This window comes from Pseudorasbora parva, chromosome 18, assembly GCF_024679245.1.
Source record: "Pseudorasbora parva isolate DD20220531a chromosome 18, ASM2467924v1, whole genome shotgun sequence".
Lineage (NCBI taxonomy): Eukaryota > Metazoa > Chordata > Actinopteri > Cypriniformes > Gobionidae > Pseudorasbora > Pseudorasbora parva.
Window position 1 is genome coordinate 30,480,418 of NC_090189.1, and position 288,358 is coordinate 30,768,775.

General features: G+C 37.9%; 4 protein-coding genes and 3 long non-coding RNA genes across 13 annotated transcripts; 3 read left to right on the top strand and 4 right to left on the bottom strand.

The window, feature by feature from the left end:
* Positions 1 to 989: 989 nt before the first annotated feature.
* Positions 990 to 5,947, top strand: LOC137046834 (uncharacterized). The gene is made up of 3 exons (XR_010899090.1): positions 990 to 1,059; positions 3,930 to 4,087; positions 5,726 to 5,947. It is a non-coding gene; the product is annotated as an uncharacterized lncRNA (long non-coding RNA).
* Positions 5,948 to 14,751: 8,804 nt separating this feature from the next.
* Positions 14,752 to 16,506, bottom strand: LOC137046460 (uncharacterized). The gene is made up of 3 exons (XR_010898969.1): positions 16,443 to 16,506; positions 16,107 to 16,192; positions 14,752 to 15,426 (listed from the first exon to the last, which is right to left on the bottom strand). It is a non-coding gene; the product is annotated as an uncharacterized lncRNA (long non-coding RNA).
* A 5-nt stretch (positions 16,507 to 16,511) lies between these two features.
* LOC137046461 (uncharacterized) lies at positions 16,512 to 17,328 on the bottom strand. Its single transcript, XR_010898970.1, has 3 exons — positions 17,248 to 17,328; positions 16,816 to 16,856; positions 16,512 to 16,596 (listed from the first exon to the last, which is right to left on the bottom strand). It is a non-coding gene; the product is annotated as an uncharacterized lncRNA (long non-coding RNA).
* An 18,919-nt stretch (positions 17,329 to 36,247) lies between these two features.
* ebf1b (EBF transcription factor 1b) lies at positions 36,248 to 196,666 on the bottom strand. Of its 3 annotated transcripts, none has more exons than XM_067423863.1 (17): positions 196,050 to 196,666; positions 195,386 to 195,542; positions 194,496 to 194,559; positions 192,930 to 192,985; positions 175,373 to 175,446; positions 167,170 to 167,238; positions 93,151 to 93,232; positions 83,720 to 83,861; positions 76,164 to 76,294; positions 71,978 to 72,104; positions 59,147 to 59,235; positions 46,496 to 46,561; positions 45,598 to 45,760; positions 45,279 to 45,458; positions 41,542 to 41,736; positions 39,844 to 39,912; positions 36,248 to 37,878 (listed from the first exon to the last, which is right to left on the bottom strand). In XM_067423863.1, exons 1-16 carry the CDS (start codon positions 196,181 to 196,183, stop codon positions 39,845 to 39,847), a joined length of 1,797 nt encoding a protein of 598 aa, XP_067279964.1. In that variant the 5' UTR covers positions 196,184 to 196,666; the 3' UTR covers positions 36,248 to 37,878; position 39,844. The 3 variants fall into 3 exon arrangements, with proteins under 3 accessions (XP_067279964.1, XP_067279963.1, XP_067279965.1); XM_067423862.1 differs by having other exon boundaries at positions 45,598 to 45,775; XM_067423864.1 differs by lacking the exon at positions 39,844 to 39,912 and having other exon boundaries at positions 45,598 to 45,775.
* A 3,652-nt stretch (positions 196,667 to 200,318) lies between these two features.
* On the bottom strand, positions 200,319 to 245,764 carry rnf145b (ring finger protein 145b). 2 transcript variants are annotated; one of them, XM_067424186.1, is made up of 12 exons: positions 245,660 to 245,764; positions 245,510 to 245,558; positions 244,473 to 244,684; positions 220,810 to 220,918; positions 220,513 to 220,604; positions 218,650 to 218,885; positions 216,685 to 216,860; positions 216,079 to 216,219; positions 214,644 to 214,826; positions 209,640 to 209,787; positions 202,884 to 203,240; positions 200,319 to 202,400 (listed from the first exon to the last, which is right to left on the bottom strand). In XM_067424186.1, exons 3-12 carry the CDS (start codon positions 244,654 to 244,656, stop codon positions 201,930 to 201,932), a joined length of 2,097 nt encoding a protein of 698 aa, XP_067280287.1. In that variant the 5' UTR covers positions 244,657 to 244,684; positions 245,510 to 245,558; positions 245,660 to 245,764; the 3' UTR covers positions 200,319 to 201,929. The 2 variants fall into 2 exon arrangements, with proteins under 2 accessions (XP_067280287.1, XP_067280288.1); XM_067424187.1 differs by having other exon boundaries at positions 244,473 to 244,705; positions 245,660 to 245,689.
* Positions 245,765 to 247,325: 1,561 nt separating this feature from the next.
* On the top strand, positions 247,326 to 283,850 carry map4k6 (mitogen-activated protein kinase kinase kinase kinase 6). Of its 4 annotated transcripts, XM_067424182.1 has the most exons (33): positions 247,326 to 247,606; positions 249,114 to 249,231; positions 250,999 to 251,056; positions 254,809 to 254,899; positions 254,980 to 255,044; positions 255,381 to 255,436; positions 258,770 to 258,817; positions 259,006 to 259,048; positions 259,156 to 259,228; positions 262,115 to 262,246; positions 262,769 to 262,831; positions 262,910 to 262,991; positions 263,111 to 263,221; positions 265,122 to 265,197; positions 268,195 to 268,253; positions 268,638 to 268,684; positions 269,012 to 269,050; positions 271,046 to 271,079; positions 271,165 to 271,471; positions 273,824 to 273,942; positions 274,854 to 274,892; positions 274,983 to 275,067; positions 275,893 to 275,972; positions 276,142 to 276,202; positions 279,277 to 279,400; positions 280,514 to 280,572; positions 280,659 to 280,762; positions 280,849 to 281,023; positions 281,205 to 281,273; positions 282,788 to 282,874; positions 282,952 to 283,022; positions 283,111 to 283,166; positions 283,254 to 283,849. In XM_067424182.1, exons 4-33 carry the CDS (start codon positions 254,844 to 254,846, stop codon positions 283,339 to 283,341), a joined length of 2,508 nt encoding a protein of 835 aa, XP_067280283.1. In that variant the 5' UTR covers positions 247,326 to 247,606; positions 249,114 to 249,231; positions 250,999 to 251,056; positions 254,809 to 254,843; the 3' UTR covers positions 283,342 to 283,849. The 4 variants fall into 4 exon arrangements, with proteins under 4 accessions (XP_067280283.1, XP_067280282.1, XP_067280286.1 ...); XM_067424181.1 differs by lacking the exon at positions 249,114 to 249,231 and having other exon boundaries at positions 283,254 to 283,850; XM_067424184.1 differs by lacking the exons at positions 247,326 to 247,606; positions 249,114 to 249,231 and adding an exon at positions 249,607 to 249,610 and having other exon boundaries at positions 250,997 to 251,056.
* Positions 283,851 to 283,893: 43 nt separating this feature from the next.
* On the top strand, positions 283,894 to 288,232 carry zgc:110222 (uncharacterized protein LOC550336 homolog). Its single transcript, XM_067424388.1, has 2 exons — positions 283,894 to 285,650; positions 287,270 to 288,232. The coding sequence occupies exons 1-2, from the start codon at positions 285,392 to 285,394 to the stop codon at positions 287,494 to 287,496; spliced, it is 486 nt and encodes a 161-aa protein (XP_067280489.1). The 5' UTR covers positions 283,894 to 285,391; the 3' UTR covers positions 287,497 to 288,232.
* The last annotated feature ends 126 nt before the right edge of the window (positions 288,233 to 288,358 follow it).

A 288,358-nucleotide genomic window follows, 5' to 3' on the forward strand; every position in this document is an offset into this window, starting at 1 on the left:
GCAATGAATTCATAGTTTATTAGTTTATTATTTAGTTATTTTAAACAATTGATTGTCCAGAACCATGTATAACCACTTTTGATCAGGCATTTAAAACCGCTACCAGCGGACAGGATTTCTGTCAAGATAACTCGTATTACCCGGATGGGCGGGTGTTATCTGGAAATAACATACCGCTGGAATGCGCGATTGATCAATCAGAATCAAGTATTTCACAGAGCTGTGTAATAATAAGTACAAATATAAGTGATGATAAAAATGATAAGCACGTTTTGGGTGCAAAAGGATTTTCTATATGGCAGAAACCTAGCTCTAAACCTAAACAAGACATGACGGCAAATTGTATAAAACCATATTTATTTAATTTAAAACCTGATAAAGTGTGTAACAGTACTTTTCAGCATTGCTTAATATGGTTTGATGTTTATTTCTACATAGCATTTAATTTTGTTACAAGTTGTATAAAATAACTTTTGTAAGGGTGTGTGTGTAAAAATCATATTTATATGACCTTATTTTATAGGCACTTTTTTAAAATTCAGTTGATAGCAGCATTCTGAAAAATGATTTCAGATGTGCCTAAAGATCAACACAAGTTAAACATTTGGCACAGCTTACCCCACTCTCCCCCTTGGCTGTAAGGCAAGGTATAACAATTTTTTTTCCTTCAGTTTGTTTAGTGAGAATTACACATCAACTAAAAGACCCCATTTTCCTCCCACCCGTCCAATCCTGGATGATTGTTTCATTACAGCATTCTGGGTGCGATCAGTTGACGCCCCAGTGAAGCAGAAGACTGCCGCACCCTTCTCTTCAATGTCCAATCACTCTCAGCTCTCTGTCTTGCATAACTAGTTGGCTGTGCAGATTTTACTTTCTCTTGCCAGTCCACTCTGATGTCATATTTTGTTGTGACTTCATGAAATGAGGTTAAATTTTAAATAATACTCAGTCAAAAACTAATAGTTCTGTTCTATTCCCTGTCTCCAGAATTATCACACGGAAAATCTGAAATGATGGAAGACTCCTTACATAATGATTAATGTACTTACAAAACAGGTAATGTTCCATTTCTCATTAATGTAATTATCTAATCAACCAATCACATGGCAGTTGCTTCAATGCTTTTAAGGGTGTGGTCCTGGTCAAGACAATCTCCTGAACTCCAAACTGAATGTCAGAATGGGAAAGAAAGGTGATTTAAGCAATTTTGAGCATGGCATGGTTGTTGGTGCCAGACAGGCCAGTCTGAGTATTTCACAATCTGCTCAGTTACTGGGATTTTCACACACAACCATTTCTAGAGTTTACAAAGAATGGTGTGAAAAGGGAAAAAATCCAGTATGCTCAAGAGGGTCAAACACAGTATTAGTATGGTGTTCCTAATAATCCTTTAGGTGAGTGTACATACTGTAGGGATATTTTTTGTTGACTTTAAACTGTAAAATATGTATATGAGAGGAGCTGGAAGGATGACTTGAAAGCAAACAGAGCATATTGTTAAAATGGTGTGAGAAATTGTTGTAGCAACAAAAAAGTATGCATTTTAGAGTCAACAAACTTTCAACAGAGGACTAAAGAATACAGTTACAAGATATGTGTAAAAAAAATACACAAACGACCACAGTTCAGGCCAGCTTGCAGTCCCATTAATTCAGTTTTCAACCCCACGACCATGTCTTAAAGCGACTGTATCCAGAACAGAAAAACACACTTATGTTTACTCAGATTAGATGGTCATCTCTGATAATCACATTCCAGGATTGAGAAATCCTTGGCCAGTGTTTGAAGACCTGAGGCAGTGAGTCTACGCCAGAAAGGCTAGTCAGTTATTAAAGCCAATGATGGACCTTAGACTTGGTGCACAATCTCCACATGAATGGCCATAACTGAAATCTAGTTAGCAAAAGGCATTAAATAATCATATCTTGTGCGAGGAAGTTCCACATGAGTGGTGAAGTAACCCCAGTGACAATGAATAGATTATCATTCCAGTAGCAATTATACTGGTTTAATTACTGGCTGCATAATCTTCAATGATTAACAAGAACTAAGATGCCCTAAATACTGTATATATATATATATATATATATATATATATATATATATATATATATATATATATATATATATATATATATATATATATATATATGTATATATATATATATATATATATATATATATATATATGTGTATATATATATATATATATATATATATATATATATATATATATATATATATATATATATATATGTATATATATATATATATATATATATATATATATATATATATATACAGTATTTATATATATATACAAAAAAGTACTATGTTTAGGATGGGAATCCCCCCCCCCCCCCCTTAAGCACTCTGGAGAAGGTTTTCGTCAGCTAAAAAACACCCCCACAGCATGTTGCTGCCACAACCATGCGTCACTTTTGGGACTGTATTGGACAGGTGAGGAGCAGTGCCTGGTTTTCTCCACACATACCGCTTAGAATTAAGGCCAAAAAGTTCTATCTTGCTCTTATCAGACCAGAAAATCTTATTATTACTCACCATCTTGGAGTCCTTCAGATGTTATTTTTAGCAAACTTCATGAGGTCTTTCATGTGTCTTGCATTGAGGAGAGGCTTCTGTCGCGCCACTCCGCCATAAAGCCCCGACTGGTGGAGGGCTTCTGTGAGGGTTGACTTTCTACAACTTTCTCCCATCTCCTGACTGCATCTCTGGAGCTCAGTCCCAGTGATCTTTGGGTTCTTCTTTACCTCTCACACCAAGGCTTTTCTCCCCAGATAGCTTAGTTTGGCCGTATAGCAGTTCTAGGAAGGGTTTTGGTTGTCCCAAACGTCTTCCATTTAATGATTATGGAGGCCACTGTGCTCTTAGCAAACCTTAAGTTCAGCAGGAATGTTTTTGTAGCCATGGCCAGATCTGTGCCTTGCCACAATTCTGTCTCTGAGCTCTTCAGGCAGTTCCTTTGACCTCATGATTCTCATTTTCTCTGACATGCACTGTGAGCTGTAAGGTCTTATATAGACAGGTGTGTGGCTTTCCTAATCAAGTCCAATTAGTATAATCAAACACAGCTGCACTCAAATGAAGGTGTAGAACCATCTCAATGATGATCAGAAGAAATGGACAGCACCTGAGTTAAATATGAGTGTCACAGCACAGGGTCTGAATACTAGGACCATGTGATATTTCAGTTTTTTTTTATAAATCCATTTTTCTGTCAACAATTCTGTGTTTTTCTGTCAATATGGGGTGCTGTGTGTACATTAATGAAAAAAAAGTAACTTAAAATGATATATATATTGTAAAGTAATAGTTAATAATAGTTGTAAAGGCTGTTACACAAGGAGTGGTGGACAGGGACGTAGAAGTGAAACAAACCAGCAGCAGGACCTTTGTGCAAGGAGGAACAAGAGGGTCAACATAATGACCTCCATCAAGCTACTTGTGTACTTGTTTCTGATCAAACTGTCAGAAACAGCCTTTGTGAGGGTAGCATGAGGGCCTGATGTCCTCTAGTTGGACCTACCCTCACAGCTCAATACATTTTTTTCACACTAAATTTCCATTTGCCAGCGAACACCAGAATAAAATTCCGCCATTGGTGACCCATTCTCTTCACGCATGAGAACAGGCTGAACTCTTAGCACATGTGACAGACATGAGTCAGGATATGATATATCCTTGGTGGTTTGCACAGACCTCCAGGTGCTATCCATAGGTTCCCTTACTGCTTTCAGGTACCAGGATGAAATCCTTAGCATTGTCAGACCTTATGCTGGTGCAGTGGGCCCTGTGTTCTTCATGGTGCATGAAAATGCCTGGGCTCATGTGGCTAGAGTGTGTGTGTAGGCAGTTTTTAGATGACAAAGGCATTGATGCCATTGACTGGCCCTCATGTTCCCCAGACATGAATCCAATTGAGAACCTCTAGGACATTATGTATCGGAGCATCTGAAGCCGCCAAGTAGCACCACAAGCTGTCCTGATGCCCTGTTCCAGGCCTGAGAGGAGATCCCCCAGGACACCATCCACCATCTCATCAGGAGAATATCCAGACTTTACCGTGAGTGCATACAGGCATGTGGGAGCCATACACATACTGACTTATATTATGAGTTGATGTGATATATATATGGTTTAAGGCCAAAAGTCTTTTTACCAGCTGCATTGTTAAATTAAATGATTGTCCAACACAGAGCCCTGTGGCACTCTTGCCGTTTGCTGTGTTTCAATTGATTTGTACATGGCAACCGGATTCTGCTTACTAATCTTAATGATAACTTACATTACAAGAGAAGAAAAGGATAAGAACATAAGGAAAAAAGAAAGCTTCAGTTTTTAGGGCTCCCATCAAAGCCAGAAGTGCTTCCTTGGTAAAATTAACAGCTTTGAAACCACAGCAATCCATACTTGGGTTCTAAAGCAGTAGAGCAGTAAGCCATCTTGAAATCAGACAGAATAAAATGACCCTCTTGTGAGCTAAACTATCAAGGTCAAGTGCATTACATCGCTCTCCTTCATTAGTTTTTCATGTCTGTTTGGGGTTCATGACTTTGACATTTCACAGAGTCAATTTTACACTTTTTACTTGAAGTAACTGTGGTTGCAGGGTACATATTTCTAGCGGTTTGGATGATGGTCAAATATGCAATATAGCAGCAATTCAAGTTCAGATCTTATGTATAGTTGCATAAAACGTACAGTGCATTTATTTATTTTCAGACCTATGTCTGTGTATTTTGGACTTAAATACTAAGAGTAAATGAAAGCTAAGGTGAACCACTTATGATTCACCAGTATGTGTTCTTGTCTTTATGTTTCTTGGCTTTTGTCCCTTTTCTAACTTCATGGGGAAATGCAGAAAAAAAACCTTTCCTCTTTAAATACATGTGAAAATGTTGACTAGATCACAAAAGGGTGAAACTGTAAATATTCATCCAGCTCATAGTTTAAGGATCATGGAAAATTCATTCAAACACAATAAATCCACAATAACTTTTATTCTAATATCCTTGTTAATTTTAAATATCACATGTTTCTGATATTGTTAATTAAGATATTGTTGGAAGGTCTCTGTGTTTCCCCAACCCCTATAATTAACTGCCATGCTCTCATTGCTTTGACATGTTGTGTAATTTTCGTACCGTACAGCAGAAAGCAACAAATCAATCCAGTTCAGTGTTTTGAATCTCTGAAATTATGTGGAGAAAAAAAAATGGAGTGGAGGCCAAGAAAAACACACCATACTTTTGGCCCTAAGGCGCTTTGAGATTTCCTTTCACATCCTGAGCTCAAATATGATCTCTGTGCCTCCTGTGAAGGGAGAGATCGGCAAAGGCACACTTATGAGACATATCTGACCAGCTAAATGCTGTCTCTGAAATTTTTATTATAGTTTAAGCAAAATAGACTTACTGAGGATGTTTATACATTTTATAGGCTTTTTCTTTTTTTTTTCAAAGCGTTATCATTCATGTATACCGGTATAATAGAAAGATGACATCCTGTGCTGTAACTCAATTGAAACTATTAGCGAATTTACCTTATACCTTATATCACGGTTTATAGATTCACTGTCTCTCTTCTCTGTGTCTTGTGAGGTTGTGTTGGAGGCGTGGCCACTGATTATGGGACTCATCACCTTCACCTGCTGCACTCATCAGTCTCACTATATAAACCTCTCACTGGCACCCATTGACAGATTGTTACAGGCGTTTCTGGTGTGGATGGCTTCGGCTTCTGTTTCCCCTGGGGGATTATCTCGGTTCCGGGTCCAGGATTTCGGCCTCTGGTTGTCTGCTGCTTCCCTGCTCTGCCGTGTCGTCTGCCTGGCCGCCTGCACCTGACCTTCGCTGTAGTTCGCCTGCCTGTGCCCTGGAGCCTGTCTCTTTGCTACTTTTGCCTGTTATCTGAGTCTTGTTTATTGTTGACGCTTGCCGTTCTGTTGAACAATAAACTTGTTATCTTTTTGCTCTGTCTCTCATTACAGCTGTGACAATATCACCTTACACTAGAGACTGTAAAGCAGTTCACTTTGATGATAGATAGATAGATAGATAGATAGATAGATAGATAGATAGATAGATAGATAGATAGATAGATAGATAGCCCTTATTGTTCATTCTCCTATGTGGTTACAAGGCGAAAGGGACAAACAGGAGCATCAAACATAAAAAAGTAAAATCACATGAAACAAATTAATATAGGAAAACATCAGTGTTGTAGTCGAGACCAGCTCATTCGAGACCGAGTTCAGAGAGGGTCGAGTCCGAGTCAAGACTGAGTTCAAAAAGGGTTGAGTCGGAGTCGAGACCGAGTTCAAAAAGGGTCGAGTCCGAATCGAGACCGAATTCAAAAAGGGTCGAGTCGGAGTCGAGACCGAGTTCAAAAAGGGTCGAGTCCGAATCGAGACCGAATTCAAAAAGGGTCGAGTCGGAGTCGAGACCGAGTTCAAAAAAGGTCGAGTCGGAGTTGAGACCGAGTTCAGGGAGGGTCGAGTTCAGAGAGGGTCGAGTCCGAGTCAAGACCGAGTTCAAAAAGGGTCGAGTCTGAGTCGAGACCGAGTCAAGACCGAGTTCAAAAAGAGTCGAGTCTGAGTCGAGACCGAGTTCAAAAAGGGTCGAGTCTGAGTCGAGACCGAGTTCAAAAAGGGTCGAGTCTGAGTCGAGACCGAGTTCAGAGAGGCTTGAGTCCGAGTCGAGACCGAGTTCAGAGAGGCTTGAGTCCGAGTCGAGACCGAGTTCAAAAAAGGTTGAGTCCGAGTCGAGACCGAGTTCAAAAAGGGTCGAGTCCGAGTTCAGAGAGGGTCGAGACTGAGTCGAGACCGAGTTCAAAAAGGGTCGAGTCCGAGTCGAGACCGAGTTCAGAGAGGGTCGAGACTGAGTCGAGACCGAGTTCAAAAAGGGTCGAGTCCGAGTCGAGACCGAGTTCAGAGAGGCTTGAGTCCGAGTCGAGACCGAGTTCAAAAAAGGTTGAGTCCGAGTCGAGACCGAGTTCAAAAAGGGTCGAGTCCGAGTCGAGACCGAGTTCAGAGAGGGTCGAGACTGAGTCGAGACCGAGTTCAAAAAGGGTCGAGTCCGAGTCGAGACCGAGTTCAGAGAGGCTTGAGTCCGAGTCGAGACCGAGTTCAAAAAAGGTTGAGTCCGAGTCGAGACCGAGTTCAAAAAGGGTCGAGTCCGAGTCGAGACCGAGTTCAGAGAGGGTCGAGACTGAGTCGAGACCGAGTTCAAAAAGGGTCGAGTCCGAGTCGAGACCGAGTTCAGAGAGGGTCGAGACTGAGTCGAGACCGAGTTCAAAAAGGGTCGAGTCCGAGTCGAGACCAAGTAGAGACCGAGTTCAGAGAGGGTCGAGTCCGAGTCGAGACCGAGTTCAGAGAGGGTCGAGTCCGAGTCGAGACCAAGACCAGAGAGAGGCGGTGGTATGTTTACAAAGATTCCTCATTCGATCCGCACTGGCACTAATGAGGAATAAATACATATATATATATATATATAGCCTATATGATCGCACCAGGATTGTGACCTTCTTCGACGGAAACAAGCCAAAAGGCACGAGCCAAAGGGTTTAATATGGATTCGTATGTCTGTGTGTTTGAGAAGTATGGCGGTGGAAGAGAGGGCGGGCGACCTTAGATATTTTTGGTGGAGATGCTCATTTTATTATTAATTAAACAAGGTTTGGATTTCTCTGTGACACTTTTGTCCTGCTTTGTAAACAGTAAATATTTTAATTTGACTTTCTGGAAAACGCAATCACTACAGGATACCAGGTGGACACAGTAAAATAGAAGCGCGAGCATGAGCGCGGGCGTAAAAAGACTCGCAGACTTCTACAAAGAACAAACTTTTAAGCATTAGCTGTCAAAATGCTGAAATTTCTTGCATATAGTTTCAGAAATTATTAGTTCTTAATCTTTGTGCTTTCGCTCCACGTGTCAATGAAAATTGGACGTTGTTTCCTTTGCTTCAGTAATTGATGTACCGCAGAATTTACACATCGCAGAAAGTTTTTGTTTTTTTAGAGTTTCTTACTACATATGAACTCTTTGTGGCTGTACTGTTATATGCTAACTGTCATAGATACCGATTGATAAATCTGTACAGCCTAACTTTACAAAGCTGGTGTTTTTCTTTACCTAATCCTCTACTCCGATCCCTCTGCTGACTTTTCTACCCTGCTGGTATATTTACCTCGAATCGGTTCTAAAAACATGTTAAGAGATTATACACCTCATAAAGTTATGAAATTTTGTTGATTCATTCAATCATTCATAAAATTCTAACATAGTAGAGATTATAAAAAGAAAGAGAAACCACCAATAGGCGGCAGTGATTCACTTTTTGTGAGTGAGTGAGCCACTTAAATCGTTCATTCATCCAATTTGTTCAAAAGTTAGATTAATTTAGGAAGAAAACACACACCGATGAGAATACTTTTGTCATTGATAATTACAGACACTACTGAAAAATGAACTAGCAAAACAGACGGCTGCTTTGGTAACTTGTTATATAGCTAAATATATTGCAATGGATTAGCTAGCTAAATATATGTGGTTTGTGCTTAGCTATTACACAATATTCCCATACCTCATTCTCAGTACATGCTTTATTTATTTTTTGCATCCCTCTCTGACCAGCAGTTAAATAGGCTATAGTCCACTGTACAGCACTTCTCTTTATTTTTTGCGCTAACGTTTGATTTCCCATTCAAACACCATTGTGTCGGTGAAAGTGCGACTCATTGGTTGGGCTTTAGCAACCGGTTCAATGGAGGGGGAGTATTTTTTGTCCGATTTATTATGTCAAACTCGTATTTGATTAGGAACAAAATTATTGTTTCAAAACAAATGAATTCTATGATTTCTGATTCATTTTGATCTACAGTGATTTACATGTTGAAATATTTCGGGGGGGGGTTAGGCTATATCCCCCCCATAAACTACACCCTAGGTGCAGTTGCGCTTAAGAAAACCACACATCATTAGAAGTGTCCAACATCAACTATTAACTAGAAATATTAACATAGTGTAATAATCATGAATATTTTGAATGGGACTCGAGTGGACTCGGAAGTAAGTCCGAGTCCTAACATGTTCGAGTAGGTCTACGAGTCAATTCCGAGTCCAAAGGCACACGAGTCCATGAGGAGACCGAGACCATTAAAATATGGTCTCGAGACCGAGTCCGAGTCTCGATTACAATCACTAGAAAACATACTGATACTAGCCCACACAAACAAGCAGCCTCTTTGAGTGAATTGCCCTTATTTTTCCTCTATAAAATAATAATTATGTGCATATTGATCACCATGTGCTCACATTTCCACATTCAGAAAAAAAATATATATAAAAAAACGTAAAATGACAAAATAATCACACACAATATAGTTTAACGTGTTGCTGTTTCCAGAAGTCATCGTTCCCACGAACATTCGCAAACTTGTGTGGTTGGAACAGATCTCAACCTGTGAAGCATAGTTTCTTTATTGTATGACATGTGGTCTTAATAAATCCTTATTTTAAGCAAAATAAGCAAGCTGATATTTACTACAATCTTTTATTTCGAATACATACAAATGTCATTTATGTCTTTTAAGTTTGTCAAGAGATTTAAGCACCTTTGTTTTGAAGAGTGTGCGGACGTGCTCTAGTAGCTACAAACGAGCCTATTTGAATCTGGAAATAAAGCAAAATAACTGAGAAAAATAAGAATTAGTCCTCAAGTGCCATGTCCATAATTTATAGCAAAAAATCTAGCGTGAATTTGATCACAAAATAATTCATTAAAAGCAGTCATTACTCCAACACCTGCATGGCATCATTAACCTACGTGGTTGAACGACAGATTTGCACCAAAACGGTTTCGGGAAACAGTCGTGACTAGCTAGTTGATTTCTTCAACGATTAAGCAGTGAATAACATCGTTGTATGGGAAACGCACCTCTAGTAAGTAAAATGACTATATACTGTACATGAATTGGGGTGAAAAAATAGATTTACAAACCATAATTACAATAGAGATGAAATAGGATTATCAGAATCACAACAATTAAAGGGTAAAGTACTCACATTTCAGTTGGGTCAGGTAGGCCTATATATGAGTGAACAATTTTGTGTGAATTCTACTTAACAATACATTTAACAGTATAATTTTTATGTTAAACCCACTTGGTACAGTGTGTTTCTGTGTAAAGTTTAGTATTTTCATAATGCTTTTTAATATCAGTAACGTCCTTCAGTTTGAGTGATAATGCACAAATAAGGGCGTGTGAGACAAAAGTTCCCGATTATGAACCTAGTTTTTTGATTATGTTTACATCTTTCACTGTAATTTTACAGTCAGTTTACCATGGCTTGGTAAAGTGGAGTGTTTTATTAGAGGTGAAGAGACAATCTTTCAAATGAATGTAAGTGAGAGGCTCACCAGATGTTTATAAACCATAATTTTGAAAAACAGCACTAACACTTGCAGGATGTCACGTTTTACGCACACACAGAAGAAAAGTGACTATAATAAGAACCAGATGAAAATTTCTCATGGTATTTTTTTGCTTAAATTTTCACTTAGACTAATCATTTTGGAATGTGAAGTCTTTCCAAGTTTCATCTTCAACATTCTTTTTCATGCTTTCTGCAAAAAGAAGTGAATGATAAAACAAACTAGGCCTAATCCAGGTAAAACCAATAGAGATGCCTATAGAGACATACAATTCTTACATAAACCTATACAATATAAGCTTTCAATGGAATATTACAGCGTGCATGATTTGCAGATTTTATGACGTTTTTAATAGATTTCAGACAAATTTGAGAATAATACGGCTTGCAGTTTGTTTTTCTTTATTGGACTGAACTTTCCTGGAAGTTTCTTTCAAAAAATACTTTTTATAATGTGGAAATCTTCTCACAAGGCTGAAATGTCACAGAAATATGTAAAGGAACTTGCATAATACTTCAGAAACAATGGAATAACAGGCGGCAAATGTGTAGCAATAGAGGACAACAGGGAAAAAAGAAAGTAGACCTTGAAATTAGGAAGCACTGAAGTGGAAATTCACATTTTTGAGGTGTTGACACTCTTGGGGAGTCGTTGGGTAGGAATGAGAGTTTTAGGCTGGGGGGTGGAGGAGGTAATTCCATAATTCCCAGAGCTTGAGTTGATCCTGGAACATGTTACTCCCAATCTCCTGGTTTTGGCTACATCAAGACCAGCTGTACAAGGGCGGAGGGGAGGGGAATACGTTAAATATCTTCAGATGTTAAAGATCCCCCCAAGAATCATGTCATATTTTAAGTCTATTCAGTTGCCATTCTTGAAGGCATGCATTTAACTCAGCAAAACAAAGGCCTATCAAACCTTTGCATATTATACTGTATATCTGAAATCATCATTAATCATGGTCTTAAATGACTGGATATGGTTGGATATGGCTTGCAGTCAGTAGAAATCACCACAACTTCCTCTTTACTTCCATTGATTGGAATGAAGTCATTCACAAACCCTTTGACTTCCTTATTGTGACATTTCTGAGTGAACTGGGAATGAAATCAGGAAAGATTGGTATTTGATTTTATCCACCAATTGATTGGATTGTGAAAAGCAGGTGTGATAGAAGAATGCTACACACAGAAAAATAGGGTGTCCAAATTGTACCTTTAGGGGTACAACAGCTTGTCGCTGAGGCAGTACCCTTAAAAGGATATCTTCGTACCTTTTTTACTCCTAAAAGGTGCATATTAGTACCTTTGAGTACAAATGCGTACCTTAAGGTACTACTATGAACATTTTTGTGGTAAAAATGGTACAAAGATGTCCTTTTAAGGGTACTGCCTCAGCGACAAGCTGTTGTACCCCTAAAGGTACAATTTGGACACCCTATTTTTCTGTGTGTAGGAATGTGCAAATATATATTCAGATAATTTTAAATGGCCATCGATGTAAAAATATGCTTTTTTGCTCCAGATTATGTACTTAACAGCGAGGACAAATTGGTCTATGCTAACTATCTATAAAACCTTGACTTTTTTTCTTTCTAAGAATAATATGCACTAACAACTTATTCATAATACATGTAGGAAAGTATGGTCAGTTTGATTTTATATTTTCTTAAAATCACATTTATAATTTTGTCTCATACTATAGCATATGGAAAGAGAGTGCATACAAACCCACACACCATCTTGACGCATGGATAACTCGATCCTTCAGAATGAGTACTCTGGTTCCAAACCAGACATGCTGCTGAAACTGTCTCCACTTGAGCTCAATCAATCTTGTTTATTATCTGATATGTGGATTCTGGGTGGTAAACATGTCAAATTAGTGCTAATGAATGGTTTGGTTGGCAGTGGTGCGAGCCAAAAGCTTGAGTTCAACCAACTATTAAGAAGAATTATTTCTCTTCTCCAGCTTGGATGGATACTTGGTACCCTCAGCATCTGCCCTGAGGTCAGTTTTAAGAGTGCTGGTTTAGGTGGAGATCAGATTTTAGGATATGGTTTGTTTCTCCATGGTAAAAAGGCATCAGATGATATCTCAGCTGTGAAGGGTCTAAGTGGAATTTTTTGTAGCAAACCCATTGAATGTGTTCAATGATCAAATTCAAGAGTAGACATTTAGTAACAATGTGAACAAAATAATACAAAAAGAAATGTATGCAATATATAATACAACAACCAGGCTTATTGGAGAAATACCTCAAAACATTTCCTTTTTCCAACATATTGCGGTGCTTCTTGCATGTTTAACAGCACTTTAAAAATGAAGAGTGAGTGGCAATAAAACCGATGAATATAAATTGTGGCAACATTTTATTATGTTGGTTGTTGTACACAGGCCTTCCTTGGCAGTTCAGAAATTACATTTTCACAAAAAGCTTAATGCTCTACCATGATCGAAAATTATGCCCACCCAGGCGGATCTCACGAAAATGCGTATAAATAATATGAGTGTGCAATGTCGTGGAATGTATATGCCAAAAGTCATTTTGGCGTGTCTATGCCACGCTGTTTTTCGCGTGCATATGATATGCACTTTATGGCGTATTATACATATGAACGTGTGTGTGTGTGGGCATGTTTTTGTGACATATGAGGACACAAATGTGTATAATGACATAGGTATGACATAGTTATTACAAGGAGAGGGTGAAATATGAGGACATTAGCCATGTCCTCACTTTTCAAAATGCTTATAAATCATACAGGATGAGGTTTTTTTAAAGTAAAAATGCAGAATGTGTCCTGTGATGGGTAGGTTTAGGGGCAGGGGCAGTGTAAGGGGATGGAACATACGGTTTGTACAGTATAAAAACCATTACGCATATGGGATGTCCCCATATGACACAAAAACAAATGTGTGTGTGTGTGTGTGTGTGTGTGTGTGTGTGTGTGTGTGTGTGTGTGTGTGTGTGTGTTTTCCCAGGACCCAAGAAAATTGATAAGGCTACTCTCAGGCACATGTTAATGTTGTGATTGGTAATTAATTAATAGTAATTCTTTATAATTTATCATAGTTAGTTGATCATTTTTAACGAGGCTTATCTCGTTATTATTTATTACTTATTAAGGAACTCTCAGACCTAAATGTGATATTACTTATTGGTTAGTTAAGCCTTTTCCCCATATTAGTTAATAGTGGTAGCTGAAGTGTTAACCCTTAAATGTGAATGTTTTGCCAATCATTATTACATATTTGGGTCTTTAGTAACCTGTGATCTATATCTAACTCAGATGTATCTCTGTCACAATACTATATAACTCTCTTGATATTAGACTAACAATTACAGAAGAATAAAATGAGGTATATTTTGTTACCTTTTGGAGCTGGGAAGAGTTCAGTCTGAGCAGATGTTTTCATCATCACTGTCCTCATCAGAGCTCATTTCTCAGTACATTCAGCATCTGGCTCATATTCCCAATATCAATCATATTTTCATATCTTCAAAATCAATATTTTGATCGCTGACAGCTTCTTCACCAGATCCACCATCAAGTGACAGTGACACAAATATTTGATTGTGTTCAGTACTTCTCTGCCGTAAATCACTGAGTCATTTCAAGTTTTGCTGATGATACTTTTGTTTTCTGCCTATGAGTGAAACGTCACTTTATAATTGTGTATCAGACATCACCAACTTGTGGAATAAAGGTGAATTGCACTTATTCAGTCATAAAATTATTGCTTGCAAAAAAAAAAAAATAAAAAAAAAAAAAAATATATATATATATATATATATATATATATATATATATATATATATATATATATATATATATATATATATATATATATACACTGTAAAAACTGTTACTTAAATAAAACTCAAAAAAATTAAGGCAACATTTTCCAACTACTTTTTGTAAGTTTAGTGAACTTCTTGGTTTTTTGAGTTGGTAAAAATCAGTATTATCTATTTTACTGTATGCTAAAAAATTAAGTAGAGTCTACAAGATAAAGTAAAACATTTGAGTTTAACCATTGTGTTAATGAGCAGCATATCGACCAAATCATACTTAGTTAAAATAAGTAAAATTTAAAATAAAAATTGTTTTTATTTTAACTAATTAATTTACCAAATCATACTTAGTTAAAATAAGTAAAATTTAAAATAAAAATTGTTTTTATTTTAATTAATTAATTTACTCATTAATTTAGACAAATTATTTCTTAATCCACTTTAAATAATTAGTTACCATTGCCATAACTTTAATAAATAAGGAAAGCGATGTATTCGTTTCCAACGTTTATTGCTCTATAACAGCTGTCATAAACAATTGGGTACATTTTCTGTAATCAATTTTAATGTAACAATAATGGTAATGTAAACATTTGTAACATAAAAAATTACAGAAACTTCTGACCTCATCTTTAAGTGCAGCATTGAACACCTTCAAAGTTCAATCTGTGTACTCTTAACACTGACATTAAAATACAGTGACTCTTCACCTGAGCGATACATAAAATGTACAGTACATTACCTTTTCATATTTATTAAAACATAATAAATTAATACAAGAACACATTTTAAGTACAATCTGTGCCATATTCTACTAGCCAATTAACAATTAAACATTCAGAACAATCTTCTGAAAAACACAAGATTGCCATTTATGAGTGTGAGGCTGGCATTTGACCAACTAAATCAGAAGTTTGTTTTTTAATGTCATGAATCAAGAGGAAGGTTTTGGGCGCAGTGTGTCAAGTCCCACAAAAAGTCTTTGGAACATCTCAGATGTTTTGCAGAGTTGTGGTGGATACTGCAGGTTCAGAGCATATGTCATACCCAGAAGCAGGCAACATGCCCTAGGATTCCCTCAACGATGATGCCCACTGCATCTGGTTCACGACAGACATATATCTGCATATTGCGCAAGTCCTTGTGCACACTGCTCTCTGTTTTTCCCTGTATGAGACATAAACAGAACAATAAATGGCAACAGAGAACAATCTTCAAAAGCCTTCAATAAAATCACACATTAAAAGTTCACAAAAGGTTTTAAGTTTGGACGAGCCAGCTCCTGCACAGTAAGCCTGGCCTGTTGAACTGGCTTCATAGTACAACTTTCAGTACAGTCTCACTTGACACAACAAACCTGCGAGACTAAATCACATACACAAGTCACCTCCAAGGCCTAAATCCTTAAAGGGGAGAGGGGTTCAGCTGGTAACACATAGGTGTGGTTAAGTAAAAGTATCTGAAAATGCCACTCTTACAGTTATATCAGCAGATAAATAATGACTCCTGCATTCATGTAAACAAGGATTTTACTTCTGTGAAGCTGCAGTTGAAAAATATGACAGTATATTTTAAATCAAGTTTACTAGCCACTGGAAGACCAAAAGATTAATTTTGATAACTGGTTCCTGTGCAGACATTTGGTTGTTTGTAGGTGTGTTTTTGAACTTTTGACTGAGCCATCAGACAAGCCATTTCCACCCAATTATAGTATTTGTTCTTAGACAAGCTAACCAATCCTCAACTCCAGCTCCGTATTAAACTCAGACAGACATAAGATTGATATCTGAGGAATAAATGCTTCCCCCCCAAAAAAATTAAAACTATGCTTTTTAAACAATACTTACATAGTAGTCAGAGATGAGCTCTTGCCCACTCTCTCCCATGTTTTCACATCTCAGAGTCTCTCATTCACCACAGAGGTACTTGGATCCTATAGTTGGCAAATGAATAATGAAAAACTGAATCTTGCAGGCAATATAACTACAATGCAATTATCAGTGTGGGTCTGTACTACCTATTTAACAGAGCTTACCGGCATATTTCTTTCTTTTATATTTAAAATTAATTAGCAGCTGTAAACAAAAATGTTTTTTGCAATATTCATCTATAGGCAAGACAAGAGAATAAAGTACTTATTGTATGAATATGCCCCTGCAACATTGTTACCACTTTCGCCTCACCTGTATCAGTTCCATTAACAAGTTATTGATGCGTTGACCAACCGCTCCACCCTTCGCACTAAACTGGTCGAGAAGTTTTGGAGTACTTGTCCAGCTGGGACATAAACACTGATTCTAGTGGAACTGCAGCACACCTTCGGAATTCTTCATTTACCTGTAATACATCAATTGTTTAACTGTTATTTGGAACACAAGAATTGACAACCTTTCATTTTAATGCAATCCAAAAATCAGAAAGGGATGATACTTTTTTTTCCGTTCCTTTTTTCCTGACACTCAATAACTGACTTTTGGTTACCTTAATTCCTTTAAATGACAGATAACAATAAACCTCTGAAACATTTATCTCAATTCAACCTACTAAAAAGCTTACCTACTCCATGAACTTTTCCTCCCAATAGATTTGATGGTCTTCTAAAGAAGCAACACAGATGAAACAAAAGTTTATTTAGGAAAATATCAGGATCATTGATGTTAATGCAACGCAAAATAAATATATAATCTTTTTACTAGATCAAATGGTTTCAAAATATTTCAGACAAATATATCAACAGATTAAGTTAAAGCATTTAAAAACTGATTAAACAATGTTGAAGCGGACTAACGTTAGGTCCATAAACAGCTGCTTTGCAACACAACAACACATTTACGAATTTTCATGATACCACGTTGCAGAGAGACACCAGGAATATATTATGTCATGTCCTCATATTTTTCAGCCATGCGGGGATAACATGCTCATTGCGTCAACAATGCGTGCTCATTCGGCTAAAACCTAACTTGCAATGTAAATAGCTATACTTACATCGGTTGTACGTTGTAAGATCCTCAAAAACTCCACAGAAACCCGAAACTGGTCCGGTACAGCCAGGTGACAACGCGCAACTATCTCGTTCGTTGTTCTGCTGCAGCATGTGGGCGTGTCGTGACGTTTTACTTCAGATATAAACACTTAAATAGAGTTTTGTAGAAACAATTTATTGTGAAGGTCAGGGAAATCATTTTTTTGATAGGTAATAATAAGTTGCAAAAACATTCACACTTTTTACTTATGTAAAACTTAAATTAATTCAAAAATAAAAGAAAATCAATTTATTGGAATAAATATACTTTTTAAAATAAATTCCTACAGACAACACCCTGAATTACTTTTTACAGTGTATATATTGTTACACTGCTACACATTTCAGGTCTTTAGTGACATGATACAATTTTAACCAAAAAAATGTATGGAAAACTGTTATGCCTGGTTCAGACTGCACGATATTAGCCTGAATTTGGCACTCTGTTTGACGTAAGGTGTCGTAGGGATTCGTAAACGATAATGGACGTTGGGACAAAAGAATCGATTGTTTCTTCTCGTAGAGTGGGTCATAGTATACAACAACCGAATCCGCGTCTGCGATAGTTCACAACGTCACGGCAGAAACACTAGCTTGTTTAATTTTTTTTGCGGCCCTTCACGACGGGTTCTGTCACATGTCACGCGCACAGACAGTTTTCGTACACAGCTTTCAAACACGGCGAAACGCATGACAGATGACGGAGCGGCTAACTTTAGGTGGAATTATAAAATGGAGGAAAGGTTCGTGGAGTTGTGGCAATAGTATTCCTGTACGATGTACGATGTGTCATCGACGGACAACCACAACCAAATAAGAAAAATGCTGGCGAACGATAGCGGAAGCCCTTCAGGAACCCGGTGAGTAACGTTACTGGAATGTAAGCTTAATAAATGTTTTACAAATACGTTGTGGTGGCAAGCTTTTACTACTGGCTAATAACTAAATATTTAATATAAAAAGAACAATATTTTACCTCAAGTTCTCTTTGGAGGATTGACAGCCCTTAATGTCCTCTTCCAGCAAGCCAGGAACATGTTCTTTGTTAGATTTTCTTTCTATTTTTGCGCTTTTCTAAACATAAAACAGCCAAAACACGCTGCTTCAGACATCGTTTGTTTACGCTCTTGTTTCTTAAAGTCAATGACATCACGCACGTCGTGACAAAAAGCAATGATTGGTCGAGTAGCAATGTGTAGTCTGACATGTTTCTAGTCCAGACATGACAAGGTTTTAGGAGTAAAAATCGCGTAATCTGACAAAGTAACTATCGTAACAGACAAAAATATCTTGTAGTCTGAACCAGGCATTAGTGTTTTACTCCCACTAGAGTGCTTATTTCAGCTGGAAACTTCAGTAAATTATTTGTATAGGCAAATTTTTTGAGTCTATGTTGCCACATAAAGTGCATGTGCTCATGGCTAAGAATACACAATGCTTGCAAGCAGGGGCGTCGCTAGCAATTCTGGGCCCTATGAAAGAATATAAGGTTGGCCCCCCTATCGTACCAAACATCCAGGCCAACCAATCCTTATTCAGCAAGGATGCATTAAATTGATCAAGTGACAGTATAGACATTTATAATGTTGCAAAAGCTTTATATTTCAGATAAATACTGTTCTTTTGAACTCTCTATTCATTAAAGGGGGGGTGAAATGCTGTTTCATGCATACTGAGCTTTTTACACCTTTAAAGACTTGGATTCCCATCCTAAACATAGACAAAGTTTCAAAAACTAATGTTGGACGTTTGATGGAGTATTTCTGTGTTAAAAATACTCCTTCCGGTTTCTCACAAGTTTCGGCGAGTTTTTTTCGAGTATGGGTCTACTTGACGTTAAATAGATCGGAAGGTCCTTGTATGGGCCGTATGGGCTCTTCTCCCGGTAGGGTGCGCGCGCGCGTAACTAGAGGGAGAGAGAGGAAATGCACGCTGTAAACAGTCTCTCAGGTGCTGATCCAGTCGTCCGTGAACACTTATGACGCGCCGCGCTCCACTTTATTCCTATGGGTGACGTCGAGCGACTTCAACGCTTCAGCACAGCATTCCGGGAAGGCAGCGCTGCATTTGAACCGATTTGAACGCAGAAATGACTGGAAGCTTCAAGGCATCGCTTCAGTCGCGTCGCAAAGTGGATTTCCACGGTCACTGCTGTCACAGGACTTCACCAAATCATACCAAAGAAGTGTGTTTTTGACAGAGCGGTCCTGCTTTGGAAGATGCCGGTGAGTAAATCAACTTCAAATGTCTCTGCTATTGGCTACCGTCGCGTGAGTAAACATCAGTAAACGATACGATCGCGTGCTTCGTCATTCAAATGCGCTAACGGTTACTCCATTGTTGTTCTGTATAACCTTACACTATTCTGACTCTGACGTGCAAAACCGTTTTGCTTGCTACCTCTAAGGTCTAGTCACATACAATAGTCCATAAACCGAATCATGTCCTCATAAACTGCACACAAAGGCCCCTAAATACAGTACATACCACAGAGACGGACATCCTGATGTTGCCGTTTCTCCTGTTCAATTTATTTCAGCCTCAGATTTGATTCTGGATCATTATCTGTATTAGCTGAGATAGATGGGTTTCTCCACGCTTGAGGACGTCACCGCTTTGTGCACATTCGTCATTCTTTAGCTCCGCCCACACGATACGCCTCCAGGCGCTCGGTTTTTTCCGGAAAGACTCGGTACAGCCCATATTTCTTTTATAAATATGATAAAACTAAAGACTTTTCGGAGATATGAAGGATGCAATACTACTCTATAGGTACTCAAGATTGACATGAGATTGACTGAAACTGAGTGTTTCACCCCCCCTTTAAGTTGATCTGCAAAAACACTGATAATAAGCATTAATGTTTGGTGATCATCAAATCCTCATATTAGAATGATTTCTGAAGGATGATGTGGCTCCTGAGACTGGAGTAATGAGGATCACAGGAAAAAAAATATTTTTAAATATATTCAAATATATATATATATATATATATATATATATGTATATATATATATATATATATATATATATATATATATATATATATATATATATATATATATATATATATATATATATATATATATATATTACACAATGCAGAAATGCAATTTGACATTTTTGCCATAAATGCAGAAATAAGACATCATTTTGTTTTATTTGTTACTCTGGTAGATTATACATTTTAAACAGAAGATAACATTTTGTCCTATAACCTAAAACATCATAAATCATATTCACTTGGTCTACATTTCTGTACCCCATCTCTAACTTTGCACATGCTGAACAAACAAATATGTTTTCAACAAGCTATTCAAAGCATCTAATGACAAAAGCATATTTTACACAAATGTGACCACAAACATGTGGTAAATGTCTAACCTTCACCAGCATCTGTCATGTGAGAGTTCTCAGACGACCAGCACAGGTTTGTAACAGTAAAACCAAGACAAATTTTCCAAAGCAAATTTGGGGTCAAGCCTGTTTATGGTTTTTGGTCAGATAGACAGACCTGATTATAGATAAAGCAATTGCATCCAGGACTCCATCCAGCAACCATTTACAGTCACTTCTAATCATTCAGAGGAGATGGTGTACTTTGTAACTGTTTTTGGAATTCTACGAATAACTCTGCACTTTTCTGACTAGAGAGTGTCACTTTATGTCAAAGGGGTTGATTTTTATTTTCAAAAAATGAATTGGGAAATGTACTATTGTTTATTTTTCCGCTTTATAATGCCTTTAGATTGACTATAGATTTTATGTTTATTGTTCAGTCTTAAAATGCTATGCATTAAATATTATATTATATTTATAATAAACATGATTTAGGCATATCTATGATAATGTGATTCTTCAAATGTTGTCACTTCCACCTTGACCAACAATTTACAATGCTTATGTGAATATGAAGTGAAATATGATGTAAGAAAATGAAGAGAATGCAAGATAAAATTAGCTGTAAACAAATTTTTTTTTATTGTGTCGTTGCCATTTCCAATTCAAATTAATTTAATCAAATGATCTGAGTGTAAAAAAAAAAAAAGATACATGTTTTGTATTTAGGATACTTATTTGAATGATGTAAGTGCATGGTCTAAAGCGCATGGCACAGGTGCACTTAGTCTGAATCCATTTTTGCAAGTTTAACGACAGAAAAAATGGTCGGTGTGCCAGGTGCATGGTCCAAAAGGGTTGTACCTATTCTCTTAATGAGTCGTGGGTGTGTTTTGGGCATAACATGCAGTAAGCCAATCGTAGTCTCATCTCCCATTCCCTTTAAAAGCCAGTTGCACTTGCTCCATGGCAGATGTGCTATTTACATGAAAAGACTGAACGCTTCTCCAAAGAGAAATCCTTTTATTTTCAATAATAAAAATGTTTGTGTGCTGCTGTGCATCCGTGTGTGTAATAAGCAGAGTGTGGTTGTGCACCAGCCTCTAGGCGCACATTACTAACACGGTCTTTAAATAACAAAAAACTGCACTATTGACGTTAGACGCTTGGTGTCTCATTGTGCCGGCTATATGACAGGGCCCATAAACTGAAATTAACACCGCAGTAAGATGATCATTGTTGGACATTATTAGTCGACAAAATTATCTAGTGAGAGTGTAAAAAGCAACTGTTAAAAAGGTCCACAGAATCATTTGAAGAAACAGTCTTCACTCTAAAAAATGCTGGGTTGCTTTAACCCAATGTTGGGTCAAATATGGAATAACCCAGCAGTTAGGTTGTTTTAACCCAGCGATTGGGTTGTTTTAATCATGCGGTTGGGTTAAATATTTGCTTAAGACAACCCAATCGCTGGTTAAAACAACTCAACTGCTGGGTTAGTCCATATTTGACCCAACATTGGGTTGTTTTTTACTCAGAATTCTTTAGAGTGTAATATGGACTCTATATTGAATATGACATGCACAAGGTGAAGACGGGTCTCAGTCTCACTGTTAGCTCTGTGCACCCCTCATTGAGCCAGATGTTACCGGGCTGGAGCTGGGGGGCAGCCAAAAGAATGTTGAATGATTATGAGAGAGGGCCTCGCATGTGTTTTAAGTGTTTTCATTATGATGAATGGCTCACGAAATCTCTATGCTGATCCCAGACCCCTCTCAGAGAGAAACAGAGAGAGGGAGACATGATGGATCACAAGAACCACCTTGCTTTCTTAAACATGACATCTCACAACATTGAGGAGGTCATAATGATGTTACCAAGTTTACCAAGTTGGAATATGCATACATGAGATTTCAGAGCTACTTTGGTAAAAAGATAAAAGTCTTGTATTCTGTTATTTTTTCCTGCATTGTATGGCACTGGCCAGAACTGTGCAAGGATTCTCCAATCTACTCTGTCTTTCATAGAAAATGGGTTTGGAATGGCAGGAAGTCCTATTGTCCTATTTCGAGAATTTTCACTTTTGGATAAACATTTTTTTTGTACAAATCTTTCATATGACTTTTGGAAACTTGGAATATTGTGGATGGGGGCTTTTTGTCCTTTTTGGAGAGTTAGTCCATGGTATGGAAAAGAGCAGCATTGACATTTTGCTAAATGTCTCAATTAAATTAATTTAAATTTAACAACACAAGGGTGAATTGATTGAGTAATTATATAAAAGAAATGAGCAGTTCAAAAATATTAGCCATACTCTTTACATCCAATAGAATTACATAAGTTAAAGAGTTAGTGTCTGTAATGATTAATCTTGCAAATATAGTTGTAAGTTCACTGATATGGACAACGCTATTTAAAATAGTCAATAAACACAGGACCACTCAACGCTTGGAAGACATTATGACTTTGACCTCAGACATTTTTGAAACAGACTCAAATGTATTACTAATATTATCACAAGAGCTCCTGGACTGTAAACCTCTGCACAAATATCAAGGGTCAAATGTTACAATCCTCAGTGAATTGTGTTGGTCAACTGAATGTATTGTCTGTACGTTTCTAACATTCATACTGAAAATGAATGTTAGAAAGTGAGGAGTGGAGTAAAAGGCCTTTATGCTTTCAGAATCATGCTCTGAATCAGCATTATATCTTGCACAACCATCAGCTTACTCAACTTACCAACGTTTACAGGCCAAAACCCCAGCTCATGTTACTGTTGGCTTGTGCTCACTGAGAGTTTCCAAATATTGAGAAAGTGTGGTATTTTGCCTCTAGGAGAGGTATGTTGGCACTCATTATACTGGCGGATGGTCAGCGTTGGGCAACTTTAGTCTTTGACCCACTGGTGAGAAAGGACACAAAACAGATTTATAGATGAGAGTTGAGGACTAGGAAAATCATGGAATCTTTGAAACACAAAACAGGACAGAGCTAAAATTCCCAAAAGAATTCAACAGCAAGATCACAGGGGAAAACTTGGGGGGTTTCTAAACCACAATATATCACAAATCAAATTAAGAGGAGGCCTACTGTATAGAACTTGTTTAGCTCTTCTGCAGTCTTAATGCCTCAAAACAATGACTTTGACAGTTACAATACATTATTGGTAAGTCAAAAATTCAACAGTTTAAAAAATCAGAATAGAGAAAACAAACTAGGGCCTAAAACTACTTCAAATATTACACTCATGATTTGTTCTTGAAAAAGGCAATTGCCAACAAGTGGCTAAATGAGACTACAGAGGCTGTCAGGGACAATAAACATCCTTACGCCTACAGGTAAACTACGTCCTCTTTTACAGCCTCATTATGCTCATAAGTGTGCTCTTATAAACTAGTCTAACTCAAACATTCTGGGAAATAGCCTGACAAGCCAGACCCACATCAAGATGTTTGGTCTGGAAACTCACCATAGACAGGGCTCAATCCGAGAGGCGGGATAAATGGTTGTCGTTCAAACTCCCTCTGCACGGCGTGCACGCAATAGGATAGCGCTACAACCAACCAGAGCAACGAAGATGAAGCAGAGCTAGTTGATAGATTAAACATTCGCCGTATCCGGTCGGCTAAACTCCGAACACATCTTCCCTTTTTAAGAATGACTTCAGTGCCGTTCTTTGTTCTTTTCTCAGAGAAAAGCTTAACTCCAAGTCTTCCAGAGTCGCGGTCAAAGCTGATTCGAAAGACCGCCGTTCGCCAGTTTCTGCGTTTACTGGAAGCTCTCGCAACTCGGCTGTCATTATGTTAAGCCCCGCCCACCGACTCTATACACGATGTGACTGGCCCGACCAGAGTTTGGCGATTACAGCTCAGAAGTGTATTGAGAGTTGCTAGACGACACTCGCGGGCAGTTTAGATTTACTGCCGCTAGGGTGCGTCTATATTTCTAGACTATCTGTGAAAATGTTTTTAGATAATAACAGAAAGTTGGATGAAACTTAGTGATGGTGACGTTGAAATCATGGGAATGTGGTGTAGTTTGTTTAAAACCTACCTTTAGTACTTACTCCAACTGCATTTAGCCATCAACATTCTAAAAAGTTGTGTTCATCTGTGAAAATTATCTTGATGGACAAACTGTGTAAGTATCATAAACTTTTGTTTCTGCTGCCCTTGCCCGTGTGTGTAACAAGAAGAGTGTACGTGTGCGCGTTGTGCACCCTCCTATATAACTATTTCCCCGTCAGTGTTTAAACAACACCCCTAATGCTTGGCAATCATACATTTCAATCAGTAACATTAGATAGTTTTGATTTATATGATATTTAATGTTGATGATCATGTTATTTTGCCTATCTGCTTACATACGATATTACTTGTTTTTTTTGCGTCTCCTTCGCCTGTGTTTTGATCTGGAGATACTGTACTTATTCAGGAGATGCATAATAGCACCCCTAGAGTATAACAGTGTAAACACGGAAACACAGAAAATTCAGTTATTGGCTAACAAATGTTTGGCAGGGAAAATAACACAAGAAATACTGTACTGTTAAAAAATATATATATATTTTAGTTCCTCAAAATAGCAATGCACCAATGCCTGAACACACCTTATTTTCAGACCAGCATGCCCATGGGCGAACCGATGGGCGAGTGTGTTTGCTTTTTAAACAACATGCCACAGGATGTGAAAATGATAAATGATGTTTCTTAAAAAACTAAGTTCGGGAGAAGCACGTGCAAATGATCTACCTAATCATGATGTCATTCCAACCAGCTGTCAACAATCAGTAATCATCATGTCTACCAATCAGCTCAAGTAGAGGATCACATAAATAGCCAGTCAACTCACCAATGTTCCTTGACAAAGTTTGCAGCATCCCTCCACCACCCCTTCTACCTCACACGCACCTGGTTAACTTTCCTAACCAGAGATACGGGGGGAGTACTCTGGGTTCGGGCCAAATACCGAGCTTGGAGCCCTCTCCTCGGACAGCACGCCAAATACGCATACTATTTATTCTATCTGAATTATTTGTAAGTGTGAACTCGTGAACTGCGTCAGGCCGAAACTTACTAGCAAAAAATACTTGTCACGCCTGGTGTTGCATTGCTCCGGGTGTATGATGGGGCCCGATGTGTTGTCAAACTGAAGATGTTTTCTTAAGGCTTCAACGTACTCTGCAAGAACAGAGAGAAAAGTTCTCGCTCCCAGGGCTGCGAGAACAAGATGACGTCATTTTGTTCTCGCAGCCCTGGTTTGAGAGTTCTCGCAGCTTGTTATCGACACATCGCCTGAGCAGAACTTTTTTCTTGCGGGTGTCTGAGAACTATTGTGTGATCGGTCATACATTTAAAGTGGGCGTGATTAATGCGGAGAAACGCAGATGATCGGCACCTGCTTTTCTCGTGAAGTATGGAATGTACTGGCCAGAACGATCTTTGTTCTTGTTCTTGCCACCTTTGAGAAATTGAACACATTTCTTTGTTCTTGCAGAGTATGTTCCAGGGTTTAATTTACTGGTGTCTTTTCTGTTTGTGTGCATTTTCCACAGTTGCAGCATGTTGAGCTCTCTCAGCCACCATTCAAATCTGACATTAGATAAAAGATAAAAAGTCACAATTACCTTTTTCTTTTTTTATTGTATGGCAAAAACAAGCTTTCATTTCTCTTCTATGCTTTCACTGTCTTATATTCCTGCCTTTTCTAGCTTTACTATTGTAGACAATGTTTGGAAATATATTGCTAGCACTTCTCCTTTTGATGAATCGCTTGTTATTTTCCTCTTTTGTAAGTTGCTTTGGATAAAAGTGTCTGCTAAAAGAATAAATGTAAATTACATTATTTGTACATTATTTGTATCCCACATTATTTGTGGAAAGTGCCTTATATGCTGTACCTTCACTGCAAGAGGACAAAGGAAGGTGGAAAGACGATAGATTTATTATTCTGTACTGTGGGGGTCCCCAGACTCTTATTGCAGGTTTTATAATGGCTCTAAAGTCTCTGGCAGGCCCATGTGACCCATAGGATGTGCTTTGTCAAATATTTAAGGAGCTTAAGGTGACATCATGGATTGTAATTATCTCAATTATTTAGTGTGCAGGGTCCATCGGCTCCCATGACATCATCAAGGCCCATCTCCATTGTTATACTGTTCATTTGGAAAATGCTGATAATTGGGCCACAGATGAGCAGTTAGAATAAACATGTGGTGTGCATTCAACAGTAGCCAACAACAGTGATGAAATATTAACAATCAATTAAAGCTCACTCACTGTGAACTCATATCACCGTACATTTGTAGCAAGAAAAAAAGGCATAACATTTTTAAGAATAAATAAAATGGAAAAATTAGCAAGTGGAATAAAATATTATTGAAAAATAACTTTCAAACTAAAACAATATTTATATTTCTCTTACTGCAGTGATCTGGATGATATCTAGGTAGTGTTAGGCGCTGGTGTGGTCTAACTGTCAGGATAAACTGAGAACAGGACTGTTGACAGACACGTCTGCAAAAAGGGTAAAAATCCTTGGTGAAACTTGATTTATACCTTTGCCCTTTCCTCCTCTATGGCTAAACATTTGATGTGCAAGCTCAGAGCTCTGGCAAAGTGTGTGTCCAGCAGAAATAAGACTTTTACAAATGCCCATTTCACTGCAGAGTCAGTCAGTTCACTGCGATATAAAGAGAGAAGGCACACTTCCATTCGAGACGTTCTTTTAAACAGGTACTGACGTCAGCTCAAACACATTTTGCTGAATATCTGCACACATATCTTGTTCTCATTACTTTTTTGTTTTAAACAAGCATTATGTAAAAATCCACCTATGTTTCACCTTGCTGGACTTTGTGGCGAATGTTTAAATGATCTGATTTTAGATGAACCCAAGGTAAAACACTGAAACACAACACAAGACTTGAGAGACAGCGATAATTTGGGAAGTTTACAGTGGTGGGCCATGATTTCTTGCCAACACTGGGGATGTCATGCACCTGTTGGTCAGTGTGTGTACCCCGTAAAATAAAGCTGTGTTAACTTAAAAAAAACAAACAACAAAAAAAAAAACAAGGCAAGGCAAGGCAACCTATCACATTCAGCTTATTAAGTGAACTCAAATAAATCACTCCAGTTAAACTTAAATACTTTTGTTCATCTAGTGAGTACCAGGTAATCTGATTTTAAAACTTCTTGTCAAGACAACCAAAGAATGTTTAGTAATGCAAGCAAATACAATCCTTGTTTCTTTCATCTTCATGTTTGATTTTGAAGTTATGACATGAACATAATTTGCCTCTTAAAGCTACACTGTGTAACTTTTTTAGTTTATTCTTAGCTAAAAACACTTAGTTCTTTCAAAAATATATGTGCTCATTAATGTATATTTACTTCTTTCAAGTCCTCCAAACTGGGATGTTAGAAGCTGGAAAAAATAGGCCAGTGTAAGGATTTGAGAAGAATTTGACAAAGGCCAAATTGTGATGGCTAGACGACTGAAACATCCAAAAGTGGTCCAAGGAAGGAACAGTGGTGAACCGGCGACAGGGTCATGGGTGTCCCAGGCTCACTGATGCACGTGGGGAGCGAAGTATGGTCTGTGTGGTCACATCAAACAGATGAGCTACTGTAACTCAAATTGCTCAAAAAGTTAATGCTGGTTCTGATAGAAAGGTCTGCAACAATGCTTAGGTAGAAGCTGTTTATTTGCTATGGGGCTGAATAGCCGCAAACCAGTCAGGGTGCCCATGCTGACCCCTGTCCCCCGCTGAAAGCTCCAACAGTGACGCGTGTGGGGCGCTTACCTTGGGAATACATGGCACCAGGATTCACTATGGGAAGAAGGCAAGCTGGAAGAGGCAGTGTGATACTTTGGGCAATGTTCTGCTGAGAATCCTTGGGTCCTGCCATCCATGTGGATGTTACTTTGACTTCCTAAGCATTGTTGCAGACCATGTACACTCTTTCATGGCAATGCCCTGCCTCAAAGCAAAAATGGTTCAGGAATGGTTTGAGGAGCACGAGTTTGAGGTGTTGACTTCTGCTGCTAACGTCTTGTTGCCTCGACTAGGGCTGTTTTGGCAACAAAAGGGGACTGACACAATATTAGAAAGGTCATAGTGTTATGCCTGAGAGGTGTATTTGCATTGCTAAATGGTAAACATTGCTTAGTTGTCTTGACAATAAGGTTTACGTTATAAATGCTACTCATTTCACAAAAACAAAAGTTGACTTTAACTGGAGCGAATTAGTTGAGTAACTTAAAATGTTGCATGCGATGTTGCGTGGTCTTATTTTTTCAAGTTTGCTGAACTTGCTTTTTTAATTGTCTTGGTAAGTTTTAATTTCAAACGATTACCTACTCATTAGATTAACAAAAGTATTTAAAATTATTTGAATTTAAGGGGATTATTTGAGTTGAACTTAAAAAGTCTTTATTTTGCCTTATTTTTATTTTTTTTTTAAATAAGGTTGAGCTTAGATAGCTCAACTATTATTATTATTATTATTATTTTTTACAGGGATGTATTGTCCCCACAACGATAGTAATACCAGTAAATGTTGACGATATTGGGACATTTTTTGGGCTCAAGAATAAAATGGCTTATAAAGCATACTAGGTGTTATGTCTTATAATTTTAAAGCATACTAAATCTAAAAATGAGAAAGGGAGAGAGAGAGAGAGAGAGAGAGAGAGAGAGAGAGAGAGAGAGAGAGAGAGAGAGAGAGAGAGAGAGAGAGAGAGAGAGAGAGAGAGAGAGAGAGAGAGAGAGAGAGAGACTATAGCAGAATTGTTTTCATCTCATAATTGATTAACTTTACACCATTATTGAACTGAACTGAATAACCACAAAACTGACTCGAGTCGAGCTGAATAATGACTTTGAATTGGCCCCATTTGAAAAAGTTTGCATGTATTGTATAAAAGCATTATATAAATAAAGGTGACTTGACTTTTTAGTGAGTGGTTTGTGTAGAGGTGTTTATGCTGACAGTCAGGGGTATCATCAAAATCATTTTATGTATTTATTTGATGTTTACGTGTAATTATGTATTAAAGGTTTCAATCAAAATAGATTTAGCAAATGAATTTATGCTGATTAACTAGCTGTTCTAGTTTGAGGTAAAAATAAATTACAATTTTTGTCCAAATTGTGCGTCACAACATGTAGAAAAAGGACCGGCTGGTTACTGAGATTTATTGTGAAAAGCAGAAAACTTCATTTTATTTTATTATTTGATTGGCAAAACTATGATTGATCTATATATTAATCCGAAGGCAACACCCCCCCGGCCGACCCCACCCCCACCAGATATTTAATCATGGAGCGATTGTGTCACTCAATATTCCCACATCCCATACTAACCATAGTCCCATACATACAGAGTAAAACTGACCCCGAATCAGCCATCCCCTCCCACTCATTAACTCTAGGAACATCCCAAACCTTGCACGAGTCTGCGATGATTTTAACAACCCTGCTGTCAGTCAGGATAAATAGCTCTCCATCCCTGATTGTTAAATTATGTCCTCTATTATTCATCAATCTGTTCAGTGGCTGCATTAGAGGAGAGGGTAGGTATGACAGACAGACAGAGGGAGAGACGGGGGCAGCTCACAGGGGTTAAATGCAGGAGGGAAGTGGCAAGACACACTCACACTGATCCATTAGCTAATGGAAGCCTAAAGCACTGTCACTTAACCCCCTGTGTACCCATCATTGTCACACACACCTCCCAGCTCTGTGTGTGTGTGTCTGTGTGTGAACATGTGTGCACACAGCACAGTTGAAGGTAATAAAAAGAAGATCAAGAGTAGTATGCATGTTTTAGTGCTTAAAAGACCTTTTGAAAATGATTGTGTCTACAAAAACATCCATGCTACTAATACGGAGCAAGGAATAGCTAACCTAACTCAGAGTTAAAGGGATAGTTCACCCAAAAATAAAAATTAGCTCATGATTTACTCACCTTCAAGCCATCCTAAGTGTATATGACATTCTTCTTTTAGACGAATAAAATCGGAGTTATATTAAAAAAGTCCTGGCTAATCCAAGCTTTATAATGGTAGTAATTGTTGCTTTCTGCGATTGTTTTTGAAGTCCAAAAAAATGTATCTGTCTGTCAATTAACTGCTCCACACGGCTCTGGTTAATAAAGTCCTGCTGAAGCGAAGTGTTTGTGTAAGAAAAATATAAATATTTTAAACTTTATAAAGTAAAGTTTCGGCTGATCACCTTCTGTGGAAAAAGTGTTGAAAGTGCCTCTTACAGTTCAAGATGCTTACGCTAGGTCTGACGAGCGTACCTGATAGAGTAAGCCTTTTGAACTGCAGAGGCACTTTCAACACTTTTCCATAAATCTAATATGGAAGGCGATCAGCCAAAACACACACACAGTTTCAGCCAATCTCATGTTAAACCTTCAAAAAAAAAAAAAACAACAAAAAAAAAATGTAAAAGACATTTAAATTTATAAAAGACAGATAAGCTGTACAGACTCTTTCCAAAAAGAGCCTAACTCATGGAGGAGTGCAGTGGGCGGAGCTAAAGAGACACACCTATGACAAATACTCTGTGGTAAGTCCAACTCAATTTTTGAAAATTTGGCCATGTTTAACATGACCATCCAACTCTTTAAAGGGATAGTTCACCCAAAAATGAAAATTCTGTCATCAATTACCCTCAGGTTGTTTCAAACATGTATGACTTTCTTTCTTCTGCTGAAAACAAAAGAAGATATTTTGAAGAATGTTTGTAACAAAGCAGATAAAGCAATCATTGACTACCATAGTATCTTTTCCCAACTATCCCTTTAACTGTGTAAATAAGTCACAATGCATGAAATGGCATTAGACCCCCCCCCCCCCCCTTTAAGAATACCTTTATGATCTGGTTTTATAATGCATTGTATTGTTTTTTGTATAATTCTGTTATTTACCTTAAACTGTGTGATTTCTTTAGGAAAGATGTGCTTTTTACTTTAAACGGTGATTTAATTTATGATGACAAAAAACCTAAAAATATTCCATCTAGTACAGCAAAAATTCAAAACACTCTCTAACGCCCTTGCAACCACAACAAGTCATATTATTTTCTCTTACAAGACAAAGTTTGTGGACATCAGAGAACCCAGAGAATTTCAACACAGAAGTTAAAATGCACCAGACAATCAGCTCAAGTGGAAGGAAAAGACTATGAGAGATAATTAGGGGAAAATGTAAAACCGACACAGCCACTGAATTTCCACAGATCTCAAACTGTATGGTAAATGTGCTGTGAGGTCAGACATTTTTCGAGCAGTCAAACTCAGTTGAGTTTATATATGCGAGTATATCTGCTGATGACTGTAAATGTAAATGATGAATCAATTAAGTGCCAAACGCATTTTAATTAAAAAAGGACCTGAGCCATCATTAATATATTAAAGCGACAGTGGGCATATTTTTTATGCCAGAAGGATGTAATATATTAATGAACCAGAGTCATTAAAATGGTCCATATTACTAATAAGGGGCACTTAATTTCTGATGTGAATATAAATTGACTTCTACTTGTATTGGCTCGTGTGGGATCGTGTGAAATGCAGTAGTCTGAACGCCTGCACTATAATAATGACTTTATTCATATGTAATAACTGCTTTATTACAATGTTGTAAATACAGTACATATTTATTTCCAAAAACAGCTTGTTTGTAAACAGACGTATCTAAATGCTCAGTTTTATCTCTCACATTAGGTTTAAAAATGAAAAATGCTGTGCTTATTTAAGATTTGATTTTTGAAATACAAAAACACAAAGAATGAAGAGTCACAGACAAGAGGAAACTTTAATTAAATATTGTGAAAGTCAAAAAGTTATTTTACAGTTCAAATGTAATTAAAAAATGATCATCTTTACAGTAGTTTCTTTTTATATTTTTCACCAGTAATAACTGCCCACTGAAAGTCCAGTCTACAACAAGAATGCAATCAACAGGAAAAATAGTAACAGACTTCTTGTTAGTTTGGATGTGTGGTGTAATAATTCATAAATCAAGTGACCAAATGATAACTTTGCAATTGATACCCACTTAAATAATAGTTAAAGCCACATTAACTGACATGGTTGTTTAAATAAACTCAATACTCAATTGTGATGTGATGAACTGAAACAAGAATGGGATGAAACTCATTAAGACGTGACCGTGGAGAGAGGAGTGTCATGGAATGACATGTACGAGGACTGTATAGACTCTTGTGCTGTTACGCCATAGTTTAAATTGTTCATTTATTTATATCTACCCAAACAATCTAAATACATTTTTTTAAAATAAATAAATAATGTAAAAAAAGAGCAATCTGCATTAAGACATTTGATCGTTGGTACGCTTCCATGAGAACACAAGGATTGTAGATGTGTGTATTATTTTCCCTTTAAAAAGGGGGATTTCAAAGGAAAACTATTCAAAAAAGAGGGAGATATTACTGGATATTTGTTGAGCATGAAAACAATAACTATCATTTTATCTCTAAGTTCCAGAGAGGCAAAATTATAAGATTATTATATTGTTTATCTGGTGAATATATTCTCAAAGTTCATTGCATTAAACGTTAACAAATCTTGCCATCTGTAAAAAAAAAAAAAGAAAAAAAAAGAGAAAGTATAACAGCACATTTGCATAAAGAAAAAAAACCTAATGGACTAAAAAACGCATTTGTTCTGTGACATACAAAATTACTATACACATAAAATTCCAAAATCACATTTATGGACACAAATTGGCAGATGACGAAATAAAAACAGATCATTGCCAAACGATGAGCGAAAAACACACAAACATGTAGACAGTTTGAAGCATGTACAGTTTCAAGCGATACATACAATATTCTTACGGATATCCTACATATATATATCCCTTCGTGATCATTGTCAATGAGATCTGCTAAGTATGCCGTAAACATTATATCAGTGACACTAGGTTGTATAAAGCTGCCTTATGACTCCGTTCTGATGTATAAATATATTTCAAACAATGACTTTGGCAAAATAAAAGAGAATTACAAAATCAAACATATTTCTCAGTCTGTACAAAGCATGTTAAAACCCAAAGTATTGTCTTCCTCTAGATCTTTGATCATTCATGCAGAGCATTCACAGTGCTGGCTATGCCTAAGATCCACACCCCTCATGTCTTAAACACACCATCAAACTGAGGCCCAAAAACGGGCGACAGGTCTGATCTGATGGGGTCACCGACAGCATAAAATGCTATTAATCATTTAATGTGCATAGTTATAATTTAATGGTCATTTGAATCAATTTCAGCATTGATTTTAAAGATATTTGCATGGTAATTTCAGAGCTTGAATCCAATGAAAACTCTAAACTAGCTGAGAACCACTGATTTACAAGAAAAGCAAAATTGCTCCGACAAGCAAATACTTGATCGTTTCCCTCCTCGATCTTTCTTTCAGCCTACTGGAGGAAGTCCATTGCTAACTAAATGCTGAAAGTTATCTGTTTTTCTAAAACACAACAAAGGAAAAAAGGTATTCAAAATGGCTTAAAACACACTGATCAGTTGCATTTTTGTTGTCCACACTCCACAAATATAAATCCTCATTAGAGGGTAGATAGATTGTAAAAAAGGAGCGTTTAGAACGTTTGGGCTTTGACTGCCTTGTCTCTGTATGTGTACTTGTCTTTGACTGTTTTGTTGTACTATGGGTACGTGTTTGGTCTATACATTATGGTGTTACACAATGAGAAAACTGGAGATGAGAATGAAATGTCAAATGTTGCCTTCAAATCATGTCAGAAGGATCATATTTGCCACAGCAATACCTTTAGCTTATTTTCTTTAAGCCTTTAAGTCTTTTCAAGTTCAGAGTTATGTCAATTCAAAATCATTAAGGAAACAATTTGGTTTTGACTGAATATTTTGGATGCATTTTGTGTGCTATCGATCAAGAATAGCAATAAAGCTAAACAAAAAGCTACTTTTGAGTGGCAAAACAATATAAAAAAAACCCCATAAAGCATCAGATGCACCCTTTGCTTTTAATTTTTGTTGCATTGGTACTAAAGTGTCACTATGGAAGCTTGTTTCTGCCAGGGAATAAAACATAAAAAGGTGTATTTTTGGCAAATCCCTTTTTTTTTTCATAAAATTGCAATTGTGAGTTATAAAGCCAGAATTGCGAGATAAAAACAGATTGTGTGTTATAAAGTCAGAATTGCGAGATATCAACACAAATGCATGTTACAAAGTTAGAATTGCGAGATATCAACACATTTGCATTATAAAGTCAGAATTGCGAAAAATAAGCACAATTGCGAGTTTTAAAATCAGATTTGTGAGATATCAACACAATTGCATTATAAAGTCAGAATTGCGAAATTAAAACTCACAATTGTGTTAATAAGTCAGAATTGTGAGATATCAACACAATTACGTTAAAAAGTCAGAATTGCGAAATATAAACACAATAGTTTTAAAGTCAGAATTGCGAAATATAAAGACAATTGCGAGTTATAAAGGCAGAATTGCGAGATATTAACACAATTACGTTATTAAGTCAGAATTGCGAAATATAAACACAATAGTTTTAAAGTCAGAATTGCGATATTAACAAAATTGTGAGTTCTAAAGTCAGAATTGCGATATTAACAAAATTGCGAGTTATAATGTCAGAATTGCGAGATATTAACAAAATTGTGAATTATAATGTCAGAATTGTGAGATATCAACACAATTGCGAGTTATAAAGTCAGAATTGTGAGATATCAACACAATTGCGAGTTATAAAGTCAGAATTGTGAGATATCAACACAATTGCGAGTTATAACGTCAGAATTGCGAGATATTAACACAATTGCGAGTTATAAAGTCAGAATTGCGAGATATTAACACAATTGCGAGTTATAAAGTCAGAATTGCGAGATATAAACAAAATTGTGAATTATAATGTCAGAACTGCGAGATATCAACAGAATTGCGAGTTATAAAGTCAGAATTGCGAGATATAAACACATTTGCGAGTTATAAAGTCAGAATTGCGAGATATTAACACAATTGCGAGTTATAAAGTCAGAATTGCGAGATATTAACACAATTGCGAGTTATAAAGTCAGAATTGCGAGATATTAACACAATTGCGAGTTATAAAGTCAGAATTGCGAGATATAAACAAAATTGTGAATTATAATGTCAGAACTGCGAGATATCAATAGAATTGCGAGTTATAAAGTCAGAATTGCGAGATATAAACACATTTGCGAGTTATAAAGTCAGAATTGCGAGATATTAACACAATTGCGAGTTATAACGTCAGAATTGCGAGATATTAACACAATTGCGAGTTATAACGTCAGAATTGCGAGATATTAACACAATTGCGAGTTATAAAGTCAGAATTGCGAGATATAAACAAAATTGTGAATTATAATGTCAGAACTGCGAGATATCAACAGAATTGCGAGTTATAAAGTCAGAATTGCAAAATATAAACAGAATTGCGAGTTATAAAGTCAGAATTGCGAGATATTAGCACAATTGCGAGTTATAACGTCAGAATTGCGAGATATTAACACAATTGCGAGTTATAACGTCAGAATTGCGAGATATTAACACAATTGCGAGTTATAAAGTCAGAATTGCGAGATATAAACAAAATTGTGAATTATAATGTCAGAACTGCGAGATATCAACAGAATTGCGAGTTATAAAGTCAGAATTGCGAGATATAAACACATTTGCGAGTTATAAAGTCAGAATTGCGAGATATTAACACAATTGCGAGTTATAAAGTCAGAATTGCGAGATATTAACACAATTGCGAGTTATAAAGTCAGAATTGCGAGATATTAACACAATTGCGAGTTATAAAGTCAGAATTGCGAGATATAAACAAAATTGTGAATTATAATGTCAGAACTGCGAGATATCAACAGAATTGCGAGTTATAAAGTCAGAATTGCGAGATATAAACACATTTGCGAGTTATAAAGTCAGAATTGCGAGATATTAACACAATTGCGAGTTATAACGTCAGAATTGCGAGATATTAACACAATTGCGAGTTATAACGTCAGAATTGCGAGATATTAACACAATTGCGAGTTATAACGTCAGAATTGCGAGATATAAACACAATTGCGAGTTATAAAGTCAGAATTGTGAACTATGAGCACAATTGTGTTTAAAGTCAGAATCGTAAGATATAAATTGCAAGAGAAACATCAGCGGACTATTCTGGCTTTGAAACTCACCATTGAGAGCATATATCACAATTCGGATGTTTTTTTTTTCTCACGATGTGATATGATATGGCATGATATGAACTTACAACTGCAGAAGATAAAGTCACAATGACCTTTTTTTTGTGGCAGAGACCAGCTTCCATACTTCACAAATGAAATGCCAAACATGTTTTTCAATCATAACTTCTCTGGGGGACTTGAAGGCAGCATAATCTCAGCAAATGGAATATGAGTGTGAATATCAGGACATGACAGTAACAATGCAAAAGAGCTGAGTTTCTCCCTTTGGCATTTACAAATTGTTTTTTAAACCATGGGTAAAAAAAAAGGCATAAATGATATCTTCGCCACCACAGTTTAAATATAATTTCACATTGCTGGCACATTTTGTAGACTTGATTGAACAAAAGTTCTTCAAATTCAAAAGCAATTTAGCAAATTCAGTGGGACATCACTGCACAAAAATCACCTGCAATCCTTCATTAGCATCTAAAATCATAAATAGAAACCACTGCAATATCGTGTCAGGTATCATTTCATAAAAGGGTGATACACACAGAAACGCACAAATATGATGGCAAATCAATAACTACGTTTTTTAAAATAAATAGACCTCTCATGTTATAGTGTAGATGGGGCGGGTGAGCATCGTCTGTGCTGTCGCTCCTTATCTTAAAAAGTGTCTAGAAGGTGAGTACAAATTTCAACATCAAAACAGGGAGGTACAACAGTTCAGTTCAATATTTTTTCTTGTATCGTTCTTCCTCTATATATTTTTGTTTCAAAGCAGATTGTGTTAAAAAGGGCCTGAGTTTGTAGTTTTTCATCCTTCAGAACAGGACCGCGAGGTCAGTCCAGCGCCGGAGTTTTCTGCACACGCTCAGTGAGACCAGTGGCATGAAAGAGCATGTTTCATCTTTTTGTCTGCACACAGACGCTCACGCACACACACACACACACACACAGACACACCCTACATGGGAGGAACGATCATTCCAGGGATAACTGTGAAAAGAGAGAGAGAGAGAGAGAGAGAGAGAGAGAGAGAGAGAGAGAGAGAGAGAGAGAGAGAGAGAGAGAGAGAGAGAGAGAGAGAGAGAGAGAGAGAGAGAGAGAGAGAGAGAGAGAGAGAGAGAGAGAGAGAGAGAGCGCGTGTTAGTTCACTCTACTCCATTAAATAACTCTTCATTAAACGAGCCGCATTCAAAATGTGAGTGAATGAAACACTACTGGTCAAAAGTTTGAAATATTAAAGATTGTGTGTGTTATTTAAAGAAGTCTCTTATGCTCACCAAGGCTGCATTTATTTGATCAAAATACAGTATTGTTACAATTTACAATAACTCTTTTCTATTGTAATATAATTTAAACTGTAATGTATTCCTGTGATGCAAAACATCATTACTCCAACTTCACTGTCACATGATTCTTTAGAAATAATTCTAATATGCTGATTTGATGCTCAGTTATTTTTATCAGCTATTATTGGTGCTCATAATAATGATTCTTCAATGATTTTTGGATGAATAGAACGTTCAGAAGAACATTTATTTGAAATATAAACCTTTTGTAACATTGATCCATTCTTGATCGATTCAAAGCATCTTTGCTGATTAAAAGTATAATAAAAAAATAAAAAAGTATGTACCCCAAACCTTTGAATGGTAATGTATCAGTTTCCACAAAAAACTCTACACACAGTAGCACAACTGTTTTTAACATTGATAATAATCCGAAATGTTTCCTAAGCAGGAAATTATCATATTAGTCTGATTTCTGAAGGGTCATGTGACACTGAAGTAGAGTAATGGTGCTAAACATTCAGCTTTACCATCACAGGAATAAATTACATTTTAAAATATGTTAAAAAAGAAAACAGCATATACAACATATACAGTCTTGGTGGGCACAAGAGACATGAAAAAATCCTATTACAACTTTTGACCAGTAGTGTATGTAAAAGTGTGAGTTGTACAGCAAAGCCATCATTGCTACGAGACTGGACATATTTTCGTATTTTTCTCAGCTATTAATAGTTCTTTAAACTTAGCAATCTGTTTTCACATCTGCATAACAAACCATGGCCTTTTCAGATGAGGGATAAATCCTAAACTCTTTCAGTGTCAACGCAAAATTGGCACAAACTAGACACTTGAAGCGGTTTATTAAACGCCTCAACCGACTCCTAATTGCTTGCAAGCAGTTAGCTTTATTGTTCTGGGCTTGTGCGGCCATGTTGCCCTTGTGTGCCCCACTTAAATTATGAATTCATCGGAAATCTGAGACAGTCTAATATAATGTCAATTGAAATTCATTCCAGAAACATCACTCTTTTTAATACGAGTTAGGCCAACATGGACTCTTTTTAAACATGGGGAAAATGCTTAGCACTGCAGATCTGACTCAACATGAGTTTAGCAACTGCTGACAAACAGGAAAAAAAAAAAAAAGAGGTGAACTATTCTTGAGGGGTTGTGTTCTCTTAAAACTGCTGGAGGTTAAACACAACCCGGAATACATGCAAACACATGCTCATACATAATATTTACATCATTTTGGATGTAACACTCTACAACTTTATGATAAAACAGAAAACTGGAGTGTGATATATGGGAAACATGGGATATTTAAAGGTGAAGGGTGTAATTTCTGCACCATTAGCGTCAACAAATGGAATTGCTAAAATAATGACTGTTTTCAAACAGGTTTCTCAAACAGTCCTCATGTCTGTCATTGGTTGGACAAACAGAAACTCCCGCCTCACACCACTGGTCCAACTGAATTTCTTATGGCTGACTCTGTATGTTAAACTCAGATTAAACGTTTAAATGTCAAAAATTACACACTTTACCTTTATGTAATGTTTATTATGCAAAATCTCTGTTATTTGTAGGAATGGATGGATGTTCAGATACAGAAACATGTGAGGAGTGGGATAAACATGGGAGAAGTAACGGATGAGTAACATACTTCAGGAGAAGGCCAGGCCTTGGAGTGCGCTGGCTGTGGAGTACTTGTTAGAGTCGACAAAAGACTGATCTGAGGGCAGTGGAGAGAGGAAGAAGGGAAAGAGAAAGAAGAGAGAGAGGTTAATATCAGACTGAATTATGGGTGAGTATATAGTCAAAAGGAAGATTAGACATTCATGCTTCTAGTTTACTATGTCACAGATCCTTTATGTTACACTACCATTCAGAAGTTTGGGGTCATTAAGACTTTCTTTATATACAGCAAGATCACATTCAATTAAAGCAATTGTTTTGTTTGTTTTTTCCCCCTCAAAAAATCCAGTTATTTTTAATCAAAGAATCTATATTTATTATAGTTTCCATTTTTTATGCTTTGTGTTTGGGGGAACATTTCAACAAAGTTTCAATATCTTATTCAAGGGTTAGTGGACCCAAAAGGGGGTAAAAAATAAATAAAAAAATGATATCATCAGTTACACTCATGATGTTCTAAACCCACAAGACTTTCGTTCATCTTTGAAACACAAGTGAAGATATTTTAAATTAAATCAGAGATTTCAGTTCTCTCATAAACAGCCACTTTGTTGCTTCAAAAAGTTCAAAATTTCTGCAGAGACTTCACTTTATATGATGAACAGAATTAAATAAGGCTTTTATTCACATATAAACATTGATCAATGAACACAACCGGGCCGGCTTGACACGATTTTTGTTTTTTGCTGTGTAACAACCAAATTGGTTCTCACAGAAGCTCAATTATGAACATAAACCACGAGAATGAACCTCATTGGTTCTCACAGAAGCTCAATTATGAACATAACACACGAGAATTAACCTCATTGGTTTTCACACAAGCTCAATTGTGCTGCTTAACACACGAGAATGAACCTAATTGGTTCTCACAGAAGCTCAATTGTGAACATAACACACGAGAATGAACCTCATTGGTTCTTGCTGAAGCTCAATTGTGAACATAACACACGAGAATGAACCTCATTGGTTCTCACAGAAGCTCAATTGTGAACATAACACACGAGAATGAACCTCATTGGTTCTTGCTGAAGCTCAATTGTGAACATAACACACGAGAATGAACCTCATTGGTTCTCACAGAAGCTCAATTGTGAACATAACACACGAGAATGAACCTCATTGGTTCTTGCTGAAGCTCACACAAGCTGCATAACATGAGAATGAACCTCATTGGTTCTTGCTGAAGCTCACACAAGCTGCATAACATGAGAATGAACCTCATTGGTTCTTGAGGAAGTTCAAACGTGCTGCGTAACACACAAGAGTGAACCTTGAAGAATGAGAATAAAACTGGACTAAACATCTCATTTGGATTAGTTTTACTCTTTTTTTGAAGCGTCTAAGTGTCAGTTGTGTAGCTGTCAAAAGAGAGACAGAAAAAACAAAAAAAAATTCATTAAAAATATCTTCACTTTCGAAGATGAACAAAATGCGTACAGAAGGCACCAAATTTAGTTGCGCAAGATTTTTGTAAAAATGTAGTTGCGCAATATTTTTTTTTGGAAAAGTCGACCCCCTTGAAGTAATTTGCACACGTGTATACAGTGGGTATTCGGTGTTGTCAGTTGATTGGGTTAACTTCCTTTCGCATTGCTTTAGTATTTTCCTTTTTTTAATTTTTATGATGTCATTACTGTCATTTGAGTGTGAAGGACTTGTGCGTTACCTTGGAGACCGTTCCCATTGGTGCTGGTGCATGTCGGTGGAGGTGAGGACTGGGGCCGAACGACGGGAGCGAACGCGCTCTTCTGTTTCACAGCTGAAACCATGTTTGCCGGAGAGAAGGAGAAGATTCCAGAGGAGCTGCTGCAGTTTGAGGGCAGGCTGGTGGAGGAGGCCATGGTGGGGCTGGAGGGGACGACTGCAGGAATGCAGGAAGCGAGGTTGAGAAATACATTTTGGATTTAGCAAAAAGTCAAGGAAGGAAGAGAAAAATTCACGTGGGGAAGAGTTTAGGGAGGAAATTATTAGTTGCAATTAAACTAAACCACTTCAGAAGAAGCAATTTGCGTTAAAAAAATATTTAATAAAGATTTTGATGTTAAAACATTCTCCTTTCCTAATTAAAATAACTACAAAGTGTCCTATAGCACTAGGCTGCGTTTAACCTTTAGCTATTTGCCTTGGGTTCATTTTGTTACTTGGGATGGCTTTAATTTTTATATTCATCATTTAAAATCCAAGTTGCCACATTAAATTAGTTCAGGCGAAACCTTGTAACAAAGGCACAATCCATTAATCAAGTCTAATCAATTGAGGAAACCTGGAAGCTTAACAGGGGTCTCTGGGACTGATTGGAAGTGATTTGATGGAGTCAGTGAGCCTTTTATAATACTTGTTAACAGTGCAGGATGTTAGCAGTGCATTTCAAGTGTTAGCCCATCAATTACTTTATTGATTTAATCAACAGTCTTAATTCAGGGGCCAAAATGGAATGTAAATTTGACAGAGGCAGTAAAACGCTGTTTTCTGTAAAAAGGACTAGAGTCGGAGGAGGATAAAGTGGTTAGGGCTGCACTGCCGAACTCCTGATTGCTTTCTTTTCTTTTGTTCGTGTCAAATTTGTGCGTGCCACTGGTCTCTTTAACTAACTCAATCTTTTAAAAGACACCGTTTTCAACTACTAACCGCTTTTGGCCATTCATTTACACAACAACGACATTTTGGAGGCCTGAGAAAGCGGACTTTTGAAAGCAGGTTGCAAAGTGCACATTTTTGAAAACAATACAGTTATCGTCACTGTGTAAACTACAGAAATGTGAATTTGTGAAAACGGTGACACCATGCGCATTACGTGTTCAGTCTATAGGCGCGTAGTGTTTCTTTACAAAGTAACATCGCCAACTACCACCAAACAGTAGCCTGACGTGATCATACTCAATTCTAGTCAGAATATGAGTCTGAAACTGCTCCATTGAGCTGTGATCATGCGGTGTGTTTCAACCGAACCAGGAAAGACCTCAATTGGATAGACCAACAACCAATCAGAGCAATGAAGCGGCGCATTACGTTAGTTGTCAAATGTCAACAGAACTCAACTGCACTGTGTTGTGAAGTTCGCGATATATAGTTCGCGATATATATCACACATTATGTGATATATAGACGCATGAATGCGAATTTTAGCAAGCAACCATGCCAAAATAACACATTTTACCCCCTAAACACCATTTTTTTCTGGATAACCACCCGAGAAGCTATTGTTTAGGGCTAGTAGTTGGCGGGATTTGTTGTAAAAATTTGGCAACCCTGTCTGCACGTGCGCTGGAATAAACGATCCTTGCCGGTGTTGTAAAAAAAAAGAATTTAATGATACACAGAGTACTTACCAACATGATCATCATTTCTGAGAGAAATTGTGAAGGTGAATGCATATACAAACAAGCTCTCCGTTTAGGATTTAAACAAATATAATCCAAGCCCCTTTGATGACGTGCATGATTACGTTACTGTTTATCATCTGTCCGACATCGTCTAATGATGATTTCATTGGTCCGAACAGTTTCTGTTCAGGCATAATCACTCGTCTATGGATCAAATCAAGACCAAACTGCCCGAGCTCAAATGTTGTGGGAGAGGCTGAGTTCGGCTGGTGTCCAGGCTAACCAAACAGCAGAATACAGCGTATATAGGTGTTACACGAATCTGTGTAACATGGATTGTTCTGACAACGTTGTTGTCTGTAAGCAACATATGCCAAGGAAAACTTTTCCATGTTTAATACATTGTCGTGCAAACGTACCCTTAGTGTCAAATTCTTAGTGTCAAATTCCCCCCCCCAAACACACACCCCTCACTGATCAAGTCATAATTAAGCCAAACAAACACATCACAATCTTTTGTCTCTGGCTCACTTTCTCATCTTTGGTTAATTGGAAAGAGCGAGCAATTAAGAATTAGCACAATAAATAACAGCTGGAGTGAGGTGGCACTGTCAGGCGAGCCGAAGAGAGAGCGCGTCGACAGTTGAGGAGAAGAGAACTTTTAAAGAGCTGTTGAATACAGACTGCGGAGCAGGAGGATTGTGGGAATTCTCATTTGGGAATTGAATCAGACCTAAAGGCCCATACTGTCAGACTTCCTGTAATGATTGCACATCAAAGACAGAAGTTTGTTTGGAAACAAAGCCTTGTTTGAGTGTGAATTAAAGGGATAGTTCACCCAAAAATGAACATTTTGTCATCATTTACTCACCCTAATGTTGTTCCTAACCTGTATGAATTTCTTTGTTCTATCAAACACAAAAGAAGATATTTAAAAAATGTTGTTACAATGGTTGACAGTAGCCATTGACGCCCATAGTAGGGAAAAACAGGGGTCCATCAACTGTCTGGTTACCAACATTCTTTAAAATATCTTCTTTTGTGTTCAACAGAAGAAAGAAACTCACAGCTTTGGAACAACATGAGGGAGAGTAAATTATGACAATATTTATTTTTGAGAGAACTATCCATTCAAGCACGTCAACTGTCCAATTTGATAACAGAAAACAAAAGTTCCAAAAGATTGTACTTTTAATTGCTTTTTTTTTTTTTTTTAAAGCTTTTTAAAAGATCTCATGTATTAAACAGCAAATGCAAGCTTGTCACAGTAGGTCTGTCTTTTACAGAAATGACATCACACATTTTGTCACGTGCCACACGGTGCGGCACATGCGGTTGCATTGTGCGGTTGCATTCACTGCTCTTCAGCGAATTTTCAATGGCAAAATCCAGTCATTACAAACGAAATCCACGCACGAGGGCCCAAGATTCACGTGAGATTATGTTCAAGTCTGTCACACAGAATTTGCCACACTGACCAACAGATAGCTGCTTGGTTTGAAAGTCACTTTCAGTATCGCTTTATACATCACAACACTATTGACAATGAACATTTTTTGCTCATGAAATTTCACAGAAATGATGCTACACTTTGACCACACTTTTAAAGTGCAAGTCAGATTTGAGAACTACAGAAGAGGGGGAGCATATTTACTTAAATTAAAATGGCAATGTTTCTGACATAAAGCAATTATAGCTTTAGATATCTTTGAATATAGTGCTTAAGTCATGTGGACTACATTAAAATAATTAGTGTTGGATTCATTTTGAAACTAATTACACATAATTGCCAGTACATTTTCATATATATAAAAAAGAAATGGCAAATAACATTGAATGAAATGTAAAATTTTAAAATAGAAAGACAGAAATAGTATTTTCTACTAAAACGTAATCCAATAATAAATATTTTATTTACAACAAACGAACATTACAACGAAATTGTCGATACTTTTAAGGTGATTTTTTAAAATCATTTTCCTTTTATTTTATGGAAAGGGGCAGCATGTACATTCCGCTAAACATCTCCATTTGTGTTTCATGGACGAAATATGTAGAATATATCATCTTGAAAACTCACTTGCGTAGGGCGAGTTGGCGGCTGAGCCGTTCAGGAAGCTCGGAGAGCCAGTCAGGTTGGTCATGCCGCCATTGCCGTAGCCATTCATGCTGGTGGATACCGTACTGTAACTGCTCTGCTGAGGGGTGGAACTGGGCACATAGCCGTGCGGTGATACACTACTCGTGTTACGACTGAAACCTGCACTCAGAAACACAGAAAACTTAGGTCGACTTACCCTTACGCACACAGCTTTGATGACATTTATCCAACACATCACTAGAGCACACTTGTGCAAGTTTATATATGTGTGTGTGTGAGGAGAGAAACAATATCTCACCCTGGTTTCCACCCTGAGACGACTCTGAGACGTTAACGGCCAGCTGTCCGGTGAAAGAGTTCACTCCCATCATGCTTGCATGGACGGAGCTGTTGGTGAGGCCGGTGAGCTGGTTGTGGTTTCGTGGCACATTGTACAGGGCCTCAGCGATGTCTGCTGCTCGCTTTAGAATTATTTCCTATGGAAAAATGATTCATCATCTCTCACAATTTAACACTTTCAGTGGATACATGAGTGTTATCTTTTATATCTATGGGCTGGGATGATTCTTTAGTTTGTGTTATATGAAGGTCACATCTCGGAAACTTTTTATCACTACTTTATAATTATTTTCTACTTTTCATTTGTCTTTTGTTTGTTTTACCCTTTATTGTGTCAGACCCAGACTTTCAATATTAAAATCCAAATAAAAAACATAAAAAAACATTCTAATAATCTGAATAAAAATGTAATATTTATAGTGTTAAAATTATTAAAATATATATTTTAACAGAAATTACATCCCTTGTACATCAGTTGTGGCGTCATTTCCTCCATGACTATTTTGTCACTAATAGCTTATTTACCTTGAAAAGTTTACAATTTTATTTAAAAAAAAATGAAATTCCATTTCCATATTTGTCATTTCCATTACAGAAGACCCCAATAATCATTTGGCATGTGGTGAAAATGTTCAATCTTCTGTGATATATGTACACTGTTGGACACCATTTGAAGACAAATTTAAACTGCTTAGAGTGTTTTTAAGAAAGTTTCGTTGTGTTTTATTTTTATAAAAAGTTTGCCGGGCCTAACATAGTGACAGAAAGAACCATATTTTGTTCCAAATGTGTTAAGAACAAGCGGATGGTGAAGAGAATTCATGCAACTGTTATGTATCAATGATAATGCTCCTCACCTGGTTGTTATGGGGCATTCCATAAAGTGCTTCCACCAGATCTGCTGCTCTCTTCAAAATCACTTCCTGTATGCAAAACAACACACAAACAAAGAAAATATTGATGATAAAAAAGATTTAGGGCCCGTTTCATCCTCAGTTCATTGTTTATACATCTACAATCCATAATAAGTGTCACTTGTAACTATACAATGTGATGTTGTTCTCTTTCACAGATGAAAAAATTTCCGTTTAATAACATCAGTGATCACAGCCAAGTGGAACACATGGAGCTGATGTTTGCTCAATTGTTCTGTGTCTGTCAGGATGAAAAAGTGCAGTATTTCAGCAAACATCTGCTTTGCGTTGAGGAAGGACAATGCAATCTATGTTTGCAGCGAAGGTCACTCGGTTTCACAGTACTGGGCAATAACTCAGCAGAGAGCCAGCTCTCGTAAGAGCCCTTGCGATGACGGTACATCAGAGAGAGAATCGATGCGTTCCTGCTAATGAGAAGTAATTACTTTAACATATGCTTTTCTGCGCAGTCACGTGATGGGGAAGAAGGACAGCGGGTGTCATGATTGTTTAAGTGCAATGGCTGGAAAGCATTAGTGACTTTTGTGTTGTTTTAATAATGTGATTATGTGGCTTGTGCAATATCTCCACATTATCAAGCTAGCATGGGATGAGCAAGCATGGGAGAATTGCAACAAATGGCACAATAAAAGTAAAAGTTCAGACACTAAAGCCTGTGTTTTGATCAAATTCTGGCAAACAATGAATTAATGATGAAACATGGATCATATTATGTAGGTTTGTCATTCGACTTCAAAGTAAAAATACCCTTAGGGAAAAATCTCTAAAAAAATCATGTTTATGCAGTAGTTATATCCATTATACACAGAATCCATTTATTCACTTTTTGAGTATAAACCTGAAAATGAAATTTCCAACCCAAACTGTCATATATCTTGAATATTTTGGAGCACAGACTTAAGTTTGGTCTCTTTTTAAAGACGACAATTGGCAGATTATTGCTGAAGTGCAAAAAAAGAAAAAAAAATCCAAAGAGTTATAGATTTGTATGTTTATTGTTATAAAAAAATGCACAAAAGTACAATTTCCAATTTTATGGGAACTATATAATTTCCCAAAAAAGATGTTTACTCTAAAACTAGGAGCGAATCAAATCCATGAATCTAAACAAGCTTTTCCAAATTTAAACTGAATATCTTTTTGCTTAAAATTTGCTTTCAGGAAGATTTAGTTTGGGTGCAGTACCAAAAGCTTGAAATTTGTTTCCCATTCGTTTCCATTGTGGTCATTTTTGACCGTGAGGAGTACAAATGCAACATTTTTTTTTCAGGACCATTTGAACCTTAATGCTTTTTTTTTTTTTTTTTTTTAGTACTTCAAATATCAAGTACTAAAACCTTTTCCAAGTTCCGTACCATTCCAATTAAGTAATAATAATAATAATAATAATAATAATAATAATAATAATAATAATAATAATAATAAAATAAAATAAAACAAAATTGAAATATAAATGGTATTCACTGGTATGTATGAATGAAAATTGTTCTTAAAGCCATTCACATTGATATAAATATAACTATTAGTACTATACATGTAAAAATTGATGCATTGATATTAATATTAGTTGTTTATAAACCATCATATGTCATTTATAACATTTATCATTAACACAATTTCGAATTTGTAAAAGCATTTAATCATAAACTGTTCCAACTTCCCATTAGATCTTACCACCTTAAATAATTCATTGCACTGTTATAAATGTAAATCAATCATAAACCTTTCTTGGTCATAATGATAAAAAACTGAAATAAAATCTGTCTAAACGTAAAAAGTGTTGCATGCATTCTTTCATGAAATTTACAGCGAGTAGTTTAGGAGTTTTATATCTACTGATCATGGTTACCTGTGAAATCTTTTGTTAGATGTTTAAATTGCAGTACTGTTCTAGGCTTGGGCGGTAATACGGTAAAATGGTATACCGCGGGATCTAAAAATAGCAACGGTATCAGTTTCAATACCGTCAAACCGTCAAAAAAAAACAGATCAACTTACATATTGCTGATCAACAATTAATTATTAAATATTTAATAAGTTGAACTAATTAAACTATTTACATATTAAATACTATTTATTTATTTATTAAATGCCTAAATATGTGTATGCGTTGTTGTGACAGAGTGGATGAGAGAGAGAGAGAGAGAGAGAGAGAGAGAGAGAGAGAGAGAGAGAGAGAGAGAGGGAAAAGACGGCGAGTCGGGCACTGAGTTATTCGGTCTCGAAAAAGAACATCTGCAGTTTGGAAGTATTTTGGGTTTTGACGGTAAATACAGACGAGGCAATTTGCAAATTGTGCAACAAAAAGATGACCGCGAGAGATGGAAATACCTTGAACCTAAGGGCGCATATCCGAAACCACCATCCACTCACTGCTGCGTGGATGAAAAACTGAGCGCACCCTCGGACTATGCTGTAATATTGCTGAAGCCTTTTGTCACACAGCTGGCAATGTAAGGAATAAGCATGAACTCCACAAAAATCAAGTGAACATGGGACTCACAAAAAAAAAAAGTCAATTGTCTGACAATTGTCTCATAACGGTAAGCATAAAACGTGTAGAGAGTTTCTCAGGGGCAGGGGCTCAAATGTAAAAAATAAAATAAAAATATAGGCCTATATATATATATATGAGCCAAGCCAACAGTTTGGTGACGCTGTCTGAGCCTTACATCATAATGTTTTAATTATTCACGGTAATACCGTATACCGAGGTAAAATAGGGAGGAGGTTTGACGGTATCAAAATTTGGATACCGCCCAAGCCTATACTGTTCACACGGTCCTCAAACACAGCGTTCCCTTATACATGTCCGCGTGTGGGAGAAGTTAATGCAGAAGGGCGCTGCTCCAGCTAACCGAGTGACAGGCAGAAAATTGCTCCCCCCCCCATCTGAACGCAACCTTCACCAGGATCTTACCCCCTAAGCATGTGTGCGAGTGCTGTGTTGGAACATATTGCCTTCCAATCAGGCCTGGGGTGTGTCGCATCGCACACACAGACACACAAACGCACAAACAAAACTTGACGGGGGGTCAGGCTAGCAATGAGGAGTTTTAGTGCGCTGTCCAAGGTGCTAAATTCACTCAATTATGGCCGTGCTGGCACTGTGTTAACCTCTCATTATCGTCACGGGGAGCTGTTAGAGCGATAGATCCCGCGGAGAGAGCGAGGAGGCGGAGGAGAGTCCCTCTGCGGCCCAGTGTGGGGGAGCGTGAAAGGGATACTGGCGAGCGAAAGGCCCCGAATGAACGCGGGGCGGCCCGGAGGCAGTGAATTCCCAGTACGTGTGAGTTTAGCCAAAACATCAATCAGATGCAGCAGAAAAGATGAGGAGCAGAGGTCGATGATGAATACTGTAACAGCAGAAACACTGAGCTCTATACATCACAAGTGGAATATGTTTTTCTATGCCTTTGGACCACACTATAAAAAATGCTTTTTCGAAGTTGTAAATAAAAGATTATTGCCGTACAGTGTGTTTTAAAAAGAAAATACTGTTCTAGTTTCTCTACTCTAAAGTTTCATGTTTAATTCAAAGTGTTTCTCTATGTAATTGTTTGTGAAATTTCGTGCAATTTCTGAGTGAATATCATCTCTATGCCATTATGTTCTGTGAATTGTCCGTAAAGTCAAACGGTGCTCAGTTCAAATTCTGAAAAGTTGACTTTATTTTACTGTGCAGGCACATAAAACTCTATTGTATGCCCTATGAATGACAACAAAACTGATAATCAAACATAACTACAACAACAATTTTCACTCACCCTCAATTATTAGTAATTCGTTTCACAAACAATTACAAAGAAATGAGAAGACTGAATAAAACATGACATTTTTATGTACAAAAACTGAAATAGCCTAGAGTATTCATATAAAATGTTCTTAAATAATCTTTATTCAGAACTTTGAAAAATCATATTTTTACAGAGCCCATGCTTGAGTCCATTATTCTCTCGCAAACTGTTTGCGTTCCTCTGATAAACTTTGCGCTCCCTTGCAAAAAAACCTTTGCAAAGTTTGTGTTTCTCAGGGGAACGCAAAACATATGTGAGAGAACGCAAAAGCGTTGACTTATTTTTCCTCCTATGCCTTATTTTGTTTCTTCATCTAGATTTTAGACAATCCACAATTGTCCCAAATGGCACTGTAAGCAATAGTCCATCAAACAACTTCCTGATTATCATGATTGCCCCGACATGTGACCGTGCCACACTTTACAGGAAGTAGCACATCATGTTCGGATCAAGGGAGTAATCTAGCGCTCGGAAAGTGTTCCACCCATAGGGGCGGCCATTGCTAACCAAGCCATCACCTGCTGTTAGCATCCCATTGACTCCCATTCATTTTTGAGTCACTTTGACAGTGAGTAACTTTACATCTGAGGCGTTTAAAGACTCCAATTGTTTATTTATAAAGAAACACGACAATGCATAAAAGGCTCCATTACCTTGTATCTTACACTATCACCCCGTAGAAGCTGTTTTTGTAAAAATAGGCTAACGATTGCGTCATAACCACTGTTGAGAAATTACCGTATATACAGAAGGAGACGCTCGCAGGCAATCTTTTACTGTCTATGAGACAGTCGGGGGGACATGGAGACATAAAGTCTGATAAAGTCAAGGGGGAAGAATAGGGAGAAGCCCATAGTGAGCCAAAAGCAACGGGAGAAAATATTTAAACAACGTGATTCTGATTTCACTTTCCACATCTACTAGAAGACCTACAACTGTCCGACAGGAGGCTCACGTCACATCTACGCCCTCAAGCTCAGTCTGAGCCTGCGCAGTTCGCTCAGCCATCAGGAAATGAGTGCTCCTATACTGATCTCACTTTCCGCCGTTGAAGTCAATGGGATCGCTCCGTCCATTTCTTTTACTGTCTATGGTTCGGATCATCTTTTGATAGCCGATGAGCCCTGTACTGTTCTAAACTGTCTGCATTTGTTCACGGTGTTGATTAGATCAGATCTGACGCAGCATGACATCACACTCTGTTAATATGGTGACATCATAAACTGGTGACAACAACGTCATATGCAATGATATCAGCAATTCAGGTTTCCCAGAAAAGGTTTTCAGTCAATACGTGTTATAAAGTATCATCATGATCAAAACCTGTTGCATACAATCTTCTACATGCCTGGTGCCGTCTGATTGATCATTAATGTTTTTAGTAAGTAAACAGCATTTTAGTATAATTCTTCAGGTTATAGTACATGTCTATTTTCACAGGGAAATGTTCAATGATTTTAATAAAGGAAACGCAAGAATGACCTGTATATTGTAATATTTCATAATAAACACTCTCTGGACTGAAGCAGGTCAGGTTTACTTGACTATCCATCACTGTTTAGAAAAATCATGTTAAAATGTGAGTGTCAAATATGATACATTAAGCTTTCGAGGAACGTTTATTAGTTCATCTTTCAATCATCATTGTATTGCAGTGCATTATGTGTTTTCCCCCACATTAAAAATAAACAGAGCTTTGATTATAACACTAAGCACTTAAATATGATCGTAGTAAGATCGTAATATTATTGGGAGATATAGAATGACAACTGATATTTATATACATTTTATGTAAGTAGTGTGCTATACTGCTATAATATTTAATTTCATCTTAGGTTTTGGCCATATAAAACATCACCAACTGCACAGTTTGGACATCTGATTATTTTCTCCATTCAAATATGAGCTCTATAGTCTCACCATATCATACGATATAAGCAGTATGTATCAAAAATGATACTCAACAACAAAAAACATTATGCTTTCACTGGGAGGTGTGTGTGTGTGTGTGGGGGGGGGGGGGGGGGGGGCATGTTTTTAAGGACACAAATGTGTATAATGTCATGGGCATGACATAGGTATTACAAGGAGAGGGTGAAATATGAAGATTTTGGCCATGTCCTCACTTTTCAAAATGCTTATAAATCATACAGGATGAGTTTTTTTTAGAAAGTAAAAATGCAGAATGTGTCCTGTGATGGGTAGGTTTAGGGGCAGGGGGAGTGAGGATATAAAATACGGTTTGTACAGTATAAAAACCATTACACCTATGGAATGTCCCCATATGTCACAAAAACAAACGTGTGTGTGTGTGTGTGTGCGTGGGGACGTAGGGGTCTAAATGTTCAATAAATGGGTCATTATTTTGTAACATAGAGCATGAATTTTGGTCTTTTCTGCAGAACACTTTGAATAAAGTGCAGAACACTTTGAATAAAGTGAATGAGTCTTATGGACTCATTTTTATCATGTTTTTTTGAAGCTTTAACGTTTAAATGCTTATTTGTGTTTACAGAATCAATAAAGTCAACTGGAGTAACATGAGGGTAAACCATGACAGAATTGCTATTCCTTTAAGAACATAAATACAAAAAACGGATCAATAAAAGGACCAAAATGGGCAGGTTGTGTTGCTCCAGACCTCATTGTCAATGTAAATGTCCAGTAGAGCATTCACACTTCTGTTGTCCTCTCTAATCCTTTCATACGGGCTACTACACCGTCTGTCCTTCTCATGTGTGTCTGTGTCTGAGTTTGAACTGGGAACAACACACCCTCTATATAAAACTAAACTGAGAGGTTTACATGTGAGAAACACTGAAAAACCAACTGAAAAAAGCCACTTTTGTTCATCATGTCCGTAATTGTTTCTGTAATGACTGATAAAAATGTCAAAAACAAAAAAAATATTTATATTGCATGAGCTGTCCGGCAAATGTTCACTTAACCCAGACAAAAAAGGGTGTTTCACATTAAAAGCTGTGTGAATCTGGCTTGAAGGGTATAACAGAAAAAACTGCCAGAATAATTTGCCTGATTTGTTATTTTTTTACTTCCAAAATAAGAGTATTTTACAGTAAAATTACATGAAATATAATGTTGTGTTTATTACAGCTTTTCCCAAATATAGTAAGGAAACTATTAATCAATTTACAGGTTTTTACTGTAACATTTGTACGTTAAAATTAAGACAAATAACAAATATCCTACTTATTGGGAACAAATACAATAGCTTCAAAATAAGCAAATATTACTTGAAGTATTTAGTTTTGTATGTGTGTTTATTTATAATTTGAGAATTTTTATTTATTTAAGTTAATAAATTGATAAATGAATCATTAATCAGTCAGTCCATTTGGGGACAACCAGGTACGCCCAAATCCTCAAGGGTAAACATTGTTCATGAAGTAAGTATATTTTTATTCTTAAAAAAGTACTGGTTTAACGTTGTCTGTAATTATATAGTATATAATTAGCTTTATATAAAAACAATAGATGTCTATGGCATGCCCTCATTTAAATGGCTAGGTAAACAAATGTGTGTGTGCCAGTCTCTTTCTCTCCCTCTCTTTGGCGTCCCTGTGTTTGGTTGGTATGATTGAGGTGAGCAGTTGAAAAGAGAGCCCCGTCAACAAACTGTTATTACCTCAATAAGGACGAGAAAATCGATGGGGCGGAGAGGCACAGAGCATGTGTGTGTGTGTGTGTGTGTGTGTGTGGCGCCACCACTGCCAACGGGACAGCGGCCAAGACAAGAGAGATGGAGAGAGAGCGGGAGATTATGTATGATTCTCTGTTCCTCCATATGTCCGACCTCTTCATTGAGCTCAACACTGTTCTGAATGTCAGAGGTGCCAGTGTGCTGGAATAATTTCTCTTCCTCCTCTCAAGCACACACACACACACACACCCTCTGCTGTGACTCAATTACTGGTGGTGGAGCAATAATAAAGTCCGGCCAGCGGAGACTTCGATCGCTGACCTGCCGGGAGGCACCGCTGGACAGCTGACTTCACCATGATGGATCACCTCTGGGTGCCCGCGCTCTTAAACTCACCCACACACACACACACACACACCGCTCTTAAACATACATACACATGTATATAGTTCATCGCCAAACATACACACTTGTGAAATGAACAGTATAATCTCAACAAGCCAAACATACTCAATACTCTTATAAAAGTTGAATGTTGAAAGGGAACTTTTGAAGTTTCAGTGATTTTGCTTACTAGGACTTCCTGAATCAACATTATTGTTGGTTCTGGAACAATATTCCTATCAATTAATCAGATTTCAGGGCTAGAGAAAGGTGGACGTCTAGAGTGAGACTCTGATAGGTTGATTCTCAGCAACGTACTGTTTACCTATAATATAATATAATATAATATAATATAATATAATATAATATAATATAATATAATATAATATAATATAATATAATATAATATAATGTAATATAATGTAATATAATGTAATATAATATAATATAATATAATATAATATAATATAATATAAAATAATATAATATAATATAATATAATATAATATAATATAATATAATATAATATAATATAATATAATATAATATAATATAGAGGAAACGAAAATTAAATCAATAATATCTATATTTTTTTCCTAATGACTTATAAAAGTAGTATCAAAAAGATAAGGAAATATATTACATGTTTTGTTCAGAAAATATTTACAATAAATATTCAACAATAAATATCTCTGTCTATTTATAATATAATTAATATTATATAATGTGTTTATCAAATTATGCATTTTGTAATTAGTAGCAACAGTTAATGGGTGGGTATTTAAGTACAAAATGATTTTTAAAACTATATCTTTATCATTATAGTTATCATTCTAGGTGTGAATGGGTCTTAAGCCAGCATGTTGCTTTAAGGCCCTGATATACTCACAGCGAAGTCGTTTTTCCTTCTTCGTTTAGGGGTGTAAAGAAGTGGGGAAGGAGAAGGGTGTATACTGTTAGCAAACATCTCGGCTGAGGGCAGCGTTTAGATGAATATGTAAATATGTGATGCACGCTTTCCTTTCAATAACAAAAAGACAAAAATGAGAAAACAGCAAGTATTTTTAAATAAAGCATAATAATCTGATCATAGTAACGTGGATATGTTTGCATGAGCTCTGCAATTCGGCACTGTAGTAAAGTCATGCCACGTTTTTTTATATAGCACTTTATACAATAGATCAGAGATGGACAAAGTACACAACTCTATTACTTGAGTAAAAGTAAAAGTACTACTGGTCAAATATTACTCCGTTACAAGTGAAAGTTGTAAAAACAGATTTTCACTCAAGTAAAAGTACAGAAGTATTTGTTTTCAAAAGTACTTATGTATCAAAGTAAATTTCCTTTTTTATGCCAATGCATTATTTTATTATAGTTGTATAAATGCACACTGTCATCATGGTTTAAGTCATTCAGTGATGCTCCATCTGACGTACTAGCATACGACTAACTTAAACTCATTTAAATAGTTGTATATAAGTTACAAAGCTCTTTACAAAGCTGATGTCACTGTAAGGCCGAATGCACGGATCCAATACACTGATACACTTCTGATATTCTCCCAACTTTACTCTTCTCTTTCTCCCAGATGTTTATATTTTTTATATTTTATAAGACATGCTGTATGCCAACACTTTTTGTATGTGTATGTGTATTTGTGTATGCCATTTAAAAAAAAACCTGAAACATACTTTCAAAGTATGGCTATGGGTGCACACACTTGTGCCTAAGAACCATCTTCTTCCATTTTGCTTTGAACTGATCAGTGTTCAAAAAAAGTTGGGAAAATGTATGACCCTATAAGAGTGATTCCCGACAGACTGTCTAAAACAACAACACCAACAACAACAAAACCTTTTAAAGAAGGAAAAAATCATCCTCCGACTTTCAGAGCTGCAACAGAAACGACTTTCGACCTAGATAGAAATGTAGTGGAGTAAAAAGTACGATATTTGTCTTTCAAATGTAGTGAAGTAAAAGTCATAAGTTTCCAGAAAAAAGAATACTCCAGTAAAGTACAGATACTCAAAAAGTGTACTTAAGTACAGGACTCAAATAAATGTACTTAGTTACTGTCCACCTCTGCAATAGATAGCTTAAAATCAAGCAGCTTCACAGTATTAAACATGAAAAGCAGTGCCAGTGTCTCATTTCATCATAATTACAACTGAACATTTAACATTTTCCATTGTCATTGCCGGCATTACTGTGATTGTTTTTTAATGAATGTGTAGAGCAGATGAATGAATGAAACACTTCCACCATGCATTGCAGAGATACGGTTTGTTTTCTTCCAGTGTGAATCTTTTCGTGTCTTTTTAGACTTCCTAACTGATTGAATCTCTTGTCACAGTGTAAACGCTTGTAAGGTTTCTCTCTGCTGTGGATTCTGTGGTGCAGTTTTAAGCACTTCGCTTTAGTAAAAGTCTTCTCACACTCAAGCACATATTCTCTCACACCAGTATGTATTTTCTGATGTACTTATAAATTACACAGCACTGAAAAACTATTTCCCCACACAGAACATGAATGTGGCTATTCCTTTGTATGAACTCTCAGGTGTGCCTTCAGGTTTGATGCCCAAAGAAATGTTTTACCATTGTCACATTTTCCAAAATGTGAAAGGACGTCACATCCGTTCATTCTTTGATTTCGCTTGAGGTATATCAGACCTTTAGTCCTAAACTTTAGGCCTAAGCTGATGTCTAACCCGAATACCCCCCAAAAGGATTTCGATAGAAATGTTGTTCCAGGACAAACAAGAAAGTAGATACAGGAACACGTTGTACTTAGTGAAATCTAAGCCAATGTTTTCTGACATCTGACCTTGTCCTGGTAAAACTGAGATTTGAACTGTGAATCACAGTGATTGAACAAAGTTTTATGCCATATTTCTAGATCTCCAGCACAACACATGCAAACTAAATCACTCCATCCAGCGACTCTAGCTTATTTGGACTATTTAGACAACTAAACAACAAGGTTTTAATAAGACCAAATAGCCCAACCTGAAAAACTGTCAAGGCACAATATAGAGTACCTGTTACACCATAGAGGATCACATTACAACAAACACAACACATGCCTCGATATACATGTAGAAGTAGAACAACAGCAACAGACAGAATTTTTTTTCCATGATGCAACTCTTTCTGTCCTTTTGCAACAGACTCTAATGTTCATCCAAGCAGAATTATTACCATATGAGTTTCATCACCAAGACAATGATGACATAACCACGCAGGCCGCCATCTCAGTCCTTTATAAGTGAGAATCATTACTTTGATGTTATAGCTAATGCTGTAGCACTCTTTCTGAATCAAGGAAAGAGGATCTGGAAGCACTTAATAGTGATGGCAGAATGTCAGATGAAATGCATACAGCTATATATTGATTCATGATTCAGCCCACCCAACATGGATTCTTGATAAACCTGTTGGTTCAATCGAGTCACATACACCGATCAGGCATAACATTATGACCTAATATTGTGTTGGTCCCCCTTTTGCTGCCAAAACAGCCCTGACCCGTCGAGACTAGAGACTAGACTCCTGAAGGCGTGCTGTGGTATCTGGCACCAATATGTTAGCAGCAGATCCTTCAAGTCCTCTAAGTTGCAATGTGGGGCCTCCACGTATCGGACTTTTTTGTTCAGCGCATCCCACAGATGCTCAATTGGATTGGGATCTGGGGAATTTGGAGGCCAAGACAACACCTCAAACACATTGTTGCACTCCTGAAACGATTCCTAAACCATTTTTGCTTTCTGGCAGGACACATTACCCTGCTGAAAGAGCCCACAGCCACCAGGGAATAACCGTTTCTATGACAGGGTGAACATGCTCTACAACAATGCTTCGGTAGGTGGTACGTGTCAAAGTAACATCCACATGGATGGCAGGACCCAAGGTTTCCCAGCAGAACATCACACTGTCTCCGCCAGCTTTCCTTCTTCCCAAAGTGCATCCTGGTGCCATGTTTTCCCGAGGTAAGCAACGCACATGCACCCAGCCATCCACGTGATGTACAAGAAAACATGATTCATCAGACCAGGCCACCTTCACCCATTGCTCTGTGGTCCAGTTCTGATGCTCACGTGCCCACTGTTGCCGCTTTTGGAGGTGGACAGAGGTCAACATGGGCACCCTGACTGGTCTGCAGTTATACTGCTCCATACGCAACAAACTGCGATGCACTGTGTATTCTGACACCTTTCTATCAGAAGCAGCATTACATCTTGAGTGATTTGAGCTACAGTAGCTCATCTGTTTGATTTGACTGCAGCCTTCGCTCCCCACGTGCATCAATGAGCCTTGGCCACCCATGACCCTGTCGCCTGTTCACCACTGTTCCTTCCTTGGACCACTTCTGATAGATGCTGACCACTGCAGACCAGGAACACCCCACAAGAGCTGCAGCTTTGGAGGTGCTCTGACCCAGGTGCTAGCCATCACAATTCGGCTCTTGTCAAACTCGCTCAAATCCTTACGCTCACCCATTTTTCCTGCTTCTAACACATCAACATTAACATTAAGGACAAAATGTTCACTTGCTGCCTAACATATCCCACCCGCCATGAAGAGATAATCAGTGTTATTCACTTCATCTGTCAGTGGTCATAATGTTATATATTAAAGAAACATTGTGACATTTTCCCTTCAATCAAGACAATTATTTAATTTAGCTCAACAGCACATTTTAGTGTAATAGTGGAAATGTTATTCGTACCTTTGGTAGGCGTTCAGGGTCTCCTGGATGTCGAGGTATCACTTTCTGTAACCGCTGAAAACCGTAGTCTATGGTGGGCTCGTTCAGGGCTACAAAAAAAAAAAAAAAAAAAAAAAAAAAAAGCAGAGACGAAGCCATTAATTTTATGTAATTTTAGAAAATACAGTTTTTTTTCCTATTGATTTTTTACATTTAACACTAGTACATGGCTGATCGTTTCTGAGACTGCATTTTTAGAACAAAACTGAACATGGATATTTAGTTTTTTTCTTTTTCTAAATATACAGCTACAACCTAGAGTAATAACGTTGTAGAAAATGCAATATTAATATATAAAACGGTTCTAATGGAAGTCATTTTAAATTGTTAAGAATTCTTACACCCATGTTAAGTGCAGGAAGCGAATACAGCATGTAATCTTAGGACATTTATGTTTTTACATTTAGCGCAGCAATTACTTTGCATAAAGTCTTTATGCTGTCAAAAACGTGAAAGCCTGTCTGTCACTCAGTTTGAGTGAGGGATGAGATGGAGGACAAGAGAGATATTAACAAGCTATCTGACACCATTTTTTCCGGTAATGGACAGAAAATGGAAAGAAGAAGATCTGTTTATGATGGCACTGTTTGTAAAGTGCCACAGCTTTAAGAGCCAACTTAAAAGTAGGGGACCAAACAAAAACTCCTGATGGCAGTTATAACCAGCTCAGACAAACTACAAATCCTAAAAAGAGAGATTATATATATAAAAATGTGTGTGTGTGTGTGTGTGTGTGTGTGTGTGTGTGTGTGTGTGTGTGTGTGTGTGTGTGTGTGTGTGTGTGTGTGTGTGCGTGTGTGTGTGTGCGTGTGTGTGTGTGTGTGTGTGTGTGTGTGTGTGTGTGTGTGTGTGTGTGTGTGTGTGTGTGTGTGTGTGTGTGTGTGTGTATGTGTACACATACATATATGTGCGCACGTATATACGCTTGATGTTAAAATGTCTTTTTTTTTTTTTCTTTAAAAAACTTTGGTCAGATTCAATCTAAATCGCATAACCTCCACCACAACAACAACAGATAATACCTAAAGGTAAAACACAATTTATACAAAAAAGAAGGGGGAAAAGCCAAGCATTTATTTTGGATGATGTTTCAACAATATTGGAACATTTAATGAATCCTTTTACAGGAGCTTATTATACATTCATAACAGCATGTGTCATACAGGTGCCGAGCTGTGTGCTGTCCTCTGTGTTTTTTGGTTAGCATGTGGTTAAAAAACATAATGGGATCTAAAACTGGCATCCGATTAGGCCCAAAATATGAACATGTATTGCAAAACATGTCAAATGAGTGTCTGGTCCCAAGGCGAAGGATGGATGTGTGAGGAGAAAGAGAGAAAAGAGGAAGAGAGAAAGAGAGAGTGGTTAGGACAGTTTGAGTGTGAGGGAGTGTGAGGGGCTGCTGGGCCATGAAACGGAGGTACTTTCCTGTCGGTTGGAGCAGATGGTTAAGATACTGTAAATTCTGTTTAAGTTATATTGAAGTTAGTACGTGGCAATTAAGAACATGTAGGTTAATGGCTGTATAAGTGCTGCTGTTCACAGTTATTACCGTAATAAAGGACCTTCAATTACACGTTTCCTTGGAAATGTTGGTTGATAATATCTAATTAATCTGAAACACCTGTCTGGATGAAGGAGAAAGAAATGCGGTCAGGAACCGGTATATGTGTGTGTGTGTGTGTATTCCTGTGTGCGGGGCATCTGTTAATAAAGTGATATGGAGATGGATGAGTCAGTGCGCTAGGAAACACATTCACATGCTTGTATGTGTCAGGAGTACTTCACTCCTCTCTTATTGCCATTGATTTCTACATTGTATCCAATCCTCTCACTCAGCCTGGGGAAAACATTCACTTACCGAGAGACCTAGAGGTCGACAGAGAGGATAGCGGAGAGAGAGAGAGAGAGAGAGAGAGAGAGAGAGAGAGAGAGAGAGAGAGAGAGAGAGAGAGAGAGAGAGAGAGAGAGAAAGGGGTTTCCAAAACGTGCGGAGAAAGATAAAGGATTGTTTTTCACAAGGAATTATGTTAAAGAATTGACCATAATTTACCCTATTTTAATACTTCAATGAAATAAGCTTTGAAACATTATTCTATTCTATTCTATTCTATTCTATTCTATTCTATTCTATTCTATTCTATTCTATTCTATTCTATTCTATTCTATTAATAATGTACCATCTACATTATTAATAATAACAGAATTAGATTTTATTAGATTTATTACATGCATTTATGATATTAAATTATTATATTATATTATTAAACACAACTTATTAGTCAAATTATGCATAAAAAACCAATAGCAATGCATTAAATAGAAAAAAATAACAGTACAACATTTAGTGTTTTTTTTATTCATTTTTTTTAAAATAAAATTGCGGGCCACTGCGTGCCTAACTTGGGGGGTGGGGTGTGTGTGTGTGTGTGTGGGGGGGGGGGGGGGGGGGGGGGGGAGTTTTTTGGAGCCACGTTCCAGCCTCCTTTAGAAAAATAACCCTATGAGAAACTGTGTATTTGAAGAAGATGTTTCTTATGAAAGAACCTTTCCTCCACTTTCAACACAGGCTAATACTGCGGGTCAACGTGTCCCTCAAGAGAATATGAGTTTCCAATTTGATATACTTTTTTGATTTGGTCACCGCTCACCACATCCTCTAACCTTCACTTTAAGGAACACAGAGATAGCAAGGGCATTGAGACCTATAAAGTCAATTTCTATAGAGGAAATAATCCCTTAAAATACTTCAGGGGTCTAACAAGGGACAAACTCAAGAGAATGAAGTTGAAGCCCTTCAACTATTTAAATATCTCTAGTTCTCTTCCTAAAATGGGGAAGTGGGATTGTTGCTGGCCTGACTTTTCATTGTAGCCAAGTGCAGTATTCACTACATGTGAAACAAGCGCTAACCACACGGTAAGTATTTATAGTTTGGCCCAACTCCACTTCTTCAAACTGTTTTATTGTTTTTCTCGTATTAATACCACATGGCATCAATTTGCACAGGGATGTTGGTTTATAGTTCTCCCTTGGTAGCTCTAGCGGTTAAATAGCCAAAAATAGCCTAAGTGAGAGAAGTATCTAACTGTATAGCTAATTTAGCAGCTCAAAATGTTTCAGAAGGGAGTTGTTAAAAGAATAACCATTCAAGAATAACCAAACTTTGAACCATGGAATTATGTGCTAGCATATCAACGGAGAGCAATCCAATGCGGCTACTGTAGTTCTGCTTATAGAGTCGATATCACATATTGACACGATCCTAGCTTTGGGATACTTTAAAGGACGTGGTAATCTGACGGCTTATGTGGTACGGCTGGTCTAAATGATCTGAACTTAATGGATTTGTAAGAAATTTGGGAATTGCTTTGTGAAAGAGATTTAGATAAGTAAACATCTTGAGCCAAAGCAAATATTGTTTTCTAGTGTCCGCAAAGAGAATGTTGGATCAATGAATCGTCTGTGAGCTGTCAGCACAAAACCATTGGCTGATACTGTCATACTGATATGACTAGAACATCATTGGCAATAAATTAATGAGCAAATATGCCCCCGCCCTTTGCAATTCACTTATTTCTATCCCTCGCTTTCTGAGAAGAATCTCTTGCAATCACAGAGATCAATGCTTATTGAAATTTTATGAGGGCAGATCTAGGCCTCATCATATTTCACTATAATGACCTGGCGGAGAGAAAGTTGTGAATAGAGGATAGTGGTGAAAGAGGAGACGGGGAAAGATGAGGTAAGTCATCATTTAATTTGAGCATAGTAAAGTGGTATGATGGGTAGTAGTTGGGTACATAATTGCCTATTGCACATACATTCACTTTACAATGGAGGCCAAGTCACACAAAATCTAATAGTCATAAGATTAATAGATTAAAAAGACAATACTGCTTTTTATTAGGGCTGTCGATTGAATATGTTAATTTAATTAATTAGTTATGAAAAAAATAGAGTGAATAAAATTATTTAATGCAACCAGCACGGCCCTAAAAGTCAAGATATCAGAGCATTTTTGCCCTGATTTTTTGTCCATATGATATAGTTGAGCAATATCACACGAGTAACGGACGCAAACTTCACACGAATGCTGTTTTTGTTCCGAATTTGCAATATCCTGCAAATGTGATATTGATTTTATACAACAGTTCAGTAAATAAGATGCTATAATTTAGATGAAATATTGTATATTTTTGCTGAACTTTGCAAACTAATATATTACCTGTAAAGCCAGAACTGTTGCACGTCTCCAAGCAACACACAGCAGTGCTTCGTATCTGAACGAATCTGCATTTTGAGCGAATCAATCAGGTGAACAAAGGATTCAATGACCCATTCATAAAGAGAGCCATTTACTTCAGTCCTGGAGGAATCAGCCGTCCGTCCAAACGAATCGAATGAATGAATGACTCAATGGGCCCTATCATACACCCAGCGCAATGCGATGCCAGGTGCGACACAGTTATCATTTTTACCTCCAGCGCCACGTTGTTTAAATAGCAAATGCACTCACGGGTATACTGGTCTGAAAACAAGGTGTGTTATTTTTTATGTTATTTAAAGGACAGTAATAGTATTGTTCTGCTGTAATGTTAGTAATGTGCACCTATAGGCAGGTGCACAATGTGTGTACATTCTGCTTATTACACACACAGGGATGTGCAGCAGCACACAAAATTGTTTTTAAATATAAAAAATTAAAGGATTGCTCTCTTGAGAAGCATTAAGTCTTTCTACTTGCACATTCCGACATGTAAATAGTGAAGGGGCAATGGGTCTTTGATAAAAACGTGATATTCTCAGCTTTTTGCTCAAAATGTTGCTTTTTTAATGAAACTTACTCATATTTAAGTGTTGAAAAAAATAAAGAATTCATGAAGCTAGAATAACATGTTTTATTTTGTTAGTCTGTTTATTTTACAAGTAGAGGCTCTGTTCTTTCTTTTGATTTATTACATGTTCAGATATTCATGCAACAAAACTATTCTGAGGGCCTTGAAACTTTTGTGGAAATGTTCAAAAACGCTCGCGGTGGCTGGCAACTTTTTTTTTCAAATGCTGGCGGGGAAAGAGTTAATTTGCAATTAATTTGATTCAATAATCACATCATGTAATTAATTAGATAAAAAAAAGTATTTTATAACTTTTTTATGCCATTAAAACTATCTAATTGTGCACATCGAACACAGCAAATATAATGAAATATATCGAAACTAGTTATATTCTAGAACCAGTGGAAATAAATTCTAATTCAGGGTTATCGGGTCAAAGATAATGTATCTACTGTATAATAAAATCAATTCTATTCAAAAACCAGCTAAATCAAATCAAATCAAATCCAATCAAATGGAAAGATATTAAATCAAAGTAAATTAAGAAAATCTATAATAGAATCAATTCTATTCATGAACCACCAGACCAGCGGCTCTGGCAGCACTAACATTGTATAGGCTACTGTAGATCGTCTTTCACATTTTATTTCACTTAAGTGTCTAAATCAAATCAAAGAAGCTGAATTAAACTGAATCAAATCAAATGAATCAAATCTATAAAATAAATGATTATATTCTACAACCGGCTGGTTGAACGGCCTGTCGGCACTAACAAGCTAAATTGATCTGAATGAATCAAAGTCAATGAATTAAAAAAAAGGATCAAATCTATAAAAGAGTTGATTATGTTCTATAACGAGAAGACATGATCGGTCTGTATGGATCACTAAAAATATTCATAAAACCCAAAAGTACTGAAAGGGACTAAACTAAATATTGAATCTAAAACAGAATCTACAACCAGCGGGCAACACTATGACGCATGGGACTTTCACTAAAACAATGCTTAACAAGAATGTCTGAATCAAAAGCTACTAACTAAATCAAAGCCATACGGATTGAATCGAATTGAAAGTTATCAAATCAATAGCAATACTGATTTTATTCTTGGAACAAGCGGGTCCGTGACTGTGACAGCAGCACTGTGAGTGTATGGATCGTTTTTAACTAAAATCCCTATCCTTTTCCTGCTATAGTACTGCAGTAATGAGCAAGGGAATGCCACCACTTCCCTCCCCCTCTTCACCTCCTTCCCTCCTTCTTCCCAGAGGGTGCATGTACCCCCCACCCCCCAGGTACGAGCTCAAGGCAAGAGCTCTGGGGGATCAATACCCACGGCAGTGGAGCGTTCAATACCTCTGAATTATTGCTTCATTCTTCCCCCCTATTATAGATGAGTTATTTTTTTCCAAGCCACACCACTTTAAGATCAATAGAGAACAATCTTATTCTTGTCTTTCCCCCTGCTCTTTTTCTACCACACTATTTTCTTTCTAAAGTTGCATCTTTATGATACAAAACAACAGGCAGTAAAAGAAATGTAAGAGGCAGATGTAGAAGAGGAGCTGCTGAACTTGGTTTTACAGAATGAAGGTTTCTTTACATGACAGAACTATATAAACAAATTTATAACATGCAATGTGTAGTATTTTAGTTAGAGTGGCTCTTTTCTCATTACTTATGAAATACAAAACCATTCTTGTGTTTTTTTCTGCTTGGTGTGCTGACTAATAATGTATTTCCATTGTGCTCTTGTTTTCAGTTGGGCTGTGTTATATAATAAAGCCTCAAAAGTCATCCTTTGGGGTCTTGTTAGCAGTGTGTGTGTGTGTTGGTGTGTGTGATTCATCCACCATCTACAGCACGACTCAATTTTAGCCTCTGCCGAGATATCTGGCTGCAGTCCGATCTTGCAGTGACCTGGAATTGTCTGTAATCTAATTGGAGGTGCTCGTCCCTTCCGACAATAAAGCATTTAGTTGGCAGCAGTTGATCCTGCAGAATTTTTGTCATCACCAATTACTACCCGTCTAGCCAGCAGACAAAACACTTTGCTATAAGACGTAATATTTGGTTTAATGTGTTTCTCCAACAACAAGTTTCTCCATTTTTTACGTGAATCATCATGGAAGTGAACTGACAACTTTGAAAGAAAGTATTGATAGGAAGTAGTAGAGCAGTGGATCTGGCAGCCGCATCGCTGTTCGGAAATATCAATCTCGAAACCATGAAACTGTGTGAAATGGTGAACTGAACGACAGTAATGTGGCCTTTCTGTCTCAGATCTGGTTCCCTACGATTCCTGTGAATGTTATGGCAGTTCCATAGCCAGGATTTGTCTCTGTTGCTCCAATGGTTTATCGATTGGCACTTTGCACTTCCTCCTAACAAACACACGCCGCTGACATTCAGTTTTAGAAGTGACACAGAACCTACACTGTCAATTATATGAGATGTATTAGTTTATCCCCGGGGATCTGTATATGGTGTCCAGTACAACTAAAACACCAGGATATCAGAGAAAGAGAGAGAGAGAGAGAGAGAGAGAGAGAGAGAGAGAGAGAGAGAGAGAGAGAGAGAGAGAGAGAGAGAGAGAGAGAGAGAGAGAGAGAGATACTTTGTAGAAAATGTCGCAAATATCCACAAAATTTTATGCCCATCATGCAGTTTTGATAATAGTTTTAAGCTAAGATCAGAGCTCTATTTAAAATAAAATTCCATAAATAAAAAAAGGAAATCCCTTTTATTTCAAATCAAATCATTAATCTCACTAGGAAGAGAGAACAGATAGAGAAACCCTGCTGAAAAAAAATTGCTTAAACCCGACTGAAGTTGTTTGCAGTTCTTAGCTGGTCACCAAGTTGTTTCTACTGTTCAGGTGGCTTAGGAAAAGGGATGGAGAAACAGTAGAATTCTGGCTGATAGTGATAAAACAAACTCACTACCATCTGTGTCACGGCACCAATGTAACCCCTCCGGATCTACTCTCACAACTCCAAGCGGGATTCAAACCGATGTTTCTGGCATGGCCGATGGGTGCACTAACAAGGACGCTAAAGTTGACAGCCTCTAGCGTCAGTTGCTAGCGTGCGTCTTGAGGCCTGGAGAGTGATGCTTCCTCACACAGTTCTTACTAGCTGGCCTCCGTTACATACAAATAAATATAATCTAATTTATTTGAATGCTGCAAGTTAATTTACTAGGGGTGTAATGATACATTGTTATATCGAGATATCGCGATATAAAAATGGGGAGATATGTATCGTTGATGTAAACGATATGATTTGCGATATACTGTAGAGATTGTTTTATCCACGGCTCAGCCTACTGTTATAAAGTATAATTCACCCCTCAAAAATAAAATTTTCTCATCATGCTATTTCAAACCTATCCTTCAACTTCCAAAGACCAAATGAAGATTTTTTTTTTTAATGAAACCTGAGAGATTTTTGTCCCTCCATTTAAAGTCTATTCATCTAAACCTTAAAAGATCCACAAAAAAATGTTTTAAAGGCATCGTAAAAATAATCAAATCCAAATCCAAGTGTTGTGAAGAGACACGATGGCTTTACGCGTTGAACAGATTTACAATGACGTGCATTCTGTGGTAAACACGGATGTTCAAATGCTTGCATGTCACACGAAAACAACATAACAGTGATTAAATACAGATTTACAATTTTTGGTTATTTTGACACACTATCTTGCGATTGCAACTTGATTGCATTGATCATCTGAAGCGCATACGCGCTAGAACGACACTCCTCAAAGTGAAAGCTCAATCTTTTAAATCAGCATATTTTTCACATACATTTTTGTATGATTATTCAAAGCATGGTTTATCGTTATATGTATTGTGCATTAATATCAGAAGAGGCGGAACATAGCGAGCACCAGGAGAGTCTGTGCGCGTAGCTTACCTGAGATCCAAAGAATGCATGCATGTAAGCACGAGTACTGCATGAGGGACATTTTTTTCAGAGTTTCAGTGACATTACAACAATAAATGACTATATATAATGTTGAATATAATGTATAATAATGCAATTGGGCAATATTTTTGGGTCCTAATAATACAATAATAATATTATGTTGATAACAATAAAACGTAATAATAAAAACAACCTCTTTTTTATTTTGGCTTAAAATACTGCGATAAGTATCGCATTGTGCATTCAGTATCGCGATTTGTAACGAATTGTGACGAGTCTATTGTTACACCCCTAGAATTTAGTCATCATAGCATTGTAACACAAAATTACATTAAATATGATAAATGGATATTAATTTTGCTATCATTTAGCTATTTCATTTGCATGTATCTATTTTTAATTTTTAAACTTTTTTAAGTAATTAAAAGTAATTGTTACATGATGGCAAAAGTTGTAGTAAATGTAAAAACACAGCAAATGAGCATAACATAATTAAATATCCATACAAAAAAAGCAATCCAAACATACTGTAGTGATAGTGATAGTGTACTATAGTGATATATATTGCACATCTTTCATCTGGTTTATTTTAGAGGGGTTTTGGACAACAGTTTAAACCATACATGAACCACCTTATGTAGCCTGGATGCCAGCCGAACTCAGCCTCTCCCACAACATTTGAGCTCGAGCAGTTTGGTCTTGATTTGATCCATAGAGGAGTGATTATGCCTGAACAGAAACTGTTCGGACCAATGAAATCATCAGGGCGGGCTTTAGACGATGACGGACAGATGATAAACAGTAATGTAATCATGCACGTCATCAAAGGGGCTTGGATTTATATACACGGACATGGAAAACAACCCGCGGAAAAAAACGCGGACTTGGCAACACAGTGCAGTTGAGTTCTGTTGACATTTGACAACTAGCGTAATGTGCCGCTTCGTTGCTCTGATTGGTTGTTGGTCTATCCAATTGAGGTCTTTCCTGGTTCGGTAGAAACACGCCCCATAATCACAGCCCAATGGAGCAGTTTCAGACTCATATTCTGACTAGAATTGAGTATGACCACGTCAGGCTACACCTTATGTGGTTTAAGCAGTTTTATTCATCAGGGTTAACTCATTGAGGAGCAAATATCTTAGACATTTACTTATAATAACTTACATATATACGTGCCTTCTTTTTAATTCCTTTGTGTTTTGTCTAGCTGTTTAACAAAATGTTGTAATTGTTCTGTTTTGTAACTTAATTGTGTTTATAAAAAAATGCAATAAATCTTGACATGTATTTCTCATATAAAACACAGACCAAAAAGACTAACTTGTATCATTGTCTCCAAGACCTTACGTTCAACTTGCGTTCTTGTTCTGGTTGACTGATTTGGCCATTTATGGATTCCGACTGCAGTTGTAGTTTCCAGGTAGCCATTGATTAATGCCCAGCCAGAGCCTGGCGGGAGGCGTCCGTGGCTTTGCCTGTATTGATTCAATTAGTTCTGAGGGTTTGCTAGTGTTCTATGCAAATAGCTGGCCTCGGCTAAACAGAGGCTGATTAGCATCGCCAGCTGTCTGCTGGGTACTTCTAATACCCATGCCAGCTGCCATCTTTGTATGCCAGTTGCTTAATGTTGGTGATGCCCTAAAAGATGCCAACTTGAGTTCATTTTCAAGAGTGAGGCACATTAACAGTTACCGTAAGTTTGAAAAAGCTGAATGTTACCCGTTTGAAGTTAGAAGATTTATGCCAAAAGGCATGAATTTGACTAATTTACTTCCATTTCCAAAGAATTTCTGACTGGTGCCTGAGAGAAATTATTGATATACTCATAGCAGTGGGTGAAATAAATAAAGTAATACATTTGCCATCTGTGTCTCCCTTTTGAATGTCACTGGTTGCCACCTACAACTCTTGATACCACGTCTATCGTGGCACTTAACTTCTGTGGACGCGCATACTGTTTCCTTCTCTCTTTCTCACTGGAACGAGTCCGTCGCCCTCTCAAAAGATCCATCTGTGCACCAGATCAGCTATTTTTCTCTTTTAATTCGCCTTTGATTTAGAATCACTTTCAAGTGTGTCCTCTTGTTTGTGTGGGCGTGCATGATGATTTAACACTAGCGAGGAAGTACAAACAAAAAGCAACAGCAAAAAAGAACCATGAAATGAACCTGCAAGCTGACCTTTGACCTCATGGCAGAAGTAGGCATTGATCGGGTTGGGGTATGAGGTAAGACCAAAGCGCAATTGCTTTGCCCCATGAACACTGGTGTAATTGGCGAAAAAAATTGTGTTCATCTTTGTTAATGAAAAGTATAACGAAACAATGACTTAAGTAAGAAAAGATGATGACAAGACAACAACAAAGTGATTAAATGTTAAATGTGACTATTTTAACATGCAACATCGTTGGCGAAAAAAGACGAGACACGTCTCAAAAAAAAGAGGAAACAAAATCTTTCCGACTGCCGTACAAGCCTCTACTACAAGCTTTCATGCTTGCGTTTGCCAGATGTCACAAGCTTAAATCCCCCAATCAGAGCTTTTCTCTTAAAAGGATACATTTTCTGCCCAGTGTTTTACTTAATCTTTGCAATCTGGCAACCATGCGCACATGCTTATACTTTTGAGCCAAGTAATCATTTTTTTAAAATCAATTTAACCATTTTGGTTAACCCTAATTTTCATCGACTTAAACTACACTAAAATACCCAGACATTTCCCCAGTTTCACAGATGAGGCTTAAGTCTAGTCCCAAACTAAAATGTTTGAGCTGTTAGAGCTAAAAGCAATATTCACTAACATATCTTAAAATATGTCAGATGTTTTGTCTCAAGATGCACATCAGAAGTGTTTTTTCAAAAGCATGTTTATAAAAGCTACTTACAGTAAATGTCCAAATTGAACTAAGGCTAAGCTGAACTAAGCTGATAAAATTACCATTAGCAACAAAAGGTCTTTTTTTGCATGTATATGTGGGTGTTTTTATACAGTGTATAAACATACATATCGGTTTATACATAACTAACTATTTTGTCATGTAGATCTGCTATGCCAAACTTATCTGAGGCAGTCTTGGTTTTGTTTGTGTATGTACGCATTAACGGTTTCATGTAAACTGCACGGTTCCTCAGTTTGTTTCACTGTTTAAATGGCTTCAATATGGAGGCCTATAAAGTGCAGCTTGTTTACTTCCTTGATTGTAACGGGCTTTATGAGCATTAGCTGTTATATTTTCTTCATCAGCAGTAATTAAGCTAACAAAGCCGTACTTCTTAACGGAGTGTGGTTATGTGTGTGTGTGTGTGCTTGTTTTTGTGACATATCAGGACAAAAATGTGTATAATAACATGTGTATGACACAGGTATTACAGAAAATGGTGACATATCAGGACATTACCCCATGTCCCCACTTTTCAAAATGCTTATAAATCACACAGGAGGAGTTTTTTTGAAAAAGTAAAAATGCAGAATGTTTCCTGTGATGGGTAGGTTTAGGGATAGGGGCAGTGTAAGGGGATAGACAATACGGTTTGTACAGTATAAAACCCATTACGCCTATGGAATGTCCCCACAATTCACAAAAACAAACATGTGTGTGTGTGTGTGTGTGTGTGTGTGTGTGTCTGTGTGTGTGTGTGTGTGTGTGTGTGTACATATACTAACCACAATAATAGAATTACTAGATTTTAATATTTTCTGAAGAAAAAGCAAATGGTGTTATAGGTTATTGTGGGTCAATAATATAGGTTATAGGTTATAAAGTGTCCTGAGTTCACATTGCTATGCAGTAGTTAGGTTGATTTGAGTGTTTGGTAGGTTGCTAGATAGTCTATATAATATTCCTTTCCCTAGAGGCAACCCAGGTCCTTCCTCCAATGCAAGGGAATGGGTTTTTGGGGTCTGTATTATTGTTTTAAAATATTAATAAAGTAAAATCACACCTCTACTGTAACCAACCTGTTTTCCTGTTTGATATAATTTTGAAACAATTCATGTTTTGAGATTTAAAAAAGGCTTACCTGTGTAGATGAATCTTCCTGGTGTGCCTTTGCAAAACTGTTTGGACTTATAGGAGAGCGTGACCTCTACCACCCCGGGGATGTGACGAGGAGGGGTCTGAACTCTGATGGCATGAGGTGTGATGAGCTGTGAGGAAAAAATCAGAGTGAGGATGTTAGAACCAAGGAGGTCTATGATACCTGAGTGAATGTATCCATTAGCATTCCCGTTCCCCTCAATGGCAGTTGCTCAGCTGGCACAGAAAGTAAGAGAAAATTGAAACTGGCCATCTTTGCTCATGGGCGCTCAGTTATGCAGCCATGTTGTTTTGAGCCAATCATCAGCGCTCGTGATGACTAATGGCCCTGAAGCTGCAGGAAAATGATGGTGAGCCAACAAACACAGTCCCAAACCCCTCATTAGTGACTATCCTGACCTGTGACTTGAAAGGCAACGGGAGAGGAACAGACTCCATAGATCTACTAAAACTACTAGTTGATGACTAGTTGATGTGAGAAAAGCTCTAGCAGCATTTGTTTGCAGATGCTAGTTGTGTTTTGTGTGTTCATTTGCCCTGGCTGATTATGTTCTTTGATCCAGTTCTGATAAGTAAACAACCTGACTGTGTGTGTGCCATGTGTGTGTGTGTTTGGACGTGCGTCTAATCAGTATCAGGCTGTTTATGGTGGGTGGTGAAAGGATGGCGTAGATGAAGACTGGGAGAGGACAGGTGGAGCTCCTCAGAGACGTAATTAACAGCACACTGTCTTTCAGCATCTCACTGTCTGTATGCATGTGGTTCTTATGAGCAGTTGTCTAAAACATCTTCCTCTTTGAAACTGTGTTTCTCACAGTCATAAATTCGGTTTCAAACCAGTAAACAAGGAAACTTCCTAGCCTGACATCATAAATGCTGTCAGGCTAGGAAGTTTCCTTGTGACATTAGACGTACTACGGATACAAAAACTTTCCAAAATGAAGTTAGCAAAATTATGATGATTTCAAAGATACCTAGTGTCGTCACGATACTGGAATTTCCAAATTCGATGCGATATCTTGAAAAATACAGATATCCGAGACCATGGGGAAAGCTGACATATATATAGCGCCATACAGATAATTTGTTATTATCCCATCATTTTTTGATAATTTGAGTAATTTTGTTGTAATAGCTTGCACACAGCACAGGAAGTCTTCATTTGAATAATTTAACCAAATAATAAAAAAAGGTGAGTAAACAGTCAGTAATAAAATAGAACAAATAAATTGCAATTGATAGCACAAATAAATACAAAAGAATAAACAGACAAATGAAATAAACACGCTTTTAAGTTTTCCAGCTGGGTCTAACAGTAGTGTTCAGGTAAGAAATAGTAATCAAATGAAAAATCTAATGAAAAATAACACTGGATAGTCTTCATTGTAAAAAAATAGATTTAAATATGTCAGCTTAATGCTTACTATTAAAGTAACAATAGTAAGAGCAATGAGTGATTTTTATGTATTTTGTTTGATTAATATGACAGACAGCAGCATGTTTATTAGGCTGCTGTCACTTTAAGAGTTTATGCATGGATCCAATATACTGTTACACAACATGCGTTTTGTCTCAACCATATGACTGTATTTACCTGAATACTCGGCAAGGCTGGCATTTTGACATCATTTTTTTGTATGTATTTGATTAAGCGTAATAAGCCATGAAAAAGAAAAGTGCATCTGGTACTCGGGGGCTGCATTCTGAGCGCAAAACCTGCGGGAATGAGTAAAACCAGTACTAGCACTATTCAACCGGAGCGAATGAGACAAGTGAGCCAGAGGAGACCGGTGTGAGTCGGAGAGAAGAGAGAGTAAGAACGCGCAGCTGGTATCAGTGTAGCGATACTGCAGAAAGGGAGTATTGCAATCGTTTCAGATATTATAGTATCAATACATTTCAAAATATTAATATTTTTGGCAACCCTAAAGATACCTAATTTCTCCAAAATTCTAGCAAAGACGGATGTTGAAATGTTGAGGGATACGTGTATGTAATTATGAATTCTATTTTAGGTACAGATTATGTTAGAAAAAGTAAGAGTAGTATTCTAGTGTGCTATTCCGAAAATCAACATTCATGAATATCCATTGAAAAATGAATATCCAACGGAAAATGAATATCCATTCATTACTGACTATCATTAAAAGTCTCACTAATCTAATTAAAAATATACTAGTTTACCCAGTATTTGTGTTTTCAATCCTTATTAGACTCTCATATTGATCGCTTAGCAACATGCTAATGTCAAACTGTTCTCCAATCAACTGTGAGTGAATTGTGCGTCAGCGCTATTGTGCTGCCTCTGAATTTGGTGCCTATGTGGAGTCGAGGAGAAGAAATGAAAGAAAAAGGTCTTCCTCGGACCCTCCCCTGCTCTTATTCTCTTCCTCCCTCATTAGATGCTATCTGTGGTAATCAGATCCCCGCTGGCACTGCAGCTGAAGGGAACTACGTGGCTCTTGATGGGCCCCCCGTGTATGGGGGTCAGGAGGTCAGGAGGTAAAGGTCACAAGGTTACGAGGTCCACAGGAACCGCTATAGGGAGATTTCAGCACAGTGTATTTAATCGGTAGCAGATGTAGTTCATCATAACCACACACACACACACACAAACAGTCATTAGCTTGTTTCTCTGGTAGCTAATAGCACTTAGCATCAACAGATCAAAGAGGTTAGTTGATTATGCAGTGGGAAAATTTGTATCAGGGTTGGTGCTGCGATGAAAACCCAGTCGTGCTCATTAATAGTGGCTGTCTTTAGAGAGAAGTACTCTAAAACACTCCAGATCAATGTGTCTGTGTATGTGATTCACCACCACTGATTTGAGCATCTTTAAACCCATTGTTATTGAGCAGTTAGCCAGTGTTACACAAGCTGCTCAATTTCTTGTACAAAGACATGTCAAAACAGTTGAATAGCTATTAACAGTATCACATTTCTTAATCACTTAAGCACAGTAACTTAATCACCTGCATAATGTGAGCCTAACGTAACGCTAATGTATTCTGATAGGGGAATGGGTGTCTTTGACAGCCTTGGGAAAGGTGATGGCTTTATAGCAGCTATTTAAATAACAACATAGGAGGGCTTTTGTTCAGCTAAACTAAATCTAGTCTATTTGAACTTTGACTAATAATTATTGGATAAAAAACAATCATTGCTGACTTACAGGCTCAATATTATCTAACAATTATACATCTTGTATCTAATAATTATTACTTAGTATGTCCATTCAGACTTTTTGCCTCACTAATTATCACTTTTTATTTGATAATATTCCTTTTTTACTTAAAGTCAAATAAAGTTAAAGTTATAAAGTTAAGTATAAAGTTATAAAGTGCGGTTCATTTGAATAAGTGTGAACACTGCCATCTGAACCCTGGTGCTTACCAAGCAAGTGGATCGAGACCGCTGGAAAGATGGGTCTCAGTCTGCTTCCAAACGAACTCTGGTGAGGCTCGAATGAAATATGAATGCAACATGACGTACAACATGAACCAAAAACAGGACATGACGTAACAAGATGCGACCCTAAAAAGGGCAGAATGCTCAAGCGTGCCTGGTTTTTCTCATTATAGTAGTGATGTTGCCTATCACATTTTAGTACAGGCGTCAGAACTGGTGTTCATCGCAGCAGATATTGGTTTGTGGGTGATGGAGGGATTCCTGCAGCTGTTTTGACTACTTTATACATTTAACTTTTCACAAGTTCTCAGCTGGTCAAAATACAATCATATATGGGCACATACAACACGCGCATTTAGTCCAAAACACAGTATTGTTTTGGATGTTTGGTAAGTTCCATCGCCAAATATACGCAATAAAAGCAACCTTTAGGTTTGGTAACTTTAGGTTCAGTGTTAAAATGCCAATGATAATTTGACAAGGATATATTTTTAAATGTATTTTTGGTCCAGACCACACAAACTGAACTACAAGTGTGAACACACCCATTCCACTTGAATCACAATAGGGAGAAAAATACATTTTCATTTCTGTTTCATGCCGACTTAGATAGATGCTGTCAAAATGTTTCGGTGTCAATGCAAACATGCAAAAATTACTAGAACAACGCTTTATGTAGAAACAACACCTATGAAATGAGATTCTGTTGTAGCAATTAGTGAGAAAATCAAAAGTTTTGCTGGACAGACTTGTAAACTCACCTCACTCCAGACCAACATGGTGCCGAAGATGACCTGCAGTCCATCAAAGAAGTTGTCTCCAATGATGATAACAGTAGCACCTCCTGTTGTCCACCCTTCACTGGGACTAATGGCTTTGATACAAGGGGCAGCTGCTTCCAGAAACACCACAGGACCAATTTGGAGGACAAAATAAAGAAGAAGAAAAAAACATACTTTAAACATTTGTGCTTAGTGTACTGTTGCAATCCAGCATTAGCATTACTTGACCATGATTAGAAGTTCTGTTGAGAACATTCAGGATCACATTCATGTGGGGGTTGCAGATTGCAGGGTTAAAGGTGTCATTTGAATGTAGTTTATTTCCTGGGCTCCGAGGGAAGTCCTGACACCTCTCAGTCTCTTATTTCAAGGCCAGTGCAGGAAACCAAAACACACACAAATGTCACCGAGAAAACTCACACAGCTGGATCCAACTAAGAGTCCCATACCACACGCTCTGGAAAAGTGTCGGTGGTTTTCACAGCTCTCATAGCACACATTAGGCATAAAAACAAAGGATCACTTGCACTGAATTCCCATCCAACACTACGCCTGGGCTGCATATCCATACTTTGAGGGCATATTAAGGAAATGCTTCAGTTGTAGCAGAAAAGTGAGACAATGCCTCAAGTTACGGGCAAGACAGGCAAAAGAGTTACTCTTTCAGCTAGAAGGATGCAGTGTTCAATACTTACAATTCATTTGTTACTAGGCCATATTTCATGGTTTACGATAGTCATGTGAAATGTTTTTGTAGCGATTTAGGAAAGATTTCTGAGGATGGATTTAGGGTTTCTTAATAAACAATTTATGGTGCACTTAAGAGTTTTTTGTTTAGTTTTTTTGTGTGCTGCTGTTGTTGCTGTTTTGACTCCTTAATATTTATGTATGTATTTTATTGTTTTACCCTTGCCCCAGACCCAGACTCAGAAATATTGTATATGTTATAGTATTCTAAAGAAAGAGTTCCATAAACCTTAGCATGTATTGTGAAAGAAATCATTTTGATCAATTGACCTATAGTAAATTTCACTTGTGAGCAGGACATTTTTATTGTGCGTCATTTCCAATCATGTTTTAAATGTGTATTTAGGACACATAAAATGCCTGTGCAAGACAAAATAATTGGTCATTTTATAAAAATAAAAAAAAATTGTAAAATGACAATGTGGCAGAAATGTGAATATCATAAAAAAGACAAAAAAAGCTATTCTTGGATTGTTAGGATAAATTAAATTGTAAAAAAAAAAAAACATTACTTTCCAAGTCCACCTGGTCAAAAGTGCCCACGGAAATGGATTATTGTCAAATTGAACACTAGTGAAACAAGACAGAATGTCAGGAGAACTCTAAATTGTTATTTGGTCAAAAAGACAACTAAACAAAGTGACCAAATTGTCACGAAACAAACTCAAGTCAATACCTACTTATCAATTCTTCAAGTGTCCTAAGAGTAGAATTGAACATTAATGTGTTTTTGTATATTCTTGGTGTATATAAGGTGACCTTAGGCCTCCTGCAGCAGGAGACACGTGTTTTTGTCACCGGGCGTCGAGGTACAGCAGCTCGTTTAGCGTGTTCTGTTTGTTGCTCTCCGCGGCGGCCGTGGATCAGTGGTTGAGTGAGAAAGGGACCACCACGGAGAAAGGTCAGTTTGCTTATTAGAGCTGCCTGCTCCCCTCCGAGACGCAGAGTCTCGTGCTAGCAGGGGGCAAAGAAAGCAATTTAGCCAGCCTGCGTTTACCTGCATTTAGCTCCCAAATGCCAAAGCGTCACTCACAGTAATGAGATATAAAGAGAGGAAGAGTTGTGATGGGCCAGCATGACTGTTAGATCAACACGCTGTGAGATGCAAGTGGGGTAAGATATATTGTAACCTTGCTAGGCTAAGCTCAGCTGTCGCTCTCAGGGATTCTGATGATGGGAAACGTGGTGGAATCATAAAGTTACAGTAAATAAGCGGCAAGAGAAACATGTCAGCATGTTGCCCGATGATAGTACCCATGAGGTCCAACAACACATTTCTGAGAAGCACAAACAGTGTTTCATGTCTGTCTTAAAAAAAGGTAAAAATGTAGGTAACACTTTATTTTGATGCTCCCCAAAAGATATTCTACTTACTATAAGCAACTTTGCAACTACATATCAACTTATTCTACTAAACCAAACCCTAATCTAACAGTCTTCTAATACTTCAATGACTGGTAGTTGACATGAAGTTGCAAAGTTACTTTTCGTTATTTGAATGTCTAAAGTGAACCAGCAAAATAAAGCATAACCAAACTGAATAATACATTTAATTAATTGTGTCTGCACTGATTTTACAGGCATGTATATAATTACACTGTAATAATATAAATGCTGTTTTTAAAAGTAGCTATTATTATTATTATTATTATATGTTAAGCACCATTAATCTGTAATTAACAGTCAGTTATTTGAAATTTTGAAAATAATTAATTGAATATAGTTCTAAATCTTTATTAAAAAAAAAAAGAATAAAGAAGAATACAAATGATTGCTGACACATTTTAAAAATATCAATCATTTGGTTTTTAGATTTCAAAAAGCTATCACATTTAAAAGCTCAAAGGCCAAAAGCTTAATCTGCGGCCAATATTTATATTTTTTCCCTTTTGTAATTTGAAAAACATCCCTAAATCCTAATCACAAACAGCTTTAGATTACTGAAAAGAACAACTTCTCGTGTTCTGTAAACACATGTTAATCTTCTCTCTTTACATGTCATGCTTATGTCAGATGCTGGAAAGGAAAAAAATCCAGACCTGGAGGTTGAAATGAGACACATGCGCACACACTTTGGCGTTTGGTGGGGTGGTAAAGTAGGGAAGATGAGGTGCAATCTGTGGCGGTAATCTTGGCGTGAGTGGAGGTTTTTGGCGGAGGCTGAAATGGTAGCTGGATTAAGCAGATGGAGACGCATGAATCCATCTGATAGGATTAAACTTTCTGTGGCTTTCTCTAAGCCATCTGCTCACCATGCTGCTCCGACATACACACACACACACTCACACATACACACGTTTAATTTGCAATGTAAAAAGTCTCGCACACAAAACACAAAAGCAAAAGACAGAGGTACGGATACCGGGCAACACACATTTGAGTAATTACACTTTGATAGACAATACAACACAAAAACAACAACAGTTAAAATTAAGTAGATAAATATTAGGCTATTTCTATTATGCAGTGCATCTCCTTTCTTATCTTAATATATTGGATGAAATACTCAACTCACAATTTTACTTTTTCAAACTACAATAATACATGTAAGAGAATATGGGGTACATTTCTAAATCATGTCACCATTTTCAAACAAACGTTTTTAAATGAAAAATTGTCATAACTGGTAATCAGTTTAAGGGCTTGTTCTGTTGTCAATTTCACTTTCCTTCTTAATTAAGAAAAATCGCTTTAATTAACAAAAGTTGGTTCGTTAATAACAGGAAGTGACTTTTTGGTAGGGGAAAAACAATGGCACAAACATCGCTATAACTATAGCAACGGATTTACTGAATTCTGGGCTGTTTTGTGGTAAAACATCCCACGCTGTTTGATAAAACAACAAAAATCAGTGCTAAATTATATATAAAAATTCCAAAAATGGTAAAAGTTGACAATATTATGTAACAATATTCATTTTTCAGACACTGCACAACAGGACCCTTTTAAGAATCTGAAAGTTTAATATTAATAATATTATTAATATGCATTACAGCAATAATTATAAACAATAGTTCCTGCAGAAAGGTTGTGTTTGATTTGCCAGTCAAGTCTATACATTTAAAAGATACATGTAAAAATTGTTAGATGTAAATACAATAAAAGATGACTGTACATGCTAAGAGCAGAAAATAAAATCCGTATGGACAAACACGGAGACAAAACTGTGAATATAAAATCACTGCCCACATAAGGTATGTAGCACACACGTACACATTAGTGCACACCATGGACAGATTGCATCCCCTTTCCGTGTCCCTAGGGTTTGTGCTTGGTGCTCTGGGACAGAGAGACCGTCTTCCGCTGGGATGCATTCAGCTGAGCCATTTTTCCCGCTTTCCCTTTCTTATAAACTCATTTAATGTTGTAGGCTGGAGTATTTGGGGTCACACACACACACACAAACCTACAGCTCCAGGAGATAAATGCATCTAGTTATTGTCAAAGTTGCCTCTATTGAGTTCATTCTCACTGCTGTTGTCCTAATGAAACATTTCAGGGCCCATTAGAATTTCAAGCACAATAACCACAATTAATATCATCCCTTCTCTCATAATTCAAATTGCACCTCCTTTATAAAGCATATACCACTTATTAATAGGAGCTACACAGTAAATTGTCACCACAATGGGCTGTGGGATTCTTTTCTGCCATTTTATGACCCGCCAAACAGATAAACAAAACCCTTAACAAGCACCACTATTAAAAGTTTGACGTCCTGAGCACATCCATCAGAAATGCAATAAACTGAAACCCTAACCAAAATAACAATAATAAAAAAAAAACAGAAGCTTACTGTCAGTACAAACTGTAAATCTGTACTTTCTGTCTTTCATCCAAATGCAAACAGACCTCCTGATAGCGCTTGATGCCGCCAGCACGCGTCCACAGACCCCAAGAGACCATCACAGCTTATCACACCATATTCATCAACGACCGTAAATCACCACATCATATGTTCTGTTCTTCCATCCAGATCCAACAAATTTCCCTGGACATCTAAATCCTTGACAAGCTAAATGGGACACTGATTGGATTGGTCGGACGTCTAGATAAATACTTCAAGCATCTTTGTAAAGCATGTCAATGCGGGCTTGGACTCGCACAGATGGGCTTTGGGAAAGCTAACGCTAAAGCTAAACTCCACCAAGAGACTCTACAGCCATAAAACTAACAGATAATCCAAGACAAACACCCTTTTGAGGGAAATGCTGCTTCCTGCTTTTTAAGAGCCTCATGTAGGAAATTGCTTTTAAATTTCAAGAGAATGAGTTGGAAATTACATTTTTCATCATGCGTTATTTAAGCAAACTGTCAGTTACCAGCAATCCATTGTGATGGATGTGGTGTCAAAAGTGGAATTTTCCGCTGGGTTATGTCACCAGGATATCAATGGAACGTGTGCATTAAAAGCATACATTTTTCAATAACAACAATATGCTTTTGCCACATCTACCGACCGGAAGTAGCCATGGACAAAATAAACATTTGAGTGATGGACAAACACAGAGGAGACCAGTGATCATCAGAAATGTATTAGTTTGAATTTTGCAGCTGTTTGTGTTGGTGTCCAAAACCATAGTGGAGCATTTCGAGGGCACTTATTCTGTCCTATAATGCAAAAATGAGTGTACAGCCGATGTACACTCAACAGCAGTGTCCACATTCTCTCACCCGCTTTCATTCACTCATTCAGACTATATTAGTGGAGTAACGTAGGGAATAGTAAATGAGAAGGTGTTTTCAGATGCAAACAATGTACTCTCTTAGCTTAAAGCAGTTTGCAAAAAAATCCTCTAATATGACAAAACGATAAAGAAATGCTGATTTATAAATGAATATATACTGAAAAGTGATCAAACTGTTCCAGTCCTATCCAGTATTTATATGTTTGTATTTTTATACTTACAGGGGAATGCTGCTGTTAGCTTAGCAACCGACTAACTTTATTGGAAGAATCGAGTTGTGTCTACACCAAGGAAATGGTTTACATTTGTTAATATGTACCATGGTAATGTATACATTCTTAGAAGTACCTCGGAGTAACACAGAATATGCTAATAATTTAATTTGGGGACCAAATTGTTTTTTGTTTTTTGCATGGGGAGGGGAGGGGTAATGGTTTTATAGGTTTGTTTGGGAATTATTAACGGATTAAAAGGGATTTAAGGAAATAAAGAAATACGGTAAAAGTTCCAGTTCTATTGTATTTATGAAGTAAACTATCTGCAAATTTGCAAATAATATATATATATATATATATATATATATATATATATATATATATATATATATATATATATATATATATATATATATATATATATATATATATATATATATATATATATATTTAAATATGCACGACGCTTTAGATTATGGCCTGAAAAGTACTGCATAATTTATTAATATACAGCATAACTTTCAGTAATTATAGTGTAACTATAAAGTAAGTACTTGCAGGTATGTGGGAACAATATGTAATATTAAAATATGTGTTTTTATTGTACTTACTGTATAACTACATGAAACAAGAGGGGAACAAGAGTCACTTTGATTTACAACTAAATTGTACATTCATACTTACCCTGTCACTACACGGATACTTATCCCTTAATTAAAAAATACTTACAGTATAAATAATTTGATAATTTTCCTAATAGTTACCCCTTTATTCCCCCAATATTACATATTGTTCCCATAAGCATACTTACTTTATAGTTACACTATAATTACCGAAAGTTATGCTCTAAATTCACTTTAATTATGCAGTACTTTCCGGGCCATAATCCAAAGCGTTACCAAAGTATTTTGCATCACTTGATATTGCTGTTGGTCGCTAAACGGTTTTATCGTAAAACATTTGTCAAATATTAAATGTTTAGCTATTTACATCTTACGAAGCACTCTTTCACTGCAATAACGAAAGTGTTGCGTTGGAATTCACATTAACAGTAAGCTCCGCCTTCTTTGATTTGATTGGCCACCTCACTCATTCTGACAGTGACGAGCGCTATTAGACCGCTGAGGCAGACCAACCTAAAAATGTAACATGTTGTCATCCTATCCACAAACAGAGCAGTGTGTAATGGAGTACAAAAATATTGGAGGGGACAATTTGGCCATTTCTAATTATTCGGGAGGACTTGTCCCCCTCAATGTCTATGTTGGTTACGGCCCTAATTTAATGTATCTGTCTTTGTGCGTAATTCTTATCCTCTGTATTCAATTAAACACCGCCAAAGTCATTTCTGCAGACGGAGGGATGGGTTAAAGGAATGAGGAAGGGCACAGGTTAGTGCTTTAATTAATCTCTGCTTCATCTTTTACTCTCTCCGCACCACTGGAGAAGTGACTTAAAGGGCCAAAGCTCACAGACGACTTCGACAGCTAAGCGTTATCACTTGCCAACTCATTCACACATACTGGATGGAGTTTAAGATTTTGTATCAACACACTATTAATAAAATGTAGTCTTGTGTGTGTGGCTATTGTCAGAGGTTTGCAGAGACTTACTGCATATTTCAACCCAGTATGATAAAGTGTGAATGTACTTGGTCTGTTCACACTCAAGCCAACCTCATCTTACTCTCTCTGACACTATTTCTTATTTTTTTCTGCTGCAAACCAAATGGGATGGGATAAAGAGGCAGAAATTACTTATAATTATACTATATAAAGAGGCTGAAATTATACTTATATTAGTTTTAAATAAAATGAACTTAACGAATGAACAGATTACTTTAAATAAATAAGAATATACAATGACAACAGTCTGGTAAACTCACCGTGCTCTAGATATGATGGCGTTCCCTCTGACGGGTCCAGTCGCCGAGCTCTTCTGCCATGTTTGGAGTTGTTGTGCACAAACATGTTATCTGAAACAGCCAGAACGTGTCCTTCTACGCTCACTGTTGTTGACACAACCACCTGTAAAAGAAGAGCACAAGGCTTAACCCTCTGGGGATGATGAACGGATTGGCCCGTTTTGTTGATATTTTTACACTTAGCAGCTAAATCGACTCAAAATACTCCTTTCAGAAACAAATAATACGTCATTTAAAACTGTAAAGGGTCTTCTTTTCTTTGTGTACACTCACAAGAGCAAAAAAAAAAAACAAAACAAAAAAGAAAAGAAATTAGTAAAATAATAAAGTCTCTGTAAAATTCATCACAAGAATGAACACGTCACAAGAATGAAACGAAAAGAATGCCACACAAGATATGAGAGATATGTCTTTAGAAAGCTAAAGTGTCTACTTTTAAATGATATGTGTCATATTGAACAAATATTGTCTGTTTCTGTAATCCGTATCAAACCAACAAGAGGTAGTCTTTCCTTTCTGAGCTCATTATTTTTAATGTGACCACACCCACTCACAGTGAATAATATTCATTCGATAATCCTCCATGTGAGCCATGCAAACCTGTAAACACCCCAATCATCTCGAATAACAAAGCATCAATCCTCATCAGGATTGTCTACTTTTAACTGAGTTTGGAAGAAGATGCACTGTGAGAAATAAGTCTTGAATTTGCCTCAGAAGAAGAATGTGATATGCGGCTTAATTCAGAAGAAGATATAATTTCTGAGCAAGTAATTTCCTACTTATATTAGTTACCGTGTTATTGTTACTTAAACGTGCACATTTTACTAGTTAAACTATTGCCAGACTATCATATATGAAATCTACTGAAACATTTTGAAATAGGCTATATAGGAAGGCAGGCAACCTTTCATTGCTAAATGTCTAAATAAATCTAAAAACCACATGACACAAGGATTTTTTATGCTCTATAATATAACACACAGTATGATATAAAAGTAATATGAGTGTTTACACAGTAATGATTAATATTAAAATGTTTAGACTAAGATTTACTGTTAAATACTGTGTTTGTGAATATCTGCGCTAAACAATATTTCATAGTGAGCAGCGGAAGTTTGATCAGAACGACTAATCACTAAATGGTCTCTGCAAGCGCTGTGATTTTGAGTCTTATGGTGTGCATTTGAAAAGCAAAACGTGCCAAACATTACATGTTTTTATTCCAAACTCACGTTATAACGTCACTCAAGAGTTTGGGACCCAATTTTTTAACTAGAATGCACTTACATTTTAATTAATCATTTGATACAATGCACTTATTCTGCACGTATGTGTTTTTAAATTGTACTTACATTTTAAGAATTACCTGCATGTAATTACATCTGTAAAATAATTCTGTAGTTGCATTTATAATTACACTGTTGACCCTTTCCTAACAAATGGACTGCATTTATATAGCGCTTTTATCCAAAGCGCTTTACATTTTTGCCTCACATTCACCCATTCATACACCGACGGCGATGTCAGCCATGTAAGGCGCCATCAGCTCGTCGGGAGCAGCTGGGGTTAGGTGTCTTGCTCATGGACACTTCGACACTTGGTCAGGTGGAACCGGGGATTGAACCACCAACCTTCTGGTTTGTAGACAACCTACATGAACCACTGAGCCACTGCCGCCCCAATAAGTGAGAAATAAGTCTTGACAGAAATAAGTCTAACACCTAACCCTACCCTTAAACTCACCCATACCACCACACCTGCCCCTAACTTTACCCTTAAACTCACCCATACCACCACACCTGACCCTAACTTTACCCTTAAACTCACCCATACCACCACACCTGTCTCTAACTTTACCCTTAAACTCACCCATACCACCACACCTGACCCTAACTTTACCCTTAAACTCACCCATACCACCACACCTGTCCCTAACTTTACCCTTAAACTCACCCATACCACCACACCTGACCCTAACTTTACCCTTAAACTCACCCATACCACCACACCTGACCCTAACTTTACCCTTAAACTCACCCATACCACCACACCTGTCCCTAACTTTACACTTAAACTCACCCATACCTCCACAACTGACCCTAACTTTACCCTTAAACTCACCCATACCACCACACCTGACCCTAACTTTACCCTTAAACTCACCCATACCACCACACCTGACCCTAACTTTACCCTTAAACTCACCCATACCACCACACCTGTCCCTAACTTTACCCTTAAACTCACCCATACCACCACACCTGTCCCTAACTTTACCCTTAAACTCACCCATACCACCACACCTGACCCTAACTTTACCCTTAAACTCACCCATACCACCACACCTGTCCCTAACTTTACCCTTAAACTCACCCATACCTCCACAACTGACCCTAACTTTACCCTTAAACTCACCCATACCACCACACCTGACCCTAACTTTACCCTTAAACTCACCCATACCTCCACACCTGTCCCTAACTTTACCGTTAAACTCACCCATACCTCCACACCTGACCCTAACTTTACCCTTAAACTCACCCATACCACCACACCTGTCCCTAACTTTACCCTTAAACTCACCCATACCACCACACCTGTCCCTAACTTTACCCTTAAACTCACCCATACCTCCACAACTGACCCTAACTTTACCCTTAAACTCACCCATACCACCACACCTGACCCTAACTTTACCCTTAAACTCACCCATACCTCCACACCTGTCCCTAACTTTACCCTTAAACTCACCCATACCTCCACACCTGACCCTAACTTTACCCTTAAACTCACCCATACCACCACACCTGTCTCTAACTTTACCCTTAAACTCACCCATACCACCACACCTGACCCTAACTTTACCCTTAAACTCACCCATACCACCACACCTGACCCTAACTTTACCCTTAAACTCACCCATACCACCACACCTGACCCTAACTTTACCCTTAAACTCACCCATACCACACCTGACCCTAACTTTACCCTTAAACTCACCCATACCACACCTGACCCTAACTTTACCCTTAAACTCACCCATACCACCACACCTGACCCTAACTTTACCCTTAAACTCACCCATACCACCACACCTGACCCTAACTTTACCCTTAAACTCAACCATACCACCACACCTGACCCTAACTTTACCCTTAAACTCACCCATACCACCACACCTGACCCTAACTTTACCCTTAAACTCACCCATACCACCACACCTGACCCTAACTTTACCCTTAAACTCACCCATACCACCACACCTGTCTCTAACTTTACCCTTAAACTCACCCATACCACCACACCTGACCCTAACTTTACCCTTAAACTCACCCATACCACCACACCTGACCCTAACTTTACCCTTAAACTCACCCATACCACCACACCTGACCCTAACTCTACCCTTAAACTAACCCATACCACCACACCTGACCCTAACTTTACCCTTAAACTAACCCATACCACCACACCTGACCCTAACTTTACCCTTAAACTCACCCATACCTCCACACCTGACCCTAACTTTACCCTTAAACTCACCCATACCACCACACCTGTCCCTAACTTTACCCTTAAACTCACCCATACCACCACACCTGACCCTAACTTTACCCTTAAACTCACCCATACCTCCACACCTGACCCTAACTTTACCCTTAAACTCACCCATACCACCACACCTGACCCTAACTTTACCCTTAAACTCACCCATACCTCCACACCTGACCCTAACTTTACCCTTAAACTCACCCATACCACCACACCTGACCCTAACTTTACCCTTAAACTAACCCATACCACCACACCTGACCCTAACTTTACCCTTAAACTCACCCATACCACCACACCTGTCCCTAACTTTACCCTTAAACTCACCCATACCACCACACCTGTCCCTAACTTTACCCTTAAACTCACCCATACCACCACACCTGACCCTAACTTTACCCTTAAACTAACCCATACCACCACACCTGACCCTAACTTTACCCTTAAACTCACCCATACCACCACACCTGACCCTAACTTTACCCTTAAACTAACCCATACCACCACACCTGACCCTAACTTTACCCTTAAACTCACCCATACCACCACACCTGACCCTAACTTTACCCTTAAACTCACCCATACCTCCACACCTGACTCTAACTTTACCCTTAAACTAACCCATACCACCACACCTGACCCTAACTTTACCCTTAAACTCACCCATACCACCACACCTGTCCCTAACTTTACCCTTAAACTCACCCATACCACCACACCTGACCCTAACTTTACCCTTAAACTCACCCATACCTCCACACCTGACCCTAACTTTACCCTTAAACTCACCCATACCTCCACACCTGACCCTAACTTTACCCTTAAACTAACCCATACCACCACACCTGACCCTAACTTTACCCTTAAACTCACCCATACCACCACACCTGTCCCTAACTTTACCCTTAAACTCACCCATACCACCACACCTGACCCTAACTTTACCCTTAAACTCACCCATACCTCCACACCTGACCCTAACTTTACCCTTAAACTCACCCATACCACCACACCTGACCCTAACTTTACCCTTAAACTCACCCATACCACACCTGACCCTAACTTTACCCTTAAACTCACCCATACCACCACACCTGACCCTAACTTTACCCTTAAACTCACCCATACCACCACACCTGACCCTAACTTTACCCTTAAACTCACCCATACCACCACACCTGACCCTAACTTTACCCTTAAACTCACCCATACCACCACACCTGACCGTAACTTTACCCTTAAACTCACCCATACCACCACACCTGTACCTAACTTTACCCTTAAACTCACCCATACCACCACACCTGTCCCTAACTTTACCCTTAAACTCACCCATACCACCACACCTGTCCCTAACTTTACCCTTAAACTCACCCATACCACCACACCTGACCCTAACTTTACCCTTAAACTCACCCATACCACCACACCTGACCCTAACTTTACCCTTAAACTCACCCATCCCACACCTGACCCTAACATTACCCTTAAACTTACCCATACCACCACACCTGTCCCTAACTTTACCCTTAAACTCACCCATACCACCACACCTGTCCCTAACTTTACCCTTAAACTCACCCATACCACCACACCTGTCCCTAACTTTACCCTTAAACTCACCCATACCACCACACCTGTCCCTAACTTTACCCTTAAACTCACCCATACCACCACACCTGACCCTAACTTTACCCTTAAACTCACCCATACCACCACACCTGACCCTAACTTTACCCTTAAACTCACCCATACCACCACACCTGTCCCTAACTTTACCCTTAAACTCACCCATACCACCACACCTGACCCTAACTTTACCCGTATCTTCCCTTAATATCAGCAAACATGTACAGAAATACAATTTGAACACAATAAGTACATTGCACTTATAAGTTCATCATTCAGTATAAGTTCACTACTGTTAAGGCCACCTAATATAAAGTGGGGCCAGATTTTGCACTAACTTCCATTAGCGATCCGAAGTGGCTTCTTGTAACAGAATGATATTTTTTTTAGTAGTGTATACTGTAATGCACTGTATAAAAAATAAATAAATAAAAGAGAGGTTGTGAATATTGTAAAATAAAATCTTTCTACTTTAAAATTTCCCATTTAAGTAAATCTGTAATTTGTGGTTGCTTTGTATTTATTTGTGCAATAAACACCAAACACAATATTTCCTTAGTGTGACAGAAAAAGGCATTTTTTGTCCGTTTGAAGGCAAACCGAAACTCAATCACATCACCAGCGGCGCCTCGATTAAAGCACTTGTAGTCTCTAACAATTTCCATGCTGTACACTAATTAACACCGCATACAAACACACCTCTCTGCCTATCCCACAATGCCCCGCTCTTTCCGATTGATTGCTGATAGAGGTTGGCTCGGATTAATTCAATTAAAAAGCGGGCAGCACTTGAGCGCCCTGAGACAATGGCAAGAAGGTAATAAGTGTTTGAGGTTGCTGTGATGAGTGGCACCAACCTCTTAAGCCACAGAGGACCCCATGTAGAGCCTCTTATTTCAATTGCTGTTGAGCTTTGAGTGGAAATTCTGCCTCTTCAAAAAAGAAAGGACTTGGTGAGGAAGTCTCTGAGGGATGTGGCTAATCATATACACTTTCATTTTATTCTCTCTCCCTCCCTGCCTTTATCGCTCACCACCTCTCTATTTTAATGCTCACAGAGCTTGATGTTTAAAGAGGTCTGAATCCCTTTAATATCTCAATTGTTGTCAGCAATGAGACTGACATTTTCAAATGGTGTTTTCTTGCCTAATTCTCTTGCTCCGGAGAAAAGTACCCTAGTGATCACGTTTCTCCGCTAAAATTTCTGAAGATTTTGAACTAAAAAGGCCAGAGATCCCAATATGAGTTTAAATATTTCTCAGTACATCTGATCAATCCACTTGAGCTACACAAAACGCTAAATTTATATCTCTATTCCCTTGCTTTATATGTCAGTATGTGTCACATATGTTTCTATTTGTGAATTTTGATATAAACAGCATCACAGCACTACAACAACACATTGTGTACGAGATGGAAAGTCTCTCTCTTACATTCTTGCACACTTGCTGTGAAAAAATATGATTGCGTTCTGCTGCTAATTACACAATCACTGTGAGTTCGCTCGTAGAGTGCTGATGATTCGTTTATAGACAACTATACAGACAGCTGCTGAGATAATATCTTACATCAACACTGAATACTGATCCAAAACAGGCTGATATTTTGGAAGCAGAATTTGTAAGCCAGCTCAATAATCACTCCTTAAATAATGATGACTATTACTTTGGTATGAGTTACCATTTCACTGGCATTTAAATTCTGTCCTACTTAACTTCCACTCAAATTATTATACGATGAATATATAAATATCTCAAGAATGTTAGAATATTCTTATATTTGGTCCCTATTTAAACAATCTGAGCGCATGGTCACAAGTGCACCGAATACACTTTTGCTAGTTTAACGATAAAAAGGAAAAAGAAAAAAGTTGGCATGCCAGGCACATGGTCCAAAAGGGTTGTCCCTATTGAGTTGTTCTTAATGAGCCATGGGTGTGTTTTGGGCGTAACGTGCAATAAACCAATCAATCATCTCCAATTCCCTTTAAAAGCCATGGCGGATTCACTATTTACATGGCGGAATATATACACCCTCAACCTGATTAAATACATGTGTGTATTTACATTGACAAACAGTAGCCAATTTCATTCGTCATTACAGCAAATAGGTAATTCTGATACATGCAATGACTATCCATTATGCCATGTAGGCATTTTTGTCTTTATTTGCACAATAACAATCTCTATACATTGTATTTTTTTTATTTGTAATATTTGGCATGTTTGTGTGCTGCTGCACTTCCCTGTGTGTGTAATCAGCAGAGTGCACCCGTTGTGCACCTGCCTATAGCACCCTTTAAATATACAAAAAATACTGGAATATAAAACATATTTTCTAATACTTTAGACCAGGTTTTTGTTGGTCAATGGTGCAGTCGATTTCAGTCGCTTCTTGCGTCGCATTGTGCCGGGTGTATGATAGGGCCCCAAATTTATGAGGAAAAAGATGTTTGTTTTAAAAACATCATGAAATGCAACCACAACCCTGCAATTCCAAAATGTGACATTTTCAGGAGGAACAGATTTATTCAGTGGAAAATAATGTAGGGTGGGGCTTTGATTAGGTTGTCGTTGATATTATTGGTCATTAAGTTTTCCCCTCCCACAAGGCCTTGGTTACATCAGCAGGAAAAGAACATTTATGTGAGACTTTTCATGAAATGTTTTTATGTACTACTGATGGGCTGTGCACAATAAGACCAGATAGGAGTGGCCAATATACAGATAGACATGGTTAACCGGTAGAAATGGATCAGCCGGTAGAGATTTTCACATGATGTTGCTGTGCTCCTCAGTCCCGAAAGCATATTGTTTACATGCGTTTTTAAGCATTGCAGTTTAAAAACTGGTGATTTTAAAATGCTGAAGCACAATTAGCAGCGAAAGAGAACTCATTTCAGTATAAGCGTGCGTTATAAGTGAGACGTGCGAGATGAAGCCGCTGCTTGTAAAGCGTGTGAGAACTGAATTAAGTACTTTCTGCCGCCTAACTAGGCTTGAAAGGTTAAATACACATACCTGTGTGTCAAAGTGACATGTATTTGCAAGTAAACAGTCATTTATGTCTTAATGGAACATTAACAGTTGAGAGAGAAAACGCACAAGTATACTGGGTGCGTGCAGCTGGTCTTAAATTCTCAAGTTTACCTGCTGTCATTATTTAAGCCAGTCAAACAAAAAAGAGAGGACATATCTCACTGCTCTTGACTTAATCAATTCTGTAACTTTAATAAGAATAAATGTATATTTCATTTACACAGGTAAGAAAATGCTTTGTTTTGTTATACATTTTATGTAGTATTTCTATTTCTGATGTTTTTCAGGTAGGTCTATTTAATTTGCTCTTTCTTTATCACTGTTTACTTGTCTTCAGTAAGCTTGAGAGTTTTTTTAGGCTAGTATTATTATTATTTTATTTTTTTATTATATTAAAAACGGTGATACAAATGATGAAGATTCCATGGTATCAAACATTTTGATATCATAAGAATACTTTAAATCGGATTTTGATTTAAAAAAAAAAAACTAAGGTCATTTTTACAGATTCTTGTTTTCTGACGGTGTAGGAAGAGTGTGAAGAGCTAATTACCAGGCAGTAGCAAGAGACAGTGAAAGTGTATGTGTGTGTGTGTGTGTGTGTGTGTGTGTGTGTGTGTGTGTGTGTGTGTGTGTGTGTGTGTGTGTGTGTGTGTGTGTGTGTGTGTGTGTGTGTGTGTGTGTGTGTGTGTGTGTGTGTGTGTGTGTGTGTGTGTGTAAGAGTGCTTGTGAAAGCAGCAAGGGTCACATACCAATGAACGACTGGAGCTCAAGGTCTTGTGTTTCTTGCAAAGCAGTGATAGGTTATTTACTCAGTGTCTCACACTCAAACACATGCGTACTGCGTGAGTGACACTGTTGTGCAATTATGCAGAGTGTGTTTACAGGCTCGGAGCCAGATTTTTAACACCATCAAATGCTGAAGAGAGTTTAAAACTACATGCAAAATATACTCAAACATTTAAAAAGGAAATTAATGTGGTTGCAATTATTTTATAATTATTATTATAATTTGCACTAATCAAGAGACATACAAAAACACTGTAAAACAGAACCAGACCTGATCGGTAAACACAGGCCATGAGGTTTGGAAATAATGATTTAGAAGGACGGGTGGTTGGAATTAATAGGCCAATTAATAAAAAATGTTAAAAAATAAAACGTTTTTACCTGAAAGCGCCGCATGTCCCGTGGATTTCCTGCATTCTTCAGGCAGTTCTGATTGCATTTCAGGAAAAACTTGAGAAAAAACCTGCAAAAGAACAGAAATCACTGGTCAGCGGTGGACTGAAGGAATCCATTGAATGCTCTGAAAACCTAATACAGAATAGAAAAAAAACATTTAAACCTCATAAATGGGCCAGTTAACCAGCTCTCCAGTTTACCAAACCGTTGACAGTGAAATTAGGGAGATCCAATTCAATCTCTTGATGCCACAGGAGAAGCTTTGTAAGTTCTACAAAGATCCTTTGACTCTAGTTCTTAAGAAAACATCTATGTATTGATGCTTTAAAGATCCCATTAAATAGTGCAATAGTTCTTACATGTTGAGGTATTTCTTGATGAAACTGGAACTGCTTGTTGGAAAGTCCTTGTCATTTTTAAAGTGAATAGCATGCTTTAAGCAAGTTAAGTTTTGTGGACTTTTAGAAGTACAGAAGCATATAGAAGACCTTTAAAGCTCAAAGACACTGGGTAAAAGCCTAATATATTTTGCGTGCAATGATAATTTTTATGTCTCATCTATTCATTTATTTCAAAATACAATTCATATTTTTCATGATAAGCATGTTGTTAATTCCTGAACTAAAAGCCATTCACCTTTTTTGGGCAAGTAGTGGTGTTGGTTGCACTACATTACTTTTTGTAATATTTTATTTAAAAAATCCTAGTACATAATAATACAATATTGTCAAATATTTACTTATTATTTACTAGGATATTTTTTTTAATAATAAAACAGTAATGTGGTGCAACCAACATGCAGAGAAACATGAAAGAGAAAATGAAGAACCTCATGACTTTAGTCAAGGTCAAAAAGTCACTCACAATACAGATAATTTGATATTTTATATCATATGGTCGAATCTTCGTGGGTGTTATGAAACGAGGATCATACCATTTTGGGGTGCTCAATATTAGTGTTATAAAGACGTGCCGCGTCGCTGAGCGATCGCCCCTTTAAGGGCACTGAGTTTCGCACCGCGCCTTTTAAATTCGAACACACCGACGGCGGCATTCGACGCCTGTCCGTGGTGATTAAATGTATATTTCCCTCAAATCGTGAATGTACATACTGATTTCACCCTGTTCTACAAGATACACTCATCGTGCAGCTCTTCTGTCAGAAGTCGATTCAAAATTGAGCTTGCGCGTATATAATATTCACGTCTGCTTGGTGTGAGATCCCTGAGACACGGCGCTGAGCTTCAGTCCGGTGTGCGGCCCCCTTTAGGCACAATCGAACGTGCACATAAACGCACTCAAAGTGTTCTTTTCCTCTCTAGGCAGGTATTTTTTTAGGTTTAGTTATCAAAATGTTCTTTTATATATTTGTGTGATGTTCTGTTTCGATCACATCTTTTAAATGTTATGAGAGAACGGTTAATTTACGAATGTAGTGTAGTTTTGATCACTTTATTAAAAGTGGTGGCTGTGTGCCGTGTGTAAAGTAAAATAAAAATAGTCTTAGCCTCCTGCTGACTAGTGTCCTGCCCTTTACAAATTCTGATTCGAATGTGTAAATCCTTAGTCGGGGACACCCCTACAGTATATACATGCAAATATGTCTTAAATATATTCATTTATGTGTGAGTATTGAAATTTACATAATAACCATACAAAGTACAACTTTCAAACTTTTACTTTGGATGCGATTAATCGTTTGACGCCATGTGGTGTGACTCCTTAAAACATAAAAAGAATAATTCATTATATTTATAAATCAACTTAAAATATAATGTATTCAAGCTGTAAATAAAATATGTTATTACTTCTTAATTTATGGTTACACCACATGACATGAAACATCAAGGACTTTCCAATGCCTAAATAACCTTATTCTACAGTTTTAAAAAAAGTTTTGAACTAAAGAACAACCAGAGAACTTATTTTGTGTGTATGACTTTTTACACATCCTATAAGTTCAGTAGCGCAAACACACACAGCAACAGGCAGTGTGCTGAAATGTGGAGCGTCCATCTGTCGCGCGGGTAAGCGCTTGCTAAGACATCTCGCCGATTCAAAGACACACACGCAGACTCCCATCCAAACAGAAAAATATGTCTGTCTCTCTCATAATCATGGTAAGCAGAGAGCGGGCACATTCATGGGCACTTTCACAAACCCTTCACTCACAGACTGGCATTAGAGCTATAACAGCACAATACCAGCTGCTCTGACTGGCACTGAAACAGTGTGTGTGTCTAACTGGATAATGCCATGGCACATATACCCGTCTGTCAGGACCTTTTTTTTCCTCATGTATTTCTCCCTCTTGCCTCTTTGTTTGCAATTCTGTCTCCTTTGTCAATATGACACTGAATGCTATATAATGAATCAGCTATTCTTTCAACAACTTCTTCATTCTCTGTTTCAAACACACCCACGATTGATCAGCTCCAAAAGACTCATCGCAACACAAAGACGGTTTCTCTGTAACTTAATTATGCTGCCTCCTGATTCCTCCTTTTAGCCAAATTTAAAGGCAGAATCGCATTTAGCCACACTAATTCAATGGCAGTGTTACTGTAGATGTTTGCTTGTGTGTGTATATTCATGTGATATGTGCCTTTAAAAGTGGTTAATACCAGGTGTCTGCTTAATACTTTTGACCTAACGTGGCCGACAAGACCAGATATAAAGCGAAGAGCACTGCGGTGTGCGTGGATCATCTCATGAACACATACTCACACACACTCTCAGTCACCCGACGGTTCTATAATTGAAAGGACCTTGCTGTCGTCTTCAGTTAAGAGCACTCCAATGAAGGCCAATTACTAGAGGGGTTGAGTGTGGCGCCATATACTTACTTACACGAGCTAACAGTGAGACACCTGTGACCTCTCTATAGCACTGCAGATCACAATACAGCACTACCGATGAATCCATGAGTAAAAACAGGACACACCAAATAAAACAAATCTCTTTAGAGCTGAATGGAGTAAAACAGCTGTTTATTGTATTTTACTAAGCTAATACACTTCTGTGCATTCTGTTGCCTAGATGTATTAATTTAATACAATAAAAATCAAATTAATTTGTGCTACAAAATGTTTATTGTTTTCTTTTGAAATATGAAATATGAAGATGAAATACCATTTGTTATAACAAGGCCGGGTTAGTTCACGTTTTAGGCCAACTCCGCAGCATGAACAAACTCTCTCACGCAAGTATAAATAAAAAGTGTAACAAAGCAAACAACTAGCCATGAATTCCTTTAATCAAAACCAATTTTGATACAATCACTGAATTTGTCGATTGCTTGTCACTATCAATAGATCAATATGTGAATATGTCCCACAAAATAAGATGTTTTAAATAGAGCAACTTTAAAGGACAACTCCGGTGAGAAATGAGCCTAGGTGTAATTAACAGACGGTTACCAAGTAGATCGTTCTCTGGGATGCGTTTTCATGGAAATCGAATGTAAAGAGTTTTATCTCTAAAAACAGATTAGCTTATAACACTAGTCTATGGGGCACAGGGTAGTGAAATTAAATCGCTAGTTAATACCACTAACAAGGCTCAAAATAGCCTCACACTAACACGGTAGCATAAGGAGGGTCCCTACATGCAAACCGAAGCATTGAGAACTTTGTAAGTGCACAAACAGTTTAATAAGAAGATACTTTATAAACAGAGCGCATTACACTTTTTCAGACGGCAGCCATCTTGGAAAATAGTCTCGACGAATCGATCCACGAGCGCTGTTCTAAGTGAGCTGCTCGATAGGAATTAAGTTTGTGAAATGTAATAACATGGACATTTTTAGTTGTATTTATTTATTTTCTCTGTTGTGTTCAGTGTTTTCTTCCAGAAACAACAGACCCACATGAGATTCCAAGTCAGAGTTCATCACTTAGCAAAGCGTTCGTGGCTCGATGAGTCGAGACTGTTTTCCAAGATGGCTGCCGTCTGTAAACGCGTAATGCACTGTTTATAAAGTATCTTCTTATTAAACTGTTTGTACAATTACTAAGTTCTCAATGCTTTGGTTTGCATGTAGAGACATGTAGAGCAATTTAATTTCACTTACCCAGTGCCTAGTGTTATAAGCTAATCTGTTTTAAGAGATAAAACTCTTTACATTCGATTTCCATGAAAACGCATCCCAGAGAACGATCTACTCAGTAACTATCTGTTAATTACCCCTAGGTTCATTTCTCACCGGAGTTGTCCTTTAATAGAAACATAAATAAAAAGTGTAAAATAAAATAATTCAAAATCAATATCATTCCAATATATATTTTATTTGTCTACTGTATAAAATGATTATATTATGTATATTATATTGATTATATTATATTATTATCTTCTCAATCATTTGAAAACTATTTGATCAACTGTAGCTGCCATGATCAATAAATCAATAAACTAAATTCAAACTTCACTTTTTAAACATAACAGAGCAACGTTGGTAGTTTTGTGAATAATATGCCAATAATTAGCACAAATTCAGAGAGAGGGAGAATATGCTGAAAAGAATTGCAATGGCATAAATGAAATACTCACAGCACAGCACTATATTTTAGCGCATTTAGAGCCTGCTTAAACTAGATTGCAAGTAGTTGGCGGTGAAGAAGTGGGCTTTTGCAATTGCTGAAATTCAGGAGGGCTGATATTAAGATGAAAGAGGAAGAGGGAGAGGCTTTTGCGTGAGGTAATCTAATTTGGTTACTAAATGCAAAGCAGCGGCCATAGTTGCCTGTGCCATATTTCTGTATGGTGCGAGCCACACCAAGAGTAAATGAGCCCATGTGAACAGCACAGCAGCATAAATTATTCACGGGCTGAGATGGCAATTATGGCTCTGAGCACAACCAACATTAATATTTTATGAGGGCTAACACACACTTCCAAGTGAATCAGAGAGAGAGAGAGAGAGAGAGAGAGAGAGAGAGAGAGAGAGAGAGAGAGAGAGAGAGAGAGAGAGAGAGAGAGAGAGAGAGAGAGAGAGAGAGAGAGAGAGAGAGAGAGAGAGAGAGAGAGAGAGAGATTGGGAAAGGGGGGTCTTCCCTATCCACTTTCTTTGTATTTTTTGGGTCTCTCTCCCCTTGAACTCACGTGCTTGGTCTCTATCTAACTCAAACTCTCTCAAATCTCTCTCAAACTACTCTCTTCTGCATGATTTAAATTATAGCATTTGCTTTTTCCCAAATTCAAAAACAAAGAGATTTTTTGAGTTGTGTTATTACACATTTACAACACAATAAAGTATAATAAAAACAGTCATAAAGCAGTTATGCAGTGTAGCGTTTGGACACACTGGTTCGTTTTACAGCACTGCAATATGTACATAAAGGACATGATAATAGAATTCAAACAGGGAAAATATACTTAAACATGGCAGATCAATAATTTAGTTAAATACTGTAGAATTGGCTCCTGATGTAGTGGTGAGAATTCAATGCTGACAGCAGCAGTCACATGATACCACTGTTGCAACAGTGTCAATACTATCGTGCCAAGAGAAATACTAGGCATATTCTTGTGTCTGTGTGTGTGTGTGTGTGTGTGTGTGTGTGTGTGTGTGTGTGTGTGTGTGTGTGTGTGTGTGTGTGTGTGTGTGTGTGTGTGTGTGTGTGTGTGTGTGTGTGTGTGTGTGTGTGTGTGTGTGTGTGTATGTGTGTGTGTGTGTGCTTGTTTTTGTGACATATCAGGACACAAATGTGTATGACATAGGTATGACATAGGTATTACAGAAGAGGGTGTAATATGAGGACATTGGCCATGTCCCCACTTTTCAAAATGCTTCTAAATCATACAGAATGAGTTTTTTTGAGAAAATAAAAATGCAGAATGTTTCCTGTGATGGGTAGGTTTAGGGGCAGGAGCAGTGTAGGGGATAGAAAGTATGGTTTGTACGGTATAAAAACCATTACGCCTATGGGATGTCCCCACATTTCACAAAGTATGTGTGCACTCTCAGAAAAAAAGGTACAGTGCTGTCACTGGGGCGGTACCCTAAGGTACAAAAGTGAAAAGGTACATCTTTGTACTTTACTAACCCCTAAATGGTACATATTAGTACCTTAAAAGGTTCATATCAGTACTTTAAGAGTGCATATTAGTACCTTAAAGGTACATAGTAGAACCTTTAAGGTACATATTAGTACCTTTTCGATTTTGCACCTTAGGGTACCGCCCCAGTGACAGAAATGTACCTTTTTTCTGACAGTGTGTGTGTGTGTGTGTGTGTGTGTGTGTGTGTGTGTGTGTGTGTGTGTGTGTGCGTGTGCGTGTGTGTGTGTGTGTGTGTGTGTGTGTGTGTGTGTGTGTGTGTGTGTCTGTGTGTGTGTGTGTGTGTGCGTGTGTGTGTGTGTGTGTGTGTGTGTGTGTGTGAGAGAGAGATCAAAAGACTGATTGCTTCATTTGACTTTTTTTATTAACAAGAATTCAGAACGTTAATAAAAACGTACCCATATTATCCCATACTTTATGTGTATTATATTTGCTTTATATTATATTTAGCAAGTTATGCCACTAGTTTGATACTAAATATTATGATGAAATCTTATATATCACACATCATGAACTAATAGAGACTATCGATGTTAAAGCTCACCGAACATGAACAATTTCATAATTTTTTTTCTAAGCCCTTATGACATTTGGCAATCAAATCTCATTTTTGCACACATACAGTATTATTTATTAAGATTGCACCAAATCTGGTGTCATATACATCAAATATCATGGTTCTCATTTCTCAGTGATGTCAAACCTGGTGTAATACATTTTGACCAGCCACATTTGAATGCATGCAGACCATTTTTGCAGTTTTTTGGGTGCTTTTGTGACAGCCACTGTATGCTTTCAGTGGGGAAAAAGCAGCGTAAACATTTCTCAAGAAGAAAGAACGTCATATGGGTTTGGAACGACATGAGGATGATTTCATTTTGGGATGAACTATTCCTTCTAATGCCAGTCCTCTGACTCAAAAAGGGTGCGACAGAATTACCAGATGTGATGTCACTCAAACGATGATGTCATGCCGTGATTAAATCACTGCTATGGATCGACTCACTGCTAACTCTTGCTGTTGTGTTTTTAGATGAAATGTAGCTCTCTGAGTTTCGAATGTGCATAAATGCAACGCCGACCCCATAAACTACACACAAGGAGAAAATCACGTGGGAGCATCATTTTACACAAGCAACTCTTAATATGCAGGACTGGTAATTGCTCACCCCGGTGTGGGAACAGAGAGCTGTCAATCAAACCGAGAGGTCCCTGGAGATATGGAAATCAGGTTGATGACTGGTTCACCTGGATCATATTCATGCTTATATTCTGTTGTAGACAGTTATTCTATAACAAGGCATCTTGTTGAACTGCTTAGTTCAACTATCTTTTCTTTGGAGATAATATGACTGCTTGAACTAGAAACACAAGTAGATTGTAAATTAATATGTTGATGGTTACTATAAATAGTATTAATATAAATAGTAACAAATGAAACTGAAACACTTTGAATGATGCAAATATAAGGTTGGTGCTCACTAGCATTACGGTTCATCTTATTTTGCAACGCAGAAGTAAGCTATTTTCTGTGAATATGCGACTAAACTGTAAAACGATTTGCAATACAAACCAGTGTGTTTAATACAATACATTACAAATAATATTGGAAGAAATTTCGCAATATCAAGCAGCATAACAAGCAGTTTTGCATAGCTAAAAAAAAAAAAACAACGAAGCGGATGACACAACAGAAGCCTCACACATTCACGATACAAATGGCCGCTCTCACTATAGAGACTCGCCATGTTACTTAAAGTACTGGTTTTTGACATCATTATTACAGACAGCATCTTGCATTGACCGGAAAGGAAACTGACTTTTCAGTCAAAAGCACACACACACACACACACACAGTCCATACTTTCACCTGGCAAGAAAGATGACCTGACCTCTGGAAACCTCTTTGACAGAGTCCCCAACAAACCAACCCAATGATAGAAATCGAGAAAAGAGAGAGCAAAAATAGTCTGAGAGAGAAAGGAAAAGAGTGAGACAGGTCTCCTTTAGTGTCTATTGTAAAAGGCTGAAGGCAAACAACTCAATAATTCATGAGAGCAAGATTGATTTTGGGGGCTTGCTCAGGGGGTCGTGGGGGGGCTGGTGTGGTGGTCTAGCTGGGAAATCATTAGCCCAGCTAACACACGCGCGCACACACACACACACACACACACACACACACACACACACACACACACACACACACACACTCAGAGAGGCAGGGCTGATTAACGGTTAGCAGGGCTGGGAGGGTCCCGTACCTTGGGGGCTGGCAGATTTACTACTTTTGTTTTCTTGCACACAAACACTGGCTTTATACCTCCTCTTCTTTGTCTGTTTGTCTTCTCTGGGGAGGTGAATTGAGTGCTGGGTTAGACCAGGGCAAGAGACGAGAGAAAACAGAATGAACCGAACAGAGAGTGAGAGTTTGTTCGGCTAATGGTTGTGTTGATTTTTGTTCCGTCTTCATGGCTCATGTTCCAGTCTTTCATTTTTAATTTATTTAGCCTCTTATTTTGAAAGTCCTGTTTCCTTTCTTTTACAATCCATTTTCCTTGTGACCCATTAGCATTTTTGTACATACAGCCCTCTTGCCTACTTGGCTGACTTTAAAGGGTTAGTTCACCCAAAAATGAAAAGTATCGCATAATTTACTAGGGATATATGACTTTCTTCTTTTAGTCAAACATAATCGGAGTAATATAAAAAAAATATTGTGGCTCATAATGGGACATTAGATTATGAAGCCCCCAAAAAGTGCATCTATCCATCATAAAAGTAGCCTATATGGCTCCGGGGGATTAATAAAGACCTTCTGAAGGGAAGCAATGCATTTTTGTAAGAAAAATATCTGTATTTATAAACTGTAATGACTAGCTTCCGGTAACATCCGTCCATGCGTTCACAAGAGTCAAGTTCCGGTGTATGGTGTAGGGGTAGAGTAAGCTTAAGACGCCTCTGGTGGTAACAAACTCAAGCGCCTCTCATATAAAAACTTACAAACACAAAAACACTAACTTTAGACTTATTAGAGAAATTGTGACCGGTGTTTCGTTTTGCTCGATCCTCTGTGCTCCCACGTTCGTCTATACGTCATGCGTCGGGTCAGAGGTCCCTCGGAACTAGACTTGCGTATGACTGTTACCAGAAGCCACGATTATAGTTTATAGTTATAAATATATTTTTCTTGGAGAAATGCATCGCTCTGCTTCAAAGGGCCTTTATTAACACCCTGGAGCCGTGTGGATTACTTCATGGTGGATGGATGCGATTTTTAGGGTTTCTTGAAAGTGAATTATGGGATAACTTTCATTTTGGGGTGAACTAACCCTTAAAGTCATGTCAAAAGGATTGTATTTATTTATTGAAATTATACTTTTTTTATATAGTGTTGATCCATTTCCTGTTGCAACAGGAAGTTAGGCAGGAACATACTGAAAGGCAATTTAAAGCCAAAATGTAGCCAACAGGCTTCAGTTTACATCACGGCCTTGAGTCATCATGGTATTAGTAGGAGGTGTATTCTCATTCAAGCAAGCATTTGATTGGACCAGAAAATTGGACACACCCACGAGTGCAACATGAGTCATTGACCTAATTTTAATATTATATTTTTGCCAGAACAGAATAACTGTAAATGTTGTTAATTTTGTCAATGTTTAGGAACAAAACTCAATTTTGATTTCCTGGGATCTTTAAACAATCATGACAAAAGCAAACGGATGTTGATACTAAGAAGTTTAAGTAACATGTAGTTTGTTGCGATATGCTTGTATGGCAAAACTGCATTTCCCATCATTCTCTTCGACAGGACGAGAACTATGGTCAAATACAAAGCATCTCTAATATCTCTAATAACAATAATAGAAAAGAATCAAAATATAAAATAATATTTCTGAGCATGTGACGTTGAATGGCGTTTATTCGTTTAAAGGCGTGTATGTTTCCCAAGTTGAATTTGACTTTTGTTTTCATCATTTGAAAAGGTTTTCATCAGTGATACTAATAAACTGCACTTGGGGTTTTGTGTCCACGGGGAGCGAGGAAATTTGTCTCAAATGGAACGTAAAATAGTTTACCTTGTTTTGGCGCATCCAGCAGTCATTACAGAATTGAAACAAGTTTCTGCAGTGTACACAGAGACCATCTCGCACAGTCTATAACACTAGACAGCTAACCAACTCTACGCTTCAGGCATGTGAACGATTTTCTGCACGTGTCAGCAGACAGCTTACACAACGCTGAGAGGCGCTTTCCCATCTCAACCAGAAATGGGCTATCAAATGTCTCTCTCCACATATCAAAGGCATAGATGTGTCTAAGTGTGTGTACAGCTGTTGAAATGCTTGCCGGATACACATAACACCCTGAATATGGATGGTTCCACGTCATCCTTCTCGCAAATATCAAAAGAGCTGGAGGTGGCGTCTGATGAGACACATACTCTTTTGTCATCGCTGGCTCCACAAATAATTTATAAACAGCAGAGTGAAGTCAAGGCACTGAGAACTCATACTGACAGCCACTACGTCCACATTCTTCCACCTGTCTTATCCTGTCTTCAGCAGAGACAAATAAAAGGACAACAAGATGGTTTCTCGCTCCGCCTGGTCAACTGTCTCCAGATGATGACCTCATTCATGGTCCATCTGATCTGATTTGGCAGGGATTTGATTTACCAGAGAAGAGAAAGGGACTAGTGATGTCATGTGTAAGGCTTCTAGAGTCTTTCAGCTGAGAAAAAAATAGGTATAAATTGCTCAGGTCTTACATCAAATCTCTTGCATGTTTATCTGAGTTTCCAAATCAGGAAACTGATTGGACGGGGTATCAAAATTGTCCCCCAATTTGATTCTGATTCATGACCTCTTGATTCTGATTTTATTCATATTTGATTCCAATTAATTTGTGCATATACTTGTGGTACAATGGTGGCCAAAATTATTAGAACACTTGGCATTTGGGACTCGTCTTATTGGGCCTGGATTTATTTTCCAAGAGGACAATAACCCAAAACGATCTTCTGACTATTTCCAGAGCTACCTGGATCTGCTGGAACATTGAAAATGTTCAGACCTCAACGCCATCGAGCACATTTAGGGCGAGTTGGAAAATAAACTCGGCAGATATGAAAGCTTTAGCATAAGTTCTGCTGGGAAGACTCAATTACTACGTCACTTAATGGCTTCACTCTAATCCAATGATATTCTCATGCTCACGGTATAAAGGCTCTGTACTTACACATGTTTGAGTTCGCAGATACTGAAGTGACGATTACCCCCATCCTCCCCACCACCACCAGGATGGCCCTGTCCATACCCTACCGGGGGGTCGGCTGCGCCCCTGCCCTCGTCTTCAGGCAGGAATTGCAGATCCGAGACCCTCGGATTATGCTCTTCGGACGGGGCCTACGCCAAAATGACTCTGTACACTATCAGCTTGCTGAGCTGTTAATAAATGCACTACTGTTAATATATTTCTCCCCGAGTCTTTCTGGTAGAACTATTATACATTCAAAAGAAAAGATTTTGGCTTTGTTGCAGAAGGTATGGGATAACATTAGTGTTGAAGTTCTCAGAGGAAATATATTGACACCATGCCAGAGAGATGTGCTGCTGTAATTGCTGCAAAAGGTGAACAGTGGATAAAAACATTATGAACATTATGAAATGAAATCATGTTTTGGAGACAAAAAAGCTCAATATTTTCAGATCTGTCAGGTGTTTTAAATCATTTTTCATTTGGTACATTACATAAATGTTTATTTATTATAAGATAAGCAATTTAAGTTAAAAAGTATATTCATTTTTTATTTAATAAAAAAATAACCGATCGTTTCGCTAGATAAGACCCTATTGCTCATCAGGGATTGTGCAGAGCCCTGAAACTGCATTGATTTGGACCTTCAACATTTTTGTTGTCATGAAAGTCAATGATGTGGAGAAAAATGTCCTCAAAAAACGTATTGTCTTTTCGACTCATATGAGATTACTCGACAGAGCTGATATTTTGGAATTATTTAGTTTTGCATGAATAAGATCATGATCCTATAATGTAACATTAGCCAAAGGATGACAAAACTGATGCTGTTATGCGTCTTAACATTGACAGCACTAATATTTATGTTTTTTAAAAATATTTCAGAGCAGAAATATTTTTAATGATTAATTAAAAGCATTGATTAAGAGTCATTTGTTTGTGAATCGGACTACACAGGTTGTGCTGTATGTTTCTGATTCACTAAAAAACATTGGCTAGTTATTTCGTGAACCAGATTACACGCACGACATTATATGACGTATGCATGCAGCTCGACACAATAAAACACAATAAAATATGTTTACTTAAAACTACCAGTGACGCTCCACCTCTGAATCACACTGAAAGCTCTCGGAAAAAGTTAAACCCTTCTTCGAAAGGAAATTGTGATTTATTAAAAAATGAATTCTATTTTTACCTAATGTCATTCAGGCAATCACGGTGAGCAGGGAGCTTTGTTCACGGTGAAATTCAAACAATTCACATTCCGTTCACACTGATTCAAAAACTGTATTGATTTCAGAGTCATTGCGCAATTACGGTAATTCATATTTCAAGCATCAAATATGTTTATATTGGATTTGATTTAGTTGCTTAACATTCCACCCTCAGTGAGGACCGAAAACACTTCACGCTAGAAACGTATTGCGGCAAGCTGGTGTTAAACGCATCCAGGTGTGTTTGAGCAGCACCCATGTGCGCTAAAGTAGGAGAAGACGCACAAGATGAATACATGTCTGAACACACTCCATAAATCCACACTGTGCATTTTGTATGTTTAATGCGTATTATGTTTAATTTTGCCTCGGGATCGACTTACTAAGTCAAATTCCTAGTAAACCTTTGAAACCGTCTTCTTTCTGATTCTAATCATGTTAACAAAATCTCCTAACAAGTGCTTTGATTGGCATTAGCTGCTTACTACTTCCCCTCAGAAAATCCCTCCTTTGGCTCCATCTCTTGTGTGTGGACTTTTCAGGTTCACTCTCTCTCTGCTCTGAACATCTGCTTGCTGTTGAACTACGGTTGGATTTGCCCATCTAGCTCCAAGAGCGGTAGTTAATTAGTGGATGGAGATTAGGGAGGATAATAGACAGGGAAAATCTCCTGATTATCTCGCAGAATCCTGGGAAAGAGTTGCATTATAGCAGAGATGCCATCACCTTCTTATTTGTGTCTGGTTTAATTACTGAGGATGGGTCACATTGAGAAGGGGCTCTGATAGACGTGGGATATGATCAGCACAGCTGAGGATTATTTTCCGATGGCTAAATAAAGAATATTTCATGAAGGAACAGGAAACAGTTGCAATTTCTAAGGTTCGTTTTAAGTGCGATTGGATTACAAACGGCTAAAAGTTTGTCCACGTTCCCAAAAATATAAAGGGCAGTTTCCCACGCTCAGACACAGCTATAGCTCCAGTCTTTAATATGGCCAATGAATAATCATTATTATGCAATAAACCAGATCTAGAGTTGTGTGTTTTCAAGAAGGAGGCCCAAAAAACGTTTGGACCAGACCCAAGGCTCTAACAGAACAAATTCAGCCAAAAAGCCAAGCAACCTATTAAGGGGCAATTGCTATTATGGTTTTTACAAATGAAATCCCTTGATTTGTTTAAGAGCCAAAATTACTATGATGTAAGTGACTAAACATAGTGCAAAACTCCAAACAATGAACAAAACTGGTAACAAAAACCTGGATAAATAAAAAGGCTTATGCAAATCTCCATTCTTTGTGTTAATCTAATTTTGTTAGCTGTTTCACTAAGCAAGTCTGATGTTTTTATCCTCTTCTCTTTACCCCCCTCATGCGCAGTTCATTATAAATGGCCGTGAGGGAAGCGTCTTTTATTATTTACAGTATTTACTTCAGGGGAAGTCATGGCTTGTGTCATATTTATCTTGCTGAAAAAATGAGCAGAGGAATGCTTCATCCCCTTTGAACACAAGGAAATGTAGCCGGCTACTGACACAGCTCATGATGGGTGTAATTCAGTGATTTGTGCCGCAGTTAATCTGAGCGTTTCCAGTCAATATTGGTAAACATTATTAAAACCGGATACATTTAGATACACTACCGTTTCGTACCGGTATTTTACTTTTAATAATTGAATCATTTTATTCAACAAGGATACAACAAATTGATCAAAAGTGAGAGTTCTGTTGCTCTACCCTTTTTTTAAGTCGCTTTAGATAAAAGTGTCTCCTAGATGAAATTAAATGTAAATGTAGAGTAAACGCATTTCTTGAAAAATTTGCAAAAGATTTCTATTTCAAATAAATGCTAAGAAATTCACCCCAAAATTAAAATCAGCCAATGATTTACTGTGTGTAAGAACTTAGTTCTTTTAGTTTATAAAGTTTTAAATATGGATATTTTTCTTACACAAACGCATCTCTTCGCTTCAGAAGGCCTTTATTAACCCCCCGGAGCCGTGTGGAGCAGTTATATGATGGATACTAGATAAATGCACTTTTATGGACAGAAACAAACAGTCACTGCCATTATAAAGCTTTGAAGAGCCAGGAGAGTTTTAATATAACTCTGATTGTATTCGTCTGAAAGAAGAATATCATATACACCCATGATGGCTTGAGGGGGAGTAAATCATGGGCTAATTTAGATTTTTGGGTGAACTATCCCTTTAAGTTTTATGTTCATGAGCTCATTATATATTTTTTCTTCTTTTAAGCAAAACTATCCGTTTTTAAGATTTCAGGCTCTTGCAGGTGGATTCTGATTGGTTGTTAATTTATTTGTTATTCATCAGCTGGAAATAAATGTCCTGAAAGTGATTCCGACGATGGCTTTTCATATTTTTAGAACTATATTTATCGCTAGTTATTGTATATTGTCTTGGTGTGAACGGGCCTTTATTCTAAAACAGCAGTAAATTAAAGATATATTATAAAATGTCTTAAATTTGTTCTTTTATATATTTATTATTGTATTTTTCTAAAGGAATCCTTTTTTTAAATGAATTCTGCTATAACTATATCTTGTTTTAAGGATGTAAATATATATATATATATATATATATATATATATATATATATATATATATATATATATATATATATATATATATATATATATATATATATATATATATGCAAGAAAACAGTCACACACACTAGTTCAGGAAAAGGGAGTTGTCCCATCTGGGATAGGGGGGAATGATGACAGGGGGAGCGTGGGATTTTACAAGAGCCAGTGATCCACGTTATGACTGCGTGTGAGTATGTGTGTGTGTGTGTAACCTAAGTCAGGCACCAGAGCAGGCAGGTCTAGCGTTACACAGCCTGCAGGCAGCTACATCTGCACCAGGTCTTGTCCGACAATACACAGAGACCCCAGCCAAACTCTCACACACACTGACATCATCCATCGGTGGGTTCTGCTGAATGTTACTCACACCCATCGAGCACAGGTAGCCGATACTGGTGCCGAACAGTCGAACCACGGGACAAAAAGGAAGAATTTGGACTATTTTGATTGTGGCTGTTCAACATAGAAAAACAAGACTTTCACTTTATTTCTGTAGTGTGCACAGTATGCAAGTTTTTTTCTAAACTATTCTGTGTGGATTAGTGTATCTAATAATGCAATGCATGCAACTTGACCTTCTATTTCCAGTGTGACAGTGAAATTGCAGTGATTTGCAGTGAAAAGTGAAGCGATCACGTGTTGTTATGTGCATTGCGAGAGGTCAGTGTTGACCTCGGATGTCAGGGGTCATGACCCCATAGAGGGCCTGGAATAATAATCAGCGTGACGGCAAACAGATGTCATTCATTTGCCTACTGGTAAAATTTGTAAACTTGTGCTTCCACAAACTCCCTTTTTCTCTGAACAGCACTGATGCTATCATACATCAATGACAACTCAAACCGGACTAAGAAGGCAGATTTTGTTTTGTTGTGAAACTCCCTTCTTTCCTTCTTTCCCGTCATGCCTGGAGGCTCTTTAAGGTGATAGATGGCGCTCTGTGTCTCATGCCAACAGCACAGCCATGGCAGACCTCTGGGGACGCTGAACTGCCATCAATAATACAGAGACTAGTACAGACTCTCAGTCTAGACTGAAGAGAGTTCGGTTTGGACACTGGTAAGGTGTAGTCTGATTACGGCATTATTATTAAGAACTTGCAAAATACCAGGTATGAATCTGGGTCAAATCTGTAGGCCTTTCAAACTTACAAATGGAAAAGACTCCTAAGGATGTTGATCCCCATGCAAGATACTTTATTCTTAAAGGTGGGGTAAGTGCTTTCGTGTAACGGTTGCTGATATTTAATATCACCAAAACAAACATGCCCCTACCCCCAAAAGGGTCTTGGCCCTATTTTGATAGCTCCGCCCAACACATACATAACACAGGCAACGACTATGGCAGAATCTGTGTGCTACTAATCTAGGTAGAATATTCAATGAAAAAGTCACCCTCCCATCACAAAAACACAACCTGTTTTTGTTTTTTTTTTCTGGAAAAAAATGCAGTTAGGTGGGTAAAATGTGTATTATTTTGGCAAGGTTCGCATGCCTGTATATACATATATATATATATGACATAATTGAGGTCACTTCAACCCGCGGACATGGAAAACAACTTGGCAACACAGTGCAGTTGTGTTCTTTTGACATTTGACAACTAACGTGATGCGTCGCTTCTCGTTGCTCTGATTGGTTGTTGGTCTATCCAATTAATGTCTTTCCTGGTTTGACTGAAACACACCCCATAATCACAGCCCAAAGGAACAGTATCAGACTCATATTCTGACTAGAATTGAGTATGACCACGTCAGGCTAGAGTTATAGTGATCACAAAACACAAACCGTTCTCATGAACTACTCGATTGTACACAAGCACAACCATCTAACTAATGAACATATTACAATTACGACAAGATTAGAGTGGTGCGAGGAGAGAGGGAGACGGGGACAGGAGGGTTCGGCCAGTGGCGATATTCACATTATTTTCACTTTAAATAAACATTTTCACTTTTCTACTGTCCAGTCATAATTTGGAAAGAAAACAGAATGGACATGTTAATATAGCAATGAATGCAACCTTTATTGCGTGGAGAGGAGTAATTAAATGCCACACAGGATGTTTTTTTATTCTATTGCGCTACTTTTCTTTCGTTTTTAATGTGAACATTACCCTAGACCGTTTGACTGTTGCGCTTGAATCTCATCCAAACGTTTGCATAGTATCGTGCAAGACACAGCTTTAAAACACGGCACGACACAGTTTAAAAAAAAAAATCAATAAATCTCATCTCTAGACCTGCATGTCGCATTTTTAACCGCAATACCGTGTCCTGTGTGAATGGCTCAAAATTGATTAAGAGATAAACAGCACATTTTTATTTTAGTGATTTTATTTAAACAGTCAGCTTGCCTCGTACATTCAGTTTACAACAAGCCAAAGAGGGCAAGGTTTCAACTGAACTATGCTTTGCATTTTAAGTTACATTATTTTCTAGATCTGTCCATGCAAAAAAATGCACGTTCTTAAATGAGTGAGTTTTTAACTTTATCTCAAGATTTGCCCTTGAATCACATTCATTATCTCTCTTAAACATAAAGTGACCATTATTTTAATTTTTTCTCTTTTTTTCCCCCTTTTTTTGTGTATGTGTGCCATGAATCTAATAAAAAGCTGGTTTTGTTCTCAGGAGAAGAGTTCCCAAAGCCTGTGTTTTTGAAACTTGTGTGTTGACATTTTAAAATGACTCCATTATAGCCTCCTTTATCCTGTTGTTTGTGGATTTTATATATCTTTTATACGTAGCCATCTTTTATATTTTATATGTTACCATCTTTTTCGTTTATGGCATATTTCTTTGTGCAGAGAGGGATATTGTTCTTTCATATGGTTTTACATGCCATTTTGTAAACATTTATACAATAAATGGGACAGGATAAGTGATGATAGGGCTATGATGTCTGTCCATGTGTCTACACTCTAAATTAAGAAACAGGAAAATAAAGTCATAAGTAGTGAAGTTACTTTTCAAATGCAGTAACTAGTAAAGTAATCTCATTACCATTTACAGAAGTAACTAGTAACTAATTACTTTGTTTAGTAATAACTGCCCCAACACTGATCAGAAAGAAGAAAGTCATATACAGCTGATGGCTTAAGGGTGAGTAAATCATGGGCATTTTAATTTTTAAAGTTCCTTTAATTTCTTATAACACAGTATATACCATAAGAAATCATGTTAACACCGACTGCGAATATATAGACAGTATATATTGCAAAATTCCCTCAAAAATTCCACAGGTCCCCTAAAACCCCTTGCGGTCCACTGTAAAAGTAAAAAAAACTTCTGTAATTTATGTTTTTGTTCTAAATTTATATGTTTTGTTTTCATGTTTTTAACTTTAATTGATGGGTGAAAATGGGTAAAAGATGGGTGGCGGGATCATGAAATTAACCAAACCAATCGTAACATGTTTGGATCTGAGTCAAACTCAGGTCATCATATAAGCATATCATTTGCCCAAGTAAGACCCTGTTTACAGCTGGTATTAAGATGTGTTTTGGTTGATCGGAACAGAAGTGCACGACATTAAATACAGGTGTAAACGGGGCCTAAAACTATTTGAGCTTAACCACTTTCGACCACTTCCAGAGGTAGTCGAAAACACATTCGACCAGATTGCTTTCGTAGAGTAAACGCTCATGTGTTCGAACAGCCACAAAAGACTGCTTACTCTCCGTCCACTGACGTAATGCGTAAACATCATGGGAAGAGCGCTAGCTGGACGGGATTTAAACTTTGTCAGCTTTAGACACAAGTTTGGTTTGAAGACGATCAACATACCAAGCACAATGATATCTCACTGTTCCTGATTTCTAACAGACACGGCGTGACCCATAGACCCTCCCCTCGAAGAAATCCGGACAGAAGTGGATGAAAGGGAACAAAAAGAACAAATTAAAACACCAGGTGTGAATGGGTATGCGTCTGCCTCGTCTACTTGTGATCCAAACGACCAAAACACTTAATAGCAGGTGTAAACAGGGCCTAAGGTACCGATCAGACAGAACGCGTTTTTCAGGTTCGAAAACACGAGGGGCACTGCACTGCCTTTTTTTGGTTGACGTTTTTCATTTATAAAAGAGCAGTGCACTGCGGGGTTTTTTTTATGTCGAATCAGCTGTCCTGTCAGTCTAATCAAGGTAACGTCACCACAACGGAAGGCCCGTCTCTCCATTCATTCGATTGGACAATAGGGGAAAAAAAACGCAATGACGTCGGGCACTTTTCCGCTCAGAGTTGATTTGACTTCATGTGATCAGAGCGCTCCAAACAGTACAAGTTTCAAACGCATAATTTCTAGCAAGTGCATTTACATAAATAACTACTGTACCTTTAAGATTTTTATTTGTAAATGACCTCTGCTATGTTTGGCAAACCTTTGTATACTGGTGCAGTTCATACTGTTGTACATAAAGTAAAGTATTGAACTTCGAAAATGTTTGACCACAAACCATTTTTGCAGCTTAGTTGTCACAAATGGGGCTGGTCTGTATCGAATGCTGTCGAATGCAAGGAGTGAATGTGTGTCCATGTTCATGTTCCAAAGGAAAATGTAATAATGAGTGTAACACACCGTTAGTCATATGACAGCATCATCTCACAGGCGAGTGACAGGAAGAGTGGCCTCAGCACCTATCCATTGGTTCATTTCTATTTCAGGTTCAATCTTTTATTTAGTCACAACATCCCAGTGTCATGAAATATTCATGGCAGCATGTTTCTCGTCTAATACCGCTCGTGTCCTGTAACGCCCTGCCATCTTTAAATATTTCTCAGAACAAATGCACTCTACCCTGTTCGCCTCTCTCCGCCTCTGCTGCTCACCTCCGCAGGACCTACACGGGAACGGTCAACCGCTGTATTAATGGGGCCAACCAGAATGTGGATGGGAACTGACACCACTGCAGTAAGATTTTATTAAAAATGTATAAAATCTTTACTGAATACTAGATTACTTCCAACACTGCTCGTTTCTGTCTTTAGCAGTGTTGAGGAATCTACTTAGAAAGTAAAAACTAGTCATAATTTGAGTACATCATAGTCTTAATATTGTATCTAATTATAGATTATGGATATATTCAATCAATTATATAAAAGATTATATTTTTATAAACAATTCCAATATGAATACTGCAAAGTGGAAAAAAAAAAAAAAAAAAACGGGATATGATATAGCAAAATAAGTCTTGAACATTGACTATGAATGCAGACAATATAGGCCAGTCTTACTGTGTTCTACACCTCATTAATTTCAGCAGGGGCCAATCTGACAGGCTTCAGGGCCCGCTTTGCCTTTGCTGGAGTTTCTACAGGAGTCACAAACCCAGCGGAGGGGCTCGTTTTCAGCCGTACCACCCCCCACAGCCCTGCTGCAGTCTCCACGGCTGACAGTGATAAATAGAGCTGTTAGGACTCAATGTGACAGACCGGACAGTTAAAGAATGTTACAGGATTAAAATGCAACCTTATATTTTGTTATTTTAGCCAAACCAGTGACCAATTAAGCATCACTGGAAATTCCTAAATAGCTAAGCATATGTACACTACACGTAGATTAAATCTGCTTTTCCTTATGGATGATTGAACGAATTCAATGGTAAATGGAACATGGTGTGGACTTCACACCAGATTAGAACATTGGCATGTAAATAGGGGGTCACAATGGAGCGCCAAAGTGTCATCATGTACTTTTGGCTCTTAATATATAATTAATACTTGATTGTTTTTATATAGTGCATGTATTCATAATGTCATCACTCACACATAGTCAAAGCAAGACTCTTAAGGCCCATTCACACTAGGCATGATAACTATAAAGAGAACGATAAAGATATAGTTCTAAAAATCGAACAGCAGAGTTCACGCCACAGCCTTAACCATAATGGCACAGAGAAACGATATCTTTGGAATCACATTCAGAACAATTTTATTCAGCTGAGGAACGATAAAAACATTTACAGCCAATCAGAATCCATCCTGCTGTAATGAGATTGAGCATTTATAGTGACAGACAAGTACACACTTAAAATTAACAGAACATTATCGTCCGCTGATGTGGACGCTAATATAGTTATCTTTATAGTTATCGTTATTGGTGTGAACAGGCCTTCAGACTCAAATTAAAGCAACTTATGGTTCCACTGTTTAATTGTGACAATAACTATAAAGTTGAACAGCGAGAATATGACACAGAATTGTATTTATTTATTCATTCATGGCTTGTTGAATTATACTAAATATGATTATATAATAATAACAACAATTATTATTTGTATTGTTGTTTATACTTAAGAGGATTAATAATTACGGCTTATTTACAAGTAACTTAGTTCATTTAATAGTGAGATTTATTTCACATCTAAAATGATAAACTTTTAGATTAAAGTTATACATGGAAAGTATAACAACTCAACAACTTAAAAATCATATTAATAATAATAATTAATTGTTATAATTATTATTATTATTATAGATTAAAATGCTAATTGTGTATTACAGTAAAATAGAAAAGTAAACAACAACTACAATATTAAATGTCTAAATTATCAGATTTTTAAATATTATTATTATTATTATTATTATTATAATTATTATGCTAACACTTTATTTTAAGGTTCAGTTATTAACTATTAACTAGTTGCTTATTAGCAGGCATATTCCTAGGATATTGGCTGTTTATTAGAACTTATAAAGCACATATTAATGCCTTATTCTGCATGAACTTATTCTACATCCCTTAATCCTACCCAATACCTAAACTAAAATGCTACAAAAAAAACTACCTTACTAGCTATTAATAAGCAGTAAATTAGTAAGGCAAAAGCCATGGTTAATAGGGATTATGTGTTCCCCATACTAAAGTGTTGCCATTATTATTATAGATTAAAATACTAATTTGAGTATTACAGTTCAAATAGACAAGAAACTTAACAAGTCAACACAATCTGCGTAAAAAAAAAATGTGTCCTGGCATTTAAATATTTTTTTCATATGGACTATGTTTCATATGGCTATGTTCAATATAGTACATGTGTGAAATAAAGCATACTATCCTGAATTTATTTCTGGTTACCTCGAAAAAAACTGAAAGGAGTTTCCCCTCTTTCCACTTGTTCAGTTCCCACTCGCACTGAACGACCTTGAAAATCTGCAAGCTCGACGGGAGCTTTAAGGATTTTTAAAGGGCCAATTTCATCACAGACGTGTCGACTAATGACAGGATCACAGCTTTTAGAAAAAGACAAGAGGCGTGGGGGTAGGGGGGAGCCATATCAAAAAACAAACCACTCAGACGCTCTCCTTTGAAACACGATACTCGTGTCCTTTACAAATTGTGGGTCAAACCGAAAAACCGGAGAGATAAAAAGGGTTAAAATGATGTAATGGCAAAGCTGTTCATATGGTACATCAATGTTCACACAAACTCTGCCTATCGGCACACACACATGCTGGCAGCCCCCTCAGCCGCGCCGGCGTCACCCAAGCCGGTTTTCGCGCCAGCTGACGCGACGGGGGAGCCTTTCTCGTCGAGGAATGGGAAGGAGACAGGAGAGCGAACGGACGGGTGGCAGAGGACGTGTTGCGGCCCCCGCCGTGTTTGTCAAACAAATTAAACGTGTTGGAGATTCCTCACCTGCCTTGCGCACCGCTGCCGCATATGGCCCACCCGTTCAAAATAAGGAAATATGCATACATTAGCATACCTAATAACCAACCCTCTCCATTTAATATGCAAATGCGCTGAAATATTACTGAACGCCGTCTGTTCTAAATGAATAAATTTGAATTGCAATTAGAATAATCCTTTATAATTAATGAAAACTGTCAATTTTGGTTCAGGAGTAATTTGATTAACAGGATGATGGGATGATGGTCCGGGCCAGTTGGGGGGGTTGGCAGAGGAGGGAAGCGGCAGTACTGTTCACGGGCGGCAGGGAGGACCCCTTCATTATTGATTACACTGTCTAATGAACCCTGGGAGAATGGCCTAGGCCACGAGTACTGGCTGATTTGATAGGCCAGCCATTGAGGTGATGTTTGAGTTAATCAGGGCAAAGCCGACCTCCTCTCAGCCCCCCTCTTTCGCTCCGTCCTCTGCAGGAATTTGGAGGGAGTCATTAAAAAACCATAAAGAAAGCAGAAAAAGCAAACTGCCACCCTCATAGTAGGTGACCTCATTCTCGACTGCCAAAGAAGGCAACGTGTGTGCTGACGTCATCGTCGGTGGGTACAAAGCACCACGCATCATCATCATGTTTTTAATGCTTTTTATTATACATTCATTTTCACGAGCTGTCTCATTTTAACACACACGTTTTGATTAACGCAAATCGCACGATACTATCTAACAGCCAGTTCTGAGTGCTAGGCTGTGCTGTTTAGCACATTGGATTGCGGCTGTTTAGTGAACAAAATGCAAGTTTGAAAAAACTGCACGAAAGAGTGCCGCAACTGTCTATCGAGTTTGCCACAGATGCCAGATGCCAACCCTTCAGTCACAAAGACACAAGGACCGAATTCCCAAACCCGAATATCCCGAAACGAAGAAACAAATGTGCTCTTACCTGTTTGTGCAAATGGCGTTGAAGACCCACGGGACATGAAAGAGAGGAAGAGAAACAAGAAAATGCTGATTAGTTAATTATACGGTTAATTTTAAGCCATGTGCTGTGGAAACCAATATCTGAATAACATTTGTAAAGATCTCCAAAGGTGTAAAGTAACACAGATGGAGACGGCTTACAGTTACAACACATTAAAGAGGCTGTCAAAACATGAAATACATTACGAAAGCAAAGCTTGAGGGGCTTCATTTCTAAATAAATCTCACAGAAACAACTCTTTTTGGAGGGGGGGGGGGGGGGGGTAATGGAAGAGCGCAAACCAGGAAATGTTTGAACTTTGAACTGCTACAACATAGCTCTATCTATAGCGCAGCAATTGAATGAGAAGAATTTTTTTTATCAAATCTGCCAGAAAATACAACATATGCGAAACCCAATTAGAGAAATACTTCCAAAATGAAGCCAAAAAAGGCTTTTACTCTATTTATGTGAGCTTTGATGCCATTTATATATCAAACTCCATCTTATAAAATAGTCCAGAGATACTGATGACATCATCCAGCTCGCAGGGGCGTATACAATTTGTTGTCCAATACAATCCTCCCTATAAAGAGAATGTCCTCCCCCAAATACCAACACCCTGGGACTGGTCTTGTTTCCAGGTAGACTAAATGCTTGGATTACACAAAAAAATGTCATGACAGGAAAGAACACAGATCACTGCAGACCATTCCACGTGGTCTTTATCATTCCATTGGCGGCTACAGTGTTAAGACCAGCAGTAATGTTGTACATTTAAGCGTAAGATGTTGTACCATGTAAAGCTCACAATGTCCACACCATAGAAGACCACAATTAGTCCAATTAAAGACAAGACATAGTGCAAAGTAAGGGCTACATTTACAGACTGAAGAGTCAAAGCTGTGGACGTTGGAAATGGAATAAAGGTCTTCCTCTTTGCCAGATTGTTCTAGAAGCAATTAAGTGTTTTCTGGCAGGTCGCAAGTGCTGCTGGACCTCGTAATGGTGTCATTTACACTCCAGTCACAAGTAGCTGTCGCTCAGCCCTGCCAATAACCAGCCGGAGACGCCACACCAATGTAGCGACTAATTAGCAAATTACGTTGAAAAAAGCAGAGCCCGTAATTAACAGTTATTATGGCATTTCAGGAGTTGTAGCTTTAATTAGTGCAGAATGGGTGCTTGCATTTCAATGCTGCCTCTCTCTCTTTCTCCCACCTCACACACGAAAGCGTTCCACACGCTGCCTCACTGAGTTAAGTCTTTTGCTCTTAAGAAAGCACCGCTCCAACAAAACCACGATCAAAAAAAGCTTGGGTCGTGATTCGCCACCGCAAACGTAGAGGCTGATTAATTTGGCTTATGCAAAGCTGCTGTGCATTTAATAATGTTTTATGCAAGTTGCGAGAAACAGGTATAATGTGGGTCTACTGTGTACCGCAATCCATCACCAGCAAAACTGCCTCTTCTTTTATTCCTCTTCTCCTTGTTTCCCGACATGCTGCATCTTTCTTTCCTTCAAAGTTGTTGCTGTATTTTTCACCTAAATGCGCGCTACTTGTCGGTGTGAGCTCCACTTCCATTAATGGGCACCTTTTTACCGCGGCTTCCTCTTGCATCAAAGTCAAAAGCTGCCGTTTTAATTAAGTGACACTAATGAGCTTGTTGAAAGAAGGCTACTCTAGCGCTCTAGCGTGGCAGTTAATGTGTTTATACGGGGTGTCGTCCCTGATGGGTCTCCTCCTGTCCCTTTCTCCTACAGCCTCAGGGATGAGGACACAAAACGAATTCAAAGCTGCATTAAGTCCCTGAGAACATTTTATATTTATTCACTATTTAAGAAAAGGCTGGAACCATATCGTTCATGTCTCTTTTTGCATACTGTAAGAATATGTACGATGATCTAAGTAAAATGGATTGCATACAGCATTGTAGTGTTACCAGAGCGACATTTTTGTGGTGAATGGATAAACAGTGATACAGTGACTGAGCCTGATATTTTCAGATCAGGTTGCATACAGAAGGGTGGGTATCACAAACACATGTGAGCATGCCTGTGCTACCAAAGTAACAAACATTAAGAGTGCATGACGGGGCATGATTGACAGATGGCATTCTGAACGCTCTAGGATGGATGGACAGGTGATGCTTATCTATGCGGGGAAATGTCAAAGTCCAGCAGACCCCATCAGTCACTTATACACCACCATTACCATCTGTAGACCACACCTACTGCTAAATGCCAAATGCTACTCTGTATTCTCTGTCAAGGGTATTACGCATTCGCTCTTTTACATGTAGACTCCAACGCCTGCAAAACCACCATTTGAGCTGCATTAGACCTGCAAAGCCGCACTGGGTGTAGTTCAACACTTTCTTATTCTCATTTTACCCCAGAGATTTCAGGTCACCTCCAACTCTGAAGTCACTTTGAATACCGCTCATATGACGACCGCTCATCTTTGAGTCCTCCCTCTATCTCTTTGCTCTCTTCTTTGCGATTGTTATGGAAATGTCGAGCGTCGTCTTGGAGATTACTTATCTTTCAAACGGACTAATCCTGCCCAGGATGCTAAATTCCTCCCTCAAAACGCATCTTTGTTTCTGTTCCGTTCTCGGCTTTTGTTCATTAACTTCTTGAATATTCATAACATTGATGCAGAGCTCGTTCGCTTTCCCCTTTTGTTTTTGCATTTTGTTAAATATTCAGAAAGCGGATGCAATTAACATGTTGTTAATGAATAATTAATCAGAACTAAAGCAGCCCCCAAATTTATGCACTTTAATTATTGAAACCGTAAATATGAAAACACAGTCCTGCTGCCTTTTATCAACCCCTTATTTAGTGTGTGTTCTTACATTCAAATGAGTGCATATGCATGTGTGAGATCATTATGATACGCAGTACGATTTGTGTGCATGTGTGTGTTCATGCATGTGCATGTTTCATTGCATCCTGCTTTGATCTATAAGCCTAAACAAACGGATAGCCCCATCGCCAAGATTGTCCATATGGAGGACTATACAATCAGCCCAATGTATCGAATGTGTGCCAATTGGACCCAGGTCCAAATAGTTTGCATTCATATTCTTTTCCGTTTAATGAAAGTAAATGGGGACTGTGGCTTTCAAGCTGCAAAATGACAAAAACACCATAAGCGTTTCATAAAAGTGCCATCAAAGGTATTGCTATATGGGGACACTATATCCAAGTGTTCTGAAGCCACCCTGAGGTTGTTGTTTTTTTGACATGTGAAGAATGTCAATTGCAATGAATAATGACTGAAATTTCAGTCTGCAAAGTTATTGCATGGCTTCAGAAGACTTGAACTATAGTGCACAAGTCTACTTATATGATGCTTTTCTGCAGTTTTGCAACTTGACAGCCCCAGTCGCCATTTACTTTGATTATTCTGTGTGGAAAAGAGCAGCCAGGACATTCTCCAAAATGTTTTATTTTGCAACATTTCTGCCAGGACAAAAACCATTGAAATTTCCTTTAACCCTAGAACACAACACAAGGCCATGTGCAATACAAGTAATACCAGTGAAAAAATCAATACCAAAATTCCTTCATATTAAAAAAGTACATTTGGAGGATGCGCCGTTGGGGGTGACCTGAGTTCGAATCCCAGCTTGTTGACCTTTCTGGCTCCCATCCCACCTTGCTTTCTGTCCATTCTATACTATCCCGTAACAATAAAAGGCAAAAATAGACTTTTATAAATCTTAATAAGAATAAGTATTTTAAGAAAAAAGAAAAACAGTACGTTTGGCCCATCACGAGAGTGAGAAATCTATTTTAGATGTTATTTTTTCGGTGAACTATCCCTTTAAAAGTGCTCAGGCCAGATCCAAGAATACACATTACACCCCCTACCGCAGCACTGAATTACGGTCTTATTGCTTGCTCATTACGCCATGTGTGTGTGTTTCTCTGTGTGTGTTTGGCGGCTCATTAGGGCAGATCTAATTATTACTGTTGCATGCAAAAGCTTGCTGGTCATGTTGTTTGCAAAGAGGGAAATGTTGTCCTCGTTGCACCCTTCTCCGTGGAAATATCGGAGGATGTCTGAGCAAGAGCGAGAGAGAGAGAGAGAGAGAGAGAGAGAGAGAGAGAGAGAGAGAGAGAGAGAGAGAGAGAGAGAGAGAGAGAGAGAGAGAGGCCTATCCAACCCTGCTAATTGAGATTTGTTTCTGGGAAGGCACCGATGCTGAGCATAACAAGAGGAACTTGACCATACGCCACATAAAATTATCAACTATGCACTCCGAAAATAGGCATCGGTGTGCAGTACAGCTGTACGTGCTTGCTCAGTACTTCAGGTAGCTTGCCGCACATTACAGAATCATATATCGAGAAATGCTGAGGCACGCGGACGAAAATATTCTATACGTCCTAATACGCCGCACTGGCTTGTTATGAAACGCTAGCCATTTATCTTTAGCATCAGCAAGATTAAGCTGCGCTCCATATAATGATGATACTGCTGACACTTTGCACCTTATATGTCTTTTGAGAGAGGGGGAAAAGGAATGAAACTGCTCTCTCGTCCTGTTTTGCTCTCTCTCTCTCTCTGTCTCTCTCTCTTTCTCTCCCTACCTACTTCCTCCTCTCCTCTTTGCTCAGGTTCCTGGTGAAGGATGATATGTGACAGCAAGCCAAAATTCCTGTTAATAAAAAGGCCTCCTCCTCTCTGCCAACAGTGTGTTTTAGTGCAGCGGGGAAAACGCTCCGTTTCAAGTCGTCGTGAAGCCCGGAGAGGGTTCTGACAGGTATCAGTGACTGCAGAAGTCGGAAGAGAAAGTGTGTGCGTGTTTATGTGTGTACACGTGTGTTGAAGACTGCATCTGTCATACAAACACACACACACAGACACACACGTTACACTGGAGAAGGCTGACAGCTCCCTGACTGTGGCGCGGGCTCGCGCACACACGCGGGAGCAGATGCCATGCTCCTACCATCAGACACAATCAAACGCTCCTGCTAGCTGCCTTGCCATCGCCTCGTTTTTGTTCCCACTCACAGGATCATAAATAAATGAACTGGTTTGAGAAAGATAAAGGCTTTGAGAAGGCAGACTTGTCAAGGAGTCCACATTCAGGTGTAGCAGATTTGGCATCGTATTTGCACTTAAACTCTTTTCTAACAGGACCACACTGCGTAGAGCACCAGATATGAAGATGTTTTGTTGATAGACCCATAACAAGCAGTCAAACGACTTCATAAGAACCAAGAGAGAGCTTCTAAATTATTAGTGGTGCCTGCTAAGAGAAACTTCACTGTTACTATCACTCATACTTGGGTGAGAATAAACCTCTAACCCTATTAAACTTTGCAGTGTAATTCATACACTTTGTGTTATTGAGAACACAAATCAAGCAGCTTGTTGAGAAAAGCTAACGTACGACACACTATTCATGCCTGGTTGGTGATAAATATCTAATAGACTTACAATGAAGGAAGCACCTAAGTCATCTAGCTATATGAATATCAAAGAGGAGGTTTTTCTGACTTGGCACCTAGCACCTTCTTCCCCTAGCAACGCTTTAGCAACCACCCAAAATCGTGCCAGGGAGTTTCTTCTTACAAAAATGTCGTTTGTACAAGTCTAGTGTCTTGATGCTTGAGATTTGAGCTTTAAAATGCTTTGAAGGTGTCTTTGTTTTTGACACCTCAAAGTGATTTGGCCTTCTGACACTCATTACCACAACCAATGCTAGTTGTTATACTGGTCCCCATCCATTTTAAATTCGTTCATCAGCATTGGGTACTAACAAACATTGTTTAATTAGTTTGTTGGCAGGAGAACAACTGTCACCTGATGGAGTTTGGGCTTCTTGCCACTTGCCATGCCACTTGCTTCTGGTTTGCTTATTGGGGACCCTTAATATTCCACAATATTATTGATTTGACTGCACTGACAATACTGGATGAGAACTGAACTGCGCTGGGCTGCGTTTCCCAAAGACATCGTAAACCTAAGCAGATCGTTGAACCATTCACACCAATGGTCTCAATGATCAACTTAGTTCACGTCACTTTTGAGAAATGCAGCCCTGGACGACGACATCACTGTTTTTCTGCAGAACTGCTTTGTAGATGAAACTACTTTCGAACTAATTTAATAATTGATGATCATTAACACTAAACTGAATCAACACTGAAATGACTTCAGCTGAATAATAACGCTATTTTCTTTTAGAGCTGCAGTTTGCATCATTGAATGACTGTAAAGCTGCTTTGAAACAATTTGTAGCCTTTTGCATAAAGTGATATATAAATATCACATCAAAATATTGCCAATGTGGCAATCTGGTGCAACAATGTTTTAATTGATCTTTGATTTGTATGGAAAATATAAATGATCAACATAATGCCATTGGTATTTATATATATATATGAATATATAACTACATATATGCACTGTAAAGAATTGTTTGAAATTTTTCTATATGTGCATTTGTGGCATCAGTCACTGATGTTGGATGAGAAGGCCAGGCTCGCAGTCTACACTCTAATTCATCCCAAATGTGTTTGTGCTATAGGGTTGAGGTCAGTCAAGTTCCTCCACATCAAACTCGCTCATCCATGTCTTTATGGACCTTGCTTTGTTCACTGGTGCGGTCATGTTGGAACAGGCAGGGGCCATCCCAAAACTGTTTCCACAAAGTTGGGAGCATGAAATTGTCCAAAATGTGTTGGTATGCTGAAGCATTAAAAGTTCCTTTCAATGGAATTAAGTGGCCAATCTCAACCCCTGAAAAACAGGAGGGGTGTCCCAATATTTTTGGCAATATAGTGTATATATACTGATATACATTGTAGGGATGCACCAAATCCAGGATTCGGGTTGGTATTCAGCCGAATATTGGGCTTTTTGACTGGGTTCGGTTTCTGCCGAACCTTAGAATTTTTTTCCACCGAACCGAACCCGCTTGCACTACGCGATACTGGTCGAACATGATGACGCGGTTGATTATGGCAACGTGTTTGCTAGGTGGACCGTTCGAATGCAGTAGGCTGTGAGAGAGTGAAAATGGAACTTGTGAACAGAAAATGTGTTGTTTGGCAGTACTTTCAGTCACAAGAAGGCAATTCAAGTCAAGCTATATGTTCAATTTGCAATGCCGATTTGTCTCGTGGTGGCAAGAACCCTAAACAATAGCCGCTGGATGTCCGGTTCGCGAATGAATCATTCTTTTTAACCGGATCTTTTTAGTGATGCGGTCGAACCAGTTCAACAAATCGGACTGAATCGTTCTAAACTATTCGTATCTCAAATCAGCGCTGATGATCTCACAAGTTACTATAGTTACTCACTTTCTGACATGAGTGACAGTCCCTCAGACTAGAAATAAACTAATACCTTGAAGTATATGTTGTAACTCCAACAGTTCACTGAACTGAGACATGTTTTGCTGTGAGAACCAGTGAGATACTGCATGCGTGATAGCGTCGTCTTGAACAGAACTGTTTCTCTCGGAGTGGAACGGCTGCTGTTTTTCTCGGAAAACGGATGCTGATGATATTTGAGCATGGGTGAACCAAGGATTTGTGTAAGTTTATGTTATGTCAATGTAAGTTTATTTAATCTGTGTAAAACATCAGTGTTTGCACGACAGTGGCTGTATTGAGTGCTTTTGAAAAACATGAATTAAAAAACGTATCCAAGATGACGATGATTACAATAATAATTATTACTATACTAAGTTTTAATTACAAATACTTTATATGAATGTGTTTGAATGTATTTTCATCCGCTGGTATGATAGAAATGACGTCATTACGTAAGGACGTAAAAGAAGCGGTGATCCGGTTTTTTTGTGCATGAAGGAATCTACAGACAGCAATACGGCACAGTCATCCTGGCATAATGTTGCCTTTTTTTTACATTAAAATTAAATAAAAAAATACACTGCTGTGGACGTTGTTTATGTCATTAATGTTATTACTGTGATAATGGACTGAGGATGGGAGTTGGATTCGGTATTCGGTTTCGGATTCGGCAGAATCTTAACCAGTGGATTCGGTATTCGGCCGAACCTCAAAAATCTGGATTCGGTGCATCCCTAATACATTGATTGTAATAATGCATACTTTTTTGTTTTTACTCTAGTACGTACATGAAGTAACATGTAACTATGTCACCTTAAAATAAAGTGTTACCTCACCATACACTGTAAAAACTATAGAGGTCAATTTTCAAGACATCCGAGACACTCTTAGTGTCATAAAAATCAATCGGAGGGACAATTATGTGGACAAATCTGTCTTTCCTTCAATGTTTCTTGAACATCCTCAGAATTATTTATCTCTTGCTGCAACAAGAACTCTTTTGTTACTGACAAGCTGCTTTTCTTTCTGATAAAACTCTTCACGGCTTGAATGAAAGAGAGGAGATGCTGTCAGGCCTCTGTCTTAAAACTGCTCTCTTCAAGACAGCATCATTCCTTTTAATTAGCGTTCCAGCAGTGATCAAAGATGAGCCACCTCTGCTGCAGAAAATATCGATACGCAACAGGAAAACTCTGTCACGCAAACGTCAATCCCTGCCAGGTATAATGCTGGCACCGTTAAGATCCATGCCAAGTTAGCATGCTGGCGATCTGTCGTAGAAGCTCACACAAGAGTGAGGATGATACGGTGACAACTGTCACATATTCATGGAACGATGACTGCTTAATTATCCAGTCAATATAAACACATATTCTAGAAAGAGGATGATGATTACAGAACAGATGTATTCGGAAAAATGAGTTGACAAACAACATGAGGCTGTTTGGGCTGTACGAAAACAGATCAAAAAGTGTGTCACGTTACTCATGCTAATGATGCGAGATTTACAGAAAACTGAGATGGTGAGATATCAAACACGTCTTTAAAAGTTAGACATTTAAAATCATTCATAACTTCAGTTGTTTGCAAGGGACACTTTATTTATTCCTCATAGAAATTTACATTGGCAATTTTAGATTTTTTTTTCAAATTGCCACTGATTACGTCATTATAATATCTGAAAAATGAATTATGATTGGCTTTTTTACATCTATTTGGATACTGAATCCGGATTGCTTTTCTTTGTTGTTGTGGGTTCTTGCATCAGTTTAAACACATACTTCCAATACACTGTCATATAAGAAAACAAAATGTTAAGTGTCATTGCAATGACAAACTGGCATACATTTTATTTATGCAAAAGCAAAGACTAAAATAATCTTACATAAAACTTAAACACTACTCTTCTGTTGCCTTCCTTTGGAGATGCACATGTAGTTCTCACAGTGCCTACAAAAAGAAGGTAAAAATAAAGTAGATCACAGTTCTTCAACAGGGGGTCTGATGCAGTACTACGGGGGAATATTTCAAAGCTAGGTAAGAAGATAAAGGTCAGCAAAAAAAAAATCCTCCAAAATTAATGTTATTATAGATCAGGCATCAGTTTCGGGCTCGATCTCTATGCACCAAAAGTTCCTTGAAAATTCCAAAAAAGGTTAAAGACCTGAAAAATGCCATGTTTTTGAAGGAAGTAAAATACAGTCAAAAACAGTAGTATAGTGATTTTTTTATTATAATGTATTCCCGTGATAATGTATTTCTTGCAAGCTATATTTTCAGCATCATTACGCCAGTCTTCAGTGTCACATGATCCTTCAAAAATCACTAATATGCTGATTGGAACACTTATTATTATTATCAATGATAAAATAAAATAAAAAGCTGCTTTTTTGTGATTTTTTTTTTTTTTGTAAATGTCTTTAAATACATATACTTTCTAAAGGCGCAACAAAAGTATTGTTTTATTACAGTGGTTACAATTATTCATGAAATCATACAATACATTATAAGATGATTAAAATGTTCTATAATGCATTATATATAAAGGCTTTAAGTAGTGTTACCAATATATCTTGTATTTGTATTAAAACATGTCAGCTCATATCACTTTTGAACAATTTAATATGGAAGCTTGTTTCCGCCACTAAATAACAAAGTATATTTACAAAAAAATAAAAATTGTGAGATTAAAAAGTCATAATAACCCTTTAGATTTTTTATTCTTTGGCAGAAACAAGCTTAATTGAATGCATATTTGCCTAAAAAAACTATTTCTGTAAAATAATAATAATAAATTTAAAAAAAAATATATATATGTATATATAATATTTTTTTTTCCAGTGATAATGTACTTGGATATTAGTAGTTTAATGATCTAATTAATAAAATGCAGTTATTTATGTATGATTTACTGAATTAATTATTAATCATGGTGTGTATTTGCAGTATCGCAGCTATGCGTTATAGCTTCAAGAATTGCTGTACATTTAATAAAACATAATAGTCCATAATGAACATCTTGGCCCTTGAGGGCGATATCAGTCATCTCAGAGAGCCAAATGTGTGTGTGTCTCCACCTTGTTTTCCTCACTCGTGCTGTTTTTGAACAGTGAAGTCTCTGAAGGGAATAGAGAGCTGCCTGATGTTTGTGCAAGCCTCACACAGCACAACAACATCTCTGCACAACACTCGGCAAAGGTGACGTTTGCCACTCTCAAATGCATCTCAGAAACTTCACAAAGGCTGGCCAAGGATCTGTAAAAGATCCAAAATACCACCAAACGAATGGCCTTACATTATAATGAACCAAACTGGCCAAAAAACAAAAACAAAAAAAAGTTTTTGCATTATAGAGGTTATAGAGCTTTTGTGTTTTCAGGAAGTCATATGTAAATCTAAAGAGGATGTTCTGATCAGCAATTTGAAAATAGTTTTCACCGACTTTCTTTTGTGGAATATTTTGTGGATATTTTGAAAAATATCTCTAGTTTTTTGTCCATACTAAAACTAAAAAACTAAATTGGATACAATGTGTTTTTTTTTCATAATTTTCAGGGTAGTTAACATTACTTTATGCCCACACTTCTCTCTAGCTCTTGCATTAGTTTTAAACTTCACCGTGCTAACATCATTGTTAGCCTGTGCGGACCCCCGACTGCCAAATATATCAGACTGAATGGGAATGAACTGTATCATGGAAGAAATTAAATTACCCTGCTGAAAAGTCAAGCATTGCTGGTCATCATAAGCCCCGTTTCCACCGGAATTACCGGAACAATTTGTCCCAGGAACTCTTTATTCCCAGGAACTCTTTTTTCCCGGGGACCTGTATTTCCATCATGGTCTAAAGTACGGTAAAGATTAGTCCGGTGACGTAAGACTGCGTGCGACTTTCCAGAACCCAATGTATTTCCTCCTCCGCAAATAAACTTAATAAAGCCTGAACCTCGTTTTTCGGTACACCGGTCATATTTTTTAAACTCCATTGTTGATTTGAATAGCAAACAACTCTTACTGCAAGCACCGCAACACACTTTTAGATTGAAATAAAATCCTGCGTGAACTCAACCAATCACCATGTTCAGCACCCAAGTCCCACCCCCAAAAGTTTCTGAACTTTTTTTAAATAGTACCTCGCAAGCAGGGACGTTTTGAGGGGGAAATTTGTACCCAGAACTCGAATTAGACCCTGGTTCTTGCGGCCGAAACACACAGAGTGCCACCCCAAAGCTCCTGGGGAAAGTCCCCACGGTGGAAACGCGGCTATAATGAGGTATGTTTTGCATGCTGGGACCAGCATGGGATGCTGTTTGCTAGTGCTGGTTTGCTTGTCCCCAGCATGGGAAGCAGGAGTGCTGCTTGTCCAGCTACATCAGCTCAGTTTTGCTGTCGAACAGCATGACTGTGCCAATCCACTAGCTTAACCAGAATTAACCAGCCTGGACCAACATGGAACTCATGCTGATTTATGCTGGATTGGTCAGTAGGGTAAAGTGACCAGGTTTCAGAAATTAAACTGGAATTCAACAATCTAAGGCTAATGTTTTGAATGAACAGGGACATTTCCAAAGACAGTTCCCATTTTAGGCTCCCTGTCCCTAGGAAAAAAGGGGCCGTGAATTAAACGAAGGAGATCGGGGAAAGACACTTCTGTTAGCCTGGAAGTTAGTCTTTAAACAAACATTAAATAACCTTTAATCCATCTCATTGCATGCTCTCTTTCTTTCTCTTTCAATGATGACAGGAACACCTCTACGCTCAGGTTGTCCCCGTTTCCATAATCAGCCGAGTTCAATTATTCTACTTCCCAACGCAAAGCTTCGTTCACAAGGGACCCTACATGCATATTAAAAACCTCCGCAACTTTCACCAGCAATAAAGTATCAGAGAAAAATATTAGAAGATTTTCCTTTTTTTTCATCTGGCACTTTTCCATCTTTAGTACGCACACGCACTCACAAACACGCTCGCACGCTTTCCCAAAACAGCATAACTAGTTTCTTGGGACCTAATTAACATCACCTGCGTTAATTACTGCCTCAAACCAATCAACAGCTTTCCTACTAATTGGGTTTTTTCTCTATCAAGGCCGGAAGTCGCCATGGAGACATGTCACCTGAGGCGTGATGTACACACACACACACTGAATACAAGGGGACAGCCTCCAATTTAGGCTTGTTTGCGTAGCCTCATCAACACACACCTTATGCTAGACTGGAGGGATCAACATTGAGCTGTTGTTTTTGAAGCGGGCGATATGAAACGTGCCCAGGTTCGAGCAGTCGTGGGGAGCAGCTGCGAGAAACTCGCTCCCCAGGGACGCGTGCCAGTCAAGATCCCATGTGTGTGTGTGTGAACGAGAGACAGAGAGAGAGAGAGAGAGAGAGAGAGAGAGAGAGAGAGAGAGAGAGAGAGAGAGAGAGAGAGAGAGAGAGAGAGAGAGAGAGCGCTGTTTTTCTGTGTTTGCGTGTGTTACCTTACACGTGACGCAGTGTTGTTGCTTTTTAAATCATGCAAATAGTGCAAAGATGAGAGGACTGTTGAGGCCAAAAAAGGTTTGTGATGATGTACGGGTAGAGACGGTCAAGATGTAATGGGATTGATTTCCTTTCTACAGATTCTGTCACATAGACACTTTTGGCAGGCGGCAGGGTCTCTTTTGCCCCATAAATGTGTTGTAAAGTTAGAAGGGCCACGGGGCTGGTCAGTCAGGCTCACAGGGGCCTTCGAAAATCGATAAGGGCTTGTCAGAGGGAGACGCTGTCACTTGTAACACTGACTGCAACAGACACACAAATGAGTGGTGTGTATAGTGTAAAACTTGCTGTCATTTCTAGGTTTCTAGTATGTTGCTAGGTGGTTCCTAGCGTACTGTGAAAAAAGAGTCCATCTCCAAGTCTCTGATGTTTTGCTATCTAGATACAAGCTAACTGCTCCACCAGGCACCTAAAGTAGGAAGTCAAGGACTGGGCTCTCAAGGCATGGATACATATGAACATACTGTACAGCATACTAAATAATTCAATCAAACGTTTGGTGTAAGAGGGCATAAAAAATACAAAAAGACAAGAACAAAGCAAATATGAGTCAACAGCAAGTGTGTATAACAATTTTTAAATGCCTTTTAATAGATTATGATGGCTTCCCTATTGCTAGATACTAGCACCGGGACAAGCTGATCTCGCTCCTCACAAGCGTTAAGTATTCACATGATGTTCTTGATGAACCAGTATGGGACCCGCTGATCGAAAGCCTTGCTTGAGCACTGGCCACCGAGGAACATCTTTTGACAGCTTTCAGCTATCAATCCAAAACCTCTTCACACACTCACCTCCGACCCCCATGAGGAATTTCTGCCCAATACGACTCCCTTGACCACATACGTGCGCCTCTCATGCAATATTTAGTGCCCAGAATGGAGGCCATAAAAAAGTGGCCAGGCCTCTGCCATTGTAAATTATAAATCGCTATTGATTTTCTTCGCTTTTTCTTTTGCGCTAGCAAAGCACCTCAGGCTCATTGTGAGACACTACTGGCAGAGAGCACTTTATTAGATTAGGAGAGCTCTCTCTCTCTCTCTCTCTCTCTCTCTCTCTCTCTCTCACACACACACACACACACACACACACACACACACACACACACACACACACACACACACACACACACACACACACACACACACACACACACACACACACACACTCAGTTTTAACATCTCAGGGGATGTCATGGGATAGTCAATTCCCCAAATTCGACAATGATATCACTGCCATAAAAAAGAGGGCAGAGTGAGACTGAGGTTGGATCATCGTCCCATGAGGGTCCTGGGCGCACATCTTTGGAGGACCCCCAAACCCCCTTTATAGTCAGTTGTAGATTATTTATAAACAACTAAAACCAATAGTCAGGGGCATTAGTGGACAACTAACTTCTAACAGATAACTCCTCAAAACAACTTGTGCAATTTGTTTTGAGGGGCCCCAGTCCCCTAGTGGTCAGCTTGAGCTGTATGTGCTGGGGTGGCCAGGGGCCCTTGTGGTCAGTGTGTGTCGTATAAGCTGAGGGACCAGTGGACTCTACTGGTCAGCTTGAGTTGTATGTGCTGGGGTGGCCAGGGGCCCTTGTGGTCAGTGTGTGTCGTATAAGCTGAGGGACCAGTGGACTCTACTGGTCAGCTTGAGTTGTATGTGCTGGGGTGGCCAGGGGCCCTTGTGGTCAGTGTGTGTCATATGAGCTGAGGGACCAGTGTACTCTATTGGTCAGCTTGTGCTATATGTGGCAAGGGAGTTGGGGACCTTTATGTTCAGCTTGTGCCGTATGTGCTAGGGGGGCCAGGGGCCCTTGTGGTTAGCTTGTGCTGTAAGAGCTGAGAGACTATGGAACCCTAGTGGTCAGATTGTGTTGTATGTGGCAAAGGGGTTGTGGTCTTTATATGTCAGCTTATGCTGTATGTGTTGGGGGAGCCCAGGGGCCCTTGTGGTCAGCTTGTGCCATGAGCTGAGAGATCAGGTGATCCTAGTGTTCAGCTTGTGCTGTATGGACCAGGGGCCCGTGTGCTGTGGGAACCCATGTCCTCAGCTAATGCAGGGGAGCCCAAGTTGGCCCATGTTGTACTGTATGAGCTGAGGGACCCGTGGACCCTAATGATAAGATTGTGCTATATAAGCTGAGGGCCCCAGGGCCCCTAGTGGTCAGCTCCCAGTACGTTTCCATATTGGCTGGAAGATTTAAAGTTTCCTTCTTTTGGACTTTCCACATTTAGATTTTCCCACAGCATTATGTTCCACCAGCACTAGCATTATACTCCAACTCTACCTGCCAGGAAATCCCATGCTGTCGAACCCCCCTTCATTCTCATCTCTTTCTTTCTCTATTCCTCGCTCTTAAGCCTTCTTAAAAGCATCTCACAGGCTTTAAGCAGAAAAGACCTTGGCTAAGAGCATCTTTCATGTTACCGCGCTGTCTCATTAAAGAATGCTTTGCAGCTTCCAGCCCTCCTAATTCAATTAATGTTTTCAAAGGGGGCTTAACTCTACCAACTAATTCATCTATTCTTTAGCTACTGTGTTAACAATTAAGCTCACACCGCCAGGGGTTAAGACACAGTTGGAATAACAAGGATGTTTCTCCACAAAGCACTCCCATAATATTTGGACGCAGTGTGTTTGTATTGCTCTCAGATGTCAAGGGTTTGGAATTCGACGGCGTTCGTGTGTGTATCTGGGAGCGTGTGCCTGTATGTTTAATCTCCTCTCATTCCCTCGCTGTTTTTCCAGTCTAAGAGCGAGCAGGCTTGTTTGCATCACTTCTCGCAGCCTCTCGGCTGCTATCGGCACTATTTGTGTAAACACTCAGGCACTTATCTAATAATTCACTTCAGTCTGCCACCTCCGAGAAACACTGGATTTAGAGGCTTCATCGACATGACCGCCACACAGCTCTCTAAAGCGTCTCATCTGCCGCCCAGTGGGAATCTATGGCTCGTGTAGGCTGTATTGCTTTCTCTGCTGAAGATTATGCTGTCGTCATAACAAATGAACTTTGTTTGATTCCATGCCCTCAATGGAATCTGCATTTTTTTCACATTCTTCCAGAACATCTGTGGAATTGTGTGGAATAGATTTAAATCGAATCAAATGAAAGAAAGAAAAAATAGCTGAAACGTTATTATTAATGAGCAAACAGGCGAAGAACGCTTCCGATTTTGACATGTGGAATATTGTGAATTAGGGCTGGGCGATATGGCCCAAAAAAAAAATCCCCGATTTTTTGCCAAAAAATTCGATTTACGATTTTAATCGATTTCCCCCCCCCCCCCCCCCCCCCCCTCCTACTTAAAATCAATCTGCATGACAAAGAAATTGTTCAAAACAAGTTTTAACTTTATTTTGTTTAGGTAAAATATTTGCGGCTTGGTAGAGTGCCTACCTGGGGTGCAAAACTTTCAGCATGTGAATAACCCAGAACATTCCACAGTATAAATGGGCACCATATCTTTTGCAATATACAGTATACATATCAAAGGTTTATTAATTGATATTCAGATCAAATTAACTTTTATTAACAACAGTAATGTGCAAAAAAGTATAGGGAAAATTGAAATGTTATGCTATTTAATAATATGCTAATGATATTATTAAATATAGATTACCATTGTTCTTCAATATTCTCACACTGAACTGACCGACAGCTTCAGTTATTATTAAATGAGCTCTTTACTTGCTTTCTGTGTAATTTCGTTTTTCATGAGACTTGGTGACTTCGTACTTTTCTCCATATATTAGGGAGTGGAAATGGCTAATCAATACGTGCTCTTCTGCTGGTTATAGTGGTGGGCACTGCATATCTTTTTTTAATAAAAAATGCTTGTTTGCCACAAAATGGATTAAACATTAAAAAAAAAAAACTAAAATACTATTTCTTTCACAAGACCCCTTTAAACTTTTAGTTTTACAAACCATCACATTAAAAATAGCATATTTTGGATATTTAGATATTTTTGAAGTGCTGGAAATAAGTGCAGTAAGTGTACAAATAAGTGTACGAAACCATTGGAAAGTGCTTGAATTTCAATCTCAAAAGGTTGTACGAATCCTAAGATAAATAATGACAACAACATTAAATCCATGTGGTTTTACTACAGTAAATCATGGTGAATGTTGGTGATTTGTGACTGAAACCCCTGACCTACGCTCATGTTGTCTCACATTAGCTCTGTTTGATCTGATATCTGTGGTTCATAACAGATAATTCTGCGGCGAATGCTTCCACTAGATCACAGTAGCGATGTTTTTAATTCTGTGGTGAATTTAAACGCTCTCTCACTGGATCTCCAGCGCAGTGTATCGTGTCTGTCACGAGATCGGCCCGTGTATGAGCTCGCGCTGCGTTCGTTGTCCGCGCAGCTCAAATGAGCGCAGTTCCGTTCAGACTTCTAACACACTTTGCAGCGGGGTATTGTTAATAGTTCTGTGAAATACTGAACCAATGACACTGTATGTTGAGACGCTATCCTTGTTGTTTGTGTGTCTGTGGCAATGGCAAACGCGCGGGGGAGGGCTGAGCCATTACGGGAGCCCAGAGGGAGCGTCGGCGGATTTTAAAGAAAAAAAACGATTTTCATTCACAAAAATCGACATTAAAACTACAAACTCGAATTAATCGATAAAATCGATTTATCGCCCAGCCCTACTGTGAATGACAGGTGTATTTGTGAAATACACATAGCTTTCATTTGAGTGCCGATTCAATAAAAATATTTTTGTCGCACAGATGTCTCATAATGATGTTCTCAGGTTTGTGAGGTCTTGTTGAGTGAGAGAAAAATATGGGGAGGGAGGAGAGAGCTGGCACTGGATTCCTGCAATTGTGTCAGCAGCGCTCTAGTTCAACCAGATCCCGCTTCTAGATTTCAGCTCGACGCTTTCTCCCCTAACCTCTCACTGTCTCCTCTCACAGGGCCCCTTCATTAGGATTTTGCAGCCATTCTAACACCCTTTCTTCTTTGACAAGGCAGGCATATCCTGTTACTGACGCCAAGAAAAAAATAGCTCTGGTAATGGCACGTTGGAGGGCAAGAGCGACCCATAGGACACAATTATTGCTTCCCGTATGTTAACATGTCGAAGAAAGTGTCAAGCCGTTTCAAATCAGTCTCTAACACTCTGCAAACCTATTTCACCAGCATTTTTTCTCTTCAACAAGACTCCTGCAACATCTTTTTGAGTGCACAATTCTTTCATAACTGGGTTAACATAAGCCAGCATTTTGTTCAGTTACTAATAACATGGACAAATGTTGAATAATAGAGGGCAGATGTTGAGAAATCAACAGCTTGCGTTCAAATTCATTTGAATGTTACAAAACGGGTCAAAATTGAGAAATATATGCTGAATAGATGAGTCCATTCCACTCCGCCCTGATCTGATCTGAGAGTGGTTAATACATCCTATAGAAATGCTAATAGGCCTCTTAAAAGGAGTATAATTTCTCCATTCTTCAGTCCTGGTTGTCTTTTAATGTGGAGGTCTGGAGGACTGAAAGTGGTCTCCTCATTTGAACTCTCAATAAACAGAGGTGAAAAGTGCTGATGCTACTACTTGAATAAGTACGGTAAAGGGGAAATTAATGAGAAAATCCCCACTAAACTTCCTTAAGGTCACAACTACAAGTTTTGGTTACTATTTTGGGGTTGAACATATGATCACTAAATTTCAGCTCAAACATAAAAAACTTTTCTTTTTACATATATTTCATCCCCAGTTCTTAGCCAATACTGTTGTATCTATTTTAAAATGAGAACACACTTTATATTATGGGGGCAAAATTTTCACACAATAAATATTGACAATTTTGAAAACTATGGCGATGTTATTTGTTCAGATCATCAGTTTAAAAAAAAACAAAAAAAACAAAAAAAACAAACAGAGATTTTCATTTTAACTCTTTCCCCGATAGCATTTATTTAAAAAAAGTTGCCAGGCTTTTTACCAAATTTCATGGCCCCCAGAATATTTTCTTGTATGAATATCTGAACATGCAATAAATCAAAAGAAAGAACAGACCCTCTGCTTTTAAACAAAAAAAAAAAGAAAAAAGTATAGGTTTATTTTATGCCTTCCTTTTTTAATCAATACTTAAATGTAAGTTTCATTAAAAAAAAGAAGAAAAAAAAAAGCATTTTGAGCAAAAAGCTGAGAAAAACGTGTTTTCCCCTTAATGTATAACAGTGAAAACACAGAAAGCCAAGAAATAGCTGTCAATGGTGCAGAAGCGCTGTCTCTTAAATGACGGAAATTCCCGTCAATGGGGAGGAAAGAGTTATTATATGAATCTGGGATGAGGGTAAAAAGATCAAATCTGTACATACTGTAAAAGGCTTTTAAAATGGAGGCATGGCAAAAAGTTTCAGGACTTTTAATGTGACTTCATACAACAAAAAGAAAAAAGTTTTGAAATAAGTTAAACTATTGTGTAAAATTAACTCACGTAACATAAAATTGCTGAATGTTACGAAGCATTTTAAGGAATGAATTAGCAGTGTGTGTGATCTGTATGATAGCTGAGTCCAGGTAATATTGGATATCAATGGTACAGTAACAAAACCCACATTGTGCTTCAAACATGAGATGTGAGGAAGAGAGCCAGAGAACAAGGATAATTACAAGAGGAGTTGACACTCGGATTCCAACACAACACCATACGCTCATTAGCTCTCCCTCCCACAATCGCTCCCTCCCTCTCTTTCTCCCTTGTCTATCTTTATTTTTCACTCTCTCCTGATCTCTCTGTCAGTCTTCATCGGCCGGCTAGCATCTGATCCATTACACAAAAACACAAATTAAACACTTACAATTTGATCTGCCTCGTAATGTGCATTAGCGCACTGCACATACCATCGTCCAGTTTACCATAACTAATCATTTAAAAGTCCTCCAGTTTACAATTAAGGCCCACGTGGAATGTGTGCACAAAGAACTCTGCAATTACTATCATTCATAAACAATTACGGATAAGAGTGGCCACCATTTAGAAAAGAGAATGTTTAGAAATTTGTTTCATTTTAAATTTAAGAAAACATACGTGGCCAGTTCTAAGAAATGTATTCTTTTGTATTCATGTTACACTCTTAAAAAATGCTGGTCCCTGGGTTTGTCCATTGCTCAAATACAATGGACAAACCCAGCAATTGGGTTGTTTTAACCCAGCGATTGGGTTGTTTCATTCAGTGATTGGATTTTTTTAAAGCTACACTGTGTAACTTTTTTAGTTTATTCTTAGCTAAAACACTTAGTTATTTCAAATATATATGTGCTCATTAATGTATATTTACTTCTTTTAAGTAATAAAGTATTTTCATAAGTTGATAATATGCCATTGAAAATACATATGGGTGAGGGGTTCGATGCTGGTCCCCATGTTGCCCCTCCATCTTGAAAGTACATTAGCCAAAGAGGGACATACCCATTAAATCAAGCTTCGCCTTTCGCGTTTTAACACTCGATGGCACCGTGTTGAATGTGAAGAGGGGGATTGCCGTGTTAATCTCGGACTAAATTGGCCACCGTAGGAGTTAAAATGAAATCAGAATTGAGAGGAACTGAAACTATTATTCACTGGATGGTCGTATACAATTACACTGCTAGATGGGGGAAAATATATCACAGTGTAGCTTTAAGCAAACATTTTACCTAACCACTGGGTTAAAAAAACTGAATTGCTGCCTTTGTCCATTTTCAACCCGACTTAGGTTGTGTGTACAGAGTTTTTGGTTATACGATGAGTGTAGTATTCTCAGCGCACATTAAAATTAATTTAGCAGATTTGTCTCAAAATATTAACGTAGGTCTACATAGGTTTAGGTCTATATATCAAAATCACACACACACAAACTACATGGAGTGGGCATACAGTGAAACAAAAGCAAACAAGAAATCTCAAGCCTGTTAGAAAGGCGAGATGGGCCGCGCTAAACAAAAGCAAGAGGCCAAAAAAGATCATACTTGGCGGAACTTTGACATGTTTGTCATCTGCAAACTATTTTTTTTTTTTCAGAGCCAAGAAAACAAACATTTCAGAACAGCCATTTAACTGTTTGCCATTAGTTAGAGCAGACAGAAAAAAAAAGTAGTATGAGGAAGAGATGAAGAAAGAAAGAGCGGCAGAGAGAAAGATGAGAGGAAAACAAAACAGAGAAGCCAAGCGTTATTTAAACCAGTCTGCCACAAAAGAGAACGATAAATAAACCCATTGTTGTTTTTGCTTTAACCCGAACAAAAGTGCACTGTAGAGACACCGCAAAAAAAAAGGCTAAATGTTTTTTTGTTTGAAGAATAGAGAGGAAAAAAAGAAACTCTAAGACTATCATTCTTCAGTTTTAACACTGCTACGATAAACTGGGTTGAAACATTTCTCTTCTTTCTCTTCACTTCACTGAAAGAACGAATCTGATATTAGAACTGTAGTTGTAATGTTTAGCACAAGCAAACATCTTCAGCTTCACGCAACTTGAGTTTCTTGCAAAACATATTGATATTGACTAACTTTGTACCCATAAAACCATTAGCCATAAAATTGTACAACATTTCAATAATATACGAATATTCTAATGTTTTAGGCAACATTGAGAGTGATAAGGTTGATGATGGTGTGGGCAGAATATACACAATAAATATGTAACTATATCTCTTACAGTCTTATTCTTTGGTGTGATTCGATTGTGATGTTTGTCTCTTACTTTAGAACTCCAATAAGCTCCTGCTTATGAGAAGCAAATGTTGGCACCACATAATTTGCAGCACTTCACCGGGACCAAATTCCACATATTCAGTAGCAATGAGGGCAAAAATATGAGAGAACTGAATTATTACTGAGTTATTGGCTGCTCATTAACTGCATATTAAATATATTTTGATAGATTTTAGGACTACAATATTCTTTGAAGTATCTAGAGTATGAGGATGAATATAATGTTTTACAACTTTAATGCATGTGATACATTTTTTCAGTTTAACGTGTTAAAATATTTAACCCAATGAACTCAGCATCATTTGGCTAGCGTTACATTTTATCACGCTCTAATTCATGCTCATACTTTTAAACCATTCAAGCGTGACAAGACAATAGAGAACGTGCTGTTTGTGAATGTCCTGTCTATGTGACACACACACACACGCGATGCACAAAGCCGACGACAGTATCGTGTGCACAGACAGCGCACCAAAATTGAGTTTTCTTTTTGTGCTTGAATGAACAAAAACAAACACAATTATGCCAGAATGCCGTTTAGTATTCTCATAAGAGCAGTCTTAAATAAGTGAAATAATGTCTTAAAGGAACGTAAAGATGAGATGTGCATGAAATCCACATCATGCGTAGCAGCGGCGAGACTTAAAGTAACAGCATATGGATGTAACGATTCAGTCAGAGTCGGATGAAAATCGATACAAATGTGTGATGATTCAAATCGGTTGAGATGTTAAATCGCGATTTACGTTTTGAACAGCAGGGGCGCTAAAACCATATACTGTGACCTAAACTTAAGCTAGTCTTTTTATTTCTGCTTTTCCTCCCCGAGAAAACACCACTGGAAGATTTGTTTTAAAATTTCAATTGAGTAATTATTTAACATCAAATATATACATTTTACAAAGAAATATGCAAAAGTTTGCCTGAGAAATAAAGGGACACTTATTTTATAAGATGTCTTCAATCTAATTTTGTTTAAAAAATCATGAGAAAATCATATCGTTAAATTAGAATCGTGAATCGCATCGCATCGTGAGTTGAGTGAATATCAAAGAACAAAGGTAACAGAGAAAATCATTGAATGCTCTTAAAGAATTTTTGTAGCTTTAATAATGATTAATCTATATTTAAAATCTAATTCATGCAGTGCAGACTATTTGATAACTTTATTCAGTTTTAAAGTTAATATGACATTTATTATGGGTTTATGTGAGGATTGTGTCAGTTGTCATTCCTATTTTGCACCCGCGCAAAGCTTTTCCCTCCACAGAAGCACGTCGCCAAACTAGTAAATGAACTTGCGCTCCCTGGGTGGTTCAGCGCAAAAAAGGAGGCGTGTTCCGGCGCAAACAATCCCTGGTGCTATTTTGCTGTTCCATTAAACAATTGCGCCACTGACCAGAGAAAACCTAGTCTAAATTCAGTGGCGCGTTGCGCGTTGTTCATTATGCTATTTTAAGGGCACATGCTTGACCATAATGTATAGCGTGCACAACGCGCATACACTTTGCTCATGTAATCTACACAGATGCAACAGTTATTTTTGCAAATCATAAATTGTTACACTAAAATAAAAATGTACACATTGTGGTGTGCCATGAAGATGTGAAAAAATAGGCATAAATCTAGCTTACAAATTATTCAGGCTAATTGTAGTAATTAAGGATCAGACCTGTTTGCAAGACATATGTATATAAGGACATCTGACAAATTGGTTTGTCTGTCAAGAACCAGGAAAAAAAATCGACTGAAAAACTGAAAAAAACTGTTTAACCAACGCCTGTTTAACCAACGCTATTTGGGGTGGGTTTCTTCTCTGTCTTTCACTGCTCTTACAAGAACATCAGTCTCCTCAGCTGTGAACCGCTCCTGGCGTGCGCCTGGTAAATACGCCATAATAATAGCAATCCATAATGGAACTTGTGCAGCTGCTTTTAAAGGGAATGTTGGATGCCGCTCTGATTGGTTTATTCACGTTACGCCCAAACCACACCTATGAATAATGAAGCTACTTCAGACCAACCCATTTTAGATTTGCGCCGGGCGCAAGAGCCATTTATCCCGCCGGAAAAATAACAACAGCGCCGAGACCCGCCCACAAAGTTACTTGTGCTTCGCGCTTTGACACTTGCGTTTAAGATCGTTAAAATAGGGCCCTGAATGTTGAATGGCTATAATTAATGTTTAAAATTAAAATGTAAAAAATAATTTTCATCAAGACATCAGTATTTTTAATTGTGATTAATCGCGATTAATTACAGAAAAAATGTGTGATTAATCTATTAAATATATAATTATTCTCCAAAGAACATTAGAACATGTAGTCCGTAGAGTGATGTTTGCAGAAAAAACTATTGTATGCACACAATTTCTCATGAATTTCTCATTTCAGGAGATTTTCACTACTATTTGGTACCAGATTTGGCTCACATGTGAACATAATGAGGCAGGTAATTGGCCGAGCGGTATAGAGTAACAAAGAGGTGCATTTGGGGCCAGGAACACACGAGCCGTTTTGGTTCAGCAGTCTTTTAAAAAGCTGCAGCAGGGCTTGAATGTAATGTACTGCAGAGAGAGAACTTCAACATCTCTCCCTGGGCCAAACGCTTAAAGCAGCATGTGCTTTTAATTAAACGTATAATTCAACAAATATAAAACAGCTATAAACTATTAACCACACAGTATATGCTGGGAGGAAGTGTGAACTCTGAGCGGGCGGAAAAGAATGAAAATGAGGTGACAAGAGTTCAAGAAAGTTCATGATGATGTAACTTAAAGGAATATTCCAGGTTACTTATAAACAATATAAATCTGTAATCCAATAAATGGATAATGTTGCTTTTTTCTTTTTTTTTTTCCTCAATAACCCCTTTGCAAATATTGTATATAAACTCAGAATATTCAATCAAAACCTTTGTTGACAAAAAATAAAACTATATGCAGTTTTTTCTGTAATTATGCAATATTCATTAACTAATATTAATAAATTAAACATTATTGTAAAATGTTACCAGTAAGTCAGTACTGGTCCGAGGTGCTTGACAATTGTCATGCTGCATAAAAAATAACTAAAATATATATTTAAATATATATTTTTAAAAAGGTTGTAATTTTGCCTTTAATTTATGAATATGTACAAGACAAAAAATAAATTATGGGGAGAAAATGAGCCGCATGAGCACCATGTCAGCTACACCATGGCCAACATCTGCATTTCTGAAATGCATTTAAGCAACCAGAACCCCTTTAAATAATCTTTTGCATAAAGTAATAGATTTTTATGAGAATAATTGGAATGATATTGACATTATAATTAAAAAATGAATTAGCTTTTCACAGAACATTATAAATATCTTAACAACTACGAATAAAGCAGCTCAGGGAATTCAGGAGGAATGATGTGTTTTTTTTGGTGACCCTGACATATTACGATGTGTAGCAGCATATTCATATGGCAGACTCATAAACTCAGCAGAGGTTCCCACACAAATCACGTCCCCCTAAATACTCCGTTTATGTGTTTACCCACCATGTGCTCTGGTCATTGTGGGTAAATCAAGACCCAACCAGCATTTGCTCTCGACGTTCGCAATGTTTTCCGCACACTCAAGGACACTTGTGCTTCAAGATGCGAAGGGCACACAAGAGTTGAGATCTCCCACAAAGTGATGAAAGCTAGGGAAAACATGCAGGCACTACAAAGAATGCAAAGTGAAGGTCAGTGTGGTTGATTCGCGGGGGAAATGCTGTCCCTCCTGCCTTGCACACAGCACAGGTTTTCCTACTATTGTCATCAGCAAGATTGATAGCGGCACTCATTACAGCCAAGCAATTGTCAGCTTTTCCTGGACAAATTATAAAAAGAAACAGAAGAAATCCACACGCCCTGTCATTGTAACGGAGCTCTGGAGGACCGTTCCCTCGCGCTTGTGTCTTTCGCTCCGAAGCCAGGAATGTTGGCATGATGCGGAAAAACACACTGCCCATAGAAAACATTAAAAACACTTTCACATTCCACATGGAATGAGTGCACTTACGTCTCATTTGAAATGTTTTATTCTGTGTCCTCTCTGTCGCACCCCTTTTGAAGTCCTTTACACTTCTTTATTACCACTGGATTCTTTCCAGTTTTGAGATTGAGCAAAGCAATACTGGTATCACTCTGGGACTTTCCATATCATGACCAGCAAAAATTATTTGGATTTCTTTTTTACAAACCATTAAAAAAGGTGTTGTGGCTTGAAGTTATAAGACAACAGATTATCTATCTATCTATCTATCTATCTATCTATCTATCTATCTATCTATCTATCTATCTATCTATCTATCTATCTATCTATCTATCTATCTATCTATCTATCTATCTATCTATCTATCTATCTATCTATCTATCTATCTATCTATCTATCTATCTATCTATCTATCTATCTATCTATCTATCTATCTATCTATCTATCTCTTGTGTGTGTTTTATTTTAAAAAGTGCTTAAAAAGGCACTTTTTTTACAGTGTACTTTTTGTTTAAAAGAAATAGCAAACACTTATTACAAATTATTATCAATTTGGAAACTTTCTGGTTGGGAATTTTCCTTTACTTTTTGGTTAAAAGTAGCAAACACATATTACAAATGATTACAAATATGGGCCATGTACACAGTCTAAATAAATCTGTGTTATTTCTTGGATTCTACCCCGACCATCACCCTTACCACATGCTCTCTGTCAAATAAGGTGTATGGCAGCGTGCCCAATAGGGCAGAGTCTGATCGAGTCCCGGTGTTGTACAATCGCATAAGGGCCTGGCATGATGGATTAAGCTGTGGGGAAACAGAGAGGTCTGCTGTATATCATCCACCTACAGCCAGAATGCAAAACCACAGGCCCCCTACTGACAGCTTCATTATTTACTGGTGCTGTTGGCCATGGGAATGCTACGCGCCATTCCTGCTCCTCACATGCTATTTGAAACTGTATTCCCATTTATTGCTTATGGTTTTCATGAATGGAGGGAATCCAGCTCTGGGATTAATTATGTGCTTGATTTAATCAGTTTATCTATAGTGATGAAAACTATTCGTTCTTTCCATCTTTCCGAAATAGGTCAAAATAGAAATCTGAGTTACATTTTTTTTATTATTATAAAAATTGTCAATGTATTTTTTGCCAAAATCATGCATTATTAATTCAGAAATATTTTTGTACCACATAAAATGATACTACCTTTAACTTTAACTAAATTATTTGATACTGTAATAATTTCCAAATCTATGATATTGTGTCCTGTTTTATGTTTTAGCTTGTTTGAACATAAATTTGTTGGTCACAATGATTTCACTGTTTATTTCCTATAATAATAAGACTTAAAATACACTGCAGAAGTTGTATGGATCACTTGAATTCACGTGAATCCAATTTTATGAAATTGTTTTCATTTGGACTGCCTATATTTTGACTGCTCACTGTATATTTTTGTTATCTATGGATGACAGTAGCATGACATTTCTCCTTAAGAGTTAATTTAAAGAACAAAAATGAAATGTTGCATAATAAAAAATATTGGTACAACATGATTATACAAAATAATGTTTTGTCACACCATTCCTTTATACTGTAGACTATATTAGAGAATGCAAGGATTTGAGATTGCATGCTAAATGTGGTATACGCAGATGTCCAGGTAACATCTTTCCCATAGGACCCTTTAACTGCAGTCCGAAGTGCTGACTCCCTTCTGTTTATTTCTGTCTGTCTATTTCTGGCTGCTTATAACACAAACTACACTACAAAAACACAACCCTTACCCCCAAACGCAAAAAAACAGGGGAGGGTTCAGAACCCCGAACTCCCTCCGGGAATACATTCCTCTCCATTAGCTGATCCGAGCCCACTTCCTGTGGGAGCAGGGAGGCCGCCATCGCTCTCTGAGCCAGGGCCCTCCAGAACAGGAAGTAATCCAGTGAGTAGAGGAATTCATCATTCAGAGCCCTCCACACATCTGACGGCGACATGTCGACGACTTCCCCGACTCCGTCAAACGCACACACACACACACACACACACACACACACAAAACACTCCGTTCCTTATCTTAGCATGGGTCTGACCTTTGGACCTTTGTCTGTTGATTCGAGCTTACAGAAAGGATGTGCATGAGAGAAGGCAGAAACATAATTAGATTCCCTCTCTGCACTATAATCAGCACCTGCAAGTACATTTAATGCCGTTTGTCACAGGACGAGGAAAGGGAATCAACTTCCTGTTAGTGCCAGCTCTGGTCGGTGACCCAAGCCCTTTTTTCCATTGTCGCAGCTCAATGTACTTGACATATGGAACTACATGCATCACCTACAACAAAATTGCATGTATTTTTTTTTTGTACCACAACATTGAGAGCCGAGTTATATTGTGATACAAAAAAAACAAAACCTTAAAACTATATGTTTACATTAACTGAAGACAATGCGAATAGTGTTCACCTATTCAAAACTCCACTAAGCAAGAGGTATTATGGGTAGTGTCAGGTGTTACTATGGTGTTGCTAGGGTGGTTACGCCATTGAATTGAGTATTCATTGAAAATGGCACATAGGGATGCATAAATGCTAAATATTACACTCAACAGTGTTATTAAATGACTAGCGTTTTTAAAGTTTAAATGTAATATCCAATACTGACCAATAATAACCTTAATTAAAATATATTTGTATAGCTCATTAAGTCATAAAATGCTACACTATTTTACCTAAATAAATTGAAAATAAAACAAATAACCATATTAAATTTGTCATTAATATGAAATTTTCATTAATATCACTTTTTTATATACGCTAAAGATTACTCTTAGCTGTGTTAAATGATTAGCGATTTTTAAAGTTTAACTTTTAAAAAGTGAAAATGAGGGTGCAAAGTTAAATATCCGATACCAACCAATAAATATACATTTAATTTAAAAATAATCTCAAATAAAAAAGATTTTACAGTTCATTGTCATGTCTCCTATTCATTTATCATCTATCCATCCATCCATCCATCAAACATCCTCCATCTATTTATTATGACTGTGAATATGCATTCAACTAAAGGATTATAAGGAACACCTGTTTCATTTCTCATTAATGCAATTCTCTAATCAACCAATCACATGGCAGTTGCTTCAATGCATTTAGGGGTGTGGTCCTGGTCAAGACAATCTCCTGAACTCCAAACTGTCAGAATGGGAAAGAAAGGTGATTTAAGCAATTTTGAGTGTGGCATGGTTGTTGGTGCCAGACGGGCCGGTCTGAGTATTTCACAATCTGCTCAGTTACTGGGATTTTCACACACAACCATTGCTAGGGTTTACAAAGAATGGTGTGAAAAGGAAAAAATATCCAGTATGTGACAGTCCTGTGGGCGAAAATGACTTGTTGATGCTAGAGGTCAGAGGAGAAAGGCTACAATTTGCACAAGCTCACCAACATTGAACAGTTGAAGACTGTCTGGTCTGATGAGTCTCGATTTCTGTTGAGACATTCAGATGGTAGAGTCAGAATTTCGCATTAACAGAATGAAAGCATGGATCCATCATGCCTTGTTACCAATGTGCAGACTGGTGGTGGTGGTGTAATGCTGTGGGGGATGTTTTCTTGGCACACTTTAGGCCCCTTGGTGCCAATTGGGAATCGTTTAAATGCCACAACCTCCCTGAGCATTGTTTCAGACCATGTCCATCCCTTTATGACCACCATTTACCCATCCTCTGATGGCTAATTCCAGCAGGATAATGCACCATGTCACAAAGCTTGAATCATTTCAAATTGGTTTCTTGAACATGACAATGAGTTCACTGTACTAAAATGGCCCCCACAGTCACCAGATCTCAACCCAATAGAGCATATTTGGGATGTGGTGGAACAGGAGCTTCTTGTCCTGGATGTGCATCCTACAAATCTTAATCATAATGCAAGATGCTATCCTATCAATATGGGCCAACATTTCTAAAGAATGCTTTCAGCACCTTGTTGAATCAATGCCACGTAGAATTAAGGCAGCTCTGAAGGCGAAAGGCAGTCAAACACAGTATTAATATGGTGTTCCTAATAATACTTTAGGTGAGTGTAAATATAATGTGAATTATAATATAATAATTATAATATTATTATAATTATTCACTGCAATTCAAGTCTCAGACTTGAGTTTCCATCTGGTACATTGGAAACCAGATACTAGTCACCCCACAACTAATTTTTCCATCCACCATTCTGCATCCTCACTTAGTTTTTATACAATTTGTCTGTGCCTTTGACTTTCCGGCATTGACAACGTGCCTGTCCCTTTCTGTTCACAAGCCGGTTCCTAAGGCCTTGGGGGTCATTTTCTTTTGTGACATAAGCGTAAAGGGGTCGAAAAGCTTCACGCCCTGTCCTCTGCCATACATTTCCATGCTATTCTTAATCTATTATCACCTGAGACAAACCTTCACACTCTTTGTTTAAAATCCTTGTTTGACGCACCAGGCTTATTCTACATGGAATAACCTCACAATGACTTTTATTAATAGGTTTGTTTATTACTGAACTCCACCAACAAAGACTCACTGCACGCTAAAAAACACCTCGCAGCCAGACTGGATGTGATTGTATTTATATCCAAGTGCCAACGCCGAGCGACACTTCCATCCCTACGATCTCTGCTGCTTTCCACAGACTAAACCATCCGGGCGTTAAAGATGTTGTTAATCTTCCTTGACTTAGATTCTTAGACTGCTAAATTATAGGCCAGATGCTAAACAAGTGAGGATGCAAAAATGGCTGTTTATGCGGTGGCGCTGATTTGCCTACATAATATCCAGCCGTGCTCTGACATTAAGAGACGAGGCCCTCGCTGAGGAGACTGTCTAAACAAATCAGAGGACGCGTGAAAACAAACCAGTGTGTTGTGACTGGAGCTCGCGTGAAAAGTCTCGGTTCCTCTGCCTGTTTAGAAAACAAACCCCCTTCAGCCAGAAACTGTAAAGATCTGAAATCCGCGGGATCGTCTCTGCCTGTCTCGACTCAAGACGACAAATCCCTGTCATGCCACTGGCATGTTCCCTCTGAAAGGTTGACGGGGGTAGGTGTAGGGGGCAGATGTAGAGAACGGTTTGCGTGTCAGGGGTGGGTGGTAAGGGCTCTCGCGAGGAAGATTTTCCCTCAGCCGAACTACACCAGAACATGACCTGAATTTATGATCTAGCTCGTGGGTTGGAAGAACAGGACAGATCTTGAAGCCACAACATTAAGCTTTTTGCGTGCAGGGAGTGAAGCCATGACTTAAATCCTCAAATCAAAAGGCTGTCTTTGCAATGGTAAGTGAGTTTACATTATGGAGTCTCCATTTTAACCCACAGCTCACTGCACATTTAACCAATTAGCAATTAGCAAGGCTAGAAAAATAAAGTCTGGTTTCACAGACAGGGCTTAGATTAAGCCTATTAGTTTAAATAGTAAGTAGCTTTTATAAATGTTCAATAGAAAGAAACAGCATCTTGAGACAAAACAATGGCATTGATATATTTTAAGATATGCCAGTGTAAGTTGCTTTCAGTTAAAATGGCTTCAAACATCACACAAAGCATTTTAGTCTGGGACTAGGCTTAAAGCCTGATGTATATTTTATACTCCGCTGACTGTGCGCGCACCTTCCCAAATGGACGACATGTTTACTTGACGTGCCCGCCGTTGTACAATTGTTTGAAACGACAGAGGGCGACTCGGAGTTATTGTCCTCTAAACTGTCAGGAATCAGAGGTGAGAAGGTACACGCGTCATGATGTCTGTTATAGCACACTTCACAAAAACCACACTACAAAAGAATCGTGTAACACCCAGTAAACCTTTTAAACCAAAGATTACTGACACTAGAACGAAATATATGGATATGAGAATGTACAAAATTAAACAACAAATGTGTTTTTAACCTCACTACACATTTTCATTTAATTGCGTGGATTTTTTTATTAAGCATAGACCTTTATTTCATCAAAAGGGTTTGTTTTGTAAATGTAATCAACTAATTTAGACACGCGCAAACTATGCCGGTGTGGTGAGACATACATGCTTGGCCAGATTCCCCTCAAAGTCGTTCATCTTCGGAAGCACAGCAAAATGACGTCCACACCGCCATGCAAAATGGGTTCACGCACACTCAATGCGCAATTATGCCAATTCGGCAATGACATCATTTTGCCACGCACACCCAAGCGAACTTGCGGACGTGTCGAGTATAAATCACCCTTAAGTCTTTTCTGTGAAAGGGGGTAAGACTTTCAATTCATGCCTGACAATTTATAATTTTAAAGGACTAGATATTTCATTTCAATTGAAACAGATACAGCTAAGAGATTTCCTGTCAAAAGATCTTTTTAAGTAAAAAATGCAAATTTCACCTGTAAAGCAGCTCTGCAATGGTGGCATTAAGTCAGTTCAAAGTTGATTCAATTTGTTTCAATGAGCGTCAAGTTAGCGTCATTATCCAGCTCAACCCAGTTCAAAGTAGACAAATTGAGGGCGTATCTTAATTTTCTCCAATAGGTTGGATCTAGAAAAGTAGGCATTCCGTTTAGCTCGTTGTCAAAGCTCTCTGCAGACTGACAGTTGGAGGTGACGTTCAACCCAACTCATCAAACTGACATCATCAGAAACGGAAGGCTATTCTGGAGGGGAAGAACATTTTAAGATTAAGATTAAAGATTACCAAGACAAAAAAGAGTTTTGGTGGACTAACTCCCGCTGATGTATTGTTTCCCACAATGCTAGTAATGTGCGCAAACAAAGTAAATAGTGTTTATTTTGATGTTTGTATTGTGTTTGTATTGTATCACATGATTTTGACTAGTTTACACGTATTACATATGTCTAATATTTCTGAAGAAGAAAAAGGAAGAAGGAAGTGTTGGTGTCTATTGACTGTGGAAACAGATAGAATTTATGTTTTTTAACGTTAATAAGTGTATAGGTTTTGAGTTGGATTTTTTATCAAACATAACCCAAGAAAAAGTAAAGCTTTGTAAGAAAAGGTATGGATTGATGTGTCAAATCCTTATATACAATATAAATTGCCGTTTTACTAAGAAATAATAAAATTATATGGCAAAACTTAAAAGTTTAACTTGATATGATATCAGGACCTAAAATATCAGCATTTATTTTAAATCAGAAAATAAATACTCATCATATAATAGGTGTCATTTTATGTATGAATTGTTTATGAGAAATGTTTAGATTCTGATATATTTAAAAAAACTAACATTAATGCTAATGCTGTTGACTGAGCATTGTTATTCTTTTAGAAAAGGACTATAAAGCCATCGGATGGTAGAGATGAACAAGCGGTGTGCTAAATGCTTGACGGATGGGCCCTGCCTTGTCTCCAATTGACCGTGTGACATCAGCGATGTGAGGCTCGTGTCAGTAACGTGGCGCTAATGGCAGCCTAAGCTACGGTTCCTGACTGAGCAATCTATTAGCGCCTAATCGCCAGTGCCATATATCCTGGGCGATCCAGCTTTCCTATGCATCACAGTGTGTGTATGTGTGTGCAGGAACACAATCAGCCACCCTGTCATTTACAGGCATCTTTTTTTTAATACCACCCCAGCTCTGGAATAGATTTTAATGTGATTTAATTCCATCTAAATGTGCCAGATGTATTGATTAGCAATGTTTTTTTGGTTTGTTTGTTTGTTTAAATGATAACACGGCTATTAAAGAGAACAGCAAGTCATTGATTTCCATTGTAAAAATGGTTGACCAAGCTCTTATTCGCCAATTAAGAACAAATATGTCTGGGCTATAAGTCATTATATTATAGCCTCTCTGAAATGAAATCATGTTTGAAAAGGAAGCGTCCCTAAACACCAGAACAGTTTTAGCATCTTTTAACAGCATCATGTACTTCAAACCTCAAAAATGTCTCTTTATATTTAACTTTTTACTTAAACCACTCAGTTCTTTGTACTAACTTGCAATATCAAGAGGAAAACTCTAAAATCTTCCGACATAAACACAGGGTTCCTGACACAGGCCCTCAGGAAAGATGGATGACTCCACTTCCTCATATTATCTCATAGAGCTGACATTTGTCAACAGAGGAAATGTAGCCATTTCCTTCAACAGGCCGAGATACATGTGTCTCATCATATGAGCCTTTGAACGTGTTTATTGTTTGGATGGGATTCTTATCCTCCACTCATAAGCAGTTCTTCTCGATTAGAGATGTCCAGAGAGACTAGAGCTAATGAGCTAGTCTAGTTAGCATAGCAAGATGCTGAATTATGGAGCATCGTCTTTGCAATGCAGAGGATCCGAACGCAATGAGTACGACTGGATGAGGGGACAAAAGCTCCGGGCTTAACCTTCCAAAGGGTCACAAGGGAAAATTCTGACTAAACAATTCCTCCCGTGTGCAGTCACTAATCAATACGGACCGCAATGCACTTGCCAGTGAGAGAGAGCGAGTGGTTTGTTTTATTGCTATTTATTTTTCACTTTCATTGCGTTTCCCATCTCTCCTTCCGTTAAGGAGAAACAGGAGGAGGTGGCACACCCCAGGCGGTGAGCAATTATTAAAATGGGACCCAGGTGGCCTGCCATCGGTCTTGCCACTTGAGCAAGGCGGCAATGCCTTGGCGGCTAATCGATTAGTGCTCTCATGAAAGCAGCGTTGTGACCCTTGACCCCACGGATAAGCTTCCTGCCTGACAGCTGACATGGGGAGTGCTTTACTTGACTAAATTAGAAATCTGCAGCGTTTCTCTTTTTTGATGTCTCTTCGTTTCTTATTCCATCCCAAGGAGCTAGAGGGTGGACATACTAGGTCTTTTTTCTGGTATGAATGTGAGGCAAAAAGAGCGTAACTCGCTTTTTAGCACTTAATCTCATTGATGAAGAGTATTTGATGTTGAAGTTGTGGGGGGTGGCGCTGTTCCCTGAGCTAATATGCAGTTTTGATCATAAACTCTTGTTTTTGAAGTCAACAATTATGTACTATAATACTATATAATGAAAAAAATTACCATTGTGACTGCACTTTAAGTTCAAATAAAGAGAACATTAAAATCACTACAATATCCACAACGTTCATCAACTTTATATCACCAAACAATGGCAAATATATTGTGAATATTTGATATACGGCCTAGTCTTGGTTCCATGGCCTCTGTCTGTCTCAAGTGCATGATTTAGGCCCATCGTCCCAGGGTATGTTTGTTGTTGTACAGCCGTCTTGCGTGTTGTCCGGGACAACCAAGACGATGAATAAGGCCATCGATCAGGGCAGCTGGCGCAGTGAGAGCAGGGGCCCACAGTGGGGACAACAATGCTGTGCTCAGTGGGACACTGGTCTTCTCTTCCTGGAGCGCTTTGGAGGGGAAATCGTCTGTCGAACACCCTCCAAGCACGATCGCCGGACAGACCTGTCGAACAGGAAGAGCCCACTGATCCACACAAAGGGGCCGACGGCACGGCCAGATACATGACATCATCTCAAATCAAGGACAGGCAGTTCCCCCTGATGAAGACGCTGAAATGAGAGGCTAACGGCGTTCTCTCTTTATCGCCGTCTCAGATTTGTTTACAGACACCGACAGTCAGACGGTGTCGTCGAGAGGGGTGGGGTGGCGACAGTGCGGGGTGAATGCATTAAAGTTGGCCCGAACAGCAGGAGTGGCAGCTGTGGCAGACTCCAGGCATTCTTCCTTTCATTGTGACTCAGTTGTAGGAGGGAAGCGCCCGAGGACATGAAGCTGTGTGGCTTGCATGGCACCAAAAGAGGAGGGCACCTTGTGTTCGTACCCTGCCAATTCGAACTCCTGAAATATGTCTCAAATAGCACAGCTGAGAAGCTTTGGAGGAGGGGGTGGGGGGGTTGATTGCGGCTACATAAGACCGTCATTTGAAAAACAAAAGCACATAAAAACACAAGAAGAAAATGAAAGAGTGCTCCAAACCAAAAGAGAGAGGACGGCTTGACTTGCCACCAGTCTGCTCTCGTTTTAGGGCATTGTCCCCTCAGGGCCTGCCGTGTAATTGGTGAAAAGAGGTTTTATATATTCTCTTTATCACGTGGTGGTGGTCGATAAGCCAAGTTCATGGAACTGCTGTAGAAAGTGCATGCGTGGATGTGAGGTGACTGCTGGAAAAAACATCCCAATACCTTGAGAGACATCTTTACCTTACACAGATGGAAAGGTCTTCCTCTTGAAGATATTCAGTATTAAACTTGAAATATGATTGGGTTGCAAAAAGTGGGATCATCTTAACCCAAGCAGAACTCAAACCGTGGTCAGCCAAGCAGAACTCAAGCCACATCACAATTAGAAGACGCTTCACTGCTTGAACTGTGTCAGGTTGTCTGAGAGACAGAGATCTACAGAGAGATGAGAAATCTCCCACAAAGACGGCTGTGGTGTGGGCCGCCTGTTAATTACCCAGCGGTAAAGCGGTCCAGACAGGCTGACACACAGAGTCCCCCACCCTGGACCAGTGGCTCATTCCAGAGCTCCAGGCTGGCTCTCTCCTGCCCACCCTTACACACTTTAAAGACCTCTCTGCACCCAGTGAGGCCATCAATAGGACCAAGAAATGTGTCATATTATAGGCTGTGGGGAGCTTGATAAAACAATTTTACGCCTGGGTTATGCTTTTTAAGTAAGCTGTTACAATGCGGTTTTAGCAGCGAAGAATCCAAATAATGTGAAGCAAAAGCAAAACAAGTGGATGTGGTGGCTCAATAGAAGCTTGTACAGTCAGCGTGAAATTATTTGCAAGTCATTTACTTGTTACTTGGGTAAGAGATCAACTCAGATTTCAACTTTTGCTTTCTTATATAAAGATCAAATTAAAATGTTTAACATCTTTTTTTTTAAACTTTTTAAATGTCTGGATAGATTTTCTTTTATCCTTAATGTTAAATATATTATGATTGCCTAAACAAAGACAAAGACATTTTCAGTATTTAGTGTCAGAAAAAAAAAAAAAAGCATTCATTTAAATATTTGACTGTCCCACATTTGTGACATAATTTCCACAGCAAACTTCAACCTTAATAGGTAACAACGTTAGTGTACATGTTTACCAAAGTTACAACAGTATGAGTATGTGTGATATTATTGGATTTATTGGATGAGAATTGAACTGAACCGGACGATAAAATCACCGTCTTCTGCAGAACTACCTATAGATTAACTAATTTAATAACTGACATTCTTTACAACTGAACTGTATCATTAATGACACTATTTTCATTTAGAGCTGCTGTACAGCCAAAATGAACTCTATTTTAGTCATTGAATAATTTTCCATATATCATTGTAAAGCTGCTTTGAAACAATCAGTATGCTATAAATGCCATATAAATAAAAGTAACTTGACATCACGCATAAAAAAGTAAATATGAATTGTAATTTATTGTGCAAAAAGGTGAAAATATTATTTAATTGTGTTTAATTGTTAGGATCCACATAATTCTAGTTATTATATTAATCTTAGCAAGACAAAAAAAAAAGGTCGGAGCATTGTGTTCTGCAAGGAAAAGAGGGCATGTTTTATCATGCAACATCCCTTTGACGGCGTGAGCTCTATTTCCTGGCAACCCTAACCACTTGCTTCCTCCAGCAGGTAGTGCCATAAAAACACACTAAGACACACACACGCACTCGTTTAGGGTTGGCGGCGCCCCGGTCTTCCAGCGCCCCGCCGCCTGTCTTTGATGGGCTTGCAGTGTGGACGCAGCCATCCGTTAAATCTGACAAGGTTTGCGTTTTTATTCAGACCCTGCTATTAATAATGGAGTGATGCATGACCACCACGTCCGGAGCCTCCCCCACTTTTAGATTTTCTCAAGGCAGTGCTAACTTGCTACCCGAGTGACTTCACAATGCACGTCGCCAACATCTACATCTTGTTTACATTCTCAGCATAACCCATCCAGTTGAATTTGCCTGCAACCTGCATTAATAACTGTTATGGGTCTGAAGTTTCCCCACCAACATAGATGTTGAACTTTGGAGGCTCGAAACTTTTTGGGGAGGAATTCACCAGGGGCTGGGGGTCTAGTTCTGCAAGTGACGAAGAATCTGCAAACAGCCAAGCGTACGGCCTGTCAATCATCACTCCCCACCGTCCCCAGAGGGTTTTCCTCTGCAGCGACCCCCTCCTCCTTCAAAAAAGCTAAATCGAGGATGAAGGCGAGTAAAAAGAATTTCAGGGCTATATTGGACCTACTAGCTGGAGGCGCTGGCACTGAAGCTTCTTACATAAATACACATTCCCAGACACCTCCAGGGTGGAGAATAATAAGGACACCTCCATGTCACCTTCCTCTTAACATAACTGCAAAAAAGCGCAGGTATCTGCAAAGAGGACACCAACCGGTGGAGATGAGTATGCAGGGGGCTTCCGTCTGCTCTTTCATGACTTTATCATTTATCTGCAGAAAAATGGCTTGGTCCTTTTTGTGTGCGCAAAGAAAAAAGTCGAGACTGACAGCTTCCGTGGCATCCTCAATCATGCCGTGCCTCGGTGGTGACAGTCCACCAATTCCCCGAGGTCCAGCTGTCCCCAGACCCTCGCTGTCACCGCGAGACCAGACCAGTACCAAAAGACCAGTCGTCCACCCCAAGACTACCAGAGCAAGCAAGTGGATCATACCCCTTTTGGAGCCTTCTGTCAAAGTCGGCAAAGTTAAAATCTCTAGTGTCACACCGCACGCTTCCCTCTAAAGAGATGGAGAAGCAGGCAGTATGGAAATTAATGCCACATTGATGGAGAGCCATCTTTACAGCGGCCTTTTGAAGTCCTGACGGCACAGATCGGCGCAGAGAACTCTCAGAGCGGAGCTTCAAAAGCGTGATTTCAAAACAGCCCTCCTCGCGGCGGCAAAATACGCTAGCGCTGTGTACACAGAGTTCTGCTAAATTACGTTAGGAAAAAAAACAGAGCGAGGAATGTTTACCACTTACCAGCCTAATGAAATTACATGTGCACAAGCTCACACACACTCAGCCTCACGATGGGAAATTATACGCGGCCATTACGACAGGAGGGGCGAGGGACGTGACTGAATCTGTCTATTGAGCAAAAGGGTGGTTGGGTTTCCTGGCCAACAGCGTCCATTTCATTTTAATGGCATTGCTAATGCAAACTCACCGGGTCGGGCGCTGGGTGGGTGCGTGGTGGTGATTTGGGAGCTGTGGGGGGGATGGTCACACAGCGGTCCATTCATGGATACGTGAACTCTCAGGTCAGGTAAAGGGAGGGCTGTTCTGGCAGTGATATTAATGACCATTAAGTGAAAGTAGCTCTTTGCATTGGCGCCCAAATCCAAAACCACAGTTCCATAGGCCAGTAGATGCAAAAGATGTCCTCTACTTGTGCTTACAAAAACGTACTGTGGTCATACAGTGGCGAGTATCAACTGGTAATACCATGGTACTCTGGCATGATGGTTTTTTGGGACAATTACAAATATGCTACTGTTCAAAAGTTTGGGGTCGGTAAATTTTTTTAATGTTTTTGAAAAATATTATGCTGGCAAAGCCTTCATGAGGGCTCCATGTCTGAAAAGCAAAGCAAAAAAGCAATAAAATACGTTTTGTGGGCAAAGACACAGTTACACCTGATATTTCACACACATTCCACCCTGCGTGTTCTAGTGGGCTGATTGCCCAGTCTATAATGGCGGTTGGTTACGCAGGGACATAGGGACACATCTGTCTGCAACATAACCTGGGGCAAGGCCATTTCTCCCTATCGTTTCTTCAATTACAGTCCTTATAGCTCCAAGAGGTTGGCTCTGGAGTAGTGTGTGCCTGCCGCCCCTTTAAACACCGCCTCAGGGCACTTGGTTAGGCCCACCGCAGAGCAACACTAGGTGCAAATGTAAAGCAAGTAGGATTGGTTTGTCTGTTTTTGTGGCAGCTAATTCATAAACAAACCATCCTGCTTTACTTCAGGGACAGAACAGATTACAAGTTTGTCACATATTATTGTTTGGGTTTCGAAATAAAGAGTAGAAGAAATTCTATTGTGTGAGAATTTCACTCGGGTGGAATCTGGGGCCTATCGCGAATTAGCATCAAATGTAAATGTTGAGCTTTCTAATGATGGAAGGTGCAAAAAGGGATTCAAAATAGGATAAATGAATAAAACATCTTCAGTTCTTTCTCAGTTTTTTTTCTCTCTCTCTCTCTCTCTCTGACACAAAGTCAATGGCATGAATAATTCACTGCTCTCTCTCTCTCTCACTCTCTCCCTCTCTCTCTTTTAGAGCCACGGGTGACCTTTCCCCACAGGAAGTGGAATCGAAACACAACAATGGGCCCCGAGCACAGGGGGATCCCGGCTAAGGAGACACTCAAAACACAGCGGGATACAGAGAGCTTGCGGATCCCATACATTATACATTCATAAATTATTCAGTTACAGTCCCTAAAATTCACATTGAATAAATACAGCCACCCACATGCTGGAAGGGGAAGACCAGCAGAGAGCCCCGGTCCATATCGGCCCCAACATCAAACTAAGCAGAAGTCTAAAATACTGCTTTAAATCATGGGGTAATGCTTTTATCCTGTAGAGAATTATAATATAATAAAAAATAGACAGTTTACATAGTATAGTTCTGCAGTGCAAAACAAACAAGGGGTCAGAGTTTGACTCAACAGAGGGAATTAAAATAAAATAAAAAGTGTCTGAATGAAAATCTGCAGCCCTCTGTAACTAAAACTGCTTTCTATAATATCAAATATATAATAGTATTTGTCATTACTTCAATAACTAATCATTCTTATTACTAATATTACTAAATATCCATAATTTAACCCAGTGATAAGCACTGTTATGCCGCAAAATTAACGTTAGTGAGTGAGATGCGTTATACAGATCTGTTTGCCATGGCACCTTGTCAGTGGTTAAACAATAAAGCATCCAGAGATATAAAATTATTACCTGATCAACACTCCAAGTGTATAGACCTATTTTGTGTTTGCAAACAGCAATGATCTGCCTTAGCAATCTATGGAAGCCACGGAATAAAAGTACATTTTGAGTACAATCTTATATAATTTTTGTTGTTGTTGTTGTTGTGCAAATCAGAAATTATATCACACAATTCTTAGAAGGATAAACAGAATGGTGAGGTATACTCGTTATTCTGTCTTTTTTCCTCAAAATTGCTATCCCGCAATTCTGACTCTTTTCCCCTTTAGAATTGTGCTATGTATTTATTTACCTTTATTTTACCAGGTCTCATTGAGATTAAAATCTCTTTTACAAGAGAGACCTGGCCAAGGTAGATGCCATAAAATTAGACAACATGTTAAAATACAACAAATACAAAATAAAAAGAAATATTACAACATAGTATCCTCTCAGCAAATACAATCACAAGCCTTCATTACCACTGTCTTTCTGATGCCTTTAAATTCACACTAGTTTTAAATCTTTTTGCAAATTATTCCATGTCAAGGGTTCATAATAGGAAAATGCAGTTTTCCCCAGTTCTGTAAAACCTCTAGGCACGTACTGCCAGAACTAACACAAAGAAGAGTACAAAGCTGGAAGATTACCTAGCATTGCTTTATAAATAAAAATATAAACTCACAATTGCACGTTATAAAGTCCAAACTGTTATCGGCTGTTTAAAAGTTATCTATGTAAAATGTTATAGGTTTAAATATTATTTGATTCTGTTACGTATGGTAACCCTTGTTCCCTGAGGGAAAGAACAGAGACGTATGTCAGATGTCACCGAATGAAAGGGAACTGCTATGTATGTATGTCCCATATGAACTGCATATGAATATTATGTAGACTTTCTGTTTACATCAAACTCATGCTTTAATAGAAGATTAATCATTGCAGGTTTCATCAGTCCAGTCTGTGACGTCTCAACGATGGAATTCTATAAAAATGAAGACCGTATTTTTTGCGTTCAGATTCTGACATACATGTCTTATTCTGTGGATTCTGCCCATTTCCCTCCACTCGTTACACTATTTTCCTGCAGCCACTATACGCGCACGGCTGCAAGTGACGTAACTGTGATGTCTGCTCCAAATGGGTATATGCATATATTTAATATCTTTTATTAACCCTTTTTTCCCCCTTTAATATTCTAAGACTTCGTTAGGTCAGAGGTCATGTTTTGGATACTACTCATATTGCAATTTTTGCTGTATATTCTGCACAGTATGCATATAATATGACCCGTCGACAAAAGTGCTGTATGAAAACAGCATACTGTGAAGAATAATGTCTCCCACAATGAAATACAAAAGACTTTTGAATTTTCCAGTGTTATAGATAAACTGGAGTGATATTTAATTGGACTGCCAATAGTCAAGACATTTATATCGAAAATTGGATTAAGACGCAAAATAACTGTTTTAGATTGAATATGATAATTGTACATAACTTGTTCGATTAAGCATGCAAAGTATAAGTCATGTGTCAACAATGCCTGTTTGATATATTGAATTTTATGCATAATGCATATTGTTTCACAAGTTTCTTTTTTTTTTTTTTGCAATACATATGCAGTATGCAGTACAACAGGCATTATGCTTTTGGTAAATACAGAAAATAAATAGAAATGGAGACATAAATAGAATCAATGTAAATGAATGTAACAGGAATAATTGCCACCTACAAAAAAAGAAATGCATTAAAATATGATTATATGAAAAACATGTTGACAACAAGCTGTATTTCTCTCACACTTTTTTTTTTCTCTTGCACCTGCACAAAAGTAACAGAAAAAAGGAAGCAACATCAATGCCCTAGGAGTGGTCCATCCTGTCTGCCATTCTAAGTTCAGGTCAAAATCTCAATTAGCAGGAAGCCCTGGTCATCATCTCCGATGTTCACACACACAAACACACGCAGAACACCTTACCACGGTAAACAGTGATTCCCAGATCAACTCCAGCTCTCTGGAATAAAACAAATCTGTCTCTCATGGGAAAGCTGGGATGTGCTGTCAGTGAGTCACAGATTTCCCAATAACATGAACTCAGGCGAGTTCTTGTGTGGAAACATGGGTTCTTCAAATTGAGCTTGCGTCATTTCCTGATCCCATTCCTAGAGCTTTAAAAAAAACTTAATAAATCATGAAACTGAACTCTAGAAGTACAGTACACCAAAGCTCAGTTATAAGATACAACATGACAGATAAATGAGCCATTTTAAAATCTATGCAAATAGGAAATCTTAAGAGACTGATTGATTGACAGTTGAATTCAGACGCCTTGATTGACAGGTCTCACACTCACTCAATCCTCTTACTGCTGTTCGAGGCGGTGAGGGAGACGGGGCTCGCCTGCATTCTGCATTCTGCACCAGCTCTTTCGCTAAGGAAGGAAGTGATATCTAACCAGCAAAGCATTAAAAATACTCAAAGATCTGCTCGAAAGAACCAAATAAAATTGAACTGAACAGCAACAAAAGGGAAAAAAACAGTGATGGAAAGAACATGAGCTGATGTTGCAGTGCGAGAGAGAGACGGACACGCTCACACACAGACAAATGCGTACGCCGCTTTAGGGGTCAACCAGGCGCATGATAGGATTGTCGGCGGTGAACTAGAAGTCGTTAACCGCATATTAACTTGGAGAGGTAGAGGGCGACACTGTTATTATCGTCTTCCCTGGCTGGGATTAAGTGGGCCACACGCAGCCTGTCACAAAGAACTGGCGCTGAGAAAGCACGAGGAACCTCACGGCTCAACATTGACAACCGAACGCATTGGAACAAGCCACGGATATATTCTCCTCTTTCTCCCCTCCGCCTTTCACTCCTTTCTGATTTCTGTCACTCTTTCTCACACTAGCCACTAAAAGCGGTCTCCTTTCTTCAATAGGCCAATCTGGACGGGATTAACCTAACAATGGTCGCCTCAGTCTAATTTGAGACAATCGTGTGCTGGGCAATAGATACCGCTAATTAAACCGTTAACGTCACAGTACTCTCCTGCTGGTGTGGTCTGTTTTGAACTCTCAGACGGTTGCCCCAAAAAGTATTTGGACACTATAGGAGCACTTGAATGAATGTCATTGCTTTAAAACACAAAATATTACATCAGATGACAGCTCTAAACAAAGAGTGTACAGGTGTAGCTCAGCACATAGACAAGATAATGGATAATGCAATAACCGTCATTTCACCGTCTTGGTTAAAGGCACACTAAATAATATTTTTGGATTAAAATATCCAAAACCCGCGTTTTATGTCATCATACCTACGTTACCCTCGATTTACGGTTTAGATGATTTAAAATATCATGTGTTTTATTTGACAGATGAGCAACTGTTTGGATATATTCATCAACAGAAAACGAATCATTGTTATAAAGCTCATCACAGTCAGTCTTATTGTTTAAATCTCGTTTTCTTGATTTACAGTGAGTACCATGTTTTACCATGCCTAATATGGATCTAGCTAACTGCAGTGTGCAACAAGTGACTCATAGTAGCCGCCAAGCGAATGCACAGAGTAGCATTATAACATAACTTTCAACACACTTAAGTGTATCTAATATCATAAAACAGCGCTGCTTTACGCTTGACCGGAAGAAGCGGCATAATAAAAGCACTTCAAAATCGAGGCATCATCAAGCTACACCTTTGTTTTGAATAAGCAGCCTCTACTGGTGAAAAAATAAATATTGCGGCTTTAACTATAGACACAATATAGTCCGGCTATGAGTAACTTCTAGCCATCATAACCTTGAATTTGGTTACTTGTCGTTTTTGCCAAAATAACTTGCGAGATTTATGATTTTCCATCATTTAAGCAAGTCAACAAGGTGTTTGCTTTAATTTCTTTGACATGTTTATACTCCAGAGGAATAGTCGATTCTTGGTCAATGGTTAGACGTCTATAAAATTTTCAGTGACAGCCCAAATATTGCCATGTTTTAGTCTAGACGTCAGGGCTGTTTGGACGGCTATTAGACGTCTTTTATGTTGCCTTCACGTGCTATCTGAATCATTGAAAATACCAGTTTCCTGGGTAAAAACTGCACTTCAACGCCCTCTGATGTCGTATTTACCACTGAGAAGTTCGGAAATAATTTTGATACCCAAATTCCCAAATAATAAACTTTAAACATGGTGGCGGGGAGATGTTTAAAGTTTATTATTTGGGAATAAACCACCACCCGCCACCATGTTTAAAGTTTATTATTTGGGAATTTGGGTATGTGAATTTGGGAATTCATATATGATTTATTAGTTTTTCCCAAAAAAAAACTTCTTTTCTGGTCATTAATTTAATGCAAACTTACATATACAAGTAATCATTTGAAGCGTATTGCATATTTTATACACAGTGAAAATTATGCATTTGAGCAAAATTACAGAATTAGCAGAAAGCGGGCTGCATCTGGATAGCATTGTAAATGTGTATATATGGTTGTCAGTGCATGTGACTACATAAAAAGTTGGTTTTAATCAGATTTCCCCAATAAACAGGCAAGAATAAATCTGCTGTTCGCCATGATTGCTGTTCATTCTGACAACAAAGCACTTGAATGCAACGAGCTCGTAACTACGACTTCTGAAGTGGGAATAATGACATTTCTGATAGCACGTAAAGGCAGCATTAAATGTAAAATTGCTTACTGGGCAGTCAAGTTTTAATTATAATTCATAATCATTACTTTAGAAATTCTATTCAATATGGCTATAAACCTGGCTCTATCTCAGAGTAAAAATAAATAAAACAAATAATTGTAAAATTATATAACAAATATTATATAACAAATTACGTCACACTCTGTGATAAATTGAGATCTAAAGTAACACTATGAAACAAAAAGTCACAGTGATAAGAAAAGTGACTAGATAAAAAAAAAACATTCTCACAGGAAAACATAACTATTTAATAAGGTGTAGATTTCATATGATTAAAAAAAAGTAAGCATGAAGGTCCATCCCTAAACATAAGTGTCACTTGGGCACGAGCATATCATACAAAAACATAAAAACGAGATTATAATACTTCATACAAACTAGCCACCAATTCAGAAAATTGTAAAACAATTACAGATTGCCATTAGATTGCAAGAACGACAAATAAAGTTGCAAATGTTAGATATAGTCAGAGTTTCTTATGAGTCAAACTCATTTTATTTTCAACATATTCAAGCATATTTTAACTGAGAATTAAAATAGCGATTACAATAAAGTCTCACCGAGATATAAAGTCAGAATTCCAAGCCAAAGCCAAAATTGTAAGATTTAAAATTGAAATGATGACATATTAATGCGCAATTACGAAAGAGTCATAATTATATTTGTATGTGGTGAATACAGGCTTCTGTTAAATGATGTAGTGATGCCAAATTAAATTACACTTCTTTTCTGAAATGTTTTGCTTGAAAAGTGTTTACATGGTTTGAAATTTTGTGTGTGTCCAAATTTGCAAAAATCTAACAAACATGTACCACACCAGACAAAAGTCCTAAAACAAATGTAAATATTGTACTTGGTCATATCTCTTACAAAATGAATCATGCATAGCGAGTTAATGTGATTTGAGATCTATTTCCCCTGCACGCCGTGAACTTTTAGCTTAGAGCTGCACTTTTTCAGCAGGCCATTAAATGTGAAATTCAAGGGCATGGTGACCCATTTCCCTCCATCAGCTCTGTGAATGTTGTTTTGGTTAGAGAACAGAGATCCAGATGTTGAGCTCTGAGCGTCGAGAGTCAGGCCAGCCAAGAGGGGCTGAGAACCGAGTCTTGGGGGTACAGGAAGTCCCACGGTATCCACGGGAACTTTCGCATTCCATTCTTCGCCGGCCCTCTGACAGCTTTTGACATCCCCCAGCGTGGGCTCACCGCACCACCGCAAGAGCCCTGATGATCCCAGAGTGGATAGAGCACTACTTCCTCCGAGAAAGCCGGCGGCGGCGTGTTCAAGTAACGTCTAGCGCGTTACAGAATACACATCAGAAGGACAATCTCCCTCGTATAAACGACACGCACCCGTTCTCGTACCCCTCCTGCGCCAGAGGATGTAACATCACAGATATAATAGGCGACTCGTAAGTGGAGATGTTTGAAACGGGCCGACAGGAAAAGAACTTGCAACCAATTGACAGGCCGCCGTCCTCTTTAAAACTGCGCTATCGCTTCCCGCGAAACAAAAACACAGCTCCCTTTGAATAGAATTAAAAACTGTTTCTCCTGAAGCTAACTTTAGGAACATGGCTACTTATCTGAGGTTTTTTTTTGGCACCCTAAACATAAACAGAAGTGAGAAGGGAGGGTCTGGAATAAAACGAGACCTGAACAATAGACGGCCAGGGCTGCAGGGGTTGGAGTGGAGGAAAGTGGGGGTGGAGGCCCTGAACTGAAAGTGATTAAACCGAGAGGAAGAAAGGAGAAAGTGAGGAGGCGTCTATTAGATGTCAGTGTGCTTTGTGTCCATGTCAATGAGACGGGATTAAAGTATTGGAAATAATCTTACGGAGCCGATGAAAGGTCAGTCCGGGAGAGGGAGAGGCCGAGAGGAACATATGGCCCAGCTGAGGAGTTACTAATGTTATACTGGGGGTTACACACACACAAGCACACATGAGTGCGAGAGGGACCGGTTCATATAAAACAAATAAAGAGAACCAGATAAATAAGTATGAAAAGAGTCGCTTTACATGTGGCGAGTTCATTTCTAATTCTGTGAGCGGTTATGATTAGTGGTATTCCTCCTGTCTTTGTGAATAAATCGAAAGGACTAACATCAACCTGCGATTCGGTCAATTATATTCGTCGATAAACGCAGAGGGTGGATATTGTTTGTTTACAGATGTTGTTTACAATCCAAATCTTAGTAAATATGAAATTAGTTGTTTTAACAGCATAATAAGGGTTCATTAGTGTTTTTAACACAGATTTGGATTAGCTGTGTTCTTTGTGTATCTAATTAGAGCATCACTCTCAATGCAAAACCAGCAGAATTAACCATAGCCAGACTAATTACTGGTGTGAAATCAAATCGTCTCGTTGAAAGAACTGCGCGCTAATGAGCCCTTATTAACCAAGCTAAATAACTCAGAGCGAAAAGGCGGAACTAGGATTTATTTTTCTTTAGGTTACGTGTTTAGGAGAAATAATAAGTCATAATCGAGGCACTGTCATTGAGCTTGTGAGAAAATGTGTAGCTGCCAAGAATACATACCAAAATTAGGTTGTTTTCTTCTCTTTTTTTCCCCCACCTTTTTTTGTTCTTTCCTGCATGACCCATTTCTCTGGGCTGCAGAATCATGCGACGAGAGATCAGGAGTGACACAATCAGATCAGATCACAACATCCAAACACTCTCACCTTTATGACAAAAAAAAACTTGATAGCAAAAAAAAAAAAAAAAAATGTATATACAAAGACATGATATGTGGGAGGATTATGAAGTAGAACTGAGGGGAAAATTGCTGCACAAATGCCATTCTGCATTCTTTTAAATACAAGTTAAAGGATAAATATGCAGGACAAACCATTAGAGATATAAATAAGTGCCGTGTGGCTGATGCACAAAATTGAACATTTTTGGCTACATGACTAAAGTCGTCATTACGGTGCAATAATAGCATGGAGGTCGCACATATATCATGTCATGGCACAATTACAGACTTTTTAATGCAGAACAGAGGTGTTATAAATGCATTTACATAGATTTATTCCACGGGACTGATAATATATGTTGTTCAGAACAAGAACGCAGAATTTGTACGTCGTTCGTGCATTCATGCTGTTTTTTGTTTTTTTTAATGAGAGTGAGAATCCTTTTGGGTTGCCATTGTGACTCCCAGAATGAAAATACAATCTTTAGAGGCCTGGATTTCCACCTATGTAGTAAGTTTTTGATGGCCTTGAAGTTACCAAGACCTTCTAGTGGGCCTTTTCGCTGCACATGGGACCAAAACACATGAGTTCCTCCAGCAGGTTCATCAGCCTGTGTCCATATCGAGCCTCTTTGCTCAGTGAGGTTTAAAGGCGTATGAGCGTGTATAAGGGAGCCACAGCTGGCTCCCAAGAGTTCTGACCCGTTCTGGTCAAGTGAAGCATAAACTGTGTCGGCTGCCCACAAACGCGCGAGTGAGGTATGAAGGGGGGGCAGATCTGTTGGGTCCGACCGCGGTCGGCTGAGCAGCTTCGGTCACACCTGAGTCCATTCTGCAGGAACGGGTCAGTGGCTGAAGCCGAACAGCCACAAGCGTCCAACTCTTTACTGACTGCTGTCTAAACTTGAAGTAAACATGCAGAGCAAAACCGGGAAAGCCGATAGTTGGGGAAAAAAAAGAATTCTTCTCAGTGGGGTTTAATTTTCGCAAATGAGCCTGAACGGCCTCTTGACAAACGTTACAAATCAACCGAGTCTGGTCATCTGCACACAATAACTCTTACGCACCATTCCATGTGGTGTAAATCAAGTCATTTTTCCCCTTCGGCAATAGATTCTCGCTGAGATAAACCTTTGATTTGTGGCCTTTCCCAGTGTCACGGGCAGATTATGGAAAAAAAGGCATCTTGTGAAGTTGCAAATATTCCAGCATTTCAGTGAGACCAATTTAAACGTGATTCAGTGCTGATTTTCTTCAAAATCGGCTAAGCAGCTCTTGATATGTTCCCCTCGTGCGCCTATATATATTGTCTCAAAGGGACGATTAGCAATTTTCATAGAGCGTAGCGGTTGCTAACCATTTAGCTGCAACAATGGGAAAAAGATTGTTTTGCTCAGTTCCGAGAACCATGACCTGTCAAAGTAAATGCCCTTAGACATCGGCTAATAGCTTCCACATTATAAAACACATAACTCCACACAGCTAGCCTGAAGCTAACAGCATTAACGACAATGAAAAAACTACCTTAAGGACTGTGAAATCTTTAGCGTTGCTAAAAATCCTATTAGCAGTAATGCTAACATTATTACAGCTACAATTACATCATTCAAAAAGGATGCAGGGGTCTAAATTTGGATTTAAAGAGATGAATGTTAGGTGGAAGAAAGCGATGCCCTAGGGGATCGAGAGAAATGGCAAGAACAGGGCAGAAAGGATGGGGGGTGGGGGGGGGGGTCTTTGGCGTCTATTGTTTCACAGCCCATTATACATGTGGGTTTCATTAAGACAAAATAAAGAAAGAGACCAAGAACACTGTCTTTTGTACTTCTGAAGGGGGAACCATAATCCAGAACCAGGCCAGATCTCAATTTGAAGTACATGCCATGCAGATATTATCTAAATTGCTTACATGTTTACTGTCAAACATCTTCTCAAGAGAAATTACTCACTCAACACTTTTAACACAAAGACTAGCTTTTGACTAAAGCCTTTAGGCGTGTAATTTACTCAGGCAGAGACAGCAATAAAAGGGACATTAATATTAAGTGTTTGGGCTCAGCCAATCCTGATCCCACAACAAAAAGAACACGGCGAAAAGAATATCAGCAAAAGAAACAACATGACAGAGCATTTAGTGACTCAAACATACACACACAGCAGACCGTGACGAACGTAAGACTCCAGCGTGTCCTGAGAACTGCTTCAAACTCGACGTCACCCACAGCCTCAAACAGCATGATCATAACAATAAAAGTATCTGATGTTTTCAGGCACGCAAACAATGTTAGGAAGTGTTAATGAGGGAGAGATTTCCTACCTGTCGATGATGACGGGATCGGAGGGTGTCTCGTTTCGGTTCCCGCAACTCTTTTTGTCACAGCAACGACTGAAGGGACGAAAGAAAATATCAGTTAAAAAAGGTTCATCACGTATAACATCAAGACATGTATGGTCCTATGTCATGAGTATTATACAGGCCCCTTTTTTTGCCCAGAGGAAATGTTATTTTAGAAAGTCATATTTGTTTAGTCTTTGTGTTTTGACTATTAAAGTTTATGTACATTTTATTGCATAACAATTTTCTTAAAGCTACACTGTGTAACTTTTTTAGTTTATTCTTAGCTAAAAACACTTAGTTCTTTCAAAAATATGTGCTCATTAATGTATATTTCCTTCTTTCAAGTAATAAAGTATTCTCGTAAGTTTATAATATGCCATTGAAAATACATACAGGTGAGGGGTTCGACTGCCGGTCGCCATGTTGCCACTCCATCTTGAAAGTACATTAGCCAAAGAGGGACATACCTATAAATTCAAGCTTCGCTTTTTGCGTTTTAACACTCGATGGGCACCTTGTCGAATGTGAAGAGGGGGGATTGCCGTGTTAATCTTGGACTAAATCGGCCACCGTAGGAGTTAAAACGAAATCGGAATTGAGAGGAACAGAAACTATTATTCACTGAATGGTCATATACAATTACACCGCTAGATGGGGGATCCGCTAGGCCCGTTTATCACGCCTCTTGTGGTCTGATTGGTTGAAGGACTATCCAATTGCATACACAGTCATTCGAATAAAGCTCGCCCTTTTGTGCAGTAGAAAATACAGAGCAGACTCCCCAGACCAATGTTCAATTTTAAATTGAGCTTGGTCTGGTGATAGCCAGACAACAACGGGAATGCTTGCTTGAGAGTTGGCCAAAAATGTGCATTTACATAGGTGATGAAGGTCTAGCAGAATGACAAGAGGAGAATTTAAGGTGTGTGAGGGGCTTCAGCGGTGGTTTGGAGACCACCGGCATCACATTTCTACCGCACAGATGGCAGTAGGACACTGAATAAGGGCTGGGGACAAAACTGTCACATGACACCCCTGGCATTGTCCTTCCCCCTTCAGTTTTTCTTCCTCCCACAACTCTCTCTGCTTCCACCCTCTCGCCTTACGGTTTCTCTTGTTACCTCATTCCCAGCTCCCTATTTTCTCCAATGACACAGTTTTCAGATGTTCCAATAGACTTTAGCATTCATTCACGGACTACAAGCGTTCAGGAGATCGTATCTTAGGATGTGCCATGCTTATTCATGAGGAACCATGTGTGATTTATATAATACACTTCTTCAGGTATGCATGATGAATGTCTTTCTTTAGAAACTCATCATGAATAGAGGGCTAAAATCTCTCTCTCTCTCTCTCTCTCTCTCTCTCTCTCTCTCTCTCTCTCTCTCTCTCTCTCTCTCTCTCTCTCTCTCTCTCTCTCTCTCTCTCTCTCTCTCTCTCTCTCTCTCTCTCTCTCTCTCTCTTTCTTTCTCTCTATCTACATCTACATCTCTATCTCTCTCGCCCCTCCTTTTGCAAGGCTTCCTCAACTAGGTCAGTGTCCTCCCAAAGGACTGTAACAAGGGATTGCAATGCCTGTGTGTGTGTGTGTGTGTGTGTGTGTGTGTGTGTGTGTGTGTGTGTGTGTGTGTGTGTGTGTGTGTGTGTGTGTGTGTGTGTGTGTGTGTGTGTGTGTGTGTGTGTGTGAGTGTGTGAGTGCGTGTGTGTGTGTGTGTGTGTGTGTGTGTGTGTGTGTGTGTGTGTGTGTGCGTGTGTGTGTGTGTGTGTGTGTGTGTGTGTGTGTATTTATACAGTGCAGGAAGAAGATTTGTAGGAGCCTAATGATCAAATCCGGCAGCGCCCATGGGAGACACGGTTTAGGTCCTGAAACACTGAACCTTGAGCATACGAGTTCATAGATACACACTCAACACAATTAAAGACAAATATTTCTAACCAGATTTTCTTAAAGCTACACTGTGTAACTTTTTTAGTTTATTCTTAGCTAAAAACACTTAGTTCTTTAAAAAATGTATGTGCACATTAATGTATATTTACTTCTTTCAAGTAATAAAGTATTCTCGTAAGTTTATAATATGCCATTGAAAATACATACGGGTGAGGGGTTCGAATGCTCCCTCCATCTTGAAAGTACATTAGCCAAAGAGGGACATACCCGTAAATTCAAGCTTCGCCTTTCGCGTACCTCTAACTCTCCCTCGCACCTCCGTCACATCAACTGATCTCTGCTCACGGAGAAAATGATATAGCCTACAATGTAAATGTTGCCCTACGCAGTGATGTCGTACAATGTACAGAATAACGATAGCACTGATAAAAGTTACTTTACTAATATTAGCTTGCTTTCGCCTGGAAACCTGAGAGATGATGTCAGCAATGAACTGGTAAAAAAAATGACGAAAACGTACAACTATTATTCATTTTACATAGATGTCATAACCTACATGTTAACTAACAAATTAAATAACTGCAAATTATAATAGTTTTACGGTTATGGGTATGAGATAACACAGCTCTGTTTATCATATTAGAAGGCTTACATTTAAGTTTGTTTAAAATTATGTTATGAGTCATGACGTTACTCTGTGCGTTCACTCAGCGGCTACTGTGACACTTGTTCACACTGCTAAGAGTAAAGCGCTTCTGCAGAATAAAACTGGAAACCGAGAGTAATGCAGATATGACGCAACTGACAGGCGACTCCCTCAGACATCCCGGTTCCTTGGTTAAAAAAGCAATTTTCTCACAATTTGCAAATAGTTGGAAACATTTGGGATATTGTAAGACCTCAACTGAACAAAATATATAACACTGGCCTGGTGGGTTTTGGAAAAAATTGACTACCTGTGCACCTTTAATGAAATTATTAATTCATCAATATCACTGTTTTAAGGAGTTACACTTTACAAGCTATTATTCTAACCCAGCCTTATCATAAAATGTTTTTATGACAATATTTTATTTTATATTTTAAGATAATTATTGAACTTGAAATGGTAATAAGGGTCTTCAAGGATATGTTCTGCATGTTTCTGCATATTGGTAGCACCACATGCCTTTAATTTTTTTCAAATATTAATTAGTTTAGTAGTTCTGTCCTTTGTAATGTAAATGCAAAAAATAAAAAAAATACAACAAAACATGCTCATCATAAAAGAGGTGCAATCAAGTCACTGCATATATGTTGCATTTTAATATATATTTTTAAATAAATGAATAGTGTGTGCATTGACCCAGATATCACATTTCTATGTGGTTGCTGTAAAAAAAGATTTATTTGAGGTCAGTAGCACATTGTACTTACATGTTTAGAGTTACATATTGGAACGAACCCTAACCCCTTAAAAATAATAAACATTTGCTTTAGCAAACACAACTACAGAAACTATTACACGCCTACATTAGCTTATTGGGAGGTGGAGAAGGTTACAATCTTTTTCCTGATCCTCTTCAGGATCGTCCCGTAGGACACCCGAAGGAAATCGCATCTTAGATCTTAACGCTTCCTTCCTGATGCGCCTGGCTTTTGAAGAAATGTCTAAATGGGCTCATGTAATTAGCAGGATGTAGTCGACTCTGTCAACGTTTGGAACGCGTCTACCATCACACGCCTCAAACATATGTTTCCTTCCCATGATTCCTTTATTTCATGACACTGGATTTGTGTTATGACAACTTAAATCTTTAGAAAAACAATTTTGGCCAGTATCGCGACAAACAACATCCTGAAACAAAATCCTTGCTTTCCCCCCCCCCCCCCCCCCCCCCCCCCTAGTTGTTAAAATTATAGGAATAAGCACTTTTGTCCCACACTTGCAAGCTGGCATGGCACCATATGGCTAATGGTGGTGCGTGGCAATTAGTGGAGCTGATTAATGGTGAACAGCCTAATTTTCTGCTTATAATTGCGGCAGCGTTTGAAGGTACACATACAGTCTATCGCACGCACACATACACGATGGCACATCAATGCTGATTTGGCAGGTGGGGGGGGGGGGGGGGGGGTGAGGACCACATCGGTTTGAATATACATTAGCTGTCAATTCTAAAAGTAAAAAAAAAAATCGGGTGCTTTTTTAATTGTGAAAGTGCCTATGTGACATCTTTAAGTTGCGTGATGCGTTGCTGGTAAAACCTGGCATATATTTCATGGACGCCACGTGAGCCAGGGCACATTTGTTAGCGGGGCAGGCTGAAATTTCAGATTGAGTAATGAGTTTCTGCTTGTCCTAATTAACCAGGCATCAGGGTGATATTCATGAGGGGGGTGGGGGTTACAAGGGTGGGCGGCACTGTTAAAATACCACTAAAAATAGGCACGAGTCGATCATCACAACCTACTTTTAAGCAAATTCATCTTTGGATGTTAATTAAATACATAGCATTTGATAGAAAAAGTCATCTTCTACTTGTTTTTTTTTTTGGCTCTGTTCTTCACTAGGGGTTTGACCTGGATAGTATTAATATGAAATGAGCTTCTATTTAATATACTCTTTTGGTAAGACTCAATACACATAAGAGCAAATAAAGTTGAAACAGAAAACAGCATTGGTGTTCAAACCGGACAGAATAAAGCAAAAGGACATTTTGACAATCACTTGGCTATTATAGGTAGCCCCGCCTACAGCGAAATCTAATTGGTTTAGCGTATATGAATATTAAATACCCACTGAATTTAAAATCTGAAGCTGCATACGAGAGGTACTACATTAGAATAGGAATTAACTTTGAGATCTTTAAAAAAAAAAGTGCGTTTTATAAAGAATGAATGAAATCCCGACGTACTACATCCAACCATGTTGCCCTTGAAATGTGACTTGCAGTTGCGTTACACTGCCATTAACAGAGCTTCTTGTGGCCTCATGGGATGAAAGCTGTGAATTCGGACATACCTTTTTTTTCACATGCTGCGTTTTGCATACTATGTCGTTGAGAAGTAAGCTTATTCAGACACAGAGTGAGTTTTGGTAGCAGTCCCCTGGGCAAGATTTACTAAACGGCAAATTAGTAATCCCAAACAAAGCCCAGATGGAAGTGGAAAGTTTTGCGTGATCTACTGATGACGGCGGGCACATTAAAGAAGACAGACACAATCAGATCATTTCCATAGCGTCTGGTGTAAAGGGATAGTTCACCCAAAAATGAAAATAGCCCATGATTTACTCACCCTCAAGTCATCCTAGGTGTGTATGACATTATTCTTTCAGACAAATACATTCGGTTTTATGTTCTGGCTCTTCCAAGCTTTATAATGGCAGTAAATGGCTTTTTCTGTTTTGAAGTCCATATTTATCCATCATAAAAGTGCCCCACATGACTCCGGAGGGTTAAAGGGTTAATTCACCCAAAAATGAAATTGATGTCATTAATGACTCACCCTAATGTCGTTCCACACCCGTAAGACCTCCGTTCATCTTCAGAACACAGTTTAAGGTATTTATTACTTTAGTCCCAGAGCATATGCAGTCTATGCACACTATACTGTCCATGTCCAGAAAGGGAATAAAAACATTATCAAAGTAGTCCATATGTGACATCAGTTACAAATAAAGATTAAAACTGCCAAGAATCAGTGAATTGATCAATGATTCGGATCGCCAATGTCACGTGATTTCAGCAGTTTGACATGTGATCCAAACTGCTGAAATCAAGTGGCATTGCGAGAAGAATCATTAATCAGTTCACTGATTCTTGGCAGTTTTAATCTTTATTTGAGGAACACGGAAGAGAAGACAATGCTGAATAAACTCGTAGTTTTTGTTATTTTTGGACCAAAATGTATGTATCTCGATGCTACAAGAGATTGTAATTAACTAACTGATGTCACATATGGACTACTTTGAGGATGTTTTTATTCCCTTTCTGGACATGGACAGTATAGTGTGAATTGACTGCATATGCTCTGGGACTAAAATATAAAATATCTTAAACTGTGTTCTGAAGATGAATGGAGGTCTAACGATGAACGGGGTGTGGAACGACATTAGGGTCATCAATGACATCAATTTAATTTTTGGGTGAACCTACCCTTTAATAAATGCCATGTGAAGCGAAGCAATGAGTTTTTGTCTAAGAAAATATCCATATTTAAAACATTACAAACTGTAATCTGTGATTTCCGCCAACTCTTGTACGAGCGTTCTCAAGAAGAATGCCATATACATCTAGGATGGCTTGAGGGAGAGTAAATAATGGGCTAATTTTCATTTTGGGGTGAACTATCCCTTTTAAGATATGCTTTATTAGAGTGGTGAATAATGGCGCAAATACCAGTAAATTGACAAGTGCAAACCTTAGTAAATCACCTTGCATGATTCGTTTAAATACTCTCCTGCGTCTGAAAGGGAAACTCCCACAAATGCATATGCACTAAGATCAGCCGCAAAAATAACTCTGTCCCTGTTTCAATGCTAATTTTTCACTGCGTGTCTTTAGTAAATCCTGGCGGCAGTTTTTAACACCAAAAGAGGTTTGGCGCTGACGCAAGCTGTTAGTACATCTGGCCCCATGTCTATTCTCTTTAAGGCCAGGCTAGTGCACTCCGAAAAATATGAACAACTTGAAGGATCTTGTTTGCATGGTTACATTTGCATACAATTAAATTATCTCTAGAAAGAGAATGCCGGCTTCCACTAATACCACCTGCCCCTGACTAACGTTAGCAAATAGCTAATTATGTGCTGAATTCTGAACCGCTAATTCTGAACTACTATACATAATACTATTATACATTACATAATACTATTTCTTCCATAGAAAGATAGTAGTAATAAGTATAGTGTAGAATGCTAGTATGTCTGTATTAGTTAGCTTATGTACTAGCATAGCATACAGATAAGCGATTAGCCTGATAGCTTAGTTTATACACACATTGATTTACACTACATAAATTCTCAATCATCTTTAATGTAAATGTGTTAAATTAAGTGTTAAATGTCTAAATATTTCAGCAATAAATAAAACAAATAAATAATGTTCACTTATTCACTTAATGGGCTCTTATTATTATTATTATTATTTATTGATTAACAGTTAATTGAGTGTAAGAAATTACGTTCAATTCGTTTTTATTATGCACTAATATGTTCATTTGTAGCCCACACATTATATATAGTAAGCTATACATATTTTAAAATAATATAATTCGTATATACTTATGATAATCATTAATTTCGAGGGAGGACCCGATTTGTCATGACACCGGTGTCATGACAAATCCTGTCCCCCTGTGAAATCGTGTCCGCAAGGACCCCCAGAGTGATTCTATTGGCTGAAAGAAATTTTTATAGGTAATCTGTTCAGAGCCTGATTACAATTCTTACACAATCGCGTTTTGATTTTTGCTGTTTAAATTGTGTTAAAATAGTCTTTAATGTCTTACAAAGCATATGTTTCATATATTAGTAGTATATAACTGAAGCTATAAGTGCTTATATAAGTATATAAGATATATACAAGCATATCTCATATATAATCTATTTATTTTTTGCACCTTTATTATTTACATTATAGGTACATAACTATGTCATGATTTTGTATTGGTACTTAGTTTATCAGTCAAAATAATTCAGAACATGTTTTTGCTCCTGTTATAGCAATCAATTACATATTTCAAATAAATGTTTTGCGTGTGTATGTGTGTACTTAGTATGGCAATGAATTCATAGTTTATTTTTAAACAATTGCTTGTCCAGAACCATGTATAACAACTTTTGATCAGGCATTTAAACCCGCTACCAGCGGACACGATTTCATAGGCGGACAGGATTTGTCATGACACCGGTGTTATAAACAATTCAGTCCGCCCACTGAATTGAGTCTTCCTAGGACCCCAGGGGGTAGTAGTTTGTAATGCCGGATCATAAATAAATAAGTAAATAAAGAGAAATGTTTGACGCACTGAATAGAGAACCCATTAAAAATCTTCCATTAAAATCGTTTTGGGGTCATACATGGTCTCAATTCAGTGAACGGACTGAACTGTTCATGACACCCCCATATCTTATATTTTCAACAGGAAATGTCAGTACTAAAAAAATAAAATGTTTGTCATACATTTTTAAATATCAGAGATGTTCTGATTTACTGTGATTGCACTGTGACGTGCAGTGTTTTTTTTTTAGCATGACAGACAGATTATTTGGAAACTTGTTAGGACAAAGTGTAATGGAAACAGTCTCACCTGCACATGATTTCATGAGTCAGGAGAACGCGGCACATCTCCGGGTTCTTATCTTGACCTTCATAGATGATGGCCTTTGAACAGAGAGAAGAAAAAAAGTCAGTTTGGATTTTTTCTTAACCTTAGAATGAATCTTTTGCGGAATGAAACTTAAATCAAGCATGTTACATATGAAGCGTTTCAAAAGATGTGTTACAGGAAGTTGACTCTGACCATCTAGCGTCTCAAAAAAACATTTCCTCCACTCATCCACACTTACATTCAGGGAGTCACAGAAGCCAATTTCACTTGAAACACACTGAGAGGAGGCGTAATTCTGCCGTTAAAGCCTGTTGGCCTGGTCGTATTTAATAAATATCAGCATGTGTCGTGGGGAATCGTCTAAGCTGTTCCAATAGGCTATTTCTGGACAGACTGTCCAGAGCTCTGGCTCTACACAGGACTTTGGCTCATTACGTAAAGGAAAACAGAAGGTGAGAAATGAAGGTGCTCCAATAAGAAGGGCTCATTGTTTTACTTCTAGCTCAGGTAATTATTCTCCCTACAGGGCATGGGGCTGAGGTGGGGTAACATGTGGTAGAGGATGGGATGTACAATAGCACCAGCTCAGAGCGGTTACTTTGAGGGATGGGTAACAAGCCGAAGAACACCTGTTGTAGGTGGAGGAGATGATAAAGAACGTAATTGATTGGTTGCTCAGATTCTAACTAGCGGGAGAGATCAAAACAATGACAGTGATTCTTATTGATGAGAGAAAGCAGATTTATCCAAAATAATAAACGTCAACAGTAAATGCTGTTCGCAACCCATTTTACTTCTGTAATACAGTGTAGGCTATGTGAAACAGTATATTCAATGAGGAAATAATTCCTAAGATGGCAAGGACAAAAAATTCTTAGAACATATTTTTGTTAGCTGGGTAATCTGTATGTTCTAAGAACGTTTTGCTAACATTCTCATTAAATCAGCACTAGGTAACTTTTCAACCTTCATAATATATTTTTTAAGACTCTTGTGATGATAAATCGACCTACAATAGGTTGAATGACACGTCTGCCATAGCCTGATGGGGTCTGTATCGTTTTTAATCGTACTTTTAAACTTCGGGTTTCGGGTAGTAACCCGAGAACAAAAAGAACTACAAAATTCGTCTGCTTTACGGCATATAAGTCACTTCCACCAACACACACACTTCCTTAAATTCGGACGTGCGAGCCCAACTTTGTTCGTCGGATAATATAGTCATGTCCGAAGCAGCACAGACAAATAAGAAAGAAAAGGTTTTGTTGGAGGAAAGCTATAAGAGGAAACGAAAAAGTGATTGGATTAAAGGCAGGACGAGGATCAACATGTGACCAGCGTTTGCTCGTCGGCGTGAGCTGAAGGAGGCGTACCCGACCGATGCTGTCCTGCTTGTTGTGGTGATTACCTACCACTCAAACATTGAACTGAAGTATCATATAGATTCTGTAAAACGGTAGCCAATAGACTACTATAATGACGCTGGCTTGTAAACGTGAGCATCGTGATTATTTGGCGTTTGAAAAAAATAAAACCCATGAAATTATATTCATATGACATGCTGAAACATATGCCACTGACTGTAACGTTACCTGGGATGAAGACATTTCACACACGCCGCCAGAAGAACTCTGAACTCCTCTTGCAGTGTTCAGGGGAACTGTTAGTGCTGCACCAATCCGCGGCACCACTTTTATGAAGTTATTTGGCCCGCACCGCACCACTGTATATATTTTTACAACCCGCCCCGCACCCACGACCATTAAATAGACATACGGGGTCCGCGGGTTATGAGACGACCCACGCATCACTAGTTCAGGGCTATCAGGGTTGTCATGTCATCAAATGCACACGCAATGGCATCCCCTGTTGTAGGATGACAGATCTTACGACAGTAGTTGAGGACATTATTTTTTCCAAACTGTAGGGGGACCCCGAGAGCAAAAGTAGCCAAGTGCTGCTTTAAGTTATGAAAATGTTATTTCTAAATGTTCTGTGAAAGTTTAAAAAAAATATCTTATGTGAACATTGGTGGAAAAAAAACAAGGAAATGTTCCATTTAAACGTTTTGCAAACATCATGAGAACATTGCTTTTGAATGTTCTCTGACTGTTCTGAAACAAGCTGTAAGTTATAACATAATGTTCAGAAAAAACTTTAAAATGTCGACGCTGAAACATCTCAGAAAGACATTCCATGAACAATGCATTTTTTTTATTATTTGTTTGTGTTTTGAGAATGTTACTAAAGACCAAATAACTTTGAATTAATATTTTGATTGTTACTGGAAGAAAGTAAAGTTGCTCACAGCCCACAGAACCAGAAGGTTCGCCAACGTTCTGAGAACGTTTCGTTCGCTTCTGAATCTCTAGTGCCATAGGAAAAATAATAATAATATTTTAACTTACCTGAGTTGTGAACGTGAATTTATAGTCTGAATTAAATGTGAAGCAACAAGACTCAAAATAAACCGCAAAATAACGACAGGAATATTTTCTACTGAATTATCCTCGCGCTTTTGCATGTAAAAACAAACACGCAAACAACTCGACAGACTCGGCAAACGACCATTTAGCGTATTGTTTTTCATGAGCAAAACAAAAAAACATATTATGAGCCGGTTATTTTTTGTCGTATCAAAGTATACGGTGAGACGTCAAGACGGTCAAGTAGCCTACAATCTGATTTACAACTCGCATGAGCCGGTTCCTTTAAGAGATTCAAAAACATACAGCTCAACAAAGTCAGATCCATGAGTTGGTTCTTAAAATGAACAAATCACCTCACTGGACCAATCAAAGCGGATAGTGAATTAAGGTCTGACTCATTTACTGAATTGCATGTTATCATTGCTTTTTCAGTGATGAATATGTCTCCATATAAAGCAACTTAATTATTGTAAGTCAGCATAATCTCAAAACATAACCTCGTAGTTGTACGTTTTGTTTGTTCTTTTTAGGGGTTCAAGCACGAAGTGCTGAAACCCTATTGTAATTGTACTGATTTTTATTATTATTAGGGGTTCAAGCATGAAATGCTGAAACCCTATTGTAATTGTACCGATTTTTATTATTATTATTATTATTCTGCCGTAAAACTCATCGTGCAGACCAAACCGTAAGGCCTAGAGACTTGAAACTTTGTCAATAGGTAGTCCAAAAATCGAGGAGAGGTTCTCAAATTATGAGCCAGATTGGCCAATAGGTGGCGCTATAGCGCAAAAAACAAAAAAAAGTCACTATTTTGCTTATATCTCAAAAACCCATTGTCGCACAATCAAGTGTCTTACATCATTGGAATCCTTGGCTCAAGCCGAACAAAAAACATAGGAGGTATTTTATTTCCGGTATGCAAATTTTTCCGCCATTTTGAATTTTGTCAAAAACCTACTTTTGCGAACTAGTCCCTGGTTTTTTGACATATCAGAACCAAACCAGTGCCAAAATGTTCTGTCTGGTCTGAATATCAATAATTATCAAAAATATGGTGAAATTTTGACTCATGAACGAAAAGGGGCGTGGAAATGTACATTTAAGGCGGAGCCTATTTTACTAAAGAGGCTATAACTCAAGAAGGAAATGAGATAACTTCACCAAACTTGGTACACATGTGTATGGACTCATTCTGAGGTCACGATAAAAAAAACGTGAAGATTGACCACTTGGTGGCGCTATAATGTGGAAAAAACATGATAATAGCTATAACCACGCGATCGCTAGTCCGATTGACCTGAAAATTGGTATGCCGTGTCTTGGCCCAAGCTACCATGTATGTATATGAGGACATTGGTGTATCTCAAAAAACATGGCCGTCATAGACCAATGAATTTTGAGCACCTATTAGACAAGGTTAATGGAGGTTGATCAGAACGAAACTCAGTTGGCATGTTTGACTCATGGTCCTAGAGGTTTGTAAGAAATTTGAAAGAAATCGGCCACTAGTTGGCGCTAACGAGTTTTATGGCTTTGAAATCACGTGGTGTTCCACATATCCATGAAATATGCATATCATATGATAGATCTCCTCATGATGAACAACTTTGCCTCTAGAACCATTGCTGTCAATAAAATCATTAATTAAATTTTCGTAATTATGTTAAAAACCTACTTTTGCGAACTAGTCCCTGGTTTTTTACCCAATTGGAACCAAACCAGTCTAGGACAATTCTATAGACACTCCAGGTCAATAATTATTGAAAAAAAGTTGAACTTTTGCATTTGGATGGCTATAACAGGGCCATTTAGAAAAGAGGCGTGGCAAAATACACTCAAAAGCCTATAAATCCTAAGGGAAAACTCAAAACTTCACGGAAATTATTGGGTATATGTGGCATAACATGTTAAAGACACATGCAAAGTTTTATGGAGATCGGAGTATAGGGGGTGCTATAAGTGTGTTAAAAAGCTTTGAAAACCATGTATTCCCTATGTTGAATTGCCTGTATTGGCTGTAAATGGTATTTTCCATCTCGTTAATCAGGTGGGGTTAAAACAGCCACATAATATGCATATATTATGATAGATCTTCTCATACTGAACAACTTTGCCTCTATAACCAATATTGTCAATCAAATATTTATTTAAATATTCACAATTATGTTAAAAACCTCGTTTTGCAAACTAGTCCTTGGTTTTTTTGCCTGATCGGAACCAAACCACAGCAGTATGATTCTCTGGACTCTGCTGATCAATAGTTATCAAAAACATGTTGAACTTTACACTTTGGGGAGCTATAACAGGATCATTTGGAGAATAGGTGTGGTAAAACATGCTCAAAAGCCTATTAATCCTAAACGAAAACTCAAAACTTCACAAAAATAGGTGGTGTGTGTGTGTGTGTGTGTGTGTGTGTGTGTGTGTGTGTGTGTGTGTGTGTTTGTCTGTCTGTCTGTCTGTCTGTATGTCATGCTAGCAAACAGCACTTCCAACATGCTACACATGCTAGCAGTGATTAGCTAAGTGTTAAATCAGGCAAAGAACATAGTAAGAACTCTATAAACATTATAGTGACCATCTGTGACAACTAACAACTGCCTAGCAACACCATAACAACCATCAAGAACAACCTAGCAACCACCTAGCAACATGTTTGTCATGTTAGCAAAGTAAAATAGTAATTTTGTCATACTATTGATTAATATTGTTATATAATTCATATTTAGACTTTATAAAGTCACTACTATAATATTTAAAATCACATTTTGTCAGTTTATCACTTCATTTCACCTGATATCTCTCAAATTCATTCAGTGCTTAAAAACCTTTCATGCAAAAGGTGTCAAATGCTTAAAGACCTTAAATAGCTTGAACCCCGCTAAATGCTGCTCGCAGCTTTAATTATTATTATTATTATTATTCTCCGCTAAAACGCATCGTGCAGACCAAACCGTAAGAGCTGGAAATTTGAAACTTTGTCAGATGGTAGTACTCATGTTGGGGAGACCCTGAGAAGCTATGACCCCAATTGGCCCATAGGTGGCGCTATAGCAATCAATTGCGAGAAAAGGCTCATAACTCCTAAACCGTTTGGTCCACACTCAAGTGTCATATATCATTGGAAAGCTGAGTCCTTGGTGAACAAAATGTATATCTCAGATTTTATTTCCAGTATGCAAATTTTTCCGCCATTTTGAATTTTATTGAAAACCTACTTTTGCAAACTAGTCCCTGGTTTTTTGACCGATCGGAACCAAACCAGTGTCAAAATGTTCTCTGGTCTCTGTTTATTAATAGTTATCAAAAAAAAGTTGAAATTTCGATTCATTTATGCTAATTGGCTTCAAAATGGACGTTCAGGGCGGAGCCTATTTTACTAAAAAGGCTATAACTCAAGAAGAAAATGAGATATCGTCACCAAACTTGGTACACATGTATATCGGCTCAATTTGAGGTCACGATAAAAAAATCGCGATGATTGGCCACTTGGTGGCGCTATAATGCGAAAAAAACATGAAATGGGCTGTAACCACGCGACCGCTAGTCCGATTGACCTGAAAATTGGTATGCAGTGTCTTGGTCCAAGGCCCCATGTACGTCTATGAGGACATTGGCGTATCTCAAAAAACATGGCCGCCATCGGCCAATGAAATTTGAGCACCTATTAGATGGGGTTAACAGAGGCCGATCGGAACGAAACTTGATGGGCATGTTTGACTCATGGTCCTAGAGGTCTGTAAGAATTTTGAAAGAAATCGGCCACTAGTTGGCGCTAACGAGTTTTATGGCTCTGAAATCACGTGTTTTTTCACGCACTTACAAAATATGCATATCATATGATAGATCTCCTCATGCTGAACAAATTTGCCTCTGGAATCATTGCTGTCAATCAAATCATTAATTAAATATTCACAATTATGTTAAAAACCTACTTTTGCAAACTAGTCCCTGGTTTTTTGACCGATCGGAACCAAACCAGTGTCAAAATGTTCTCTGGTCTCTGTTTATCAATAGTTATCGAAAAAAAGTTGAAATTTCAATTCATTTTTGCTAATTGGCTTCAAAATGGACGTTCAGGGCGGAGCCTATTTTACTAAAAAGGCTATAACTCAAGAAGGAAATGAGATATCGTCACCAAACTTGGTACACATGTATATCGGCTCAATTTGAGGTCACAATAAAAATATTGCGACGATTTGCCACTTGGTGGCGCTATAATGTGAAAAAAAACATGAAAAGGGCTATAACCACGCGATCGCTAGTCCAATTAACCTGAAAATTGGTATGCAGACATTGGCGTATCTCAAAAAACATGGCCGCCATCGGCCAATGAAATTTGAGCACCTGTTAGACAAGGTTAACAGAGGCCGATCGGAACGAAACTTGGTGGGCATGTTTGACTCATGGTCCTAGAGGTCTGTAAGATTTTTGAAAGAAATCGGCCACTAGTTGGCGCTAACTCAAAAGGGAAGCTCAAAAAATCACGAAAATTGTTGGGTATATGTAGCATGACATGCTGATGAAGCATGAAAAGTTTTAAAGAGATTGGACTATAGGTGGCGCTATAACTGTTAAAAAGCTATAAAAACCATGCATTTTTTATGGTAAATTGCCTATATTGGCTGTAAATGGACTTTTCCATCTATTATTTCAGTGTTTAAAATCTTGCTAAATAAAACTTAATGTCTTTAATGCCTATGTGCTTAAAAGGCCTTAAACGCTTGAACCCCGCTAAATGCTGCTTGCAGCTTTAATTTTTATTATTATTGTAATATCACAACCAAAAACAAACCAGAAAACAAACAAATAAATAAATAAATAAATAAATAAATAAATAAATAAATAAATAAATAAATAAATAAATAAATAAATAAATATGAACAAAGAAAACTTACAACAGTCATCCCTAGAATAAAAGATAAAAATGATAACACATGGATGTCGCCACAAATATTTAAAGTAATCTATATATATATATATATATATATATATATATATATATATATATATATATATATATATATATATATATATATATATATATATAAACGTATTGCATGTTCTTGAATCTCCCACAGGTTAAAAATGTGAAGTGCCTATGCGCTCACTGGCAAACTACCTACGCTAGCATATGATGTGCCAAACCATCAGAGGCGTGTGGCACAGGGGCGGTAGGGGGAGGCAGGAGGCTGGAGGAGGTGGGTGCGAGAGAGCAGTTGGGATGCCAGACTGGAGCACGGAGCACCATCTGGTGCGGCCCCCCAATTTTCTCCCAAATTTTCTCGGCTTTGCTCTCACCCCTCCTTAACACAAAACACAGCGCTGCCAGGCTGGCAAAGCCTCGTGTGTGTCCCCTCCTCCCCGAGTTGAATGTTGGACATGGTATGCCATTCCGAACAGTGCCGCGTTTGACTACGCCAAGCGTGTCACCTTGCTAAGATTCTGGGATCTCGTTCGTAGGCATACCGACTGGCAGCAAATCTGTCCCGTTACGCACAGTCATTACTCTCTGCCATGTAACGGAGGTGTAATTCAGCAAGCCAGTCCAGCATCAAAAAAGTTTGTCACATTGACCTTAACTGAAAAAAAACACTGCAAAGTTATATACCAAGGAAGGATAATTTGACAGAAGAAATATCCAGGGACAGACGATACATTGGCTCATTGTTTGATGTCTTTCAGATGTACTTTACATTTTACAAAGGCACTGAGAGCGATATTGTTACAGCCAGTGCTGGATTTTGGCAAGCTCTGAGCATTTGTTCAGATGGTTTTCTTTCACTTTGAGGGAATGGGGGCCAAGGTCTTCTAGAAGTACACAGCATGTATCACTGTCTGCTAGTCAAAAGACCTGCTTCAAATTTCTATCTATAAACACCAAATCTATCTTAGCCCATTCTGGCTGGGGTGCGCTCAGGAACAGCGGCATTCTTCCACTTGCCGAAATGCCTTAATAGCATATTCATTAATAATATAAAATGTCATTCGGTTTATATCCAGCCATTAAAGTCAACATGACCTTAAAATTTACTCTTTTACTTTCTTAGTTATTAAATAAATGAATTATTTCTGATTTATTATATCAAATTCTTTCTAGCGGAATATCCTGTTTGGTCAAATTAGGGAAGTAAAATAGCCGATACACGCTGACTTAAAAAAAAAACGCTTATTTTTTTTCAAATCACAATCACACTTGCAATCACATCTTTTCTCTACACTGTAAAAAATATTTAGAAAAAAAATTACCTGGTTGCCTTAAAATTTTGAGTTCATTGAAATTAAAATTTTGAGTTAATACAATGACATTTTTTTGAGATTCGACAACCTTTATTAAAATATTATTAAAGGATTGTGTAAGCATATTGGGTAATTGTGTGTGTTTTATTTCTGATGACACAGTGAAACTTAAAATTTTAAGGCAACCAGGTTACTTACTTTTTTAAGTTAAACCAACAAAAAAAACATTTTTTTTACAATGTAGCTGATGTATCAGCAGCCAATTAGCTCGCTACTCAACCTTCAAATACTTCAGCATTTGCTGTAGTTGCATCGCTTTCAGAAAACCTCCACCTTCCCCAGCTCCACCTGTATAGATCTGCTACGGCTAATTCATGTACGCTCTGTTGTACAGCAGCAGCATGTCTTACTTGTTCACAGAAGTGTGTTGTGTATGTATTGGCATTAGCAAGTCCCATACTTGCTCTGCGTTGAATCTGATTAGACCGTTAGCATCTCGCTCAAAAAAATGACCAAAGAGTTTCGATATTTTTCCTATTTAAAATTGAATCTTCTGTAGTTACATCATGTACTAAGACCGACGGAAAAATGAAAAGTTGCGATTTTCTAGGCCAATATGGCTAGGAGCTATAGCCTAATTCCTGTGTAATAATCAAGGAACTGTTGATATTATGCAGCGACACATGGTTAAAATAGCCTATTTCTCTGGATTTAAACATTCTTGGAAACATTTGGGATAATTTAAGTACACAAGTCAACAAAATATAGCATTTTTCTAGTGGTTTTTAGATATTTGAATCCAAATATCTTACATGTTGTGCATTTAAAGGTGCAGTATGTAATATTGACAGCTAGCGGTTGAAATGGATACTGCAGTCCAAATTCTAAATATTGGAGAGGGTTGTTTCTCCCGGCCTTCCCCCTCAAACTCAATGCTCACACTGCTTGCCAGATTAAGGACATGTAACAGGAATGAGCGCAATGGACAATGGAAGGCAACGAGTCTTACACTGTAAATTGACGAGTTGATTTGTCCGCATTTTAATATGCCACATAAAGATTTTTAGATGAATGCTGAGTTTTTTTAGGTCGCGGTTTATGACCCAGTTTGCTAGCAGTTTGCTCCATGGCTGCAAGACACAGGGTGTCGAAATACTATTGGGTAAATTGACAGTGGGCAGGAACGCAAAGACCAAAACAAAACCAGACAATCCGACACGGAACACACATTTCAAAGTAGAATAACTGGCTGTTTCCTAAATCTCTACAAACAACACCTTTAAGTGACGATTTCAAAGCTAATTTTGAGGAAATATGAAGTCCAGCTGAAATCTACAGATGCAAATAGGTAAAGTGTAATGAAATATATACTTATGAGTGTATTTTTCTTTACACTAGTCTAAAAGAAGAAATGTTATGGTCAAAATTGACCAGTGCCTGAAAAACAATGGCTTTGTCGGTAGTGTCAAAAATCCCTCTAGTCATGCAAATAGAAATGATTCATAAAGATTAATTAGTCTTTGTATACTCTTAAAGTGTGCCATCTTGATAACACCTCGGCTGCTTTTATGGAGATCAAAGAACAGGAAGTGCTGTGATAAACGCAGGAAACAGTTTTTTCTTGACTTAGAAGGAACACCGAATGTGCAAAGGTGCCGTGTTAAAAATTACCCTATGTTAATGTTACAAGCGTGATATTTAGGGCATTTTTAACTGCTTGCCAAAGTGCAAGAAGGGAACATTAATAAGCATACAACGTTCATATGCCTTGAAATACATATTTCATCTTGCCAAGCACACTTTTCATATTTCATCCAGCGTTTTCCTAAACGACTTTGATGTGACGCCTCAAATCGAAGGCAAGTAAACAAGATGCTATAAATACATGGAAACCTACTTCCTACAGAGTTGGCATCATCTGTTAGCATGCCATTAAGAACACGGCTGCCTTTTTTCCCAGGACACTGCACTACCTTTAAAGAGGTGCTGTCTTGGCACTGATTTCACTCTTTGTTCTCCCACACACACACACACACAGAAACGTTCACATTCACGAATAAGTATCCCACCCCACCCCTGATCAGCTGTTCAGACATAAAGCCTGAGAAACCAGAGAAGAGGAAGAGAGAGCAAGTGTTGGGCAGGCAGACAGACAGGATAATAGACGAAGGGTTTCTAGAGACAGCTAACAGACATCTGAGAGACTTCTAGACAGTGCAAGAGTTTGAGCAGGAGACGAGGGAATAAAACGAGGCTGGAAAAGAGAGAGTTGGAAAGGGTTAAAAGAATTACAAAAACAAGTGCGGATTGAACAAGAACATTTAAATTGGGGGGAAAAGGGAAAATTAACGTGAGAGTGCAATTGCAAAAAATGATGGGAGTGGAAAGTTCTGCGTATGATCAACTGATGACGCACAAATGAAAGAATCATTTCCAATCTACCAAGAGTAGCGCAAATTAGCGCCTGGTTTTTAGATGAATAATGGCGCAAATACCAGTAAATTGACCAGCGCAATCCTTAGTAAATCACCTTGCATGATTCATTTAAATACTCTCCTCCCATACAGGGAAACTCTTACAAATGCATATGCTATGAGGTCAGGCGCAAAAATAACTGTCCACTGCGCATAACTGTTTTCAGCGCAAATTTATCATATGTGTAAATCCTAGAGTATAGTTTTAAAAGGGATACTCCACCACTTTTTCAAATAAACTATGTTTTTCCCTTAACTAAAACAAGTTGATACATCCCTCTCTCATCTCAGTGCGTGCATAAACCCTCTGACGCGTGGTGACGATCTGATAGCATTTAGCTTAGCCCACTAAGCCCAGTTCATTCACTATGGTACCGAACAGAGATCAAGTTAGAAGCGACCAAGCACCTCCACTATTTTGTGTCACCATACTTGATCGTTCCTCTATATGTGTAACTGTATTTAAATAGGGAAACGTGGAGGTGTTTGGTCGCTTCTAACTTGATCTCTGTTTGGTACCATAGTGAATGAACTGGGCTTAGTGGGCTAAGCTAAATGCTATCAGAATGTCACCGCGTGTCAGAGCGATTAAGTGTACGCACTGAGACGAGAGAGGTATGTATCAACTCATCTTATTAAGAGAATAACATATTATTAGTTAAGGGAATTACAAGAAAGCGGTGAAGTATCTTAATGCCAAAAGAGGGTCCCAAAATAATTATTCTATTGCATCACTACAAAACAAACCTTTCTTCATTACGAGTTTACATGAAAAGGAATCGATGGTTAATGGTATTGTCAAGCCAAGCCAATCCCAAATCCCAATACATGTCTGCTAACATGCCTTTAGAGGGCAAGGTTTTGGAAAGAGGGCGTGGTCTAATTCAGTGGCTAAGTTTAGCTCAAGCAAAGCAGCTGACATCTCTTATGGCATCTTAAAAACATAAACAATCCAAGAGTTAATGAGAGAGGAAAAGGAAAAGTAGGATAGATGAGGGAGGAACGTGGGAGGTCTGCTGTCTCTGCGCTATGTTGTCTCAGCGTGATGTGTTGGTGCTGAAGCAGCTGATCACAGATTTAACTGTCAAACTCACACCTAAGAGCACCTCACGTCCCTGATTCTCACTTTTGCATCACATTATGAGTTACAAACCCTATATAATAGTGTGATTTTATTCTAAACCAGTTCAAGTGCAAAACCCGCCCTACACCCGAAACTGAAAGGTTTAATTGGCCATGTCAATCACACGGTTGAATGCCTACACGACACTGAAACAAATTCTAACCCCAAACTTAACCTTAACCTAAGGCTACGTTCACACTGCGAGCCTTAGCGCTCAATTCTGATTTATTGCTCAGATCTTATTCGCGCTTTTTTTTTTTTTTCTATTGCTGTTCACAGTGTGGTTGCAAATGTGGCCAATATCAGATTCCAGTGCGAACAGGACGGACCCGTATGTGCAAAAGAACGGTAAAAAGATGTCACGCCGCACGCTGTCATGTCAATGAACACGGAGAACATTAAACTTAGTGATTACACGTTTATTCATAGTGTGATTTGCTGCGAAAACAGGCAAATTTTTGCACAGGGAAAACAACAAACAAAGTTTTTAAGGTTTATAATGTTTTGTTTGGCTATCACTGTAATACTTATAACAGCAATATAGTGTCGGCCCAGATCCGGACCACATCTGGCACACGTGGATTCTACAGATGTTGACCAGTTCTGGGCTGACACTATGTTGCTGTCTCGGACTACCTTTCACAACTTTCTCGATAATGTCAGGTATGTAAAATCTTTGAAGTGACTCCCATTAATGCAGAATTGTGACGAATGTTGATCAAGAGGGACATAAAAGTCACATGAATTCCAGTATGTTCAGACTGAGGTCGCATTGCAAAACTCTAGGGTCGCGATGCAGATCTAAGGCACATGAGCGGCCACGGATTCGGGCCACATTTACCTGCAGTCTGAACGTAGCTTTGGTGTTGGTAGCACATCCTGATAGAAAGCATTACGGTTTGACACGATCTAAACCATTCGTTACATTTCTGAATTGAATCCATGAAGTCTGAACTCTGAGGTGACCAATAAAAGCTCCGGAATTGGGGTTTGCCCATAAAGGTGCACTATGTAGTATTATTGCAATAAAATATCCAAAACCCACCAGGCCAGTGTTATATATTTTGTTCAGTTGAGGTCTTACAATATCCCAAATGTTTCCAACTATTTGTAAATCGTGAGAAAATTGCTATTTTAACCAAGGAACCGGGATGTCTGAGGGAGTCGCCTGTCAGTTGCGTCATATCTGCGTTACTCTCGGTTTCCAGGTTTACTCTGCAGAAGCGCTTTACTCTTAGCAGTGTGAACAAGTGTCACAGTAGCCGCTGAGTGAACGCACAGAGTCATGTCATATCATCATTTTAAACACACTTAAATGTTTCTAATATGTTAAACAGATCTGCGTTACCTCATACTCATGACCGAAAAAGCGTAAGTGTCGCCTGTGACTATGTAATAAAAGTCCCGCTGCTCACGACCCATTTGTTCAGCAACAATCGCTCCAGCGGCCTTGCTCAGCTCCCTCAACACTCGGTCCTGCTGTGCTTCATACTACAGTAACGTTAATAACCTCATCCATTTCTGCCGATTCTTTTCCACCGGCTGTGAGGTGAAGGACACATGTCCCAAGATTCTGACAGCAGAGAGCAGAGAGTATCTAGCACTCTATGGGGCAGTTTGTCCATTAAGAGCTATACAGTAGAAACATGGCGGCGCCAAATGGCGACTTCACTTTAAGGGGACCTGTGGTGTATGGAGATGGAAATGGCTCATTCTAAGGTAATTAACGGTTCATAAAGTTTTTTAAACACCACTGAAAACATAGTTATTATATTGCATTTCTGTCAATAAATCCGCCTAAATTTTACACACTGCAACTTTAACTGAAAATCCTGCAGTGTAATGCATGTTCTTGTTCTATAAATTAGCATGATCAACTCTAAACATGTGACGAATTCTTCCCTCAACTCCCTAAACTCAACTATTCCAAGATAAATATAATGTTAAACTCTATCAACAGCATCTGTGGCATGAAAAAAAAAAAACTGACAACAGAAATGTTCAACATGTGAGATTCAGAGCACGTATGCTAACCGCTAGGGCACTGCTACAACAACAGATGCAATAAATTAGCACTATAGTTTTAAATTTATAACACTGAGATGTTTACCATATCTGCTGAATCTAATAATTTGACTGTGACAGTAACTACCAAAATAACAAGCGTCTTCATGCAACTGCGTAGCAGTTGCAACAGTAAATCAGTCTCGCCACAGAATAATAAGCTCTGTAACCGCTCTGAGAGCACTAACAGCAAATCTGGACACTAATTACAGTCCAAGCTAAAGCTGTTTTAGCAGTTTTTGCCACCGTAACATAAACAGAGTGGTCGCCTGTAAGTGTTTTAGCCGTACTAGCGCCGCACAACACTTTAGCAGCCTCTGTGATTAGCATTTGTTCCCACAGTCACTTAGAAAGTAATAGTCTTGCTAACAAATTGAAATCAAGCTGCAGTCACATTTTCACAGGCAGCAGGGTTCAAGCTTCTCATGCGGATTCGTCATGTTGATGAACATACAGGAAAATGGTTGTTTTGAAAGTGACGTCTGCGTGAGCCGTGCTTCACGCATCACTACGCTGTTAACATGAGGCTATGGTCATTTTTGCCTGCAAATTTATACAGAAATGTCCCTATTCTAACCACACCTTAACTCACTCCACAACCTAATAACTCACATCCCATAGTTACTCAGGTCACCTGTAACCAGCATACTGTCATCTGCACTCCCTTTTCAAGTGTGCATACTCTTCAGACTGAAAGCTTGTTTTTTAGCCCGAGCCACAACATGGGCCGAGACACCTGTAGCTGTCCTGTGGTCAGCCAGTACCCAGGTCTCATTTCACCCTCTCAACAGGTCTGACTGCCCCTGAGCGAAAACCACATCTGATCCCGAGCTCTCTCTCTCTCTCTCTCTCATTCACCTGAGGAAATCAAAGACACATGCCGACCGAGCTGCGCAGGCGGTAAATATATCACTCACAACGGTGATTTCTGAGCTGTTACAAGGTAACTAGCTGTCTTAATGTTGCGCGTTTGCGACAGAGAACGAGATTTGATTTCCTCCGACTGCCGTTACACATGTATCTTTAAGTGTAGTTCTAAGCGAATCCCTTTAGTGAGTGATTTAACCATAGGTTGTCTTCACATCAGAAAGTTTCCCTCACACAATATAGCAGCAAAGGGGATCGCAATCTCATTCCTTGTGACTTCTATTACACCTGCACAAAAATAATGAATACAAGTGCTAAATATATTCCGAGAAGACTGACATGAAAACTGCCGGCAAACAACTACAAAAGATGTATGAGGGGGAAGCCGAGGCGTCTGGGTGATTATTTTTTAACTTGACACTGATAAACAGCGCTCTAGCGACACTTCGCTCAAAAGTGCCATGTCCTCCCACGAAGTGCAGCAAAGCAGATAGTTAGGAAACAACAGCTCTTCTACCTACTGCCAGACTAGTGCTGTCAAAGTAGCAGCTACTGGGGTTTAATGCGCTTTGATGTTCCCCACAACGCAACTTAGGCGGGAGGGAGAGGGAGAGTGAGAGGGAGCTGCCGCCCGCAGGTAAGTTAGCGGCCGTTAGCAAAGTGTAAAGAGCCTAGCGTGGAACCGTTCTCAGTTTGCAGCAGGCAGCTAATAAACAGGGAGATGTTTAATAGAAGCTTTTTGACAAAAGCTAATCGCTAATTCCCATGACACCCTAATTACGGCTGATCCAGGGTCAGCGTTTTTGGTTATCTTCTTTATAAACCATCCAAACGCTAGCTCAGGGCCACACATGTCTTCTGTGATAGATAATATCAAACAGGAAACAGGAAACAGGCAACACTAATAATGTAGATCTGCCATATTGCACATACTAGAAATGAAACAACCCAGAGTTCAGAAGGAGGCAGCCGAGCGTAACATCTGAAACACACCAACGGGCAACACAAACATGTACGCCAAAGGCTACATGAGAAGTGGATATGTATCCGGATAACAGGGGACGTTCTGGCAAGGTTCTCTCAGAGTTCTCTAAAAACATTATTTATATATCGTTCATGTATAAATAGTGTGTTTTGTTTTTTTCAGAAACATTTTAGTTGGATGTTCATTGACATTTTGTAAAAAAAATAAAAAAATTGTTACTACTTGTTTAAGATTGTTTAGAGATCATTCAAAAGTAACATTTCCATAATGTTTGCAAAATGATCAAATGCAATGATAATTATATGATCAATACGATAAGGCAACATAATGTTTTTACATTGCTTTAACTCATTAAAATAAGCTAAGCAAGTTATACAAGATTCAACTCATTTAAAAAAAATCAGTTAAATGAAATTTAAGTTGAATTGACTTAAACATCCAAGTTGATTGTACTTAAAAAAATAAAGGCAGCCAATTTTTAACAAATAATTTAAATTAAATATTTAAAAAAGAGAACATTCAGAAATAACATTTTCATAATGTCAGAATGTTTTTGAGAATATTTTGGTAACAATTTGATTTTAAGGTGACATGTTACTACATGTACTTACTATAATAATAACAGTAAATAATGCACAATTAACAATAGCTAACCCTAAACCAAATGCTTATAATTGTAACAATATAGGTACATAGTTAATTAATATTGCTTAGTTTATCTAAATAAGTACACTGCTAAAGTTTTTAAGTAGAATCAATAACTTAATGCTTAAGTCATTTCAACTTAAATTACATTAAACTGACTTTTAAAAAATGTTGAAAATTGCTTAACTCATTATGATGAGTTAAAGCAAAGTAAAAAACATATGTTGTCGTAACTTATTGATCCTATCATTTTTTACAGTGTACAATGTAACTACGTCATCTTGAAATAAAGTGTAACCCATATTTTTGTTAGCTGGGTAAGTGTACTTGTTAGTGTACTTTTGCATGGGGGGGTTAAAAAGGGAAAACAAGGGGGCTGCAAACTGACCAGAAAAATCCAGAGAAAATACGGGTCCCCTAAAAATACACCCTAAACCTCACAGTTAAACACCAAAGAAACGTCCAACGAAAGAAGAAGGGAAAAAAAGTCTAAAAGAGGCCACATGATGCTGTTCTCACTGGCCATGTAAAAATGTGACACTGCCCCTGGGAGATACACACGCACGTACACTATACGCTGTGAGATTCATCTGTGCGGGGGCACAAACAGTTCAACCTTTAGCATGTCCCGATGCCCCAACATGTATGAATTAGCCTCAGTGACATGCGCAGATGGTGCTGTATACGGGACGAGATGAACCCTTACCTGTTTAGTCATGGAGTCGATTAGTCTAACATAAAAATCCTGCTCTGTTCTGATGCCTGGAACACACAGAAACTTGACATCAGCGTGTGCTTTTCATTACATTTTTGAAAAACACACATTCACAATCATTATCTTTAAATGAGCTATTACAATGTAATAGACACTGTATTACACTATAACTGCACCACACATAATGCTCGGTTACACTTTATTCGGTAACACTTTATTTTACAGTGTCCTTGTTACATATTACATGTATATAACAATAAATTATGCATACCGATGCAACTAACCCATAGCCAAACCATAATCCTACCCTAACCCTATAGTATGTACACGTAGCTAATTAGTACTTAAATATATAATTATACTGTAATAATGACACCTTAAATGAAGTGTAACTCTTTATATTAACGTGCCCTTGTTAACAGTGTAATTAAATATTTATGTACTGATAAATATTAGGATTTGGTTGATGGTTATTAATGCATAATTTGCCATGGTAAATACATATGTCACAAGGACACTGTAAAATAAAGTGTTACCTAATGCTCTTGAAATAACACAAGCACATTCTGGTAGCATAATTGTATACTAATATTATATAAATATAAATTTACAATACATATAACCAATAACAACATTGCCGTGTTTTAAACAAAGTATTTCCAATAAGAAAGAGATGACTTAATGAACGAACTAACTAACTAATTAACTAACTTTTTTTTTTTTTACACAAGACATTTCCTGATGGGAAAAAATATGCATAATTAGCCTTATTATAACACACCTGCCCATGCTATACATGTTAATTAATATTTTATTTATTTCTATTTAAAAATGTATAAAATGATATGGTCATCTGTACTCATTTAAATAAATATCTTTGAAAACACACAATGCATGGTTTAATTTAGACAAATAATAATAATTACAAATAATAATACACTGTAAATTTAATTTCTGCCTTGCATTACATTTAATTCTAAATTTAAGTCACAGAGTTCACTGTTTTTCAATCATTTTTGAATGAATAAAATCCAAACTCAAAAAAAATGACATGACTGTGAGGAAGCATAAAGATTTTAAAAATCACTGCGTGCAATATGAACTACAACAGCTGGTTTATTTAGAAACTGACCATATGACAAATGATAGACAGGCTGTCAGATTACACACTAATGAACATGATCAATTCACGCTCACTCCAAGAAAAACACATTAACAATTAATATCGCTTTCTTGGAAAATAGGTTTCCAATTGACTTAAACCTTGAATGAATTATTAATGCGTTTAAATAAATCGGATTCGTTGTGAAGAGTCGCGCTTTGATTTGGAGAAAGTATAACTGGGAATCAGCCAATCACTGATTGCGTTTAATTTTTCAGACAGAGACAGTCTTGATCGGGTGAACCATTGATTTAAATCACTGCCAATCTTCGTCAAAGAGAGATGTCCAATGACAGCACCTGCTATTGTTGCTATTTTAGTGCGATGGATTGCAAACGACGATCAATGAATGTGCGCAAACTCAAGCCTCGTGCGCGAATGTGAGCATGTCTTACCGTTGCTGTAGAGAAGTTGCAGTCTGTAATGTATGCCATTGTTTGTCTTTTCTCCTGTAGTCTCCTGGGCATGAAAATAATATTACAACAGGTCTCAAAAATAATACACTACACAGTAATGGGAGGAATGTGGAATGCGCTTACAAAATGCAATCGTTTAGGCTAAACGAAATCTATTGTAAATAGCCTAGGCGATAAACGGAATTATTTCATAAATACATTTTATGTAATGTATTAGGCTATATTAATTTATTCATAGTCTTTTGTTACTTTATAATATTATATCACTAATTTATAGGCCATTACTGTTATTACATTTAACAGACATGTTTATTAGAATTGTTACAGAATTGCACGTGCATATGCATAAGCTACTATATATATATATATATATATATATATATATATATATATATATATATATATATATATATATATATATATATATAATTATAAAAATACAGGTTATTGAATAGTTTAGAAGGCATGCTAAATTTAGAGACATATTCGTGAATTTTACTTAGAAATATTAAACACATAGGCTATTGAGCATTCTTCTTAAATTAAAAATGAATAATTATTAGCAATGATCATAATAAACAACTATACAATTCAAAGAACTATCCTTTTTTTTAAATCCTTTCAATATTGCAATCATTTTCATTCTATTAATACCAAATATAATTTAGTATGTTAACAGGTTACATTAATTATTTTTATTCTTTTTTATTTTATTTTATTTTTTAGATGTGCATGAGTTTGTTGTTTACTTTCCCACATCAATCTCTTGCACCTTCACATAAAATAAATCAAGGAATAAGCGAGCGTGTTTGGCGCTGCGCTCACATCGGGGTGCTGGAAATCAGTTTTAAAAAAATCTGAAAACTCACCTTCTCTTTTTCCACAAATCCGATAAAAGACGTTCTCTCGATTTCCACCGGCTGTCCTTGTCGGTCGTAAAGGGCTAAAACGAAGTGGAAGAAGTTGGATTTGCGAAGGTTTGAGGGCGGCTGTTTCTCGAAGTGCGCCCGGGCCAGTCCCACTCCACTGCGGGGAAGACACGCAGAAAGGCCCGTGTTAAAACATCCCTTAGATATTAGACGTGGATGTGTCATTGAAATAAAAACGGGTGTATAACTCTTAGTCCACTGAGTGAGTTCGCAGAGTTAAAAATACTTACACAATTATACATGTGAAAGCTAAATATGATTATTAGTAGCCTATTATCATTAATATTATTAAAATTATTATTAGGCTATGATATTATTATGCTATTATTCTTTTCCCCATCAAGTTCAAATCCAGTGGTCTTAAGACCCCCAGATGTGACTGCATGCAAAAGGAGGCGAGCTTTGGCAAAGTACCCAAACTTTGCATCCAAAGGAACTCATCAAAGCTCACTAAACGACAAAGCAAAGCGAATGAAAGGCTTAATCCTCCACAATCCGGATAGAGTTTCCCCAAACAAACGCCAGCAGCGGCGGCGGCAGCAGCAGCAGCACGATCAGTCCACGTTCCGTGGGAGGTGAAGACGCAGCCCCGGGGGTCTCTTACCTCTGCGCGGCCGTGTTCGCATCCAGCACCCCGGCGCCTTGCATCCATGTTCGGACTGCGTTCATGCCGGCTCCGATAGGCTCCTCTTTCAAAATACTCCCACTCCTTTGGATGCTCTCCTGAATCCCAAACATGAAACCGGGATCTCTCACACTCTCTTCCCGTTGGTAGTGTTCTCAGGTGCCCACCTCTCGTACGTAAGAGAGAGAGAGAGAGAGAGAGAGAGAGAGAGAGAGAGAGAGAGAGAGAGAGAGAGAGAGAGAGAGAGAGAGAGCTCAGCGCTCAGATGGGAAGGAGTTTGAAAACCAGGACAGATCCCGGTGTCACCAAGACGCAAAAAAAGCAACAACAAAAAAGCCTTTTCTGAGAGGATGATGATATTGTTTCCTGCGAGCAGCTGGTGCGATCATGCAGATCTCATATCAAATGTCATCATGACCTAACAACTTTTCTCCTCGTCTTCTTTTTGTCGGATTTCTCTTTGTCAGGAAACAACAACAAAAAAAGTGGGTAAATCAAGAGCAGGCTGTATCCTTAGCCCTCTTGATCAAATTGAAGTGATTTGTGTCTCTTCCCAAAGGAATCAATCCTTCCTTTGACTATATGAGAGGGAACTTAGCACGAGCGCAGCAGCCCCGGAGGCTTGAAGGAGGGACCGGGAGAGGCGGTCCAAAGGCAAACCAGTGTCGGATCCGCCCAACCAGAGCTGCCATCCTCTCTCTCTCTCTCTCTCTCTCTCTCTCTCTCTCTCTCTCTCTCTCTCTCTCTCTCTCTCTCTCTCCTCCACCCACTCCATCAGTTTGTCAGATGGCATTACTAAAGCATTCAAAAGAAGCTGATTGGAGTTAGAAGCGGCCCGTATCGACCCGCAGTTCTCTTCTTGATGCTGTAATTGCCGGCTTGACAATAAAACACCTCGTGCCTTGTTCGCGGGTAAAGGATTAACGCGCGCTTTGGAGAGCCGTTAATAAGGACAGATCGCGTGTCACAGGTGAAGAAGTGATGTAGTTCACCCCGATCATCTACCTAAGGTGTACAAATGAAAAGATTTCTGATCATTTGGAAACCCTTCAAAGCGGACATTGAAACCCATAAGATCCAGCATCAGTTTGGGAACATAAACATAACAATTAAAGAACATCAACGGCAGTTTACGGTCAATAAAGAGCCTAAAATGTTGGCTGCACACTCTAACGTTAGAGGAAGGGTTTGTGGCAGTGAAGATCAGTGAGGGAGATCTGAGGAACACAGAGAGGTTCTCCAGATGACGAATTAACACTAAAGGTGTACTTTACGATGTAAAGCACGAACAACATTTTATTTAATTATGAAGCTATGTTTTAAACTTTGACGGACGATTTTACAATAGCCTATATATTTTTAGCCAGGCTATTCAATGAAATTCTGAATTTAAGTCCTGATTTCATTCAGTAAGAATTACACTCTCAGAAAAAAAAAAGGTACAAAAGCTGTCACTGGGCAGTAGCCTACCTCTTCAAAAGGTAGCCTACATCTTACACCTAAAGTGTAAAAAGTTAGTAGGCTATACACCTAAAAGCAACAAAAGTGTACATTTTGACAGCTTTTCTGAGAGGTAAAATGATACAAGGATAGGATTTTGCTTAATTATGACTTCGTTTTTTCGTCAAATTTAAGAAAAAAAAATATTTTTTTCTTAAATTTGACGTCTAGATTGTCTGAAATGAGATACGAGAAAACAGAGAAATTATATTCAGAGCACAGAAATAAAAGATGATTTTTATGTGGTTGATACACGCAGGCGCATGACGAAGCTGATTAATGACAGAACATGCTTACACAATATAAATAAAACAACAACAACTAAATAGATTCCCATTGTATATTATTTTATATAATTTGGACATACTCCTGACAAGTTCGTAAAAACATGTAGCCTACAACCTATTCGATTTCGTACATTTTGGACAGTTTCCTCCTTAGCAAAGACACAGGTGCACGAGTGTGTTTTGGTCAAATAGCCTAATAATTCAGAATGTGAATTTAAAAAAAATAAATAAATAAATAAAACGAATTTCCAAACATTTCAATTGCATTTAATGCACAGCGTACAGTTGGTGATTAACTAAATTGTGGATTTAATTATAGGGGAATTATAGGCAATCCATTCAGAAACAAAACGCGCTTACACACACACACACACACACACACACACACACACACACACACACACACACACACACACACACACACACACACACACACGGCGCAAAACATCACTCACTGTAACCATTTTATTTTTCCAAGCTGTAGCTGTGACTGACAGATATGCGGCCGTGTGCACTGGCCCCTGGGGCCACTGTATTTTTAGTTTGCCCCTTCATTCTCCCACGCTGCACACAGTCATGCAACTTATAGGATGTAAAAAAACAAAAAACAAACAAACAACAACAACTAAAAAATTCACTCCTGGAAAAGAAATTTTGCTAGGCTACTTAATCATCGATATAATATTCGATAATGATAATATAATAATGAATTCAACAGGTAACCCTAACACTATTCTCGCTCATAACCTCTAAATAAAACCAATAAGAATAAAATAAAAATATATTAGTGGACTGTATATTTGTAATAATCCTGTATGAAATAATTCTGTGTGAAATTAAATAAAGAACTAATGGCACTGGAAAACAAGAATGACTTGCTGTTTTATGCTCATAACAAATATGGCAATCATTTAGTGTTTTTAACCATGAATCAATCAAAGAACATTTCATTCCCCTTCACGTGTCACTGTTTTTAATAGCCTGTAGGCATATTCATTTTGCCCAAAGCATGAGACATTTAGTTCATTAAAAATATTTATCGAATTTATTGCCAACAATAATTTTAGTATAGCTTTATTAAACGTTTCCCCACTTCGTAAAATAACATAAATCAAATATTACATTTAAGGCTCTCAGTTTGAATCCCGCCATCGAAGCGCCTTGTGAGTCTATGGTCATGTGATTCAACAGCGCCACCGTGCGGTCAACTTTGAGATCACACTAACAGACTAGACTTCCATCATTGAAAATCGGCCGGCACTGAATAACGGTCAACACTGAACAAGGTCGTATTAGTAAATTAATTTACTAACAATAAGCAATAGTACATTTGTTTAGTCTTTGTTAACGTTATAATTGTCAGTACATGTTAGCACAGTCCATTAAAAAACATGAACAGATGACTTGATTTTAATAAAGCAGTAGTAAATGTCCATTTTAATATTAACAGATTAATACATGCTTTAAATGTATTTTTACTGTTAGTTCACATTAATGAATGCAATGTAAACAAATGGAAACTTATTGTAAAGAGATACTGAACCATGACATTTTATTTGATACTGAAAAGAATATTGCATGTTTAATTAATAACTGTTTGCAATTGTAGACCAAATAAATTAAAATACTTAACATGAGAAATTAAAATAACTCAATATTATTTACCATATCATGTATTAATATGAGTTCAACATCTATATTAGTCCATTTCTATATTAGTAATCTGCTCATTTTGCCTTGCAGTTGCTTTAACATTATTTGTTGCTGAATACACCGCTCAGGCATAACATGACAGATGAAGTGACATAACACTGATTATCTCTTCATGACGGAACCTGTTAGTGGGTGGGATAATTAGGCAGCAAATGAACATTCCTCACAACTTACAGGACTTAAAGGATCTGTTGCTAACATCTTGGTTCCACATAGACCTTCATGGGTCTAGTGAAGTCCATAACTCGACAGGTCAGGGCTGTTTTGACAGCAAAAGTGAGACCAACTCAATATGAAGGAGGTGGTCATAATGTTATGCCTGATCAATTTATCTGAAATAAGGTCATAATATGGTTTGAAGGTAACTACAATCTGTAGAATCATACCTAATTATGAAGTCAGAAATTTTACTTTCGCAAACTGTAATAAAAAACAAAAAAAAAACACTCAACTTAATTCTGTCTACGTTTCCATTTTATTTTCAAGAAAAGTGTGCAAAAACTAGTTGATAGAACTTTTCGAATGTCATTCGTGTTTGCTCATACATCAGATGTATTCATGCACACAAATCTACCATTCTGAAATGCATCTCTTAAAGAACAGCGAGAAAACATTCAGTGTCCTCAGCATCAATCCCACTCTTGAGTGTTCACACGGTCCTCAGGACACTTCATAATGTTCACTGCTGCTTTAACACTGTGCGGCATATCAAAAACATGATAAAAGAATATACAAGGGATATATCTGCTCATATATGTACACATTTATATTGAGCTTTACTTCATCTGCTCCGAGAGCATTTGTTGCCCAACAAGATGAAATAATATTATTCGCTTTAAATGACATTAGTGCAAACATATAGTATGGCATGACATCTCTGACAAACAAAATGGAGTGCGTTTCTGACAGAAAATAATGGCAAATTAAGCCTGCTTTCAAAGACTAAATGAAGTGCTGCTGGAGGTCAACAGACAGTACTATGGTGAATGTCAAAACTTTCAAGAATGTGTCACAAAACAAATAAAAACAAAAACAAAAGAAATGCAAAACATTACTAAAATACTTATATATGATGGTACTATGTTATAAAGGGAATTATTTGTTCAAAAAACCCTATTCAAAATATAGTTGTTTATTTTTTGGGGGTGAAATATGACCTGACCCCGTTTCGCCCTTAATGAACATCCACTGTATTTAAAAAAACAAAACAAGAAGACTTATTTAATTGATTGTCTACTCACTAAATGTTCATTAAAACCAGAAAACAGGTTTACTCTTTAAAGTCTACAATATGCTTTGGAAAATGCTCGCTTCCAAGAATCAAGCTAACTGCCAAACTGACAACTTAACGTTATCTGCACTGATGGTTTAACATTATTTGTGACACATGGTAAAGAGAGACAAAAATATGTATGAAAAAGCCTTCCGGCTTTGAACATCCCTTTAAAACTGGGGTAAACAATGAGAGGCTCGCTGTGATAAAACAAGTGGCTCAATGGCACTTTAAATAAACATTCCTCAGTTTGACTTTGCAGGGGTCTGGCGTCGACAGCGGCTCATTTGGGTGCGCTTCCAAAACATTTATATACATGTACATTTTTCATTCCTAATAACCTAAACAGACAAAATAGCATGGCGTAGAATCATGATTCATCCGTTATCTCCATGGAGATGACGTTCATATTTCGACTGGATGCATACTGAAAAGTTTTCAGCCCGTCAAAGTCAAAACGCTGTTATTACATCCGTTTATCCTCATTAGGGCAGGATTCTGAAATGTCTTTTGACCAGCAATAATGTGAACAATGCGAACATTAAATGCATCTGTGATCTGAATGACATGTGACCTTCGATAAGCAACAGTTAATTCCAAAACTGAAAACTCTGTCAACATTTATGTGTACAATTTCTAATTCGTACGACATTCTATTGTGGAACACAAAGGCCGATGTTTAATAGTAGGTAGTTACTGAATATATAAAAAAGTTTAATAATGTTATAGCATGTATCTTTATAGAGCTTTCATTCATTATATATATTGAATGAAAGCTCTATAAAGATAAATGCTATAACATTATTAAACTTTTTTATATATTCAGGCTTTAGGAGAACTCGATTCATATAGACTACTTGTATGGAGGTGTTTTTTGTCACAGCTCGACAGCCCTCGTTCAATGTTAATTATGTGGAAAACAGCAGCTAGAACAAACTTCTAAATATCTCCTTTTGTGTTCCACAAAAAAGGGTTTAGAACGTCATGAGTGCGAGTACATGATGACAGAACTTTTATTTTGGGGTGAACCATCCCCATAACCATCTAGTCCTCAACATTGGCAATATGAAGAGTGTGTGACGACGCCTAATAGGCCGATAAGAGTTGAGCACTGTCATTTGCACATGAAGCGGAATGGACATCTGATGTGTTACATGAACCACCATCATCATGATCATCCAAATCACCAGCTGGGCCTGTACTGCTCTCTGCCGCTGTGTCACATTCTTTGGGCTGGGCTTTCGAGCTCCCCGATAGCGAGTCCATTTCAAGCTCTGGCTCAGCTGAGGTTTCCATGGGGGGAATGTTTTTTGCTTGGGTGTCTTCCTCAGTGTTCGACTCAATTTGTGGCTCACTTTGCTCCTGCTCCACCTCTGCTGGGTTCTGATTGGCTGGAGGAGTGCCTTGGGTGGCGGCACCCAGAGAGCTAGTTGGCTGTAACTGACTTTTGAGTTGCCCGTGACACAGAGGGCATGTCTCTTGTACGTACAGCCACTTCTTTAAACAGGCAGCATGAAAAAAGTGACTGCAAGGTGTGATGACAGCAGACTTCATATCCTGGAATTTAAGGATGGAAGCAAGAAACGATGGTTAAAAACCAGAAAAGAAATTATGAACGTGTTGACAAATAGATGGCGAGAGACGATTCATGTTCAAATGATGGCAACAATTGTTCAAGAATCAATACAGTTTTCAATATTTAATTTTGATTCACAATTGATTCAATTCTAATTCAGAATCATCTTGGTATACGAAATAAAAATTATTTTAGCTAATGCTTTTTAAACATTAAAAACCAGGCTTGTCTAATAATCAACAAAAGAAAAATGTATTATAAAAACGAATTAAATTATTAACTGATGAACACTTCAGTTATGGACTGAAAGAATATAGAAAAGCTAGGAGACTTTTTGAATGATTCACTAAAAAGAACCAGTGTAAAAGAGTCAGTTGGTTATGAATCAGACTACACTGGTCTACAAAGCTCTAATTTATGGCATCCTTGGTAGTGAAAAAAGAATAATTTAAACATCCCTTTACCTGAAAGCAGATAGAACAGATGTCATTATGTTGCTGGAGTTGTAACGTTGAAGCAGTGGGCATGCTCTGGATCTTGTGAACTGCATCTCTGCGCAACAGGAAGCTCTGCCACCCCAGCTGGGCCCTTAGCCACACGTTATAGTAGGAGTGAACCAGGATGATAGTGGAGCCCATGACAGTCCATTCTCCAAACAGGGTTTCAGAAACACCGTAGGCCACCACGCACACAGCCACCAGGAACTCAAGGAGTCGGTAGGTCCCATTGACACAGTAGATGACTTCATCCATGTTCTCAACCGGAGCCTTACGAAACTCCTCCACCATGAAGAGGATGTAGATCAGAAGGGTGCCAAGAACCTGAGAGGAGTGGTATCCCTTTTACTATATTTTACATTATTTCAATATACATATTTGTTATTTATATTAGGGCAGTAAGAAGAACATTAATTTAAGAAAAATTTAAAATATTGCCCCCACTTTATATCAGGTTGACTTAAGTACTATGTACTTTCATCACAAAATAAGTACAATGTACTTTCTGTGTTCAAATTGTATTTCAAAACATCTTTGCTATATTGATGTGAGATACGGGTAAAGTTAGGGTCAGGTGTGATGGTATGGGTGAGTTTAAAGCTACACTGTGATATATTTTACCCCATCTAGCGGTGAAAAGGTATATAACCATCCAGTGAATATTAAGTTTCTGTTCCTCTCAATTCTGGTTTCGTTTTAACTCCTACGGTGGCCGATTTAGTCAAAGATTAACATGACAATCCCCCTCTTCACATTCGAAATGGTGCCATCGAGTGTTAAAACGCGAAAGGCGAAGCTTGAATTTATGGGTATGTCCCTCTTTGGCTACACGGGGCAACATGGCGACCGGCATTCGAACCCCTCACCCGTATGTATTTTCAATGGCATATTATAAACTTACGAGAATACTTCATTACTTGAAAGAAGCAAATATACATTAATGTGCACATATATTTTTGAAATAACAGTGTTTTTAGCTAAGAATAAACTAAAAAAGTTACACAGTGTAGCTTTAAGTGTAAAGTTAAGGACAGATGTGGTGGTATGGGTGAGTTTAAGGGTAAAGTTAGGGTCAGGTGTGGTGGTATGGGTGAGTTTAAGGGTAAAGTTAGGGTCAGGTGTGGTGGGATGGGTGAGTTTAAGGGTAAAGTTAGGGACAGGTGTGCTGGTATGGGTGAGTTTAAGGGTAAAGTTAAGGACAGATGTGGTGGTATGGGTGAGTTTAAGGGTAAAGTTAGGGTCAGGTGTGGTGGTATGGGTGAGTTTAAGGGTAAAGTTAAGGACAGATGTGGTGGTATGGGTGAGTTTAAGGGTAAAGTTAGGGACAGGTGTGGTGGTATGGGTGAGTTTAAGGGTAAAGTTAGGGTCAGGTGTGGTGGTATGGGTGAGTTTAAGGGTAAAGTTAGGGACAGGTGTGGTGGTATGGGTGAGTTTAAGGGTAAAGTTAGGGACAGGTGTGGTGGTATGGGTGAGTTTAAGGGTAAAGTTAGAGACAGGTGTGGTGGTATGGGTGAGTTTAAGGGTTAAGTTAGAGACAGGTGTGGTGGTATGGGTGAGTTTAAGGGTATAGTTAGGGTCAGGTGTGGTGGTATGGGTGAGTTTAAGGGTAAAGTTAGAGACAGGTGTGGTGGTATGGGTGAGTTTAAGGGTAAAGTTAGGGTCAGGTGTGGTGGTATGGGTGAGTTTAAGGGTAAAGTTAGGGAGAGGTGTTAGGGTCAGGTGTGGTGGTATGGGTGAGTTTAAGGGTAAAGTTAGGGTCAGGTGTGGTGGTATGGGTGAGTTTAAGGGTAAAGTTAGGGACAGGTGTGGTGGTATGGGTGAGTTTAAGGGTAAAGTTAGGGTCAAGTGTGGTGGTATGGGTGAGTTTAAGGGTAAAGTTAGGGTCAGGTGTGGTGGTATGGGTGAGTTTAAGGGTAAAGTTAGGGACAGGTGTGGTGGTATGGGTGAGTTTAAGGGTAAAGTTAGGGACAGGTGTGGTGGTATGGGTGAGTTTAAGGGTAAAGTTAGGGACAGGTGTGATGGTATGGGTGAGTTTAAGGGTAAAGTTAGGGTCAGGTGTGATGGTATGGGTGAGTTTAAGGGTAAAGTTAGGGACAGGTGTGATGGTATGGGTGAGTTTAAGGGTAAAGTTAGGGTCAGGTGTGGTGGTATGGGTGAGTTTAAGGGTAAAGTTAGAGACAGGTGTGGTGGTATGGGTGAGTTTAAGGGTATAGTTAGGGTCAGGTGTGGTGGTATGGGTGAGTTTAAGGGTAAAGTTAGAGACAGGTGTGGTGGTATGGGTGAGTTTAAGGGTAAAGTTAGGGTCAGGTGTTAGGGTCAGGTGTGGTGGTATGGGTGAGTTTAAGGGTAAAGTTAGGGACAGGTGTTAGGGTCAGGTGTGGTGGTATGGGTGAGTTTAAGGGTAAAGTTAGGGTCAGGTGTGGTGGTATGGGTGAGTTTAAGGGTAAAGTTAGGGACAGGTGTGGTGGTATGGGTGAGTTTAAGGGTAGAGTTAGGGTCAGGTGTGGTGGTATGGGTGAGTTTAAGGGTAAAGTTAGGGACAGGTGTGGTGGTATGGGTGAGTTTAAGGGTAAAGTTAGGGTCAGGTGTGGTGGTATGGGTGAGTTTAAGGGTAAAGTTAGGGTCAGGTGTGGTGGTATGGGTGAGTTTAAGGGTAAAGTTAGGGACAGGTGTGGTGGTATGGGTGAGTTTAAGGGTAAAGTTAGGGTCAGGTGTGGTGGTATGGATGAGTTTAAGGGTAAAGTTAGGGACAGGTGTGGTGGTATGGGTGAGTTTAAGGGTAAAGTTAGGGACAGGTGTGGTATGGGTGAGTTTAAGGGTAAAGTTAGGGTCAGGTGTGGTATGGGTGAGTTTAAGGGTAAAGTTAGGGACAGGTGTGATGGTATGGGTGAGTTTAAGGGTAAAGTTAGGGTCAGGTGTGGTGGTATGGGTGAGTTTAAGGATAAAGTTAGGGTCAGGTGTGGTGGTATGGGTGAGTTTAAGGGTAAAGTTAGGGTCAGGTGTGGTGGTATGGGTGAGTTTAAGGGTAAAGTTAGGGTCAGGTGTGGTGGTATGGGTGAGTTTAAGGGTAAAGTTAGGGACAGGTGTGGTGGTATGGGTGAGTTTAAGGGTAGGGTTAGGTGTAAGGAAAGGGTCAACAGTGTAATTAAAAATGTAACTACAGAAATTATTTACAGTTGTAATTACATGCAGGTATTTAAAATGTATGTACAATGTAAAAACATGCATGTACACAATAAGTGCATTGTATCCAATGATTAATTACAATGTTAGTACACAGTAGTTAAGGCCACCTAATATAAACTGGGTCCAAAATATTTAACAGCCAGCATAAATTTTCCCCTTTCCTGGCATCCTTTGGCTAGCGTTACAATATATGAGGGGTCAGCAACCTCTTTGTCATGAGTCATTTTTAAGTTTGAATAATCACTGTCTCCCCAATAAATGTATAATCGTTTTATATTTTCATAATGGCTAACATAGAAAGAGGGCAGAACCTAAAACATTACTAATGCCATTTCATTTATATTTTTTTTAATTTGTCAAAATCCTATTTTTTAAGGTTTAAATTAGGCTTTGAAGAACAGGGGCCTATTGCACAAAACTAGGATAAGGGATTAAGCCGGGATATCTTGGTGATCTTGTCATCTGTATGCAAAATTTACTACACCACTCACCAAGAACAATAAGATTAACGAAAGATAACTGCTTATTAGCGGATAAACTGAGCCAGGATCACCAAGATATCCCGGCTTAATCCCTTATCCTGGTTTTGTACAACAGGCCTCAGATTTCCAATGCCTATTTATATCTGTTCATTCATGCATTTGAACGGATAGCTATCGGTTTCCTTTACACTCGGCAATATAACCATGTCTCCGCAAAACGAATATAACGCTAATTTTCAATTCCTGCTTTAAATGCAAATGTAATGGAGTTTGAAAGCAAGACATGAGCTTGATTTTATTTATCATCAGCTCATTTCAAGATCAAAGACCACAATTGGACAGCACTGAGAAGACCATTTAGTCTCACTACTTTTAATGAAGACTGTGTGTTGAGTTTGAGGATGCATTGGCGAACTTTCAGTTTAATTTGTGGCAGTTTGCATGTCAGCTTGATGAGATACTAAACTACTTCTCTGCGGCGATGCGTATTGCAGTATCGCTGTCATATCTGGCTACCGAGAGCTGTTTAACACGCTCTAACATGTTTTTCCATTTTGAGAGAAGAAAAATTTACATATGTGGCTTTAAAAACCAATATTTTTCTATAGTTTCATTTGAGAACACAAGAAGTGACCAAGAATGCATGAAGTTTCCACATGCCTCATCATGCGTCATTTCAATGTGTGTGGAATGTTTAATAGGACTATTTACTTAGTTGAATATCTCCAAAATGTATAGTATTAACTATGCACAGTTTAATTCTCACACTTTTAATAGTATTTTCAGTGGTGGGGTGTCAAGGCCATCAGGGGCTTCTCTGCTGTCGATGTCAAAATCAAAAATTAATTTCTTTCATAATTAAATTAATGTGTATCTGAAGGTGTCTAAATTGCTGTCTATTTCAGTATTTTACAATTTTATTTCCAGAAAGAATGTGGTTATTTTTTGTGAGACTGAGCTGTATTTTCCATGTCATCATCTAAAGGCATCACAGCTCCGTGGACCAGCACTAGTAGTATAGCAAGCCTTCTGTTGAAATTCCCATTTTCCATTTAATAAAAACAAGCTGTGTTACTACTATAAGGTATTACAAAATGTACATCTGTATGCAGGTGCGAGGCATTTATCTGAATTAAACGCATATACCTCTCTTCCCTTTTGCTCATGTGCCAGTAATTACCCCTCCACATGCCAGTGTTGCCGACCCCTGCAGTATATGGTCACGCTATCTAGGGTTCCACTTACCAGCCTTGGAGATGTGCGAGAGAGCGGTCGACCGAGGACGGTCTGCATGTATGCCTATTCTATGATCAGCCAATCAATCAATCATTCATTCTTTCATTCAAGTGCTTTTATAAACCATTCAAGGGCGATAAGACACAAAAGATAACTTATTTCTGTACTGTATCAGCTTTTGTATATTTAATCTACTGCATTTATACGTGTTCTAGCTTTTAATTTATTTGCTCTCAATTTAAAAAGAAAAAAATCTTAAATCGCGACTCGGGGCTCGACATTAAGCCTGGTCATGTGCTTGTCACATCTATTCTAAAGAAATATTTATCATCAGCCTTTACATACATACATGTGCATATTTTTGATATTCACCCGGGCGATCTCAACCTTAATAAATGCCATTTTTTAACAGCATTAAATTTGTCATCAATAATAAGACACTAAGGCTGTTACCTATAAAATTAAATAATTTACACTGCAAAATAAAATCTAACTACTTGTTTATTGAACTATAAAATCAAATGTAACATTTGCAATTGATCTAATGGTCGAATCTTCGTGGGTGTTATGAAACGAGGATCATACCATTTTGGCAATATGGGTCGCGGTGCTGAGCAATCACCCCTTTAAGGGCACTGAGCTTCGCACCGGACGCACCGTGCCTTTAAAATTAGAACACACCGACGGCGGCATTCGACGCCTGTCCGTGGCGAATAAATGTATATTTCCCTCAAATCGGGAATGTAGATACTGATTTCACCCTGTTCTACAAGATACACTCATCGTGCAGCTCTTCTGTCAGAAGTCGATTCAAAATTGAGCTTGCGCGTATATAATGTTCGACTCTGCCTGGTGTGAGATCCCTGAGACACAGCGCTGAGCTTCAGTCCGGTGTGCGGCCCCCTTTAGGCACAATCGAACGTGCACATAAACGCACTCAAAGTGTTCTTTTCCTCTCTAGGCAGGTATTTATTTAGGTTTAGTTATCAAAATGTTCTTTTATATATTTGTGTGATGTTCTGTTTCGATCACGGCTTTTAAATGTTATGAGAGAATGGTTAATTTACGAATGTGTAGTGTAGCCTAGTTTTGATCACTTTATTAAAAGTGGTGGCTGTGTGCCGTGTGTAAAGTAAAATAAAAATAGTCTTAGCCTCCTGCTGACTAGTGTCCTGCCCTTCCCAACCTGTTTATACCATTTATTTTTTCCAGTCTATGGTTTACACACACATAGATGATTCGACTATTGGTCGACCATAGAGAGATTTGAAAATTCTGATTCGAATGTGTAAATCCTTAGTCGGGGACACCCCTAGTGTTATAAATAATAAAAAAAACTGAATTTTTTATTCTTTTGTGAGTTAAATGGGGTTATGCTCATTTGGTTTGAGCTGTCTACGAAAGTCTCTCACCGTGCCTATTACTAGAAATACACTATCCTTTATCAATTGCTGTTTACAAAAAAAAAAAAATCTGATTCATTTTTGCATTTCGATGCTTCCCCAGTTATTTTTAATCATTGAGAGAACTGGTAATGTCGAACCCCACATGCATATTGTACACGATTTACTTTTTTTTTTTTTTTTTTTTTTTTACATTTTCATTTAAATTTTCCTTTCTTTTATTGCTTCCTTCATTTCACTAAACATTCAAGCAAAAAAAAAATCTAAATTTAATCATTTTTTGCCTCTGAAATCGTAAAAAAATTCAACATACAAATACAGCACTTTCTCTACTAACAACATTTGACACAGCAGTAATGTCTATGTTCTTTGATAAAGTGCGTTTTATATTTGTGCTGTGTGTGAGGTGTGTGTACCTGCAGGGACGTGAGAATACTGGAGGAGATGATTATGAGCAGCCAGAAGTCCATGCGGAAGAACTGGCAGATCATGTAAGCCATGTAAGCAGGGAAGACCAGCAGGAAAAGACACAGACTCACTGCTCGGAAGTGCTTCCACAGACTCCTGCAAGAACAGAAGATACAAGAAAGGCTCAAGATACAGGTCCTCAGACAGAACACACATATCCCCCTGCCAGTACTAGAGGAGCTTTTAGAATCAAAAACATGCACAGTACAATTTAAAAAAAGGAACAAAAACTTAAAAAATAAAGCATTTAAAAACTACACTGAGCATCTCCTAGCATTTCCTCCGTTGACCTGCCCTTTTGCTTGAAACTTTATTCTTGTTAAAGTGCCCCATTATGCTTTTTTGGATATTACCTTCATGTTGTGTTATATAGCTGTTTGTGAATGTAAAAGGTCTGCAAAGTTTCAAGGATCTGTGCAGATAAATGGAGTTATTGTTTCCTAAATTAATGAACCAATTCGGAAGTGCCCACAATGAGTTGTCAGTAATTCCAGTCTTACTTCCTGTAAAAACCCACATAGGTTTATAACAAATTTGCATACTACACTTCAGTCTTCACTGGCTGCATGTGAACAACGTCAACTTTGACCCACCCTCAAACACAGCAGTTTTTGCTGAGGCATGAAAGAGTTTAGTTCATGTTGTCAAAATTAAGAATTCAGAGTATTTCCCTACTTCATTGAGTTATTAATCTGCGTTTTTGTTATAACTATGCTACTCCACAATACTGAAGTAAGTGTGTTGTGAAATGGTACCTCCAGTAAGTGGCAGCACATGACAGTGAATGTAATCACAGCAGGTAAATATATATACTTTCACACTCAGGATAGTGCATGGAGAAAAAAAAATAGCAGAGCAAAACGAAAGATTACACATTTATCCTACAAATGATTAGAGTTTATTAAAGCTGCAAAACTGAATGCATCTTGCAGCACAGGGAGAAGTCAGTATGTACAGTATGACAATTTGGGACAATTATAAATGTAATTTAACAGAAAACCATGTTGGTGGCACACCAGAGTTTAAGTTGTTCCCGCTGTTATAATGAAAACAATTCAAGTGATCAGAATTCAAGGCAGAAGGTTGAGTTTAGACTAGTCAATTGGGTTTAGATTAGTTAATTGTAAAATTTCCATTTAAACATTAATGAAACTAGTCGTTGCACACATCCCTAATTTAAATAGTCTGCAGTTTAATCTGTGGCAATCAGCATGAACACTGCCCCACTCTGGTGTTACACAAAGCACATTTTTGCGCATGTGAATGATGTTTTACGCCAGTGAAGTACAAAGCCTATCTTACAAAATTTAGCATAGTTTGTCATTGTCAAATTTATCATGGGCATCAAAATACATAGTGAATATAGAAACATTTGGACGTCAGTCCCAACAAATGGAAAAAAGTTTGTGTTTCAGTGTTAAAAGTGCACAATGTAACTTTTCTGTCCGCTAAAGGGCACCTATTCAGAACAAAGGTGTAGTTTGATGATGCCAAGTTTGAGCTCAGAATCTTGGGACATGTGGTCTTCACCTTACAGCCGGTGGAAAAGAATTGATAGAAATCAAGTTCATGGATGTGATTATTAACGTTACTGTAGTATGAAGCAGAGCAGGGCCGAATGATGAGGGAGCTGAGCAAGGCCGCTGGAGTGATTGTTAATAAGATGAACACGCAAGCTGAGAGACTTTTATTATGCCACAGTAGCCGGCGCCATTTCCGCTTTTCCGATCATGAGTATGAAGTAACGCAGCTCTGTTTATTGATTTTAGATACATTTGAGTGTGTTGAAACCGAGGGTAATGCAGATATGACAATTGACAGACTCCCCCCTCAGACGTCCTGGTTCCTTGGTTAAAATAGCAATTTTCTCACGATTTACAAATAGTTGGAAACATTGCAAGTACTCAATTGAACAAAATATATAACACTGGCCTAGTGGTTTTTAGATATTTTAATGAATTCTTTTTTTACATAGTGCACCTTTAAATGAAATGTTTATATAGCTACTTTTATTTTTCATACTTCTGTTCTGACCACTGTTAAATTTAAAAGACTTATTGTGGAGTGAGAAGAACAAAAATAGTCTATGTTTATAGTGTTTATAATGTGTGTGAACATTATGCTTTTTTTACCGGTATTTTAGGCTACATTATTTGTAAATGCAATAAAATGCACAATTTATCTGTTTATTTTTTTCCTCCTAAAAAAATTTTGTAAATGATTAAAGTTATAATATAAAAAAATGTATAAGTATAGCATATTTTTTAACCAAGCAGCAAATATTTTAAAATTGCTTGAAAAATTACTTTATTAACTGTATTAATCAGGTAAAAATTCTTACTGTCAGTCTTAGCCAGTTGATTATGAGCATCCCTATTTTCTAGAAATATTCTACATTTATCTTAATTGTGTAGGACCGACAGACTAATGGGAGACTAGGGTTGTCAACGAATACCGAATTTCCTCAAATAAAATCCTGTAGTCAAATAAACGGCGGGCCTCTGATAGTGGCCGGGGGCATGGTCAGCACGAACAAATAAAGGACAGTCTCAAATAAAGGCCGGGGGAAAAATAAGTGTATAATCTCCTAAATGCCGTTAATTTAATGTGAAACCATCCTGATGCCACGCGTCCCGATGCGAGTCATGCCAATGCGACACACACTAATCCTGGTCTCGTCTATAGTTAACCTAAAAATTTTACAGGGATTGCTTTGTAAATTAAATTGAGAATATAACGGATGCATGTGCCATTTTAAATAGGCTACTGTAGTCTATGAGAGATGCGACGTCTGTGAAAATACAGTTTCAGGCAGGCTACAAATATCGATCTTCACAATGCGTGCGCCTCAATCTGCTCCGTCAGTAGTCAGGGCACTGATCAGGGAGTCAGCCCATTGACTTACCGTTATGGCCTGATCAGTGCCCTGATTACTGAACTAGGGAGCTGATTAAGACACACCTAATATTAACCTCTCGTCTCTTTTATGTCTTCTTAAGGGGGTCGCACCCAAGCCTCGAAGCTCAGCTCCGCGCAGCCGCGTCTCAAGCCTTGTTTATACTTTTGCCTGTCTCCGCTGACTGCGCGCGCTCCTCCCCAAACGGACGAGGCGTTTATACTCGCCGTTGTGCTATTCTTTGAAACAAACAGAGGGCGATTCGGAGTAATTGTTCTATAAACCAACAAGAAAAAGCGTTGAGAAGAAGTGGGCTAATGTACACAGGTGATATATATTTTAAGTACATTTCACCAAAAACCACACTACAAAAGAATCGTGTAAAACTCAGTAAACCTTGGCATTGAAATTATTACTTGTGACATGAGAACAAAATAAGCGCTAAATTAACGATCTCTTAAATATTTACTAATTTCGCTAAACTTTAATGTCGTGATTTATTTATTTATTTGCTTAAACGTGGATCTTTATTTAAAATGGCTTTTTTTCTGCTTTAGTAGGCTCATTCAGTAAATATAAGCACCTAATTTGTATGTGCAAACTGGGGGCGGGTGTGATGAGACGTCATGCTCGGCTAGATTCGCTGAGAACTCGTTCAACCTCGGATGCGGAGCTGCGCGCGGAATTACAAAAAATGCGTATTATTTTGTTGTATGGTGATATTTTTGCAAATGTTTCTTAAAAAAAAATCAATGATATTTGTCCACTGGAACGATCACTTTAAATTGAAAACGGTTTACATAAAGCAATTATATTTCAAACAGATGGAATTAGAAATACAGGCCTGCCCCTAATAAAAGCCTGCTTCAAATACAAGCTGGTTCCCATCGGCAGTTCAGGTAAATAAAGGCCCCGGTCTTTATTTGAGGAATTACGGTTTTCTAACTTCAAATATATATTTGAAAAAAAAGAATTTCGAAGGTAAAAAAAATGTATATTCAAAAAAAAAAAAGTGGGAAAAAACACTCGTGGTAGTTTAGGCATGGCTGTCTGCTTTGCGAGAGGGCACGCTAGCGCGCCTCAGGGACAGGTCACACACTGTCTGGCTGGAACAGAGTCACTGCTGAAAGTTGACGGGTCTTGAATGGAAGATGGCAGAAAAGTGCAGAGCCCAACTCGACAGCAGCAGAGAAAGCGATTTTAACCCCCAAAAATCTAAAAACTCATGTCTGAGAGTACTTTGGGTTTTGGTTGGTAGGGATAAAATTGTTGAGCCGTGAGATAAAGTTGTATGCAAGCTATGTAAGATACAGTTAGCATACCATTTGACCACTAGCAACATGAGGTAATTTCTCTGAATTATGTGCCTTGTTTTATTTAAAGTTAAACAGAAACATTAAAGTGTAGGCTACTGTACTGACTGAATAGATATTGCATGAATAAAGGATAAATGCACTGCTTCCACTGGTTTGATTATTTACCGTTTCATGTCAAGGAAAAGCTCCATGTTTACCACAGCACAGCTCGCTGGGAGCGTTTAATACGCTGTAAAACTTCAATTAATATTAATAATATTTGTTTCAATCACTGAATGAAGCCTGCTAATTCCTTAAATTGCTTGCACAAAACTCTTGATCGGCACTCAAAGTTTGTTTCGCAGAGAGCGTGAGATAGAGGGCGAGAGAGATTGAGCTTTGCGGTTTTTACTTGTTTTTGTGTAGGTAAAATATCTTTAAACTTAAATAGACTACCTTTACAAGTAGTTATGTCTCTTTGTTTAAATTTGTCCTGTTATTGATGTAATGCGTGTTATTGATAAAATGTGCACCTAGATGTTCGAATACTTTTTTTAGAGGGAATATTCAAACGTAATGGAAGACTTTAGTTATTTTCTTTTTTTCTATTGCGTCTCATCCCTAGTAAACAAAATAATCAAAAAATAAAAATGGTTGTGTATAATTTACATGTGTGGTTTCCCATAAGTCTTGTCTGCAATTTGCCAGGGAGATGTATTTTGATCAGGCATAAAGTAAGCAAGAGGTGTTGGGACTCATACTTGTCTCTGGAGGCCCCCAGGGCTAAAACTATGGGGTCAGCAATCTCCAGCATGGACTGCAGGATGGAGGCCACCACGATGAAGAGGATGATGCTGAGAAGGAAAGCTCTGTGAATGACCTGTAGTTCAATGAGACCAGTCTGAACAGCCAGGATCAGCAGAGTGATACCCTCCGTCATGCCTCTGAAAGCCAGAAGAGAAAGAAATACACAATATATACGGTTACGATCTACTGTATATAGAATAGGAATCATCACTGGCCTAACAAATCAATTTGATTACGAATTGCGATCGTGTCAACATTTAATTTCGATAACATGATGCATAACGATTTGTTGCATCCTCAATCACTGCACATTGCTATGTTTTTGTTAATCAATGAGCACAGTCAGTGTATGTATGTATGTATGTATGTATGTTTATATGTGTGTGTGTGTGTGTGTGTGTATATATATATATATTAGACACACACACACACACACACACAGGTCCTTCTCAAGAAATTAGCATATTGTGATAAAGTTCATTATTTTCCATAATGTAATGATAAAAATTAAACTTTCATATATTTTAGATTCATTGCACACAAACTGAAATATTTCAGGTATTTTATTGTTTTAATACTGATCATTTTGGCATACAGCTCATGAAAACCCAAAATTCTCTCAAAAAATAAGCATATTATAACCTAATCATCTGAAACAACTAATTAACTTTAAACACCTGCAAAAGATTAATTTTTAACATTACATTATGTTAAACAATGAACTTTATCACAATATGCTAATTCTTGAGAAGGACATATTATACATATATATATATATATATATATATATATATATATATATATATATATATATATATATATATATATATATATATATATATATATACCTCCCATTTTATTTTAATCTGCTCCAAGAAAGTACACTTCCAGAATGTACTAACATCAAAACACAACTTAAGTCTGAACACAGCAGGTGACATTTAGAGCTAATAAAAAAAATAGTAAATGGGCTACTAAAAGTGCATGAAACTGTCAAGTAGTTTACTTAGGTTACAATAACACACACACACACACACACACGCTCGTACTCGCAAGAATGTGCACGCACACTCACAAAGTGGACCGACACATGCACGCTCGCATGCTATAAATGTTAAAATAGTGGGTGCACGTTTTATTACTCACTTTTGTATTTCACCTCCCCCCACCAGTTTATGCTAGGGCGAGAAGCGCGTAAGGAACGAATGATGTCAGAGAAACATCAGTAGGCAATAATCGATTATGGTGTATTATTGCATCGTTGCAGAATCGTCCACATCACGATGTATCAATGAAACAATTCATTTCAACACCCCTAATATACGAGTCCCTGCAAAAATGTCATGTTTTGAAATGTATTCTAACCATATTTGGTTGGATGTTTCTCACCTGTGCATGGCGTTGTCGTTCATGAAAGCTCTGTAGCCCTGCAGGTAGAACTTGCAGAGGGTAAGGACGCCCAGCGCCACAAAAGACACCGTGAAGACCAGCCCCAGCAGTGAGTAAGGAGTACTACAGCACTCAGCGATACTGCAGAAAACACATCATCATCATCAAAACATTTACATATGCTAGATATTGTTGAATGCTGTTATAGTCTTCTACTGCCCTAGAATCTCGTTTAGTTTATGATTATGGAGCTGTTCCAAATCCTTGTTGCAATGCATTCAGAGTTAAATGTAGACGGTAATGTTTGTGCTGACTAAATACAGACACACCACACCGAAGCTGAAGTCAGTTGTTAATAAGGTAATAATAACTTGGGTCATATTAATCCAAAAGAGCATATAACACACGTGAGACGTCAGAACATTGCTATGGTTACAACAGTGTCAATCATCATGATTTTGGGAGTGAGTCATGTTTCGTACACACACATAACGATAATATATGGGACTCACTCCCATATTGAAATGTGTTTTTTACTCCTGAAACATTAGTTTGTATGTGGCCTTAATAGGTGGACTATATAGTGCCCAGGTGCAGCAGTCAGACCTGGTGAGGAACAAGAAGAGCAGTCTCTCTCGGGAGGGAGGCTGGTCCCGTGTGCTGAAGTAGGTGTATATCTGCAGTGCGAACAGCACCAGCCAGAAGCACATGAAGAGAACAGGCAGAACCAGCTGATTCCAGAGAGACATGCCCAGAGCTAGCAATCCATACACTTCCACCACCTACAGAAAAAAAACATTTATGAATGCATAATTCCATCGCCTTATTTCGCTAAACATTATTAATTTACATTTTCATAAAAGAAAAATAGGTTTAATGTCTAATATGTAAGTACTTGAGGCAAAGCTCCTATCATTATTAGTTTCATTTGCACTTTAGCCCCAGTTTACACTTTACCCCACAGCTACCATTTTGGGAAATATTTTAATTTAATAACTCATGTCTAATCTTATATATACACATCTTATTTTCCTCACTATATATATATATATATATATAGTGAGGAAAATAAGCATTTGAACACCCTGCTATTTTGCAAGTTCTCCCCCTTAGAAATCATAGAGGGGTCTGAAATTGTCATCGTATGTGCATGTCCACTGTGAGAGACATAATCTAAAAAATAAAAATCACAATGTATTTTTTTTAACACTATTTATTTGTATGATACAGTTGCAAATAAGTATTTGAACACCTGAGAAAATCAATGTTAATATCTGGCACAGTAGCCTTTGTTTGCAATTACGGAGGTCAACCGTTTCCTGTAGTTTTTCACCAGGTTTGCAAACACTGCAGGAGGGATTTTGGTCCACTCCTCCACACAGATCGTCTGCAGATCAGTCAGGTTTCTGACCTGTCGCTGAGAAAGAGAGCTTGAGCTCCCTCCAAAGATTCTTTATTGGGTTTAGGTCTGGAGATTGGCCAAGCCACACCAAAACCTTGATATGCTTCTTACAGAGCCACTCCTTGGTTATTCTGGCTGTGTGCTTCGGGTCATTGTCATGTTGGAAGACCCAGCCTCAACCCTTGAGCCATCTTCAATGCTCTAACTGAGGGAAGGAGGTTGTTCCCAAAACAACCCCAGTCATCCTCTCCTTAATACAGTGCAGTTGCCCTGTCCCATGTGCAGAAAAACACCCCCAAAGCATGATGCTACCACCTCCATGCTTCACAGTAGGGATGGTGTTCTTGTGATGGTACTCATCATACTTCTTCCTCCAAACACGCTTAGTGGAATTATTACCAAAAAGTTCTATTTTGGTCTCATCTGACCACATGACTTTCTCCCATGACTCCTCTGGATCATCCAAATGTTCATTGGCAAACTTAAGACGGGCCTGGACATGTGCTGGTTTAAGCAGGGGAACCTTCCGTGCCATGCATGATTTCAGACATTGATGTCTTAGTGTATTACCAACAGTAACCTTGAAAACGGTGGTCCCAGCTCTTTTCAGGTCATTGACCAGCTCCTTCAGTGTAGTTCTAGGCTGATTTCTCACCTTTCTTAGGATCATTGAGACCCCGCGAGGTGAGATCTTGCATGGAGCCCCAGTCCGAGGGAGATTGACAGTCATGTTTCGCTTCTTCCATTTTCTAATGATTGCTCCCAAAGTGGACATTTTTTCCACCAAGTTGCTTGGCAATGGAGGTGTATAATTTTGTCTCTAGTGTCTTAGGAAAGCTCTTTGATCTTGGCCATGTTAGTAGTTGGATTCTTACTGATTGCATGGGGTGGAAAGGTGTCTTTATGCAGCTAACAACCTCAAACAGGTGCATCTAATTTAGGACACTGAAGGCTGGAGTAATGATGCTGAAAAATCTTGTTTTTTATTTCAAACTTTTGAGCAAATTTTATATTTTTTACAAATTTAATTTGACAAAATGATTCCCCTGCGTTATAGAAAATGTGTTTTAGTACAATTATTTTTAAAGTAAAAAAAAAAAATGTTTTCTCTAAATCATAGGTAGTTTCTTAGTATATGATCTCATGAGAAAAATGCTGCACAGTCATACCTGTACCAGCTCCCTGTAGGCAGTTTTGGCCAGATTGTATGGCACCAGCAGGTTGGCGGCGATGAAGTAGAGCACCTCCAGACCGGTGAAGATCATAGCAAAGCGGTTGATGAAGACGATAGTCTCCAGGGGCACAAGGCACAGTCTAGCCACAAGAGGGAGCAGGTGTGCAGAAAACAGCCAGATCTGTTTGGTCTGCATTACGCAGGAACACAGCGTACACACCACAACCTGACCTGAGGGAGAGGATAGTCTTATTGAACAAACACACTAAACAAAAAGAAGAATCATACACACCTCAATGTCCCCCCAATGTGACTGGCTTTGCTGTGTTGACATGGCAAATAAAAGACACAATTTGACTTGCTGAAACTTAAATTCATCTTTTTGTGCTACTTTGCTGCATCGAAAATAATCACTGTAAGGCAGTCTGTTCCCACAATACTGTAAGACCGGATTTACAAACGACGTCTCTCGCGATGTTGTTGCCAAAAGGGGCATAATACGTGTGCTCTGTGTACAGTGGTCACTGACATGACATGTCACTTGACATGACTAACAAAAGGCCAATAGTTATTTTATCTCAGATCTTCATTTGGCTGGGCCAGCAAAGATTACAGATTTTGACTATGAAGATTTTCTATTCAAATTGTGTTTAATTTCAAGTGAAATTTAGAAACTGCCCTCCAGTGCAGCAGTGTTTGTGAACCATGTTAAACATATTAATAATCTTCTATATAATACATATTACAGGATTAAATCTTTGGATATTTCTTATAAAAGTAAATATCTGTATAATTATGAATTTCCAAGACTATTCTCAGGATGTGTGTAAAATATTTTTATGGAGATTGTACTAGCAAAACCCATTCAAATATTTCACTTTTGAATATTTTAGAAACATTTTTAAAAGAAAACCTATTATAGAAATGTCTGTGAATTTCCATTTTCTGTCCAAACATAAAATAAAAATAAAATACTTTGATTATAAAATTTAAATTCATTATAGAATATTTTTGACTTTTCTAGGATTTAAAACAATTTAAGAAACTGTGAAACTGATTGCAAAGAGAAATTTGATGTTCTACTCCTTTAAAACTATTTTAGAATGGTTTATTTATTTATTTTGGGGGGTGGGGGGTATTATAAAAATTCCAATTTTCCTAAGCCTGTAAATCCTAATTTAAAATTCCTTTATATTTCAAGGTTTCCCAGGAAATATCATTGAATTTTAATTTGCCCCGTAGAAATGTTTTTGCGTCCTGAAACCTGCTACAAACATCAAAGCTCCTGCAGCTTTACAGAAATACTGTTTTTGTGACGTCCATTGAAACACATTCCCAGATGCAGAACTGAGCCAAAACAATTGAACTATTTCTGTTCTACCGCCGAGTATTGCTACTGTTTTAGCTTACTTCTCTTTTATCCACCTCTTGATGACATCGACGTGTCAAACTGATATTCTGCCTCATCTGTATATGACACCTCGAGAACCCATGTTGATAGAAGCTGATTAGGTGTACAGTGTATTGGGTTTTACCACCTTGAGATAAAGCTTTACTTCTTTTAAAGCAGTTAAATCACTTGAAGGCTGTTTTTCACAAAGAAAGGTTTGGTTGCATGCCATTCCATTCCTAAATGCCTCATTAGTAAAACGGGAAGCATTTCACAGGGCCTCTATTCATTAGCAAATTGAGCACATTGAGATTTGGTTTCTTCTCTTTTAGACTCTGTTATAGTTCAGCAGTCATGTGTCTTTTACAACAGGGGTGGGAACTGAAATTCAGTAATACAACACTAGTCCCTAATAATGCTTCAGCGGTGAAGATAACAAAATCGAGTTGTTGATGGCGCAGGATGTACCGATGAGTGCTGTGGTAAAGCGGTTCATAGACAGGGGCTCCAAGTAGAGGGGACCCTCGTAACCCGAATCCAGCTCTCCGCGTACGTAATCCCTGCAGGAACAGCAGTTATTGAGCACTGTTTGTTTGACAATCATGATATGTGCTAAACAATTGCATTAAATGTCAAATTCTGTACTTGTTCTAGGTGACAACAGCTAGAAATATTGCGAGTGTGTGTACTTCAAAGCCAATGTGTCATCTGCTGCACATCCTGTGTTAGTAAACAGTCGTGCAAAAGGCTGCTGTGAGCACAGACCTGGAAAGCTGGTGTCCAGCGAAGAGCAGAAGAGCTGTGAGCACATAGAGGTAGAGCTGCACCAGGTGTTGTCGGGGTAAAGTCAACAACACCAAACTAAGGATATAACCTGAAGAAAAGGGAGTCTCAATTACTGACATGAATAATGATATACAGATATGCACTGGATTAAATAAATAAACCAAGTGCCTATGCCATCTTACCTAAAACAAACACAAAAACTTCTTCTAAATTAATAATGGTTCTAAATTATCCATAAGAATCAACAACAAATGAGAACATTCAAAATAACGGCTAATTTTTTTGTAGCTCCTCTACACTAGGTCTCGCAATATAAAAAAAAACTTAGATTGTGATTAGGGATGTCATGTCATAGTACCAAAATTCCAGTAGTCGGTACCAATACCGTAAAAATTTGACGGTACCCTGTACCAATTTCGGTACAACAGCAAAAAAATATATATTTTTATTGTATTTAACTATTTTTCAAAAATATTATTAAATTCAATGAGTTTATTATTAATGATGTTTCTCATTATAAGTAAAACATTTAAAGGTTGTTGTTTAAAATTAAACACTGTTTAAAGATCAAGTGAAAATTAAGCAACAATGTAGGCATTATTATTAGTAGAGGCGTATTATTATTACATAGATAGAGGCGTATCTAAATCTACTGTACAACAGTAGCCTAATATATTCTGTCAATTTCTTCATGTTACACCAAACCTTTATTTTGACGTGTTGTACTTGTAACGACCTTTGAGTGTGTGTTCATGATATGACCATTTTCTCAAATGAAACGGTTAATTCTCATGAAGTGATGGTTCAATTTCTGCCGATGAATAGCTCTGTTGGAAAATAAGCAGTGCTTTTTCTGAATATTTTTCTGGTAAATCTGGCAGTTTTCAGGTCCAGAAATTCAATTGCGATATGCGATTAATCGCAATTAAAGGTACCCTAGAATGAAAAATTTAATTAACCTTGCCATAGTGAAATAATAAGAGTTCAGTACATGGAAGAGTTCAGTGAGAAAAACACCATGGAAAAAAAAGTGCTTCTCATCATAACACCAACTGTGACGCAATCGCTGGGATCATACGCACCCAACATTTGCATATCGCCGAACATGTTCGTTGTCAGGCGAAATTGCACAGCCGAAACATCAGGTAAACAAGCCCCATACAAAACTAAATATTGTGTCTAATGACAACGGTTAATATTAAGAAGAGGTGGAAGAAGAGCATTCGAGCATTCGTGCTGCCAGATTTCTGTCATTTAAATCCTCCAATCAGAGCTTTTCTGTGAAAAGAACATGTATACTATCTGGCGTTTTACCTAAACATGTGCAATCTGGCAACCATATGCACGCGAGAGATGCACAGACTGATGTAATTAACTCTCTCTCTCTCTCTCTCTCTCTCTCTCTCTCTCTCTCTCTCTCTCTCTCTCTCTCTCTCTCTCTCTCTCTCTCTCTCTCTCTCTCTCTCTCTCTCTCTCTCTCTCTCTCCCAATAAACAAGTAAGCTGCATTTTAACAATCTCCATTTGAGCTTTTATGCTTAAAGTGTCATTCAGTCAGTCTATGTTCTGTCAGGACGGTCAGGACTCACAAGCTGCTTCGCTGAACAACTGAACTTGTGTGAGCTGCTGAAATAAGCCAATCAGAGCAGAGCTCAACATTAATATTCATGACCCTTCCAAATAAGGCAAAAACAGAGCATTACATCCTAGGGACAATTTATAGGGTTGTAAATAGGGGTGTGCACGAATATTCGAATAGTCGAATATTTTATCTGTAATTAACATTCGAAAGCTAAAAATACTATTCGAATTTTACTGCGTTGATTTGCTGGCTGTAAATGCAGTGGATCTATGAGAAATCCCTCTAAATCTCGCAGTTATAACTAAATCCACTGTGTGGCGCTGTGGAGCAGGCAAATAAGTTGAGTGTATTTGATCACAATGTCGTCGTCTGCCTTGCGTTGTGTTTGGAATTACTTAGATGACTATTGAAAATGATCTTACAAAATGAAGTTACTTTTGATAAAGTCAGTTAATGAAACTGGGTTATCATAATATCTACTCCAGAACAACGAGAATCACATGACATCCAAACACCAGCCGAAGGGGGAAAAAGCATTACTGCGTTCACGAGTGCGATATTCGAATATTCGATTTTTATGAACCCAAATATTCGAATACAATATTTTGGGAAAATGCCCATCCCTAGTTGTAAATGGACCTGTAAAACTATATCTGGACAATTCTTGCCCTTAAATAAGCCAACATATTGTTTCAACTCATTCTAGGGTACCTTTTAATATTTTAATCGATTGACAGCCCTACTATAATCCCCTTTTTTTTTAAATAGAGATTGTACACAGCCTAGGTTCACACCAGGAAACTGTCCTCCGTAAAATGTGCTTCACGCGCACAAACATGTGGGTTTGCACAAACAACATTGTACTGTTCTAGAACAGTGTTGTAAATAAATCTTAACCACTGATTCCTAAATGCACTTCCTAACCACTTTCCGAATGCCAAATAAAGTGCTGATTTTACTTTTGCACAAAAACCACACATATATTGCTAGTTATATAGACCAGGAATAAACTTTGAGGTCAAGTATTGGGTCAATGACATTTGTGGTGAGATCTTTATTGCAGCAGTAGTGTCTTCAACCCTGTGCCTGTTTAAAGGTGTCAGCAGTATCTATCTAACGCACTAAACCTAAATGACTGTTCAGGCCAAGAGGAAGTTCTGTCAAACACCATGCGGATTCATTGCCTGGGCTGGCCAGCATGTTGTACTAGAACAACTCTATTCTCCCAATATCTTTGGTTGAATGAGCAGGTCTGGGAAAGATTCTGCCATGAAGTAAAACATCATGTGTGTCTGGCTTGCAAACAATTGTACTTCTTGTGGTGGTTTAGATCCACTGCACCAAACATGCAGAGAGAATCCAGCATGTTAAAAAAGAATGAAATCTAATATACTGCGGTGGACAGCTGGGTGAGCATCTAGCTTGCAAGGGATCATCTATGAAGCATTTGCTGTTGCTTACATCATTCCGGAAAGTACTGTGAGAGAATGCCAGACTAGCACCACGGTATTAGTTTATAGGCGTGTGTGTGTGTGTGTGTGTGTGTGTAGCGCAGTGCAGCTGTTCTCTCTATATTGACTTCACATACCACAGAATGATTATGCTTATGTAATTGTTTACTTCAGTATGAATTAGCAACTGAAAAAATAAGAATACCAACACCCCATTTGGGCAGCTTATTATAAATTAGAATAAACAAAAGTCTATTAGAAAACTTTATAAATAATGTAATGAAATTTCATGATCAAATTGTTCATATAAAATATTTTATTAAAATAATTGCTCTTACTTATAAAAAAAGAAATACTCTAAACATTGAATACTTAATAACAGGCTTAAAGAAAAAAACATGCCAATATTTGCCAAAGGACGAATGAACGCCTCATTAGATTCTGTGGTTATATAGTGTGCTAGTCTTGCGTGTCGAGTCTATGAGGCACAAATCAGCGTCACTGAAACTTGCTCAGCTGGATCAAGTGTCCAACACAGGTCACACAATGAGAGGGACAGTGAGGAGAGGAAGGTGTGGTAAAGATGTGTGTATTGAAGCCATATTTATTTTACTTTATCATACTGACAGTGTTTAGCCGGAGGTCACAAAGACACTGTTGTTGGTTTTAAGCAGGCATACTGTATCTAAATGTATCAGGTGGCGGAAATGTGGCATGTTGCTGGATGGCAAATCATGTAAAAATGAATGATCACTTGACTGCCAATCACTGATTTTTTAGTTATCCTAAAAAATCTGAAACGGTTTCAATACTCCTTTTCTACATTATCAATACACCAATACAAACTGTGCATTCTTCCTCTCTTTTCTCTCCAACAGGGAACTGACGCACCTGCGCATGGCACCACTGTAGAGGTCTGCATTTTTTGCAGCTCTCAATTTGTAAACTGTTATTTATTTTTTATTAAAGAATTAGCTTACTTCTTAAATACTGGAATTCACATCCTAGTAACTGGATGTTTAGTTTGTACACTCAGAGATAGGGGGTTGGATAAATGGAGAAGTCAAAACTGTATTTGCAATGCAAAGTTAACAGACAGATGAATAAAATCCGACACCAGAATGTTAAACGTTCACATACTATTAAACGTTCACCAATTCATTCATTAATCTTAGATGAAACTGCTGTTGGACACGACGCCTGCTACAACATATACGTGTAAGCACATGATCGAGAGTACAATATGTTTTTGATTATTTACTCAATTCAGAAAACTTGTTAAAACAAATCATTTAAATGGTGGCTGTCATAACTTGTTTTCATGACAGATTTATTCAACATTACATCACTAATAGGTGAAAAGTGTGATAGAATGCAAAATGCTGCTGTCCAGAGTTATTTTTCTAGCTAACTAACAAGTAGTGGCTGACCCATACTGATTATTTTGATGGCTGATGCCAAAGGTTGAGAGATGAGATCATGGCCGATATAAAGCTGATATAGATGATCACTATTTAATTTAAAGATGCATGCATGAGTACAGTAGATGAAGTTTCGTCTAGGGAAATATTTTTAAGAACAGAAAACACAAAGCGCTGTAAGAAACTTCACTTAGCACACCATTATCTTTCACTGACCCTCCAACATCTGTGTCGCGAGCACGTTTTCTCTGTAGCTGGCCTTATTGTTATCAGACTAAGGAGGCAACTCTCACCCGAGCATGTGAATATTCTTGTTTTTCTCAACATAAGCATGTGAAACGACATAAACACGACAACTGTATACCAACTTGAGCGTACGTTCTGTAAGATTATCAGTGCAGTCTGCTTTATTAGAATATGTTTACTATATACTAATAAGTTCAGCTTAAATGCTTTTGTTTTGCATGTTTTTTCTTTAATGTAGCTTAACGAAAACCTCAAGATATAATGTAAGCTTGTTGTGTATATTGCCTAATCATAGGCTTGTCCAGAAATGGTGAAAAAAACTTACTCGTTAAACTTCATTTAAATAAACAATTTATAGACAAAATTAAGACATAATTGCTGTAATTTCAAAATGAAATTGCTTCACGATGCTCAGTGCAAGTAGTTCATTACAGCATTTGGATATTACTGCATAGCTACACTCCATCTATAAAGAATAAGAAAAACAAACTCTCTCTATGTCATGATATGGATGCTCAGCTTTTCTCCCTTTCCTCATTTTCTTTGACACAAACGAAGCAGGCGTCATGACACAGAACAGACCTTAATTACAGCTTGCAGGTCGATAGTTTAATTACTGCTTTAATAACTAACAACCTAGAATGTTCCCATCATAAAAAACTTCCCAACTCCTGACTCTGCGTTTCCACTGGCCCATTAGAAGAGGACACCAGCCAGAGTACAAACAGCACTAGCACTTTGCTTTACTTCAACCGAGAGTAGAGACAGCCAAGAAAACAAGCATGCGCACAAAACTCGCCAGGGTGTTGCTGCATTGGTATTATTATGGGTTGCCCACCCACCAAGTCTAGATACGGCTCAGAATCACCTTTGACGGTGTTGACGGTATGATCATAAACCAGATCAAGTTCATAAATCTGATCAGTTAGAAAAGCAATAAGTAATTAAAGCTGCGAGCAGCGATGACGGGCCCAAGCCGGTGGCACCGCCACCCCGGTGGCATCAGCTTAACTGTGCACAGCAGGCCAATAGGCATTTAATATGGGAAAAAATAAATAAAGGGACTATGTCAAAGTCATTTGAATTCACCTCATTGACTGCAGCAACTGGTGCTGCTATGACCAGGAACCACAACAGTCACATCTATGAGATCTATTACATTTTTCTCATTAATTTTATGTTAGATGATGTCAAATCTCAATTTCAAAATGAGTGCAGAATACTGTCCAAATGCTGAAGTTGTATTATCCTTAAACTTCTCTTTATGTGTTTTTGACCTTCCTGTAGCTTGTGATTGCTCACCAATTTTATGCAGCAAAAAGCATGCATGTTTTTATTTCAATATGTGTGGCATTCAATATTTTTTTAAATACAAATAAATAAATAAAGCTAAATCACAGAAACCACAACAATGATTTTAATATCAGTGTCAGGTAAGAGTAATATACATGCACAATTTTGTAAGTCCAGAAGGCCTGTATATTTTTTAAAGATATGTTATATTTTGTGTTGTTTTTTTTAACTTATTTTTCACATCAAAGTGATAGCTATTTGTGATAGCCTATGATATAAAAGTGTTAAATTATGACAATCAAGAGACAAGGTGACACACACACACACACACACACACACACACACACACACACACAGAGTGAGAGAGACCCCCCCACCACCACCACACACGCACACACTCACGCACACACTCACGCACACAGACACACACACACACACACACACACACACACACACACACACACCGAGTGAGCCTGAGAGAGTGAGGGGGGGAGGGTTAGGACAGACAGAAAGAGAGAGGCATAGTCTGATTCCGATTGAACAAGATTTAAAACAAAAAAAATAAATGTAAATTCTCAAAAGAACTCATTCTGTCTGATTTATAAGCTTTTGTACCCATTGGGTCCTCAATTTAGGTCCCTACAGTGACACGAGTCCCCATGAGTCTGTGTGCATTCAGGTAGAAGTCCCCACCAGGCTAGAAAAACATGAACATTGAACAAGATTTTAAACAAAAAATAATAATAAAATCTAAATGGTCGGAGAAAATTATTTGAAAAAGAAACTCAAATGTGTTTTTTTTATGTTAGTATGTTAGTTTTAAGAATTAATCTTCAAAAACAAAATGTTAAAGAAAACCAATATATTGATAAAAAAAAATACAAAAAGTACATTCATTTTACATTTTTATTCATTCTGAGTTTGGTGACTATAGAAAAAACTAGCCAAGTGTTTTATTTTTATATATATTTCTCAAAGACTTATCTAGCCGTGTTCATAAATAAGGCTATACTCCCACCTTCTTTGTATTTTCACAATGATGAAACTAATTATATAAAACTATATTGTCAACGCTCTACAAATTAACTGGTTCCATACTTTTTCCATTTTTTTATTCAAACCCAGAAATATTTATATTTTTTATCCTTTAATGCTGGCCAAAGCACACAGCAATGAAAGAGTCAATCTTTTCACCATCAAAATGCAACTGGCCCCCATCCCCCATCAGACACACACACACACACACACACACACACACACACACACACACACACACACACACACACACACACACACACACACACACACACACACACACACACAGACACACACACACACACACTCACATGTCTGGTGTGCTATCTTTCTGGGGACTCACCATAGACTTAATGGTTTTTATACTGTACCAACTATATATTCTGTCCTCCTACACTGCCCCTACCCCTAAACCTACCCATCACACAAAACTTTCTGCATTTTTACATTTTCAAAAGAACTCATTCTGTCTGATTTATAAGCTTTTGTACCCATTGGGACCTCAGTTTAGGTCCCTACAGTGACACGAGTCCCCATGAGTCTGTGTGCATTCAGGTTGAAGTCCCCACCAGGCTAGAAAACCACTCACACACAGACACACACACACACACACACACACACACACACACACACACACACACACACACACACACACACACACAGGCAAGTTTATTTTGCTTCAAAACTTATACAATACAGACACACTGTAGTAAGCTGAAGGTAGAAATCAGCCCCCCCACCTCTTCACACACACACGCACGCACGCACGCACGCACGCACGCACACACACACACAGTAGTAAGCTGCAGGTAGAAATCAGCCCCCCTCCCTCTCTCTCCACACACACACACACACACACACACACACACACACACACACACACACACACACACACACACACACACACACACACACACACACACACACACACACACTGTAGTAAGCTGAAGGTAGAAATCAGCCCCCCTCCCTCTCTCTCTCTCCACACACACACACACACACACACACACACACACACACACACACACACACACACGTCTGGTTCACTATCTTTTTGGGGACTCAGCATAGATGTAATGGTTTTTATGCTGTAACAACCATATATTCTGTCATCCTACACTGCTCCTACCCATCACACAACTTTCTGCATTTTCACCTTTTCAATAGAACTCATTCTGTTTGATTTATAAGCTTTTGTACCCATTGGGAAGTCCCCATGAGTCTGTGTGCATTCAGGTTTAAGTCCCCACCAGGCTAGAAAACCATTCACACACACACACACAGAGTGAGCCTGAGAGAGTGGGGGGGGGGGGGGGGGGGGTAAGGACAGACAGAAAGAGAGAGGCATAGTCTGATTCCGATTGAACAAGGTTTGAAACAAAAAATTAAATTTACATTCTCAAAAGAACTCATTCTGTGTGATTTATAAGCTTTTGTACCCATTGGGACCTCAATTTAGGTCCCTACAGTGACACGAGTCCCCATGAGTCTGTGTGCATTCAGGTTGAAGTCCCCACCAGGCTAAAAAACATGAATATTGAACAAGATTTTAAACAAAAAATAATAATAAAATCTAAATGGTCGGAGAAAATTATTTGAAAAAGAAACTCAAATGTGTTTTTTTATGTTAGTATTTTAGTTTTAAGAATTAATCTTCAAATACAAAATGTTAAAGAAAACCAATATATTGATAAAAAAAAATACAAAAAGTACATTCATTTTACATTTTTATTCTTTCTGAGTTTGGTGACTATAGATAAAACTAGCCATGTGTTTTATTTTTATACATTTTTCTCAAAGACTTATCCAGCCGTGTTCATAAATAAGGCTATACTCCCACCTTCTTTGTATTAACACAATTATTAAACTAATCATATAAAAAATATTGTCAATGCCTGTCAAATCTTCAGTGTCCTTTGTTTCATGTTGACCGAGTTGACTTTAGTATTTATCTAAAGGTCTTTTTATATTTGTATTTTCACAATTACGAAACTAATTATATAAAACGATATTGTCAATGCTCTACAAATTAACTGGTTCCATACTTTTTCCATTTTTTTATTCAAACCCAGAAATATATATATATATATATATATATATATATATATATATATATATATATATATATATATATATATATATATATATATATATATAATATATATATATATATATCCTTTAATGCTGGCCAAAGCACACAGCAATAAAAGAGCTAATCTTTTCCTCATCAAAATGCAGCTGGCACCCATCCCCCATCAGACACACACACACACACACACACACACAGTCAGAGTCACATGTCTGGTCTCTGGTGTACTATCTTTCTGGGGACTCACCATAGACTTAATGGTTTTTATACTGTACAAACCATATATTCTGTCCTCCTACACTGCTCCTACCCTAAACCTACCCATCACACAAAACTTTCTGCATTTTCACATTTTCAAAATAACTAATTCTGTCTGATTTATAAGCTTTTGTACCCATTGGTAAGTCCCCATGAGTCTTTGTGCATTCAGGTTTAAGTCCCCACCAGGCTAAAAAAACATACACACACACACACACACACACACACACAGGCAAGGTTTTTTGCTTGAAAACTTATACAATATTGCCCTCTACTGGTCATTTAAATGAGAGCATAAGTGTTGAGAAAAAAAAGAAAAAAAAAACTGTGATTATATAGAATAACCAGCAGGTGGGAGTATAGCCTTATTTATGAACCAGGCACTGGTGTGCTTATTTTGTGTTTTTTAGGCTTTTGCTAAGGGAACACCGTTTGAGATATCCAATAACCATTCGCATTTTAGCATCTTCTGTATATTTACTTCATGTTGTCCGAGTTTGGAGGAGATTGAATGAATCGCTTTTGAGGAGAAGGTAAAAACTCAGAGCTCGCTTTCAACTTTTTCTCATTTTCAAACCAGATTATCTAACTTCCTGTTGGTCAGAGCTAATGACAGTAAATTAGAAAGTTGTCCGGCTCGAAAAGTACAATATATATACCGAGTTTGGTGAATGTAGATAAAACTAACCCCCCACTTTGGACAAAAGATGGCGCTATTGAGCCCCTCTACCACGCCCGTTTCTGAATCTTTGCTTGCATCTTCTGGACAGCATGTCAGATGTGTGTGTTGAGTTTCATGCAATTTCAAGCATGCTAAGAGTCTCAAAAACACATAAAAAGATTATTAGACTTTGACACGTTGCCATGACAACAGTATTTCAAGAATCAGGAATCCATTCATATGTCTATATCTGCCATGTTTTGACATTATACTGATGAAGTTTGAAGTGAATCGGGTGAAAATAAGATGGGGATTTAAAGCAATTTTGAAAGTGACACACTTCCTGCTGCCAGTTGGTGGCGCTATAACTTTGACTCACAAAAGTCATATCCATGTGATCGGCCTCCTACAACGAACACACATCTGAAGTTTCATCAAAATGAATTAATGTATGCAGAAGTTATAACACACTTCCTGTTTCCCTTTTCTCGCCATAAATTCGTCTCTTCGCCACGGCCAAACCGTTTGAGATATCAAAAAGTTGCTCGCAATTTGGCATCCTCAGTGTGTTGACTTCACGCTGACCGAGTTTGGTGCTGATCGGGTGAATCGTCTAGGAGGAGTATCGCAAATTCCACAGCATGCGTTCCACAGCATGCGTTCAACAACCCCTAATAGCTCACTTCCTGTTGGGCTGACGCATAACTTAGAGCACGAAAGTTGTTCGGCCCGATGAGCTCTATATGTGTACCGAGTTTCATATATGTACGTGCAAGTCGGTTTGATTTATAGACCCCGTTTTCAGAGCCCACTTTAGGGGGCGCTGTCGAGCCCCCCTGCCACGCCCGGGTCCCAGCCTCAGCCCGGCCCTGATGGCCGCGCATTCTGATGCGTGTGCAAAGTTTCAAGAGTTTTCGAGCACGGGAAGGGCCCCAAAAATGCCCAAATAGTCGCGTAAAAAAATAATAATAAATTAAAGCTGCGAGCAGCGATGACGGGCCCAAGCCGGGGGCACCGCCACCCCGGTGGCATCAGCTTAACTGTGCGCAGCAGGCCAATAGGCATTTAATATGGGAAAAATAAATAATGGGACTTTGTCTAAGTCATTTGAATTCACCTCATTAACTGCAGCAACTGGTGCTGCTATGACCAGGAACCACAACAGTCACATCTCTGAGATCAATTACATTTTATTCATTAATTTTATGTCAGATGATGTCAAATGTCAATTTCAAAATGAGTGCAGAATACTGTCCAAATGCTGAAGTTGTATTATCCTTACACTTCTCTTAAAAATAAATTAAGCCAAATCACAGAGACCGTAACAATGATTTTAATATCAGTGTCAGGTAAGAGTAATATGCGTGCATATAATTTATGGAAGTTTATAATAAACAGCCACTTTTATAAGATCATGTGAAATTTAATTTTTTAATCCATTTGAATTCTATCAATAAATAATTAGTTTAAAGAGGTGTCATACATGATCTTTGCAAACACAGCACATGACCTTCTTTAAAGCCAATGTTAAAGAAAACAATTAAAAGTATTAGGATATCACTTTCAATTATGTGCAAATGTATTTTTTGCAGCTCAAAATATTGTAAGTTCAGAAGACCAGTATTTTATATATATATATATATATATATATATATATATATATATATATATATATATATATATATATATATATATATATATATATATATATATATATAATACATTTTTTTAAACTTATTTTTCACAATAAAGTGATAGATATTGCTGATAGCAATTATGATATGAAAGGGTTAAATTATGAAAAACAAGAGACAAGGTGACACAGACAGAGTGAGAGAGACCCCCTACACACACACACACACACACACACACACACACACACACACACACACACACACACACACAGTGAGAGACCCCCTCCACACACACACACACACACAGTGAGAGAGACCCCCTCCACACACACACACACACACACACACACACACACAGAGTGATCCTGAGAGAGGGAGGGGGAAGGGGAATGACAGACACAAAATCTAAACAGTGAGCGAACATTGTTTTTATTTCACTGTCTGAAAACACTGTTTTGCAATAACAACAATAGTTTTCCCTATTGTATCTTCAAAACAGTGTTCCCTAGGACATATCCAACCTGGTTACTGAAGAAGGCTACACTTCCACCTTCTGGTTATTCTATATTTAGTTATTCTATATTTATATTTAAACAAAAGGCATTAATCTACTTTTTTTTAAGACAATTAAATGTTTTTTTCTTTTGTTAGTAATGTTTTTTTATATTTATATTTTTTTATTAATAATTATTTGTATTAACACAATTATTTAACTAATTATATAAAACAATATTGTCAATGCCCTACAAATAAACTGGTTTTATACATTCATTTTTTTATTCAAACCCAGAATAAAATGTTTTATCCTTTAATGCAGGCCAAAGCACAGCATTGAGAGGTAATCTTTTTAGACAGAAGAGTGGCTCACACACACATACACACACACTGTAGAAATCAGTGACACGTGTCCCCATCAGTCTGTGTGCATTCAGGTTGAAGTCCCCACCAGGCTAGCAAAAAGAACACACACACACACACACGCACACACACACACAGTAGTAATGCTGAAGTATGCTGCAGGCAACTCTTATCAGTTAAGCCCATTCACCATCCCCCATCCACAACACACACACCCACCCACAAACACACACACATACACACACACACTCATGTCTGGTTCACTATCTTTCTGGGGACTCATAGACGTAATGGTTTTTATGCATGTTCAAACCATATTCTGTCATCCTACACTGCCCCTGCCCCAAAACCTACCCATCACACAAAACTTTCTTCAAAAGAACTCATTCTGTCTGATTTATTAGCTTTTGTACCCATTGGGAAGTCCCCATGAGTCTGTGTGCATTCAGGTTTAAGTCCCCACCAGGCTAGAAAACCATTCTCACACACACACACAGAGGCAAGGTTTTTTGCTTGAAAGCTTATACAATATTGCCCTCTACTGGACATTTAAGGGAGAGCATGTGTTGAAAAAAAAACAAAAAAAACCACAGTGTGATATATAGAATAACCAGCAGGTGGGAGTATAGCCTTATTTATGAACCAGGCACGTGTGTCCCTATTTTGTGTTTTTTAGCCTTTTGCTACGGGAGCACCGTTTGAGATATCCAATAACCGTTCGCATTTTAGCATCTTCTGTATATTTACTTCATGTTGTCCGAGTTTGGAGGAGATTGAATGAATCGCTTTTGAGGAGAAGGTAAAAACTCAGAGCTCGCTTTGCCACTTCTTGTTATCTTCCAACCAAATTATCTGACTTCCTGTTGGTCAGAGCTAATGACTTTAAATTAGAAAGTTGTCCGGCTCGAAATGTACAATATATATACCGAGTTTGGTGAATGTACATAAAACTAACCCCCCACTTTGGACAAAAGTGACACACTTCCTGCTGCCAGTTGGTGGCGCTATAACTTTGACTCACAAAAGTCATATCCATGTGATCGGCCTCTTACAACGAACACACAGCTGAAGTTTCATCAAAATGAATTAATGTATGCAAAAGTTATAACACACTTCCTGTTTCCCTTTTCTCGCCATAAATTCGTCTCTTCGCCACGGCCAAACCGTTTGAGGTTTCAAAAAGTTGCTCGCAATTTAGCATCCTCAATGTCTTGACTTCATGCTGACCGAGTTTTGTGCTGATCGGGTGAATCGTCTAGGAGGAGTATCGCAAATTCCAGAGCATGTGTTTTCCGAACAACCCATAATAGCTCACTTCCTGTTGGGCGAAGCTTATGACTATGAGTGCGGAAGTTGTTTGGCCCGATGAGATCTATAAGTGTACCGAGTTTCATACATGTACGTGCAAGTGTGTTTAATATATAGACCCAGTTTTTCAAGGGGGCGCTGTTGAGCCCCCCTGCCACGCCCGGGTCAAAGGCCTCTGCCAGACCCTGTTGGCCGCGCATTCCGATGCGTGTGCAAAGTTTCAAGAGTTTTCGAGCATGGGAAGGGCCCCAAAAATGCCCAAAAGGCGAAAAGATAATAATAATTAAAGCTGCGAGCAGCGATGACGGGCCCAAGCCGGGGGCACCGCCACCCCGGTGGCATCAGCTTAACTGTGCACAGCAGGCCAATAGGCATTTAATATGGGAAAAATAAATAATGGGACTTTGTCTAAGTCATTTGAATTCACCTCATTAACTGCAGCAACTGGTGCTGCTATGACCAGGAACCACAACACTCACATCTCTGAGATCAATTACATTTTATTCATTAATTTTATGTCAGATGATGTCAAATGTCAATTTCAAAATGAGTGCAGAATACTGTCCAAATGCTGAAGTTGTATTATCCTTACACTTCTCTTAAAAATAAATTAAGCCAAATCACAGAGACCGCAACAATGATTTTAATATCAGTGTCAGGTAAGAGTAATATGCGTGCATATAATTTATGGAAGTTTATTATAAACAGCCACTTTTATAAGATCATTTGAAATTATTATTTTTTATCCATTTAAATTCTATCAATAAATAATCAGTTTAAAGAGGTGTCATACGTGATCTTTGCAAACACAGCACATGACCTTCTTTAAAGCCCATGTTATAGAAAACAATTAAAAGTATTAGAATATCACTTTCAATTATGTGCAAATGTATTTTTTTGCAGCTCAAATTTTGTAAGTTCAGAAGACCAGTATTTAATTAAAGATATAATATATGTTTTAGTTTTTTACTTATTTTTCACAATAAAGTGATAGATATTTGTGATAGCCTATATGAAATTGTTAAATTATTAAAAAACAAGAGACAAGGTGACACACACAGAGTGAGAGAGACCCCCTCCAGACACACACACACACTAACACACACACACACACACACACACACACACACACACACACACACACACACACACACACACACACACACACACACACACACACACACACACACACACACACAGAGTGATCCTGGGGGGGGGGGGTAACTAATTATATAAAACAATATTCTCAATGCCCTACAAATAAACTGGTTTTATACATTTATTTTTTTATTCAAACCCAGAATATGTTTAATCCTTTAATGCAGGCAAAAGCACAACATTGAGAGGTAATTTAGACAGAAGAGTGGCTCACACACACACACACACACTGTAGAAATCAGTGACACGTGTCCCCATGAGTCTGTGTGCATTCAGGTTGAAGTCCCCACCAGGCTAGAAAAAATAACACACACACACACACACACACGCACACACACACACACACACACACACACACACACACACACACACACACACACAGTAGTAATGCTGAAGTATGCTGCAGGCAACCCTTATAAGCTCAGCCCACCCCCCCTCCCCCCTCCCCCTCCCAACACACACACACACACACACACACACTCACACTCACACTCACACTCACACTCACACTCACACTCATGTCTGGTTCACTATCTTTTTGGGGACTCGGCATAGACATAATGGTTTTTATGCTGTACAAACCATATATTCTGTCCTCCTACACTGCCCCTGCCCATCACAGGAAACTTTCTGCATTTTCAAAGTAACTCATTCTGTCTGATTTATAAGCTTTTCTACCCATTGGGAAGTCCCCATGAGTCTGTGTGCATTCAGGTTTAAGTCCCCACCAGGCTAGAAAATCATTCACACACACACACACACACAGAGGCAAGGTTTTTTGCTTGAAAACTTATACAATATTGCCCTCTACTGGTCATTTAAGTGAGAGCATAAGTGTTGAAAAAAAAAAAAAAACACCCAGTGTGATATAGAGAATAACCAGCAGGTGGGAGTATAGCCTTATTTATGAACCAGGCATGTGTGTGCTTCTTTTGTCTTTTTTAGGCTTATGCTAAGGGAAAACCGTTTGAGATATCCAATAACCGTTCGCATTTTAGCATCTTCTGTATAGTTACTTCATGTTGTCCGAGTTTGGAGGAGATTGAATGAATCGCTTTTGATGAGAAGGTAAAAACTCAGAGCTCGCTTTTCACTTTTTCTCATTTTCAAACCAGATTATCTGACTTCCTGTTGGTCAGAGCTAATGACTGTAAATTAGAAAGCTGTCCAGCTCGAAAATTACAATATATATACCGAGTTTGGTGACTGTAGATAAAACTAACCCCCCGCTTTGGACAAAAGATGGCGCTACTGAGCCCCTCTACCACGCCCGTTTCTGAATCTTTGCTTGCATCTTCTGGACAGCATGTCTGATGTGTGTGTTGAGTTTCATGCAATTTCAAGCATGCTAAGTGTCTCAAAAACACATAAAAAGATTATTAGACTTTGACGCGTTGCCATGACAACAGTATTTCAAGAACCAGGAATCCATTCAAAAGTCTATATCTGCCATGTTTTGACATTATACTGATGAAGTTTGAAGTAAATCGGGTGAAAATAAGATGGGGATTTAAAGCAATTTTGAAAGTGACACACTTCCTGCTGCCAGTTGGTGGCGCTATAACTTTGACTCACAAAAGTCATATCCATGTGATCGGCCTCTTACAACAAACACACAGCTGAAGTTTCATCAAAATCTATTAATGTATGCAGAAGTTATAACACACGTCCTGTTTCCTTTTTCTCGCCATAAATTCGTCTCTTCGCCACGGCCAAACCGTTTGAGATATCAAAAAGTTGCTCGCAATTTGGCATCCTCAGTGTCTTGACTTCATGCTGACTGAGTTTGGTGCTGATCGGGTGAATCGTCTAGGAGGAGTATCGCAAATTCCACAGCATGCGTTTTCCGAACAACCCATAATAGCTCACTTCCTGTTTGGCTGACGCATAACTTAGAGCACGAAAGTTGTTCGGCCCGATGAGCTCTATATGTGTACCGAGTTTCATACATGTACGTGCAAGTGTGTTTGATTTATAGACCCCGTTTTCAGACCCCACTTTAGGGGGCGCTGTCGAGCCCCCCTGCCACGCCCGGGTCCCAGCCTCAGCCCGGCCCTGATGGCCGCGCATTCTGATGCGTGTGCAAAGTTTCAAGAGTTTTCGAGCATGGGAAGGGCCCCAAAAATGCCCAAATAGTCGCGTAAAAAAATAATAAATAATAATAACAAAAAAAAATTAAAGCTGCGAGCAGCGATGACGGGCCCAAGCCGGGGGCACCGCCACCCCGGTGGCATCAGCTTAACTGTGCACAGAAGGCCAATAGGCATTTAATATGGGAAAAAATAAATAAAGGGACTATGTCAAAGTCATTTGAATTCACCTCATTAACTGCAGCAACTGGTGCTGCTATGACCAGGAACCACAACACTCACATCCATGAGATCAATTACATTTTATTCATTAATTTTATGTCAGGTGATGTCTAATGTCAATTTCAAAATGAGTGCAGAATACTGTCCAAATGCTGAAGTTGTATTATCCTTACACTTCTCTTAAAAACAAATTAAGCCAAATCACAGAGACCGCAACAATGATTTTAATATCAGTGTCAGGTAAGAGTAATATGCGTGCATAAAATTTATAGAAGTTTATTATAAACAGCCACTTTTATAAGATCATGTGAAATTATATTTTTTTATCCATTTGAATTTTAATCAATAAATAATTAGTTTAAAGAGGTGTCATACGTGATCTTTGCAAACACAGCACATGACCTTCTTTAAAGCCCATGTTATAGAAAACAGTTAAAAGTATTAGGATATCACTTTCAATTATGTGCAAATGTATTTTTTGCAGCTCAAAATATTGTAAGTTCAGAAGACCAGTGTTATATATATATATAATACATTTTTTTAAACTTATTTTTCACAATAAAGTGATAGATATTGCTGATAGCCTATGATATGAAAGGGTTAAATTATGAAAAACAAGAAACAAGGCGACATACACAGAGTGAGAGAGACCCCCTCCACACACACACACACACACACACACACACACACACACACACTGTAGAAACCAGTGACACGTGTCCCAATGAGTCTGTGTGCATTCAGGTTGAAGTCCCCACCAGGCTAGAAAAAAGAACACACACACACACACACACACACACACACACACACACACACACACACACACACACACACACACACACACACACACACAGTAGTAATGCTGAAGTATGCTGCAGGCAACTCTTATCAGTTAAGCCCATCCACCATCCCCCATCCACAACCCCCCCCCCCCCCCCCCCCACACACACACACACACACTGTAGAAATCAATGACACATGTCCCCATGAGTCTGTGTGCATTCAGGTTGAAGTCTCCACCAGGCTAGAAAAAAGAACACACACACACACACACACACACACACACACACACACACACACACACACACACACACACACACACACACACTCATGTCTGGTTCACTATCTATTTGGGGACTCACCATAGACATAATGGTTTTTATGCTGTACAAACCATATTCTGTCCTCCTACACTGCTCCTACCCCAAAACCTACCCATCACACAAAACTTTCTTCAAAAGAACTCATTCTGTCTGATTTATAAGCTTTTGTACCCATTGGGAAGTCCCCATGAGTCTGTGTGCATTCAGGTTTAAGTCCCCACCAGGTTAGAAAACCATTCACACACACACACACACAGGCAAGGTTTTTTGCTTGAAAACTTATACAATATTGCCCTCTACTGGTCATTTAAGGGAGAGCATAAGTGTTGAAAAAAAACACAAAAAAAAAAACTGTGTGATATAGAGAATAACCAGCAGGTGGGAGTATAGCCTTATTTATGAACCAGTTACTTGTGTCTCTCTTTTGTATTTTTTAAGCTTTTGCTATGGGAACACCGTTTGAGATATCCAATAACCGTTCGCATTTTAGCATCTTCTGTATATTTACTTCATGTCGTCCGAGTTTGGAGGAGATTGAATGAATCCCCTTTTGAGGAGAAGGTAAAAACTCAGAGCTCGTTTTCAACTTTTTGTTATCTTCCAACCAAATTATCTGACTTCCTGTTGGTCAGAGCTAATGACTGTAAATTAGAAAGTTGTCCGGATCGAAATGAACAATATATATACCGAGTTTGGTGAATGTAGATAAAACTAACCCCCCGCTTTGGACAAAAGATGGCGCTACTGAGCCCCTCTACCACGCCCGTTTCTGAATCTTTGCTTGCATCTTCTGGACAGCATGTCTGATGTGTGTGTTGAGTTTCATGCAATTTCAAGCATGTGAAGAGTCTCAAAAACACCAAAAAAGATTATTGGACTTTGACACGTTGCCATGACAACAGTTTTTCTAGAATCAGGAATCCATTCATATGTCTATATCTGCCATGTTTTGACATAATACTGATGAAGTTTGAAGTAAATCGGGTGAAAATAAGATGGGGATTTAAAGCAATTTTGAAAGTGACACACTTCCTGCTGCCAGTTGGTGGCGCTATAACTTTGTCTCACAAAAGTCATATCCATGTGATCGGCCTCTTACAACGAACACACAGCTGAAGTTTCATCAAAATGAATTAATGTATGCAAAAGTTATAACACACTTCCTGTTTCCTTTTTCTCGCCATAAATTCGTCTCTTCGCCACGGCCAAACCGTTTGAGAAATCAGAAAGTTGCTCGCAATTTGGCATCCTCAGTGTCTTGACTTCATGCTGACTGAGTTTGGTGCTGATCGGGTGAATCGTCTAGGAGGAGTATCGCAAATTCCACAGCATGCGTTCCACAGCATGCGTTCAACAACCCCTAATAGCTCACTTCCTGTTGGGCTGACGCATAACTTAGAGCACGAAAGTTGTTCGGCCCGATGAGCTCTATATGTGTACCGAGTTTCATATATGTACGTGCAAGTCGGTTTGATTTATAGACCCCGTTTTCAGAGCCCACTTTAGGGGGCGCTGTCGAGCCCCCCTGCCACGCCCGGGTCCCAGCCTCAGCCCGGCCCTGATGGCCGCGCATTCTGATGCGTGTGCAAAGTTTCAAGAGTTTTCGAGCACGGGAAGGGCCCCAAAAATGCCCAAATAGTCGCGTAAAAAAATAATAATAAATAATAATAACAAATAATCCTTAGAAGAACAATAGGGCTCTTCGCCCTTTCAGGGCTTGGGCCCTAAAAAAAAAAAAAATAATCCTTAGAAGAACAATAGGGCTCTGCGCCCTTTCAGGGCTTGGGCCCTAATAATAATAATCCTTAGAAGAACAATAGGGCTCTTCGCCCTTTCAGGGCTTGGGCCCTAATAATAATAACAAATAATCCTTAGAAGAACAATAGGGCTCTTCGCCCTTTCAGGGCTTGGGCCCTAATAATAATCCTGATCCAAGGTTAAGAAAACTATGGCTACACTTACACAGCAGCAGAAAACGATCATGAGTCCTGTATTTTAGTACTTAAAGGGGTACTTCAGCGCTGGGAAGATGAATCTGTATTTAAACTGGGTCATCAATGCAGTAGAAATGTGAAATTATTTTTGAATTTGGTGCCTTCTAGATTGAGAAAAGACAGAAAATGTATTTTTTTCCCATGGGGATGAAACACTACAATTCCCAGAATGCTTCGCTGCCCTGTGAAGCCATTCCCAAAGCGACCAACTTCATTACTGTGACTGAATTAGAGAAGACACTACAATTAAAAACTGAACGTGTCTGTTCAATATAAGGAGTGAGTCAACACGCTAGTATCACAGCACTGAGCACTAACTGCACGAGTGATGAGAGCTGAGGTAATCGCGACTACACTCGCGGCATACATTCACAACGCGAGTTCAGTCTGGCGCGTTTCAGTTCATGCCTTTGCAAGCTTAACTTTCATAGAAATTAATTTGAGAAGTTAAAAGACTTACATTGCTCACCATAGCTCAGTTTAAATGAGTGCCTGTAGCTGTGAGCTGAGCTCTGAGTGTGATCTCCCATCCCCCATGAGTGGATTCAAAACATGTGGAAATGGCTCCCTCTGCTGGCTGTAGTCTTTAGCCTTATTCCAAACATTCCTCCTATGATGCAAATATCGTCAATTTCCATCATAGGAGGAATTTTTCCAGAAATAAAATGCATAAATCTCTTGTCTCAGGAGGATATGAGGGGGGAAAGCACAATCATTTGAATATACTCCAGGGTTTCTACTGATACAAAGCCATATGCTAATCGCTGAAGTAACCCTTTAAAGGGATAGTTCACTGAAAAATTATTAAAGGGTTAGTTCACCCAAAAATAAAATTTATTTCATTAATGACTCACCCTAATGTCGTTCCACACCCGTAAGACCTCTGTTCATCTTCAGAACACAGTTTAAGATATTTAATATTTTAGTCCCAGAGCATATGCAGTCTATTCACACTTTGCTGTCCATGTCAAGAAAGGGAATAAAAACATCATCAAAGTAGTCCATATGTGACATCAGTTAGTTGATTAGAATCTCTTGAAGCATCGAAAATACATTTTGGACCAAAAACTACGACTTTCTCCAGCATTGTCTTCTCTTCCACGTTTGTTTTCAAACCTCAAATAAAAATTAAAACAGTTCATGAATCAGTGAATCGATCAATGATTCGGATCGCCAATGTCACGTGATTTCAGCAGTTTGGCAGTTTGGATCGCGTGTCAAACTGCTGAAATCACGTGACATAGGCGAACCGAAACATCATTGATCAATTCACTGATTCATGAACTGTTTGAATCTTTATTTGAGGAACACAGAAGAGAAGACAATGCTGAATAAAGTTATTTTATATAAATGCTAAATATTTTTGGACCAAAATGTATTTTCGATGCTTCAAGAGATCCTAATCAACCAACTGATGTCTCATATGGACTACTTTGATGATGTTTATTAGCTTTCTGGACATGGACAGTATAGTGTGCATAGACTGCATATGCTCTGGGACTAAAATATAAAATATCTTAAACTGTGTTCTGAAGATGAACGGAGGTCTTACGGGTGAGGAAGGATATCAGGGTGAGTCATTAATGACATCAATTTCATTTTTGGGTGAACTAACCCTTTAACTGGGATGGGTATCAAAAAACAGTTCCATTTTAGAACTGGTTCCAAATTTTCCCTAGAACTGGTGATTTGATAAGAAACCCGCATTTCGGTTCCACTTATCGGTTACTGCACTGTGCGCACATTTTTTTGTGATTTCAAACTCGAACGTTGTTTTCTGTTATCTGCGCGCACAGCCGCACACACACACACACACACACAAACACGCACACAAACACACAAGCTTCTCATAGTGAACTGCAAGATAATGAATTCTCTTCCTTGTCATTATGCACAGCACACGAAATGGATGCACACAATGTCAAAATATACTCATATAAACACAATCAGTTAAAGAGTTAAAAAGACACACATTAAAACGATGATGCTGGCTGCATGATAATGTTAATCAAATAAAAGACAAGAAATTAACTTGCTGTTCTAGATAGAATAACTTTTGTAACTATATTACTACAATTAATATAATCAAACAGTTCATAAAATATAGGTTATAGTAATGTATAGCCTTTACTTTTATAATAAAGTGCAGTAATTTTACATTTGATTACAGTTTCTGTACCTGAAAATGTTTGTTTCAATCATATTTTTGTTCAATTGTATTTGTGCAATTGCTCATTTCTTTATGTTGCTTGTAAGCATTTACCTGTCCTTAATGACGCTTGAAATTTATATTAGGCTATTTATTTTTGTTCATGATATTCAGTCACAATTAAATGTTTTGCAATAAGAATTATAAATGTCAATGATATCCAAGTTTTTTTTTTACCTAATTGGAATCAAACGATACCTAACCCTAGTATTGTGCAATTTTCCTCACCACTATTTTTGTATTAGTTGTTTAATAATTTTAATGGAAACTGAATTTTTCCTGAAACCCAACCCAGGTGTAAATGACTTTCTTCTTTCAACCAAACGCAATCAGAGTTATATTAAAAATATCCTGGCTCTTCCCAGCTTTATAATGGGAATAAAGCACATCCATCCATCATAAAAGAAGACCATACAACTCCAGTGGATTAATAAAGGCCTTCTGAAGTGAAGCGATATGTTTTTTGTTTTTTTTAATTCCTTATCTGTAACTTCATAAACTATAACCACTGGCTTCCGGTAACAGCTGTACACGAGTCTATAATGTATTGACGAACAAGGAAGCGCAGAGGATAGAGCCAATCACAAATTAGAAGTCTAAAACGAGAATTTTTCAAAAGAACTGTTAGAGGAGCTTTAGTTTGTCTCCCAGCTCTATTGGTTTGAACCGTGAGAAACGTCTTCTCTTACCTAATTACGCTACTCCCAAATCCTACGTCACTTTTCAGTTTTACGGATGTCGTCATCTTTGATATTTTAGGTCGCATGCACTAATGTTACTAATAACAGAAAACGGTCTTGACTCCCATTGCATGTTCATACAGACAGTATTCCAGATGCTACTGTAAGTTGCTGTGTGAACAGGAATATTTCACACTCACACGTGCAAGTAAATGTGGTTGACACAAAAACTGACAGTGTAAACGTAACCTATAATTTCAAGAAGCTCTTGCGAACAGCATTTCATTTCCAGTTCAATGACATTCAGTGCTTGTTGTATAGAAAGGGAGTGATTGCTGTGTTTGGACCTACCGACATAATGCAGGTACAGGGCTATATATTTGTACTGGAAGAGGGGGTTATTGTTAAGACTGCTCCTCTGGATCTTCTGGAAGAAGGAGCTGACATCCCATCTGTACAGCACTTCCAGCAGCATGATGCTGGGGATCCGCAGACCCACATTCAGAACCGCTTCCACACGGGACTTCATTGCCATGACCAGCAGGGCACCAAACAGGCCACGGCTTCAACAGAGAGAAACATAGCTTTGAAGACATAAATCATGAGAGACTCAGTCAAGAAGATTGGCTTTATATTTCAATATAAAATTCTTCAAATAAAGCAATGCTGAGAAAAGTATCACTGTTTGAAAAAAAAAAAAATTATGCAACAAAAACTGTTTTCAACATCGATGATAATACCACGGTTCTTTACGTAACCATGGTAATACAAGGTACTTTCAGTAAGTGGAAGAACGACACACCTACTTCTCTTATTACCACAGGATGGAAAATCATCTACACTTACATAACATACTGCTTTTGCCAACAATATAGTCAAATAATTGTACTGTAACGAGAAAATAGTGTTGAATTTCGCATCTTTAAACTCACGTGTACAACTTATTGTTACACCTGACGTGCGAAACGTGTTTGAACTCTAGTAACCCCGACACATCAACAATCACACAGTTGGTGTGCGGTTCCTGTGTTAAAACAGCACGCTGGTGAAATATTGAATAGGCAAACCTTATATAAACTTAACATAATACTGATAAGATGACAGAGTAAGTTACATGTTTAAACGCAAACCAGAACAATAATGTCTGACTTTCATTGCGAGTTTGTGCTGACTAAAGAATATATTCCTAATGCTAATGATTCGTTAAACTTTATATATAACTTAACCGCTTAGAGGTCGTAAAATATAAGCCAATATATTTTTTTTAAAGTAAATGTGTTAAATCTATCGCGTACAATAATTACTATCTGCTCAGCTAACAGCATTGCAGAACTGTGTCCGTTATTCCCTTACAAACGCTTCGAAAATTATAATATAAACATACTTACATGTTGTTTAGTCACTTCACGCGGTTAGATTTCGTCTTGGGCTGCGCCCCTGGGTAAATATAAACCATTTTAGCTCAGACGTCTCGACGTTATCCGTTGGTTATGGTCAAAATTACAAGCGAAAGAGAAGAAGCATCTAAATTCACTTACTCCATCAGGCAGCCATTACACACACCGTTTGAGTTTTCACTGAGCATGCGCAACTTCGAATACCGATGTTTATCCGCTAGAAGGCGCTTATCTCACACCAACTAAGTTACTATGGCGAAGGCTTTACTTGACTATAATGAATAATTGTATTATTATTATTGACAAATACAGTAGAGATTAAACGACCCATTACATCCTGTAACAGATACATTGCTAAGAAAGGAAGGGAGGAATGCGGCCTTAATCGAATCTGAGTCTTCAGCAAAAGCTTCCAGGTGTATTTTAGGGTACCCAGTCCCTTCTCTACGCATCCGACTAAGTTATAAATATTAATGAATTACTCATTAACGTTCTACGTAATCTTCCTGAAGCGTCGTAACGTAATTAATATTCATGAGCCAAAGATTCGTAAATTTGCATTGTCAACATCACAGGCCTATTTGATCGTTTTATATGTTCAATACTTAAAGGGATAGTCTTTAAATATGACATTATTTACTCACCATCAATCCAAACCACACTTCTATCTTCTGCTAAAGATTTGCTGAAGAAAAGAAGATATTTTGAAGAATGTAACCAAACAGTTGTTTTGACCCTTTGACTTCCATATGCAAAGTCAATGGGACCCATCAACTGTTTGATTACCAATATTCTTCAGACATCTTCTTTTGTTTTGTTTCCTTTTGAGGGTGAGTAAATTATATAATTTTTGGTGAAATCCCTTTAATTCTTGATTATTGCATATTTTCAGACATAAGGCCTACTTATTTTGTGTGAATACATATTAAGTCGAATAAATATTGCCTGTAGGTGGCACTAGCCTACTAAACATTGCTTCAAATAACACATTAAAAAAAATGTGTATTATATTATACATTCCTTTGCTGTTATGAATGTAATAGATAATACACTGTAATCATGTATGTGTATGTTGTTATTATTATGCAATAAAAATAACTACATGATAGAATAATGGGTGATAATGTTTTTTTTTCCCTCATTCAATGTTTTCAATGTTAAATATTTTTTTGTCTAATAGGCTAAGATTAAGCATATGGCATAGGCTACTTATACAGCCAAATGAAAATCTAAAAGTAGACTATTCTTAATTTTGCCTTGTGTTTAATTCAAACTTCATTTAAACATTTTAATCTAAACTCGCTGCATAACGACGTAGTTTAGCTGATTTTTTCCGCATTGAAATAGTCTCCCCCCGCCCCCCAAACAAAATAATATTAGCTAATACGGCCTATCACCCTTAGAAATCAATGACCAGCAAATGTTTGGTAGACTACATATTCTTAAAAAGTATCTTATGTTCAGTAAAATAAATAAATCTATATGGTTAATTGGGACATACTGTTAAATGACATATTTTTCATTTTTGTGTGATATCCCGGCTTGAGAGCTGCGTTCTTTTTCTAGCCAATTTTATGTAGCCCGCGACCCATACAAATATCTATATTCTATAATGAGTAGAAATCAATACACAAATTAACAGGATTTAATTAAAATAAACAAGTCAACAGTAAATTGTTTCTTGTGTGTCTTTTTTTTCTTCTTCTTCTAAGATCCTTTAAAGCAGATCAGATCTACAGTAGCCTATGTTTGCTTCATTTCGTTTATAACCTGTTCAACGGGTGGCGTTCTGCGCCATCCTGTTGCGCCCCTGTGAACGCGTCTTGTGTGAACGCCCCCTGTCTTCAGCGGGCAGACCGAGAGATGCGTTTGTCATCGCTGCCATGTTCACTCTAGTGCACTTGTTACGCGGATGTTGAGGAAGTGGTGGTTTGGATGAGTATCATCCGCTCTTGATTCAGTACCGTGAGAAAAGGAATCCAATGCCGCGCTGCTATGGACGCGATCGGCGTATCGCGCACGGATCCGCTCGATGACTATGAGCTGATACACCGCATAGGCAGCGGGACATATGGAGATGTGTTTAAGGTAGGACAACGCCAAAAAGTGACAATTTCCGTAAACATTTCGTGCAAATAAAGCTCTCAAGCTCTCGTGTTTGAGCCAGTGATAAAAAAATGATGCAAAAAATACAAAGACAAAAAATCAATCTTTTCTTTCTTTCTTTCTTTCTTTCTTTCTTTCTTTCTTTCTTTCTTTCTTTCTTTCTTTCTTTCTTTCTTTCTATCTTTCTTTCTTTCTTTCTTTCTTTCTTTCTTTCTTTCTTTCTCTCATGACTGTAATGGCTAAAATGTCAAGATACCCAAAATTCTCTGCTAACAAAAATAGAACGTTCCCAGAACGTACCGCTAACGTCCACATTGAATTATGAAAAAAAAAACTTTGGGGAATGTTACTTTTTAATTGTAGTAACATTTTAAAAGTGATACACGTCCAACTAAAACATTAGAGAAAAAAACGTTCCATTTACAATACATAAACAATGTTTTTGAGCTGAAGTTTTTAGAACAAACTGATCATTTTGAACGAAGATTATTAACTTCGAACGTTTTCTTTGCTCATAACTTTGAGAGAACCTCGCCAGAACGTTCCCTTTTACCTGGGTTAGTTGTAGCTAAGTAGCATGAAATCACGTTTTTGCAATCAGGCCTTGCTGCAAAATTGTTGCTGGTCCAAGATGGATCTTTCGTTCTAAAACACTTTACTAAATCACATCCTTTACTAAATCACATCACTCTGACCGAAAGCACATCTTAGCATCTATATTAGTTAAATTTGCAACACTGTTGATCGTGCTTCCAACTAGAATATCATGCATGTGCATTAAAAGGATAGTTCAACCAAAAATGAAAAGCTGTCATTTATGTCATTAAGTTGTTCAAAACCTGAATTAGTTTCTTTCTCCTGCTGAACACAAAATATATTTTGAAGAATGTCGGTAACCAAACAGGTAAAGGGCCCGATTGACTTCCATAGTATTTTTGGTTGCACTTTATTTTACAGTAACATGGGTTAAAGGGGTAGTTCACCTAAAAATGAAAATGTGATGTTTATCTGCTTACCCCCAGGGCATCCAATATGTAGGTGTCTTTGTTTCTTCAGTAGAACACAAATGAAGATTTTTAACTCTAACTGTTGCACTGTGCCAGTAATTTAATGAATGTCAATGGGGTGTATTTCTATGAAAGTAAAAAAAAACGCACAAACAACTTCAAATTAAACCCTGTGGCTTGTGACTACATATTGATGTCTTAAGACACCAAACGATTGGTTTGTGTGAGAAACCAAACAGTATTTATATAATTTTTTACCTCAAATACAACACTATGTCCAACAGCCGTCACTGTGCGCCATCACTTCCACTGGATGTGGTCAAAATACACAGACACAGTGTTGTATTTAAGGTTAAAAAAAAATCAAAAAACAACATAAATACTGTTCGGTTTCTCACACAATCTCACACAAAACATTCGTCTTAAGACATGAATGTTCAGTGAAATCAAAGTTGTTTGTGCATGTTTTTTTACTCTCATAGACTTACACCCCTATTCAGATGCATTACGTGACTGGCACACTGCAGCGGTTGGAGTTAAAAGTCTTCATTTGTGTTCTACTGAAGAAACAAAGTCACGTACATCTTGGATGCCCTAGAGGTAAGCAGATAAACATTGAATTTTCATTTCTGGGTGAACTATCCTTTTAAGGTTAGGTTTAGGTTTAGTGGTAGGTTTAGGGTTATAGGGTTAGTACCTAATTATTACCCAGTTGTTACTATAATAAGTGCATAGTATGTACATGGGGAACAGGGCTGTAAAATAAAGTTTTCATCATACTATGTAAGTCAGTGGGGCCCGTCAACTGTTTCTTTCCATATTCTTTGAAATATCTTCTTTTGTATTCAGCAGTAGAAAGAAAGAAAGTTTGTAACAATGTGAGTTAATGATGATGAATTCAAATTTTTGGATCAACTATCGCTTTAACATGTTGAAGAAACTAATAACTATCAGTTTCACAGTATGAATGATGTGTTTACTAACCGTCCGGCCTTGTTACTCACTTTCACACCTCATTGACTTTGATGTTCACGCCCATGTGGCGCTGGCATGTTTAACACCATAAAAAAACATGCGATTCTGCATGCACTGTGGATGGCTTCCCCCGCGACAGAGAAACCACCTTACTGTACTTGAATATTCCCTAAAAACTGGATGTTTTCCTTTTCTATGAATTGAACTGGTTAAGGATGGCACAGCGTGCAACAGAAATAACAGGGTGTGGAAAACATTGTCAAGTTACCACATTTTTTTCTTTTTGCATATGAGGAAGCAAATTCTCTGCAAACTCTTTGTGCACCTTTTGCCATGCTGAAATGTGCAGTGACCTTGTGCCCCAATTGGGTGGATTGTCCATTTATATCGCTCTGCCTGAACAAACATGAATCGTGGCCTTGATAACGGAGAATGTCACATTACAGGATGTGATTTAGTTGAGCAGGAAAGAAAACAGGAAATGAGTACTGCTACTTTTTTTTTCATCTCTACTTCACCTTTCCAGTGTCTGCCGATCCACTATTGGCTGCTGGTTACTGTGGTTACAGGCAGGCAGCCTCATTTTTCTGTCTTGCGTAGACCACACTGGCACAAACCTTACACATCGTATGATGATTTCCAGTGCTGGCATATGTTTTGACTTGCCGTTGTCGCATTTTTTTAGAGGGATAATTCACCCAAAAATGCAGATTCTCTCATCATTTACTCACCCTCATGTTGTTGCAAACCTGTATGAGTTTATTTCTTCTGCTGAAAAAAAGAAGATATTTTGAAGAATGTCATTAACTCGACAGTTGATGGATCCCATTGACTTCCGTAGTATTTTTCAATGGCTACCATCAACAGTTTAATGACCAACATTCTGCAAAATATCTTTTTTTGTATTCAGCCAAGGAAAGACACTCATACAGAATTTTTTTTTAAATTATTATTATTTATTTATCTTATTTTATTTAATTTTTTTTTTTGGGGGGGGGGGGGGTGAACTATCCCTTTCAATGTCCTTGGGATGTAGCGAATGAGTCAAACACATTTATTTTATTGTTAAAATATTATAAGGCCTTTAAAAGAACTGAAACTGAAACCCAGTCAAATGTCAAAGAGGTAGTATTTAGATGTATCAAAATACTTGCGGCTCTTTGTGCACTGGCTTTTTATGATCCAGTCCAACCACAAAAACACTGAAGGAACTTGAAAGTGACGTGACACAACAGTCGTTGTGGTGGCTTGACACACGCGTCCTTTCAAAAGAACCAGGAGGTAGTAACTGACGCAAAGGTTTGATGTCAACATGCATTGCTTATTTGTTGAAGCACAATGGCATTAAAATTTTCTGCATAAAGCACCAACTTTGTTTCTCTGTCCCTGTAGGCCCGTAGCATTAAGACTTCAGTCATCGCAGCTATCAAAGTGGTCAAACTGGACCCTGGTAGGTCATTTTTTAAAAATAAAATCTCATTTGCATTGTATTGATATAGTAATGCATACTATGACTTGGCCCTTTCAGTAGATGTTGGTGATATTGAGTGGTCAAAATGATGTTAACAAATGTAGGAAAATGTGTGACATTATTTACATTCTAGGCATTATTTAGTCAAAATTTGGGACCGTTTGCTAAACCCTTCTTTAAAATCATTACTTCCGTAGCAACAGTTGACATTTGATTTTTTTCCCCTCTAATGTAAATCTGTAAATTGCTGTATGTCTAAATAGTTTTAAACTATACACTTTATATATGAACATTTTTGTCAGCCGAACTCCTCTGACCTAAAATATTTTCTTCGTACCCCTTGACATTTTAAAGGGATAGTTCACCCAAAAAATAGATAGTAAATGTAATCAACGGAGCCCCTAAGGTTGGTGAAAAATAATAAGTCAATGCTTTTGCGTTCCTCCTAGAAACTTTACGTTCGCTCGCAAAATGTTTGCATTCTCCCCAAAACTTTGTATTCTCTTGTAAATGTCTTGCGTTCCCCTTGTCAAATAATCTTTTTTTTTTTTTCTTTCTTCACCATGTCCTTTTAGGGCATATAAAACATTATATGCTATAAGTTATAATATATTAGTTATAATTTTCACGTCTAGCGCCACCTTGTGCAAATGCACTCGCGCCTATCTGTTCGCCCATGGGCGTGTTGGTCTGAAAACGAGGTGTGTTTAGATAAGTTGCTGTTTTGAGGAACTGAAAATGACTGCGCCACTGACTTACAAAAACCAACAGTGCAGTATTTTTTGTGTTATTTAAAGGGTGCGTTAGTAGCATGTGCATATTTGTGTGCTGCTGCCCGCCCTGTGTGTGTAATAAGTAGAGTGCTGGCAGCAGCACACAAACATTTTTAAATATTAAAAAGATTCCTCTCTGGAGAAGCATGCAGTCTTTTCGCTCTCAAATTCTGCCATGTAAATAGCGCATCCGCCATGGTGCAAGCGCATCAGGCTTTTAAAGGGAATGGGAGATGAGACTCTGCTTGCAAGTTACACCTAAAACAAACCCACGACTCATGAGCTTGTTTTTTCCATGGTTAAAATAGAAAAATTGGATTCAGACACACGCTCGCTTTTTAACTCGCGCAGCCTCTCGAGGATAAATCAAAACGTATGAATGCTACTCACACAGAGAAACGGCGGTAAACATTCAAAAAGTTGTTTTTATATTTAGAACATATGATACAATTTAACAACATCACTCAACCAAAGGAGTATTTTCCTGAATACCATCACGACTAAACATGACACTGATTTCATATGACAGTTCCAAAAACAAATGAACATTAAGTCACTTACATTTTAGATGCAGTATTGAGTGTTTTTGTTCTATTTAAGCAGTGAAAATAATTCTAAACAAAGATTCTAAGAAACAAAGTTCCAAACAGCAGAACCATAACGCGTCTCACAGCAACAGTGTGTGTTACTGAATGATTCAGTGTTTGAATGAATCGGTTGAATTAAATATTCAATAACCTGTTCGTAAACGGTTGCCTCAATCTTGAATTACTGGTAATCAGACGTTTTAAAGAATGGTTTGGATGAATCGATTTAATGACTCACTCATCAAGACTCACCAGCTGCCACCTACTGGTGGTTTATTTTCATGTTTAAACATACTTTCTAATATTTCTTATTTATCCAAAAATGCAAATCTCATAACATTATTTAATGCAGTTGTAATTGTTCAGTGTAAATTAGTTAATTTCATTGGTAACAACAGCTCTATAGTGTCTTATTTTAATTAAATGTATTAGCCTGACGTGGTCATACACAATTCTAGTCAGAATATGAGTCTGAAACTGCTCCATTGGGTTGTGATTATGGGGCGTGTTTCAACCGAACCAGGAAAGACTTCAATTGGATAGAGCTACAACCAATCAGAGCAATGAAGCGACGCAATACGTTAGTTGTCAAATGTCAACAGACAGAGATCAACTGCACTGTGTTGCCAAGTCCGCATTTTTTCCACGGTTGTTTTCTATGTCCAAGGGTTGAAGTGACTATTATGTGATATATAGACCCATGAGTGCGAATTTTTTTGCAGGCAACCCTGCCAAAATAACACACATTTTACCCCCCAAACACCATTTTTCCCCCAGAGAACCCCCCGAGAAGCTATTGTTTAGGGCTAATAGTTGGCGGATTTTGTTGTAAAAACTTGGCAACCCTGTCTGCACGTGCGCTGGAATAAACGATCTTTGCCGGTGTTGTAAAAAAATAAAAGAATTTATTGATACACAGAGTACTTACCCAACATGATCATCATCTTTGAGAGAAATTATGAAGGTGAATGCATATACAAACAAGCTCTCCGTTTAAGATTTGAGTAAATATAATCCAAGCCCCTTTGATGACGTGCAAGATTACATTACTGTTGATCATCTGTCCGTCATCGTCTAAAGCCCGCCCTGATGATTTCATTGGTCTGAACAGTTTCGGTTCGGGGATAATTACTCCTCTATGGAGCGATGCCAGACCGAACCGCCCGACCTAAAAATGTTGTAGGCGGGGCTCGGTTCGGCTGGCATCCAGGCTTTAAATGTATAGATCAAATTTAAGAATATAATATAAGATTAGGGGTAAAATGCCCTTTAAATAAGGTAAACATATCACAAATATGCAGTTTTCAATATGCCAAAGCTGATTGAACAGTGGTGCGAATATTGCTTCAGAATGAATTATATTTAAAGCACAAAAAAATAAAAAAACTTTTTTTCCGGACAATCACATTTTTTACTCAGACAAGTGAATGAGCGATTTACTTATCCGAAGGAAAAGCACATGTACATGCTTAATGTCGAGCCCTGGAGAGAATGGTGTTTTTAAAAAATTATATCAATTATTAGTAGATTTTTCAAATAAAATAAAAATTCTGTACAAAACCAGATTTTTTCCACAAAAATCTCTTTTTCCCCTAAAAATAAGTCTGAAAAATGGGGGGGCGTTTTATATTCAGGGTCGTCTTACATTCGGGTATATACGGTCCGTGTGAATCCAATAGTTTAACCTGTGTTTTATACCTCTCTGGATCTTGAAAGTGGTAGTTGCATAGGGGTCAATGGAGGAACAGAAAGCTCTCAGATTTCATTACAAGGATCTTCATTTGTGTTCCGAAGATGAAGGAAAGTCTTGAGGTTGAACGACATGCGAGGTTGAGTAATTAATTACAGAATTTTCATTTTTGGGTGAACTTTACCTTTATTTGACCTGTTGTTAAGCCCTGCCCCTATCGTAGCTTTAGGGGCCCTATTTTAACAATCTAAGCGCATGGTCTAAGTGAACCCTTTAAGTCAAGTATCTCAGTCATCTGATTAATTGCTACAATTATTATATTTATAATCAGTATATTACATAGATTTTTTTTGTTGTTTTTTGTTTTAAGCCTCGAAAGATATCCGTCTATCACAGACATATTTAGAATTTAAAACTAGAATAAAGATATAAGTATATAAATATAATTAGAATATAAATATAAACAGCAGCTAACTTTTACTATCTTAATACATCTTTAGAGATGTTTTATGGTTGTAAATTCAGTTTGAACTGAATTATTCTCTACAGCATCTGAATCAATTTCAGCTCAATCTTTTAATCCTGGTAAATCCTTGCTTTGCTTTTTGAGTGTTAAAAACATGATAGCAAAGCAGAATCAAGCAAGATTACAGAAAAGTCCTCTGTTTCTTTCTCTGTCAGGTGATGATATTTCAAGCATTCAACATGAAATAACCATGATGAAGGATTGCACTCACAAAAATATTGTCGCCTATTTCGGCAGCTACCTCAGGTTAGTGCCGCAGGAAACTAATACTGCAGTTAGCAGAAAACTGAAGTAAAACTAACAATGAACTTCTTCATATTTCACAGAAATAACAAGTTATGGATCTGCATGGAGTTCTGTGGAGGAGGATCACTGCAGGACATTTACCATGGTATAATTCAAAGATTGACACATGTAATAATTACTGTGATACATGAATGCATATAATTCAAATTACTGCTCATAGATATTCTAGGACATTATTAGCACTGCAAACAGTTTGATAGTTAATCGATTAATCTTTATTCTTAAATTATTGATTGGATAATTTGATAAGTCGTGATGTTTAATGGTTTCAAAACCAGGCCTTGCTCTATGTTGTTTCTGTATTTTTCTGAAGGGTCATGCAGTTTTGCAGTGGTTTCTGTTGTTATTTATATGGCCTGAAAGAGGATTAATGCTCATATGGTAATTTGTCAGTCTGAATAAGGTCATTGTGTTTCTGCAGTCACTGGTCCTCTGAAAGAGAGACAGATCGCTTATGTGAGCAGAGAGACACTTCAGGTGAGCATGCATTCAAGTTTTTCATCACTTAAGGTTCATGGTGCAATACAAAGGGATTTTAATCTTATATACAATATATGTTTTTAATAATTCTCACTCTCAGAAAAAAGGGTACAGTGCTCTCACTGGGGCGGTACCCTGAGGTACAAAAGTAAAAAGGTGCATCTTTGTACCTTACTCACCCCTCAATGGTACATATTAGTACCTTAAAAGGTACATATCAGTACTTAAAGAGTGTTTATTAGTACCTTAAAGGTACATATTAGTGCATTAAAGGTACATAGTATCTTTTTTGCTTTTGTACCTTAGGGTACTGCCCCAGTGACAGCACTGTACCTTTTTTCTGAGCGTGTAATGGGTTTTTGTCTTGGCATTAGGTTGTTTGTTTGGTGTCTTTCTTTAAAGGCACAATAGTTTCGATTTTTAGGCTAAAATGTTTTAAAGATGTAGATTAAATGTAGATTAAAGATGTTCATCGACAGAAAACATTATTGTTATAACACAGTTAGTCTTCAATTGTTTAAATCTCGTTTTCTTGATTTACAGTGAGTACCATGTTTTACCATGCCTAATATGGATCTAGCTTACTGCAGTGTGCAACAAGTGTCTCATAGTTGCCACCGAGTGAACACACAGAGTAACATTTTAACATAACTTTCAACGCACTCAAATAATGTATCTTATATGATAAAACAGCGCTGCGTTACCTCAGATATGCATGACCGGAAGAAGCGGAAGGCGCTCCTCTGCACCATAATAAAAGCTCTGTGAAATCTCAACGTCATCAGGCTATGCCTTTGTTTTGAATAAGAGACTTCTAACGGCGAAAAATTACATATTGCGGCTTAAAGGCATTTCACACTATTCTTAACTCTTTTAATCCACTTTTACTTTTAACCCTGCATCAAGAAATGTTTCACACTTTTAACACTGCAGCAATTTTGAAAGCAACCCAAAGCCTAAATTGCAGTGACAAATGTTTAAACAATAAGGTGCTCGAATTTGGTGGTGAAAAAGTTATTTAGCAACAGACAATCTAAACAATAAACTAAACAATGCTTCCACCTTTAAATATTCATGCACTTTGTACACCCATGGAAACTTCCACATGCTGTGTTTAGTTTCAGTATTTAAGGGAAACAGGTAAAGACTTCAAACAGTGATGGCAATTGCATAAATAAAAAAGCGATGATAATGATTTTTATTTTATTTAATTTTTTTATGTAGAGACATTTCTAAACTGGATGCATGCTCATTAAATGCCACATGCCCAACCAGTGTTAGTAATTTATGACAAAACTCTTCAAAGTAATATTTAGAAAATCTCAAATTTTCATACTGTACATTATAATGTGATGTCGAAAATTATTTGAAGCATTTATAATGATCAATTTTAGCTTTAAGTTAAATTTTGTTTTATTTTTTTAGACAAAAAGTAGATTCTCTGAAAAAAGAAGTAGGGCGGAACAAGGTTCTATCATATAAAAATGGGTGCACAATGTGTGTACACTCTGTTTATTACACACACAGGGACACGGAGCAGCACGCACACATGCCAAATATCAAAAATTAAAAATATTAATCGCTGGAGAAGTGTTCAGTCTTTCCTCTCACAAATTCCACAATATAAATGGCACATCCGCCATGGTGCAAGCACAACTCTGATTGGTTTATTGTACGTTGTGCCTAAAACATACCCACGACTCATTAAAAGAATAGGAACAACCCTTTTAGACCATGCACCTGATTCAAGTTATGCAACAATGGTTTTTTTTTTTTTTCATCGCTAGACTAACAAAATTGGATTGTGGATTGAAGTGCACCTCCGCCATGCGCTTCAGACCAAAATAGGGTCCTAAATTATTAAAATAGGGTCCTAAATGATTGGAGAAGTCTGGCATACGTCAGCAAAGAGAAGTCGTTTCAACAGAAGATTTTGATTGCAAATTATGGTCAGAAGTAAAAAATAAAATAAAAACATGCATGAATTAATCATTTACAATAATATTAAAAGATGTTCAAGAAATTACATAGGGTACAATTCTATTCCAATGTGACTTTAAATATGTAAATAAAAGTGTTAACAATTTAAAGGGGGGGTGAAATGCTGTTTCATGCATACTGAGCTTTTTACACTGTTAAAGACTTGGATTCCCATCCTAAACATAGTCAAAGTTTCAAAAACTAATGTTGGACGTTCGATGGAGTATTTCTGTGTCAAAAATACTCCTTCCGGTTTCTCACAAGTTTTGGCGAGTTTTTTTAGAGTATGGGTCTACTTGACGTTAAAAGATCGGAAGGTTCTTGTATGGGCCGTACGGGCTCTTCTCCCGGTAGGGTGCGCGCGCGCGTGACTAGAGCACGCCGTAAACAGTCTCTCAGATGCAGATCCAGTCGTCCGTGAACACTTATGTGGCGCCGCGCTTCTCTTTATTCCTATGGGTGACGTCGAGCGACTTCAACGCTTCAGCACAGCATTCCGGGAAGGCAGCGCTGCATTTGAACCGATTTGAACGCAGAAATGACGGGAAGCTTCACAACATCGTTTCAGTCGCGTCTCAAAATGGATTTACACGCCACTGCTGTCAGGACATTACCAAATCATACCAAAGAAGTGTGTTTTTGACGGAGCAGTCCCAGCGATAAAGGTTCGGTCCTGCTTTGGAAGCAGCCGGTGAGTTAAACTGCTTCAAATGTCTCTGCTGTTGGCTACGGACGCATGAGTAAACATCAGTAAACGACACGATCCCATGCTTCGTCATTCAAATGCGCTAACGGTTACTCCATTGTTGTTCTCTGTATAACGTTACAGTATGCTTGCTACTTCTAAGGTCTAGTCGCATACAATAGTCCATAAACCGAATCATGTCCTCATACACTGCGAGTAAAGACAGAAATGTGGAGAGGCCATTAAATACAGTAACTTACAAACCACAGAGACGGACGTCCTGATGTTGCCGTTTCTCCTGTTCAATTTATTTCTCCCTCAGATTTGATTGTGGATCATTATCTGTATTAGCTGAGATAGATGGGTTTCTCCACGCTTGAGGACGTCACCGCTTTGCGCGCTTGTCATTCTTTAGCTCCGCCCACACGATACGCCTCCAGGCGCTCGTTTTTTTCCGGAAAGACTCGGTACAGCCTATATTTCTTTTATAAATATGATAAAACTAAAGACTTTTCGGAGATATGAAGGATGCAATACTACTCTATAGGTACTCAAGATTGACATGAGATTGACTGAAACTGAGTGTTTCACCCCCCCTTTAAAAATGTGAAATTTCAACACCTTTCTGCACAGATTTTTCACAATTGTTTTCTATTTGTTCACAGGGACTACATCATCTCCATCATACAGGAAAAATGCATAGAGACATAAAAGTAATTTTACAAATCAATAAGCCATTATTCCCTATAACCATGTTGTCGTGCAGTGTGTTTGAAATACAGTAGTAGAGTTCATTATCTGTATACAGTATGAGTGAGCCTCGCTATAGCACAATAAGTGAGATGATAGCTTGGGTCTGATAGTGTGGATGTGCCCATTGTGTCATTTTTGTTTGCCACAGGGTGCCAACATTCTTTTGACAGAACGAGGAGATGTCAAACTAGGTCAGTCCGGGTTTACCCCTGTCTCAGACACACAAATGCATATATTAACTAATAATCCATAAATCTCTTAAATGTGACCTTGTATCTCCCCCCTGTCTGTCTGTCAGCGGATTTTGGAGTGGCTGCTGAGATCAACGCATCTGTTGCTAAGAGAAAGTCCTTCATCGGGACGCCATACTGGTAAGTCACCAAGATATGCTACTTTTGTATGCTTTCTTTACAGTATCACTCACACTCAATTACAACATTGGCGTCGGTAAGATTATTACATTTTATTGTTTTCTATTTTAAAGGTGCAGTAGATGATTTCTGAGAATCATTGTTGAACACTGTTGATATCTGAAACAACCCAAACAAACACACCCCTCCCTCACTGCTCCGCCCCCAAAATGTACAAACACACAATGCAAGTGTGGATGTCTCTTTATCATAGCAGAAGCAAAGCAAAAATAATGAGTCACGAAAAATAAAACAAAGATGACGAACGAACAACAAGGAAGAACAAAATATGAACATCGAATGAACACAGTACTCGAGTTTATACACGCAAGGCTTGGTTGTTAGTCGCCAGCAGCACACACACTCAAAACCAATGTTCCTCAGCAGACACAATCCAACCTCACCATCTGTTTTCAGGCCTTCCCGCTTAGGACTCTTCAGCGCTGGAAAGCTTTTTTTATATTAACGCGGGTCCTAACGCTCTTGCCTGATCGTAACCCTTCTTTTTCCAGTGATATTTCTCTCTTTTGTAATGTCTCTCAGCCATTTCTCTTTCAACAATCTTTCTTCAAATGTCCCTCCCTGCGTCCCAATTCGTATACTATCCATCCTAAATAGTATACGAAAATAGAATTAGTATGTCCCAAATCGTAGTATGTTGAAAAGAGTATTCCAAAGATTCCCGGATGGTTTACTATTTCCGGTCCGAATTCACAGTATGGATCGATGGGCACTCTAACGGCTGATATTGCCCACAACCCATTGCGAGATTCGATTAGAACTACAAACGCGGATAAAAAGCGTTAAAAAACTACAAACATGACGGATGTGCGAGTTCGACGGTTAAGTAGAGAAGTTTAGATAAAGGGGTTTGAGTGACCCTATCAATATTTAACCTGACAAAAATATATTTATTCAGTGTTGTCCACATTATATTTCACCTGCAGCAGCATTGTGAACTTTTGTAATGATACGTTTGGCCGTTAACTTTTAAATGCATCATTATATTCAAACTGCAAACACATGAGGAGAGTCTCTGCATTAAAGACCCACAAATGGCAGATCAACGAGCGGCTAAATTTCTCTCCGATACGGTAGGAGATTAAACTGAATGTGGAGGATTTGAACTGTGACGAATCTGACGATGATTGACAGGGCAGATAAACGGTGACGGGATGCACGTAACTAAGCGACAGAGTCCGTTAAAGATGGCGAAGTAGTATGTCCCGAAGCTTGCATACTTTTCTGCTACACACTCAAAAGTATATACTTTTTCTTCACAAAAAGAGTACATACTTTTAGGACGTAGTATAAGTAGGCGAATTGGGACGCAGCACCTGTCTTGCTCAGCTCTCTCTCTTCATGAATGGACACGGCCCCTACTGCTGATTGGCTTCAAGTTTGTGGTGCTCGTCCAATCCACTTTCAGCGTTTTTCAATAATCGCTTACTGCACCTTTAATACATTTTAAAATGTAATTTATTCTTGTGATGGCAAAGCTGAATTTTCAGCATCATTACGCCAGCTATCAGAGTCACACGATCCCTCAGTAATTATTCTAATATGCTGATTTGCTGCTCAAGAAACACTGGTTGCACTTTATTTTACAGTATGTGCACTTAAATGTATTAAATTACTTAGTAATTTAGATAAGTATTAGATAAGTTCATGGCTTAAGGTAAGGTTTAGGGCGGCCACGTGTCCACCAAAGCATTTTTAGGCAGCTGAAAACACCTTGCTGTGAGATTTGGCAACCCTGTCTGCACGCACACTGAAATAAACGATCTTTGCCGGTGTTGTCAAAAAATAAAAGAATTGAATGATACACAAAGTACTTACCCAACATCTTTTTCAACACCGATCATCATTTTTGAGAGAAATTGTGATGGTGAATGCAGATACAGACAAGCTCTCCGTTTAGGATTTAAACAAATATAATCCAAGCCCCTTTGATGACGTGCATTACGTTACTGTTTATCATCTGTCCATCATCGTATTTGTATTTGTCCCGCCCCTCCTCCACTGTGATTGGACGGCTGTGTGAAGAGTAACAGTGATAACCGCTGTGTTTTACTCAAAGTTGAACATTCTTCAACTCTCGTGGACCAGTAAAAACGGCGAACTATCAGCGCTTGAGTGTGAAATACTCGCCCAGCGCCTCATTACGCTCATGACATTCCGAAAGCGCGTCTCCCATTGAAAACGATTGAATATGCCAGCCAGCTGCGTGAAAAAACGCTTTGGTGAATACACGGCATAAGGGTTAGTACCTAGTTATTACACAGTTATTGTAATTGCAACAAGAGGTTCATAGTATGAACAGGACTGTAAAATAAAATGTTACTAAAACATGTCTTATTGTTAGTCTCACAGTTTATTACTCTTGCTGCTTAATATTTTTGTGAAAATGTTTTGTCAGTATTTTTTTTAACATTATAAAAAAGTCTTTATTGTCACTTTTGATCCATTTAATGCATCCTTGCTTCATAAAAGTATTACTTTAAAAATAAAAACTTTGGGAATTACAGTGTTTATAAAACTAATTATATAGAACATAAAATGCATATTTACTTTTTTAGTGGTATTATTCTATTATTTATAATAAAATACTTTGTGAAATAGTATGCTGTTTTTTTCAAACATCGTGCATTAAAGTCGAATTAAAGTTAATTCAGAAAGCAGAGTCCAGTTTTCATCTCAGATTTAATTAGCTATATTTAATTCAATTTTGTGTCAAATTTAAAGCAGTATGATCGCACAATGAGTTCTGTAAAAAATCCCATCTGCTATTGCTTCCGGCTTGGTTATTTGCTTCTTTCACATATTATTCTAATGTCTTTCTCTCAGGATGGCCCCAGAGGTTGCGGCAGTGGAAAGGAAAGGGGGTTATAACCAGCTGTGTGATATCTGGGCAGTGGGCATCACAGCTATTGAACTAGCAGAGCTGCAACCGCCAATGTTTGACCTACACCCTATGAGGTTTGAACACACACGTGTAGACCCTTTTAACATGCACTGATAGTTACTCTACAAAGTATATTCCCCAATCTTAAAGGTTTTGCTAACTTCAACTCAGCCGAACCTTTGACCCCTTTGGCAAACATGAAATTTGCTATTCCAAAAACAACAAAAACATCCACAATTAATAATGTTTTCACCTGATGCTGCAAAGAGAGATGTTAAATTGTTTAGCAAACAACTCAAAAGAAAAAAGCTTTTCCAACCCAATCTCAAAGGAAAATGTAACTATGTAACTATTTTTTCGCTGAATTGTATGAAACGTATGATTTTTCATGAAGGTCCTCCTCTAACCCGACCCCTAACTATCTTATGAAAATGATCACACAAATTAGCCACCAATTTGCCAAACCGTAAAATACTTACCTAAAGTTATATTAAGAACTTTTCATAGACTTTGACCTTTAGGTTGGAAGGTCAAAATGAGATTTGACGGTAGGGTTGACTGCGGAGAATAGTTACGTTTTAATTTCCCCCCCTCAGAGCTTTGATGCTGATGTCCAAGAGCAGTTTCCAGCCTCCCAAACTGAAGGACAAGAACAAATGGTATTTTCATAAAAATTAGCATCTCTTCTTTTACTCAGTTTGTGAAATCACCGAAAGCAAGTTCATTTGCATTATTAGGTCCACGGAATTTCACAGTTTCATCAAAATGGCACTCACGAAGAACCCTCGGAAAAGGCCGACTGCAGAAAAACTCCTCCAGGTACTCACAAAGCCAGTTTTGTTAGCCAAAACTGCTATAAGTCAAAAAATAATCTTTATTTTAGGGGCTTCTGATACTGGTTTTATTAGTTAGAATGACCTCTTTTTTTACTTTTTCAGCATGCCTTTGTCACGCAGCTCCTCACACGTAACCTGGTTATAGAGCTGCTGGACACGGTCAACAACCCTGATCTTCAACAGACACACACTATGGATGAGAGCGACCTGGAGGTGAATGGGGGGCCATAAATCATATTTTCCTTTAAAATGGGGAAACATAGTTTGTTTCAGAACACTTTAGATTACAGCTGAAGTGTGTAGTGTCATCCCAGCTGAGTGTGAGAGAAATATAAGTGATCCATTAGTAGACTTTTTGAAATGTGTAAACACTGTGACTCTGTCGTGCTTATCAAGCTGTGTTTGTTTAAACAAGTCCAACATCATATTTGGAAAAAATGTTGGAATCAGGGTCAATGACATAATTCTAACTTGTTTGTCCAGATCAAGCGGCAACCTCCCCCGATCTCTCTTGAAGCCAATACGGAAGTAATGTAAACTGTAATTCCTCAACTGGCCACTAGGGACAGGCTCCAGAAGGGAGCAGAATCTCATTGAGCCCCATGTTAAAATTCTCCACTTTACAGGAGAAAAAAACATGTTTACAGCCTGGTACAAATTGTGGTTTTGGCCTATAAGTCTAATTTTGATCTTCATGACAACTGTGAGGGGGGTGAATTTTTTATATTCATTCGAATTCATTCGTTTACGTTATATCAAGCCTTAAAGTTTAGCATAATTAAGGGCGTGGTTACAGGTGGATAGCCATTTATCCGCCATCTATAGTCATTGCGTCCCCTCAGCTCCGCGCACATCCCGCCTTCTTGCCCATTTTCTGTTATCCGGGAGTGACACGCGATGATTCGCTCACAAGATGGCAACGCCCAGCTGGCCCCTACTTTAAGCTTCAGAACGGCTTATCGGAATCCTATGGGTGATGTCACGGACACTACGTCCATATTTTTTTACAGTCTATGGTCCAGATTAATTAATTAATTAATTAATTTAAAAATAAATTAAAAAAAGCAATTCATGCATTAAATGAGATAAATAAGCTCTTATTAAATTTTGGAATTACTTTTTAGGAGCATAAGTTAGGAACTTCATGGCGATACTAATACCTTGAGACCAAATTAAGAAAACCCGTTTTATAAAAAAATATTATAAATATATAAAAAATTGGCATGTTTAGTTCAGGTTGTAAATTGTGATGTGGTGCAAGCCCTTAAAAATATTGTAATGTTTAAATAATAATTATTAAATATGAAATAAATATATAGTAATTATCTAAATATATAGTATTATTGTTAACTAAAACCATAAACATTTTTATTACTTCAAATAAAATAAACATCAACTTCAATTGTTTTTTACATTTAAACCTAAAAATATTTTTATTACAACTAGTTAGGCATCATTACTCATTTTCATTTGGTAACTACTAAAATAATTAACCAAAACTATGGAAGCTTGTTTTCACCATGAAAAAAGAAAAAGATAATCGCGACTTCTCACAATTCTGACTTTTTTTCCTCGCAATTGCAAGTTAAATGTCACAATTTCGACTTATTTTCTGAGAACTGTGAGTTTATATTTCACAATTCTGACTTTTTAACTCGCAAAGTCAGAAATGTGAGAACTAAAAATTAAAAACGAATTCTAAATAAAAAACAATATAGACATTTAAAAAAAGTAAGAAAAATTACAAAAACACTATTTAACTTTAGAATGAAAATGGAACCAAATATATAAAAAAATTATTTAAAGTAATAAAACTATAATAGTATATCGATAATGCTATAAAAACATTGATGTACACGTTCAAGACACAGTATTATAAACCAATAGGAACACAAACAAATTTGTCATTGACCCAGGAATAATTGCTGCCACAAATGGAACAAAAATGGCACACTTCACCTTTAATACCCAACAATCACACACAAATGTAGTCCATAGACAGTAGCATGGCTTTAAACTGACATGTGATATATAGACTTTTAACATTACTTCTCTGTTTAATTTTTGTGGTTATAGAGTTTATGTCTGTGTTTGTCTGTGTGTGTGTTTACAGACTTGCAGTGTCCTACCTGATAAGATTCATTCTCTAGCAAAACTTCCTGTTCATAGAACACGATCTGAGGAGCAATGTGAGTCCTGTTCATACTCAAATACACAGTAAAACAACTAGGGTTTACTCAATATGTTGATTTGTTATTGCATCCAAATGCAAATTGCAGATAGATTCAAAAAACAGTGTTTAAAAGAGAGCATTGGTTCTTGCTGAAGCTCAAACGTGCTGGGTAACACAAGAAAGGACCTCATTGGTTCTTGAGGAAGCTCAAACGTGCTGCGTAACATAAGAAAGAATCTCATTGGTTCTCGCACATCAAGTGAACATATTTAAGCTTCTGTTTACCACAACTGATGTGAGAGTTGATGACTGTTTATACAGTATGTGAATCTGTTCATCATATAAAGACGATCGTGCCTCCTCAGAAAGTTTTGACTTAAACGCTCAATTCATATCGATTTATTTTACAATCTCTTTATGAACTTTTTGAACAGTCGATCATTAATGTAGACTTTTAAAGGATTAGTTCAATTTTAAAATGAAAATTTCCTGATAATTAACTCACCCCAATCTCATCCAAGATGTCCGTGTATTTCTTTCTTCAGTCGAAAAGAAATTCAATTTTTGAGGAAAACATTCCAGGATTTTTCTTCACATTGTGTACTTCAATTGCAACCAATGGGTTGAAGGTCCAAATCAATGCAGTTTATATGTATGTAATATGTATGTTTTTAACCCCAATTGCTTATAAAATCGTCCGACATTGTTGGTTCACCTTTTTTTGCTAAAGGACGTTTGTATTAGTTCTCATGTGTGCTTCGTAAACACGGGGCCAGTACTTTTTCCAAAGTCTAGTGTGACCTTTCCGGCATGATTGCGCATTCTGTGGCAAGTCACAGCTTAAGCTTAGCAATTTAGGTTAAAGTACAGTATATACATTTTTTATTTGTTTTTTAGACAATGACCAATGGTTTCACTAGATTGGTCCCCTTTCACTAGGGAGTAAAGAGTCAGGACAATTTCATTTTGAACTGAACTAATCCTTTACAGTTTTTTGGATTGCTTAAGCACGATTTTCAAAACACTGCACACAATTGGCACAACCACTCACCATATTAGCAAAACACTAGAGATCCTTTGCATAATCAAACACTCTTGTAAAAACTATACACTTGTGTTTAAAAACCACACCTCTTTTAGCACTTCTTATTCCCTATGATTAGAGTAGGCTACCATCAACAAAGTACAAATATAATGTAAATCCACCAAACACTTCACAAGACTAATGATGTAGAAAACTCATTTATTTCTCAAGATGTCCAAAATGTTGACATGGACATTCATAATACTGTAACAAAATGTCACTTTACGTATTGTACTGTAAGTTTACTGTAAAAAAAACAAAACAAAAACTAGACATTGGGTGCGTTTAAATGCACGTTCGTAAGCCGATTATGCCTAATAAGCCGACAATCAACATGGTTATGTAAACGCCGTAACCCGTTTTCTTTTATCGGAGTAAGTTCATAAACGCCGTAAGCATAAACCGGTCGGGACAGGTAGTTTTTTTGCCTCTTAACCCGGTTTCGTGCTGCATGTAAACGCTTTAACCTGCTTTCTGTCAGCTAACTGAAGTGCGGATGTGTGATAGGTGACAAAAACGCAAACTTAGAGCAGATTTAAACGCATCCAGACAGAGCGAGCAAGCGTTTTGCATGAAATAAGGACATATATAACAAACGCACTCTTTTAAGACCCAGAACATTGTAAAGATTTGTCAAGCAGAAGTAGAAGAGGTTCTGTAACTTTACAAGAGAATAATTTAAACCGTGAATCTCCCACTGATATGGTGCAAGCTTTATTTAACATTACAACTGACGTAACATTTGGAATACTCTGAGTCAGATACGGACATTATTATTTTTGACGTCACTACAAGGAAATAACCGGTTTATTAATAAAGTCATGTAAACGCGGTTTCCATGCGTTGTCCGTTTACTGGTTTGTATGTAAACGGGGAAAACTGATTATTTCAATAAGCTGATATTTGTGAGTTATCAGCTTACTGGTGTGCATGTAAACGCACCCATTGTCTCTTCGCCCTAGCTGGATCTGGCCAGAGACTTTCATCAACACCGCATGCAATGTTGTCATCAGCAAGACAACTTGGAAAGAAATGTCTTGAATGACGAATCCATCCTTGCATTGCTGCTACCTCCATCTGGTCACAGGCCTTCTCCTTATTCTCATTCGCGTCTTACTCTTTTTCTGACTCTTTCCATTGTGTTTGAAGACCAATGAACTCACCTGCAGCTTTTTAAAGTGCTTTTACACCTGATTGGTGTGTCTACAATTAAGCACACAAGTGTTTGCACACCTGATGACTGTGTTGAACCAATTGGTTGGACGGTGCAGTAATTTGACAGTCAGTGCTTTGGTATTGCAAGGAAGCAACTTGTGTAGAGTTTTGCAACAAGTGTGAGGTTGACAATGTGCTTTATAGTTGTGCAAATATGGGCTGATGTTTTGCTTCTTGAGTGTAAGGTTTTGCTAATAGTGTACTACATTTAAGTGTAGTGTGTAAGCAATCCAAAAAAAACTGTAATGTTACCAAAATGTGTCATTTTTGCAGTTTGTTTTCAGTTGTTGGTCTTTTTGGACCAAGGAAGCTTAATAAGTTCACTAAGTAAGAATGCGACATTGAGAGCCATTTTTGTGATTTGGTAGATTACAGCAAGCCACGGCCACAGGCCAAGGCTAACTGGACAACAGCAGCCATTGTAATCGAGAAGCCACTCTAGAGCTATGAAAGGACGTATTGTGTGTGTGTGTGTGTGTGTGTGTGTGAGTGTGTGTGTGTGTGTGTCTTTAGCTTCATGTCTATTTGCATAAATGCATGAGTGTGCATACAAATCTGCATGTTCAGACAATTCTAGTCATGCAAACAATACTATAGAATGTGGTGTGTTATACTTCTACCACACCGTTGTGTGAAAGGGGAAGCGTGATGCAGTTGAATATAGTGATTCAGTTTTTCCTCAAATTGCTTTTTTTTTTCTTTTCTTTTTTCTAGTTGATCATGTGAAGTTTGGACCACCCATGAGAAAGGAGACAGATCCTTGCCCTGATCTGGTGAGATTACACCAATTGAATTAATTGAATGAATTAGAAATTACCTTGTCCAATGTATCAAAGTAATTTTAATAGTATTTAAAGGGATGGTTCACCTAAACATGAAAATTCAGTAATCAGTCATCATTTTATAGTCTCCCAAACTGTATGATGGGAACACAAAAAGAGAAGTTCAGAATATCATCTCTCGCTCCTTACAATAACAAAATGGACACAAAAACACCAAACTTGAAAACATTTGTGTTACATGAAAAAAAGAAATGACATGAGGGTGTGATTTTCATTTTTTGATGAGCTGTCCCTTTAAATAAAGCTTTGTTCATGTGCAAAAGAGTACATCCTACTTTATACGTTTATTGAATACTGTTTCCTGTTCTTCATCAGGGGGCGTATGATGACTGGAGCTCTATCAGTTCGGACAAGGACTCACCGTGGGTTATATATATATATATATATATATATATATATATATATATATATATATATATATATATATATATATATATATATATATATATATTATATTTCACTCTTACTTGTCTAAAGTAATGATGACAGTAGTAAATGTTGAGTCTGATGTACTAACGCATGTAGGTCATCCACAAACATTGGCTGAGTGGTTTGACATCTGCCAACTACTGATAAAAGTCAAATTATATGAATATATTGTTACATTTAGCTGTTAAGATGCACTAAAAAGACTATCATTCTGAGGAGCATGAATTTTAAGCATTGCATTGTTTTATTTTATTTTGCAGGAGTTTGTTAGAATGTGTGGAAGAGGCCTTGATGGAAAGGTGATCTGCCTTTTTATATCTTGACAGATAAAACTATAAATGTATCAAACTATAACTATATAAAATAAATAATTATAAAGGTACACTCCAAAAAAAAACACTCTTAATCAGATTTTTGTCTTTCAAAAAAAATACACATTCAAGATACTTTGCTGTTCAATTTTTTACTAATTCGATTTTTTATTTAATGAAAACAAAGCAGAGACAATAAATGAGCCAACATTTTTTGTTTGTAGAGATATATGCGTATATTTGCAGATAAATATGCATATTCACTTAGCAAATAATAAAAACAATGCGTATACAGAATAATACTTTATATAGAATAATTTTTAAAAAGGGGTAAAAGGAAGAAGTTTGAGATACTTTATTTCAAACAATAGCAAGTATGATAACCATTAGGCCCCTTGTCTGAGAATTATAATTATTCAAATGATCTCTGTAGGTAATATGGAATATTTGGTCACCCCCTTGTTAATAACTTACTTGAATAAATAGAAATTTCCTGTGATAATTTTCTAAAGATGTATATATTTTGTATTGGAAAATAAGGCAAAGATGCTCTAAAAAAAAAAAAAAAAACACACATATATATATATATATATATATATATATATATATATATATATATATATATATATATATATATATATATATATATATATATATATATATATACACTCAACTAAAGGATTATAAGGAACACCCATTCAATTTCTCATTAATGCAATTATCTAATCAGCCAATCACATGGCAGTTGCTTCAATGCATTTAGGGGTGTGGTCCTGGTCAAGACAATCTCCTGAACTCCAAACTGAATGTCAGAATGGGAAAGAAAGGTGATTTAAGCAAATTTGAACGTGGCATGGTTGTTGGTGCCAGACGGGCAGGTCTGAGTATTTCACATTCTGCTCAGTTACTGGGATTTTCACACACAACCATTTCTAGGGTTTACAAAGAATGGTGTAAAAAGAGAAAAACATCCAGTATGTGGCAGTCCTGTGGGCGAAAATGCCTTGTTGATGCTAGAGGTCAGAGGAGAATGGGCCGACTGATTCAAACTGATAGAAGAGCAACTTTGACTGAAATAACCACTCGTTACAACCGAGGTATGCAGCAAAGCATTTGTGAAGCCACAACACGCATAACCTTGAGGCGGATGGGCAACAACAGCCGAAGACCCCACCGGATACCACTCATCTCCACTACAAATAGGAAAAAGAGGCTACAATTTGCACAAGCTCACCAAAATTGGACAGTTCAAGACTGGAAAAAATGTTGCCTGGTCTGATGAGTCTCGATTTCTGTTTAGACAATGGTGGTGTAATGGTGTGGGGGATATTTTCTTGGCATACTTCAGGCCCCTTAGTGCAAATTGGGCATCGTTTAAATGCCACAGCCTACCTGAGCATTGTTTTTGACCATGTCCATCCCTTTATGGCCACCATGTACCCATCCTCTGATGGCTACTTCCAGCAGGATAATGCACCATGTCACAAAGCTCAAATAATTTCAAATTGGTTTCTTGAACATGGCAATGAGTTCACTGTACTAAAATGGCCCCCACAGTCACCAGATCTCAACCCAATAGAGCATCTTTGGGATGTGGTGGAGTGGGAGCTTCTTATCCTGGATGTGCATCCCACAAATCTCCATCAACTGCAAGATGCTATCCTATCAATATGGGCCAACATTTCTAAAGAATGCTTTCAGCACCTTGTTGAATCAATGCCACGTAGAATTAAGGCAGCTCTGAAGGCCAAAGGGGGTCAAACACAGTATTAGTATGGTGTTCCTAATAATCCTATAGGTGACCGTATATAATTTTGTCAGCTTCGATTTAGGAACAAAATGTTTGGAAAAACAAATACTGCAGTCAGTTTTGTAAAGAAAATGTTCTATTTGTCCCCATAAAGTTGAAATTGAATCTACAACCTCCCCACTTTTTATAGTAAATAACATTTATAAATAACATTTTTCCTTGCTCTTTTGCAGGAGTTTGACTATAAAGAGGGGCTCTTCAGCTCAGGTAGGGAACAATAAAATAAAAGTTAGCTGTAAAAGTGTCAAAATGTCTTGTGTAATAACATAACACATGTCTGTTTAACCCACAGCACTCACTGGATGAGGAGGATAAATATGGGACTGTGAAGAGAGTTGTCTCTTCTCCCCCATCAACAACAACCCACTGCCCTGCCAATCAAGAGAAATTAGCTCCCTCCCCCTGTTCCCTCTCCTCTCCTCTCATTGGCTCCACCCCTCTGAAGAACCCCATCCCTGACACTAACCCTACCATAGCTGTGCTGATTGGTTCAACGCTGTCTGACCTGTCACTCCTCACAAACTCCTCCCTCTTCACAGACTCCTCCTTCCTCAGTCATTCCACCAGTCTGGGTTCCCTCTGTTCAACACCAACTGAAGGTGAGATAAGTCAATTCAAAGAGTATGTACATACTTTTAATGCAGAATACCTCAGTTTTAGTAAAGAGTTCTGTTTTTCTAATTAGTATTAGTTGTGTTAAATTCTCTATCCTTTGTGCTTTTTATACAAGCTTTGTGCCTTTTATACAACCAGATAGCAAAAAACTTCAAATCATTTAGAATGCCTTACCAACCATATAGAAACAATAATATACTAACAGCAAAGTTCTTTCCCAGTCTTCTCTTAGGGCTAACAAAGGAATTCAAAATACGTGCACAGAGATATACTGTTAGCAAACATTTAGATGAATATGTAAATTTTTGCTGCCCAATTTTCTCTCATAACAAAATAAACATGCATCTAAATGACAGTGGTTGTTAAATGGTTAGTTCACCCAAAAATGAAATTGATGTCATTAATGACTCACCCTAATGTCGTTCCTCACCCGTAAGACCTCCGTTCATCTTCAGAACACAGTTTAAGATATTTTATATTTTAGTCCCAGAGCATATGCAGTCTATGCACACTATACTGTCCATGTCCAGAAAGATAATAAAAACATAATTAAAGTAGTCCATATGTGACATCAGTTAGTTAATTAGAATCTCTTGAAGCATCGAAAATAAATTTTGGTCCAAAAATAACAAAAACTATGATTTTTTTTCAGCATTGTCTTCTCTTCTGTGTTTGTTTTTAAACCTCAAATAAAGATTCAAACAGCTATGAATCAGTGAATTGATCAATGATTCGGATCAACAATGTCACGTGATTTCAGATCACGTGTCAAACTGTCAAACTGCTGAAATCACGAGACATTGGCGATCCGAATCATTGATCGATTCACTGATCACCCGAATTAGGGTGAGTCATTAATGACATCAATTTCATTTTTGGGCAAAGTAACCCTTTAAGAAAGCATCTTATCATAGCGCTATGTTTGCACAAGCTCTGCAATTTGCCACTCTGGCCAAGTCACTTTTCTTTTATTTATATAGCACTTTATACAGTTGCTTTAACTCTCATCCTTCCCTTACACTTTTGAACAAATCATTCCCTTGTGGGTCAAAATGACCAGAAGCCCTTTTTTTATTTTTATTTTGTCAATAATGCTTATTTCATTTAATTTTGATAATATTTTTTCTACTTTTTTAACCTTTAAATTACTATATTTTATTAATAAATAATAATAATAATAAACAGGAATTTAAGCACATTCTTCATATTCTTTCAACTTAAATTGAAAAAAACACATTTTCATGCATAACCCTTTTAATTCAGCTCAAAATATCTTGCATTGGGTGTCTTTGCCGACCTCTTGTGAAAATTAATAAATAATAGTAATATAACATGATATTTCGCGACTTCTAGATACACATGTAGACATAAAATAAAAGTTTAGGATTTTTTTTGTAAATTTTGAGCATTTTTATGTTTTTCTACGTGTACCGAGGCATTCCTCGCATTCCATATATTCATAAGGGGGTCAAATTGACCCGCGAGGGAAGGATTTGTTACTTTTTAAAATTTCAACCACAAAACTCTTCAAATCCAGTAAAAAATGTGCATTCGTTTCAAGTGAAACAAAAGTCCCAGGGTCTTGGACCACTCCGATGAACACTAAATTTTTTTTTTTACTTTTATTGAGGTAAGGATGTTAAAGAAAGCAGCTTTACAGTATTAAACATGAAAAAACAGTGTCAGTGGCTCACCCTCATGTTGTTCCAAAACCGTGAGACACAAATGAACACAAGCAGAGATATTTTTGTTGAAATCCGAGAGCTTTCTGACCCTCAATAGGCAGCAATGTTATTACCACAGAAAGGTAGTAAAGACATCATTAAAATAGTCCATATGAACAGTGGTTCGACTTTGATGAGATGAAGTGACGAGAATTCTTTTTGTGCGCAACAAAGACAAAAGGAATGAATTTATTCAACAATTTCTTCTCTTCCATGTCACTCTCTGACTATGTTCATGTAGTAAATACAATGCAGCTCTTCCGGGTTCTATGTCAGAACGCCAGCTCTGTATTGGCCTGCTCCTGCGACAGTAAAACACGCATGCGTATTCTTTCTCATGCACAGCATCGGAGACTTGTACGGAAGAGAAGAATTTGTTGAATAAAGTCGTTATATTGGGGTCCATTTTAGGGTAAACTAACCATTTAAAACCACCCAGCACACATTATAAAATGCATAGCACTTTCAGGGTTTGAACCTACATCCTTTTGGTTTTCATCTCAGATTTTGAAGTATCAGGCCACACTACTCCAGTGAAAGTAATGTTCTTTATGGAACACAAATAATACCGGTCTAAAAGGCAAACATTGATGCAGCTGCTGTCTTGAACAGGCTTGATACCAGAGAGCCCTGTCGCTCCAGACCCAGGAGGAACCAGGAATAATTTTCCCCCACCTGAACCCCCTCTCTCCCCAGAATGGAGCACACTCAGGAGGAAACCAGACGACTCAGTAAGTAGATAAAGACGCTCGTAACAAAACATTAAGAAAATGTTACACAGGTCAAGTTAAAGCATATCACATCTTGATGAAAATCTGTCTGAGGCCCTGTTTACAGCTGGTATTAAGATGTGTTTTGTTCGATCGGATCACAACTGGACAACATTAAATACAGGTGTATTTAGCTTGTCCACTTTCGACCACTTCCAAAGGTAGTCGAAAACATATTCTTCCGGATTGCTTTCGTATTATAGACACTCATGTGGTCGAATGTGTTCAAACAGCCACAAAAGACTTTCAACTCTCCTTCCACTGACTTAACGCGTAAACATTATGGGAAGCGCTCTAGCCAGACGGGATTTAAACTTTGTCAGCTGGAGTATGGAGCTAATTCAGTCTCAATAAAGATAAATACACACACTACATTCACATATGCACACACAGGATACACAAATGCACACACATGATTCATAAATGCACACACAGGTGCATTCTGCTCCATACTGGAGACCCAAGTTTGGTTTAAAGATGAAAAAACTTCCCAAGCATGATGTTCTCTCCCCATTCCTGTTTTCTGACACTCACTCACCGCGCTCGCCGTGATCTTGCGGCTGTCAGAACTGAAACTAAATCTGTTGCTCTCTGTGTGTTTTTTTACGTAATCTCCGGTCACGTTCATATGTAAATTGCATGAGCTTATTTTGTCCATTAGATCAAAGGTCTGAAAAACAGAAGTGGTTGAAAGTGGTCAAAAGAGACGAATTAAAACACCAGGTGTAAACGGGAATGAGTCTCTCTTGTCTACTTGTGATCCGATCGACCAGAACGCATCTTAATATAAGGTGTAAACAGAGCCTGAAGGTGGAAACGTTGCCAATCTTTCATTGATCTCTCACACTTCATTCTGTTTTCATTGATTTCAGACAGTTGTCCATGGACTGCCACCTACACCACAAGTACATGTAAGTACATAGAATCATGTGCTTCTAATTCGATTGCATGTTTTAATATCATTCTTGTTGTTCTGTATTGAATCATAATTTGTCTTCCAGATGGGTGCCTGCTTCTCCAAAGTGTTCAACGGCTGTCCATTAAAGACTCACTGTGCTGTTACATGGGTTCTACCAAAGACCAGAGGTAAGTTAGTAGCTTTTTACTTAATTAACAGTTAGTTCACATATTTAATCAGTTTGTTTATACATAACAATAGGGAAGAAAAGAAAAATGCAACTTTTGTTTCATGCTGACTTTAATTTATTTTTAGTACCGTTTTAGTTTTATAAAATAAAACTAAAGGTGTATAAAATCAAGCACCTAGGCATGCAGACGCTTCTACAAACATTTGTGAAAGAATGGGTCAGTGAATTTAAACGTGGTGCCGGGATAGGTTGCCACCTGAGCGATAAGTCCATTTGTGACATTTCCACACTACTACATATTTCACAGTCAACTGTTAGTGGTATTATAACATTGTAAGTGGTATTATAAGTGGAAGCAATTGGGAACAACAGCAGCTCAGCCACGATGTGGTAGGCACAGAACACAGAGCGGGGTCAGCGCATGCTGAGGCGCACAGTGCACAGAAGTCACCAACTTCAATAGCTACAGACCTTCAGATTAGCTAAGGAACCGTGTGTAGAGAGCTTCATGGAATGTGTTTCCATGGCCGAGCAGCTGCATCCAAGATTTACATCACCAAGTGCAATGCAAAGTGTTAGATGCAGTGGTGTAATGCTGCTGGAATTGTCGGAATGACCAGGAATCATGGAGGACACCAGGTTTATTCTTGCCTATTTATTGGGAAATCTTAATATAACCAAAATTATATGTAGTTTTTACATGCACTGACATAATTATAATAATTATAACAATATTTTAGTCAAGACATAGTGTAAAAACACACTTGCAACGGTTTCTGTCTCAGCCTAGTAGTTAGAGAAGTATGTTGATATTTTCCCATAGATCAATACCTTATGCTGGGTGCTGAGGAGGGCATCTACACACTCAATCTCAATGAGCTCCATGAGGACAGTATGGAGAAGGTAGATTATCAGTTTCATTTATTTACTCAGTTTACTTACTCAGGATGCTTAAATTGTTTCAAATTTAGAGTAAATAATATTTACGAAAGTTCACACTGTGAGCTATTACAAGACTATTGTATAAAATATACAAAGTTGCATAGAAATATAAATTTGGTTTCTTTTCCAGTTGCTTCCTCAGAGATGCAGTTGGTTGTACGTGATGAACAACGTTCTCATGTCTGTCTCAGGTATGTCCAGTATTATTAATATTTTATATTCAATTCACTATAAAGATCTGGGGCCTCATTTATAAAACTTTGCGTAGGATTTGCGTCAGAAGTGGTGTATGGATGAAATGTAGGACGTGCGTATGCACAGAAATATTTGGATTTATAAAACATCCTACGCAGTTTTCCCTTAATAAATCACAATCAATTCTAAATGTAGAGCAGCTTTTGCGGCTTCATGTCACACTCATAGTTGCCCATAAATAGTCCGCGAACGCCCACAATTTAGAAATCATGGCAATCATGGCAGAGGAAATCAAAAAAACGTAACTTCACTAAGTATATTAGTAGAAGTTATCGTTGGCAAGGTGGAAAAGAGGAGAAAAATGTTGTTTGGAGGGCACAGTGTGGGCATTACTAATGCCAAAAAAAGGCTCTTGAGTGGCAAAAGGCGTTAGACGCCATAAATGCTATAGCCTCACAACCTCGGACCGTGGCCGAAATAAAAAAGAAATGGTTGGACGTCAAAGTCGAGGCAAAAAAGCGTCTAGCGCTCTATTGCCAGAGTGTGTCTGCCACGGCAAAGGGGACACTGGAGCTGACCCCTCTTGATGAGAATTTCTAATTTTCTTTCTTAATGGTTGAGACATGCATATGTTAATTTATCAAAAATAAAACAAACTAAAGGCATATGCATGAATACCATGATTCCGTAGCTAATAAAGAACTTTTTACTATGAAAACAACTTTCCCCAGTGGACAATTACTATAATCTATCTATCTACTTATCTCCTTAACCCGTTTAATCCCACCGGTCACAATTGTGACCGTAAATTTTCCTCGAATATTTTAGTGTTGTATTAAAAAGCAACTTCTATTATGAAGCAAATTTTCATTTATAATACCCATTTAAGATGTCTACATCAGTTCTGGGCAGGTTTAACATTGCTGCATAGTTTGGTCGTGTGACCACACACACTTATTTCTTGGTACTGCCATCTTAGCACAATGACAATATGAAAGCACAGAAATGACTGGAAAATTTAATGAATTAATCAAAGTTAATTTTTGAATAGCTCATTAATTTTTTGCACATATCATCATGAAAGGGTCATCTATACATACATATTGAAATTTTATGAATACATAGTTTATTCTGCTGTCAGGATGCATATAAATGAAGACGGTCACAATTGTGACCGGTAGTATAACACAGAATATGTCCCCTCTATGTCATTCTGTGTTATTCATATGAACTCACTCACAGATTGAACTGAAAACTATCTATCCGTCCATCCATCCGTCCATCCGTCCATCCATCCATCCATCCATCCATCCATCCATCCATCCATCCATCCATCCATCCATCCATCCATCCATCCATCCATCCATCCATCGTACTTCTGTCTGTACTTCTGTCTGTACTTCTGTCTGTCTATACCTTTGTCTAGCTATACTTCTTTCTGTCTGTCTGTCTGTCTGTCTATCTATCTATACTTCTGTCTGTCTAACTAACTATACTTCTGTCTGTCTGTCTAACTATACATCTCTCTGTCTATCTATATGTCTGTCTGTCTATACTTCTGTCTATCTATCTATCCATCTATCTAAACTTCTGTCTGTCTGTCTATACTTCTCTCTGTCTGTCTATCTATACTTCTGTCTGTCTGTCTGCCTGTCTGTCTATCTATCTATACTTCTGTCTGTCTGTCTGCCTGTCTGTCTATCTATCTATACTTCTGTCTGTCTGTCTGCCTGTCTGTCTGTCTATCTATACTTCTGTCTGTCTGTCTGCCTGTCTGTCTATCTATCTATACTTCTGTCTGTCTGTCTATCTATCTATCTATACTTCTGTCTATCTGTCTATCAGTCTATACTTCTGTCTGTCTGTCTGTCTGTCTATCTATATCTATGAGATATACCTTATAAACCTTATAAGATATACCTTGTAAACTTCCCAATTTTGGATTTACCAATTGGTGCTTCAATGTTCAAAGTTGCTCTTCCTAATATTTAGGAGTAATAACTACATGTATGTGCCTAGATCTTTTCAAGGTTTGTTGGTCACCTCTTCCCCTCTCTTTGGCCAGACACGTTATTCAGTGAAGATGAACGTGTTACCTAGATTTTTGTATTTATTTCAATGGGCTGCAATTTTCATACCCCCAAATTTTTTTTTATTGTGTATCATGAACAATAGAAATAGTTTTGAAGTAAATCCTAATCATATCTCATTCTTATATGTAGGATATTTTATTGTTATTTTAAGTTTCAAACCGGTAAATAGGTCTAATAGAAGAATTTGTATGAATTCTGTCTATGCTGTTTCCCACCGGTCACTATTGTGACCGAGTATAAAACCTAATATTTCACTAACTTAACCAACATAAAATCAAAGAAGGCATACCATTTGTGTGTTAGGGAGGTCTAAGGAGTAAATTGCATGTACTCACATTGCAGGAAAAAATTTGGGATTAAACGGGTTAATTATCTATCTATCTGTCTATCTAATTGCATCTACTGTATATCTGCTCCGCCAGACGGACACATTGACGAGAATATCAGTTTTGTACATTATTTTGTTCTGTTTACCATATTGTTTATGAGGATGAATTGCATAACGTCAATATTATTTCAGAACATATTTCACTTTTCTTTTTGCAAATATGTGTTAACTTGAATTCTGTTGTAATTTTCATTTGATTTGTTTGTTTTACACTGCAGATCGATCAAACGGGTGTTTTGTGTAGTCTGTTAATTGTAAGACTTGCTTTGTGAAGTGTTCATGTTATTTATGAGAGGCAGTATTGCCATTTTTTTTACACACAACGGTTTCACACACTTTCATGTGTTTCTTCCATCTGCCGACGGTGTTTCCATTTCTCATTTCACCCGTTTTTGTGCGTATGCCTGGGTCAGAGCTTGCGTGAAAGACCGCACATTTTCCCGTCAAGTTTGCTTTTTATAAATACCAAAATACTCTAAATTGCGTAGAGAGTGGCGTACGTACATACGTATTACGCAAAGTTTATAAATGAGGCCCCTGGTGTCTTCATTAACTGTCTGTTCGGTTCCCTGCTCTCCTCTGTCCACAGGAAAGTCGTCACAGTTGACTTCTCATAGTCTGCCAGCCCTTTTTGAGTACCGCAGAAATATGCAGCGTAGACAGGGACATCTCGCCATTAACGCACACCGCTTGAGCACAAAGATAACCGCAAGGTTTGTAGAAACTTGGTAAATCTATCCGTGAATGCTCAAGACCACATGATGTTCATTCATGAGGTTGCATGAGATGTTACGAAGCACAATTATTGATCGAAACAAAAAAAATCTAAACTAAAAGTCAGATTTTTACATATTATAAAACCATATATATATATATACTTGAGAAGTATATAGCTGCATGAATGTTCAAATGTGTGTGTGTGTGTGTGTGTATATATATATATATATATATATATATATATATATATATATATATATATATATATGTATGTATGTGTATATATATATATACACACACACACACACACACACACACACACATATATATATATATATATATATATATATATATATATATATATATATATATATGTATGTTCAATACTCAATACCAGAGTTTGAAGTTTTGGGGTCAGTAGAATAAAAATAAATGTTTTTGAAAGACGTCTCTTCTTCTCACCCAGGCTGTATTTTTTTGATCAAAAATACAGTAAAACATTAATTGTAAAATATTTTTACATTTTACTTGTATTTTAATATATTCTATTAAAATACAAGTATAATATAATTTATTCCTGTGATGGCAAAGCTGAATTTTCAGCATCATTACTCCAGTCTTCAGTGTCACATGATCCTTTTGAAGTCAGTCTAATATGCTGTTTTTGTAAAAAAAAAAAATCTGTGGTCTTACTATCAATATTGAAAATGGTTGTGCTGCTTAATATTTTTGTGGATTTTACTTTATTAAGGTTCTTTGCTGAACTGAAAGTTCAAAATAACACCATTTATTTGAAATAGAAATATTTTGTAACATTATAAATGTCTTTACTGATTAATTGAATGCACCAGAAAGTATATATTTTTTAATTTTTATTTTGATCTTGCTGGCTTTTGAACATGCAAAATATGTATTATTTTAAATAAAACATATTTTACTTTTAAGAAATTAGGAAATTTAAAACCGTTAACATTTATTAAGGATATAAACAGATTAAGTTGCCAAAAGAACTCCCCTAACACTAACTATTGTCATTGTGCCATTGACCTAGACATTCTCCGTTTTCTCAGACTTCAGTCATTAAGGCAGCAATTCTCTTTTTTCTCCAGGAAGTACGCCATGTCAGTAAAGATCCCAGACACCAAGGGCTGTAGAAGATGCAGCGTGGGTAAGGACCAGTGACCTCTGTAGGAGTGTGTGAATCATTCTCTAGGCATTTTGTGCACATCTAAATATTTATTTCTCTTCTTCTAGTACGAAACCCATACACTGACAGCGTCTTTCTGTGTGCCGCCGTGCCATCCGGTTTAATCCTTCTAATGTGGTATGAACCGCTGCAGAAGTTCATGCAGCTCAAGGTGAGAAATGAGAGTAATAAGATTGATGGTAATGTTAAAAATATCTGCACTGTTGCATACCTTTCCTGTATCTCTCTTTCTCTCAGCACATTGCTCTCAGTCTGCCAGAGTCCCTGCCCATCTTTGAGCTGCTCGTACAGGAAACGGAGGAGCTGCCACAGGTCTGTGTGGGGGTGAGATGCTGCCCCCACCAAAGTGACACCACTGGACAGATGCATTTTGACATCATCCACCTGGATGACACGCCACAAAGTCTGCCAGGTGTTACACGTGTGGATACATCAACAATCACACAAAATACTGTCACTGTACTGCATACGTTTCACAACAGAAACAATTTATATAAAGAATCTTTCCAATAAGATGCATGATTTACATAGCCAGAATGACACAGACTGATTGGTAGTGTGGTTTGTTTGACTGGGGTTTAATGACTTTACAGACGGTGAGTCTCTGGAGGTCAAGCAAGTTATTCAACTCGACAGGGACACCGTTCTCATCGCACTGGAAAGTAAGGAATCACCAGTTTTGGAGAAAGTTACTTTTGAAAGTAATCCGTTACAATATTGTGATACTCCCTAAAACTAACTATTTGCATTAATTAGTTAGTTTAGTGTTCCTTTTCTCACCTGAGCTTGTTTGTTTGTTGTTTAAAAGTTATACTTTTTGGCAAATATAAAGGCCTCTTTAACACCAAAAGTGACATGAATAAGCCTCAGACTGAAGGACATGCAAATTCACGCCCGTACAGTAGCTGCTCAAACTCAAATTTAGTAGGTTTGAATCGGATCATCGGAGGTCTATAGCAAAGATATTGGTTAATAAAGTAAGATTAAATACAGAAAGTATATTCATGTTATTTAACATATTGAATTATTGTAAGTTTGTGAAATATTCTTAGTTTTTGTTTTACTGTTTGGCATTTGAGAAATAGTGAATCTGTTTTTGTGCAAGTGAGATGAGTAAATGCTCACATTCAGGGCCAGATTTATTCAACAGGATGAATTAGGGTGAGAGTGCAATTCCAAAAAATTCCAAAAAAGTTCAGCGTGTGATCTACTGATGACGCACAAATTAGAGAACACATACGCAGCCGGATCATTTCCATAATGGTCAACACAATCTGCCAAAACAGGAGAGCTGTCTGTCAATAAATGGGAAAACAAGTTATTAAAAAAAACTCATTTGAAAACTTATTTAAAAAAGTAACTCACTTTTATTTAAAAATATTTTGTTTAAAAGTAATGCATTACTTTACTAGTTACTTAAAAAGGAATCTGATTACGTAACTCGTATTATTTGTAATGTTACATTGTAACCTTATGTTAATGTTGTAATGTATATACACACATCATGTTTTCATGTGTGCTGGCATAATTTCCACTGAAACAAGAAGACAGGGCAGGACATATAGAAACAGCTGATCCTCTTTTTTTAGAATAGCCAATAGCTATTTAGTTTATATCGTAGCTCAGCTACAACCATTGAGCTAATATCACTTCAAAATAAAGCATTCTGTGCATAATTCAAATGGGTCAGATAAGTTTTGTGTTCTGCGCCGACTCACTCATATGATTTGATCTGTGCTCTCTTGTCTCTGGACCGGAGCAGACTGTGCTCTCAGCGGTGGTCCACTTGACACTAATGTGAAACCAGTCTTTATTCGTCCCAATGTAAAGCATAGTTACACTGTCTCAATCGTTCCCCAATATAGTGCACCTTGTACCACTCACCCTGTAGAAAGTAAATGTGTGTGAACAAGTGACCAATTTCAGTCCCCGGGACGCCTGAAGTGCAGAATGATGTCATCAAAATCATTGATCCATATTGCCAGAAGTGAGAGACTAATTTCGAATGCAAACTTGACGCATGCTTGCTTAAAGATAACAGTAAGGCTGACATATTCATACTAAAAGCCAAAAAATGCCCCTAAGACTTCCATTGTAGGTGCATTATTTTCAATATGATGGTTGTGCTTTTTACAAACCAAAGAACCAAATCCATTAACAGACCATTCTTTTCCAGACAATGTGAAGGTCGTGAATCTGCAGGCATGTCCGAGCCATCAGAAGACATCTGAACTTGCTTTTGAGTTTTCCATTCAGACGCTGGGTAAGTCTTGTCAGGCTGTAGTCATCATGTTTGCCTCTTTTTGTTGCATCTGGTGGTAATGCGATTGTCTTTAAAAGTTTGCCTACAGGACAGTGTTCTTGCCTTCTGGAAACATGGTCTGAAAGGAAGAAGTTTACAAACTAATGAGGTAAACCTGACATCTATAACAATGATGGCTTTACTGATGTATAAGGAAGGAAGAAAAAAAGTATGGAGAATTATGTTGTTTATCTCAGGTTACCCAAGAGATCACAGACAGAAGTCGAGTTTTTCAGGTTTTGGGAACAACTAGGTATGTTTTCATACTGTAGTTGAGAAACACACGTTCTGTAACAGAAAAAAACCTGAATCATTTACTAATAATGTAATGTTACCACAGGGATATTATCTTGCAAAGTACTCCTACAGATGATCCGTCTGCCATGAGCAACCTGTACATACTCACGGGGCATGAAAGCAGCTACTGATGGGACTGAGACACTGAGAATGTTCAGCATTAGCTGGAAACACTACAAAGGTCGATAATCCAGCCTTCTCCACTAAAAGGGCCGTGTCATCAGGCCCTGAAGACATGGATTTCTCCTGAGCCTTTGAGGACCAGATTCTGGAATCTGAGCTGATTTGGAGGTTCAAATGTGAAAGAAAGTGACCTTTAGACCTACACAAGGTTTGAAATAACTTGTGGGACAAGCTGTTATGGGTCACTGACTAAAGGAATGAGATGTTCTATTTAATGTTACAGTCTGGTGTATTCCTTGTTTTGGCAAATCTCAGTTAGGGTACAACGGGGCTAAAGGTGCCTTTGATTATATTTTCCTCTAAACCACTGGATGGCACAAAAACTTGCCGCAGCACTTTCCAAAACTTTTTATGATGCACATGTAAATTTGGCTAATTTATGCTAATTTGATCAAATATTTGTTTATTTAATAATATTTGTTTATTTAATATAAAATAATTTTAGCGATTCTCATTCGCTACATAACTCTACTATATATATATATATATATATATATATATATATATATATATATATATATAGTAGAGTTATGTAGCGAATGAGAATCGCTAAAATTATTGAATATATTTTGAGACAAAGGTCTAATTAATGATTTTCATTTTTGATCAAGGGTTAATAAAGCAACAGGAAGAATATGTAAAAGTTGGCACAAAAGGCACAATAATTAACATGGCAATAAACTGCTTGATGAATTTCCCAGTTTGTTAACATGACATGGTTAGATTAGATTTATATGGTATTAATCATATCATATAATAAAATATAATTTATTATTACTACTGTAAATCTATATTAAATTATTAGGGCGATCTCATTCGTTGCTTTCAGAATAAGTTTTTTAAATAATTTTGTTTCTGTATTTTTAATATATATTTTATTAACATATTTTAATGACAGTATATTTATTGAACAATTTTTTAAAATCAAAATAAACCAGAAAATAGCACAAACAAGTATTAACTTAGACATTATTAAAAACAAAACAAACACATTTTTGTAGCTCTATTATATTTGTATAAATACAAATGGGGAGAGGCAAAAGGCCACCTCATACGATTTTAAACAAAATAAACCCCTTTTATGATTTATTTTCACACAAAATCTTATGCTACATTAATGTTTAATACAAAAAATTATTTTTTCTGCAATCATACACTATGGGAGTAGTGAAAAGCACATTTTCTTAAGGTGTGCTTTAGCCCTGTTGTACCTTATAGTATTGACATGTTTTGGAGCTGTAGTTCAAAATGATCTTTCACTGGTCAGTAAATCAGTTGATAGAATTTTGTAAACTTTTAAAGTGCTGGGAAATGCACCATAACCCAAAATGCGAAATACATTAAATAAAAGTAAACAACAAGGATAAATTGTTGTTATTGTCTTGTGACTTGCACTGCACTGTACTGTATATGTGTTGCTTCTGTGGTTGTATTAAAGGGTTTAGTTAACCCAAAAATAAAAATTCTGTCATCATTTACTTACCCTGGTGTTGTTCCAAATTTGTATGATTTTTTGTTTGTTTGTTTGTTCTGTTGAACACAAAAGATGATATTTGAAAGAATGTTGGTAATCAAACAGTTGACTTTTGCCATTAACTTCAAAAGTAGGAAAAAAATACTGTCTCCCATCAACTGTTTGATTACCAAAATTATTTAAATTATATTATTTTGCGTTCAACAGAACAAAGAAACTCATGCAGGTTTGAAACATGAGGCTGAGTAATGATGGACAGATTTTTCATTTTTGGGTGAACTGTCACTTTAAGTCGTAGCACTAGTTGGCGCTGTTTCTTTCACGGGTTGTTTATTTTATAACAGCGTCTCGTCTTTTTTGAGACATTTTAAAAACAGGAAAAGCTTTATCCAGCCGTTCATCAAGTCTTAGCCTATAGCCTTACGTCTGTTTAATAAAGTGCTTCTGGTGGGAATGTGCTGTACTTGTCGACTTACTTAAAACGTGTTGTTTGTTGATAAAGAGTTTAATATCGTATTCTCGGGATGAGTTTAGAGGTGGCTTGCTTGTCGTTTCGCCAGCCGTACGCTACCCTTGTGCTGGACGGAGTGAAAACGATAGAGAGCCGTTGGCGGCCCCTGCTGGCAGAGATGCGGAACTGCACTCTTGCCGTTCACATCGCTCAGAAGAGCTGGGAAGGAGAGGACTGGAGACTCATCCTCACTGAAAAGATGGGAATGACAACCTTGCAAACGGAGGAACTGCTTATGTCTGGAGAAAGGTTTGGGCGTGGTGTTATAGCAGGTGAATATTAAATCCTCCTGTGAACTAGGTATAGACTTTTGTCAACTGTGGTCCAGACTGTGACATGTCTGGTGTCGGAGAAATACAGTAAAATAATATAATGTCCAGTGGACTGAATTTTACTGAAATTTTACTGAAAATGAAGTGTGATTATACTGAATGTCTCTGACACCAGACATGTCACAGTCTGGATGTCCTTTAAAGAGCACATTATGGGGAAAATGGTATGGGTTCCTCAAAATCAGACTTTCTGTTACGTCACCAGTACTTAAAGCATGTTTATGAGGCATTTTGGGAGGCACAACTAGTGAATAGGGAGATAAAGTATATGGATTAGATTATTACTCCCATTATTACACTTCTTTTTTCATTACATGTTGCCCCAAAAAACATGAATATGCTAATTATATATAGTGTATATTCGGTGGCATTGGTCAGCTTGGTAACTTTCTATAAAAAGTAAAGATTTCCATGATTTAATCCATTTTATTTGCTTTTCTGCAGCAGACAACAACAACATTAGCTAACAAATGCATGCAAACCATTTAAGCTACTCTTTCTTGAAGGTATATAACAAATAACTGCATAATAAATTAATAATAAGTAGCAATACGTGCATGCTGTAAAAAAGTATTTATCTAGCTTTATGTCCACTCTGTTACAATATGTTCACTGTGTTACTGTACAAAACAGTAACAGGAGGGACATTATATGCTAAAGTCAGCCATTGCTACTCATGTGATGAACAAGTTAGTGTGCAGTGATCGCTGAGGAAGAGTTTTACCTATATTTTTTAAAATTATAAACAATTATCAGTTTCCACTATAGATAAGCATAACAGAGCAGACATGTTATGCTTTCTTACATTAGTGAATCATTATAAAACATTGAAAAATAAGAATATACAACAATATTTAAAAAAAAACATCATTTTCATTACTTATATTTGTGTGTGAGCGTTCTTGGGGACATGGCAGTTTAGTATTATTTTTAATTAATTTATTCTGGATACATATTGTTGTGTTCTGTCGTAGGTGGGGATTAACTAAGATGGTCATTTAAAAACAAGTATTACCCACAAAATATACCATATTCCAAAATATACCAGATTATCAGGTAATGGGGACTCAAATGGCACCGAATGCTATAATGACCCTGATAGATTGTTTTAAATGGGACTAGCCATTTTATGGCCATTTTACCCACATGATGCATATAGTAAAATGGTATAACAAGTTATTGTGTTATATCTTTTATAACAGTTGAGAATCATTTTTATACAAAGTTTGGTTTAAAAAAATCCCGAAACCTATAAAGGTATTGGTGAATGAAGAAAAATAATTTAATTTAAACAACTGAGTCCTGGTTAGCATAACATATGCATACAATATTTTTCCTTAAGTTTCTTATGCTCTAAACAATATAATGACATTTTAAAAAAATACTATATTAAAAAAACATAACTGTAATCAATACTTTTAAAGTCAGGCAAGCATTATGTAAGTAATACCCTGGTCTAGCCACACTACAGCAACCACTTAAGAGCTGTTCTGCATTTTTTCATTATTATTTGCATATGGAGTTTGTTTATCTACATTAACCATTGTATATTTGTGCAGGTCTTGTTGACGTTGGGGAGACGTGGTGTTGTCCTGAGGATGTTCCCTGTGAAGAGATGAGAGAGCTGGAGATGGCGGCCTGCTTGACTGAACTCAATCAGAAATACCTCACAAGACTCTCAAACCCCCGTTGGCTCAGTGAACCGATGTATTCTAGGGGCCATAAAGATGTGTGGACGGTACACATCCCAGTTCATCTACTTCCCTCTGCTTCTTCTCATCCGTAATAGGGAACATCGAAACAGAATACACAGTATTTGGGTCATTCCTGGTATTTGGAAAATTCATAAAATGTGACTTTTTTGTACAATCATGATATGGTGAAGCAAAACATTTGGAAAATTATTTGATGAAGCTTGGGTACATGAATGTAACCATTTATAAAACTGAAATGGTAGATGAAAAACATCCACCTACAGGGTGGATGTTTTACATCTACCATTTCAGTTTAAAAACATCCACCCTGTAAGGGAAAAATGAACAACATTTAAAATGCAACTGATGATTATAAGTGATGGGCAATGTGTACATTTTCTTATACAACTCATGTTCCTATGTCGCATTAAAAACATATCGGTTATAAATAAATAAATAAATAAATGCTTAGCAGGGTGAAAAATGGTGTTATTTATGACTAAGATGGCTTTAAAACTGACATTGATCCAACATCTTAGCAGTAAGATCATGATCTTTACTGGGAACAGAATACCAGGAATGACCCATTTGTGTCTGTAGAGTCGCTCAGATGTGAAAATTGTAATGTATGCCGGTTGTATCTTCAATGTTGAAAATGAAAAAAAAAATGCATTTGTTACACTTGATCATATGTGGTCTTCATTTATAATGAGGTAGTAATAATAGCAGGGCTCTTGGAATATAAAAGTACAAAAACATGTAGGTAATTATTTTGTGAGGATTCAACACTTGAAAAATAAATTCTACATTATGGGAGCATAGTTGTAAGGACATTTTCTTTCTGTTTTCCTCATTAATTGCGCGTCGCTGAGAAGGCAGGATTTAGGATTTGGAGAGGATTTGGATTTGGAGGAAGAATGTTCAGAGCCAGATGGGTGCTCACCCTTAACCCTC

What these genes read in the sequence shown, in the direction of transcription:
- ebf1b (XM_067423862.1), bottom strand. Translation starts at nt 196,183, where the DNA reads ATGTTTGGGATTCAGGAGAGCATCCAAAGGAGTGGGAGTATTTTGAAA. An exon ending in GCGAACACGGCCGCGCAGAG is followed by an intron (nt 195,543 to 196,049) that starts GTAAGAGACCCC and finishes TCTTCCCCGCAG; the next exon opens with TGGAGTGGGACTGGCCCGGG. An exon ending in CAATGGGAACGGTCTCCAAG is followed by an intron (nt 39,913 to 41,541) that starts GTAACGCACAAG and finishes CACTGCCCTCAG; the next exon opens with ATCAGTCTTTTGTCGACTCT.
- rnf145b (XM_067424186.1), bottom strand. Translation starts at nt 244,656, where the DNA reads ATGGCAATGAAGTCCCGTGTGGAAGCGGTTCTGAATGTGGGTCTGCGG. An exon ending in CTCTTCTTGTTCCTCACCAG is followed by an intron (nt 216,220 to 216,684) that starts GTCTGACTGCTG and finishes TGTTTTCTGCAG; the next exon opens with TATCGCTGAGTGCTGTAGTA. An exon ending in GTATTCTCACGTCCCTGCAG is followed by an intron (nt 203,241 to 209,639) that starts GTACACACACCT and finishes CACTCCTCTCAG; the next exon opens with GTTCTTGGCACCCTTCTGAT.
- map4k6 (XM_067424181.1), top strand. Translation starts at nt 247,514, where the DNA reads ATGGACGCGATCGGCGTATCGCGCACGGATCCGCTCGATGACTATGAG. An exon ending in ACTGCAGGACATTTACCATG is followed by an intron (nt 255,045 to 255,380) that starts GTATAATTCAAA and finishes GTGTTTCTGCAG; the next exon opens with TCACTGGTCCTCTGAAAGAG. An exon ending in GGAGGAAACCAGACGACTCA is followed by an intron (nt 273,943 to 274,853) that starts GTAAGTAGATAA and finishes CATTGATTTCAG; the next exon opens with ACAGTTGTCCATGGACTGCC.
- zgc:110222 (XM_067424388.1), top strand. Translation starts at nt 285,392, where the DNA reads ATGAGTTTAGAGGTGGCTTGCTTGTCGTTTCGCCAGCCGTACGCTACC. An exon ending in TGGGCGTGGTGTTATAGCAG is followed by an intron (nt 285,651 to 287,269) that starts GTGAATATTAAA and finishes ATATTTGTGCAG; the next exon opens with GTCTTGTTGACGTTGGGGAG.